General features: G+C 42.7%; 7 protein-coding genes across 12 annotated transcripts; 3 read left to right on the forward strand and 4 right to left on the reverse strand.

The window, feature by feature from the left end:
• Positions 1-521: 521 nt before the first annotated feature.
• LOC134543315 (outer mitochondrial transmembrane helix translocase) lies at positions 522-9,623 on the reverse strand. Of its 2 annotated transcripts, none has more exons than XM_063388254.1 (7): positions 9,363-9,623; positions 8,636-8,680; positions 6,948-7,128; positions 5,031-5,231; positions 3,532-3,728; positions 1,992-2,167; positions 522-1,078 (listed from the first exon to the last, which is right to left on the reverse strand). In XM_063388254.1, the coding sequence occupies exons 1-7, from the start codon at positions 9,507-9,509 to the stop codon at positions 925-927; spliced, it is 1,101 nt and encodes a 366-aa protein (XP_063244324.1). In that variant the 5' UTR covers positions 9,510-9,623; the 3' UTR covers positions 522-924. The 2 variants fall into 2 exon arrangements, with proteins under 2 accessions (XP_063244324.1, XP_063244323.1); XM_063388253.1 differs by having other exon boundaries at positions 6,948-7,185; positions 9,363-9,611.
• Positions 9,624-11,900: 2,277 nt separating this feature from the next.
• Positions 11,901-25,602, forward strand: LOC134543296 (uncharacterized). The gene is made up of 4 exons (XM_063388208.1): positions 11,901-12,277; positions 13,433-13,634; positions 18,089-18,244; positions 20,077-25,602. The coding sequence occupies exons 1-4, from the start codon at positions 12,096-12,098 to the stop codon at positions 20,218-20,220; spliced, it is 684 nt and encodes a 227-aa protein (XP_063244278.1). The 5' UTR covers positions 11,901-12,095; the 3' UTR covers positions 20,221-25,602.
• A 1,175-nt stretch (positions 25,603-26,777) lies between these two features.
• LOC134543295 (glutamyl aminopeptidase-like) lies at positions 26,778-55,452 on the reverse strand. 2 transcript variants are annotated; one of them, XM_063388207.1, is made up of 18 exons: positions 55,139-55,452; positions 52,894-53,069; positions 49,141-49,364; positions 43,446-43,590; positions 41,398-41,659; positions 40,440-40,610; positions 39,523-39,620; positions 36,419-36,553; positions 34,951-35,249; positions 34,255-34,340; positions 33,732-33,859; positions 33,003-33,206; positions 31,735-31,814; positions 30,428-30,579; positions 29,966-30,098; positions 28,794-28,907; positions 27,822-27,930; positions 26,778-27,145 (listed from the first exon to the last, which is right to left on the reverse strand). In XM_063388207.1, exons 1-18 carry the CDS (start codon positions 55,371-55,373, stop codon positions 26,990-26,992), a joined length of 2,907 nt encoding a protein of 968 aa, XP_063244277.1. In that variant the 5' UTR covers positions 55,374-55,452; the 3' UTR covers positions 26,778-26,989. The 2 variants fall into 2 exon arrangements, with proteins under 2 accessions (XP_063244277.1, XP_063244276.1); XM_063388206.1 differs by lacking the exon at positions 55,139-55,452 and adding an exon at positions 53,622-54,381.
• A 13,483-nt stretch (positions 55,453-68,935) lies between these two features.
• LOC134543224 (protein Wnt-8b-like) lies at positions 68,936-87,292 on the reverse strand. The gene is made up of 7 exons (XM_063388127.1): positions 87,269-87,292; positions 73,581-73,699; positions 72,856-73,007; positions 71,822-71,955; positions 70,625-70,764; positions 69,473-69,618; positions 68,936-69,156 (listed from the first exon to the last, which is right to left on the reverse strand). Exons 1-7 carry the CDS (start codon positions 87,290-87,292, stop codon positions 68,936-68,938), a joined length of 936 nt encoding a protein of 311 aa, XP_063244197.1.
• A 3,503-nt stretch (positions 87,293-90,795) lies between these two features.
• Positions 90,796-164,801, reverse strand: LOC134543033 (acyl-CoA Delta-9 desaturase-like). The gene is made up of 7 exons (XM_063387731.1): positions 164,740-164,801; positions 141,997-142,157; positions 102,489-102,754; positions 99,964-100,094; positions 97,670-97,875; positions 94,706-94,891; positions 90,796-92,661 (listed from the first exon to the last, which is right to left on the reverse strand). The coding sequence occupies exons 1-7, from the start codon at positions 164,785-164,787 to the stop codon at positions 92,301-92,303; spliced, it is 1,359 nt and encodes a 452-aa protein (XP_063243801.1). The 5' UTR covers positions 164,788-164,801; the 3' UTR covers positions 90,796-92,300.
• Positions 164,802-168,258: 3,457 nt separating this feature from the next.
• LOC134543037 (acyl-CoA Delta-9 desaturase) lies at positions 168,259-211,522 on the forward strand. The gene is made up of 7 exons (XM_063387738.1): positions 168,259-168,646; positions 187,311-187,415; positions 191,791-191,954; positions 197,832-197,962; positions 199,962-200,167; positions 202,066-202,251; positions 204,200-211,522. Exons 2-7 carry the CDS (start codon positions 187,408-187,410, stop codon positions 204,516-204,518), a joined length of 1,014 nt encoding a protein of 337 aa, XP_063243808.1. The 5' UTR covers positions 168,259-168,646; positions 187,311-187,407; the 3' UTR covers positions 204,519-211,522.
• Positions 211,523-232,946: 21,424 nt separating this feature from the next.
• On the forward strand, positions 232,947-257,317 carry LOC134543035 (acyl-CoA Delta-9 desaturase). Of its 4 annotated transcripts, none has more exons than XM_063387735.1 (6): positions 232,947-233,004; positions 248,418-248,630; positions 251,564-251,694; positions 253,173-253,378; positions 253,965-254,150; positions 255,521-257,317. In XM_063387735.1, exons 2-6 carry the CDS (start codon positions 248,429-248,431, stop codon positions 255,819-255,821), a joined length of 1,026 nt encoding a protein of 341 aa, XP_063243805.1. In that variant the 5' UTR covers positions 232,947-233,004; positions 248,418-248,428; the 3' UTR covers positions 255,822-257,317. The 4 variants fall into 4 exon arrangements, with proteins under 4 accessions (XP_063243805.1, XP_063243806.1, XP_063243807.1 ...); XM_063387736.1 differs by lacking the exon at positions 232,947-233,004 and adding an exon at positions 245,826-245,930; XM_063387737.1 differs by lacking the exon at positions 232,947-233,004 and adding an exon at positions 247,535-247,594.
• The last annotated feature ends 611 nt before the right edge of the window (positions 257,318-257,928 follow it).

Below are 257,928 nucleotides of genomic sequence, written 5' to 3' on the forward strand. Positions count from 1 at the left end.
AAGAAGATGCAATTGAAGGTGAAGTTGACAGCAGTGAAGATGACAACAATGAAGATGATGCATCAGCATAATGAAACTCTATAACAGTTTCCAACAGTTAAAGTAGCAGCCATTTAGGTATTTATTTCTGTTTGTACATAAACTGTTAACAGTATTTCAAAAGTGGTGGTTGAAATCCTTTGTAACATTCATATTTTAAATTTTATATCTAATTTGTTGGCATGTGTTTAATACAATAAAAAATTTTTTTTCCTGAAAACATGAGGCTGTAGTTTGGGGGTCGTCTTATATTCGGGTAAATATGGTACAGTGTATGTAAAATATACGCTACCAAATTAGAAACAATTGGTCTCAAAATTCTTTGCTCATTAGTGCTGTTACTAATTTCAGACAATACAAATAAAACCAATTCTCAACCATCCTTCCTCCCAAATTTTATCTTAGTTCCCCTGAAACAACATCCTAGCCATATTTCTTCTTCATACTGTCAGCTAGGGAAAAAAAAATTCTTGCGACTTGAATTCTACAAGCACATACATTAACATTTTATATTCTTTCAATATTTAAAAAACAGACACAACTATAACAAACTACAATTGTAACATTCAACTCTGAACAGTAAAACCACTGACTGTCCACAAAACAAAAATCCTATCAAATCCAAGTGGACATCATCATCATCAGGGCTTAAATGGCTGCAATAGCTAGCTAGAACGCTTCTTAAACTGACAGTGAGGTTTAAATAATGGTGACTAAGCTATCACAACCAACAGGGTACAATATTTAACATAGTTTGTGAGAGTTGCGTTCTTTTAGTGTGGTCCGACATTCTAAGCTTCGAAACAGTGGCCGAGATCGGTTTCTGGTCGAGCGTGGGCCCACGAACTACCGGCCGATGAGGGCGTATCACAGAGTGGCCGGGGGCTAGTCCATGTCCAGCCTCGGCTGCATGAACAGCGACCCGGTGTGCACCTTGGAGGTGCGCATCTTCTTGAGCGCTGAGAGCAGGTCGTCCATGAGGATCGGCCGCAGGTACTCGTCGTCATCGACCAGCGACGCGTCTTGGGCGTCGAGCGACCTGTGCGCAGCCCCGCGAGCGGGAGGTGAACGACAATCCTAGCCGACACTCTCACACTCTCTCTCTCTCTCTCACACTCACGCACCCCCCCCCCCACACACACAACTCCCCCCCACACACGCACACACACACTGGTAATTACTTTATCGCGTGCAATACAAAACATTTTAAACAAAGGCGATAAAGGTCACATCTAATGTTTAAATTAATAAGTATACAAACTTTTCAAACTTCGATTTTTAGCATAAAATGTGCAAAGTTCATGCAATAACACGTGGTAAACATGAACCAAAAAAAAAAAAAAAAGCCAGAATCGAGTGGAAAATTTGCTGTAAATACGTGGGTAATATTGCTGAGTCAGTAAGCGGCCATTGTAAATAACTAAATCAAGTGAATAATATGAATATAAAGTTTAAATATTAGCTACTTTCGTCATTATTTTGCCAATTACAAAATTTCATATTTTTCGGTTCTCATTAAAAATTGAATACGGTGGTTTTATGTCGTGGCAGTTTGCACCCTTGGAAATCACCCGTCTATATCAATGTATAATTGCTAGATTTGAGCATGTACAATAATAAAAAAAAATTTGTCCTGTAGAAGTAGTACGGAAATTTTTTGATTTTTACGATCTCAAATAATTTCCAATACCATCCTGATTCGTGCAGAAAATTCTTTTCCTGCCCAAAAAAAATTCCCAAACCAGAATTCCCTATCCCACCCAGCTCTAACTGTTAGACCATGTTTTCAAAAATGCTGCAGGTTATTCCAAAAATAAAGTATTTCCAAAATTCTACCACGTGACATTAATGTTTGGGATGGAGATTTACCAGACCTACACTCGCACCCTACACGTGATACACCAGGTACAAGAGCGCGGGGGGACGCGGAAGGGACGCGGAGGGACACTCACGCGGGGTCCAGGCTCATGTACTCGCGCACGCGGTACACGGACGCCATGCGGCACAGCTCGCGCAGGTCCGAGCCGGAGAAGTTCTCCGCCAGCCTCGCCACCTCCTGGAGGTCCACGTCTGCCGTGGGCTCGCCGGCCAGCACCAGCTGCAGGATCTTCTCCCGCTGCTGCTGGTTCTGTAGCACGCTCGGGCACGGTCAGTGCTTTCCTACTAGATCCAGTACTTCCACAAGTTTTCTAGTGGTCTTGTACTGTTCGGACTTTGTGACATGTCCTTATATCCAGTGAAGTGTTACTTGTGCCCCTTTTACGTGTCGTATAAACAGTTCGGGAAGATGGTGGGCCGCGTGCACACTGTCAGTTTGATTTGTACATGGCTATCATTTCGTTGTCATAGCTGTATCCACTAAATCAGACTCTCATTATCTTTATGGTCCTCCGGAAGAAATTCGTTGAAACAAAGAACAAGTACATTTACGATCAGATCTAGTACTTTTTCCTTTAATACAATAACATCACGGTAACTCCAATATGTTTTATTATTAAGCTTAACTATTTTTAAAAACCATGGAATGTATGTGTGTGTGGTGTGTGACATTTAAGTTAGAGCATTGCAAAGTCATATTAACTTCCTAAATTGTTTTAACCATAACATATTATAATTTACTACTTTTTTTATTTTATTTCAAATCTAGTACTTTTTTCCCGCCTAAATTGGTACGAAATATTTTTTTTCCTTGTGGGTACCCTGGGTACAGTGGAACCTCAATACTACGAGAGCTGACAACGGCGGGAAAAATCCTCGTAACGACGAGTACTCGTAACAACCGAATAGAAAAAAAATTAAAGTCAAGTTAGATTCTGAACCGTCCAAACAGTCTTAATTTCACACCGTAGCTTGAAAACAGTGCACTATAGTGGAAAAACGTGTGGAATAAAAGTTGTAGCAAATTAAATTACGAACAGAAAGTGTCTCTATGGAATTTTTTTTGTATCTACAACGGTTTTTGATTTAATTGAGAATGAAATGGTCTGATAAAAAGACCGACGCCGTTCAGGGTCATAGAGGAAAGGTATGGGAAGCTTGAAAAAAAAAAAAAAAGAAGAAGGGGAGGGGGGGGGGGTGAGAGAGAGAGAGAGAGAGAGAGAGAGAGGGAGAGAGAGCATGTTGTTTGTCATCAGTCCTTCCTCCCCTGATCAGGGCTTATACCTGCTAAGGACACAGTCCGTCTGGCGCCCGCGTAGCCCCGCAGCTGTCTGTGTTTACTGCGTGAACGTTATTTTGTTCAACTGACGGTGTTTTTCGTTTTTTGAAGATGCCATTCAATTCACTCATACTTACGAAAGGGCCAACAAGGAGGCGCTCGTAATAACCGGTTTAATTTAGTATGATTCACGTAGTCAAACCGACGGTGCATTACAAAACTGTCGTGACTATGGAGGTCTAGTAGTATCCCGTACTCGTAATAATGAGGTTCCACTGTTAAAAGAGTAATGGAGTTGACTGGCGAGGGAGCGGGAACTCGAGGCGGGGGCTCACCGGCATGCCGACGTGGAAGGTGGCGGGCATGCGGCGCAGGATGGCGCGGTCCAGGTCCTGGGGCCGGTTGGTCGCGCCCATCACCACCACGCAGCTGTCGGGCTCCGTGCACAGCCCGTCCCACATGGACATGAACTGTGCCTTCATCATGGCCGTCACCTCGTGGTCCTGCGAGTTGCGCACCCGCAGGAACGAGTCTGCAACGCAGCGCGGGGACGCTCACACTCCAGGCACAGTCAAGCATTTTACGGACCACGGACATGCCGGAGAAGCAATTCGACAGAATTACTGAACACCAGTACACAGCATTGCCGCTATTTTAAAATTTTGAAATTGCCTGACAAGCTCAGATTTTACCTCCTTAACAATTTTTAACGTTGCACTACAAGAAAACACATCAGCTGCAAATTGACCCCCCCCCCCCCACCCCCAATTTGTGCCCACTCATCCAAATTCTACTAGAGAGCTCCAAACAAACTAAGTACAATGTTTGAGGGCCAGTAAAACATAAAACTAGAATTTATAACATGTTCAGTGTATAAGCGCGTTAATATGCATACACTATAATTATTGTAGCTGACTTAACGTGAGGAGTAACTGTAACTTCAATAACAGCTGAGAATGGAGAACTGGCAGGTCAACAAAGGTAGGCGAGGAAAGACTGCAAGTGAAGGGAGGGAGTAAACAGACATCCAATCAGTGATGAGCAGATTTCGAAAAAGGCGCACGGGAAAAAGCATACATTTGAGTAAGCAAACAAAATACAGTCAAGAGCAGACTTCACACGCCAGAGATATTATGCAAAACAGTCAGTACGAGGGAAGCCACTACCATAGCCCCACAGAAGCAACTACAACCAGTGAGTGACAAGACATAGACCAATGTAGAAATGAAAAACTCGGGAGGGACTTTTTTTCTTTTCAAACTCTTACAATTTCAAACTGTTTATTTTTTTTCACAAGTTTATAGTCACAAAAATGTTTTTTTTTTTTTTTAGACACTTAGATAATTTATTAAATTAAATGTTAAAATAAATAAGTAAATAAATCACCAAAGAGAATATTTAGAGTAAAGTAGGTATCCCTGTAAAAAAAAACAAGACAAAACACTCTAAAAAGAAGTGTTCGTCCACAGGTGGTTAGGACACAACAAAATGCGATTGCCAACGAAACTACATAATTATTAATTTAAAGTTTTAACCCACCAGGGTGAGACGGTTCGCTCTTATGTTTCTACGTGGTTTCGAGCCACCATACAACATAGTTCAGAAAAGTTATGCGGATACCATTATAAATGTTGCAAATAAAAACTGCTCATTTGACTTTTTCGGTACTACCAACCTGTTCACGCATCGCTGAAAAGGCATGCACGCGTAGGCGAGTGGTGGAGTTACGGCCCTCCAGAAACCTCACGCACGCTCGAAGACGGCTTCGAGATGTTAGGAAGGGAAACCAAGCAGCAAGTGTAAACGGCCCCGGGCTGCAGCGACCCGCACCCACCTATCTCGTCGATGAAGATGATGCAGGGCTGGATCTTGGCGGCCAGCGAGAAGACGGCGCAGGCCAGCTTCTGGCTCTCGCCGTACCACTTGTCCGTGAGGATGGACACGTCCAGGTTGATGAAGCGCATGCCCGCCTCGCGAGCCGTCGCCTTGGCGATGAGCGTCTTGCCGCAGCCGGGCGGCCCGTGCAGCAGCACCCCTGCGCCCGCCCCAGGGTTGCCAACACCACTCCAGATTCCATCACACATTCCCTAGGGAAGCTATTTACATCACAGATCCAGAAAACAATGTACGTACATAACAAATTCAAGGGTATAATATTTCATCAAACAACACATATTTATGTTAATAAAATGGTTTTGTATATAACTACTATCTGCCCGACCCAGCTTTGCACGGTTGTATTAATGGTGGGGGGAAATGAGACCAAATTTTTTTATTTACAGTTGTAATAAATGAAATAAAATTAAAAATTAATTAATTTCGACAAAAACTTAATACAACAATACACGCAACGTTGTCATGGAGACGAAGTACCCACTGTTTCCCGGGCATAAACACCAATCAACATTGTTAATCAGTTTATTATTAATTATAAATTATTAAGACCATTGACCGAAATAAAAACCATCCTATCTCTCAAGTTGCAAAAAAATTACACATAAATGCCAATTTTCATAGAAATCGGTTGACTTGGTGGAGAGTTCACTGGAAACAAACATCAGGACACTGGATTTATATATATTAAGATGTATCTACTATCCTTTTTCTGACTATGGTATTTGAATTTTTTTATTAAACCATTAACATTATCATCATTGAAAACAATTGACTACAAGTCTGCAAGTCACTATGGAAAATGTTTTGCTGCCAAGCGACTTAAAAGCTGCTACATAATTGAAGTCACAACTCTTCAAGCATCGTGGACTACCCGTCATCCACCAAGCAAACACACACTGTCTCACTAAACTGCACATTTCTTACTTTACATGTGAATGTACCTTCAGAGACTGTCGCGCCCACCGCTAAAGCCATCGGCTGTCGGTGGGCATGTGACAATCACAGTAAAATACATAAATAAATAAAAAGTTGCTATTTCAACCACCTGTGCACACAAAAAACATAAAGATATAAGAAGATATTATTTTTAAGAGTGATTCTTGCAGGTTTATTTAGCGCAGTATCACCTCTAAGTACATGACTCTGACCTAGCGAGCAGTTTTCACGTTTTCCATAAACTATGTGACTTGTGCTTTAGAATATCTGTACCAAACGTTTCATGCCCAAAACTTATTTTTAAAGCAACCATTTTTTCTATTTTCAATTTGTAAAAAAAAAAAAGTATAAAAAAATCTGCACAAAAAAAACTACCATTCCAAGCTCAAATTAAGTCATAAATTATTTTTTAAGTGAAAACTTCTTTAGCCGCCTTGAACGATTTTTAGTAGTGGCAAAACTCATGGGTTCGTGTCACCGACATGCTGTAGTAGCAGTACGTGAAGTTAATTTGACCACGTGAATACATGACCTAGGTCTGACATCACTAGTAACGAAATATTACGTAATTTTTACATACCACCGACATCTGTTGTGACTAAAAAATTGATATAAGGATAAATGATATCATGCTGACATCGTACTGACGTAATACCAAAATCATTTTCTTACGTACATCTGACGTATAAACGATGTCATATTACACACTTAAAAACAAAGTTTTACGTTTTCACTTCTGTCGACAGTCCCCACGACCGGCTATATTTGTTATTTAGCTGACCACGCGGATATCACGAGCTGTTTTAGAAATGTTTGGTTGTTCTGAAGCTCAGACCTGGCCGGCTGCTTGCATCAGTTTACAGTAAATGTATAGCTCGGACTGGACAATGTAACTGCGTTGCCCGGGGTCGCACGCCACCTTTAGGGGGCTGGCACAGCTGCGAGTCGTGGAACAGCCTCTTCTTCTGGATGGGCAGGATGATGGTCTCCCGCAGCTCCCGCGTGATGTGGTCCAGCCCCGCCACGTCCCCCCACGTCACGGGGATCTCGCTGGGGTTCACCAGGTGGCTGGCGATCATCATCTCGTACTCCGTCAGCGGCTGCGAGCAGCCCCCGGCCATGTCCCCTCGCGTCTCTTCCCACAACGCCACAAGGAACTACAGTCGTACACGAGCACTGGTGCATCTCTTCCTCGGCAAAACACTTGCTTTCCCACCAAGCAATTCAAAAATAAATGTGTGACACAATCCAGAACAGCAATGGCCAACTGACGGCCCGTGACAACTTTGGTACGGCCGGCCTGAAGAATCTTTAAACAAATAAATATTGTCAGGTATACTGTCTGTCGTGTATTGGCCGTATTTCTTAGCATGCAAGTAGAATAAAAGTATCAGCTGACAAAATTGTGACGCCATTACATCCTCACAGAATTACTGATTTAAAAAATATTATTTATGTTTTTTGTAATGTAAGACTACAGAAGAAATTTCATTTTTATTTTGTGGTCGAATAGAATTTTGTGTTGTATAATTAATAGTTTATTTATAATCAGTTTGTCTATGGAGAATTTTAAAAGAATGGAAGCACTGATTAAAATAACATGGTATTCAACATTTTGTTAAGAATGTTGGAAAATGTTTTAATGACAAGGTGGTGAAAGTACATAATTATGTTGATCCTGCTCCAGGACTGAAAACATGCATCACGTACTGTCACAAAATGAAGATAAAAGTATGTATAGAAACAATTAATAGTTGGAAAATTGATTATTTACGCAGAGGTTGAGTGAAGTGATTGTGCTTGTATTTGAAATAGCAAATAAATAAAAATAAAAACATTAAATAATTACAAATAAATATTACAGTAAATACCACACTATTTTAACATTATTTTTTTTTTAATCTCCACATGCCACATATTGTATTATTTTTTTTGGTTACTGTACAGAATAATAAATCAAATTTTTTTCAAAAAAAAAAATTTAATATTAAGTAATTCAGATAAGTTTCAAATTTATTATCTGGCCCACAAAAAGAATGAGTAGGCCAACAATGATCCCGATTGTACACTTTTGTACCCAGTCATCACCTGCATTTTGCTTCTGGGTAGAGACCACGTTCGTAAACTGGAGATGTGCTCGGGATTTACGGCTAACAACTTAATCGCCCTTGAAAGTGGCTGAACCACGTGCCGAAACGTCTGGCATATCACTTTCAGGGATTTGGCTTCAACCCAGAAGCAAAGAAATAGTACCAAGTGCACTTTTATTTAAACATTTCATCAAAGTTTTAACTTATTAACAATATAAAGGTGTTCAAGAAGTTTTAATGAAGAGCTGCACATTTTAGTGACTCATAAAAACCAAAACACACTGAAAATTTTTGACTCTAAATAATTCTTTTCAAATAAATCATCATTCTGATTGTTACCTGCATCTATTTATAGATATTGCTCCATTATTTTGGTCAATTTTCTTTAAAAATCTCAAAGTAATTTACAAGAATTAATTTTTCTTTACCAACCTCTAAAATTCAATAAATGGAAATTTCTTTTTGTGATTGCATTAATATGTCCACATACGAATATCTCCCACAAAATTTCACTTACCTCCTTCAGGTTGTCTATTCCGAGCCGCTGTAGTTGTTCCTCAGCCTAGAAGGAGAAACCAGTCAGTAACAGAACTAAGATAGCCAGTCGAATGAAAACAAATGGAAAGCTGGTCAAATTTGTGCCGGCAGTTTGCGGATGTGCCTATCCTGACCTAACCAACCAATTTGGATACGTGATATGAAACTTTTACTGCTAATTGAATGTGAATATAAATAATAAAAAAAGTAATAAAAATTTTTAGAGAATGATTTAAAATACATGTCAGAAAGTAAAACAAAAAGAATTGTGAAATTTATATATATTTTTTTTTCTTTCAGAAAATTATATTTTCTTTAAAATTAAAAAAATGTAACCCGTATTTTTAATGTAGCTAACTAATCCTAACTCAATGGTTTTTACAGCATCATTATGTATTAAGAGGGGCACAAAAAAAATAACATTCTCGTATTTTCGTTTTTTTTTCCTTCACAACACAAGCCGGAATTTAATTAAAACAGAAATATGAATTCCGTAAAAAAATTTTCTAGGTATTTTACTACACGAATACCACGCAATGAAATGTAGCCATTGCATAAGAATTTTTAAGTTAACCTTAAAATTCGTAGGGGAATACTCCATTTAAAACGGTGCTAGTAAGGAACAATATGTAAAATCCCCACAAGAAATCACACACAAATATCAAGTAATATGATTTTTCAATTAACTTTTTTTTTTTATTAATTACCTTTTTCTTTGCAGATTTTTTTATCTTGCTTGTAGGGTCGATTTGGTTCAGCATCCATTTAATAGTGAAATATGTAACACCAGAAAATATTGAAAGACGCAAAATTAAACTAAGTATTTCTGATCTCACCATAAAGTTATCACTCATTATTAAATACTTTAAAATTTAAGGTACAATTATTTCATGTCATTTACGGTTCTTCCCGTACGGCTTCCCCCTCCAAATACGTTTTTTTGCTCCATAGATTACGAATGAAAATATGAGAATATTAATGTGCAGCAAGTAACGAATCCTAAATTGTACACAGGGTTAAGACCCACGCGACCAGCGCCCGAAGAGTTCACCTTCGGCCAACTTCGGGATTTGGTTTTTCTTTTAACAAAACGCGCGGGACTGATGGTGATGGAGTTCAACGTTAACATGGCACAGCAAATTTATCCCTTGATCCTGATGGCATGACCTTGTATGCATTGTTCCTGTGGTACATATTGCTTGATGTTTTGATTAGGTATATTGAAAGTAGAGGTGGGTTGTTACAGCATTTTTCGTTATCTGTTCCAACCTGATACTGATAAAGTAATTTACCTAGTTACAAGTATCTATAACCTTTGTATCAGAGCAGTAGCTGTCCCAGGAAGTGACAAGGTACCAGCATTCTCGTTACAGGGTACACATCCTCAGTGCCGTCATCACCAGCGTAAAAAGGTATCGGTGTTTCTGATACATTATTTATCACGCCCGGTAATTCTCTACCTCTGTTACTCTCATGCCCGCCTGATACAGCCAGTATCAATCAGTTCAACATTCACTGCAGTTCGTCCTGGCCGTGTATTAATTACCACCATGTACATTGTTGCGGGCTGTCATGCTTTGTAGTTAGTATCTTGATAGTGAAATAAAGAATGGATAAGTGCACGAAAAAGACTTCATTTGTGTGGAATTTTTTTACGGAAAATAATGAGTTTGCTAATTGTAATTTGTGTAAACAAAAACTGAGTTATAAATCATCATCGACTAATATGAAGAAACATTTGAAACATAAACATTGATATAGTATGCTCACTAATGTACGTATCTGTTTTTTTTTTTTTAATTTTTGATAAAATCGTAATCTTTTAACCCTTTATAGGGCAAAAGGTTGGCAAAAAATATTTTATGTTTATATTCAGGGAACATCTTCATTGCTCCCTAGATCCTCAGACAGATGCTACAGTCGTCCAAGCTACTGTGGCTTTGTATGCTATCTGTTGGTTGCCAGAGGAACTTGGAGGAGCTCAATAAATTATTTTACCACTAACAGTTTAGCTGGTAAAGATGGTGGTAAATATATATACCAGTAACCTATAAAGGGTTGTATGAAAACACTAGTTACTTATTGTTTTCGAAAAAAAAAAAAGGCCATATGTTGATTACATCTGTTATTAGTGTCAACTGAAAATTTATTTGCATTTTCATAGCTGTTAGGTGCACAAATATAAATATTATATCTTGTATTAATGTACTTTTTAATATTAAAATTTCATTAGTTTTATTATTGAACGAGACTGTGCACGCACTGTGCACTGAGCGTACTTTGATGTGGGACAATAACCAAACTACTCGTAACAATTTCGCTTTGCGCCTCTCCTTCAACGCCTTCCCCTGCGCTTCCTCCCCTACATTATTTCCCTTCTTTATCCCTTATTCGTCGTTCCTGCTCCCTCCCCTTTCACAAGCTCCGCCCAAGTGACCATCATCTGCGATCGGGTTCTGCGCACATTGGCCGTGGTGTTGTTCCAGGCGAATTCTGAACTGATACTAAAGTTCTTGATACTTTTCAAGTGTACTCGTTTGCTGTTCCTGATACAGGCGCGTATCAGTGACAAAGTATTTTGTTGATACTTTTCGACCCACCTCTAATTGAAAGACCCTGGGCATAACTATCTTTTGATATTACAATTATATATGAATGCAAAACATATACGAAAGAAATAATTAGTTGGTTTTAATATGTTGTAGTATTTGTTATGTCCATTCTCTTTAGACGTAACAAATTAAAATAGCAAGCATTTTGTATCACAATCAAGGGATAAATTTGGACACATAACACCGCAAAATTACATCAACCTATGCTAAACTTTAAAATCTGAAGGGAAAATATAACTTGATGATAAATATCACATAATTTAAGCGCTAATCTATAATAAAGGTAAAAATTCCGTATTTAGGTGATACGGAACAATTACCGAAAGCTATTGCTAATAATCACCTGCATGCAACGCCTAACTCAATAAAAAAAATTATTTTATAACCCGTGTATTTTAAACACAAAATTGTGTCAATGCACTAACATAAAATTTATAACAAAAATTGAACAAATTAAAGACTTAACCTCGCTATTATTCTTAAGTGTTTTTGATATCCGCAAACATGGCCGTGTTATGAGTCTACATAAAAAACCGAGGTTGGCCGTAGTTGTATCCTTCGGGTGTGTTCGGGTAGGGTCTGAACTCTGTGTAAACTTAAGGCTTCAAGCAGTAAGTGCGCAGTTACTAGGGAATGAGGGACAAATAGTCCTTGGTCTATGGACCTTGATAGGTTATGATTTGCTATTTGCTTTGTTTTCGTTTCTGAGTGTGGACTTTAATCAGTGGGCGTTGTTTGTAGATTTTAAGAATGACATTTTGTGTTTGAAATATACACTGTTTAATTTTTTGGACCTTTTTTGAATCATTAAAGTGCGCAAACTCCGTAATGGCTTCGGGAAGTAATGAAGTATTTGAAAGACAGCAAATCAGATATAGTTGTGTTTCGAATGGTGAATTTATTTTGGTGTCTCATCAGACAGAACCAGAAAATTACTGTCCAATGGTGTATTCAATCATACGAGATTTAGACCGTCAAGGAATGAGGAAACTGACGTTTCCAGTAGACAAGTAAATATTGTTATTATTATTTTTTTTTTAATTTTGAACTATTATATAATCTAGTAAAGTCCAAGTTCATGGTTAATTGTTTAGTTACTGTTATTGAGTACTAATAACAGGCTAGTATTTCAATTATCAAAAGTGAGGAAAGCTATGAATATCAAGAAAATTTTGGGATTAAAGTCGTACAAAAGTTTAAATGTAAATGAAATAAGAATGAAATGTTCCAGAAACGTTTTATGCGTTGCAAGAACTTAGTATTCAAAAATAATTTTTAAATAAGGCAAGCTAGTTTGTGTTAATGCTGATGCGTGTTGGTGGGTAATGTTTACTTGGGTATGTGAATTTGGAATCCACAAAACCATACTTGCACTTGATTGATTGATACACTTGCAATTGGGTTTCCACCTGGTTGGCAAGGAGTCCTGCTCCCAACTCACCCTATTTCTGAAGCCTCTTCCTTCAGTCCTTTCTTCTTCTCACATCCAGTGTCTTTCCCTCAATCCCAGTCCACTCCCGCCCCGTCCTCTCCAGGAATACTTGCCTTCGGTAAATATGTAGTTGGGCGGTATTTTCGAAAAAAAAAGGTTAAAAATCCGAAAATACTTATATTCTATGCTCTTTAACTTCCTCTTTTGATTAAAAGCGGCGGAGGTAAGAAATTCCAAATACTTTAGGAGACACAAGTGGTTTATTTTCGCGAGATTTCCCTCGAAGTATGTTTTGAAGATGATTGGGCCCAGACATTAAATTGGGGGTTTGGTGGGCTCAGGGCCGCAACTAGGGGGGGGGGGGGGGGGGGGGGGCGGCAAGCGGGGCGTACGCCCCGGGCGCAAAGCTGTGGGGGGTGCTGAAATCGCTTGCATTGTAATTCCTTCCTACTACAACTGGTAACTGGTAAAAAGTTTTTTTAACTTGTATGCCAGGAATGTCGAATCTGATTTACGACATAACTTCTCAACATAGCACCATATTTCCGTGGGAGGGCCCCCCGGACCCCCCCGCTTTATTGGTGTGGTATGTGTAAAAAAAAAGAGGGGGGGGGGGCGTATGAATCCGTTCATGCCCCGGGTGCCAGAGACTCTAGTTGCGGCCCTGGGTGGGCTGCTGGCGGGTCTCTTCTTGCCACGGCTCGATGCGTGAGCGCCCCGCGTTGCCTCCCAGGTTCCAGATGCACGTCCTGGTGGACGGCGGGCTGGTGTTTGCATGCGTCACGTACGCGACCAGCCAGCACTTCGTCCCGTTCACGTTCCTGGAGACGGTGCGGCGGCAGTTCTGCGACGTCCCCAGCCTCGTGGCGCGGTCGCCGCACGCCCGCGAGTACGAGTTCGACCGGGACTTCGCCCCGGTCCTGTCCTCCATCGTCGTGAGTGCCTTGCCCTCCGCCCCGCTTCCGGGAGTCTTTCCGATTCTACAGACAATCTTCCGAACACTATTTTTTTAATTAGTTCAGCCAACTAACTTGCAAGTAAAATATTGATATGGTCTTTGTATGAGAATTTCACCTCCATATGAATTTTTTTGTAATATATGTACGTCGATTGCACTCAGAAGGAACCAAGAAACAACCCTCTACTTTCCTTATTTAAATGTTGCTCTAGCACTTTTCTCATTCCCACTCTTAAAAAAATAGATTTATTTATAATTATGTTTTCTTATTTACTTTTAACACAACCAATATCATGTTAATTAACTTCTTAGTTTTTCAAGCCTCTTTATTTTTTATATATATATATATACAGTAGAACCTCGCATATCCAACCATGACGGGACCAGGCCATGGTCGGAACGGCCAAAAGGTCGGATATCGGGAGGAGCAAAAAAAAAACGACTTTCTCAGATAGAAAAACAGCTATATCGTACTGTAATACAACTTTATTGTAAAGTATGTACTTATAAAAATGTTGCTGTATATATTTCAAACATTTACTGTTTTTAAATTAAATGAGATCAATAAAATCTAAGCATACCTTATTTAAAGAATTCAGTAATGGACTTTTGTTTTAATTTTGTCAATCTTGACTTTGCAGAAGTGTCCCTCCACTTTTTTGCCCACAATACGTCCATTGGGTTTGCATTTGGATGTTGCTCAATGTATTTCAGCGCAACTTCAAAGGCGTCCTTAGCAGCAGAATGACTCACTACGTTGTCACCGGTGGTTTCGTCTTCACCCGAGTCGATATCTTCTTCCACGGCTTTGTTCTGCACAACAGCGATAATTTTGTCGTCATTTAGTTCTTCATTGGTGTCTTCCGAAACATCAGCTTCAAAAAACCACTCTTCTACATCATTCATCTGGAGATCATGCTGAAACACTTGTAAATTTTGTAATACTTCTGTGTTGTCTGTCTCAACTTGTGCTTCTGTCTCAGGTTCTTCTTGTTTCAATGATGGCCAAATCTTTTTCCAAGCCTTCTGAAGGGTAGTTTGATTAATTTCGTCCCAGGCTGCAGCAACGGTGTAGATTGTGTCTTTTATGTTGAAACTTTTCATCGCCTCAAAAAGGTTACCTCCTCCTTCTTCTGTTTTGTCCAGCAGAGAGCCGACATATTTTCTTCTGTATCTTCTCTTTAACAACTCGATGACGCCCTGATCCATAGGTTGTATTAAAGGTGTAACATGGGGCGGTAAAAATAAAGCCTTGATGTTTCCTTTATTTAATTCACATTCAGAGGGGTGACTAGGAGCGTTATCTAACAGCAAAACAGCACGAGCAGGTAAGTTTTTAAACTTTAAATGTTTTTTTACTGCGGGGACAAATTCACCAAAAAACCTTTCCTTAAATAAATCGCCATCCATCCAAGCAGATGATTGATTCCGATAGAAAACTGGAAGTGTTGCCATGTTTAGATTTTCGAATGCTCTTGGTTTCTTAGATTTTCCTATGACGAACAGCGGCATTTTGTGGCTTCCCGTGGCATTGCTACAAGTTGCAATTGTGAGCCTGTCTTTAGCCAGCTTTGTTCCTAACACAGGTTCATTTTTAGCAGCTAGAGTGGTTTTTGGAAGCATTTTGTAATTTAGGCCTGTTTCATCTACATTGTACACTTGTTCGGGTACAAGTTTCTGTTCTGTGACCAACTTCTCAAATGTTGCTACAAATTCTGTAGCAGCATTATCATCAGCTGAGAGTTTTTCTCCCGCAATAATAAGATGTCGTATGCCATGACGCAACTTCCATTTATGTAGCCACCCTTTGCTAGCGCTAAATTTTTCTAGATCACCTCCCAGCTTTTCATGCAATTTTATGGCTTTTTCCTTTACGATGGGGCCTGACAATGGTATTCCCTTGCGCCTTTCCTGACAAAACAAAACCCATAATGCTTCATCGACAAGTTCAAGTTTTGGTTTTTTCAAAAATTTTTCTACTTTTTAAGGCATCTTCTGTCTCAACTGTTGTTGAGTACGTTTCCAGATCTTTACGGTTTTTTTTCCAATCTTTTATCGTAGTCATCCCTACACCCAACTCAGAAGCTAATTTAATAACAGACTCTGCATGGTCCAATCGTTGTAAAATCTCAAGTTTTTGTTGCAGAGAAACACAAACACGTTTACGTTTTTGAGTTGCCATTGTCACACACGTAAAGCACTACGTATTGCACACTTTAAATTCTGTAGTCGTGAATAAATAATGGGGAAAAACACAAACAGTATTGACGTTAACAAACACAGAACTGTACAAGATTATAGTCAGAGCACATTACACATCAAGATTCACGGCTGAACTGACAGTTTTTGATACGAAAACAAAGCATATCGTAGATGAGTCACTCCTTCAAGCCTAACAGGCTCACCAACCGGAAGTGCGTGTGAATCACCGACAGTCGGACACTAGGTCGGATATCGGGAGGAGTCGGTTGTGGGAAGGTCGGATATGCGAGGTTCTACTGTAATTATCATGTTTGCACTCCAACAACATTATATTATCACAGAAAAAAAAACCACAGTAGTAAGAAGTAAGTACTTACAATCATGAATACATATGCAAAACCGATAAACTAAATTGACACAGCAGTTAACTATATTGTGTTAAATGCAGCAGGCAATGAAAGAGGCAAAAGGAAATAATTGTTTTGTTCTTTGCTCAGAAGTATGCATTGATTTCCCCTTCTGCCTCCACCCCCTGACCCCCATCTTCTCCCACGCACGCTCGCTCGCAAGGCGTCTGTCTGGGGATTCTAGCGTGAAGGCAGTAGTGCACTCTACGTACAGTGCGTCCGTAGAGTCATGGTGCACTTTCGACCGGTCACAGGAAAGCAACGAAACAAGATAAAATGCGAAGATTTCACATTTCTACCTATCTTGTTTCGTTGCTTTCCTGTAACCGGTCGAAAGTGCACCACGACCATACGGACACATTGTATATTGTTTGGTATTATAGTGATCATGCAGGATTTCTTTCAGGTCTGAAACTTTTTTTTTTCAACAACTTTATAGACCAGAAGGGGTTGTTCAAAACTAAACCTAATTTCCAGTGTAAAAAATTACATGGTTCTAATCAATATGTTTATTGTACCTGTAAATAACATCTGTATCAGTAAATGAACTAAGCGAATACACCTTTTCACAGAATCATAATTGATAGCTTTTCAGATTTTATGAAAATTCTTTGTGTTATTTATACAATATTATTATTGAAAGCCGCTTTTCTTTGTATTGCTTTGTTTTAAGTTTTTTCAATTCGTTTTTTTTCTTCAACTTTAGTCAATTTAATTTTTTCAGATATTAATGTTCAGTTTTTTGTCCCACATTTTCTTTCAAACTTTTATTAACTCACCCGAGTGTGCAGGTACGTACAATGGTCACTGGCCCGGGGGGGGGGGGGGGGGGGGGGGATGGTCCGAAGTTGTTCCGACATTCGCGGAACATTATATATGTCCTTGGCCTTGACAACTATTTATAGGGGGAATTCCGAACCACGGGTTGTTCACCTAATAGGAATACAATAAACATGGATTCTACACATTCGTACGCTGGTGGTGATTGTAAGAATGTTTATATAAACCGAGTCGATTTGCTTGAAACTACTGGGATAAAAATTCCTTCTAACAGTTGCACACCGCCATTTTTATGTACCTTATATAAGACTCGTGATATAGTTTACAGATAAATTACCAATTACAATAAATATGAGGAATTTCTAAAGACAACAAATAATAGAATATTCATTATAAAAGTTTTTTTTTCTTCTGCTCATCCTTAGATTCTCAAGTGTTAAATAAAAAAATTAAATAAATAATGAACTATAAGTAAAAATTATGTATTCATATGGATAATATATATTTTTCATCCACGTCCGGAGAATTGAACTTTTTGATTTTGACTTGTCTAAATTTTGTTTATTTCATCTCTTCGTGTAGAGAATGATTGTAATCATTAATCAATTGTTTATTGTGGCTGTGTCTATTGTTTATTTTGTCCTTTTCTTTTTGTGTTTTTTGTGTGTATCTTTTTACGTGTTTATGCTCTTTTATTGTGATACAGTTTTTTTCGTTGTTTTTGTTTCTTTTTTTATATCCCCGTGCACACCCTAGTACTACTGGCTCGCTGTTGGAAAGGTTTTGATGTAGATTAAAAACTGACTAAAACTAGCTTATACTGCGCAGCTTAGGTTCTCCCCTTCCTTCTTTGCGACAGAGAGGGAGTGATGGAAATTCTGTGTCGCAAAGAAGGAAGGGGGGAACAACCTAAGCTGTGCAGTAGAAGCTAGTTTTCGTCAGTTTTTAATCTCCATCAAAACCTTTCCTACAGCGCGCCAGTAGTGCACTCTATGAGGTGTCGGTGTGCGTGTCGCAACTGCGTCGCGCTGTGTGCCCGCAGTACGAGTTCAACGTGGGTCGCGGGGACCAGGTGTCCCGGCTGCAGGCCCAGGTGGACGACGTGAAGCGGATCATGCTGGACAATGTGGAGAAGGTGATCCAGCGGGGCGAGAACCTGGACGACCTCCTGTCCAAGACGGAGAGCCTGGAGTCGGTGGTGAGAGTCCCGCCGTTGTTCTGTCCCTAGGCCTCCAGCACGTGTGAGCACGATATCTTCAACACTGAGCTTTCAGGCCGTTGCTGAAATTTTATCATTAAAAAAAAATATGTTTGCCGTTTCTGTTTTCCTGACTTATCACAAGTTATAGAAGTAATAAATAATTTTCATAGCTTCAGTCACAAATATTTTTTTGTGACGTATCGGCCAAGTTTGTGAGGGAGTATCTTTATAATGTGTTACATTATGTCTTTAATCTTCCTTTTTTTTTTTTTTTCTTCCTGCAGTGGGTTTTTTTTTTTAATTTTTTTTTAAATTTTCAGATAGGCCTATATGTAATTAAGTTAAAAATTGGGGCAAAGTAGATACAGTGGACTTCCGACTATCCAAGTGCTGGTTATCCGGTTTACGGGTTAACGTGCCATATTTCACTTCCATAAACCATTAACATAAAAGTATTTTTTTTTTTTACTTTTTATTTTTGTACGTGACCATCGGCAATCGACAGTTGCGTTAGCATTAAATTCAAAGCCATGAATTAGTAATGCAACAAATCAAAAGTGATATTTTGCTTCTCCTCAATAGCTTTTTCACTTCCTTCATTGAATATTTATTGTTGACGATGCCCGAGTGTTCAGCCAGGCATCACGCAAGTCAGGTGTGTCAGCAGCTCTGGAGAGGGTTAGTTTCCCTCTCGTGTACCAGGGTGAACTAGCGGCAAATCACGGCAGAAAACAAGAGTCTGGGATTGTGTTAACAGGTTAAATAATCTTTCTAATAATAGAAATTGTTAAGTTTATACATTTAAAATCTTATTATAACTTAAATATACCTATCTCCTACATAAAAAAAAACTTTATTATTTTTTAACTCTGAAATGTTGGTAATGCCTACATAGGAATGTTAAGACCAAGCCATATTATTTAAATTTACTTCAAATTAATTTGGAATTATATTAGTACTGAAAATTAAATTTAGCAGGAGTACCTAATGTCTTGATTAAAATAGTACTCAGCAAACATAGGTACTTACCTAATTGGGAAACTAATTATTTTAAATAAAATACTCTCTTATGGCAAAAACATGTTTGACTAGCACAGTTTTGATTATTGCTCTGTTTTTACTGGAACGAATTAGGGCATTAAAATGAGGGCCAATTGTTACAATGTTTGTCTAGGTATTTGGGTTAAAAAAAAAAATTTTTAAATGCTTTAGCGGTGGATTTTTGATTATTCGTGGACCCCTTACCAGTCATTACGGTAGGTAATATCTTTGAAAGATTTGTGCAGTGGGAGTGCATGACTTGATGTAAGCTTTTGGACATACGCCATTGCTGAGCACATGTATGTCTGTGGAGTCGCACCTGTGTTTTCGTACCATGTGCGTCTCTGCCTGAGGACGGGAGCAGATAGCAGTTCCTGAAACGTCGCTTGCTTCTGTTTTAGAAAACTGTTGTGTTTGTTTCGACTTTTCGTTTTGCTGTGTTTTTGTCTCGTTTGAACTGTTGTGCTGAATTTTTTTTTTGGGTTCGGTATTTTTGTGCTGTCATCATTTATGTTTTTTTTTTTTTCGTTTTGTTAGTCCAATTTTTCTTTGTTTTTCTTTGTTTGTTGACCATATTCCTGTTGTGGAGTATTGTGTGTGGTGTTTGTATCCTGACAGTAATTTTTTGCTTAATTTGTGTTTTTGTCATTTGTGTTTTTTTTTAAATATTCTTCTACAGACACACATGTGCATAGCAATGGCGTATGTCCAAAAGCTTACATCGAGTCGTTAAGGCAGGTGATCGGGAGCGCTGTGGGCGGAGAGCTGCGAGGGCGTGTGTTGCGCAGGGAAGCGCGTTCCGCCAGCGGACCCGCGAGGTGTACCTGAAGGCGCGCTGCCAGAACCTCAAGATGTGGCTCGTCATCGGCAGTCTGGTGGCGGGGGTGCTGACTGTCGCGGTGCTCGTCATAGTGGGGGTCATCCGCATGTGAGGGCGAGCTGCCCGGTCGATCGTCGCTCGAGCGAGAGCTGCCTCCGACGCGGAGGGCAGGCTTTTCAACGAGGTGCGATTGGTAAACTCCGTACGCGTTATGTGCCATTTTCTGTGTGCTGAACAGATCACATTTGGCAGTAATTTTTGTTGAAAGTTACTGCAAACGAATTGTGGGCTGCATTTGAAATGATGCTGTTACTAATGAGTAGGGACAAGATTGTATGGTGAATTTCTATAAAAACAAAATAACGCTGGAAAGCATGTTAGTGCACCGTGGTACTGTAGTGCACTGGAATGTGAGTTGAATAGAGTGGAAGTTTTTTTGATTTGGGATGCTTGGAACCATTGCATGCTAGATTATCTATTGTTAGAGGCAAGATTTATGGTTTTTTTCAGGCCAATTTTGTTTTTTAACACAGGAGATTTCTTTGTTATTGGTTTCATATTTTATGAAATCTGTTTATTAAAAAAATATTGTATATTGCTGAACGAACATGACACTTAAATGTTCCTTGATAGTTATTTCTGCAAAACAGTGTTATTATGACCAATGCGATACATTATGCACTTTTACAATACAATGATTTGTAATAAGCATGTCAAACTATTCGAAACTAATAAAATATATCTGTTAAGTATTTTTGTGTTCGAAAAACGTACTAACATAGCAATACAAAAATGAGTAACTAATAACAGTTGCAAGTTTAAAAAGAAGTAAACTTTTTCCAATTTTTTTTTGCATTAAATGTGGTACAAACTTCATGTTAAATAAAAAAAGTTTCATAGAATTTCAACATTTAAAAGTACGTATTGATCATCAGAATTAAGTTTTGAGTGAAAATGCTGATTACTTTCGTGGTGATTTTCATTTTGATGCTTTGTGGTACAACTTTAATTTCGGTGTTATTTAGGTTTTATCGCAATTTGCCGTGTAATCTTGTCAGAATCTATTGTTGAAATATGAATATAGTTTTAAAAGGAATACCAGTGTACATGTGAAATGCGACGGGAAACAGGAAACGCTGGTAAACTGTGAGCCCAGCGAGGCCAGCAGTCTGAATGCTAGCGACTGATTGGTGCTGGACTACAGAGTGTGCCGAGCCATAGAATGCAGAATTAAAGACATTTTACACTGTTTGTAGAGTCTACTTGTTGATCATCTTGTACTTGTAGAAAAACTGCCACCTATCTCTGCTCGCAAACTCACTCGGCGAGGTCTAGCTTCCTCTTCTGTCGCAGCCGGTGGTGTCCTAGCTCTTACCTCTGGTACGTGATTATTAACTTTCACCACAGGATCGAAATACACGTAAAATACTGGCCCGCAGGTTACCGCTTGAACGTTGTTAATGCGAGTGATCGGCTCCCAATGCATGTGGGCTGTCGTCGGTCATTTCCATTAAAACTGCATCGAGCCCGCGAGATGCGTTGACTCCACCGTATCTGGAAATTCGGTGCCAGTAATTTTCGTTGCATGATGTCTTATTGGTTTTCAAATGGAGGCAAACTGTACTTAAAAAATAACGTCCAAGCTGGGACGGTGATCCTGAGCACTCGGGAACTATCAGCGTAATTTTGTTTTCCCTCACTTCTTCTGCTGCTGTGTGACAACACTCCTTGGTCGTGTCATCGACTGTATGAGCATGCCCGTAGTAGTCTCCAAACACTCTGTCTTAGTGTCGAAGTCACTTCGTTTATTATTTCCATACATTTTATAATTACTTACCTACTTGAGCACAAATTTTGGCAATCAAAGTAAATTAAAAAAGGGGGGTTGTCTGTAAAGTCGGTTTACGGACGATAATTTTACGTGATAACGTCGGCCGGTTCTTGCACGCTCGGCTTAGGCGGAACGTGACAATAAGTCATGCTTTTTCGTGCGTGCAGCTGCGTTCATCGATTTATAAGACGTTATCACGTCAAAAAAAAGTAATTTCTTAATAAATATAGGGGCAAATTTAAATTCTTACACAATACGGTATATATAAAAAACCTCTCTCTTGTATCTTTCATGTTTCCTAGTAGTAATGGGTCAGTTCGGGTTTCTCTGTTCTGCCAATTCTCAGAAAATTAACAGCACAGAGAATCCTACCGGTACCGCAGAAAGCATAACAGTAAACCAATCCCACACCACTATTTCCTAGCAAAGAGGATGGCGATTAAGTGACTTCTGAGTGCAGCAGACAGTATGGAAGGTCATTTCCCTCTAAATTACGCACTGCTTTAACTTCCATGTTGGTCCATGTCTGATTTTTGATGTGCCCAACATGAACACAAATGACAAAATGTTTGTTCAGTCATTAAGAAGTTACCAGTTGAGTTTTTTTTTTTGTAGTCTAGTTGTGTTCCAGTGATAATTAGTATGAATATTGTAATAATTTCATAACTTTTTTTTTTGGGTTTCATTGTTATTGTTTTTATGACCTGAGATTATGTATGTATATATGTATTGTTTACATTTTTGTGTAAGTATGTTTTTAGTGAAAACATTGTCATGTACATAGTCTTAATATTTTATTTGTAGAGTTAATAATTACAAATTGAGAATGTAAATGAACTTCTGTGCTACCAGAGATGTCGGTTATAGATGTGGACCCACAGTGGAATTTCACTATTAAGGTTACTCTTCTCCGTCAAGTATGCAGGATTTTCAGGGGATGGCTTTTAGATAATTGAATCTGTCGAATAGCTGACGGATAATTATCAGCCAGAAAATAATGTGTTTCTTTGTACATGTATACAATAGTAGATTTATATTACATCAAAATATATGACATTGGAAAATGCTTTAAGAAAGTAGTAAATTCTATTTAAGAAAAGAAAAATGGCATAAATAATGGTAGCACCACTGACAATAATTTGAAACTTAGGAGCTCAGGTCAGGAAACCGGATAGCCATCCATCAAAAGTAGGCAAGTATACAGTTGCGGCCAGTTCTTTGCTGAACATCACACACTTAGTTGAACACGAGTTAAACAGAAGTACTGTGAGAGTAATGAATGGCAGCCTAGGTTATTATGTATGTGCATTGCACAAATCTTTAAGATGCGTGCTTGTATTTATAACACTTCGCTTCCAAGTCCTGATGCGACCTTGTCTGCAGTCATAATAACCTCGCTGTCACATCACTGTGGAAAAAAAAATATAAATTAAATATAAATATCTAATCAGGTTCAACTCGCCCGAGGCGAGACGGCAGTTGTCGGGCAGCGTGCTGACTGGCAGAGTACGTGGGGGATAAATAGGGCACGCCGGGTGGTCCAGTTTGATATATGTGCGGCCGGCACCTGACTTGCTCTAGGGAAGGTCGAGTCAGTCCGCTGTGTCTCGGGCGACCGACCCGCACATTCGGAGCAGTGGAGCAAAATTAACTGTCGCGATAGCACAGTGCTAATGTTCCATCAGTTGGGACAAGATTATGTGATGAATACCGATAAAACCTCAATAACGCTGAAAATCACGCCAATACATCATAAAACATCACAATACAAGTTAATACACCATTTAAGTAGCACCAAATGCAATTACAATCGTGAAATCATCTAGCAATTGATGGACATAATTTAACTCAAGTTACAAAAATGTAAACTTTTATCATAGTAAATTCAATGAATGTCACTTATTTTTAGCATGAAGCGTGTATGTACCAAACGGAAAAAAAATTAAATGCAAAAAAAAATCAATATAATTGTGTTTGTTCGTGCATCTTTTATCAGTAAAACTTTTTACGTGAATGAAATTGGAATTTTTTCGAATGCATAAAAATTTGCCTATTTATTTTCATTTTTCTTATTAGTTCTGTCCAAGATGTGCTTATTACAAATTATTTTACTGTAAAAGTGTGATGATTTTGTTGAAATAAGTATTGAGAAATATTCTTCATATGAAGACAATGTGTAAAATAAAAAATAACACCAAAATCTCCTTTTGGAAAAAAAAAAAAAAATTAACCTTAAAATAAACCATAAAATCTTATTCATATTTATTAGGTATCAGTAGATTATACACAAATGTCTACAAGCAATATTCAACTAGTCTCGGAGATACTGAATTTGCCATATCGGGGAAACTACCTATTTCTTATGAGGTTCCATTATGAAAATGTTGTTCCTATTTCCTGTTACGCTTGTGTCGTAATGAGAAGTTTGCCTAAATATTGTATAGGATTTGAGATTTTTTTTATTGTTTAGTACTTGCTAGTTGAATGCATTTCCAACTTGACCGGTAAGATTGGTAATCTTGTACTCGGTAGCTGTTCCTTGGACAGATGAAAGATTCCTGTATTCTGCTGCCAATCACACTTAGCAAGTTTACTAGGTGCACTTATGCAAATCCGCTCACTGCAAATTTTCTCTGTTTTTTCACACTGACTCACCACACATTAGCCAAGTAAGTGAAGTCTGTTATTCTTGCTACTGGCTAGTCAGTGCTGTTTTTTTTTATTCTTTGTGGAAGTATGGAATCGCTAAAATAAACTACGGGTACTACACGCCCAAGCCAACTGTGATCCCGAGGAGGGGAGTGACGGTAGCGCTAGTGTCGCAGTGAGAGAGGGGTGGGGAATGAGGAGGGGTATGGTGACAACTCTACTTGCCGTCCCACCCGCGACATCATTCGCTCCGAGCCTTGAGGCGGACTAGGGAAAGGAGGGGACAGTGTGGTGGAAGGGATGACGACGGAGGGAGGGGTCCGTCTGACCTTGGGTAGTTCACATTTTTCCCGGGACCACAGTTGGCTTAGGCGTGTAGTACATGCTGTTATTGCTTCACTTAATTTCCAATAATTTTTTTAAAAATCTAGCGAACAATATAAGAGAATAAATACCTAATATACAACACGTCACAGAAATGCAATGAATGGGTAAGAAAGTTTTAGTTGGCCATTGTAATTTAGGCTAAACAGAGAAAAATTTTTATCACATGCTGTAAAATCCAGTTCCGATTCATCTCACATTTGATTATTTCGCAATGCAACAGATGGTAACACAAAATGCATTTATTTGCAGTTTTAACGGTTGTGTTTTGTCAACCACATACCATGGGGAAGTTAGTGTTTGTAAGCATTTCAGCTGATATTTGGTAATAGTACTTCAATTAATCTTCATCTGTTTCCCAAGGTTATTGTCAGTCGTGTTTGTAGCCATGGTCCCAGTCTAGTTGGTGGCTTGCTGTCTTGTATATGAGTTGTGCACTATAGTTTGTGTCTGTCATGACTGTCAGTATTATATAAATGCCTTTGTCATGCAACAGGAAAGACTTTATGATTGGCAGGTAGATCTGCTTGCAGTGCATTCCACCTGTAAAAAAGAAATTATGTAAAGTGCTGATTGTAAACTTTTATTTTGTGAATACAAAAATGAATAAAGTGTTCATTACAGTAAGAATATTTTAATACAGTATATTTTCAACTATATAGGTAGTTATTTTTGCACCCAAATTGTGTTTGATCAGTTTTTTTTATCCATTATTTTGTAGCAAAGGGGCAAGATTACATGCAGACTTACGAAATGCTATAGGAACAGTAAAACAAAGAAATGTACTAAAATTGTAACAATTTTTGGAACTGAAACTTAACTTCTTTACTGAGGGTACTACAATTTCATTCCGATCGCAAGAGGGGAACAGTCAGGTACGTGGTGGGGGAACCGGTAGAGGAGGGGAGTGCATCAGCCACGACGCCACTCCAACACATGCGCTAGCGGTAAATGAGAAGATGAAAAGGGGGGGGGGGGGGGGGGAGTAGGTACGTAGCGTAGAATGCTATATGCTAGTTGTAACCGCCGGCAGGGGAGAGGTAGAAACGATGCAGCAGTGATGCTGCGGAATTTTGTACTGCTGCTTGTGTTTATCTACTCCTCATTTTTTGTAACGGCCAACGACTGACTCTACCATATATTTTTCTTTAATTTTATTTGAGGTATCTACAATTTACTTATTTGTTTGGAAAAGAGTTATTGATTTGTGCATTTAACTTTGTAGTATCATTCATTTTTATGTGAATGGTGTGATTGAAAATGTAAAAAAGACTTAGTTAGACCTAAGAGGTTAGTTTTATAAGTGTAATAATTTTTTTTGGTATGGACAACACTGTGATTTGAAATGTCAAAGGACTTGCAGACTTGTGAGATAGACGTTATAAGTGTAATTGATGTTCAATTAGAGTTTTTTTTGTTCTTTTATTTTATTCAGCTGGAGATCATGATTTAACATCATGCCTGAAATTAATAAAAAGACAGAAGCAGATAAGAGGCATTATCAAAGGTAAACGTGGGAATAAACCACCTAAAGAGGTGCTGAAAAGTGCCAGTGAACTGATGCGAGATTACAGGACATGGGAAAGGGAATTTTTTTCATTCGAGATTATACCCGCATCCCAGATACTTACTACATAAACTCTAAAACATAAAATATTCACATAAAATACTACTTGTAAAAAAAATAGTGTTTCATCAGTTAAACCGCTGCTCAAGAGCTTCTCTTCCGATTGTTTTTTTAGAAATCTTTACACGGTAGTCTTCTTGTGAAAACATTGAAATCTTGATAAATAATTATGAATCAGTTTCAAGTATATTCCATATTTATTAAATATGTACACAAATACCATGTAAGCTGTATCAATTCGTTAACCCAACAATACTGTATACCACCTTCCTGTTTTATAAATCAATTTTTAGCTTTAGAAGCTGCGGACAACTTCAAAGAGCTTGTGAGCAAGTGTTCTGTGAAGTGTGCATTGCTGAACAATCGTGAGCGGTGGAGCGTGCAGGGTCGTCACACGAGGTCGCGCACGGCCGCGGATAGCCACTCGTCGACGGCGGCGCGGTGCCTCCGGTGCCACTTGATGTTGTGGGCGACCTTCTCCAGGGCCTGCCGGCGGGCCTGGGCGCCGGCCCCCGCCTCCGGCCGCTCCGCGAAGAACGCTTCCATCTGCAGGCACGCCCGGTCGGGGCAATGTACTCCCACCCCCGTCTCCAGTCACGTGACAAGCAAACTGCGATCAAACCAAAATAACTGCGAAAAGCATGTCTCCTACGCCTTGTAACACCGAAGTTCAAGTTGATGCGCCACAAAGCACCGAAAAGTAATTGAAATTGGAAACTAGTCTGCATTTTCAATCAAAACGTAACTCTAATGTTAAATAACTAATACGTATTTTAAATATGAATTCAATAAAAGTACATATTTTATCTAGCATGGCGTTTACGTTCGACACTTGACACCTAGATTCGGATTTCGAGAAAATTGGGACTCGACCCATCACTGATTGATAAGAGACCGGAAAAATTTGCGAATTCATTTCGCGATGTGCTAAAATACAAATACTAGTTATACCTCGGTGCTGCCTCTGCCATTGGCTCACAACTCGCCTGGACGACTCTTGGGCCAATGAGAAACGCCCGAGCAAAGCTTTAATCGAATCGCAGGCTGCTACGTCGGGACGTCTCACTAGACAGAAGCCAATGAGTGGGTGGCATTTCACCGAGTGTAGGTAGAACTACGGAGTTCATCCTGCAGGTCATTGAACACAGCAAATTTTTCCGGTCCCTAATAATTGATTTAAATGAAACGAATGTGGCAGTCGCAAGTGTTTACAGCAACGCACCTCCTGCAGCTTGAACTGCGACGCGAAGCCCCCGCACACCTGCGGGATCATGCGGCCCAGGTAGCGGTCGTTCAGGGTGAACCGCTCCACCAGGTACTGCCACTCCGACCTGCGGAGAACACAACCACCTCCCCACTTCACACCAAGCGCCCGTTTCAAGTGTGTTCCGACTGGCACCCGATGATAAGCAAATACCAAAAAAAAGGGGGGGGGGGGTGTTTGTCCGTAAAGTCGGTTTTACGGGCGATAATTTTACATGATGAACGTCATAAGAAAACATTGATGAACAATTGCATACTTTTTAATTTTCAAATATTATTTACAGATTTTTTTTGCAAATTTAATTCAAATAATTTTGTTTAAAAGCCCACCTTATACCTGTTTGATATTATAGAAGATTTTTCTCGCACGGTGGTTGGCCGGTTCCTTGCACGCTCGGCTCAGGTGGAACGTGACAATTTTTCGTGCGTGCAGCTGGCGTTCATCGATTTATAAGACGTTATCACATCAAAAAAAAATTTGTTTTTAATATTCACGAAATCAAATTGAATTGCGAAAATTGCTCTGCAAAATTTCTCTTAAGTATAAAATACAAGACAGAAGTAAAAAAATTGTTTTAGATTATTGTAATGTTAGAAAGTTTGAGTGATTAACCCATTGATACCTATGTACAACATCATTCAATAAAAATGTTAAAATAACCATGCATAGTATTAATATTGAGCATTCATTCAAGCAAACTGAGTGCCACCTTTTGATTTTTTAAGTAATTAACTTTATTCAAGAAAAACATATACAACACCAAAAAAAAACTAAATATTTTCATGAGCAAATTTAGACTTCCAATGTTTTAAGCTTTGCAACACAACTGAAGCTTTAAATAAAATAATAGCAAATTTCCTGGCAAAGTCGTATTGAATATTGAAAAGAGCTTTGATTGATTCTCTTAGTCGACGCTTCACACAAGCCTACCTGATGAACTCCCACACAATCGGGTTGCCGACAGGGTTGTTGGAGATGAAATGCAACAGCGTGAAGAAGTCCTGGGAACGCACGTATGATTCGTTCTTGCCGTACTCAATCAACCTGCAAGACAGGGATATAAAAAAATGTATGGTTGCCAACAAATTACAATTAGTTCAAAAATAAAAACAGTGGAAGTTATTTCATCCACCATTATATTTTTCACCACATCCCCTGTAATCCAGATCCAATAGAACCGCTCATGTTGAAATATTCTCGGGTTTCTGCTGTTGACTTGGCCGCTAGGTCAAATTGTGCACAGCCACCATTATTAGTTCGTTCAGTGTTTGTGTTTACTGTCAGTTTTTATTTCAGTTCAGTATTTAAAGTTTTATAGTGGATTACATTTCACATTTTCACATTTGGTAATCCTTTTCAAAACTACATATGACTTTCCTTAATTAGGCATAATTGCTAATTCTGCATGATCATGGTCCCGAACATGCCAGATTAAAGATCCTTGAGCGTCAAAACGAAGCCCTTTTTTTTACAATAATAACAACACTGCTGCGACCATTATTTAAAATATGCACTGAACACGTATAACTTAATGAAACTAATACATCATAAATAAATATATCACCAGCATGGTAAAGTTAGATAAGAACAAAAACTTGCCTTATTTAGAGTTTATGGTCACCACTACAAACAACAGAAAACACCAACTGCTCTACCTGGAAAGAAATATTTGTAATATCGTGACGTTGACATTCTTAAATTAACTTAAATTTTTTAAAATTGAAATAATAAATAAATAATATAGCGCTTCACATAACGTAAATTACATTCATTGTTTCCCGTACCGAGCGACCACATGAAATTACATACAAGATAATTAAGTTTTCCAGCCTCCATTAGTAAATTCATGTTTCAACAAGCAACTAACATATAGTCAACAAACAAATGAAAACAAGCTAAAAATACGAGTTAAACGAGACGAGGTTATGTCCCGTTTATAAACTAAAATACTTGTGCATTTGCGTTGAATGTTTTTCATGGAATGAATTATTTTGGGTAATTAAGTAATTTATAAAAATATTTTTAACCAAAATGTGTCTTCTCCTGTATTGGTTTGGAATCGGTGAATCAGCAACAGTTGCGCGTAGGGGCCGGGAACTCACCTCTGCAGCAGCCAGGGCTCCGGCACGGACGCCAGGCCACTCATCAGCTTCAGCCGCTCCTGGGCGTCCGTCTCCCGCAAGAAGACGTCCCACAGCTTGTCCCAGGTCACCTCGCTGCTCGTCGCGTACATGCCTGCACAGCGGGACGCAGTCTCACCCTCTCCCTACTGCTCGCAAGAGTCTCGGGTGGCCCACTGACTGACGCAAGGATAAAACTACTGACACTGTACTTCTTTACATCATTATCGGCTGATAAAACTCAATTTTTTATAAGTTTCTGTGCTATAGTATGAGCTTCGTCAGCCAGAGGAGGTGCGAATTTCGAATTGGAAAATTTCAATTTCTAGTTTACTTATCTTGAGTCTACTTTTTTGTTTCTTAACGCCTGTTATCGGCCGCAGAGCCGAGGGAAAGTCTCGCCGGCCGTCGCGACTATGGCGACCACGGCTCTCGGGCACTCACCGTACTGGTACACGATGTAGCGCAGGTCCGGAGGCGGGCGCCCCACGCGTCCCGGGTCGGAGACCCAGGCCGCGAACCGCCGGCCGGCCTCCGCCAAGCCCTCGGGCAGGCCGTAGGCGCAGGCCAGCGACAGCACTTTCACCCGGAGCAGCCTGCGCGGGGGGAGCAAACAACACCCTCGACACAACAACACTGCGGGGGCCTCGTCGCTAGATTACTGCAGCTGTTTCAACCGTGTGCTGCAACTGCATTGGACGCGAGTCCACTTCTTTCCAGTCGGCAGTCCTACATGACGGGCAACGGGGTGACTGCCCTGCCTAACACCCACTACAACTAAAAACACCGTAGAGATATAACAAATAATCTACTTTATATTGTTTACACTGACTTTTTAAACATGTCAGAACTAGTGATAAAATAACATTTTAACAAAGCTGTTACTTTTCGAAATTTCCAAGACTTGCCATCAAACTGGGAGGTAATATCCATACTACCAGAAATCCTCCATCACTTGCCCCTCCCAAGATTCGAAGCGAGGTCTGCCCTGCTTCTGGCATGATGGTCAATGTTAAAAAATAATAGTATTTGCAGAGGTTCACGCTGCAGCTGCAGCCATTTTGCAAATTCAAGTGTAAGCCAGGGTGGCTCCAGTACAAAGAAAGGGTGCAGCTGGGAAACAAGAAATACATAAGATATTGGCCTGGAGTAGCTACAAATTCATGGTGTCAAAAACTAAAGCTTAATAGTTTTGTACAAATTTTGATAAAAGAAAGTTTAATACATAAAATTTCACTCCAAAATAAATTTTAAAAATATAATTAATTCAAGGTTGGGAGGGGCTATCCCCCTCTTCACCCCCCCTTAAAAACTGCACAATTAACTGAAATAGCCTTTTCTGCTGACTCTTAAGATTCTGCACCAGAATCATTATACATAGAAATGATTCTGAAAAATAAAAAAACTCATTTTGCCATTACATTTTCTCTTTCCAAAAAGAACTAATTCGTGACAAAATTAAAGAACGTTACTAATATCGACAACTCCTACATGGGTTTTAAAACCAGACACTATTCTTAAAACCTAAGCAGTTTTTTAAACGGCAGCGTACCACAACTCAGCACCGGAAAGTCTATCCATCGACCGACAGTTACACACTTGGTTTAGATACAAGACTGGGGTGTTTGTACACAGAGCACACAAGCATTTTGTTCATAAAACCAAACATAAAAACATTACGTATACATCTTTCAATTTGTCATTCCTTAATGTGTGTCACTATGCAAAACCCATAAGATTAAAAAACTTACTTTTTCAGGTGGCTTTCATCTGGAGTAACTTCCCAGCCAACTTCATTATAAATATCGTGTATGAGGTGTCTAACATATTTCTGTAAAAGAATAAAAACAATAAAAACATGTGCGTGATTGAAAAGACACATATACACACTGCAAAAAAAAGAAACAAGTACTGAAGCAAGGCTGATCCCAGACAGACAGTATCTTTAAGTGATGATTTTGATTGAGTACAGAAACATGAAAATTTTAATATTTGTTATTATTGAATTAGTTCTTAAGTTAATTATTGGATGATTTCGTTACAAGTCATAAATACATATATATTAATGTTACTAAATACATGAATCACAGGTGGAAAGGATGTATGAAAGACATGTGTTGGTTTTTAATTGTTTAAAACCTTAACTTGACTCCAGTGGAGTATCCCCCCCCCTTCCTCCTTTTCTTCTCTTGTATCCAGTTATAGTGTGTATGTCGCGGCCATTGCTGTTTGTGTGATGTTTACCACGTGTAGTAAAAGACTATCAGTACTTATTGACCAATGCATTGTTATCTAATTTGCATATACACAACAACATGCTTACATCAAACCATGTGCAAACTACAAGACTACTACATTCCAGTACAGTGGGTTACAATCCAAGTTTAAAACTTCACGAGCAGTGGCGGATCCAGGATTTTGGTTTGGGAGGGGCTTGACCCAGCTGAAGCTAGGCTTTATCAAGGCAAACACTAAAACAATAGTGGACCCAGATGCTTTTGGAGGGGGCTTGAGCCCCTTAGCCCCCCCTCTGGATCCGCAACTGTTCACGAGTACATTTGCGAGACTAACACTCACTTGAATTTTTATTTTAATAGAGAAGATAATTGCGACATTTTTGTACAGCGTTATACAGTAAGTCCTTGATTAACGGACATGTTACGTAGTATAGTGTCCGTTATAACAAGTGTGTGTTAATCGAGGACTTACTGTACTACATTTAATATTTCCTTGTTTAAAACAATAATGAAGTTTGCTAAACCAGCATGGTCATAGTCCGAACTGTACCAAAACGTGAACGCAACTCGCTGAGATGAGGTTTGCCAAACTGGTGTGGTCATAGTCCGGACTGTACCGAAACGTGAACGCAACTCGGTGAGACGAGGTTTGCCAAACCAGAGTGGTCATAGTCCGGACCGTACCGAAACGTGAACGCAACTTTGTGAGATGAGGTTTGCCAAACCGGCGTGGTCACAGTCCGGACTGTGGACGCAACTCGGCGAGAGCTCGCGGCACTGACCCGCAGCTTGGGGTAGGCGGTGGTGCCGGACAGCATGGAGCGCAGGAACGCGATGTTGGACGAGGCGGCGGCCCAGGGCACGTACTCCGTCTCCCGCCGCAGGTAGCGCGACAGGTCGAGGGCCGTCCCGTAGTCGAGCAGGCCCGAGTTGGCCAGCCTGAAGGCATCGTCCAGGAGGTTCGCCCGGTCTGGGACGTCCAGGGCCTGCGAACCACGTTGCCCGGCGCTCGCTGGACGTCGACGCAACCTTTCAAGGATCTGCCTGACATGCCGAACATTGGAGACAAAACATAAAATACACAGTTCTATGCAGGGTCATTTCATAATTTTTATTGAATGATGGTTAATCAGCTAAAAACATTAAAAAACATTAAACAATTATATATATATATATTTTTTTACTTACATCCAGTAATTAAGTAACATAAGCGTAACACAGCTTCACTGAGAACAGTATTCACAATTCGATTCGACTTCACGAATATTTTAAACATTTGATTTGACATTCGTTTCGCATCAAAAAAACTAGTATTTTCACAGGTCTAGTACTATACCTACCGCATGGTCGACAGGTTGATTGACCTAAACGAATAATCCTACTCAATTGCAGTGAAAGCGTTCCGAAATGAGTCTTGTCTCACCACTACTACACTAGCCAACGCTGCGCGGGTGGGGAAGAATGTTACGCTGGTTCGGAGCTGGCACGAACCAGCGAGGGTGGCGACTCACGGATGTGTTGTTGTTGAGGGCGGACCTGAACGCTGCCCACTGGTCGGGTTGGTAGTTGACGCGGTAGTAGCCGTGCTGGTGGTGGTTGAGTTTCACCCAGGCGACAGACTCCGGCACCGTGATGGTCACTGCCGGCAAAAACAGAGTCCATTATCAGTCATCTGTGGAATATTCAAATACACAGCTTATGAAACAAGCACCCTGTGCATTACTGTGAACATGTATTATTTTTGTTCAAGCCACATATTTTTTTCCATGTATTATTAAATATTTCATGTTTAATATCTGTTTTGGCACACAAATACAAGAGTACTGGAAAACATATTTTATTCTTTTTTGTAACAACATACAGAATGGTTTATCCTGTAGCACCATGATAAAAGTAAAATTACAGCCATCTCTTTCCATTGATAAAAAATTGCAGGTTAAGTAAAAAAGTCAAAATGAAGTTATATAATCAGTTGAATATAATAACATTCAAAAGTAAGAAACAGAAATGCTGTAGGCCAGCACGCTCTCTCACCACTGTCCTGGTCGCTCAAGAACCAGGTCCTCTTCACCTCCTTGGAGTCCGCGGTGACGTACGACACAGGGATGTCCCAGCGGTAACTGCAAGCCCACACGTCACTGCAAGTAGTTCAGTGTGAAATATGACAATTATAAAATTAACAAGAACTAACATACACGCGTTAGAAATTATACTTACTTACCGTGATAAAAAAACCTTAATTTTACATACAGTTGGTAAAGTATTATAATTTTAAAAAGATAATTACTCAGTATTCAATATTAATTAATATAAACATAATATGTATAAAAATTAAGTTTATAATTTAGTAAAATAATAAAGATTAATTTTATTTTTAAATGAAAAAAAAAAATATGCTAAAAATTTATTATTATTTATTAATTTTAATTAGTTACTAAACAATAGATTATAATGCAAATAAATAATTCAGATAAAAAATAACCTCACTTATACAAATACACTTGAGAATGCTATGGAAGACCCTTCAGTGTTCTTCACGAGTGACAGTGACCTCACGAGTCACACTGACTTCACGAGTCACACTGACCTCACGAGCGACAGTGACCTCACGAGCGACAGTGACCCCACGAGCGCACGAGCGACAGCGACCTCGCGAGCGACAGCGACCTCGCGAGCGACTGCGACCTCACGAGTGACAGTGCCTCACGAGTGACAGCGAGCAGTAGTTACCGGAAGGGGCTGGCCTGCGCGCTGGCGTCGGCGTCGGGGTCGGCCAGGAAGCGACGCTGCGCCAGCCGCAGCCGGCCGGGCGCGAGCCGCTCGACGGAGACCACGGGCAGCCCCATCTGCCGCGTCCACGTGTCCATGACCCGCGTCACGTTGGCCTCGGGGAACACCTCTTGCAGGGCGTCCCACATGTCCTGGGTGCGCGCGTTGGCGAACGAGAACTTCTTCAGGAAGCTGCTGAGGCCCAGCCGGAACCGCTCCTCGCCCACGAAGTCCTCCAGCATGCGGATCACAGACGCCCCCTGCCGCAACACACGCAACTAGCACCGCACTGCCGCCACGCTCCACCGCGGGTGGGGTCGGAACTATGGGCGCAGTGGCTCGGTCTGAACCTCTGTCCTCGATGCTCATCCCACTTCGCCCCAGCAAGTTCAGGATGAGGTCAAGGCAGTCCCTTCCCTGCCGTGCTCTTCCGTCTAGTGAATTTACTGTCATTCCAAATGCATTTTGTCTGTATGCCACAGGAAAAAAAAAATTCATGAACCTAGACACTTCTACACACACAATCACATGAATTTTAAATTTTCATATTGTTTTTAATGTGTTTTTGACAAGATTATCAAGCATATACATAAAACAGGATTTCAGAGTAATGGAGAAGAAATCCATGGCATGTAGTTAAGAAAAATACTAATAATATGTATTTGTATTTCCACACGAGTTGTTTGGAAACCATGTAAAAACCAAAACCAGGATTGCTGGACCACAACACAACCCCACAACCCCGGGTTCTCCTGAATGGAAGTCCGGTGCCCCCCCCCCCCCCCCCCCCCTCCCACCCAGCCTGACGCATGTGCCAGGACACATAACTCAAACCACCGTGAATCACGCAGAAAAAAAAATGAGAATTATTATTTACATTTTGCATTCAATCACTCCTTCATTAAAATACACTCGCATGTTTACACACGCATATTACAGCCCGTTCATAAGCAATGATAAGCTCCCAAAATGTGGTTTGAAACTATCTGCTCACTGGTTCTGAATTAAAATTATATAATTAATACCTCTCTAAAATTGTGTGTTGTTTCACAGACTGTAAGATGTGAGTACTTGTAAGGCAGGAAAATAAACCAAAAGATGACATCTTGAACTCAGTTATTTTTGAGTAATCATAACATTAATGCTAAATTATTTTACTATTGAAAAAAATTACATTGCAAAGCACATAATTTAATGCCGTTGAAAGTGACTGTTTGGAAAAAAATAGGTTTCTCCTGTGAAATGATTCATGTTTCATAGATAAATTATTATTTTTTTAAGGACTACAACTATAAAAATATGACCAATACGAAACACTGTTTTACAGCACCAGAAAATCTAATAATACGCGCTCTTCGCCTTAATGAAGATTCAAATAGTTGACAGTCGAAAGGTGTCGCGACACGCCAGCGCGGGCGGGAGCGCTCACCTTGTTGTAGGAGATGGTGTCAAAGAGCTCGGTGATCTCGTCCGGGTGGCCCACGCTCTGGACGATGGGGTGGGAGCTGAGGGCGGCGTCCAGGGACAGCACGGGGTGCAGCTCTTCCACCAGGAACTGGTCCATCTGCAAGCAGGGTCAGCAGCTCCGGACACTCCTCCCCGCGGCCTCCTGCTCTCCGCCAGGGTCCGACACGCTCCGTCTTTCATCGACATTCTCTCGACTTCTCTACGTCACACAATATACACAGTCAAACATAATTAAATCTTTTTTTTTTTTTGTTCCCAGGGTTTTTACGTTTCCTACAACCACATCAATCTTTACTGAACAACATTAATTTATCTGCTGTTCATACAGTTCGCTATAAACTGTTTGTTTGGTAATCACCCACCCACTCTTTAGGAAATCCTCAAAACATAGCTCCACATCCAACATCATAAAAGATCGCCCCTGATTGGCAGAACAGCCCACCAGCCAACCGGAAGACGGGAAGGCCCTGATTGGCCCACAGCTGCAGCCAATCAGGAAGCACCTTCCCCTTGGGCGAGAGTGCATAAAGGCAGGTTAACTTGTAAGAACCTCGGTAGGTAACCGCTCCCTGATGATGGCGACTGCAATGTCGACCGAAACGTTGGTGAATTATCCGCCAAGGACACGGCTACAACCCAGAAGCCAAGCTACTTCAATCATTCAAAGAATCAAATAGAATATGTAGTTATCAACTATATATGCAGATACACATGCATATATGCATGTACACGTGTATAACGAGGTGAATAGTATCAGAGGGGTGAAGATAATCAAAAGTTTGTAACATTATAATTTGAAACATAATACAGCAGAAAAAAAATTATAAATTGTTCTAATAGTTCTAATGATAGTTAGACACAGTTCTATGTATAATTATTTTCTGTTATACTATAAAATATACTGTATGTCTCCAGTCGCCATTCTGCACCTCGAAGGGGTTATCAAGCACAGGGTTTACTTTGTTCGAGATCCTGTCGATGGCAATCAGGACATCTTCATGTGTCACAAACGGATTGTGGTTTTTTGGAGACATTAAAGTGTAACAAGGTAGTATGCATTTATCATCAAAACACTTAAATACATTATTAGAATTTTGTGAATGAGTAGCCGGTTTATTATTATGAGAACTTATCGAAATACAAGCAAACAGACTCATTGACATTTCTGTATAAAAAACTGCTTCTCTTTGTGACGAAACAACTGATGAGGAAATGCAATGACTTGGCAAGTTTTTTTTTTATTCACTTTAAGGTTTTCATCCCCACCGCTTTCACTTTCTTTCAAGTGTCATGCTTCTCGACTTTCTGGATTACTTCACTAGCTTCACCTTGAGACAAGTTCCGATTTGACAGTCACGTATTCAAACGTTAACTACGGCAGTGATGGGAAGCAAAGCTAAAACACTCTCTAAAGTAAATTTTAATAATAATAGCAATAGGATTAGGATCTAACTACATATTTGATTCATTCTCTAAAAGTTTATAGCCTACTCCCTACTGTATTAACAGCAGATAAACTGTCGTACAGTAAAGACTGATATATGTAGTTATAGGAAATATAAAACCCTATAATGAATGTTTAAAATATTTGTAAAGTCAAATTGAATTGCATATATTTTTCTCAGCAGGGCTTATTACACTTATTTTTATAAAATAATGTAATGAAGTAAACAAATAATATTTTAACATTTGTAATGAAATAATATAATATCCATGCTACCATGCATAAAATTAATTTTATTCATTCTTAAAAGTAGAACTAAAAGCTACCTTTTAATTTTTTTTAAGTAACCCACATTATTCATACAAAAAATATATAATACACAATATATAATTATTTTCTTACCCTAAGAAGTATTTTATTAACAAAGATTTTGTCCGTTTCAATAATGACAATACTTAGGCATTTTAAAATATCACGTGAAGTATTAAAATTTATCATAAAATCTGTTTTTAAAATTGTATTAACATTTGTAGTAAACAAAAAGTAGTAACCAAATGCATTAAAAAATCATTCAAATAAATAATTTTAAAAAATCCAGAAGAAACAATGGCTTGTAACACACAGTACATACTATTACATTGGACTCATACACTGATACTATCTACTGGCACTCTAAAAAAAAAAGAAATTTATATCCATAGAATTTATTTATGAAATGCCCTTGCTGTTTACACAAACTATGATTTACGTGTGACATGTATCCTAAATCGGAGTTATTCTCAAATATTTAGAACTGTAAAAATGGTTTTGAGTGAATTGTTTAGGGAGTGTTTAACAGTAATTTAAATATCAAATATACTTTCAAAAACTGTAAAAATTGCTGAAAAAAGAATTATCAACAGGATAAGTTTTCTCATATTAATGTGACATAATATCAACCTAAACAACTATGAAAATCTGCACTTGTGAAATTAAAAAGCACAATTTCAAAATTTTAAAATTCGGGCTTATAACTCAGACAAAGCAATTTTTTAAGTGCCCAGTGTTTTAAAATTTAGCAACGAATGCAAAGCTTTGCATCACATTCGAGGCTTGAAATAAAATTTTAAAATGAATAGCAAATTTACTGGCGAAGTCAAATCGAATATCATACAGAGTTCTGATTTGATCTGCCAAGTTGAAGCTTGGCACAGGCCTAACCTGCCTGTCACGTAGTACATAGTAGCACGATGGACAGGAAGACTTTCCAATTAGTTCTCTCATTTCATTCTTTCAGCCCCCTCGGTCAAGTTTACAATCATAGCTCATTCAACACTTCTTGCTACACTAAGACTACGTTTACAGCCGGCACTTTACACGCATGACTGAACTAAGTGATATGAAGTCCTGAAGTCAATCTGACTAACCCCTTTTCTGAAGCAGAGAAAATATGAAATTTTAAAAAAAAAAAGAATCTCAGCTGTGTTATAATTTACCGATAGGGAAGAATGTATTTGAAAATACGTAAGGCGTGAATTGGATCACCACGTAACAGTGCTACGTTGTTGGGAAGTACTGGTGTGCCTATCCCAATGCTTCAATGACAATTAACTGTAAATGAATGTTAATGACTCAGAACCTACCACACGCCACTCAGGGTGGACGCTGTCGACTCCTTTGTACTCCATGTAAGTCGCGAATCCTTCATTCAGCCACAGGTCCGACCACCAGTCCAGGGTCACTGTCGGCAACGTGCACAGCACACTTCGCTAGGACGTCGCTCCTCCCACACACCTCTACACATGTTCCCAGAGCTGGCTTATGGTTGTTCATTCTCAGATTCAAACAAGTTCCCATTAATTCATTCTGCGTGCACTTTTCAATCGGAAAGATTTGTTCAAAAATGTTTTCTCATGAGTCACTTAAAAACGAAGGAATTAGCAACTGCCAATTTTAAAATAAACTATATTAAAATTAAATTGCAACTGATTTTATGTGAAAAAAAAAATTTAAATTGTTTAATCTCTAAAAATTTTTCTTCAATCAGGGTTTAACATTTTGCAAACCTTATCAGGCAGCCAAACAAACAAGACATTTGAATGGAGTTTAATTTTTTTTTACATGAAATGGTATACTTACTAATAATAAAATACATTATTTTTATTTCTGAAATGATGTATAGAGCGATGGTAAAGGTAGTACAAAGAAGTCGTGAATATCGTTTACAGAGGCTAGGCTATAATGTTGGACAGTAAAGACCATCAGCCACAGTAAAAGATGCAGAATAGTTTGAGTGAAGGTAACAGAAGTACATGTGGTGCCGGAAGGGTGTGAAAAGCATAGTGGCGCCGACCACAGTAGTTGAAGTGATGTAGAGTGGTCAGAGCGGAGGGTGTGAGAAGCGCAGTGGCTCCAACCACAGTGGTTGAAGTGATGTAGAGTGGTCAGAGTGAAGGGTGTGGCTCCGACCACAGTAGTTGAAGTGATGTAGAATGGTCAGAGTGAAGGGTGTGGTGCCGACCACAGTAGTTGAAGTGATGTAGAGTGGCCAGACACTCACTGAGGTTGCCGAACCACATGTGCGCCAACTCGTGGGCCACGACCAGCGCCACTCTCTGCTTGTTCGTGGTCGAGCTGATGGCTTCATCGTAGAGCAGCACGGTCTCGCGGAACGTCACCAGCCCCCAGTGCTCCATGGCACCTGACACGAAGTCCGGGATCGCAATCAGGTCTGCAAGCACGCACACAACCTTCCAAAAATAACCTGAAATAGGTAAGAATAACAATCATAAAAAAACATATTCGACACGAGTGCTTCACTAGGTACTACAAATTAAATCTTTCCAATAACATCAGTTACCATAACCCTGCGTTGGGGTGACACATTTGTGGGTTGTTGTACACTGTTCTCTGCTATTAAATCAACTTGCCTTATTTCTAAATGCATCTGTATTTGACCCTAGTTCATGTCATACTCTGGTACACGCTGTTCGAGATAAGGAGTCACTTTTTTTTTTTGATAACTGCTTCGGCAAACATTTAACCATTGACAGCTGAATATTCCTTTGCGGGTAACCAAATCATTGTTGATATGTAATTAGGTGGTCTGGTGCTACATGATTCTGTGTTTGTTTGGTTTATCATTCAGCAAGCGCGGCTCCAGAAAGGGGGGCGGTGGGGGCGATAGCCCCTCCCGAGACCAATTTTATTGTTTAGTGTATATTTATGTTTACTTAAATATTTAATTTCATATGTTAAACTTTTCTCATCAAAAGTTGCATGGAGCTACTAAGGTTCTGTATTTGAAACCTGTAATTTGTAAATAATATTCCAAGGCCAATATCTGACCACTTTCATTTTTTGCAACTACGACCTTTCTTTGTGCGATAGCCCCTCCCGAAAAGTCATCCTGAAGCCGCCATCGTCATTCAGCTGGTAGAGTCTTAAAGTTCGCAAATAAACTATTCAAAAAGTGCACGACCGCGCAGCGCCTGCAAGAGGTCGCTCGTGGAGCTCACCTAGCTTCGGCAGCGGGTAGGGGATGCCGAAGTACTTGATGTAGTACTCGGTGACCTGCGACCCCAGCCCCTGGGCGAAGCGGGTCTTGCCCACCTGCGCCGGGGTCGAGTACACGCTGAAGGGGAAGCCCTGGGACACCTGGGTGGGCGGCAGCCTCTGGAAGTCGCTGACGATGAAGCAGGTGAGGTAGGTGACCATCGGGACGGAGGTCCGGAACTGCACCGTCGTGAGGCCTGGCCCGGGCGAGTCCTCCACCTCCCCCTGCATCCGTCCAACCACACGCACGACATGCAGGCTTGCAGCGCACCAGGTGCTGTGTGCTCGGCACGCTGACACAAGCCAGCTTCACGCTTAATGGCTTGTGATGGCTAGCTTCATTGTTGGCGAGAATGAACTTCTTTTTAAAACAAATAAACGTAATTTATGAAACATTTTACATCTGTAAAGGTGAAATAAAATTTTCTTCTTCGGTCTTTTAAAGAATATTTTTCCACAATTACAAATACTAAAATTGATGTTTCCAACATGCATTTAAACTGTGAATGATTACGGGTACAGAACTGTGGCACGGGGCCTTGCTTGCTTGGTGATGGCTGGTCGCCTGAAGGCTCGCATAGCGGGACTCGCGCCGTCGTCTGGCAGGAAGGACGTCCGCGGTGGCCTTGTAGGGCGCCTCGCCGCTTGCCTCGCCGCCGGCACTGGGTGGGGCCTGCGATCAGCGCTGCCAACTACAATACACCCGAGTCGCTAGGCGCAATATCAAAACACGTTAAACGCGAGATCAGCATACTTGGCGGTCCAGTTAAACCGCTACCGGCTGCATCAGCATTTAATCAGCGCTCGTTGAGTTCATGGTTCATCTTGTCGCGGCACTGGTATTGCGGCCGGTGCAGGAAACACTTTCTTATCGCGAAGCCGTCACGACGCACTTCACAACCAGCCAACACGCAGCCGTAACAATAGCTTTAGCTCTTGGATGGACTGTAAAACACCCCTGGCCGTCGGGCGGGAAACAGTCGTACAGTCACCGCCACGATCACTGTCGTTGTCTTCGTCGCAGCCACACTCCGAGCACCTGGGTCGCACCAGCCATCTTGGCCGCCGACACTCTGACAGCCACTCATCACCTGGTCCACACTACCACCTGGTCCACACTACCACCTGGTCCATGTCACACTCTGACAGCCACTCACCACCTGGTCCATGCCACACTCTGGCGGCCACTCACCACCTGGTCCACGCTACCACCTGGTCCATGTCACACTCTGATGGCCACTCAGCACCTGGCCCATGTCACACTCTGGCGGCCACTCACCACCTGGTCCACGCTACCACCTGGTCCATGTCACACTCTGACGGCCACTCACCACCTGGCCCATGTCACACTCTGACAGCCACTCACCACCTGGTCCATGTCACACTCTGGCAGCCACTCACCACCTGGTCCACGTCACACTCTGACAGCCACTCAGCACCTGGTCCATGTCACACTCTGGCGGCCACTCACCACCTGGTCCACGCTACCACCTGGTCCACGTCACACACTGACAGCCACTCACCACCTGGTCCATGTCACACTCTGGCGGCCACTCACCACCTGGTCCACGCTACAACCTGGTCCATGTCACACTCTGACGGCCACTCAGCACCTGGCCCATGTCACACTCTGACAGCCACTCACCACCTGGCCCATGTCACACTCTGACAGCCACTCACCACCTGGTCCATGTCACACTCTGGCAGCCACTCACCACCTGGTCCATGCTACCACCTGGTCCATGTCACACTCTGACGGCCACTCAGCACCTGGCCCATGTCACACTCTGACAGCCACTCACAACCTGGTCCATGTCACACTTTGGCGGCCACTCACCACCTGGTCCACGCTACCACCTGGTCCATGTCACACTCTGGCAGCCACTCACCACCTGGTCCATGCTACCACCTGGTCCATGTCACACTCTGACGGCCACTCAGCACCTGGCCCATGTCACACTCTGACAGCCACTCACCACCTGGTCCATGTCACACTCTGACGGCCACTCACCACCTGGTCCATGTTGGAGAGCGCGGAGTAGCCGCTACTGGGGCGCACCAGGCTCACGTTGAAGGTCGACTTGAAGCTCGGCTCGTCGAAGCAGGGGAACGCCTGTCGCGCGTATGTGGGCTGGAACTTGGACGTAGCGATCAGCCTGCGACAACCCCCGCCCGTCAGCCGTGGAGAGGGGATGTTGAGCGCCCCACTCCTTACTCCCGGGCTAGCGTTTATGTAGCGACGAAACTCTACTACATTTTTGGTTAGGAGTTTCCTCTTTAACAATTTAAATAATACTGTGAAATTTTTTGACGTGATAACGTCTTATAAATCGATGAACGCCGGCCGCACGCACGCACGCACGCACGAAAAATTGTATCGTTCCGCCTGAGCCGAGCGTGCAAGAACCGGCCAATCACCGTGCGAGAAAATCTTCTATAATATCAATATGTTTTCTTATGACGTTATCACGTCAAATTATCGTCCGTAAACTTTACAGACAACCCCCTTTCATTAATTAGAAATTTTTGCTAGGTTTAAAATACTAGAAAATAAATTGAACCATCCATGTTTAGCTGGCTCATATTACGTGTAGCTATGGCGCACATACACTTCCGAACTGCTCTAGTTCATAAGGAGGCAGTTGAAGTCAGCAGGGCCACAAGTATACTTGAAATCAGTCACGGCCCTAGTAAGAACTCGGGATATGTCGATATATACTAGTGATGACGTCGTGTTATGATGACAGGTAGACTATGATTATGTTCTTCTAGGAGAGTCTCTTATGTAGATCTATCCAAGAAACCCACCAGGCGATTAAGGATTTTAAATGTCCTAGAGTTTTATGACGTGACAACGTCTAATAAATCGATGAACGGGGGCTGCACGCACGAAAAAGCATGACTCGTCACGTTCCGCCTGAGCCGAGCGTGCAAGAACCGGCCAACCACCGTGCGAGAAAATCTTCTATAATATCAAACAGGTTAAGGTATGCAATTTTTCATCAATGTTTTGTTATGACGTTGTCACGTTAAACTATCGTCCGTAAACCGACTTTACAGACAACTATTTTTTTTTTCGTTCACGTGGATTAGTGCACATAATTTGGCAAATGTGACCAGCGCATATCGCATAACTCTGCAAGGTCTCCAGTGAACTGTGCCGGTGGACTCGCGACTGCGGAGTAGGACGTGTCCTGTGGGCAGCTGTCGCCCCGGCGACTCGGAGACGCCGAGAGACAATTGGCCGTGACCCCTGACCCCTGCCCCCCCCCCCCCCCCAACTACTCTAAACAACCAGGGCTTTCGTCGCCGGGAAGCTCAGACTTGTTGCTTAATCAGGCAATACCGCAGCAGGGTAAGCTGCAACTGTACTGTCATCATAGCCATTGCGGGCCTCGAGGTCCGAATGCCAGATCCGGGCATCGAACCGCGGGCCCGCGTAGAGTTCCAGGCCGCGGATTGCCGCCCACTACCTCTAGTTGTGAGAATAGATATTAGGTTTTAATGGTGATGTAGATAACGGATGTTTGGTGGCCCTGAGGTGTTGTGAGTTGGGTGGTTTGACGGGGTTGCAGTAGGGACTCGAACCCGTGCTGTGTTATTTCAGGAGCACGGTGAGAAAATGTAGTGTGATTTGGGTTCGTGGGTTCGAATCCCAGTAGAGAAAGTTTCAGCGGGCTGCATGCCCTGCGCTCTTAATTTCGGGTGTATGGGTTGTTAGCTGGCTATGGTTTCTGTTCGTATTGGGCGAACGAACAGTTGGATAAGTTATAGGATGGTGTATGTTGGTGGTGACTGTGATTTTTGTGGAACTTGTTCGGAATGAATGGTAGACCTGAGTGAGATGTTGTATGAGTACACTCCTCGAGGCGACAGTCCAGCCCCAGACGGTCCCCAGAGAGCTCTCTTCCTTCGGAGGCCGCCACTGGAACTCCTGGCTCACCTCGAGAGGCTTATTAGCCATGTGTTGTTTATGCACATGGACTAATCGCGCGATCTCGCCCGCTGGTCCACACAGTCGCGCGGTCGGGTTCTCGTCAGGCGGGAGAGAGTCTGCACCCCTGTCCGTCCTCCCCCTGCTCTCGTTGCTTGGTTTGCAGGGTCCTGGGTTCTCACCGGTGACCCCAGCTGCTCCCTCCTTCCGGCTGTCTGCTTTGTACCCTGGAGGATCTCCCGCACCTGTGAGCACTCCCGGGTGCAGGCGGCTGACAGTACAGCCGCGGCGCACTAAGCGCAGCGCCTGCCTGCGCCGACTGCTGGTTTGGGCATTTCTCGACCGTGCAGCCTCTACGTGGACCTGGGTCGAGGCCCTAGTGGGTGCACACTGTTGTTCCCGGGGTGCTGGGTCATCCCCCAGTGGCACGCTGTTTTTGCCCTGAGGTGGAGCATGCTGTTGGTCGGTGGTGTTACTACCCACTTTCCCCTCTAAAGCGTGAGTGCGGGGTTGACTCTGATGTCTGGGGTGTTTCTTTCGACTCCCGCCGTGGGTCCCGCCGACCGGGATCCGCGCGCGGCCAGCAGACCAGGCCGGCCACAGCTCTCTCTGCGATTTGTTCAGGGTGTTGCGAGCCGAGGGCGTTTGTAGCTAACGACCTCCTCCGGATCGTAGCTGCCCAGTTCGCGAATTAGGGCGTTTCCGTGTGCCCCAGTAGTGTCATAGAACTTGATGTTGCGTGAGGAGATGATTTGTGAAATGAGATGCATGTTGGTGAGCCTGTGAAGAGTTGTAATACGAGTATACCTGTCCATGCCTGTCATCAATCGTAGGGCCTGGTTCTGCGCTACCTGTAACCTTTGTATTGTTCGACGGGCTGCGTAACCCCACACCTCAACTGCATACAACATCGCGGGCAGAACAACTGCTTTGTATATGCGGAGCTTGGTTCTGTCTGGCAGCACTCGCCCCTTGAACAGCGGGTAGAGTGCCCCTACTCTCTTTTTGCATTCAGCCACTCTATTGACTATGTGGTGCTGCCATGTCAGGCGGGAATCAAGATTTAAGCCTAGATATTTCGCTGTTGCGGCAAAAGGAATGGGCGTTTCGAAAAGTTCTAGAGGCAGTGGGGGCTCCGGCCTGCGGCGAGTGAAGATGATGGCTGCCGACTTATCGGCGTTGGCTTTGATCCGCCAACGCTCCAACCACCACTCGAAGGTTTGCAGGTACCCTTGTAGTCGCTCCTGCACCTGCTCGATGTTTTTGCCTGTGGTCCACAGCGCAGTGTCGTCCGCGAAGAGCTGGACGCGCACATCCGGCGCTGTGGGGATCCTTCATTCCACAGACGAGAGACCCACACCCGAAGTCCCCCGAAGTTCATGCTCGCTTGACATTGTATAAACCGGTGTGGCATTAAATGTTGCGGTCGATTAGGATAGGTTAGCTACATTATAAATACTTTAAAACATCGTGGATGGTTGGTTATATTAGGTAGGTATAGCTACATTAAAAATACGGTAATGAACAAAAAAAAACAACCGAAGATGCACGATCGGGCGTTTGGCTCTCTCGTCTGTGAAAAGAAGGCTTCCCTTTCGTAGCCTCACACCGGACCCGCAACAGCGCCATCCACAACTCTTCACCAGGGACAAGCTTTTGTGATGTATTACGATAAAAAAAAACCGAAGTAACACCGAAATGGAAATAACACACTTTATAAGCACCGAAATGCATATCATATTATGGAACTGAATTGCATTTGACCAAAACTTAATTCAAATCATATAAAACGTTACCTCTTTTTTTTTATTCAAGGAATGCAATTTTTTTTAAACTGTGCAGCTCTAATCGAGTCATTTTTTTATTCCACAAATGCTCGCTTATTTATTTTTATTGTTCTGAATAGCTTTTTATAAAAAAAATAAGAAGAAATCTTTCATTTTATAAAAGGGGTCGTCTGTAAAGTCGGTTTACCGACGATAATTTTACGTGATAACGTGAGTGGAAGAGAGATAGATGCGTCACAAGCCGAACGCTTAGGCCGATCGTGCCTCTCCATCGCTTGTTCCGCGCTCTCGCTTGCACGCTCGGCTCAGGCGGAACGTGACAATTAGTCATGCTTTTTTTCGTGCGTGCAGCCTGCGTTCATCGATTTATAAGACGTTATCACGTCAAAAAAAAAAACCTATAAGTTTTAAGTTGAACAGTTATCAGTGCTCAAGATGTGCTGTTCGTTTCGTCCACCATCGCCTCGTTCCAGCGCTGTCTCGAAGTTTGCCGACGGGCGAGCACCGCGACGCCTCCTACTGTCGTGTCGCGGGAGAAACAGCGCGGCTGTCCGCTTTCCCTCGCGCCGGGAGGCTGTGCCCCTCCGGGGGTCATCGTCCGGTGCAGGCCGCGTGTCCCTGCCTCCTGCCCGCCTGCTCATCTGCATCCTCCATTTTCTCCAGAGCAGCTTATCATCAAATATCATTGGAATGTATATTAATTTATCTTTATTTCTACCATCGAGAGTGATATCGCCGGAACATTCCAGGAATGACTGTGCCTTACTCCCACAACAGGCCGGCTATACCTCCCCCAGGTCCACTAGTACCAGGTGCACTAGTCCCAGTCCACTAGTTCCAGTCCACCAGTCCCAGTCCACTAGTCCCAGTCCACTAGTTCCAGTCCACCAGTCCCAGTCCACTAGTCCCAGGTGCACTAGTCCCAGTCTGAAATCTTTCATCATTTTGTGCCCGTGTACCATTATTTTCAATGTTGGTATTGTGCAATGAAAACACACTGGTGACCTGGCATTCCTTGCCCAAACGGTAACAAGTAACGAAGAAAATTCTAACAATTTAATCTACTGCAGGATGAACACATGTTTGACCATATTGTCTCATTATCGAGAGAGGAAGCCGTTCAACGGCGCCCGCGCTGCAGGGTGTTGGGGCAGCCAATCAGCGGTGGAGGAGGCGACACAGACCGGACAACCATCGTCAGTCTACCACTGGCTACCTCAACTCCTAACAGCGCGGCTGGTCAGCCACCGTGAATCGAAAGCTACCGAAACAAAAATTTCTAAAGAGCTCAACAGACCGGAAAACCAACTTCACCTGCACGCAAGAACACGTACCGAGGAGGTAGGTGTGCGTTTCGGTTCGTTTGGCAAGTGGTTCCACGACCTGTTACGTAGAAAGGCTGTGTCAACAAACCCGGTAGGTTTGTACCTGTACAGCTACACTCAGTTACGGCATACTCACTGGGCACTGCATTTACAAGCAAGGGTTCGTCTTGAACGTGCCAGCCCGTCACTAGGGGAGAGTTCCCACTCGGTTACAGCCAGTGGCGTAGCCAGGATTTGTGTATGGGGGGTAAGAAGCATGGACCCCCCGCTTCCCAGGAAAATTTGGATTTGAAGGTGTAAAGTAGTGCTATTTTAGCAGTTTTCGGTACTTAAATTTAAATATTGTAATGGTAAAATTTTTATTTATTTTTAATATGAAATCTGTTTGACGTGGTGAATAAGAAATTAATTAAAGATTTGGTGCTAAAGGGGGGGGGGGGGGTTGAACCCCTAAACACCCCCCTGGCTACGCCCCTGGCTACAGCTATAAACAAGTAATGACATGTAAATGCAGTACACAGGGAGGGCGGGTGTTGGGGGCTCGTGGATGAATGCCTGGGGGGGCCTACAAGCAGGGGGCTTGGAGGCTAGGGCTGGGGGCCTGAGGCCGGGGCGAGGAGGCCTGGGTGGGGCGCGGGGCCCGGTGCTGCCGGCACTCACCGCTTCTCCCCGGTGCGCGGGTCGGTGTACACGCTGCGGTAGAAGCCGACGATCTTGCCCGTGAGGCGGCCCGAGAAGTCCGCGCGCAGCCGGTAGCGGCCCGGGGCCAGGCGCGACGCGGCGCGCGCCACCCAGAACTCGTGCGGCGTGTACTCGAAGCTGTCGGCCAGAGGCACCTCGTCCCCCGAGGCGGTCGTCAGTCGCGTGGCCGTCACCGCCAGCCCCTGGCGACACCACATCCCAGCACTCTCTCTACACGTGTCGACACACCCGAGCACTCTACACGGGCCGATACGTAGCCACATCCTTGCTGTATGCTTGCGTCAAAATACAGAAATACCCCTAGCAATTAATTTTTTCTCGTGACAACGTCTAATAAATCGATGAACGCCGGGTGCACGCACGGAAAAGTGTGCTTTTACGAACATTGTCCCGTTACGCTAATTGTACGCTTGCGCCGCATCTATCTCTTCCACTCGATTGGAACAACCATCGATTTGACTTTTTCGAGGCACATTAAACTTGAAACACTCCCATTCTTTTCCTACTTTTCCTATCATCGTCCTATCCTTAACAGAATAACACAGATTGGAAGAAGTTAAATAGCAAACATGTATAAAAGTTATAGTTAAAATAATCTCTTCGTTAAAGTAATGATACATATTTGAATTAATAAGTGCAAATAAGAAGTAAATTTATCAATTAAATCTTAGATTTCGTTTCACTCCTTCTTTGTATCCATACAAAATAGTGATAATTCAATAAAAATGATTCAATTTTATTCATAAAAATATGCAATAATTTCATCAATGTTTTGTTATGACGTTGTCACGTTAAACTGTCGTCCGTAAACCGACTTTACAAACAACCAATTTTTTTAAAATAAAAAATTTAAAAAAATTATAAAAATGTTACCAGTGGAAAAACGGGTCGAAATATATCCCAATGGTTTGATCGCAGTTTTATTCATTAACCATCCTCTACAACTGGGTACCTTTGAGTACCTTTTCAGAAGTTTCTTCAGATTCCTGATTATATCGACTTCGTTCGCGGCAACGTTCGTATTCCCCACGTGTTACGGTTCCAATTGTGTTCTTGTCTTGATGTTGATGTTCCTGGATGCATTTCGCGCCGGTTCCATCTCTTAAGGCATGAACCGGACGAAGGGTTTCCAGGACCTCGGCACACATGGGACCTCGGCACACATGGGACCTGGTGGCCGGCTGCTGTCGGAACTCTGGGCAGGCGAGGTGTCCTAGGATCGGTGCTGGCGTGTCTTCGCCTCGCCCATACGTCGGGCCACTCCTCAGTCCTAGACACGGGGGAGAAACTCTAATTACCGAGACTGAGACCTAGTTTTTTGAAGTAGTTATGGGCCCGTCCGCTAGATAGCAGTTTTCATAATATATTAATTTATTAGGAGAAGTAATGTATAAGCTATCATCAGACAAACAAACCAGTGAAAATTCACTCTATTTAGGTAGCCACTAATTTTGTGGTGTGTAATACAATGAGTTTTTGCACCTCCTACTGCTCTATTTATTACATGACGGTTTATTACAAAACAGCATTTTAAGTATTTTCGCATCGATTAGATTAGTTTTGCGCCGCCAAGGAGATAACTTAATATAACCAAAAAAAAAAACGTTTTAACTAAAAAAAACTTTGTATGAGAATTTCTATTCCGAGTTTTTTATTTGCTGGTAGTTTTGGGCCCGCCCAACAGATAGCGACACATGTCGCGTGAAACATGGTTTCAGTTTCCACTGTAAGAGGTGCAATTCTTTATTTCCCTCCTTGTTCTGTGGTCCTAGAGCTCCCACTGGGCCGGAACAGTTACGGTCTGCAGCAGCTGCCTCGAACTGTCGCCTGTGCACCGCCCGAACCAAGTTCGGCCGTCGAAGGCTGAGTGACCCTTGACCTCGACATCCCCGGAGACCCGCGATCGGCTCGCAGCAGCTGAAGCTCATTTGAGCGTCCATCGGCACTCGCTCGCAGCTTCTGCGCCCCGTTCCGTTGCCTGATCGAGCTGAGCTTAGCTGTTGCTCCTTAACGGGCAAGTTGCTCTTCTTGTTGCGCGAGATGCTGTACCTTACTCTCGAACTGAACACTGGTCTCGTCAATCTCCTTCTTTAGTCGTTCTTCAGCAGCCACTACTTCACTCCGCAGGTTTTCTTGCACCGTCATAAGCTCGTTCCGTATACCTTCTTGTGCTTTTTTTTTTTTTTTAATTTCTACTTGGCCATTATTAATTTCGCCTCTTCTTGGCTGTCCCTTATTTCACTCTTCATTTCACTTCCATCTCTTCTTGCCTCCAAGTCCATTTTGTCTTCATTTCCACCTGGTTATTTTTTATTCATCATTTCGGCTAAGAAAGCAATTACGTTCCTAAAACTAACTTTATCGTAAAATAGCTCACTTATATTTTTTTATCCTTTTAGTTTATTAAAAAGAAACCTAAATCTATTTATTAGGGTTATCCAACTCCTGACACCAATTTTTTTTTGTTATTATCATCAACATCTTACATTGTTTACTACAACTTTTATTACTAACAACAACATATCATGTATAGATATAAAATAAGCAAATGTGATTCTCTTTATGATTACCACTTCATGTTTATTTTCTATATTGTTTAATGTCTTGAGCATCTAGAAAACAAAACTTCAATCAAAGCAGTCCCTTCGAAGACTATAATAATAATAATAATAATAATAATAAATCAACGTCAAATGTTAAACCATCTGGAGCTCAAGCTCGAATGCCCAACATATTAATTAGACATGATAAGTTAATTGCCCGATACAGAGATATAATTTGGAGGCGGAATGTTTTCAAAAAAAATAGAAGAATAAAATCAACAATGGTTTTAAACTGTAGCATGCGTCACTTCCTCGAGTAGTTTGCAGTTCCAGTTGTTGTCAGAGCTAACCTTCCATCACCCGAAATAACACGTCGTTTTCCCCTGAAATCTCGACGGCAGGAAAGGGCCTTCTAGCCATCGCTGATCACGCAGGGTGCTATGAATACGTGGTGGAACAATGTCTGCGCGCGGTCAGGACTTGGTCGCGTGAAACACGGGCGAGTGCGCGGGCAGGGTGATGGTCAGGGGCGTAGCCAGGGGGGGGGGGGGTTCAAACCCCTCCCCCCCCCCCCTTTTAGCACCAAATCTTTAATTAATTTCTTATTCATCACTCAAACAAATTTCATATAAAAATTAATAAAAAAAGTTACCATTACAATATTTAAATTTTAGTACCAAAAATTGCTAAAATAGCACTATTTCAGTGGCGTAGCCAGGATTTGTGTATGGGGGGGTGTTAAGAAGCATGTCTCCCCCCCCCCCCGCGTATTAAAGCGGGGGGTCCCGGGGTCCTCCCCCGGGAAAATTTAGATTTTAGGTGTAAAATAGTGCTATTTTGGCAGTTTTCGGTACTTAAATTTAAATATTGTAATGTAAAATTTTTATTAATTTTTAATATTAAATTTGTTTGAGTGATGAATAAGAAATTAATTAATTATTTGGTGCTAAGGGGGGGGGGGGTTGAACCCCTAACCCCCCCCCCCCTGGCTACGCCCCTGCACTATTTTACACCTTAAAATCCAAATTTTCCCCGGGGAGGACCCCCGGACCCACAGCTTTAATACGGGCGGGGGGAGGGGGGGTTGTCCATGCTTCTCAACACCCCCCCCATACACAAATCCTGGCTACGCCACTGGTGATGGTACCACGGGCGAGAGCGGGGGTACCTTGGCGTTGAGCGCGAGCCAGGAGCGCGGCGCCTGCAGCTCCAAGGACACCGCCACGGAGCCGCTGAAGGTGCCGGCCTCCAGGTCTGGTCTCAGCAGCAGGTCGTAGCTGAGCGGGCGCACGTCGGCGGGCAGGCGGTAGTCGTCCTGCCAGCCGGCCTCCGGGGGCTCGTCCCCTGCGCCGGCAACAGTGCTGTTCAGCGCCACTTCAGCGGGTCGTCGCCACAACGCCGAAATACAACAACGCCGAACGCCAAATTGACCGCAACGCCGACAGCTAGAAAACTGCTGTGTACCACAACGCCGAATTAACACAACGCCGAAAAATGTTTCTGCGGGGAAAGGGGGGGGGGGGGGGGGAGGGGGCCACAGGAGCAAAATGAAAAAAAAAAAAAAACTGAATTTAATTTGTGTGTTAACCTTACCTAACCTAACCTTTGTGGCAGTCCTGCAATGACATTTTTCGGGGTTGATATATTTCGGCATTGTGGTACACAGCAGTTTTCTAGCTGTCGGCGTTGTAGTCAATTTGGCATTCGGCGTTATTGTACGTTCGGCGTTGTGGTGCGTCCCCTACTTCAGCTAGTATAGCTAGTATTACACATGAACAGGATGTAACACGATCCCAAAGCTAATGGGTGTAGGGACGCGACCCTAGAAGTCTAGATGAAGGGATGTGAGAGCTCGGAGGCGACGCAGAGACGAAGCTCGGATGGGGCGCGGGTTACCTAGCATGAGCTCGTCCAGGTGGGAGGCGCGGCCCAGCGAGGCGGGCCCCACGCGCCTCGGGCCCCCGGGGGCGGGGTCCATGTGCGCGCGCAGCAGCACCACGCTGACCACGAGGCACACGCACAGCACCGCCAGCAGGCAGCACACGCACACCAGCACGTAGAAGAGCACGCCGCGGCGCGCCGGCCGCTCCGCCCCTCGCATCTCGGCCCCTCGTCAGGGTGCTCCCGGCGCAGCTACCACAGCGGGAGTGGCGCGGCGAGCAGTTTCCCCGCTCCCCTCCACCCGACACCCCTCCCCGCGCTCACGGGAGGGGCGAACCTTTGCGGCTCCCGACGAACTAACGCAAGCCGACTTTCTTAATAAGGATCTCAGGCTTTCGCGACCAATTGTCTCGCGTCGCTCGGCTTCCGGGTTGAAGCAGATTTCACAGAAGTTTTCGACCTACCGTGCAGTCGCCATCATCAGGGGGTAGCGGTGACCTACTAACTGCCACTGATAAATGCGAAACGTCTGTGAAAATTTTCGCTATCGACGCGGCTACAAACCTAGCAGCCAAGTTCCTCCAATACAATATTCCGTCAAAACACTGTTTGTTACTAGGTACCACAAATATTGTATTTATAACGATCGTCATGCATTTTCAACAAAACTTTGTGTGTTTATGTTAGTCGTTTACTTCTCGATAATTATAAGTATATTTGTTGTAATAATAAACATTAATGAACCGACAGAGAAATTGGAAATTCAATAAAAGTTCATGCAAATAAACGTATTTTATTCACGATATTACGTTTGAATTGTAATAAATATGAAAGAATAGACCAGTGCTGACATTTTTATTTTTTAAAAAACATTAGTGCTCGATCCAGAGACCCCGCGATTTTGGAGCTTGAACGCTAACCACTCACCGCCATCTCACGCGCAGTATCACAACGCACCTTACATATCCGACACGTAAAATTTTTCTTGCGATTTTCTCGAAAAAGCCCAAATTGTACGCCTTACTACTTACACATTATGCTGTCCTAATGGATTACTAAACGTGTACAAAGTTTGATTCAAAACAGTGATCCGAAAGTTATTTTTTATTCGTACAATACCACTATATTATAAAGGTCAATTTTGCCTTAAGTCTTGTGTGATCGTGATCCTTTCCGGGAATTTTAGTGCGTTTATGACGTTGCGTTGGTATCGCGGATTCGAATCAAACTTATTATCCTGAGTCGAAAGCCGTTCCTCACCAAACACCCGATCGGATAATTTTACAGTGTTTCAAATGTAGCTAATCCAACAAAACCATCCGTTCACAAATTTTAACATTTTTTAGATGTATATATCCCAACCAATCGTTCAAACAATTTCCCAGTATTTTAAACGTAGCCAGTATAGCCTAACCAACGATACAAATTGGCTAACTATGCGTAAAGAGCGCATACACTACAAATTAACCTCAAAACAAAACAGCGAACTATAACCTACATTTTGTTTAAATGCACAAGAGTGTTTTACTTACCTGGCATTTTATACTTCCTGATGCTGCAATTATGAGCAGAACGAACGGACCCTAAAAACTTACGTACGCATAACCTAAAACATCTGTTCACACTTAGCGACTGTACTCCTTGGAAGCCCAAACCATTAAAAAAATGTAATCTTTTTATGGTAGCGTAATTATATTGACATAGACGACCAGGATTAAAGTTAGCAATTATAGCCTTATGAAACAATACTCTTATCTGGATTGTCATTTAATTGAAACATAGATAAAGCTTTTTTTTATTATTATCATTTTATTAAAATGGTTGACAGCATTTTTTATGGCAATAGCAAGGAGCTATCCGCAATCTATGGTATGTAATATTAAATACAGGTGAATTCCTAAAATTAAAAAAAAAAATACTGTACGAACAAAGACTTCTTAAAAATAGTATGGATTCTATGTTGTAAATGGGAAAGAGACTGTTATGTTCATTTATAAACTGTATCCCTTAGAATTTCGAAGTTTGTCACTTGCAAACAATCAGCTGCCAATTTTTTAAAAGTCGCTGGTGTCATTGAACGAATATTTCAAACGGGAGAGTTACTTAAAAGTAAGAAAACCTTTTTTTGTTTAGATGAACCCAGCTTAATATGTACGGTTTAGAAATCATTTTAAGTAAAAAAAAAACACAAGAATTATATTATGAAAATTTTAATGAGCAAACAAAAAATATAACATTGATTCAATTTACAGTAGCATTATAGCAAAAATATAAATGAAAAGAAGATGCAAGGAAAATTAAAGTAAAATAAAAGACGCCATATTAGTTTCAACAACCTGGTCTGGTATTGTAGTATAGTTTAATATTTAAAATATGGCTTCCTTATTACATATATTATATATAATTAGATTTTCATTAACAATAATATTGGGTTTATTAACAGTATTATTACAGTTGTAGACATTTCCAAGATTTAATTAAATTTTAAACACCAATTACTTAATATGCAAAATCATTGGTAGTTGGCAGTTACTTTATCTTCATGCGAACAGGCATTAAATTATATACTATAATTCAAAGAATCCAAATTCAAAAAACAAAACGATGGAAAATTATAATTGTGCAAACTTTTGAAACCAAGAGGGAGTCTTCAGTCATTAATAATACAAACTGAATATCTGAAGTTGGAAAACCAAAAGTTACAATGTCATACTCAAGGGAAAAGAGTTTAAGTCACAACATTACTTATGTGAGTATTGTCAAATAAGTATGTACATACCTTTTCTAAATAAATTAGTTTTCTTTGATAAAAGTCATATTGACGAAGCACGTCAATGCTTCCTCGGCATTATTTACTTCTTACAATCACATTTAATTTTTTTCTTAACTTTCGCTACACGATAATATATTTTATAAGTAAACTAAGTGTTTTGTCAATAATTTATCACGATTACAATGACTTGACGTCGTCCGACCGAAGGCCACCCTAAAGCCCGACCTGCAACCGCCAGTATTCACCCCGCTAACGGAACGCGCCCCTAGCCATGGCCCACCCGAGTCAGGCGGGCCACCAACAACTAAGGTAGAACCCGGCCTCCCCCAAATAAACAGACCGTCACTCCAATCAATCACGTATAAAAACAAACACTAATTATTAAACTATGTTGCCGCCGCCCGTCTCTCTGTGGGAGCTGAGGGGGAATATCTAGCGGGTTGCAGTGACGTGTATGTGGATTGAATGTCCGGTGGGCGCCAGGCTAGCCTGAACTAGACCATGAGATGAATCGTGGGTTCTTTCTGCCCCAGCGTGGTCCGCTAGATAAGTCGGCTTACGATGACGACGAACTTACTGTGTTGGTGCTGGATACGCCCTAAGCAATATAGGGGGTTGCATGCCTGGCTGATGGGATTACAAGAACACTGAAATTACACACGGGGACGTTTCTGAGTAACTTTATTAGTCGTTACTCACGAATGACAAGTTACGTTGGTACACGGTACAAGTTCCGGGTTACCCAATGAAAACACTAATTAATTATTACGCTACGATCTAACTCCGCGGCAGTCTTGCGGGTTAAAAGTTCACTGGAGGCGGCCAGTGCCGTATGTTACCATGGGGGGTCGCGTGATGGCGTTACGAAGCTTGGCGTTACAAATTATTCGCTCGTGATACCGGCAGGCATTTGCACGACATGTTAATTAAAAAGTTCACTGGAGACGGCCAGTACCGCAAGTGGAGCCAGTGGCGCAGTTGCACTCGATGCTCTTTAAGCCGGTCGGGATAGTCCCGGATCCGCGGAAAAAGGGCTCGGGGACACGTGGGCAGCTAATAAAAGGAAGTTTTGGGGTAATTACTCACATGGCAGAATGAGTGATCGTTGAATTCAAAGATGATGGCCGCTCACGGAACGTTAGTTGCGCCCCGGGCCTGAGCTTGGAGAAGACTGCCGGAAGATGGCCGCCGCGCGGGGTAGCTTCCGGGCTACCCCCACCACCCCGCGCCGCGCGCCAAGACACTTATATCACCTTACAACTATAAGTTTAAGTAAAAAAATCGTTCCAGGTACTTAATTACAAATTAGTATCTGGAAACTAATTGCTGAGGGCTTGATATATGACAAACTAGCAAGTAACTGTTTGAAAATATAAGTCAGTGGACGACTGTTGTTTACACGTAATTACACTGATGCGCATTGATTAACTAAGTAATTAAAGTGTTGGTGGTGATTGAAATTAACGGGACTGATCATTGTACTTATATTATGTTTATAAGTTATGCATCGAATTAGGTCCCGTGGCGGAGCTCTCACTTGACTCGTCCGGGGTTTGGAGAGGATGCGCTCCGAAAGGGCAACCTGCCACTGATCGGGTGAAACCGGCTTAAGGGTAGCGTCGGTACGACGTCAAACGCCCCCCCCTAGAGAAGCCCGGTTTTGCCGATTAGTCTCCGACGTCACTTGGTATCTTCAGCCAAATACAGCACTTGAACGTGTGCTGCATAGATATGGCGGCGCATGGGGACGCCGCCCCAATCCCTGCGATGTCAGCTGGGCCGGGAGGCGGCGTCGCGATGAACGAAGCGTTGGCGCACGGGGACGCTGCCTCAGTCCCTGCGAAGGCAGCGGGGCCGGGAGGCAACATCGCGGCGCATGGGGACGCCGCCCCAATCCCTGCGATGTCAGCTGGGCCGGGAGGCGGCGTCGCGATGAACGAAGCGGTGGCGCACGGGGACGCTGCCTCAGTCCCTGCGAAGGCAGCGGGGCCGGGAGGCAGCATCGCGGCGCATGGGGACGCCGCCCCAATCCCTGCGATGTCAGCTGGGCCGGGAGGCGGCGTCGCGATGAACGAAGCGTTGGCGCACGGGGACGCTGCCTCAGTCCCTGCGAAGGCAGCGGGGCCGGGAGGCAGCATCGCGGCGCATGGGGACGCCGCCCCAATCCCTGCGATGTCAGCTGGGCCGGGAGGCGGCGTCGCGATGAACGAAGCGGTGGCGCACGGGGACGCTGCCTCAGTCCCTGCGAAGGCAGCGGGGCCGGGAGGCAGCATCGCGGCGCATGGGGACGCCGCCCCAATCCCTGCGATGTCAGCTGGGCCGGGAGGCGGCGTCGCGATGAACGAAGCGTTGGCGCACGGGGACGCTGCCTCAGTCCCTGCGAAGGCAGCGGGGCCGGGAGGCAGCATCGCGGCGCATGGGGACGCCGCCCCAATCCCTGCGATGTCAGCTGGGCCGGGAGGCGGCGTCGCGATGAACGAAGCGGTGGCGCACGGGGACGCTGCCTCAGTCCCTGCGAAGGCAGCGGGGCCGGGAGGCAGCATCGCGGCGCATGGGGACGCCGCCCCAATCCCTGCGATGTCAGCTGGGCCGGGAGGCGGCGTCGCGATGAACGAAGCGGTGGCGCACGGGGACGCTGCCTCAGTCCCTGCGAAGGCAGCGGGGCCGGGAGGCAGCATCGCGGCGCATGGGGACGCCGCCCCAATCCCTGCGATGTCAGCTGGGCCGGGAGGCGGCGTCGCGACGCACGGCTCGCTGTCGTCTAGCACATAGTCCTGGAGCCACGTCGGCGGGTGGCGCTCCCGTCGTGGCCTTCCCGTAGCAATGCTTAGTGGCTCGTCTGGTTCCGTGATGACGGGGTTCGCGTCGGACATGTTCCCGTCAAGGTCCCTGAGCTCCGACGGCGTCGCCTCCGTAATTCGACACTGGCCTGACCAATCCCGGTCCGTTCCCCCTTGTAGGGCCACGTCGTGGGCGATGGAGCTCTCCCGGTTTGGGGAGTGTTCACGTCCGGCGGGTTCGCTGCGGGGCGACGCGACAGTGGCTGCCGGGTCGGGCGGCGGCGTTGCGGCGCCTGGCTCGCCGTCGTCGAGCACATAGTCCTGGAGCCACGTCGGAGGGTGGCGCTCCCGTCGTGGCCTATTCGTGCTCCGGCTGGAATCCCCGTCGGGGCCCATGAAGACCGTGGCCGGGTCGGATGGGGGGGTCCCGGGCGTTGGCGTCCCGGGGCCGGACGTGCCGAGCCGATTGTCCGTGCTGGTTCCCGGGCCGTCGCTTGGGCGTGTCACGCGGACTTCGCCTGTGGGACTCGTCATATTCCCGTCGGGGGCGCGGTCGGGGACACAGCCCCGACGCCGAGCAGGGCGGCGTCGTCTTCGGCGGGGGCGGTCTACTCTCTCGCCAGGCGACCCCTCGCCCCTCTGAGACGCGGGCCCAGCTCCGTGGCCTTCTTCGCCTGCCGTCGTGGGGGCGAAGCAGAGCCTCTTGGGGCGCGTGGTGCCCCGTTGAGCCCCTTGAGGGGTAACGGCCTGGTCCGGGGTTCCATTTGGGTTGGGGTGGGGCTCGTCCGCGGGGCCCATCCCATGCGGCGTCGGGCTCATGGTGGCCGGAGTTGTTTCATCGTCGTCTCGGGGTTCCACTGGGCCGTCGTCATCCGCTCCATCGGGCGGCGGGGCACCCGGTACGGCCGCTAGCCGGAGGTCGTCTCGATGAATTTTCCGGACATGGCGACCACCCAGGTTGATCCGGTACGAGGTCGCTCCCACGCGGCGTTGGACAACGTAGGGCCCCCGCCAACGGGGTGCGAGTCCGGCGCAGTAATTCCGCGGGGCGGTGGACAGCGGGTGGACCCGCACGAACACCAGGTCTCCCGTCCGTAGAGGGGGTGGTGCCCTGGTGGTCTGGGGGGTGATATGTTGGGTATACTGTTCCTGCTGTTGCCGGGCGGCATCATGTTCAGCTGTGCGCCGTTGGTCGCGTTCTCCCCCTCGCTCCTCGGGGTGGGGGACGCCGTGGGTGGCCCACTCGCCGGGCAGAGGGAGGTTGTGGCCCTGTACCATCTCCGCAGGTGTCATGCCGGTGGCGGCGTTCACGCGCCTCCGGACGCAGAAGAGCGCGTCGGCGACGTGGCTGTCCCACTGAGCATGATCGTCCCCGAGGCGGAGTCGTAGCTGGATCTTGAGCTCTTGGTTCCGGCGCTCAGTGGGGTTCGCCCTTGGATGGTAGGAGGGCGTCGTGTGGTGGTCGATGTGGGCCTCACGACACCAGTCCCTCCAACGTGCACCCAGGAACTGGCTGCCGTTGTCCGTCAGTGCGGATTGGGGGTAGCCCCAACGAGGAAGGAACTCGCGGGTCAGTAGGCCGATGATGGTTGCCGCCCGGGAGTTGCCGCAGGGGTAGGCCTCGGTCCACCTGGTGAACATGTCCGTGATGACGATCAGGAACCGTTTGCCACGTGGTGAGCGCGGGTAGGGCCCCATCACGTCGAGGGCGATGGTCTGGAATGGCGTCGACGGTAGGCGGGGTTGTTGTTGTTGCACCCCGTCCCCACGCCGAGCCTTGCGCTGCTGGCAGACCTCGCACCCCTTGATGTATTCACGGACGTCCCGAGCTACCCCGGGCCAGTGGTAGTACTGCCCGATGGCCCGGTGGGTCTGATCTGCCCCCGGATGTCCCGCGAGGTCGTGGTCATGGTGAAACAGCAACACGGCCTCGCGGGCCTCCGGTGGCACGTAGGTCCTCCATGTTCCCGTCGGGTCGGGAGACCTATTCATTATCCTGTCCCCTTGGAGGAGCCAGGTCGTCTGCCCCACTCTCTCGGCCGATTGCCGACGGCGGTGGGCATCAGGAGATCGCTGTTGGGCCTCTAAGACGCGGCGGTCTACGTCGGCGGCCGTGTTCGGAGGCGCGTCGTCCGTGGCCTCGCCTACGATGTTCTGAGCGTAGGCGGGTTGTTGGGCGCCTCGTGCCGTGGCGTAGTCTGGGGGCAGGACGTCTTCCCAGTCGTGGTCATCCACCACCCCTTCGCTGGTGTCGGGTTCACGGGAGAGCAGGTCGGGGAGCTGGTTCTCGACGCCGGGCACGTGCTCAACGACGAAGTCGAAGGACTGTAGGAGCAGTGCCCAGCGGATCAGTTTCCCCTTCCGCCCCTGCATGGTATGCAGCCAGGTGAGGCAGCGGTTGTCCGTGCGGAGCGTAAACGGACGGCCCTCCAGGTGTGGGCGGTACTTCTTAATCGCCCACACGACGGCGAGACATTCCTGTTCGTTGCTGTGGTAGCGTGTTTCGGCTGCCCCAAACTTAGCGCTAGCATAGTCCACTATTTGCCGCTCCCCTTGGTCGTCGACCTGGAACAGTACAGCGCCGGTTCCGAGGGCGCTGGCGTCGGTCTGTAGGACCAAGGGCCGGTCAGGGTCTATGCGCGCTAGTGTGTGGCATCGGGTGAACTCCTGTTTTATCTCGTCGAAGGCCAGTTGGGCGGGCGGGGTCCATCGATAACGAGTCTGGGGCGACAACAAGTCTGTAAGCGGCGCGATCCGTTGCGAAAAATTAGGTATATAGTTTCGCAGCCAGTTGATAAGACCGACGAATTGCTGTAGCCGTTTGCGCGTGCGTGGCACTTCCGCTTCAGCTATCTGCCGGAGATGACCCGGTTGTGGCCTGTTGCCGTCCTCGCTAACTATGTGTCCCAGAAAATCGACTTCGGTCGCCCCAATGTGGCACTTTGCGGGATTAGCGGTCAAGTGATTGGTGGCCAGTCTCTCCATCACCAGCGCCAGATGTCGACAGTGGTCCTCCCACGACTCCGAGAACACGATGACGTCATCTAAGTATGCCAGGGCGAACTCCCCGATGTAGCCCTCCAGGACCCTGGTCATCATGGTCTGGAAGGTGGCTGGGGCGCACTTCAGTCCGAAGGGCATGGCTCGGAACTGGAATCGGCGTCCGTCGGGTACCGTGAACGCCGTTTTTTCCCGGTCCTCGCGCCGTATCGGCACCTGCCAGTAACCGGACTTTAAGTCTAGCGTGCTGAATACACACGCTTTCCCCAGTCCGGCCACGGCGGCCTCGACGCTGATTTGAGGGGGCGGGGCACTAACAGTGACGGCGTTCAGGGGGCGGAAGTCGACGCAGAACCGGTTCGTACCGTCCTTCTTGGAGGCCAGAACGACACAGGAGTTGTAGGCACTGTGTGATGGCTCGATAACGCCGCTCAGTAGCATCTCAGTGACTTGTTCTCGGATGGCTCGCTGTTCGTGGAAACCATAACCTCGTGGTGGGTCGTACACTGGTTGATCAGAGGTGGTCGGGATACGGTGTTCTGCCACCGTGGTGCGTCTCAACGGGCCTGTTGTCATGAAGACGCCCGGTCGTCCCGACAGCACTCGGTTTATGTCGGCCTGGTGTTGTGGAGGGACATTATGACGGATGTCGGCTAACGTCGTGATGGTGCCTTCCGGCACGGGCGTCTGTCCCATAGCGTAAGCCACGTAGCGTTCCGTCCGGCCCAGGTTGAGTCGGGCATGACGTAGCTCAAGCACGGCGTCCTGGTCAATTAACCACGGCATGCCCAGCACGACCTCCTCGTTCAGATCCTGCACTACAATGGCCTTTACCCTGGTGTCGAGCTCCCGTAGGCTTACCTTGATATCCGCGCGGCCGATCATCCGTCCGGTGTGGGCGGTGGTGGCCAGGCGTAGTTCGCCCTGCTCCGGGTGCATTGTGCCAGGCGGCACCAGGTTGGGGCGCACGAAGACCGCACTTGCTCCGGTGTCGATCAGTGCGGTGGCTGGGTGTCCGTTGACCTCCACGAGCACACGCATAAGACCGGCGGGCAGGCTGTGCAGTTGCCCCAGGGTCGGTAGGGGTTGATGGGCGCTCGGCGGGACAGCTGGTGCCACGGCCGGGGGACTCAGTAATGGTCCCCCCGGGGCCCGTTTCCCGACATGGTGGGGGCGAACGGGGGTGTCTGTCGCTGCGGGGGCGGGTCCGGTCGTGCTGTGGGTGGCGGTGGGCCGGGTGAGTCGTTCCTCCGGGGGCAGTCGTTGTGCCAATGGAACGTGCCGCGCGGGCAACCTAACCTGCACTGGGGGGCCCGGGCTTCGGTTACCCTAACGTCTGGCGCTCGTCCGGCTGTCCCGCGTGACTGCTCCTCGTGCCCGCGAACATCTTGCGTCGCCTGAGGCGGTGGGGGTAGTATCGAAGGTCGTCGCGGGGTCGTGGACGCCTGATGACGCTGGTTCCCGGCGCCGAGGTTGTTTTCCGTGGCCTGTGCTTGTCGAGCATAGTCCACGACGGACGTGGTTTGGTATAGCCGCATGAATGGCTGTAGGTCGTCCCTAAGCAGTTTGGTCACGACTGGCAGTGCTTGGGCGGGATCCTGGTTAGGCGAAATTCGCCGAAACAGCCTGATCTTATTGGCTACGAATGCCTCCGCATCTTCACCCTCTCGCTGTCTAACCCCATAAAACTGCGCCGAGCAGTCTATGAGTGGGCATCCGGTATCGAACCGGTGCGTAAAGCTGTCGGCGAATTCGGACCACGGCATTCCGAAGCGCCCCCACCTGGTCCACCAAGTCCGCGCCGCGCCGCGTAGCTGCCCGCTGGCCCTCTCCGCCCATTCGGCAGGGTGTGTGCCATTATGCGTTAGCCGCGATGTGCATTGTTCGAGAAACATGCTTGGGTCCTCGTGTGGGGCCCCTCCGAATTCGGGTAGCGACATCGCCTGGCCAGTGCTCGGTCGTGCGAGTGTGGTCACCGTGGCCCAGTCAGGTATGTACCGCGTGGTGTCTTGTAACTGGGGCACGTGTTCGGCGTGATTTGCCGCTGGGCAAACAGCCGTCGCTCCGGGCGCGGTGAGTCCGTTGTTAACTTGTGTCGTGGGTTCCGTTTTCCCCTTTCCACTTAGGAATTGTACCCAGGCGGGTTCCGGTCCGGTTAATAAATCCATATTAGCCGGTAATCCGCCGCCCTGGTATGACATGATGTCTAGTGTTAACACGTAACTTTCGTCTCGTATGCGTGGCCGTGTGATGACACGCACTGTACGTGCCTGTTTTGTTGCGTGTCCGCGTGCGCGCTACGCCGGGTCGCGAGCTAGGTGCCCGGACTGTCGCATATAACAGAGGCCGATAATGGTGGCAGCTGGAGCTGCGCGCGCCGATCCAAATCGTCGGTGGAAGGGGCTGCCGCGCCGGCTGTGTGAAGCGAAGAGCGAGAACGAACGGTGGGCAGGAGGAATGCCCGGAACACCGCACAAAGCAGAGAGCGAAACGGTCGCCGCGGAGTGGGGGTAGTGTGACGTCGCCCGCCCGCGTCGCACGTCCTGCTGGAATGTTGAATCTTGAGGGGGTGGGGGGTGGAAAAACCTTTGTCTGCCTTCCACGTCACGCCCGCGACTATTCGCCCTTCGCTTTCTAAAAATGGTCGTTCTCCGTCGTAATTTCCTACTTTTCCTGCGAATTTTTCGAATTTTTCTGATTTCGTTTTTCTTGTCACGCACCACGCAGGGGCGCCATTTGCCGCCGCCCGTCTCTCTGTGGGAGCTGAGGGGGAATATCTAGCGGGTTGCAGTGACGTGTATGTGGATTGAATGTCCGGTGGGCGCCAGGCTAGCCTGAACTAGACCATGAGATGAATCGTGGGTTCTTTCTGCCCCAGCGTGGTCCGCTAGATAAGTCGGCTTACGATGACGACGAACTTACTGTGTTGGTGCTGGATACGCCCTAAGCAATATAGGGGGTTGCATGCCTGGCTGATGGGATTACAAGAACACTGAAATTACACACGGGGACGTTTCTGAGTAACTTTATTAGTCGTTACTCACGAATGACAAGTTACGTTGGTACACGGTACAAGTTCCGGGTTACCCAATGAAAACACTAATTAATTATTACGCTACGATCTAACTCCGCGGCAGTCTTGCGGGTTAAAAGTTCACTGGAGGCGGCCAGTGCCGTATGTTACCATGGGGGGTCGCGTGATGGCGTTACGAAGCTTGGCGTTACAAATTATTCGCTCGTGATACCGGCAGGCATTTGCACGACATGTTAATTAAAAAGTTCACTGGAGACGGCCAGTACCGCAAGTGGAGCCAGTGGCGCAGTTGCACTCGATGCTCTTTAAGCCGGTCGGGATAGTCCCGGATCCGCGGAAAAAGGGCTCGGGGACACGTGGGCAGCTAATAAAAGGAAGTTTTGGGGTAATTACTCACATGGCAGAATGAGTGATCGTTGAATTCAAAGATGATGGCCGCTCACGGAACGTTAGTTGCGCCCCGGGCCTGAGCTTGGAGAAGACTGCCGGAAGATGGCCGCCGCGCGGGGTAGCTTCCGGGCTACCCCCACCACCCCGCGCCGCGCGCCAAGACACTTATATCACCTTACAACTATAAGTTTAAGTAAAAAAATCGTTCCAGGTACTTAATTACAAATTAGTATCTGGAAACTAATTGCTGAGGGCTTGATATATGACAAACTAGCAAGTAACTGTTTGAAAATATAAGTCAGTGGACGACTGTTGTTTACACGTAATTACACTGATGCGCATTGATTAACTAAGTAATTAAAGTGTTGGTGGTGATTGAAATTAACGGGACTGATCATTGTACTTATATTATGTTTATAAGTTATGCATCGAATTAGGTCCCGTGGCGGAGCTCTCACTTGACTCGTCCGGGGTTTGGAGAGGATGCGCTCCGAAAGGGCAACCTGCCACTGATCGGGTGAAACCGGCTTAAGGGTAGCGTCGGTACGACGTCAATGTTACGTAGTAATTTAAAGTCGGTTGACGGAAGTGCGACGTAGGAGTGCCCGGGCACTCACGTGTGTAACTACAGCAATACGCGTGTGAGTGTTCCCCTGGCGGCCTTCTGCCTGAATCAATCAACCAGACCTTATGACATAATTATTCAAACCTTGTGTTGCGTCATTAACCCCACCAGAGCAATCTGACAAGAGACGAACAGTCGCTGGTGTGACGTAAAACATTCAAACATAATAAGTCTTAAATATATTAACTTTCAATTCATAGAAGGGACAAATGACCTTAATTCAGCCTTTATAATTAATATAAGAATTTAGCATCATTAAATTCTCTTATTAACTTATCAGATCAGAAATTAACGTAATGAGGTCAACCCTGGCGCGAGGGCCACCGAGCCTCGGCCGGACGCCATGACATGACGCCAGTACAGCGCGACTCGTGGACCGGGGCGGACGCACGTCCCACGGAGAGACATCATCCTTTGTCCACACCGAGTTCACTTCTGGTAAATATAGTCATTCTTCAAACCCTTTTAATAATCTCTCCGTGTGTACCCGGTCCAGCTTTTCGGTCCAGGACCTAATCCGGCCGTATAAATATCACACCCCCCCCCCCCCTGCACCACACTTGGTCCGCGGGGTAGGTGCATTATCCGGTACGGGCCGACTCCCGAGGACAGAACTTTTGTTAATTCTCAGTCGCTCCGGCGCTGACACTCCCCGTAAGGGAACTCTTGAGCGAATTTAGCTGCGGTCTGCGCTCCACTGCCGTGGACGCGAGCACCGCCTCAATACGCAGATTTACGGGATTGGCCGCCTCCAATCGCCCTCACCCCTCGTTGAGTAACCAGGCTCAGAAACGCCTAGGGACACGATAATACGGAATAATTAGTGACTTTGTAACATTTTCTTTTGTAAACTTGTGCAACGTAACCTCGTGTAACAATTCCTTTGTAAACTTGTGCAACGCAACCTCGTGTAACAATTCTTTTGTAAACTTGTGCAACGCAACCTCGTGTAACAATTCTTTTGTAAACTTGTTCGACGCATCTCTCCACGTAACATTCGTAAACTTGTCTAACGCCACCTCGTGTAACATCCCTTTTGTAAACTTGTGCTACGGTAATTCAGTAACTCTCAGACTCAGTTGCGTGTAATTGTGTAATTTGTATCTTGTAACGTCAACCCTTGTACGACGTGGCGTGTAACCAGCAACGTTACACCAGAGCCACTGTCGACCGAATAAATGACACACGTCATTTATTACCTCACTTCAGCGTACGCTTCTTTAAACCTGCTATCCCCAACCACCGCCGAGTAGGGAATCTCTCAGACCCACGTAACACCGCCGACGGTCCTAGTGGGCCACGCAGGGCAATCGACCCCACGACCCAACTACCGACTAGCACCAGAACTAGTCTGGCGCCCACCCGGAATCATTACATTTGCAACCGCCACTCCCGCTAGGAACCGCACCGGGACTCGAGCCCGAGACCCCGGACGACGGCAGACTTATTCTAAACATTGCATAAAGGTGAACACAAGCTGCATTAACATTTTCATGAGGGGTGTATTTCGTAAATCTCTGTGAGAAAAATATTGTGCATAAAGAGTTACATATTTATTTTTAAAATATTTTACAATTTAACCTAAGCAAGAAAGCTCATAGGTCAGTTGGTAGAATTATAATTCATTTGTTACTGTATCAATCACATCTCAATTTCCACATACATGCAAACACATCTTAAAGACATTTTCATAATTTTATTAAAGAAGTTCTGCTATTTCATTCAACATAAATAACACAACTTAAAAGTAACATTATTTGTTCATAATATTTGTTTGAAGATTTAAAATAAAGCTTATTAGAAATGTTAGAACATTAAAGAAATGTCTTCCTTTATTTTTGTAAAATTAATACATCAATAGAAGTATTAGAATGTATTTTCCTAATTACTAACCCACTCATTAAAAAATTGTAATGTGTTAAAATGAATGTGTAAAAATGAGTTTATAATGACATTAATAATTGCAAATAATACAATAAATGGTTAAAAAATATAAATCTTTCTTTCTTTTTTAGTTGTATCTGCTTACAAACATATTTATATTTGAAACCAATCGAAACAAAAAAAGAATCGCCACTGGCTTGTGTAGTGTAACCACATGAGATTTGTGGTATACAAAAATTTCAGATGAAATTAAGTCTTATAGCTAAGCTTAAAATCTTGCGGTAACTTTAAGCCAAGCTTAGCTACCTAAAGTTACCTCATTGTAATGAAATCAGTCTTAAGTCATAATGTTCCAATGAAGATTAGGAAAAAAGAGATCAATTCAAAACTCGACTTTTTCACTGGCAGCCTAGTACTGTCAACAGCTATTTGACACTCCAATTTCGTAACAATATACTGTATGTTGTTTATGCAAAGTTTCACTCCAGTAATCATATTAAAAATGTTACTATGGGAATTTCTCATTGTTGTAACAATTTTTCAAAAGCCAACAAACGTTACCGCAATGTTCCACTAACATAAACAATTATCTTCAACCAAATATAGGTTATGATTTTGAACTTTGGTCTATTGTCAACTTTTGATTTAGTAAGGTTTCATAATAGTCTCAATTTCTCTCTGTAACTGTCTTAAAGCAAATTTCCACTGCAGTAACAATGTCACAATTGTCAACAAACGTCGCAGCAGAGGTACTATTCCAGTAACAAGTTCTCAAACTGCTATCTGTCTGTTGTCATAACGAAGCTCTCGATGTATTTTGTTCACGCGCAGCACTACTGGTGCTCACTGACAGGACAGGTCGTGGACAGTGCTGGTGCAGGTGCTGCACGACACCTGACAGCACCACTGGAAGCTGCAGTTGCAGGCAGAGCGCACCTCTCTCAGCACGCGGTGCACGCGGTACCCGCAGGAGCGACACAGTCGGCGACAGCTGCGCCGCTCCTCTGCAGTAGCGTTGTCACCGCGCGGCCGCGAGCACGTGCGCCCGCGCGTCCCGGGCCAGCCTGTGACACACCATTGTTGCAGGGTTCCAACAGCAACCATCGTTAATTTATGAATACACCAGGGGAAGTACAGTGGTATGGAGCGTGCAGGGTGATCGCGGTGCGAACACCGCTCATAGAATAGAATAAGTTAATTTTTCACTGACATTTTGATAATCGTAAACAGCTTGGTGTTTCACATGGGGTTGCATGAACTGCTTGCCATCAAACCAATGGTGTATGAGCACTAATTCTGAGGAATAATATTAAAAGCAGGACTGTGAATGAGATGTGCCACACAACCCTGAAACCCTGAATACAAATAACGTGACCATACCTGTAGAGGAATTGGGATAGCAGTAGTTCGGAGACTCCTGGAGGTACACCAGGTGCTTGATTTTGGCCTCGGAGATCTTCTGGCCGCTGCTGCTGGCGCCGCCGTTGCCCAGGGCGAAGTCGGCGACGCCCCACTCGAACCCAATCCTGCGACACACAGCTCTGACGAGAACAAGATCACCGGCTACTCGTTCGCGAGAACGAGCTGTGCTAAGCGAGTGTCGACTACACAGAGTTGGTCGATGAATCACTGTTTTCAATTTTTTTTTAACCACTACCTTATTTACATTTTTAAAAAGAACAAAAATGTTGAATTTTTAAATACATTTTACTTCTTTGATTAACTCTGGTAATAACAAGACAACCATTTTGATAGCGAAATTGTGCCGAATGAAAGTGAATGACGAATAGTGGTTTTCTCATTCTGCTTGTTATGGTCTGTTAATTCCATACTGCATTAGAGATAATATTGTTATAATTTAAAGACAATTATTCAATCTACTTATTGTATCCAACTTGATAGTAATTACTTGTTCCTTGCACAGTTCCCCAGTGAGAACAGATTTTTTTTTGTAAACTCCAGTAGCTGGTTTGGCTCACATTTCAGAGGCTGCCTAAACTAAGGTATGATTTCCTTCTAAAGCTAGCTGTTTTAAGTGAATCCCTAACCCATGTTCTACACTTCACTGTAATTTTCGGTGAACTGTTGGCCAGCTTCTGAATCACAAATAAAATAACTGACTAAGCGGATGTTTCAGTTACTTTAAAATGACAGCTGTGAGACAGGGCCTATGAGAGGAAGGGGCAGAGGGATCAATATCCCTGGGTCCCGTGCACCAGGAGGGCTGGTAGTGTTAAAAGATAATTTCGATGCGCAAGTGGTGAAAATGTGATGAAAATTATAAGTCCATTGATAAAATAATTCATTGTAAACTTACAAGTTATGTGATACACACAGATTAAGTTTATAGTTAAGGTCATGGTAACATTTACAGTTTTTTTAATGGTAAGGTTTGACAATTTTTACATTAAGTAATGGGGAGCAGGTCCAACTAACTTCTTTGTCCCCGGGCATTTAATTCCTCTCGACGGTCTGCCGAAGGACCGACTGCTCATTACCTGAAGGGAGACTCATGCGGCAAGAGGCACTCACTTGACGGCATGCTTGTAGTGCCGGTGGATGGTGGACGCGATGCTGCCGAACTCCACCATCTTCTTCCAGCAGGTCTTCATGCTGCAGCTGCCCGACACTCCATGACACTTGCAGGCCCGCACCATGGTGTCCTCCACCGCCTGCGGACACTCCGTGGAAGGAGGTCAGCTGATCACTTAGCCAAGAACATTGGAGCAATCTTACAACAAAGAGCTGGGGAAATAGGGAGATTATCTTTAGTATACAGATTTTACATCTGAATCTAGACTGGGAATTTTACTTTTCGTGCCACATATTTAAAATACAGATAATCTTGTGTATAGCAATTTAGATGATAATGTATGATTTTTTTGGTAAAAAAAAAACTGTAATGGTTTTTAAAAAGAAACCTAAGAGTACAAAAAACCTTCATAGAGTTTTAATTCTCCTTAAAATCGTATGTTATTTATTCAAATTTTATTTATTTTGTAGTATGTACTTTAGGTAATTCTTGATTAACATAACAACTATGGAGTGCAGAGACGTGGTGGATGTCTTCCGGTATCAATACGGTTAGATGTTGTTGACCGGAGTCAGCTCCTTCAGTAAGAGCACCCTCTCACATCTTATGTCTATATTGCCTTCTTAACCTAACTGTATGATATATTGATAAATTCGTACTTGTGGCACATTTTTGGAGTCATAATAATTTATAGTAGCCATAGTTTTAATGCTGGAAGCATAGAGTTTTAAAAATATAAACTGCTTAAAAAATTATTTTACATAAAATAATATTAACAAAAGTGTGTGTATCTGTTTAGTAGAGCCATTAAAAAAAAAAATTCAAAGATTACATTTGAAGACTTTGACAGTTTCATTGCCCGTTGGCAATTCGAAAGTTAATATTTAACCCATCCAAGAATTTTATTAAAGAGGCAATGTGCAGCCAAAATTCATAGTATAAATGAAATATTTTATACATATATTTTTTTACTTAACATTCTAAGCACTACTCAATATCGTGTATAATCTAATGCGAACAACACAGAATATTTCGTTGGCATTAACAAGCCATGAACAACATAATGTAAGTAAGAGCACAATAGCAAATGATACCTCTGTTTAAAGTTCCGAGTGAGGAAGGTGGGGATTAAGCCCCGAGTATGATAGACTGGAGTAGTTCTACATGAGCATGGCTCTATGGCTACTGGGGCTCACCGTCCTGCCGACGGCCGTGTTGTGTGCCCTGGCCGCGGCGCTCCAGTCGTCCTTGCGACGGCTCCGCAGGTACTGCTGCGACACCTTCTCTCCGTGGGTCACATCCTCGGGCATGGCCTCCCAGCGAGCCCTCCCTGCTGACACACAACATGCCACTGTGCTTACAGGCTGTTTGGGATCTGACACTGAGGCTCGGTCTCACGCCGAGTTCTTTATTTTACAATCTTGACTTGTTATTAATAAACGGAATTGTTCTGTAGATTTGTTCCGAAAGCTCTCTTACTAGAGTCTGTTATGCAATTATATTGCAGTAGGCCTACTAAATGTTATTTTCGACTTGTTAGAGGTAAAGCAAGAAAACATAATTATTAGCACTTGCATAGCTATTTATAGCAGTTGGATCATATTATTAAAAAAATTAATTATGAAATGAAAGAGCATTATCTTGACGGAAGGTAAATAATGAAGCTCTGCGGTATAAGTTTGTTGTCTCTCGGTAGTGTTACTGTTTGAAGGTGTTGCTCTCTAGAAGAGCAGCCTCCTGCAGAGAGGACCGTCCAACCCGTGTAGCTGGCCGAGGGACTTCGCCCGCAGTGAAGGACAGTGTGGTGCAGGCTTACCTGAGCTAGTCCACGTGTTACACCTACGCATGTCACCACATGTGTACAGTGCAAGGCAACTAGGACGACAGGGAGGTTGAGTTGTAAAGACTACTCATAGTTCAGAGGCGCTGCTGCTAGTTCTTTATTATAGTACAGGGCACTACGAATCGCCGGTACAAAACACTTACACAATACACTGGGGAAAAAAAGTAGTAGTTCGCGTGTCACTTGCTCGCCGAGACGCAGAGACAGATACAAAACCATTAACGATCAACCATAAAACAGATATAATAAGAAAAATGATAATAGAAAGTTGACGGAGCGTCTCACGACCGCGTCTGGCCTCGAAGGTGGCTCGCACAGGACGCCGTGACGCCACTGCCGCGCGAACGGACGGACGGACACAGGCTCGGACAAGGCAGCGAGGCTGACCTGCGAGGTGTGCTGGTGGGGTCCGCGCTGGGTCGCTGTAGCAGTCCTCCAGGTCTCCCCGGGAGCAGCTGCGTGCCACCGAGTACACCACCCCGGCGGCCATGATGGCGTTCACGTAGGCCGTCTCCCTCGTCGCCACCTGCCGCTCCCGCCTGCACACACACACACGTAGCTACTTACTCCACACTCTTCTGGAACATTCTCCCTGGCTGGACACAGTCATGCCAGCCATAACGAGCCAACCTTGTATCACTTCTTAAACCAGGGTTCTTTTACCACTTGTGAACCGATGTGAAAAAGAATCAATATGGTTAATGATGATGCATGACTATGCGAGAAGTGTAATTTTATTATATTCGCGAGGTTTTGTGAAAATGGCTGAAGAACTATAAAAGTGTTTTTGAAGTATATATTTTTTGTGTATAACGTATGTAACGAATTTTGCTCTATGGCATGGGTTAAAAAAAAAAGTTGGGAGAAGAATAACGAACAGAGTAGAGAGTAATAAAAAAGTAAAAATAATTGTAGGACATTAATTGTGTATTTGATTGTTTACTTGCAACGAGCTAGCATTCGTGAGTGCTAAATTTCCTGTTTAATTTAGTGAATTTTATTCAAAGTGTAAAAAAAAGTGGAAATGATCTGTGTTGTGGTTTTATGAACCAGCCCGGACAACATGCAACATGCGGACACCTGAGGGACGCCCGGAGGGAGTGACGGGGTACCTGAAGAATGAGGCCTCGGGGCAGTTCCACCGCTCCCAGCGGAACTGCTGCCGGCAGTGCGTCAAAGCCAGCTGCATGGCGCTGCCCAGGCTCTGCTTCAGGCCGCTGCTCATCCTTACCTGCACACACACCACTCTATGGTCCCGCCTCAGAGCACCGGCCGGGTAGAACAAACCACTCCAGTATCCACGCGCGCGCGAAGTTCCCCCGGCAGGCTGAAGGAACGAACTAATGAGAGATCGCTTGAACTGGCTTGACTTCTCGTAGACATCGGGGTCGTCAAGACGGTTAGAGTTGATGAGATAAGGATGGAGTGACGGTGGAACGAATGGGTGGAGCAAACGGGAGTATCCTGAGAAAACCCACCGGCTCTTACGAAAACGTCTGCCAAGTTTCCCGCTTGAGGGTTATAGGACCTCTCAACAACAGCTCACGGCTCCCCCCCCCCCCCCCCCCCACCACCCATACACACACATGTGAGATGAAACTTTTTAGGTTTAACTGCAATGCTACTTCATGATATGGTTTGCATTTCTATAACAAAAACTCATTTCATCTTTCTTGGCTGTTAAAATCGTAACAAATTTGAGAATTTTGAAATGCCAGGTAAAATTAATTAATATTTTCTGAAAGAAATTCAAACCATTTCTTGAAGTAGCCAGTGGAGTTTCAGTTCTGCATTAAATTAAATTCTCCTTATTTGTACAACCCAAAAATCTTAAAAATGTAATTTTGGCAGATAATTATGCAAAAAGTATGCACTGTATATATTTTTTTCATTTCGTTAAAGTTAAACAATTAAAAAAGTCTACAAGTTTATCTGTAATAACTGTAAATATAAAATCTTGACCTGAAATAGGAGGCACCCCCTTAACATTGAACAGTTACAAATCAAAATGTTAGAAGATGAAAAAAAAAAAATCAACTTCATTTGAGGTCAGTGGCTGACAGTAAACGGGTTCAAAGCTATGGACAATTTATACACTATCTCAAGTAATATAATATTACGAATTACCCATCAAAAAATAAATTGCACACTCACCGGGTTCGAATTAATAGTTGTTATGATTCCATTTATGCTGGAAGACCTGTGGGGGAGAAAAAAAATATAAGACTACTCATAAATCTGCGTGAAAATGGTTTTTAAAACAAACAATAAACTCTTGCAAAGTAACAAACAGAATTTAAAAACAATAAGTATGTTTAAAAATAAGGCTGTGTTAAAAAATAGATATTTTTGCAAACAAAATTGCCGTGTAACACGTTTACGTAACAATAATAATATATTTTGTTGTATTTTTTTGCGCCTGAAAAAATTTAACATAATTTAGGAGTTTTTAAACTCGAATTCCCCAAACTGGTTTCATACAAATCATGAGTACGTATTTCTATATAGTAAACTAATTATGAATTTAAAGTTTCAGCATATTTTTTAAAACAATTTTTTCATGCATTAACGGTTGTTTTCCATCAATAATTTTTATTTAAATATAAATATCAAAATTAATACTTTTTCTAGTGACATATATGGGGTTTTGGAGTTGTTCGTGACAATATCGTTGGATATCGCACTTTAGCACGACAAGCGGGGGGCGACGGAAGACTACCATACTGCAAGACCTCCTGGCCTCTTCGAAAAAGGCGGGAAAGTACTATAACGGAAATACGTTCAAAGAACGAGACGTAATTCTGCCATATTTTCGTATACACACAATGGAAGGAGTACAGCGGCATTGCCTTCGAAGTAGTGTATAGAATACTCGGTATGTAGCGCTGTCAACCCTCTAGCTATTTCTATGGTTAACTTTAAAGTTGACAGATAGCGCTTCTGACGGTAATAGTTGCAATTATAAAATAATCTCCAGATCGCGGACGATAAGAAATAAATGTTTCTAATAATGCAATATAGGGAGCAGCGCTGTATTCTTATTACGACGATTAAAAAAAAATACATATGGTAGTTTTCCGTGCACGAAGGAAAATTCTGATAAAAATTTCTTATACATTCTACGGAATGAGGAACACGGCCTTACTCGTAAAATCGTAGTGAAACTAGCTTCATAGAATTTACATTTTGGCTCACTGAAATACTTGAAGTAATTGTAGATCATTGTTTAATGAGTGCAAATCCAGCGCAAATAGTCAAAGGTTTTCTTATGTAATATATTCATTTTTAGGGTGACAGAACGCAAACAACTCAGATATTAAGATTTTTAATGTCCATATTAAATTATTTAAAGTCTACAAAAATGTGTTTTTAAGATGCTGAAATGCGAGGGAAATATTTTTGTGTAGTGTAGTTTGTTGGCACAGGGCACACAGCACAGGCGCTCTAGGGGAGACAGGCTCGTACATTTCGAATATTGTTTGGATTTGCACAGACTTGCCGTCATTCAAAAATAAACTGCTGAAATTTAAGAATTTTTTCTATAAGGAAATCAAAAATGTTACTATGCGTAGCATAATATTCTGTTTCTTTAAAACTGTCAGATCATATTGAAATTAAGTTTTTCGTGCCTTACAACACTTATGAACGAATTATGACACAAATAAAAAAATAGGTAGGTACCATATAAACACATAGAAAAACAACAAAAACACATTAAAAAAATTATCAATAACTTCGCGACAAAAAACGAAACTACACACCACACAGATAAAGATTGATAAAGTTCGTATTAACTAATTGGTTAGGCTACTTTAGTTTTCAAAATAATCTTAAACAGAAACTAAAATGGATTACCTATACAAATAAATATGTAGATTATAAAAGTTTTAAATAACTTTTTGCTTAAGTTTTTTTACCAAAGAATGTTTCTAGATTATTCAAGAAGAGTTATAATTTTTTTACAAATGTTATAGTTACTAAGTGTTGAAAACCAGATCTGGACAGCTGAAATATCTTGCTGAATAGTTTCACAAATATATTTCCTTTTTATTTATTTTTTCAGCATCTTTTCTTGATCAATTCCGATTATTTGGAATATCATTTATTTAATAATAGAGTAGTTGAGAAAAACTACTACTTCGCGTAACATCTAATAGTTACCATGAAATTTCATTTGCAAATTTGACAGCAAAGCGTCTATTTGTAAGATAGGTAATTAAAACAAATATATACCACCATAGGCGTGCCCAGACATTTCCATTTGGTGAGGGGGGGGGGGGCGGCGGCTAAATTTTAAAATCAGAAGCTGAATTTAGAATGTTAAATAGCCTAAATACATTCACTCATTGCCGTGTTTATATTTTTGTGCAATATCAACGAGATATGTTTACTAGTTAATATTTATATCCGTATAATTTTAACAATCTTGAAAATATGTGTTTTTTTTCCATAGACAATGTTTAAAGGGTACCTACTTACACATTCCCCCCCCCCCCCCCCCTCGAATTTTCCAATAGCTTGGTCCAGATCTACCTTGAAATGAACTTCTTTTTAGTGAATGGAAAAACAGCAATTCAGACAACAGAACTTTAACAAACCTCTTAAAATATTTTTTTTTTGTTTGGCCACTTTAAGGGACCTCTTGTTTTAAATAAACTAAGGCGGCTGTATTTCCAGAACGATAAAATGTTTAAAACTATTGTTAATTAGCACGCTGCAACACTGAAACACAGTTTGAGTGTCACAGTGCCAGGAATATACGAATATCAACGAAGGCATTAGAGAAAATGCCGATCTGAGTGATTACATTAGGGGGGGGGGGGGGCCCATGCCCCACCTGGGCCCCCCTGTAGGCACGCCTATGTATACCACGCATTGTTTGACGAGGCCTAAAATTGATAATTTTTCAATAATAAGATTGGGTTGGAAAGTATAAAAGGCTTTACTCATTTTGAAATAAATACAATATTTTATTTATATCTGGATGTTATACTGGCGCGCACGTACATACATAAATAAATTCCGATTACACTTGGAATATAATTTATTAAATATTAAAGAGTAGTTGAGATAAACTACTACTTTGCGGAACACCTAATATCATGAAATTGAAATTGCATTTGCAAATCTGACTACAAAGCGTCTATTTGTAAGATAATTAAAAAACAATACTGTGTGTGTGTTAAAGACGATCTTCCTGATTGAAAAATACGTGGTTTTTCAGAAATGATATTTTTAGGAATAAAATTCATGTGCCTATAAATATTTTTTTCGTCAAAAACGTCTAAAATACTACATAACAGAGTGAGGTATTGGTCAATAGTTTGTGACTAAAATTTAACTGTCAATAATATTTCAAAAAAATATATACCGACTGATACACTCTTAATTCAAATATTTTATGTACAAAAAACAAAATTTTTTAAAATGTTTTAAATGCTTGTTTGAGCTTTATGTATAGCATGTTGGAATGATAACGCTACAGTTACTAAAAACTAAAACGCATACAAAACTAAAAAAAATATAAATTTTTGCAAAACTCCGTTCCCCCGGAGAAACCCCCGGAATGGCCACCGCATGGGGAGCCCAGGAAAAGAAACGGGCTCCCCATTTGGAAGCCACCTGGAAGGTTTTTTTCTGTTCCACCCACCGTTTCTTTGGTAGCCTGACTTGTTACAAGGGATTGTATTCCTACCAGAGAAAATGCCACCAATTCGTCTGGGCAATCCGCCTTGGAGGAGCCGGGGCGCGAACCCGGGTCCTACAAGTCACAAGGCAGGCGCTCTACCCCAGAACCAGAGTGGTAGAGCAGATACTTGCAGTCTTCTTAGCCGTGCACTACGTGTGGTAACATCCCTCGGTAACGATCAATTTTATGTATTCTTATGTTCTTCGTTCAGCATGAATTATGTAATTTTAATAACAGTGAAATATAATTTGTATTACTAGTCTAGCAAGTTTTTAGTTGATTTTCTGCAAACAAACTTACAGTCCCCTTGTACAATAATTATACAGAACTATAGACTAGTAAAAAAATATGTAAAAAGCTTGCACTGTCGATGGTAAAGTTATTTTGAAATAAGTGTTAAATATTAAAAGAGTGTGTTTAGTTAAAATATGTGTGTGCTTACAAGCATGAAGTTATTGTATAACATTTTATTTATTTGGTTTTAAAGTCACAGAAAAGTTAACCTTGTTATTTCACTTTTGGCTTTTTTTTTAACGTGCTTAATATGCGCAGATAATACTGGAAAGCTATTCAAAAAACTGTTTGCAAATGGGCATTTACAAAATCTTAAATTAAGTACTAAACCAATGATAGTGTTGGAGATGTCTAATTAAAAGATACGTTTCAAACTGATAAGGTAATGATACTTTGTACTGACCTTAAATAGATCAGTTTCTGAAGACTAAGAATTTAGATGACACTAGTTTTGTGAGATTTGCTTACTTATTTAGAAATATTCACATTATCTGAATACAACTATATTTTATTGGAACTTGCAGTACTCCTGAGTACAGAATTCTTGGTAACAACTTACATCAGGGTTAAGCAGGAGCATAAATGTTTTATTTCATACAATGAAACCCTCAGAAACTTAATTAAATCATCGGGATTATTAAACATGAACTTCTTTGAGTACACAACTAAAGAAAGTTTTTATTTAATATTTGTGCACATCGCATTGACATCGCTATTTAATTATTTGTAATTTTAATTGTATCAAAAATTGGAATTCGTAGTTTTTATTTTGGATGTGTAATATTTCTACGTGTAATAGTATAAAACATGTATTATGTTTTAACTGTTACAGTATCAAAAGTTATTTTAATATTTGTGTATGTTTATTTATATTCAAATAAATAACAGTTTAAAAAACTAAAAACACGCTTTTATAGAAAATTCAACTAAAAAATAGAAAATAAATTTTAATAAATTTAATTTAAAAATAGTGTAAAATAAATAAAATTATTTTATTTAAAAGAAACCGTGGGGTGCATGATGTCAATAGTTATAATTATTTTACTGACAGATATGAGTAGAAGCATTATCATTATCCTCGATAAATCTACAAAGTTTGAATGAAATCTGGCCTTTTAAAGTGGGTCAAAATCGCACCCAAAGGAGTCGGTTACAAACATACAAACAAACATACAGGTGAAGCTAATATAAAGCGTGTAAAAACATTTTGTACAAAAAAATCCTGCAACAAGAGATTTCACTTTTCTTATAATTTTGTTGTTTTAAATTATTATTATTAGAACCTTTCCTTCAGTTCAACAACTAAAGTAGATATATTAATTTCGTTATGAAATTAAATTTTCCATACATACTATACTTGATATTTTGAGATTATTACGAAATAATATATAATTTTGTTTAAATAAACGTACTGGTTTCAAATACCAAATATTACTTTAATTTTTCTTTTTTTTATGGTTCTTACAATTGGGGAGATTGATTATATATATAATTTAGGACATACACCATTGCTGATTATAATGTATGTCATAAGAAACCTCAATAACCGACAAGAAAGATAAATGTGCAAACATACAGAAAACATTTAAAACAGAGAAAATTACGTAGAATGGTAAAAAAATTATTTCAGCACAGACGGACACCGTGGGGTAACAACGATCAGACATTAGCAACAAGAACAGTAAATAAAGACGAAAAATACTTTGGACAACTCACAGAATTGAGTTTTCAGTAGTATGTACTTTTACAAAAGATTCGATTGGAAAACAGTTGACAAGGAATAGTTTGCAATACTAAAAGAAAGATATAACTTTGTACACCACATAGCTTTGGTTATTATTGCACATCTGAAATACGGTTTATCGAAGTATAACTGAGTATTTCTTACAAAAAATTGGCTTATAATTATATACTTCAATTGATGTGTACATAAGGCAAATTTTTTTTTAACCATGGAATAGATAATCGATCAAATATTCAACAATTTGGTTTTCTTTTGCTTAACATGCGCAGTTAATACTGAAAAGCTATTCAAACAAGGGTTTACAAATAACTTTTAAATATTGGAGGTACTGGGGCAACACAAAACACAAATGGTAACACTATTTTGTAGTGAGACAGTTATTTTCATGTAAATGTACAAACTAACAAAAATATTTCTGTTCCATTTACAAAGAAAATTTACGGTGCACAACGGCAAATAGAATAACCCAACGATGAAAGTTAACAGATAAAAATTTAAAAAAAAATCAACGGCTATACAGAGACGCACAGGTGAAACCAGCGATGTTACAAAACAGCGACGACAGCACAGATGAACATCGTAAGCAACAGTTGAGCGACAAAACAGATATTTTGAAAACCACAACGATGGTAGCACAGAATACAACAGTATGTTTTCCCAAGACAATATTTGCGATGTTTCGGGAGAGAGATCTATTCCCTTCTTAAGGCACAAACAGACTGAGGTTTATCATGACATACTGTTTAATGAGTAATAGTGTATGTCCGAAACTACATCCTGAATTAATTTACCTACTATGTATTTAAAACATTGTCTGTCGGTTGAAATTTTATTCATGAACTACACTGTTTTTGAAATTCACTTAGATACTGCCTTTCTTTAAACAGATTTGTATTGTTTTTTTGTTTTATGTGTATATTTGTTTACACTTCTGGCATGTATGTGCAGAGAAGAACGTAGTAAAAAAAAAAGAGGGGGGGGGGCAGGGTGGCCAGATTTGTTTAGACAAAAAAAAATTATTTTACAAAAATTACAATGGCAGGAGTTTCAAAAGCACTTAAGGGATCGTCAGCCGGAAGCCCAATTGCAGGTGTAAATTATTATTATTATTATTAAATAGCCTAAATATATATTTTCAAGCATTATCTTTGTAAAAGAGTTTCCGTAGGAGGGACTGGCTTCTGCCCTCCCCTTCCACAAATACTGTCTACACCCATGGTAAATGTGTAAACAAAATCACATGTAGTTACACGCACTACTACACGATATACTCAAAAGGCGTGAATTAAAATTTTCGTGACTGAAATTTTTGATAGTTGTACTTATAATATTAGATGTCAATACTTTTTCAAGACATGTGATGATAGCCTACATGAAGTACTATAGTCTGAAACTATGTATTTGTAATGTTATGCAGTTATCGTACACTCACGCCTGTAGCTTGAGGCATCACTACAAGGCAATCTGAAGATGAGAAAAGATACATTATCGAAGTTTATGGACCGAGTCGTAAGACACTAGATTTGTATCCCAGAGAACACTGGTTCAAATCCCTGCTGGCCATTGTCATATCGTTTTGACGTGAAGCGTCTTAAAAATCACAGCGAAACATGAGTAACAAAACAGACGAAAAGGTCTGTATCATTTTTCTTTATCATTTTCCTAACTATATAGGCTTCGGTCTGAGACGCATACAGTTGATTTTAGAAAGTTATGATATTATTTTATTTTGTGCTTTTATGTATGCGCACAAAGTCTGCACCTTTAAAAGCTTTTCAGGATTTGGCGTTATTTGTGCTATGATAGCTACAGTACAACACGCAAATGAAAGTATTATAAAAAAAAAAGACTATACTCGACATTATAACGTAAAATGTTAATTTATGCATCGTTATATCCCTTTTCAAACTGACGTTTTCAACCACTTTTTTGTTTTGTTTTAATTTTGCATGTTAATTGCAAGCTATTTTCCCAAAAAAAAAAAAGTTGATTTTAGGAAGTTACGAGTTTATGTTATCTCGTGCTGTATGAATGAAGTTAGCTCGTACTTCGCGCGCGTAGAGGCGCTGCTTCCCTGGCCAGTGAGCCGGGCTCGGAGTGTACTCACCAGGCGCCGTGCAGATCGGGAACTTCCAGAGCGGTGAAGAATAACATGAAGCATATCGCCTTCATCGTTCGAGAAATATATATATTATTACTGATGAGCAAAAAAAAATAAATAATCAAAATTGAAGACTCCCTCCAAGTGCACCAGTGCAGTCGCTGAGTTGTCGTGGATCTGTGAATGAAGCGAGATGAATGAAGGACGGTGGTCAGTACCAACAACTGCTACCTGGGAAGACCAACCCCCCCTTACCCCGCACACCTGCATTACGAGACGCCGCATTGCCATTGGCCTGCACCGCAGCCACCCTTTCTCTCGGCCTTTCCCAACCCCCAACCCCCCAAACATCCCTTCCTGCTTTCCCCGAAGTACTGCGCGCGACTCAGTACTGCATGGACTACTCGGACGACAACCCCGCTAGGCAGAGCCAGTTCTCGGGGCGGAGATATGGCCGCTGAAAACCGTGCGTTCGAGAAATGCCAACATCTAAAATTAAGTTTCAAATATACATTACATAAAGACTTAAATAAAAATTGGTTGTTTGTAAAGTCGGTTTACGGACGATAGTTTAACGTGACAACGTCATAACAAAACATTGATGAAATGATTGCATACTTTTATGAATAAAATTGAATCATTTTTATTGAATTATCACTATTTTGTATGGATACAAAGAAGGAGTGAAATGAAATATACTATTTAATTGATAAATTTACTTTTATTTGCACTCATTAATTCAAATATGTTTATTACTTTAACGAATAAATTATTTTAACTATAACTTTTATACATGTTTGCTATTTAACTTCTTCCAATCTGTGTTATTCTGTTAAGGACAGGACGATGATAGGAAAAGTAGGAAACGAATGGAAGTGTTTCAAGTTTAATGTGCCTCGAAAAAGTCAAATCGATGGTTGTTCCAATCGAGTGGAAGAGAGATAGATGCGGCTCAAGCGTACAATGAGCGTAACGGGACACTGTGTAACGGGAACACTTTTTCGTGCGTGCAGCCGGCGTTCATCGATTTATTAGACGTTGTCGCGTCATAAAAAGTAATTTTACAAACATTATTAACTCAAAAGTTATGGAATGGCGTACCAACGTAGTGGCGTATTGAGTATAATTGTAAACTACTATACTTTGGAACAATTTTTTGACAGTGTTGAATTATCTTGGTAGCAACGAAACAAGCATATGTATTGTGTAGGTTTGTGCACGTGAGATTTTTTTTTTTTGCAATTGAAATTGCAGTTATGATTTTCATCAGCCATAATTTGCGGCATGCAGTTTTTAAGTTCTCAAGCAAAAGACAAAAGAACTTTAACATAGTGGTTTGGTTGCTTCGAATTGTAAAACAGATACTCTGAAACATTTATGGTGTGTATTCCTAGCAACGACAAAAAAAAATAAAGTATCAAGGTAGCCAACATTTACTTTGGAAACTTTAGCGACATACAGGTTGTTAGGTTGCCGATGAATGCCGCACAGTTTGCTGATTTCCAAAGAAGATAAGAGGTCAATGTACTTATGTACGTCACTTTAGCTGAAGTGCAAGTATGTCGATGTTGACGCTCCAAGCCCGAGAACACGTGACTGACGCAAGGACACTCTACCAAGAGACCAAGCAGTGTAGGTCGAAGACCGCTGTGAACTTCACCTGTCTTCTTTTGAAAACCAGTTTTCTTTATGTCAGCCGTTGGAACATTTTTATATCAGATTTGATCAACAAAAAGTTCAGTTTTGATCAAATGCCATAATATACTCATTTAAAATGTTTATAAAAAAACATTGAAAAATTGCTTACTTTTTAATTTTCAAAAATTTTTATTTACAGGTTTTGTGAAAATTGAATTTAAATAATTTGTTTAAATATAATCACGAACAATTAGTTTTTAAAAAAACTCGCCTTAACCTGTTTGATATTATAGAAGATTTTCTCGCATGGTGGTTGGCCGGTTCTTGCACGCTCGGCTCAGGCGGAACGTGTCAATGAGTCATGCTTTTTCCGTGCGTGCAGCCGGCGTTCATCGAATTTATAAGACTTCATCACGTAAAAAAAAAAAAAAAAATTTATTAACGTGATTCGTGAGATCACGAGGCAGTGTCATCGAGGGTTGTCGCAGGGAGTAGCTGTTGGCGCCAGGGCGTTAAGAAGGGCTGGTGCGGACAGCGAGAGGTGCAGTTTCTGCCAGCCCCCCCCCCCCCCCCCCCCCTCTCCAGCCCCTGGGGTCATGCCTCGTGCGATGGACATCGCTCACATCCGGCTTTACGTGCATACCTGCCAACCTCCCCCCCACCCTTCTACACCCCTAGGGCATGACCCGCACGGGCGGAGTAGGGAAGCCTTCTTTTCACAGACGAGAGAGCCAAACGCCCGATCGTGCAACTTCGGTTTTTTTTTGTTCATTGTAAAAGGTTAAGTTAGCTACATTATAAATACTTTAAAACATTGTGGACAGTTGATTTGGTTAGGATAGCTACATTAAAGATACTGTGAAATCACGTAAACGGTTTCCTAGCGCTGGATAGCTACATATTAAAAAAGTTATTTGCTAAGCAACCATAAAATGATTTTACAGTATTTTTAATGTAGCTATACTTACCTAATATAACCGACCATCTACAATGTTTTAAAGTATTTATAATGTAGCTAACCTATCCTAATGGACCGCAAAATTCAATGCCACACCGGTTTATACAATGTCAAGCGGGCATGAACTTCGGGGGACTTCGGGTGTGGCCCTCTCGTCTGTGAAATGAAGGCTTCCCACCACCGTACGGTGGACAAGTGCGTGCCAACATCAAAAATCAAGTTTCCCAAATGAAGACATAAAAATTTCTTAAACATAATAACTTAAATAAAAAAAAGTAATTTTACAAACATTCTTGGTTCAAAATTAATGGCATGGTGTATGAACGCAGTAGCGTATTGAGTAGCTATACTGGAAAAATATCATACTTTGGAATAATTTTTGGTAGAAATGAAATAAGCATGGCTGCTATGTGCTCGTGTGAATTTTTTTGAATTGAAACTCAAGTAATGATTTTGAGCACTCATACTTTGCGGCCACGCAGTTTTTAATTTTGGAAACAAAAGATAAAGCATTTTAACATAGTATTTTGTTGTTTCGTATTTAAAAATAGTAACTCATAAACAGTTGTGGTGAATATTCCCAGCAACGAACAATAAAAAAAATGAATGTTGCCAAAGTTTACTTTTCAAATAAAATAAGAGCGTTAGTTATAGCATTGGTTGCGACTGTTTAGCTTCCTTGCTTTGTGGTCAGGACAACTTTGTATGCCTGCAAGCAAGGAACATATTAGTAACACAGATTTCACTCCCAGTTTGAACATAATTCCTTAATTTTCTCTATAATCGGGCACAACTATTCTGACACTTCCAACCACGTAGCATAAAACAAAAGAAAATTAGTTTTGTCACGAAAAATATCAGGATCCATTATTTTATTGGATTTCCTTGGCTCAGGATCTGGGTCATCATAATAAATTTATTCATACGTTTTAATAAAATATTGTATTATTTGTACCAGGTGGGGTCAGATGCCCCCCCCCCCTTTCCAATCCCACCCCGGCCACACTAGATATTCTTGTACTTGAAACAAATTTTGATGGTAATTAGAACATTAAAAAAATTTCAAAGCAGTCATGAGGACTGCCGACAGAAGTGAAAACTTAAAACTATAAACAAACAGTAGTTATTTTTGGATATCCACATTAATTGTTTGATCTTAAATTTAAAACTTGTAAATCAAAGTTACTATTATTAATATTAAAAATAGAATTAAGAAAATACAAATATAATTTAAAAATAAGAAAGAATAACGTTGTAAAATATAATTGTGTAACATTAGAAAATCTTTTTTGATAAAAATCAGAGACGTTTTCGCAATTTTTACGAAAAAAATATTATCACACAACAAATTTGTTTTATCAAGATAATAAAATAATTCCTAAATTACTATAAAATACGCATTGCATAGTAATTGTAGGCATTAAGAAAATAAATAATGATGTTCTTAATATATCTATATGAGAATATTAATATATTTTTTACTCACTTTTTACTACACAGTAATCGTATACTTAAGATTTAAAAGTTATACTAATAGAAACAGATATAGTGTTATCGTTAACACGTCACGTGACCATGTTGACGACTTACACGAATTTACTCCCTATCCAAACCTTCCCACAGAAGTTTTCACTTCAAAAAATGGCCACCGCGGCAGCCAAGTACTCGGCTGCTATTGGTCGCACGGAGAGACGTAAACGGAAGAGCTCAGCATTGCCGAGCTGATCCGTACGGTTCCGTCTACGTCTGCGTGCTGTTGTATTCGTGAGATACGTCTCCGTATCCGCGTCACTGCAGAACGGCAAACCGTGATTTCGTAATTGTTGTGTATGAGTTTCGATAGCTATTGTCTCGCGTTCACGCAACAGCGAAGGTCACTAAATCATGAACAATTAATTGCTTGACCATTTACCGCTATTTCATTATTATATGTGTCGAGAAGATTGGAGGTGAAATATATGTAGCATGCAAAAGAGCGCTGTTCTGATGAATTCTCGGGAAACTTGTCTTTATTAGAGGGTGCTGTCACAACTTAGAAACACACAATATAGAATCTTCTAAGCTATGCCTGTTCTAAGTTGTGTGTTTCTAAGTTATGTGGTTCTGCGTTGCGTGTTTCTAAGTTATGACAGTTCTAAGTTGCGTGTTTCTAAGTTGTGACAGTTCTAAGTTATGACTTTCTACGTTAAGGCGTTTCTAAGTTGCGTGGTTCTGCGTTGTGTGTTTCTAAGTTATGATCGTTCTAACTTACGACAGTTCTAAGTTACGTGGATTTTTTTTCGAGGTTTCTAAGTTGTGACTGTTCTAAGTTACGTGTGGTTCCCTTGATTAGCTGCAATGGCAACAAAATGAAACGAGCGAGGCCTTCACAGCTACCTGCGCCTGGGAGGTTGGAGTCATGGTGAGGGAGGGCACACAGAGGGGTTGGAGGGGTGAAGATCCGCCCCATTCAATACACGGCAGGACGTCCAACTACGTGGAAATACCCGACCACCGGATGTACCCCCTCCCCCACCTTCCTTGGGAAGCCTAAGATGTCAATCAAGTTCTGTCCCTGCCAGAACACGCCCGAATATTCGGCCAACCTCGGGTTTATATAAATATATGTGTGTGTGTTTATTTTAATGTAGCTATACTAACCGTCCATAGTGTTTTAAAGTATTTTAATGTAGCTAACCTAACCGACCACTTTTAATATTTGAATTCATTTTTCCTGCGCAAAAATAAAACAAATCCCGAGGTTGGCCGAAGGTGAATATTCGGGCGTGTTCGGGCAGGTACAGAACTTGATGGACATCTTAGGCTTCTGGCCTTCCTTCATCAAAGACCATCAGTACGGGCACCCTCGAGCTAATACCGCCCCCACAAAGCGAGCAAGATAAGAGTGGCAACTCTCTTATTTTCTACGGGAATCCGAGAACTATGCGGGATTTTAGAGGCAACCTAACAACCTGAAAGTCGTTAACTTTTCAAAAGTAAACATTGGCAACATTGTTTTTTTTTTGTGGTCGATCGTTCCTGGAAATATTAACTGTATTACGTATTTATTATTCAATAAGGAACAAACAAAAAACTATGCTAAAATGCTTTATGTTTTGTTTCAAATGTTAAAAACCGCATAGCCGCAGAGTCTGAGCGCTGAAAATCATAACATCAGTTTCTATTGTAAAAAAAAAATACACATGAGCGAAAGCATGGCACACACAAGATTCTGCTTTGCAGCCATCATTGCTACCAAAATAATTTAACATTGGCAAAAATTAATCCAAAGTACTAAAATATTTTGCAATTATAATAAATACGCCATTATAATTAATAAATTCTGAACTATGAGTGATCGTAAATATTCTTATTTTTTGTTAAAGACTTTTCTATATTCATATAAAGCGAGAGGACAGAGACAACAGCGCAGGCGATCACTTACTGACAAGGAGTCCTTAACCTCGCATTTACTATTACACTGCTGAGTCACAGCAACTTATATCGGACATAATATCACCACTGTACGAATCAAACGAACAACGCTAAAAATACAAGCTAACCCTAAAATACAATTAATTAAAAAATTGTAATAGCAGTCCTTTATACCGGAAAGGATAGTGGTCAGCAAAAATGAGAAGTACATTGTGTTCGCCAGTCCAACAAGTAAGTATGCTTTATTACTGTTCACTCACGGCTAATTTTAACAAAATCTCGTTCTGATATGAAATTACCACGGACCTGAAGATACAAGGCAAAATAAATTCACTCAATCAAATTATGACACCCTGGATATGAGTTACAGCAAAAATGAACATAAATATAGTGCCATTAAAAAATACTAAGTATGCTAGTATACAATCCAAACTGCTTTAGATGTAATATTTTTGAGAAGACATTTATTATTCTGATAATTTTTGTACGGTTGTGTTTGGAGAAGCATAAAAAAAAAATCGCTTCGTTGTAAAAGCTTTACCACAAGAAAGAGAGGTATAATTTTTAAAGTAGTTCAAGTATAACTTAAACATACCATATTTATTGCTGGGGATGGAAACTGATTAACTGCAAACGTGATTTCGACAATATAATGACAGATAATCGTAAATTTTCTTGCACCAGTGTATACTGATGCAATTAATTAAAGAAAATTGCCATATCATGTATCTTCCAATTTTTTAAAAATAGTATAACGTATCTTTGTTACTGCAACCAAAAAATAATACATAAAAAAATATTTAGTTGTTTGCATTGTTATGGTAGAAATATACACGTTTTAGAACAAATAAAGATTCTTTTGAATGTTTCAGCCTTAAAGTAATGAATACATTTGTGTGTATGGAATATTCTGGATATACATTAGTTTGAGGTTTTTGGGTTCTCGCATTGGATTTGAAAATCTTGAACATCCTGAAATATTCGCGTCAGAAATATAGTTGAAAAAAAAAAACATATTGCGTATATTTTTCACGCTCAGCATTATTTCAAATAATTCTACGTTAAAGCTTCATAATATAAGTGTATTTGCAACATGAGAACACAAAAATTGCTCGTTACTGAAGTTAGATGTTACGTATCACTGGCGAGAACTAAAATACACACTCGCGTGTTTCTGAATAAGCTAAATGATTGCCAGAAGTAAACACGTGTTAATGACAAACCAAACTGCAGTAAACACGTGCTAACAACATCATGTCAGTGTTAAGAAGACTACAAGTTGTCGCTCTACCACTCTGGTTCTGGGGTAGAGCGCCTGCCTTGTGACTTGTAGGACCCGGGTTCGCGCCCCGGCTTCTCCAAGGCGGATTGCCCAGACAAAATGGTGGCATTTTCTCTGGTAGGAATACAATCCCTTGTAACAAGTCAGGCTACCAAAGAAACGGTGGGTGGAACAGAAAAAAACCTTCCAGGTGGCTACCAAATGGGGAGCCTGTTTCTTTTCTTGGGCTCCCCATGCGGTGGCCATTCCGGGGGTTTCTCCGGGGGAACGGAGTTTTGCAAAAAATAAATATATTTGTTTTTAGTTTTGTATAAATAATTGCACATAAAAAATTTAAAAACATATGTTTGAATTTGTGTGAGTCAGTGTGTCGCACGTGGAGATGTATGCATTATTAGATTCGTCTGTCTGCGCACTCACCATGCTTCGGAAGTTTAACAAGTTGGGAACACTGAAGGACTTACCAACCCTAGTAGTGAGCGAAACTATCAATTGTCAAGTAGCCATGGTGACTGCGAAGAACTTACTGTCCATGCAGCTGAATTTTGGTACTTCTTGATATTCCAAATACTGCCTACAGCTGATTTAGAAAAAAAAAGTTTAAATTTCGTAATTAAAATATACTTTTATTCGAATTACTCTCTCTTTAAAAAAAATTTCAAACATAAATTTTATTTGAAAACACCATAAGCAGATATTTATACCACGCTCGGAACTGTTTTAAAAAAAATTCTACATTAAATTTCGTGTCGGATTTTAGTGTTATAAGTGTATTTGCAACATGATAACACGTGAATTGTCTCGTTACCGAGGTTAGATGTTACAAAGTGGTTAGTACCGACCAATAGATGTGCGGATAAGCACCGAGGTAGGGCATTGCCTCAGAAAGAAATAATCAACTTTTTTTCTGTTATCACACCACTGACCACTTCATATTCGAGCAGTGCTGGTTTTTTGAGTGGCCAGTGTGAATTTCTTGAAGAGAATATTACACTTAATTTAATGCAGTGTTCAAGCAGTTACTCTAACACTTCGGAAACTAAAACCTAAATAAATAAAACATATTTAAATTAAATTAAACCATTTTAAATTTTTACAAATTTAATAACAATAATAACAAACATAACATTCTTACTATTTAAAGTAACTTAAATATTACATACAATTCTAACTTAAATATTACATAATTTTACAAGATTATAAATTAAATAATTTTATAGCTGATAGGTTCTAGGCTCGAGAAACACAAGTCAATTCTATTAATTAAAAATACATTTGTATCAATTTGTATCAACAACGTTTAATTTATAATTTTTTTTTAAAATTGATCGAAATTCAGCTACTATACGGAATATAGTTACCTAATGACAGATAAAGTCTAAAAATACATGTACATAAATAAAGTATTAAAATGTATTAGGTTTTTTAATAAACATATATAATCAGTCGACACCCTCATTCTGTACTGAATAACGAACGTGAAATTCAATCACACTTCAAATTCACTATTTATATACTAATACTAAACATTATCAAAGTGCAAGTAGTAACGTCATATTTCTCTTCAAAGTCACAAGACCTTAAAAATAAAATTGTGAAACTAAACAAATAATGTATATAACATATTCTAATAGGTGCAGATAACAACAATAACGACAGTCTCACAGAATATCAACATTTATACGTTTTTCAAAGTCACTGCAAAGTACTCTTATGCAGTTAGCAGGAGAATAAAAAGTTTTTATGAACGCACCTGTTGAATTTTTTTTGTGCACAGGAAAAAAACAGTTTGTGCATCTCATTTTTTTTGCTGGCGCCTTTGTTCTTGTGCGTCTCTTCTTTCATCCGAATCCACCACGTGCTCCCAGATACTTGGGAGGTTTGCGAAGTGAAATTAATGAGCATACACTTTCTAAAGCGTTGGAACTACTTACGCGATTAGAGACTCCGATCCTATTACGCAGTGGGTAAAAATAAACGAATTATATCTGTTCGAGAAAAAAAAAAGAGCGCGTGTAACTCAGTTCACGTGATGGAATTGAAACCTCTTTGGCAATTCAAACCTCGACTCATAAGTATATCGTGAGGGGTAATTTGGCAGAAAGAGAGAAAAAAGACAATTTTCTAAAAAAAAATTACACAGCGCGGGGTTTTCTACTTTAATTTATTTTTTCGAGTATTTAAGAATGCCAACTTATTTCCGTTCGTATTTATTAGAAATTTAATTAAAATAATAAGTTTAAAACCCCGCTGTGTTGCCCTCTGCCCACATACTGCCTTACTAGATGCCAGCAAGTCGGATGGTTGACCCACCTATCCCTGCAGCATGGAGGGGTTCAACCCGAGCCGCACTAAGCCACGTGGAACTTGTGGACCCGCCCAGTTTTCTGCACCGTCCGCAACCTATTCTCCACCATTTTAGCGTCAGGCCTCAAATACACTTAAGTTTTTAGTTATGTTAAGGGAAAAAAAAATGTTTCCAAAAAGGTTCCGTTCAAATTCGGCCTTGAGATTGTACTCCCGTCGCGCCCAAGGGCGCCCATATGAAAATTTGTAAAATGGGTAGAGGGGGGGCAGAATTTGTAGGGGGCGGGGGGCAAACCATCACAAATGAAAAAAAAAAATGGCCGAAAATGGTCTTAGAGGACTCAAAAAATTTGGCCAAAATGCTCAAGGACACGCCTGAGAGCTAGCCGGCGGGGAGCAGAGGGGCTACTCGCGCTTGTCGGCGAACAGCCGCACCTCCAGCACCTCCTCGGCGGGCATGTCGCGGTCGCCCCAGCCCCACAGGCTGTCCCCGCGGTCAGACACCCCAGGGGCTCCGCCCTGCAGGCGGTGGCTGCCGTCCCCCGTGCGGCGCGCGCGGCGGGCGGCCATCTCGGGGGGCACGGTGCGCAGCTCGTAGGCCCAGCCCAGGCGCGCGAACAGGTCGATGAAGGCCGTGCTGAGGTTGGCGCGGTAGTCGCCCAGCTCGGCCGCCTTGTAGTCCCAGGGGAAGGCGTGGTGGTAGTTGTGCCAGCCCTCGCCGAAGGCCGCCAGCGCCACGGGCAGGTTCTCTGTGGCGCTGATGTTCCTGCGCGCACACACACGCCACGTGGCCGAAACTACCTCACGTCACGTGCTTAGTTCTCCAAACATCTGCGGCTTATACATACGGACCGGAACAATGACCTCTAGGATAGCCTCCATTAGCCTCTGCACATCTCAAGTAAACACGCGTGTTCATTAGGTACTAAATTGTGAGGCGTCTACACTGGGTAGCTCGTGATTCGACGCTATAGTCTCTCATTGGCCCAGAGAGCTCCAGTTAAACTGCGAGTCAATAGCAGAACCAGCAGAATTGTACGCATGTTTGAATTTCAGCCTATCAAGAAATGAATCCGCGAATTTTTCCGGGGGTCTATCGCGAATTCATTTCGCGATAGGCTAAAGTACAAATAGTTACACCTCAGTGCTGCCTCTGCCATTGGCTCACAACTCACCTGGATGACTCTGGGCCAATGAGAAACACCCAACCAAAGCTTTTTATCGAATCACAGGCTGCTACGTTGGGACGTCTCACAATACAGCAGCCAATGAGTGGGTGACATTTTGACCGAGTGTACGTAGAACTATGGAGTTCGTCCTGCAGGTCACTGAACCCGCGAATTTTTTTCCGGTCTCTATAGTTATATACCATGATAACAGCGGGCTGTAACTCGAATAGATCGCCAGGTACTCAACTTGTGTTTATGATAACCCCCAGAGACATAACTACTAGAATGGAATAGTTATTTTGTATCGTCTTTATCAAATGTTAAGGATGTGTTTGTGAAAGGGACAAGCACAGGACGACCAAAAAGTGACCGTGCCAGAGCATCTAGCCTGCGTAGTCCTGAGAAATTTGCTCGGTAAACAAGTCTTGAACTTCAGTTGCCAAAGATGACCGCGTGGAAGGTTTTAACAACACGTTTACACATGCGTCCATACTGGTTAAAGTTGCTACATGTCTTTAATCCAGATTGCTATGGTGTACACTGTAACATCGCACTTCAAGTGTTTGAGCGACAAGATGACTTTCTTGATCGTGTGGTGTTCAGTTGATGAGTCTAATTTCCATCTAAGTGTGAAGGTTCGTATCTGAGGATGTGTGAACATCTGTAAGAAAAAAACTAAGTTAGTTTACCTCCAATTATATGAATGATTTTTTGACGTGATAACGTCTTATAAATCGATTAACGTAGGCTGCACGCACGAAAAAGCATGAAACATTTTCACGTTCCGCCTGAGCCGTGCGTGCAAGAACCATACAACCACCGTGCGAAAAAAATCTTCTACAATATCAAACAGGTTAAAGCGTTTTTTTAAAACTAATTGTTCGTGATTATATTCAAACAAATTATTTAAATTAATATTTTTACAAAAAACTGTAAATAATATTTGAAAATTAAAAAAGTATGTAATTTTTTCATCAATGTTTTCTTATGACGTTATCACGAAATATTATCGTCCGTAAACCGACTTTACAGACAACCCCCCTTTTTTAACGCGACGTCTAATAAATCGATGAACGCAGGCTGCACGCACGAAATAGTGTCCCGTTACGCTGTGTCCCGTTAAGCTCATTGTACGCTTGCGCCGCATCTATATCTCTTCAACTCGATCGGAACAACCATCGATTTGACTTTTTCGAGGGACATTAAACTTGAAACACTCCCATTCGTTTCCTACTTTTCCTATCATCGTAATATCCTTAACAGAATAACACAGATTGGAAGAAGTTAAATAGCAAACATGTATGAAATATATAGTTAAAATTATATCTTCGTTAAAGTAATAAACATATTTGAATTAATGAGTGCAAATAAAAGTAAATTTATCAATTAAATTGTAGATTTCATTTCACTCCTTCTTTGTATCCATACCAAATTAGTGATAATTCAATAAAAATGATTCAAATTTTTTCATGAAAGTATGTAATCATTTCATCAATGTTTTGTTATGACGTTGTCACGTTAAACTATCGTCCGTAAACGGACTTTACAGACAACCAATTTTTTTTTTTAAATAGGTAGTGTAAACAGAAGTGTTAAAGCTGGGACACCCTGGGACTGGGAGCGGCAGGAGGCTGCACTCACTTGTCGAAGGGCCTCGTGCCCCACACGTGCGCCGCGCTGTTCACCAGCCACGTGATGTGCAGCGACAGCATGTAGCGGAAGATGGCGGCCACGTACCACGCCGTCCACGGCTCCTCCCCCCACAGCCTCACAGGCAGCCAGGCCGGCAGCACGAAGCACAGCAGCGGCATCACCACCAGGTACGTCCTGCGACCTCACCCCAGCTCAGTGTATCTCACAGTCACAGGCACCCAGTCACAGGCACACAGTCACAAGCAGCCAGGCCGGCAGCACGAAGCACAGCAGCGGCATCACCACCAGGTACGTCCTGCGACGTAAAAGTCAGCACCGGAAGTCAAACGCGCAAAGTACTATTTAATTTAGAATGTTAATAATGTGCCGGTCGTGTAAGCAATGCCACATATTCTAGAAGTTCAGTTAATAAGTAAATCAATAAACCTTAGGACCACAGATTGTGTTGGGACCACAGACTGATGGTTGGGACCACTGGTGGTGTTCGGACTACAGACTGATGGTTGGGACCACTGATGGTGTTGGGACCACAGCCTGGAAGTACTTGGGACTGCAGATTGGTAGTGTTCGGACCAAAGACTGGTTAGTTGGGACCACATACTGATGGTTGGGAACACTGGTAGTGTTGGGACCACAGCCTGGAAGTACTTGGGACTACAGATTGGTGGTGTTCGGACCAAAGACTCGTAAGTTGGGACCACAGACAAATGGTTGGGACCACTGGTGGTGTTGGGACTACAGACTGATGGTTGGGACCACTGATGGTGTTGGGACCACAGTCTGGAAGTACTTGGGACTGCAGATTGGTAGTGTTCGGACCAAAGACTGGTTAGTTGGGACCACATACTGATGGTTGGGAACACTGGTAGTGTTGGGACCACAGCCTGGAAGTACTTGGGACTACAGATTGGTGGTGTTCGGACCAAAGACTCGTAAGTTGGGACCACAGATTGATGGTTGGGACCACTGGTGGTGTTGGGACTACAGACTAATGGTTGGGACCACTGATGGTGTTGGGACCACAGCCTGGAAATACTTGGGACTGCAGATTGGTAGTGTTTGGACCAAAGACTGGTTAGTTGGGACCACATACTGATGGTTGGGAACACTGGTGGTGTTGGGACGACAGCCTGGAAGTACTTGGGACTACAGATTGGTGGTGTTCGGACCAAAGACTGGTAAGTTGGGACCACAGACTGATGGTTCGGACCACTGATGGTATTGGGACTACAGACTGATGGTTGGGACCACTGATGGTGTTGGGACCACAGCCTGGAAGTACTTGGGACTGCAGATTGGTAGTGTTCGGACCAAAGACTGGTAAGTTGGGACCACAGACTGATGGTTGGGAACACTGGTAGTGTTGGGACCACAGACTGATGATTAGGACTACAGACTGATGGTTGGGACCACTGATGGTGTTAGGACCACAGCCTGGAAGTACTTGGGACTACAGATTGGTGGTGTTCGGACCAAAGACTGGTAAGTTGGGACCACAGACTGATTGTTGGGACCACTGGTGGTGTTGGGACCACACACTGATGATTGGGACCACTGGTAGTGTTGGGACCACACACTGATGGTTGGGAACACTGGTGGTGTTGGGACCACAGACTGATTGTTGGGAACACTGGTGGTGTTGGGACCACAGCCTGGAAGAACTTGTGACTGCAGATTGGTAGTGTTCGGACCAAAGACTAGTAAGTTGGGACCACAGACTGATGATTAGGACCACTGGTGGTGTTGGGACTACAGACTGATGGTTGGGACCACTGATGGTGTTGGGACCACAGTCTGGAAGTACTTGGGACTGCAGATTGGTAGTGTTCGGACCAAAGACTGGTTAGTTGGGACCACATACTGATGGTTGGGAACACTGGTAGTGTTGGGACCACAGCCTGGAAGTACTTGGGACTACAGATTGGTGGTATTCGGACCAAAGACTCGTAAGTTGGGACCACAGATTGATGGTTGGGACCACTGGTGGTGTTGGGACTACAGACTGATGGTTGGGACCACTGATGGTGTTGGGACCACAGCCTGGAAGTACTTGGGACTGCAGATTGGTAGTGTTTGGACCAAAGACTGGTTAGTTGGGACCACATACTGATGGTTGGGAACACTGGTGGTGTTGGGACGACAGCCTGGAAGTACTTGGGACTACAGATTGGTGGTGTTCGGACCAAAGACTGGTAAGTTGGGACCACAGACTGATGGTTGGGACCACTGATGGTATTGGGACTACAGACTGATGGTTGGGACCACTGATGGTGTTGGGACCACAGCCTGGAAGTACTTGGGACTGCAGATTGGTAGTGTTCGGACCAAAGACTGGTAAGTTGGGACCACAGACTGATGATTAGGACTACAGACTGATGGTTGGGACCACTGATGGTGTTAGGACCACAGCCTGGAAGTACTTGGGACTACAGATTGGTGGTGTTCGGACCAAAGACTGGTAAGTTGGGACCACAGACTGATTGTTGGGACCACTGGTGGTGTTGGGACCACACACTGATGATTGGGACCACTGGTAGTGTTGGGACCACACACTGATGGTTGGGAACACTGGTGGTGTTGGGACCACAGACTGATTGTTGGGAACACTGGTGGTGTTGGGACCACAGCCTGGAAGAACTTGTGACTGCAGATTGGTAGTGTTCGGACCAAAGACTAGTAAGTTGGGACCACAGACTGATGATTAGGACCACTGGTGGTGTTGGGACCACAGACTGATGGTTGGGACCACTGGTAGTGTTGGGACTACAGACTGATGATTGGGACCACTGATGGTGTTGGGACCACAGCCTGGAAGTACTTGGGACTGCAGATTGGTGGTGTTGGGACCAACTACTGGTGAGTGAGACTGGTTGTGTTGGGACCACAGACTGGTTGTGTTGGACCACGGACTGGAGGTGTCGGGACCACAGGTCAGCGGGCGCGCAGTCGTACCTGCGCTGCCACACGACGATGGGGTCCGTGTCCAGGTCGCTCATGTCCACCGTGCTGCCCCTCTCCTTGACGGCCGGGTGTTTGCGCAGCATGAGCCAGCCCATGTGCGAGAAGAAGAAGCCCCGCTTGGAGTTGTGCGGGTCGGCGTCAGTGTCGCTGAACTTGTGGTGCACCCGGTGGTCGCGCACCCACTCGTAGATGTGGTTCTGCAGCACATTCAACAAATTGCAGCCAGGGGCGTAGCCAGGCGGGGTGTTTAGGGGTTCAACCCCCCCCCCCCCCCTTAGCACCAAATCTTTAATTAATTTCTTATTCATCACTCAAACAAATTTCATATTAAAATTAATAAAATTTTTACCATTACAATATTTAAATTTAAGAACAGAAAACTGCTAAAATAGCACTATTTTACTCCTTAAAATCCAATTTTTTCCCGGGGGAGGACCACCGGACCCCCCGCTTTAATACGGGGGGGGGGGGGGCATGCTTCTTAACACCCCCCCCCCCCATACACAAATCCTGACTACGCCACTGGTTGCAGCACATTCAACAACTGTGATGTTCCGGTACAATTGTTTCAAACATATTGTTAATGTTGAGAACTCTTAAGTACAGAAATGTCACATACGAAACACCTTTTTTTTTTTTGCGCAAAAAAAAATCATAAAAATGTAGCGTCCTAACAGCATCGAGTTAATTTACCCGTAATGCCATGCAACCAAACATACTTCAGTTATACGCGGGTTGCCTACCTTCTAGCAGAATCAAAACAGCTATGAAGTTACAGCTGATATCGTGAACTTACCATGCTGAAACTCTTTCTTAATGCTCTCACTCTTACCAACTTTAAACGCAAAAAAAAAATTATTATGATGATTTCAATTTTATACTTAAAAATAACAGTTCTCAAGTAATTACTTTTTACGGATATATTTTCTTTTCAGATATACTATTTTTAATTTTGACTTGACTTGAGTGAAGATTGGACAAATAAATAACAATTTTAAGGTTAGTTATAAAGAGTTGCGAGCATAAATGTTTGAAAGGAGTTATCCGTCACAAGAACTCGAATGCAAAACACCTGGAATACAAGACTTTAAAACTTAATTAAATTATTTATAGATAATATATTTTTTGACGTGACAACGTCTAATAAATCGATGAACGCCGGCTGCACGCATGAAAAAGTGTCCCGTTACGCACATTGTTCCGTTACGCTGTGTCCCGTTACGCTAATAAATTGACTAAAAAATTATGGTGATTCATATAATTGATGATAGATATTTGATTACAGTTTATTTATATGAAAACTTGTTCATAATTATATTTAAACTTTATAGCTAATGGCCAGTTTTTAAAATTAATTACAAGTCTACACGTAAACTGTTTCGTCGACTGTTTACAAAGTGAAGTGAAAAGTTAATGTGGTTTTCATTGCTTATTACAACAACAATGTCGGCAATAAAGGTTAATTATTCTTGCATTTTAAAAATCTGATTACTAGTATAATTTCAAGTATTTATTCTTTTATTATTAAAATAAAAAAGATTCAATTTTATTCATAAAAGTATGCAATCATTTCATCAATGTTTTGTTATGACGTTGTCACGTTAAACTATCGTCCGTAAACCGACTTTACAGACAACCAATTTTTTTCCAAATCGTGTGCGCATCACGCATGATACAGTGGCAGTGATGCGCCGAGTGGACTCTTTTCTCATCCGAGGACCGAGTTATGCGGCTTTATGACTAGACATGAGCCTGGCGCTTCAGTGGACACGGCCTCCCGTGTGGACTGCCATAGGCTTCTGGGATCTCTGCGAGCGTCAGTCAGGCCAAGACAACACCTCGTGTGTTGTTGTTGTTGTTGTTGTGTACCTGCGATTTTTTTTCCTAACCTAACTAAAATTAAGTGTATTTTGGAGGGGTCCGGGTTAGGCAGGGACCTAGGTGCGTCTCAGACCGAAGCCTATACGCCTAGTCATGCTGGGATCAGCCATGCAGGGAGAGGGTCGCATGCATCATGTGCTAGGAGGGGATTGGCCAGCCATGGCAGCGATTGGCGCCATGACTAACTCCCCTCACTCTTAAATCTAGACTATAACTAGAGATAGGTTGGGCCCAGGTAAAACCTGCATAGACACAGGGAAAACCCTGGGCACATTCATGCGGGATGCAAATTGGCATGCATTACGTGTAGGAATTTACAGGAGACAGAGGATGGTCTGGATGAAGTGTGCCACGCCGGGACATCTCGGGGGGACAGCTGGACAGCTGGGGCGGACAGCAGTCACCTGGAAGGCCATGGTCTGCAGCACGGCGAGCAGCAGGCGCAGCGGCCACTTGGCCTTGTAGGCGCGGTGGCACCAGAGTCGGTGCGCTCCGGCCGTCACCCCCACGGCTCCCAGCATCGCCACCAGCACGGCTGTAGCCAACCACAACACGCCCCGGCGTCACTCTCCTGCCTCCCGCCAGCACTGGACAACTCTCACATTTACTCCGAATTCATCATCACAGTGGACCAAACTTATTATGTAGAGACCGGAAAAATTCGCGGATTCATTTCGTGATAGGCTGAATTTCGAACATGTGTACAATTCTGCTGGTTCTGCTATTGGATCGCGGTTTCACTGGAGCTCTCTGGGCCAATGAGAGACCATTGACCAAAGAAGCGTCGAATCACAAGCTACCCAGTGGAGACGACTCACAATTTAGCACCCAATGAACACACGTATTTACTTGAGAAGTGCAGATGATAATGGAGGCTATCCTAGAGGCCATTGAATCCGCGAATTTTTCCGGACAAAAAAAAATTTCCGTGAAAAACTGTGCAAAACTGCAATTGCGTGAGTCCAAAAATAACTGCTTTAAATCAAAATTCCCCATTGCATGAATCATTTAAAGAACGTAGTAACAGGGTCGTCAGCGGCAGCGGTAGGACAGCGCTTCGACGCGAGATCTGTCACCGTTGCGGAGGGTAGATGTGTGTGTGTGTGTGTGTGTGTGTGTGTGGTGGGCAGAGGGGTAGTCACGCCCTAAAGGTGGGGGGGGGGGAATTGTTTGGTGAGCCTTGACCGAGAGAGAACAGCGAAGGTCAGAAGCAGGCGTGATAGCGACCAGTAACCACGCGGGGTTACGACTTCCACCCAGGTGATCAACTTAACAAACATCCGACTGTAAAGTCAATGTCGGAGCCTCTGTTTCAACAGTGATTGCTTCATCCCGAGACCCCGGGCAGGAGCGGAGTGCGACGTCAACAAGGTCGAGGCAGCTACGTGACGGCGATGGTCGCGTCGACCTTGCTGCAGCACTGCCCCCCGCCGACAGACGAAGAACCCACCGCCGCGCGAAGAAGCAGTCGGGTGACTTCGTGGTAACCGGTCCCCGCGCGTGAATGGACGCGGCGACGCGGGAGAAATAAACGGCAGTTGTAAACGCAGGACAAACCGGCCCAAGCTCGGCGCGTGGGTATCAATCAGAACTTCATCACCACGTGTCTGTTGTCAGACGGCGGGGCGTGTGTCACTTCTGACAAGTGCTCACGTCCATCTTATTCACACCTTGTTTTGGCTTGACTAAGTTCTTTCTCTTGACTTCACTTTCCTTCTACCTACCTAGCCTTTGATAATACCGCTTGGGCCTCATTAAAACACTGCCCCACAAAAATGGTCTTACTTCGTGGTATCATATTTGAAAGATTTGTGCAATGGGAGTGCATGACTTGATGTAAGCTTTTGGACATACGCCATTGCTAAGCACATGTATGTCTGTAGAAGAAAACTACAAAAAAGCCGAAAGACAAAAACACAAATTAAGCAAAAAATTGCTGTTGTCAACAGGATATATACACCACATAATATTCCATAACAGGAATATGGTCAACAAACAAAGAAAAAACAAAGAAAAATGGACTAAGAGAACGAAAAAAAAACCACAAATATGACAGCACAAAAATATTCAACCCAAAAAAATTCAGCGCAACAGTTGAAACGAGACAAAAACACGACAAAACGAAAAGACGAAACAAACACAATAGTTTTCCAAAACAGACTGTTAGAGTACACAGGAAAACAGACGATATATGTACCTACGACCCCCACTAAGACGCGGTAATGAGAAACGAGCAGTCCTCTGATAGGACGTGAACCCGAGAGCCCATGTTATTGACTGGTGTAATGCTTTGGGGATAGTTGGTTTGCTATACTTAGAGACCGGAAAAATTCGCAAATTCATTTCGCGATAGGCTACAATACAAATAGTTATACCTCAGTGCTGCATCTGCTATTGGCCCACAACTCACCTGGATGACTCTGGGCCAGTGAGAAACACGCAACCAAAGCTTTATCGAATCACAGGCTGCTACGTTGGGACGTCTCACAATACATCAGCCAATGAGTGGGTGGCATTTGACCGAGTGTACGTAGAACTATGTTTATCCTGCAGGCCATTGAACCCGCGAATTTTTCCGGTCCCAAGCTATATATTTTTATGGTTAGGGACAGGAAAAATTCGCGGATACAATGACCTCTAGGATAGCCTCCATTATCCTCTGCACATCTCAAGTAAACACGCTTGTTCATTGGGTACTAAATTGCGAGTCGTCTCCACTGGGTAGCTTGTGATTCGACGCTTCTTTGGTCGATGGTCTCTCATCGGCCCAGAGAGCTCCAGTTAAACCGCGAGCCAATAGCAGAACCAGCAGAATTGTACACATGTTTGAATTTCAGCCCATCACGAAATGAATCCGCGAATTTTGCCGGTCTCTAGTTAGAGTGTTCGTGCTCGGATGACAGCAGACTCGACAGTAAGGTTCGCTGACCCCAGAGGACGGTGGCCAGCCGGGCGGAGGTGAAGATGAGGTAGACGCCGTACAGCGCCCCCGCGTGCAGGTACACGAAGCCCAGCACGTTGCGCCACACGATTCGCCACTCGTAGCCGGGCGGGGGCGGCTCTGTGCGGGGGGCGGCGGCGGCGGCCTCCCGCGCCGGGGGCGGCGAGCAGTCCTCGGGCAGCAGGAACAGTGCGGAGGCGGCCGTCGTCAGGTGGGGCGCCATCTTGGTCCGCTCCTCCGCTTCGCGTCCGGGTCTGCGCACGTCATGAACACTCCGACAGTCCCTCACGTCAACAGTTTGGGGCGACTGGATTGTTGCCCATTGGAAGGGCAGCCCTTTAGGATTTTTCTGACTGGTTTATTTGTACAGAGACTGGAAGAGCAGCCCATCCAATTTCTGAAAACACGCTCCTTTAGGGGTTTAAATAATCCTGAAAACTTGCCCCTTTAATGGGCAGCCCATCAGGATTTATCTAACAGTAGTGTTTTTGAAAGGTTGTCTGAATTTTTGCCCCTTGGAAGGGCAGCCCATCAGGATTTTTCTGACAGTGGTGTTTTTGAAAGCTTGTCCTAATTGTTTCCCCTTAGATGGGCAACCGTTCAGGATTTTTCTGACAGTGGTTAGTTTGTAAAGTGACCTAACCTAACCTAACCTAACATAATCTAACCTAACCTAACCTAACCTAAACTAACCACTGTCAGAAAAATCCTGAAGGGCTGCCCATCCAAGGGGCAACAATTCAGACAACCTTTCAAAAACACCATTGCCAGAAAAATCCTGAAGGGCTGCCCATCCAACGGGCAACAATTCAGCTCCCCCAACAGTTTCACTCACTTCAACTTAAAACACAGCCTGTCTCTCACGCCTTTCACATCCAGGAGCGGGAATCATATTGTAATATTGTACGGTAAAGGAAAAGGGGGATGTTGTTGGCCTCAGTTTTTGTAACCTCTCCCAATTTTGCCCTGGGATGGAGTGACAGCTCCGAGTCGACGACCAAGGCGGGGAGTTGCTACCACCCAGAAGCTACGCCGTCAGAACCTCGCCTGCCTGCCGTCTCGCTGCCCGACCAAACTCCACTCGACTTGGTAAGACACTTCATCGGAGAACTGTTTGCGGAGATAACGACGACACAGTTGAGGCAGCGAGACCACTTGGGGTGAAACTTGCAAAGGGGCTAGCGGTGACGGAGGCGGGGCTTCGAGCTGACGGCGTGTGAGCATGAAAACCCACCGGTAAGAGACATTTTTATCTTTTGTTTCGACTAGAAACATCCCGGAAGGAACGGTAACTACAATTAGAAGAAATAACTGGAAGTTCAATACTTGCGGGAAAACTGATTGAGTCGTTCCTGTTGCAGAGCTCAGACACTTGTAAATGCCAAACAAGGACTTGCATCATTTGCAGCGATAGCCACATGAGAACAGCATACATTTTTGGGAGGTCGAGTCCGAAATTTTGATCAATAGTAGCCTCTTAAAAGGCTATTTTGATGTTTCACTGGCGCCTTGAATGTGTTATCAGAACTATGGAGTATAGTTTTTTTTTACATCTCTTGAATGTATTTAGTTGCAGGGAAATTATGACGAAGAAGTTTATTTTGCCATAGGACCGTAACTGGTTTCATCTGAAAACACATTAGAAAGGTTTTGTTTTGTAAATTTTAGCGCCTTCTCGAGCGAAAGAAAACTTTTACATTAGCGAGAAAAAAACTTTAGTTTGCAATGTATGTTAATTACGGCTGTAGTTGTTTAGAGGAAAAAAAAACATTATAATGAACATTTTAAATTAAACTGTGAATTGATGTGTAAAATTCGTTTCTGAATTCCAAAAAAAAAAAAAAAAAAATGAGTAGCAAAAAATGATTGGTTCCAAGTACGACCTACATAAATGCAAATAAGCCATAATTATTAGAGACAGGAAAAATACGCGGATTCATTTCGCGATAGGAATTCAAACATGTGTAGAATTCTGCTGGTTATGCTATTGGCTCGCGGTTTAACTGGAGCTCTCTGGGCCAATGAGAGACGATCGACCAAAGAAGCGTCGAATCACAAGCTACCCAGTGGAGACGCTTCACAATTTAGTACCCAATGAACACGCGTGTTTACTTGAGAAATGCAGAGGATAATGGAGGCTATCCTAGAGGTCATTGAATCCGCGAATTTTTTCCGGTCCCTAATAATTATAGAAATCATATACTATATTGTTATTGGCTCAATTTCCTTCGAGCATATGATTGTTAGGGCCAGGAATTTTTCGTGAAAAGATTCCGAGACCAGCTGAAAGTTAAAACACTTTAGCATCGCCTGTGTTTCTTGATTGGGTGAGATTCTTTCAGGTACGTGCATACTTTCAGCACACCAATCACAGTGATTCAGTACGGATTCAAACGCGTCCTGAGTGGCTCGGTCAAATAAGGCAACGACGTTTCTCGCAGACGACCGCCAACCACAAGGAAGAAACCCGTGGGTGCGGGTATAACTTGTTGCAGTCTAATAGGCGTCCAGATTTATTCGCGAAAAATGCTTTCCCCTAATAATTGTACATTTTCTTAGCATTAGCGCAGAGCACTGTGCGGAGAATTAGCTGGCGGCAGGGACTGTACCCTGAACACAGTTGGTACTCCTGGGTGCATGAGCTGCGATGAGAGTACAGACAACCTCTCGAGGAGACATGACGCGATGGAGTTTGAAATCGCAACGGTACACCTTTCTTCCTTTCTTGGTTCACAATTGACCCGAACAGACGCTAAAGTTGTTGTTTTTCTTTTTGTGTGTGCCAGATGACCCCGTTTTATTTTTCACGACGTCATCTATTCTTGCCAATCATTCTGTCTTTCTTCTCGCGCTCTTTCCTATCTCTGTTTTCCTCCTTTCTCCGTCCTCCTTGTACGCCGAGCAAGGGGACAAGGGGGGTAACTGCTCAAGCAGCAAGACGCACGGCAACCACACCAGCGATGCTGGGACAGTCAGGCAGACTTGACCAGTTGCAGTTGTATGAAGAAATCGACAAACAACACAAAACAAAACCAAAATCATCCGATGTAAAATGTCAGCACAGAGAACTCCGTGGAAGGTATTTAGTCAGAACAATAGCACAGCACAGACGTAGACAGTGATCTGGCTACAACGCGCTGTCTTTACATTCAACACCGACTGATTTGGCTTGTTTCCTGCGTGATTGGGAATTCGCATTTCTTTGTCCGTTGTTCCGGGTTTCTCCATGACACGCAGTGGAAACTATGGCAAAATGGCGTTATGTCCAAAATAATTAGGGACCGGAAAAATTCGCGGATTCAATGACCTCTAGGATAGCCTCCATTATGCTCTGCATATCTCAAGTAAACACGCGTGTTCATTGGGTACTAAATTGTGAGGCGTCTCCACTGGGTAGCTTGTGATTCGACGCTTCTTTGGTCGATGGTCTCTCATTGGCCCAGAGAGCTCCAGTTAAACCGCGAGCCAATAGCAGAACCAGCAGAATTGTACACGTGTTTGAATTTCAGCCTATCACGAAATGAATCCGCGAATTTTTCCGGTCTCTAGCAAGAACCATCCAGAGAACGCTCTGTGCCGTCCTGTAGTCTGGGGTCGCAGCCACGGCCCTCGCCCCAAGAACCTCCAAGGACCACTCCAAGCCACGTGACTCGGCGTCTCTCCTCCGGGAATGTCCGTTATTTCCCCGGGCAGCGTTAACGAGACCGCCTGCAGTGCGCTCTCGGCTCCCGCCGACAGGAGCGGTGTTGCCGGGTCTCCTCTGCCGGCCAGTCATTGGACACCTCCAGTGCAAACATTCTTCACATTCTTCTGAAGTTTGGCAACAATTAAGTTAAATATGAGGAAATCAGTGGGTTTAAATTGTTTATTAAGTTTTGTTCTTTATGTCTTTTCAAGAACCTTTACACCGGAAACTAAACTTCAGAAATGTACACATAAAAATCGCTGGCTTTCGCGGCCATTGTCTGCATTTTCTTGGCTTCTGGGTGTAGGCCGTGTCAGGTAATTGTCTTGCGACGTTTCGGCAGTCATCGCAGCTGCCATCATCAGGTAGACTAAGTCACCCAATTTTTTTTCATGTTTGTGACAATTTTTTTTCTATGTGCTGTTTTCGTAAAAATATTTTTTTTTCAAATATATAGAAAGAGTCCAGATAAAAGCATGTGCTAGCGAAAGTGAAGAAAAAAAAATACCGTTGCTAAGCCGCTACAAAATAAATCGCTCTTCACTACATGGCTGTTATAGATCCACTCAAATTTTTCTATTGAACGAAACAGAAAATACAAATATATATAATTTTTTTTTTAAAAACGGGCGCGACAACTGTGTCCATTCCCTCTGGGTTCCACACACAAGGTCCGACTTTATGCCTTGAAGCTGAAATTCCATTACATGGGGATTACACTCAAGGTATTCTATTGTCGACCATTTCAACAGTTAACGTGACCTTCTTTGCTACTTTCAAACAGAAGTCTTAAAAAAAAAACACTCAAAATATATGATTAGCATCTTAGATTTTTTTTCACCTGTCTATACGAGTACAAGTTTCAGTTTTTAAGGTTTTGTTTCAACGTGTTTTTTTTTAGTAGTGAAATGAGTATAAAAGGGTGTTTAACATTATTTAATGAAAATAAAAAGCTTGGTTACGCAATACTGCGAGTTACAACCTACTATGCTGCAGGTAACTTTCATCTCTACTGACCGCTGTGCATTTTACCGAGGCCACCACTCGGAAGTCTTGCAACAGCTCGCTTCCGAAAATAATTTTACGAGTGTTGTCGGACGTGAAGTCGAGGAACGTTTTTTTCCTGGTGTAAGTATGGAGCGGTAATTACGCCTATTTATTCCTAGTGCAACGGGGCGGTAATTTGTTTCCAAGAAACGCGGCACGGTTTGTGCATGCACGTATTTAGAACCTCCAGCCTCGCGGCACTTCCTGCACGTGAGCGCGGACACGTGAGGGAGAGGCGATGGTTCACGCCTCAACAACATCCGTGGCAGCTGTGTTGGGAACACAACAAGGTCAGTGTTTTTTATACTGCGCGTCTTGCGTGAGTGCTCCGTCGCTCCTCGTACATAGAGCGAGCACAGCTGTAGAGCGAGCACAGCTGTAGAGCGAGCACAGCTGTAGAGGGAGCACAGCTGTAGAGCGAGCACAGCTGTAGAGCGAGCACAGCTGTAGAGCGAGCACAGCTGCAGAGCGAGCACAGCTGTAGAGGGAGCACAGCTGTAGAGCGAGCACAGCTGTAGAGCGAGTTTAGGTTCCTGCGCCTCGGGACGACAGAATATTATCCACTTGGAAAGAGTTCCTTTCATACTTTTGGTGGCGGTAGTGTAGCTGGGTAGAAACTGGAAAGGTGCCCTTTCCGATTTCTTAAAATGCATATTATTTTCTGATTTAAAAACGTGAAAGTTATCCCCTCTGGAAACATATCCCAAAATGGCTGTCAGATAAGTAATGTATCAATACAAGCACCTAGTTCCTCAGTTTCATAATAGGTAGCGCTGATAGGGAGTGTCCACAGAATACATTTTAAATTGTCTTCTCTTTTGTCTTTTGTTCTGCGTGTAAACTCTACTTCGATCAGAATATATGATCGGAGGAAAATTCTTATCCCGTGTATTGTCTGTGTTAGTGCACCGTACTTATCTAAAATGACCTAACCTTACCTAAACTAACCAAGGGGATAACTTTCACTTAAATAGTTAATTTCATATTTTTAACTATTATCTCATCAAGAAGTTGCATGGAGCTACTAAGGTTCTGTATTTGAAACCTGTAATTTGTAAATAATATTCCAAGGCCAATATCTGACCGCTTTCATTTTTTTGCAACTACGACCTTTCTTTGTGCGATAGCCCCTCCCGAAATGTCATACTGAAGCCGCCATTGGTCCCCACGCCACATGAACACTCTGAAGTCACAGTTGCGGTGTGCTCAGAGGCGGGCCCCGTGGTCCTGCGGCGGAGGCTGTGCGGACCACAGGGGGGAAGATCACGAGGCAGATGGTATCGCCGACAGCGGGCAGGTCCTGTCGGCGGCCGGACACCGCAGTTAGCTATCAGGTGTTCGGGAGGGCATCTGGGGTCCCCCTCTGTCAGCCCTGGCTTCGAGGCACGTGTCTCACACTCCGTGCTGCCGGTACACAGACCACGCTCTCCGCTATTGAACCTCCGCCTTCTTTCCTTCGCAGTCGCCACACACGATCACAATACCGACAGTCGAGATATAACAGTTTTTTTTACGTTCTTTTTTAAAAAAATACCACGAACATATCAAATGTTTCTAATAAGGGGGGGGGGGGGGGGTGGATTGTTTGGCTGTAAAGTCGGTTTATAGACGATAATTTTACGTGATAACGTCATAGGAAAACATTTGATGGAAAAATTTGCATACTTTTTTTTAGTTTTCAAATGTTATTTACAGTTATTTTTTTGCGAAATTTAATTTTAAATAATTTTGTTTAAATATAATCACGAACAATTAGTTAAAAAAAAACCGTCTTAACCTGTTTGATATTATAGAAGATTTTCTCGCACGGTGGTTGGCCGGTTCTTGCACGCTCGGCTCAGGCGGAACGTGACAATTTTTTCGTGCGTGCAGCCGGCGTTCATCGATTTATAAGACGTTATCACGTCAAAAGTATTACGTTTAAATGCTAGATTTCTATGTCGATAGGCAATAAATATATTTAATGAGTATTAAATCTGTATGGAAAGACTAGGGATTAATTCGGTAGCATAATGGAGTAGCAGCCCTGAATTTATTCGCGGAGGAGGTGGGGGATTTAATCAGCCACATACCTAGTCATGCACTGTGTCTGTTAGTTTAATCTGACGTGATGCAGTATCGCAGCTCGTTGCTAACACCATTCTGTGCGAAATAAAATAAAAAAGTTAGATCTTCTTACTGTCCCAGTAAATAATTAACTAGGGATTTGTTGTTTCATATAGTGGTTTTGGTCCATATATAGGTAGGTATTATAATATCTCAAGTTTCAACGGGAATTTAGTCTGCAAGTTTGGAATTTTCAAAAGGGGTGATTGTGTGATCGAAACCGAGTGTTTGTATGTATGTGTAAGTTATGATACACGTTATTGACGTAAGTTCCCTTGAAATACAAAAAATGAAACTATTATTATGAAACTCGAATGATTGAGATATTAAAACATTTAAGGTATGATCTGTTAAGTAATTTACGTGGAGGGAATAACCAATCAACATGTACGGCGCCTGGTGAACTACAGAAGCATGGATGAAGTGTACATGATTGGTTCTAACCTGGTGTTGCTTGCTTGCTCGAGGCGAGTCATGAAGGAGGGGCCAATCACGTGACCTGGGGGTCACACACCCCCGTGACGACAGAGTTACTCCCCCCCCCCCCCCCCCCCCCCCGCGGGAGACTGCTTCTCCGTGGTGACGAACAAACACAGCATCACGGCGAGAGAGGAATGTGAAAGTCAATGCCAACTGTCCAGAGGCCACGAACACTGGCAGAACATATTCCAACAACAACAAAAAACGAATCCTATTGTGATAGCTTCAAAATTATAATTAAAATTAAAAAAACTAAAATACAAAGGTTTTATCAGTCACACAGTAAAAAGTTTATAAAATAATAGTTTTAAAGTACGCGCTTTTGTCAGTAACGGACTAAAAATGATGGCTAGTAGCCAACTGAAGAGTTCCACTGTCCACCTCCTGGGTCAAACTTCAGATCAGTTCTGTGGAACCAAATTATTGTATTGTCATCCGGATTGCATATACTTGCGTAGTTTCAAATCGATACGACAATTAGAAGTAGGTTAAAATCGACTTCCAAGATTTGTTTACATAGTTAATCAGTTCAAGTGAAGCTAATAAAAGCGTGTTAATAAATGGAATACTATTGTGGTTATTTAATATTTATAAGGACACAATAATTATTGGTTAGTGATAACATAAACTAACTTATGATCGTTAAACACACAGAATTTTAATATGAAGTTTTTGGTCAACTAACTATAGTAATAATTACATTTTCCACTATTTTAAGGTAAAATTTATTCAAAATTGATTCACTCAGTCACGGTTTGAAAAGGTTTAAAGGGGCACACATGCGCGCGCGCACACACACAAACACACACACGCACACACCTAAGGACGTTCATACATGAAGGTGACCCCAAAAGACGTACTTTCCAAATGAAAGTAGGCTAGAACTGTGTGTCTCCCGTGAGTGGCTTAATGCTGCTGGTCTACTCATTAACATGAAGGGAAAAAAGTGAACTACACAGAGCTTCAATACACTTGAACGTGACGCAGCAGAGTTGTAAAAATAAAATAAAAACTTCCAGGCCAGTGACTTGCTAGTGTAAAATATGTCGAATACGTTATTAATTGACTTGATGAAAGCTTTTGGACATACGTCATTGCTAAGCGAAAGCTTACATCAAGTAATGCACTCCCATTGCACAAAATCTTTCAAAGATAACGTTATTAATTACTAAAAAAAATTCAGATTAATCCAAACTGGTTCTGCAAATGTTATTTTAATGACTTATTTTTTAATGAACTAAACGCATTCTGCCCCCCCCCCCCCCCAACCCACAACCTCCCAGACATATTTTACACTAACACAATCAACTAACCAGAACCAGGTTGAAGGCAGAATTTTCTTAATTGGGGCATCATCAATGAAATAAACTGCAGATAGCTGTCCTGTAAGGTTGACATGAAATATTGGTATTTAATGTCATTCTATTCAAGATAGATAAGTGTGCAATAACCCTTATCTCCACGTGTCCATGAATTCGGGCATGTTACACGGCTAGGGTATTTATGATCAACATTGTCACATTAAAACATGTGTAAGCTTGCTTCCCGTTGGACAGGCATGCTCTGTTGCAGCGCTGGCCAGGTAGGAACCACACTGTTAGGGTTAATGACAATTCTGTAAAGTAAAAAAAAATCGTTCTTTAGTGATAACAATGTCATACTTGTTGACCAATCTATCACTTTCGTTGGAAGGGATAAAGGCTTTTTAGATATTCCTTTTATTTAGTTCATCTCTTTTCTACCACTGAGGGCCCCGCCTACCCGGGCAAACATACGGTGTGCAGAGCTTCAGAATAAATCACGTGATTTGAAAATTACTCCGGATATCAGAGTGGTTTATTTTTTCACGAAAAGAGTTTAAGAATACGCTGAGAGAGTGTGGGTAAATATGTTTCCGTATCTCGTTTCTAAACTGTATTTTTTAGAAGAGTTGAAAATGGCTAAAACGCGTGTTTTCAGAAAAACACCTGGTGCAGATAATGAAAGCACGCCTTTATCTTCGTTTCTCCGCCCTCTAATGCCGTGGTTTCCGCTGAAATCCCACAGCCGGCCACAGTCTTGCGGGAAGCCTAAGATGTACATCAAGTTCTATCCCTGCCCGAACACGCCCGAATATTCACCTTCGGCCAACCTCGGGGTTATTTATATATATTTCTATTTCTATGTTTATTTTAACGTAGCTATACTAACCTAACTAACCGTCCATAGTGTTTTAAAGAATTTTAATGTAGCTAACCTAACCGACCAATTTTAATATTTGAATTCATTTTTCCTGCGCAAAAATAAAACAAATCCCGAGGTTGGCCGAAGGTGAATATTCGGGCGTTTTCGGGCAGGGACAGAACTTGATGTACACCTTAGGCTTCTCCAGTCTTGCGCTTAGAGGCGACACCGCGCTAGAAGCACCAGCGAGCGTCGCACTTATCATCCCGCCTCTCCGACGCAAACAGGCTCCTGCTTGAAGCTCAGGTCAGAGTGGTCGAGTGCGGGATGTGACACTGCGCATGGCGAGTAGCCCTCGTCACACGGCGGGGACGCCCCACAACGCCGAAATACCACAACGCCGAAATCCATAACACCGAATGCCAAATTGATTACAACGCCGACAGCTAGAAAACTGCTGTGTACCACAACGCCGAAATACCACAACGCCGAACGTACAATAACGCCGAAAATCATAACGCCGAATGCCAAATTGACTACAACGCAGAAAGCTAGAAAACTGCTGTGTACCACAACGCCGAATTATCACAACGCCGAAATACATTAACGCCGAAAAAAAATTTCATTGCAGGACTGCCACAAAGGTTAGGTTAGGCGAGGTTAGTTTAGGTTAGGCTAGGTTAGGCTAGCCTAGGTTAGGTTAGGTTGTGGTATTTCGGCGTTAAGATACATTTAAGAAACACACACAAATTCATTCAGTTGTTTTTCATTTTGCTCCCTCCCCCATCCCCGCAGCAACATTTTTCGGCGTTACTGTATTTCGGCTTTGTGGTACACAGCAGTTTTATACCTGTCGGCGTAGCGGTCAATGTGGCATTCGGCGTTATTGTACGTTCGGCGTTGTGGTATTTCGGCGTTGTGGTAAGGACCCGACACGACCCTGCAGCGAGCCAGCCGGGACTCGAACCCAGGACGCCGGCGCTCCAATCAGGAAGGAGGGCGCGCGCCCATTGGCGGAGAGCCGAGTACGTCACAGTGAGTCGACAGACCCGTCACTCCGCCTCACACTCATTATCCCGACACACCGTCCGTGTCCTTGATTGCATCTCGCAGCCCATCACCATGATTTATAGATGGCTTCTTGTTGCCTTTGGACCTCTTCTGCCGACAGTGTCCGTGAGAGAAAAAAACAAAACATTTTTCTCTAATCTCACCGCATAGCGAACAATTGGAGCTAATAATCAGTCATTTCACGCCGATGCAGAACTTGATGATCATTAGATTGTTAACTTTCGCAAAAGTGTTTCTGTAGTAGGATAACAGAAATTGTGTAATAAAATTTATGTTTGTAAAATAAGTTACGTTGTTTTAATTTTCGAAAACGTCATTTTTTTTTAAATTTAAATTATTGATCAAGTATCGGACCAGCACGATCGAGTCAATCATTATTGCGAATTTTTCCTGTCTCTAGTAATAGCCTATTAACAGCCACCAGAGACATGCCACTGGCGACCTCAACCACGGGAACCGCGTGGCATCAGGAGGCCTGCTGGGTGCTAGTCCAACTGGCTGGGAGACAGCGAGGCCTCTACGCCCAGTGCAGGTCCTCCGGAGGCTGTGAAAGTGTAACGGTGCAAGGGAACAGGAGTTACAGCTCGTAGACCCTCGTGCGCGTTCGTCGGGCGCGGAGAAGCAGGCGGCGCCGTGACATCGCTCCAGTTGGCGACACTGCCCGCGAGACACTGGCGTCGCGTCTTTCCCTCTGATCCGCGCTGCTCGGATCTTCCACACACGGGATCCTGATCACCGGGTGCATTACAGCGGCGAGTCCTTCCTTTGCTCACGGACGTTCCATCACCATCGACCTGCACTTGGCAGGGACCGGAAAAATTCGCGGGTTCAATGACCTGCAGGACTAACTCCATAGTTCTACGTACACTCGGTCAAATGTCACCCACTCATTTGGCTTGCTGTCCTGTGAGACGTCCCAACGTAGCAGCCTGTGATTCGATGAAGCTTCGGTTGGGTGTTTCTCATCGGCCCAGAGTCATCCAGGTGAGTTGCGAGCCAATAGCAGAGGCAGCGCTGAGGTATAAATATTTATATTTTAGCCTATCGCGAAATTAATTCGCGATTTTTTGCGGTCTCTAGCACTCGGATACAACACAACTGGCAGCAGACAGTAAACTTGAATTAATTTGTCAGAAATGCCGTAGAAACTATTTTCCGGCCGGTCGAACGACTATTGCCTGTCGCTCTTACTACTCATGGTCTACTGTCGAGCCCCCGCAAATACTACACGGTAGATACATTTGGCAGAAATACTAGATTTATTTTGAGTTACATCAACGGTGTCGTACTTTCGCACAGCTAGGAAATAGATTAAACATTGCGTTGCTCGCCAAATGATGGGAGGGAAATAATCTGCAGAACAAAACAGTCATGATTTCGTCCTCCCACTTAAATTCGGAGTTGAGATGATAGACTATGTCTACTTTGGTCAGGACAAAAAAAAAAACTACGTCCATACCAAGTATTATTGACACCTCGGTCGGTTATATTCAAATTAGTATATTTTGTCGTTTCCAAATTGTCTCGGTCACAAGTATGTAGTCTGATAATAAACCTTTACGCTGGCAGCCAAGTCCACTGATGATCCGGCGCCGGTAAGCGAGGGACAGGCGCTGGGATAGTCTCCGCCCGAGGCCAGGGAGGGAGGGAGGTAAAGAATGAAGCCCACAGAGGAACAGTTAGCCGGTGGGGAAAAAGGGGAGAGGCTCTCTCTTGTGTTGTTTGCCTCGCTCTCTCTCTCTCTCAGCGCGGTCCAGTGACTCTCCAGGCGTCCAGGGATGGAGGCGTCATCGGGGTCAAGAGGCTGGAGGCGAGGCGCGGTGCATCCAGACCACGCGACCACCCCCCACCCCCGCGACACCGCTTCCCTCGCGCCGGAGCGGCGCAGCTGTGCGTGACCACTGATACAGACCGGAAAAATTCGTGGATTCATTTCGCGATAGGCTGAAATTCAAACATGTGCACAATTCTGCTGGTTCTGCTATTGGCTCGCGGTTTAACTGGAGCTCTCTGGGCCAATGAGAGACCATCGACCAAAGAAGCGTCGTAATAACAAGCTACCCAGTGGAGACGCCTCACAATTTAGCACCCAATGAACACGCGTGTTTACTTGAGAAGTGCAGAGGATAATGGGGGCTATCCTATAGAGGTCGTTGAATCCGGGATTTTTTTCCGGTCCCTAGGTGATAAAACCGCGCGGCTGATGAGTACCAACGTCAAACATTAAGTTTTAAATGTAAAGAAAACACAGAAATTTCTTAAACACGATGACTTAAATATAAAAGTAAATTTACTAACATTCTTAGTTCAGACTTTATGGAACGGTGTATTAACGGAGTAGAGTATTGTGTATAGTTTGGAAATGTTTTTGAATTATTTTGGTAGCAATGAAATAAGCATGGCTGCCATGTACTCGTGTGTAATTTTTTTTTCAATTAAAACTGATGTTATGAATTTCAACACTCATACTTTGCGGCTTTGCAGTTTTTAAATTTTGAAACAAAAGATAAAGCACTATAACATAGGTTTTTGGTAGTTCCGTATTGGAAAATAGATAATCTGAAAAATTTATGGTGAATATTACAAGCAACGAACGACAAAAAAAAATCAAGATAGCCAACATTTTCTTTCGAAAAGTTAACGACGTTTAGGTTGTTAGGTTGCCGATAAATTCCGCACAGTTCACTGATTTCCAAATAAATAGAGAGCGTTAATTAATAGCATTGAGTTGTGACTCTTGCCTGGAACTTCCGAGCGAAGCAGTTGAGTTCCTTCGTCCGAGATGAATTAATTAGTAGATGGATGAGCTTCAAGTTACCGTCGCCTGCAAGGTCATCACACAGGAGATGGTGCACATGCAGAACTAATGTTAGATGTTTTTACGTACGTCTTTTCTGGATACTCTGTTAGTCACAAGAAACCTCAATAAAGGACAAAAAAAGTTGATTATGCAGACACACAGGAGAAAAGAAAAAAATCAAGCGATGTCAGAAAATTAAAAAAAAAGCAACACTGAAAATTCCGTGTTAGTCAAAAACTTATTATTACAACACATACGGAATCCGAGGGCTAACAACGACGAAACAGTAGCAACAAGAACAGTAAATCAGTCTGTTTTTTTGCCCGATAACAGGAGCAGCAGTTAGTTCCTGAAACGTCGCAACTGTCTTGTCGTAAGGACAAGAATATCTGTTTCGTCACATCGCTTGGTTCATCTGTGCATATTTTTATAACACATTTTGTTTTTTTGTTTTTGCCACTGTGTTGTAAAAGTTTTTTTTTTTTTTTTTTTTTTTTACTTTAGTAACTGTTCTAGTTGCTACTGTCTTGTAGTTATTACCCCACTGTGTACGTTTGTGTTGTAATAATTTTTTTTTTACTAATTCCTACCACAGAATTTTATGTGATGTCTATGTTTTTAATTTTGACATCGCCTGATTTTGGCATTTTTCTCTGTATGTTTCCATATTCGTATTTTCTTAGGGTTTTTATGTGTACTAGCAATGACGTATGCCCAAGAAAACATATTAAATCAATCTTACCCATTGCAACGACCATTCAAATAACGATACAGCATTAATTGGGATGACGAAACGTGAAGGGGAGGGGGGGGGGGCAATGCCCTAAACTTGACCCGTATTCATTAGTTAGATAAACTGTAAATCATTTTTGTAAACGTAGCTTTAAACTTTAATAATTATGTAAAATTACAGATACCTAGTTGAAAATTTGAACATTTACATGAAATCAACTATATCGCTATACAAACATAAATGTTCTTGCCTGGGAATTTATGCTTTGTGTTGTCCCAATACCTGCTCTAGGTAAAGTTACTTTGTAAACCTTTCCCTGAATAGCTTTCCAGTATTGACTGCGCGCGTTTATAGGCATGATATAACAATTTCAATTCAAATTGTTGAATATTCAATTACCTTTTCCATGGTTTAAGAAATTTATGCTTGTATAAAACATCAAGCAAAAATTTAAATTATGCGCCAATTTTCGTAGGCGTGGCATGTAATATTCTGTATTGTTTCCAAAAACGTAATTCATGTGTGCAAAAAAAATTCATAGCAATATATGTTTGATGGTCTCCATGGGTAATGTACCGAACAAGGGGCGGTTATCTCGTGGGTAACATGCATCTATGGGACTTTTAGGGGTGACAGTCAAGTTAGGATATTCTAGGCTCTAACCAATTACAATATTGCTATGGACCCGAAAATTGTGCGGATTGTTTTGGTCGTAAGCAAAAATGTTAAATTATGCATCGTTTTGATGACCAGATAAAGATTCCGTTGACACTTCCCTCTACGACTCTGGTCCACTTGTCTTCAAGCGAGCTAACTAGCAGATAGCGTTCGAGTGCCCGAATCCAGCCAACCCATTGAAAAATAGGATAAGCTCTGCAGTAAGGAATCTCCAGCAGGAAAGCAAACGTGGGTAGAGTAGGTATGCATTGAGTTATGAATTTTAGCCCGATGTCAAATGCATCTGTGAAATTTATAATGCGTACCAAAGTACTTTTGTGGAAACTACGATTCAGCCATTTTCACTATCAACAATTTACCTTTTAAAACCAAAAGAGAAAATGAAACCTGTATAGCAATGAGTAGGGACCGGAAAAATTCGCGGTTTCGATGGTCTTCAGGATAGACTGCACATTCTCCTGTAGCCTACACTGGACAAATAACGCAAGTTCATTGGTTGTTGACTTGTAAGTCGTCTCAGCTGGTTTGCCTGTGATTCGATCTTTCTTTGCTTGAGGGTTTATAATTGGTTGAGATTCGTCAAGGTGAACAGTAAGCCAATAGCAAAATTATCTAAGAGGTATATTTGTTTGAATTCTAGCCTATCACCGAATGAATCCGCGAATTTTGCAGGTCTCTAGCAATGAGTAGAGACCCGTAAAATTCGCGGGTTCAATGACCTCCAGGGTAGACTCCAATATCCTCTAAACACTCGGGCAAATGCCAACTGTTCATTGGCTGCTGACTTGTGAGTCGTCTCGACTGGGTGGCCTGTGATTCAACACTTCTATGAGTGAGGGTCTCTAATTGGCTCTCAGTCCTCCAGATTAGCAGTGAACCAATGACAGAAGCAGCACCAAGGTATAATTATTTGAATTTTAGCATAACACGAAATGAACCCGCGAATTTTACGGGTCTCTAGCAATGAGTAATTTACCTTTGAACAATCTTAATCTATTATTTAATTAAACCTTTTGTAGTGTGCGTGCCTCTGCAAGACTTCTGGTGGCTAGGCTACGGACGCTGTGTCGCAGTAATCGAATGCAGGAAAGAATGAAGGAATGTCAGGCAAGTAAAAAGGGGCCCTAATTCTAAATGCTGCTCCAGAGTTGGCGAGCCTCGCAGTTCATTAGAGCTGCTGCAACGGAACAATAACCGTCTAAGTGACTGCCCATATAGGGAACAGCCATCAATTGGGGGTGAGTGAAAAAAGTTCCCCGCGCCTTTTGTATCGGCAGTCCGCTAACAAAACTCATCAAGGAGCGAAAGAAGAATTTTTTTAATTTTTTTTTCTTCGGCCGTAGAGCATTGAATTACGTTATGGTGTTATAAAAGATGTCCGCTACACAAAGAGCCACTTGACACTCAATTCGGGGTTGTCAACTACACAGCCTTCGCCATTTACTATCGGAACAAAAAAAAATTATTTTACTGCAGATATGTTTAGTTGGTGAGTTTAAAACTTTATGGAGCAAAAAAAAAAAATCCCTGGTCGTGGAGATATTACTAGCCCAATCCACGTCGAGCGAGAAGTTGTTCACAGTGATAGGCCAGCGTCGGGAGACGGTTTGCGGCAAAAAGATGGCGGAGCCATTTCATTTCTCGGTACCAATAATTCAGAAAGGGGAGGAACGTAATGGACCAAGGTAAAGATTTCATGCCAAAATTCTTCAAGTGAAATTCAGTGTTGCTGATGCTTAGGGACCGGAAACATTCGCGGATTCAATGACCTCTAGGATAGCCTCCATTATCCTCTGCACTTCTCAAGTAAACACGCGTGTTCATTGGTTACTAAATTGTGAGTCGTCTCCACTTGGTAGTTTGTGATTCGACGCTTCTTTGGTCGATGGTCTCTCATTGGCCCAGAGAGCTCCAGTTAAACCGCGAGCCAATAGCAGAACCAGCAGAATTGTACACATGTTTGAATTTCAGCCTATCATGAAATGAATCCACGAATTGTTCCGGTCTCTACTGATGCCTTGTGCAGCTGTGGTTAAGATTTTGTTATATTTCTGTGGGAGTTTGACAGACACGTTCCCGTCTGGCATCTGACAGCTGGAATTCACTCGTGCTGGATGCGCCGGGTCTTAGCAGCCGAGGTTCTTTACTTCAACCGCCAGTTTGAGCTCCTCCATTGCCTTCTCACGGCCGGTATCACATACACATGCGCAGGGTGCAGTCTGTGTTCCCGTCACAGAGTATCTGATCACTAACATGGTTCAGGTTAGGACGTGTGATACAGCACGAGGTCGGTCTGAGGTTTAGTGCAAAATATGATTACATTCCTGTGAATATTGCATTTAAATGTTAGCCAAACCTATCAATGACTAAAATTTTATTAATTTAAAACATAATATATTTTTTTAGACTTTAAAAAGCTCTGGAAATCACTCCAGGCAAATACTGGACTCTTGGCCTCAATGTCAGTAAGTTGCGTTGGCATCCGTGCTTTGTTGATAAAAATGCACAGTTGAAATATATATTATTAAAATTAATAACTGGCATATGTACATCCTCCCTTTCAAATTCACGTATGCGTGCATGATGACTGAGAGTTGTATTTCATCAAGAGCATCAGCTGATAACACACGTTATTTATTTCCAATATAGTGGTTATTGGAAGACGCCATTTTGTTTTGAAATATTTTTCAAAATATTTTTATGTATCATTTAAAATTGAAAATTTTTGCTCTTAATGACCTTAACATTTCATTTTATGGAATATCATGAGATTGGTGTTTAAAATTAACTATAATTTAGTGTCAATATACACTAAATTATATTCTTGAAAAATTCACAAACAGTGATATATATATACACATACATACATACACACACACACACACATTTGAAAGGATTCGATGGTGTACCTAAGAAGGGAGTTAAGAATTTTTTATTTTTGGTCCTCTAACCCTTTCTTTTTTCATCCCTTGCAGTTATGGTAGGTCGTATCAAAAATTTAGTTTAGAAAAAAACGTTTTGGGCATTACTCCTACAAATTATAAAACATTCAAACGGCAGAGATATTCATTATATTGTAGGAGTTACAGGGATTTTTATGGTTTTTCAAAAATATTTCCCCCATTTCTACCCCTTTTGCCCATTGACGAACCTAATTGAGATTTTCCAATACCATATTTTATGTATCAGTTTGGAAGTACGTGATTTGTGGTGAATTACGGCAGTTCATCGTGTCCATAAAAAAAATGTGCTAAATACGTACATATATAAACGTTTTAAGTTGGCGATGTATTTGGGGTCTATGGATAGGGCCAGTCATTTTTCGCGAATAAAACTGAACGCCTATTAGACTGCAACAAGGTATACGCGCACCAGCTGTTTCTTCCTTGTGATTGGCGGCCGTCTGCGAAAGAAGTCGTTGCCTTAGTTGGCTGAACCACTCAGGACGTATATTTGCTTCCGCAATGAATTACTGTGATTGGTGTTTTAACAATCGTCATGTACCTGAAAGAAACTCATCCAATCACGAAACACAGACGATGCTACAGTGTTTTAACTTTCAGCTTGTCCCGGAATCTTTTCGCGAAATATGCATGGCCCTATTATGGACCATGAAACGCAAAACTGTGTAGAAATATCTTGATTTTAAGGCATCTCAGGAGATTGTTCTGTGCCGTGCCGACTGCGAACGAGCCCCGGGAGAGAGAGAGAGAGAGAGAGAGAGAGAGAGAGAGAGAGAGCCGGACTCACCGCCGGAGAGAGACGAGTGTCCGCTGGCAGGATCGGCGCCGTCGACGCGCGCAGAAGAGTCCCCGGGTGTAGGCGCAGTCGCTTATAAGCGCCGCGGGGGGCTGCCGCCGTGGTAGAGGGAGGAGCCACGCCCGTGACCCGACAAGGCTCGACCAATCGGGGCGCTCCGTCGGGGGTTTGTTGCGGGAGAGAAGGGGAGGGGGGAAGAGCGTCAGTCCTCTGTCAACCGGCGCCGCTGGTGGTGGCGGAAAGGAAGAGGAGACCTTCATCTCGAGTAAGAAGGTCAGTGGCGGCGCCCGGAGAAATGCCCCCCACTCCTGGACCCCGGCGTCACGGCTCGGCACACTATACAGTCAGCGCTCCGCGTTATAGGCATAGCCTGCACTCGATACGGACAGCAGACGACGGTATCAGTAGAGACCGGAAAAATTCGCGGATTCATTTCGTGATAGGCTGAAATTCAAACATGTGTACAATTCTGCTGGTTCTGCTATTGGCTCGCAGTTTTCAACTAGAGCTCTCTGGGCTAATGAGAGACTATTGACCAAAGAAGCGTCGAATCACAAGCTACCCAGTGGAGACGACTCACAATGTAGTAACCAATGAACACGCGTGTTTACTTGAGAAGTGCAGAGGATAATGGAGGCTATCCTAGAGGTCATTGAATACGCGCATTTTTCCGGTCCCTAGGTATCAGAGGACTGGGTTGTCGTCGTCGTCGTCCCCCCCCCCCCCCCCCGGTCAACAATGTCTAGAGACCGGAAAAATTCGCAGATTCATTTCGTGATAGTCTGAAATTCATACACGTATACCTTTAAGCTGCTCTTGCTATTGGCTCACTGTTCGTCTGGGCGACTCTGGGCCAGTGAGAAACCCTCAACCAAAGAAGTGACGAATCACGGGCAAACACCATTTGAGACGACTCACAAGTCAGCAGCCAACGAACTGGCCGTTATTTGCCCGAGTGTGCAGAGGACTGTGTAGACTATCCTGGAGGTAATCGAAACTGCGAATTTTTCAGGTTCCTACGTAATGTCCAGTGTGAGCGGACACTTCCAAGTCCACTGGGACATCAGAGCTACAGGTGATACGAGGCCAATCAGAGATGGCTCGAAACATTTTCTCACGGGCCAAGTGCTTATTTCATTTTTGTTTTTATTACTATTAACTAAGAGATTATAGGTTCGTGCATTTCCTCGTTAGATGTTAAATAAACGTTATTTTCGAACTGTAAAAGGTAACGCAAGCGAACACTGCTATAAAATAATATTCAATAAAAATCTGTTACTAAAATTTTTAACGAGAAATTATATGCAAGAGTAATGTAGTGATAATTGTACAGCAAAAACCCTCAAATAATAGCAATGACAAAAAAATGAAATAACCAAAATTGTGTGCGAGACACAGAATTAATACAAATAACATTAAAACCCGTTAACCATCCTATACAGATAATTTTTTTGTTTGTTTCCTCCTATGTATATGTTTCCTACACAATGAAAGGCTAAAAGGTTTTTAAAAAAAAAAAACTATTATAAGTGCCAAGACACTTATCGCAAGTGGTAAACCTAGACACTTATCGCAAGTGGTAAACCGTAGGTGGTTACTGAGGGCGTTTTATCGTCCAGGATGTAAATTTTCTTATCTAAAAAAAATACGTTTCTACCATTACGACACTCGCGAGAACTCACTTCAGCAAGCAGTTGTGAAGCTGACACACACACACACACACACCAACACACACACACACACACACGTAGACTACGAGTGTCGTTCTTGATTGCTTTTCGCAGCTCGACTTGACAGCAGAAATGTTCAGTAGTTCTGCAGTAACGTCCATTGACGTAGCGAGAGGATTACGGTGGGGCCGGAAGGAGGGGGGGGGGGGGGGGGTTAATTGCCCCGCAGCATTTGCCTCTTAAAGTCCATAAAAATTAATTATATTACAATATGAAAAGTACCGTTAATAACAAAGCATCAAGTAAATTAAAAATTTTCTGCAGTTAGACATTTTGAAGAATTTTAGTCATAATTTAAATTAGGTGTTTGGAATTTCTCGAAATTATGCGACTAAATGTTACCGAAGCTGTTGTGAATGTTGAATTGTCATGCTTTGACATGCTTCAGTTATAATGTACCTACTTATAATTAAAATTTTTGACGAAAAATAAATTTTCAGAATATTTTTTTTGTCAGGAATAAAATGGCTTTAGCACCACATTTTCGTAAACGTCCCGAGGTCCCGAATAACGAACGCATATCCAAAGCACCCGAGACCGAGTGCACTTGTGTCCTCGCATATTTCACCTGCACTTGGGCGTACTAGAGAAGTGCGGACATGTACAAGGGTTTGGCCTCTACAAAACTGTTTAACCAGCCAAACAGATTGCTAGCTTTGTATTTTTCAATAAATGAATTACATTCCAACACTTATTTCTGTTGAAATTATTTATTTTATTATTTTATGATACAATAATTTGAAAAAAAAAACTTTAAAAGCCTACCTTTGTTTCGTATGTTACTATCAATATTTATATATGTGTGAGTTGTTGAAATTTTTTATAACTATGTTTCAAAACAAATTTCATTCCATTTGTTAATTCCAGTAAAATATAAAATGAAAATGATTGTACAAGCTATCATAAACAAAGCCTACGTGAGGATTTTAAAAACTGGTGACATGACATATCTATAATGACGTGTGAAGTACTCGGGACTCGCTCCTGTTAGGCCAGTCCTCGAGGCCCGTCCCGCCGGTGCATCGGCAGGTGATTAGTCCCGCTCAAGACGTCCGCTGCAGTCTTCGTGCTGTCCTCGTGCTGTCCTCGTGCTGTCATCATGCTGTCCACGTGCTGTCCTCGTGCTGTCCTCATGCTTTCCTCGTGTTGTCATCATTCTGTACTCGTGCTGTCCTCGTGCTGTCCTCGTGCTGTACTCGTGCTGTCCTCGTGCTGTCCTCATGCTTTCCTCGTGCTGTCCTCGTGCTGTCCTCATTCTGTACTCGTGCTGTCCTCGTGCTGTCCTCGTGCTGTCCGCGTGCTGTCCTCATGCTGTCCTAGTGCTGTCATCATGCTGTCCTCATGCTGTCCTCATGCTGTCCTCGTGCTGTCCTCATGCTGTCCTCGTGCTGTCCTCATACTGTCCTCGTGCTGTCCTCGTGCTGTCATCATGCTGTCCTCGTGCTGTCATCATTCTGTACTCGTGCTGTCCTCGTGCTGTCCTCATGCTGTACTCGTGCTGTCCTCGTGCTGTCCTCGTGCTGTCCTCGTGCTGTCATCATGCTGTCCCCGCGCTGTCTTCGTGCTGTCCTCGTGTTGTCCACGTGCTTTCCTCGTGCTGTCCTCGTGCTGTCATCATGCTGTCCTCATGCTGTACTCGTGCTGTCCTCGTGCTGTCATCATGCTGTCCACGTGCTGTCCTCGTGCTGTCCTCATGCTTTCCTCGTGTTGTCATCATTCTGTACTCGTGCTGTCCTCGTGCTGTCCTCGTGCTGTACTCGTGCTGTCCTCGTGCTGTCCTCATGCTGTCCTCGTGCTGTCCTCGTGCTGTCCGCGTGCTGTCCTCATGCTGTCCTAGTGCTGTCATCATGCTGTCCTCATGCTGTCCTCATGCTGTCCTCGTGCTGTCCTCATGCTGTCCTCGTGCTGTCCTCATACTGTCCTCGTGCTGTCCTCGTGCTGTCATCATGCTGTCCTCGTGCTGTCATCATTCTGTACTCGTGCTGTCCTCGTGCTGTCCTCATGCTGTACTCGTGCTGTCCTCGTGCTGTCCTCGTGCTGTCCTCATGCTCTCCTCGTGCTGTCATCATTCTGTACTCGTGCTGTCCTCGTGCTGTCCTCGTGCTGTACTCGTGCTGTCCTCGTGCTGTCCTCGTGCTGTCCTCATGCTCTCCTCGTGCTGTCATCATTCTGTACTCGTGCTGTCCTCGTGCTGTCCTCATGCTGTACTCGTGCTGTCCTCGTGCTGTCCTCGTGCTGTCCTCGTGCTGTCATCATGCTGTCCCCGCGCTGTCTTCGTGCTGTCCTCGTGTTGTCCACGTGCTTTCCTCGTGCTGTCCTCGTGCTGTCATCATGCTGTCCTCATGCTGTACTCGTGCTGTCCTCGTGCTGTCATCATGCTGTCCACGTGCTGTCCTCGTGCTGTCCTCATGCTTTCCTCGTGTTGTCATCATTCTGTACTCGTGCTGTCCTCGTGCTGTCCTCGTGCTGTACTCGTGCTGTCCTCGTGCTGTCCTCATGCTGTCCTCGTGCTGTCCTCGTGCTGTCCGCGTGCTGTCCTCATGCTGTCCTAGTGCTGTCATCATGCTGTCCTCATGCTGTCCTCATGCTGTCCTCGTGCTGTCCTCATGCTGTCCTCGTGCTGTCCTCATACTGTCCTCGTGCTGTCCTCGTGCTGTCATCATGCTGTCCTCGTGCTGTCATCATTCTGTACTCGTGCTGTCCTCGTGCTGTCCTCATGCTGTACTCGTGCTGTCCTCGTGCTGTCCTCGTGCTGTCCTCATGCTCTCCTCGTGCTGTCATCATTCTGTACTCGTGCTGTCCTCGTGCTGTCCTCGTGCTGTACTCGTGCTGTCCTCGTGCTGTCCTCGTGCTGTCCTCATGCTGTCCTCGTGCTGTCCTCGTGCTGTCCGCGTGCTGTCCTCATGCTGTCCTCGTGCTGTCCTCGTGCTGTCCTCATGCTGTCCTCGTGCTGTCCTCATGCTGTACTCGTGCTGTCCTCGTGCTGTCATCATGCTGTCCTCGTGATGTCCTCATGTTGTCCTCGTGCTGTCCTTGTGCTGTCATCATGCTGTCCCCGCGCTGTCTTCGTGCTTTCCTCATGCTGTCTTCGTGCTGTCCTCATGCTGTCCTCATGCATATTGGTTTGTCGCGCGGGTAAACACCGCAAGTTCACAATCACGCAATGTTTACTGTCGCATCATGAATCACGCTCACGCAATGCCAGTATCACTCGCGTGCGCAGTTCGTTCCGGGCAGCCAATCAGCACGCGAGCTCTGTTTCCCTGCTGAGCCACACTGGAGTCATTCCTTTTTTTTTTAACCTGTTACTTTTATTGCAAGATTGTAAAAATTAATTCTTTCTTAAAAACAGATACGAAATAGCTACGTTTTATAAACGCATTTGCGAAGTTATTTCAAAGAAATATACTTCGGTTTATAGCTCTGGTATAGTTTGATGGGAGAGAGATTGCTTTATCTTTTGTCAATTCCTGTCTCCGCACCGTAACCCGCCGAAGGAAGTGTGACCTTCTTTCCTTGACATCCTCGTCCTGCCCTCGCTCTGCCCTCACTTGTTTTTGGGGCCAATGTTAACACCGAGGCCATTTAAACATGTGCCTCTCCACCGTGTCCTAGGCGAGATCTGTCTGTCTGATGCTGGCGGAACCTGGACTCTGAAGTGGGCAGGAAAAAAAGAGCGCGCGTAACCCAGTGAGACTTCTTTGACAATTCAAACCTCGACTCGCAAGTATATCGTGAGGAATAAAACGGCAGAGAGAGAGAGAGAGAGAGAGAGATAGAGAAAGAGAAAAAGAAACAAATTTTCTAAATAAAATATTACTCACTGTTTAAATACTCACACCATAAAGAGAAAACAAATCTGTGCCTGCTACTGTTTCTTCAAACAATGCTGCCATTTGGAACACGCCAAATCTCCGAAAGAAATATGAAATTAATAACAGGCAGCGCTATCTATGCGGGAAATGCAGGGACTGTCTCAACAGCGCTCTCTACGCTGCTGGTTGAACAAGGAGGAATACGAGCGCGCTGGTAGCAGATATAAAATGCAAGGCACTCACAGCTGAATGTATAGGATACCTACATTTATTTTCTGTAACAAGCGCAGGCGCACACAAACTGTCTTATTCTTTCGTTCATCTATCTCTCTCTGTTCTATATTTTTGGGCGAGGGACGAATCATCGCAAAAAGAGGAGGACGAAAGCGAGCCCAGGAACGTGACAGCATAGTGCCCTCTTAACATCTCTTTGGCCAAGTACCTATTCTCTGTACTTGACGCGTCAGAAAGTTTTGAAATTTTTTTCACATTACATTAAAATTCGGTCTTGAAATTTTACTTGCATTGCGCCCAAAGAAGTTTCACTTCAAAATGTTTTTTAACAAATCGTCAGATGATCGTTAGTAAGTATTAATTATAATCTCCGTCGTTAAAAAAAACATCACTTCAATTCTTTTAAAAGTAATTTTAAACTGTTTTTGAAATGTTTTTGACTATAAGGTAGGTATAACTAATATGGAGAAACAATTAGTTGAAGGGGGGGGGGGGGGGGGAAGCTACACACACTTACCATGTAATCGTGAAGACGTGCCCCCCCCCCCCCCCTTCACATTGCTAGAAGAATTCAAAGAAGGGATGTTTAGTGACTAAGTGACTGAGCCAGGCCACGCTCGGGACTCAAACCCAGGACTCCCGCCTGCGAAGCCTGCTTGGACGTCACTGCTTCAACAGCCATGCTCACTGACTGAGGCCAACATGCCGGGACCCGCGACTGATTTCCAAAGAAATTCACTTACTCGAAGTCAAACAGCAGCCTGTCTGGAATTCCACTGTCACGCTGTTATTATTATTATTATTTTTGACGTGACAACGTCTAATAAATCAATGAACGCCGGCTGCATGCACGAAAAAGTGTCCCGTTACGCACATTGTTCCGTTACGCTGTGTCCCGTTACGCTCATTGTACGCTTGCGCCGCATCTATCTCTCTTCCACTCGACTGTTTATAAAGTGAAGTGAAAATTTAATGTGGTTTTCGTGGCTTATTACAACAACAATTTCGGCAATAAAGGTTAATTATTCTTGCATTTTAAAAATCTGATTACTAGTATAATTTCAAGTATTTATTCTTTTATTATTAAAATAAAAATGATTCAATTTTATTCATAAAGTATGCAATCATTTCATCAATGTTTGTTTTGACGTCACGTTCAACTATCGTCCGTAAACCGACTTTACGGACAGACAATTTTTTTTTTTTGTAATTGGAAGATGTAAAATTACATATCTTTGTAAAAATTTGTATATTTACATGAAAACAACTGTGTCACTAAAAAAACCGGTCTTCACACTAAAACTGGGCTGGGATTCTTACCCGGGCGTTTATGCTTTGAGTTGTCCCAGTACCTCCAGTAGTTTGTAAACAGTTCCCTGAATAGCTTTCCAGCATTAACTTATACATAGAGACCGGAAAAATTCGCGAGTTCATTTCTCGATAGGCTAAAATACAAATAGTTATACCTCAGTGCTGCATCTGCTATTGGCTCACAACTTACCTGGATGACTCTGGGCCAATTAGAAACACCCGGTCAAAGCTGTATCGAATCACAGGCTGCTACGTTGTAACGTCTCACAAGACAGCAGCCAATGAGTGGGTGACATTTGACCGAGTGTACGTAGGACTATGGAGTTCATTCTACAGGTCATTGAACCCGCGAATTTTTCCGGTCCCTACTTATACATAATAAGCATGAACCAACATCAAGTAAAATTGTTGTATATTCTATTATGCTTTCCATGGCTTGAAAAAAAAATTATGCTTGAATGAAAGAAATATCAATTAATATATACTATTTGAAACAATTTCCCATAAATTACTCAGTGTTATCTCGACAAAAAAAATATTTCATACATGCAAAAATAATGATAGCCATGTATTGTACCAAGTTACAATATATTTCTTGTAGTATTAAAATATATTTATTTTGTGAAAGTACAGAACTTTATTTTTCTGTACACATTCGGATTAAGGACAGGAAGCTCTGGGTACTAAGTCGTCGGACTTCCGTCCTGGGCTCGAGTGTGACTAGTTGCACCTCGGGCACGAGTGTCTTCAGAAATATTTTGAAGGTAGAGCCGCGAATATCCCGCGGATTCATTGCTAGGGACCGGAAAAATTCGCGGGTTCAATGACCTGCAGGATGAACTACATAGTTCTACGTACACTCGGTCAAATGCCACCCACTCATTGGCTGCTGTCTTGTGAGACGTCCCAACGTAGCAGCCTGTGATTCGATGAAGCTTTGGTTGGGTGTTTCTCTTTCTCCCCAGAGTCATCCAGGTGAGTTGTGATCCAATAGCTGAGGCAGCACTGAGGTGTAACTAGGGACCGGAAAAAATTCGCGGATTCAATGACCTCTAGGATAGCCTCCATTAGCCTCTGCATTTCTCAAGTAAACACGCGTGTTCATTGGGTACTAAATTGTGAGGCGTCTACACTGGGTAGCTTGTGATTCGACGCTTCTTTGGACTATAGTCTCTCATTGGGCCAGAGAGCTCCAGTTAAATTGCGAGCCAATAGCAGAAACAGCAGAATTGTACACATGTTTGAATTTCAGCCTATCGCGAAATGAATCCACGAATTTTTCCGGTCTCTAGGTATAATAACTATTTGTATTTTAGCCTATCGCGAAATGAATTCGCGAATTTTTCCGGTCTCTATTCATTGGCCATCGGAGCAGACTTGAAGATCACGTGCCATCTGCTCCACGGCGATGATTGGACCTCACAGAGCCCTTGACGCGACCCTCAGACGTTCATGAACAAAGGAGAAGTGACTAACCAATCGAGTGTGACCAGTGGGTAGAGACCGGAAAAATTCGCGGATTCATTTCGCGATAGGCTAGAATCCAAAAACGTTTGCCTTTTTTACCGCATCAGTGATTGGGCAACAGTTTATCTGAATGACACTCGGCCAATGAAAAACCTTTTAAAAAAAGAAGTATCGAATCACTAGCGTCCCAGTTAACAGGTATCACGAGTCAGTAGCCAATGAGCAGATGTCATTTTCCCGCGTGCATAGAGGATCATGGAGTCTATCCTACAGGTCATTGAAATCGCGGATTTTTTTCCGGTCTATACCAGTGGGCATTTTCTAGAAAGGCTTGGTTATATATAAGTATATAGGCAATTTGAGTCCATCCTGGAGTTAAATGAACTCGCTGCTATATCGATTAGTACTACGGTGAATATCAATGATGTTAAGATACTTATATATATATACTTATATATACTTATCTATATATCTAAAGACTGCAGTGAAAACTTGTTTTTTGTTTCGCGATTTTCAGGCTTGGTTCTCGTGCTGTTAAATGCCGCTGATAAGTCATCACTTTCTAATGAATCGCAAACGTCTCGGAAGAGAACAAATTCAGTAAAAATGAAAGTCGTCACTTTCCCGCGGGCCGCAGTCTCGTAACGCGGAACACGAGAGGGAGACGCGACGCCAGGTCGTGACGGCCTGCCGGGGCGATAATCAGCAGTCCCCGCGGCCGTGGAAAGTGTCAGGTTCAGCGGCGGTCCCTCCTCCAAGTCCCTCCTAGTCTCTCCGAGTCCCTCCGAGTCCCCGCGTCCCGCTGATAGAGTCTCAGGGCTCAGGACACAGCCAACTGTCTGGTCAACCTCTCGACCTAGCCGTGCGCTCACCAGTAACATGCCGCGATTGGAAATGGCGAATATATTTCCCGGTTCTAGGAACCCATGTTAGGCTCTGGTTAGCAGTGTCAGGCATGTAAAAGTCCCATCTTTCTCCTAATCAGGACCACGCCCTAACGGGATCATATGCCTGGGGGAGTATTGATGAATTTTATGAGGTGTGAACCTAATGTACAAGTCTGGTCAGCTGATCACGAGCACCTGGGTGACCGAGGGGTCCCAGTGATGTGAGAGGCATGGGCCGTGTCGGTACTCGCCAGGCCCACAGTGGGGGGCTTGCACTGGTGGTGTCCTGGGGGCTCTCCGGCGGCGTATCATGTTGGGATGGGTTCCTCAACCTCTGTGCGTGGCCGTAGGCCTTCAGAACCGTGCCGCGTCTGAATAACGTAAAATATTTCAGGTCCCGTGGGACCCATGGTAAGGATGGGTATTAAAGCTCACACCTGCCATGTGAAAAGATCCACCATACGGAGCAAACTCAGAATTCTGTCCTTTAGGAAGCAGGTACTGAGCCCATGTGCGCGCAGCTCGTAGATCTTGTGAAAATGTTTCTGGTCAGCTGAGTGTGGTAGAGGGGCTGAGGCGGCGACTATGCTGGGTTGGTGGCCCCAGCCGCTGGTCATTGCCGAAGTTGCATTACCCTCCCGATCAAACAAGAGGTAGTGATCCCTCACAGTTCTGTTTACTAAAAGCTCTGGAATGTCTAATCAAGGAGAACTGGAATGTTACTCCCACCCTACCCTATTAGGGCGCATATGTGGGAGGGGAACGAGAGAACGTCGGCCGTAATGTCGGAATAACCTGTCCCCGCGTCCCCATGAAGACACTCCAGTCGGCAACGGAACAGTGGCTGGTGCCAGGATTCGGTCTGACACGCAAGAAAGGAACTCACCAGAAAGAATCATAAAAAAAAAATTGGTTGTCAGTAAAGTCGGATTACGGACGATAGTTTAACGTGAAAACGTCATAACAAAACATCGATGAAATTATTCCATACTTTTATGAATAAAATTGAATAAATTTTATTGAATTATCACTATTTTGTATGGATACAAAGAAGGAGTGAAATGAAATATACAATTTAATTGATAAATTTACTTATATTTGCACTCATTAATTCAAATATGTTTATTACTTTAACGAAGAGATTATTTTAACTATAACTTTTATACATGTTTGCTATTTAACTTCTTCTAATCTGTGTTATTCTGTTAAGGATAGGACGATGATAGGAAAAGTAGGAAACAAATGGGAGTGTTTCAAGTTTAATGTGCCTCGAAAAAGTCAAATCGATGGTTGTTCCAATCGTGTGGAAGAGTGATAGATGCGGCGCAAGCGTACAATGAGCGTAACGGGACACAGCGTAACGGGACTATGTGCGTAACGGGACACTTTTTTCGTGCCTGCAACCGGCGTTCATCGATTTACTAAACGTTGTCACGACAAAAAAATTACATTATCGCATGAGTATTGTTGAATGAATTTGATTTAAATCAAAACAGCCTACACTGGCTTCCCGAGAAAGAAAAAATTATTACTCACTCATTAAACAGCCGCTCAGAAAAATAATTAAATACAGTGTAACGACTCGTCGACAGTAAAGTCAACAAAAGGCTGGAAGCGGCTGGGCCAGTACTGAAGGAGTGGATCGGAATGACTTGGTGAATATTCGCACGAGAGCCGACGCAGAAGAAAGTCACACACCAATTACGATAATCACACGACCACGTGTTAATAGCTACTCTTTGGTCGGCCGTTTCTTCTGCATCGTGTAATTGCGAAGGCGCCCTCACCAGACCTGTTCCGCGAGACGTCTCGAACAAGATCCTTCAGTAACATCGCCTGCGCTGCTCCCAGAGCCGCCTGCCGGATTATCCGTGAAGCGACACCTCACACCACGCTGCTCCGAGAGATGGCCACACTGCAGACTGGCGTGGCCACCCATTGGCCATTTTGACCACCAAGACTTGGCCACTGGCCAACCACACCGCTCGACCACCTAACACGTTAAAGTTCCCTCGGAATAATGCCCAGTGTCTTGTGGATACGTCCCATCACGAGCCCAAAATGGGATCAAAACGCGGGTGTTTTTTTATCGACGGTAAAACGGCTACACTTGTCACAAATTTTCCCTCAATTTTTTGACGTGATAACGTCTCATAAATCGATTAACGCCGGGCTGCACGCACGAAAAATTGTCACGTTCCGCCTGAGCCGAGCGTGCAAGAACCGGCCAACCACCGTGCGAGAAAATCTTCTTTAATATCAAACAGGTTAAGACGGGCTTTTTAACTAATAAATTGTCCGTGATTATATTTAACCAATTATTTAAATAAAATTTTGCAAAAACTGTAAATAATATATGAAAATCAAAAAGTATGCAATTTTTCATCAATGTTTTCTTATTACGTTATCACGTAAAATTATAGCCCGTAAACAAACTTTACAGACAACCCCCCTATTTTTTAAAAATATATTTTGATTAATTTTGCTTTTCAGCCCCAACGACATGAAGGCTGGTTAAACCTGGGGTGAACTGGATGCAAGTGAACAGGTAACTAGCTGTTCCAACAACACTGCATACTGCCATTAGTAGCAGCAACCCCCCTCCCCCCAAGGACATCCCTTGTGCAAGAGCAAGGGAAGCGACTTAATTACGTCTTCCTGCGATGCAGATATCAGACTTTCCACGGATCGAAAACTGCGTGTTTTCCTGAAGCTCGGAAGAACACGAGGCGGCAGTGTGCCGAGAAGCCTACCAGCGCATAGCGACCAGCCTGAGCCCAGGTGGCCACCAGCGCATAGCGACCAGCCTGAGCCCAGGTGGCCACCAGCGCATAGCGACCAGCCTGAGCCCAGGTGGCCACCAGCGCATAGCGACCAGCCTGAGCCCAGGTGGCCACCAGCGCATAGCGACCAGCCTGAGCCCAGGTGGCCACCAGCGCATAGCGACCAGCCTGAGCCCAGGTGGCCACCAGCGCATAGCGACCAGCAGGAGCCGAGGTGGCCACCCGCCGCCCACTATGCGACAGCTCGTGACAACGCCCACCTTATTCACCCCATCTTCCGTGCCAGTAGTTTACTGCAGCGGGTTCTGGCGCAGACGCGCGCGAACCGGGATCTCAGCTAGTCCTTTTTTTGAAGAGTTACACCTTGTAATTAAGTAAGAACCTACTGAACTGAGTGGAGTTCTTTTATGTTATGGTTTCAAATATTCGTAGTTTCGATTCGAAGCAACCTTATCCAAGCATATTTATTATATGTATTTATATATACATCTGTTCTGTGGACTGAATATGTAATTTTAAAATTTACTTTAAATTTCCAAACGTAAAATTTCTTTTAATTCAACAATTTAAAAAAATAAATATTGGTAGGCCTATGTCTGCAGTTGAAAATATTTTTTATTCGGAATGAACCTAACCAGAAAAGCAGTCTCCTTGAACATGGATTGGTAGTGTGGAAACAGTTTCAAATTACTTTTTGACGTGGCAACGTCTAATAAATCGATGAACGCCGGCTGAACGCACGAAAAAGTGTCCCGTTACGCTGTGTCCCGTTACGCTCATTGTACGCTTGCGCCGCGTATATCATCTCTCTTCCACTCGATTGGAACAACCATCGATTTGACTTTTTCGAGGCACATTAAACTTGAAACACTCCCATTCGTTTCCTACTTTTCCTATCATCGTCCTATCCTTAACAGAATAACACAGATTGGAAGAAGTTAAATAGCAAACATGAATAAAAGTTATAGTTAAAATAATCTCTTCGTTAAAGTAATAAACATATTTTGAATTAATGAGTGCAAATAGAAGTAAATTCATCAATTAAATTGTATATTTCATTTCACTCCTTCTTTGTATCCATACAAAAAAATAGTGGTAATTCAATAAAAATGATTCAATTTTATTCATAAAAGTATGCAATCATTTCATCAAATTTTGTTATGACGTTTTCACGCTAAACTATCGTCCGTAAACCGACTTTACAGACAACCAATTTTTTTTATAGAAGGTCTGTGTTCAGCGACAGAGGTCCATGGGCGTCGTAACCGGGAGGGGGGGGAACATGTCCCCCCCCCCCCAATAATAAAAGTCTTCAATTTCGTCCCCTCCAATAATATATTTAGTTTCGTAGTTATATTAAAAATATGATTTCTGTGATATAACCCATATGTTGCGCATGGTGCAATTAGTCCAATCGTAGTATGTGGTGAGCCCTTTTTAATTCGATATTCGTGTAAAATCAAAATCAGGTCCGATACCGAATACAGATATGTTAACTGTGTTTTTACAAATTTGTTCTCTGAAAATATGTTTTATAAAAAATAAATTGTATATTGCAACCAACTATAATTAGAATATTTAGGAAAGAAAAATGCCTAACAACCACCTTTTTGCACCTTCAAACCCCAAATTTTCCCGGGGGAGGACCCCCGGACCACCCGCTTTTTTTTTTTTTTTTTTTTTACAGGGGATGGATATTCCTCAACAACTAAATCAGTTCAAGTCCCCCCAAAAATATATATCCTTGCGACACCCATGGAGGTTCTAACCCATCCTTGCCAACCGACGTCAGACGCGGTGTTCTGGTCAGCGCGGCGCGGCGAGGTAAGGAAGTGACCAGCCGCGTCACGGCACGTCGGATCAGGCCGTGACCTTGTCCCGCCCTCTGTCACGTGGTTAGGCCCGCGCAGCGCGTGAAGGTCGCCGGCAGGCATTGTGGGTAATCTCCGAGCGCACTTTTAACGCGACCGCGCGCTGCCAGTTTCCAAGTTGTTATAGTTAACTAGATGCGTTATGGAAAACATGATGGTTATGTAGCGCGCGCACCATGCAATTATTCACAGGATGAAAAAAAAAGTACGTAGGCCTACATATAAATATGTATTTGTTTCCCAATCATATGCTTTAGTGATTGATATGGAATACCGGTCCATATAAATAATAATAATAAAACATTTCTTTATTGTGATTATTAGTGTTGGAAATTGTGTTTATAAACTTTTTCAAGTGTATTTATGTAAGTAAGGTAAGATTATAATTATTTGGGAGCGTAATGGGAAAATGATGAAAGAAAATTTTTCGATGCGTGCGCAGTATGCAACAAAAATTGAGACTGTGAAAAAAAAAGGCTACAAATCTACAAATAAAAATTATATATGTGCTTTAAATTTTATACCAATGATTTATAATGAATACTGGTCCATATAATTAAAAAAAGTTTATTTATTGTCTATATTAGTGATAGAAATTGTGTTTATAAATTTTACAAGTGTTTTTATATAAGTGAGGTTATGTTGCTGTATGTATAATTTATCATCATAAACTATTTCACTAATATTTTTATAAAATAATTAAAATTAATAAATTAGAACAAACATTCAGCATATTTATTGAGTTTCATTACTAATTAAATTTTATCTAGGTATATTATTTTACTAAATTAAAAATGAATTTTATGCACGTGTTTATATTATTATTGAATACTGAGTATTTATTTAAATTTTATAATCTGAAAAAATTTATACTTTACCAACCTTATTTATAATATTACTCCAGTCCTTTTATTTATTTAAATTCTAATAATTATTTGCATGCATACATTTTTTTTTACATTTAATGTTTAAAAATTTTCCAAAAGTTTCAACAATGATCCAGAAACTGATAGAACGTTAAGAAAGACATGGCAATTTCGAGATCTACCTGCATCTGCAGGCTATACCGAAAGCTATTTTAATCGCTGAAAGAAGACGTTCAGTAGGAAAATAAAAAAATTGAGCATTTAACTAAAAAAAAGTTATGGTTCGAGATTTCGTGAAACGTTCCCATATATTTGCGTCTGATTACACGAAGTCCGTGCAGATCCTGGACTGCTGATGACACGAGTTCCCGCTCTGCTTGAACTCGCCGGTGCAGCTAGATGAGAGACCACGTGGCTGCTCTGTCATAGTGTGACTGGGGGACGCACCACAACGCCGAAATACCACAACGCCGAACGTACAATAACGCCGAAAACCATAACGCCGAATGCCAAATTGACCACAACGCCGACAGCTAGAAAACTGCTGTGTATCTCAACGCCGAAATACATTAACGCCGAAAAATGTAATTGCAGGTCTGCCACAAAGGTTAGGCTAGGTTAGGTAAGGTTAGGTTAGGTAAGGCTAGGTTTGGTTATGTTAGGTTAGGTTAGGTTGTGGTATTTCGGCGTTAAAATACATTTAAGAAACACACACAAATTCATTCAGTTGTTTTTCATTTTGTTCCTGTGGCGCACCCCCCCCCCCCCCCCCCCCCACCCCGCAGCAACATTTTTCGGCGTTACTGTATTTAGGCGTTGTGGTACACAACAGTTTTCTAGCTGTCGGCGTCGCGGTCGATTTGGCATTCGGCGTTATTGTACGTTCGGCGTTGTGGTAGCTACCCGTGTGACTGCAGCCAAGTCGTTCTACCTCGGGACAACTGCAGTCAGTGTGTAAGCTTTCTCCCGGCTTCATAGCGGGACACGCGGCTCTGTGAGTTGTAATGAAAAATCACTTTCGGAAAGGAAGTCGCCACAGGGCATGCAACTCCAGCATCCGGGCCGAGCCATAAGCTGAGGCTGAAGGCGAACAGAAAACGCTTATTGCTTATCCGAAGGCTCTCTAAGGCCGTTCGTCACGGACTTTATCAACGATTTCTCATGTTTTCCTCCGATGGGGCTGTCAAGAGTGAGTACCTATCGGCTTCAACTTTTATGGTTTTTTTTTTTTCTGTAATTTCAATTTTTTTTTGACGTGATGACGTCTTGTAAATCGATGGACGCCGGCTGCAAGCACGAAAAATTGTCACGTTCCGCCTGAGCCGAGCGTGAAAGAACCGGCCAACCACCGTGCGAGAAAATCTTCTATAATATCAAACAGGTTAAGGCGGGCTTTTTCAACTAATTGTTCGTGATTATATTTAAACAAATTATAAGCGTGTGTATAGCTTGTGTTAGAACGACGGGCAAAACATGTTTAGGAATATGATAAATGTAAAAAAAAAAAGGTTGTCTGTAAAGTCGGTTTACGGACGATAATTTTACGTGATAAAGTCATAAGAAAACATTGATGAAAAATTGCATTTTTTTTAATTTTCAAATATTATTTACAGTTTTTGCAAATAAAATTTAAATAATTTCTTTAAATATAATCACGAACAATTAGTTAAAAAGCCCGCCTTAACCTGTTTGATATTATAGAAGATTTTCTCGCACGGTGGTTGGCCGGTTCTTGCACGCTCGGCTCAGGCGGAACGTGACAATTTTTCGTGCGTGCAGCCGGCGTTAATCCATTTATAAGACGTTATCACGTCAAAAAGAAACTGAACAAAAAGGGAGTAATTAACTTCAAAATATATTTTAACTTTTACTTAGACTCAAGTAGATAAGAAAGAATTGAATTACTTCAAATAATAAATTGTATTGTTTCATGTAAAATTAAATGCTATGCTGTATTCATCAAACTCAGCTTATTACTGTATTTCGCTAAACTCTTTTCCTTACTGTCAATATCTAGTTGCAGCTTTCACTGGTTTGTTTCGTTTCCGTGGACGAGAATCCCAGGGTTTACCCGGAGTTTGTTTACCCATTAATAGTCTTAATGCAGAGTCAGGCACCAAACGGCTGCCTCAAGGAGAAACACAACTCCATGCGGCCTAATGGCAGTGGGTGCGCGCAACACAGGCTCAACTACTGTACAGTCCCAGAGAAGAGTGTTGTGGGCAAGGGAAATTTAAAAAAAATTCAGTGTTGCAAAACTGGATATGATTTGAGTGTTGCAAATTACTAAAAAAAAAAAAAAAATTTTAGTTGCAAACTATCAACTAAAAAATCTGAAAATTTACCATTGTTTTGCCATAATATTTCAAATTACACTCAGTACTATTACGCACATTCTGCTATTGATTTGTAGATTTCATAATAACATATTTTGCTATGCAGACGGTACATATAGCTTTAAATACAAGTTATTAAATAAAAAAGGAGTTAATTAAAAACCTTAAAAAAATTATAAAATGTCAAGTGTAATGTTTTGAAAACTATGTTTCTGTAACAACAAACAACTACAAATTCAAAGCATCCATATACAACTCTTTTACATAAAAATAAATATGTGAAATATGGCTTTAAGTTGGGATTTCAATTGTAACATCACATCGGAGGGCTACGAGACCTTTCCAAGGGGGGTAGGGGCTGAGAGGTATATAAACGGCGAAGCCGGCCCGCAAGGAGTGGAATGAAGAGGGGTGTATGACAACTTGGTGAGCGATAGTGGGTGACGAGAAACGGACTTCGTGTGCGAAGACAGGCACATCGGGGACTGAAACATTGTAGTGTTGTATGCGCGGCAGACTAGTGAACGTGTGAGGAAACAGAGGTGCGCGGTAAGAGACGAGCAGTATATAGAGCCACAGTCGAGCCGATTTCCAGTGGAGAATGTAAACTGTGGACTAGATGAAAGAGTGATTAGTTTGTGGACAGCCATTTAAATTGTTGCAGTTAACTTAATAGTGTAAATATTAGATAAGAAATAAAAGTCTTAGTTAATAAATTGGGCTATCCTTGCCGGACCGGTTTTACCCCGTTATATACCTTAAGGCCCCCGCCTACCCGGGCACACACACGGTGCGCAGAGCTTCAGGAAAAACAACGCGATTTGAAAACTACTCAAGATATCACAGTGGGGTCTGTTCACGAAAAGCATTTAAAGAGTTCGCCGAGGGTCGAAAAGTACTTTTGATTTCTGATTAAGTTTTTAAACTGTATTTGTAGAAGAGTTAAAATGGCTAAAAACGCATGTTTTCAGAGTAATTTTTAGGCGTAAAAAAAAACAGTACAGATTTTTGAAAGCACTTAAGGGACTTGCATTACACCTTTATCATCATTTCTCGGCCGTTTAATTTTCCGGTCACCGCTAAAATTTCACAGTTATCCTGTGACGACGAAAATACTGCGCGCCAGTCCAGAGGAGACACCGCGCTAGAAACACCAGCGAGCTTCGCGCTTATCATTCCGCCTCACTAACACACATACACCCCTGACGAGCCGGGCCCCTTAAATAGGTTTTGCTTTCCTTAAAAGTAGGGACCGGAAAAATTCGCGGATTCATTTCGTGGTAGGCTGAAATTCAAACATGTGTATAATTCTGCTGGTTCTACTATTGGATCGCGGTTTAACTGGAGCTCTCTGGGCCAATGAGAGACTATCGACCAAATAAGTTTCGAATCACAAGCTACCCAGTGGAGACGACTCACAATTTAGTAACCAATGAACACGCTAGTTTACTTGAGAAGTGCAGAGGATAATGGAGGCTATCCTAGAGGTCTTTGAATCCGCGAATTTTTCCTGTCCCTACTTAAAAGGAAAGAAGGAGATGGGGCGAGTGATCGTCGATCACCAACACTCCTGCACGGGCACAAAGCCTTCAGGCACGTCTTCAGGCAGAGGGCTAGGAGCGACGCATGACCCAGAGGCCGCGTGGAGGGGACATCTGTCGTCGGCCGGCGACACCCGCGGCATGTACGCCACTTCCCGCTTTCCACGCGACGGCAAACTGGGTATTGAGCGCGAGCGGGTACACCCGGTCCGCCGTCGGCTCGTGTGCTCGCAGGCGCGGGTACACCCGGTCCACCGTGGGCTCGTGTGCTCGCAGGCGCGGGTACACCCGGTCCGCCGTGGGCTCGTGTGCTCGCAGGCGCGGGTACACCCGGTCCGCCGTGGGCTCGTGTGCTCGCAGGCGCGAGTACACCCGGTCCGCCGTGGGCTCGTGTGCTCGCAGGCGCGGGTACACCCGGTCCGCCGTGGGCTCGTGTGCTCGCAGGCGCGAGTACACCCGGTCCGCCGTGGGCTCGTGTGCTCGCAGGCGCGGGTACACCCGGTCCGCCGTGGGCTCGTGTGCTCGCAGGCGCGGGTACACCCGGTCCGCCGTGGGCTCGTGTGCTCGCAGGCGCGGGTACACCCGGTCCGCCGTGGGCTCGTGTGCTCGCAGGCGCGGGTACACCCGGTCCGCCGTGGGCTCGTGTGCTCGCAGGCGCGGGTACACCCGGTCCGCCGTGGGCTCGTGTGCTCGCAGGCGCGGGTACACCCGGTCCGCCGTGGGCTCGTGTGCTCGCAGGCGCGGGTACACCCGGTCCGCCGTGGGCTCGTGTGCTCGCAGGCGCGGGTACACCCGGTCCGCCGTGGGCTCGTGTGCTCGCAGGCGCGGGTACACCCGGTCCGCCGTGGGCTCGTGTGCTCGCAGGCGCGAGTACACCCGGTCCGCCGTGGGCTCGTGTGCTCGCAGGCGCGGGTACACCCGGTCCGCCGTGGGCTCGTGTGCTCGCAGGCGCGGGTACACCCGGTCCGCCGTGGGCTCGTGTGCTCGCAGGCGCGAGTACACCCGGTCCGCCGTGGGCTCGTGTGCTCGCAGGCGCGGGTACACCCAGTCCGCCGTGGGCATGTGTTCTCGCAGTTGTGGGTACACCACATCCGCCGTGCTTCCAGCTCCATTGTATGCGTGACTTAACATGGAGGATGGCATAAGGCTTTCTCAGGCCATCGTACTACTTAGCGTGGGTGTAGATGACCTCGCTGTGGGGAAAATTGTAAAACCGTGACCGTGAAACGTAAACGTCAAATCAATATGTAATAGAAAACTTTCTGTATATTAAGTTTTCTGTTTATTGCGTGCATATGGGCAGTGTACAACATGGAATCAACATATACAGAAATGTGTCAGTTAAAACCAACCCGCACAACTCTAGCCTTCCCCCCCCCCCCCCCCCAAATGCGAATCCTACAAATTGGCGCCTCTGCCCCTTACTGATCTAATCTCCTTAATGCAGTCTACAGCATCCGCCACTTGTGTCTGGATTCAGATTTGCTTTGAAAAATTAAAATAATCAAGCAATTATAAATAGTGGGCGTAAAAGAGAATTCTTATGGCAGCGGATTTATGACGATATAGGACACAATAAAATGTATTGAGTGTATTTTAATAGAGTAATGATTTCCAACAAATATTGCAAATACTATATTTGGATTTAATAAACTAAAGTAAATGCGACAATGTGGAAACAATCCACTTTATAGCAATGAACATAATGGTTCGTCTGAAAAGGCGCTATAAAACCGTTATTTACCAATTTTAATGCTGAAATTGTTACATTTAAATTAAGTACGAAAATATGTGGTCATTTTATTCGTATTATTCAATACTTAGTATTATATTTAATATATATGTGTGTGTGTGTTCAATGCTTATGCAAAAATAGTTTTTTTTTGTTAAAACAAATAAAACATTAATTTCAAACACATCACTTTATTGTATGTGGCAGCTGAGACACAGATATGGCGGCTTTATAACCAGAATAATTTTTGAAATAGTGAGAGGGTTAAACTTCGCTACTGGACATACGTGCAGGACATATCTTTGTGTCTCCATGTGCAGTGTCCCAGGTGTCGGATGTGTTGTCTCCACCTCGGACCGAGATAATAACTGTTCTTTTGTTTCTTTTCGCCCCGCACTTACCTGCGCCTGGGACAAGCGGTGTCAGACGAGGCTTTCTTCAGCGTGAGCCACGCGTCGCCCGAGAGAGAAGCAAGCCAGGGTGTCATAACACTGGAGACGACATCCATCAGCACCGCGACTATGCGTGCGGCGACACACACGTCTGCGCCAAACACTTCACTCTGCAAAACCATCACCGTGCACTTATTCAGCAATTAGCTAATCCATCTATCAAATGCACAATGCCCATTAAAGAATGCCCCACTTATAAGTTTTAACAGTATGAACTGTAAGCGTGTTGGAGTTTTGGACCAATATCTCAATCAATGAGTAACTCAAACCAGGGCCGGTGCAAGGTAAATTTGCGCCCTAGGCGAAAACCCTTAATGCCCCCCCCCCCCCTTTCCGGACACCCCAAAAAAATTTTCCTTGCTTCAAAATGCATCACGTAAGCCTAAGATTTTGTCAACAATCAAATGTAAGCAGGCTTGTGTTTTTTTTTTTTTTACTTTTTTACTTATTACAAATCATAAACAGGTCACCGTGAACTTTAAATAATTACTTATATCAATATGAACATTCCAAACTGTTACAAAAATATCCATTTTCATCTAGTTTCAATAATCGTTAAACATATTATAAGAGCTGTTATGTGTCGTGCTGCGCCGCCCCCAGCTACTTGGCGCCCTAGGCGGTTGCCTAGTTCGCCTGTATGGATGCGCCGGCCCTGACTCAAGCATCATTAGACAAAAGCGCAAGCGCGGGTACTGCTTCGTTGTTTTTCTCGCTTGCAGCGCCACCTACGCCGAAATGGCAACTCCTGGGCGTAAAGCGTTTTGTGTTCTGCAATTTCCCAAGAGTGAATCTGTAATTTCAGTATTCCAGTGAGTTACGTCTAAAGTTAAACCGTCCAAGTACATTAAGTACATTACCGTTAGGTTTGGTCTGTAATGGTGGAGACGACAAGAGCTCTTTTTCGCTGGCCTCCACGTTCACCTGACATAACGCCATGAGATTTTTTTTCCCCCTTCAATGCTTTGTAAAATATTTTGGGTCTTCGTTCCGCCGCTACCTTATGACTTGCCAGAGTTGAGACACAGATTTGAAGAGGATACTCGCATACAGTTGAAACTGGGACATTATTTTTTTGGACATTCTGTAGTTTAGAAAGAACATAGATCTTACAAGAAGTTAATATTTAAAAAAAAAATTAACTACCAGAATTCATATTTATGTTAAGAACTGTACAAAAGGTCGACATTTTATTTTAATTTGACAATGTAAAAATGGTAGGTGTGCTTGAATTCTTTGACTGCCGCCCAATGTCTGTATATAATCAGATAAGAGCAACCAGGAGACGATACACAGGCCTGGCGAGTGAGCAGCGCTGAAGCCACTGACAAGCCACGCCCTCTGGCCAGCGAGTGCTCTAGCAAGCACTGAGAGCACTGAGCACGGCGGCGAGTGTGCTCTGTGCTCTAGCGGACACAAGCGGCGCCTCGCTTCAGAGCATGGTCACACTGAGCTGCTTGTCTAGTTCCAGTGAACACGCTTAGGCAGCCATGTTTGAAAACATTCACGTCAGTGTCGGGTCACTATGGGAATATACTTTTACACCTTCGATCGATCGCTGTGTTTGTAAATGTGTCACAGTTTTGTGTGCTCATGACATTATTTCTGTTTATGGCTAATCTTTTTTTTTTTTTTGGCAAAATGACTCAATTTGTGAAATAGATAATACAATTTATACTATTCAGATCAAAAAGTAATGATGTACACGTTATTTTACACTAGCCTGTACACTTGTACACTTGCACACTCGCCTGTACACTTCACACTCGTACACGTGTTTCAAATATTTGTGTATTCTGCACACTTTGTATCCCTATAACTTTGAAGTTTCGCTTCCGCAGCCGCGGGCAGCCACGCGCCCATTACTTTTTAAATAAATGTACTTACTGTGATATTTCTATAAAAAAAATATTTTTACTTAATTATTAATTATCCAACGATGTCAGTAACACTTCAGCATGAGTGTGCGTATATTTGTTTTGCTTGTGCGAGTGCAACCTCTCTAATATTACTTTCGTTACAACGACATGAAATACGAATTATGAAACAGCGAGATAAGGCCGTGCCACAAACATAGACCCACCAGTGTGACGTCACCCGGAAGGACAGCGATAGCGAAAGAAGTAAGAATGTGCAATTTCCTGTTTGAGCTTGTTCGAAAAACTCGTATTTCTACATGTCGGTTACGTAACCGGTTCGCCGACACCTGTCTGTACGACTCTCGTTTGTCTCCGGATGTTTTCTTGGCGAAGCAAATATACGTTGAAACTTACCAATGTGACAGGAACAACTCGTGAACGTTAGGCACACCGCGTGACAGGAGTGTTGACAGTGTTGCCACCATACAAGTCATACAGGGTAATCTGCCGGGATACTAAACTGTTATTATATAATAAATTTTTTTGACATGACGTCTAATAAATCGATGAACGCAGGCTGCACGGACGAAAAAGAATGACTCATTGTCCCGTTATGCACATAGTCCCGTTACGCTTTGTCCCCTTTCCGCTCATTGTACGCTTGCGCCGCATATATCTCTCTTCCACTCGATTGGAACAACCATCGATTTGACTTTTTCGAGGCACATTAAACTTGAAATACTGCCATTCGTTTCCTACTTTTCCTATCATCGTCCTATCCTTAACAGAATAACACAGATTGGAAGAAGTTAAATGGGAAACATGTATAAAAGTTATATAGTTAAAATAATCTCTTCGTTAAAGTAATAAACATATTTATTTGAATTAATGAGTGCAAATAAAAGTAAATTTATCAATTAAATTGTAGATTTAATTTCACTCCTTCTTTGCATCCATACAAAATAGTGATAAATCAATAAAAATGATTCAATTTTATTCATAAAAGTATGCAATCATTTCATCAATGTTTTGTTATGACGTTGACACGTTAAACTATCGTCCGTAAACCGACTTTACAGACAACCAATTTTTTTTTAATACACTGGTTCAAATTATAACTTTTTCTATTTTGTAATCCACCCTCCGCGAAAAAAAAAAAAAAAAAAAAAAAAAAAATCCTTGACCTGCCTCTGGAACGTGGTAGGGAACCGAAACTACGTGAGTTGTTGTAGGCTTTCCCCCTTGCAACACAGAAAATGAGGATCTAGGGATCCTGTACGATGTTGCTGCGTGTAATGTCATCTCTCGGGAACTTGAAGAACTAAGAGTGAGATCTTCTTCCTTCTTCAAGAGTCACACGAACGCTATCTTTATTGCGGCAAGCAACTCATAGTTGTAAATAAATAAAAACATTTCCTAAAAAATACTTGCACAATTTCTGAGTATGCTAAAATCTTACCGTTAAAAATTATGCGATATATTCCAAACTTTTTTACTGAATAAAAATACAGCTTAAAATATTTATTTCTAACATAACTGTTTAAGAATGAGATTTTTTGAGTAGTTTTGCGTACCCACTGAGGAGAAGTTAGCTTCGAAGCCCAGCCTACGCGTAGGCCATTTTTTTTAGTATAGACTAACTATCAGATTATAAAACTTCTGTTTCAGAGTGTTCGAAGATATATTTTAACTTGATGAAATCACACTTACCTCCTTTTTCTTCCATGAGGTAGACGATCAAAAAATTATTCTTAAACTCGCACCTAAATTTTTTAAACATAGTTTATGCCATGTTTACACTGAAACTTTAATTTACCCTGGTTAGAAATATTCTTAGAATTATTAAATATTTTTACATTGTTACAAATACCTCCCATTAGTTAAAGATATTTGATACAATCACATCTTTATTTGAAATATAAAATGCAGATATCAAATTTATTACACAACACATTAGTTGACTTAGTTTACTAAGAATCACCCAAACAAAATCCCCAAATTTTTTACCCCTCACCCCTTTTCCCACAGGGATGCCAATGTAAAAATTAAGAACTGATATCCGTTAACCAAACAAAAACCCAACCATTTTCTTTCTTTTAACCGCATACGCGAACTTCAAAACAATTATAATATACAATTATATTGAGTTAAAATTAATTTTGCCAATAAATATTTAGTATAATCCATAAAGTTTTTTTTGTTTGTTTTAATAGTTTTAGCCACAACTTAGGTGGTGATATTTCGGAAAACGTTTAATAAGAGAAGGCAAGCTAAGACATGTTTATTTAACATTTCCTATTCTTAAATTAAATTTAATATTATCAGAATACATTTTTTTAAATGTTAAAACACTATTTTCAAAATTTTACCTTTTAAAAAGGTGAACTTCGGCATGTTGTAAAAAAAGATTTGGTAGATTTCGCATGTCTGTAAATAATACCACATAACTTGCATACCACTTCGGAGAGAGATACGACATTTTGAATTTAAAAAATCAACTAACTGCCTTTCCACCCCCCCTTTACGTCGAATATAGACAAATGGTAAAGGTAAAAATAATAATACATCATAACTGTTACCTTAATCTTGCTTAGTTTTTTTACCTTCATTTTAATTTGCTTGAATATATGATTTACTACTATAAAAACTAACGTTGCCCCGTTTCACTATTTTTAGGGTAATATATCTATTAAAAAGTGAAAGAACTCTACACACAATTAATTATTTACGTTATTTAAGCTAAGTTTCTTACATCCAGCTTTGCTATGGAGCTATGAAATTTTTATGATTTTTACTCCCTTTTCCCACCCTTAAAAGACGAAATCAGGAAAACAAACGATTAAAAAAATGCAATTTGTAAATCTGTGTGTCTGTTGTTCAGTCTTATTTTCGATCTCTTAGATTTTGTAAATTTGGAAATATGCATTTTTTTTCTTTACTTCTAACGTTACCCATTTACACCCCTTTGGGGCTGCACTTACAATTAAGTAAAATAATAATGTTCAGTTTATAATTTTTACTATTTAATTTTCATAAAACGTAATTTGTTTCGGAGATTTTTTTTTAAATAGATGAAAACTTACTACTTTACACCCCATTAAAAGACTAATCTTTATAAACGCAAAAAATAAGCAATACGATGTAAACTTAAATAATTATGTTCGGGGAATGCTTCGATCCTTTTTATTTCTTACAAGTAAAGATTGCTGATTAGCTACACTCACTGTAGAACCAGTGGACAATTAATTCCCAAAGAATATTATTATAACGAATTTCCCAAGAAATTAAATTCTATATAACCCAATAATTAAAATTCAATTTTTACACACTTTTATTTTTCAAGCTATGGCCACACCCCAATATATTTTTTAAAACGCAGGTTTTCGGCTTAATTAATATATTTAAAAAGTAACACCCCACCAAAACTAAATCTTATAGCATCAAACCTGGAGGTTGTGGATCAAATGGTTGAAATAAATAAACCAAACTGTAAAATGTGTTTATTAATCCATGACGCGAGAATCAAAAAGGAGAATGGAGATATGGCAGTATCGGTTACAGACACTTTTTTTTTATAGTATTTAAAGGAAAATGTATGTAAGTTGTGATCAGCAAGAAGAGACTTGAGCACCTCAATTACACCCTCCCTTTTTTTTACTGCATCCACCGCTGAGTAATAGACATACTTATTGAGAAATAGTAGCATTTCACAGTTATTGATGGTCGGGGAACTGCCACGAATCAGCTTCAAGCAGATGGATAAACATTGGACTCGGAGGATAATTTATGCAGGGCAGTCATCTGCATAACCACGCCAACAGTAACTGGGGTATGACCTCCGGATAAGGTGATAACCCTTCTGCAACCCCAGTGAACAATTCAAACAGTCAGAGAAACCACTTCCTAACAGAATGAGATGCCGTGGTTCGATGGTAGCGTACCGCTCAGCACAGAGCCTCGTAGCAGGCAAATGGGGAACTATAGACATACTGACTGAGCACCTAGTCTACTAATATTATAAATGCGAAAGTGTGTTTGTCCTTTTACGAAGCAACGGAACGACATGATTTTTTTTTTTTTTTTTTTTGCAATCACGAAATTCCATCGCTAACGAAGTGAAACAATGGTAAATTCTGTTTTAAAACAGAAAATCACAGACGGTGGGTCATAGATACACAAACAATGAGTTTGCGTCATTCCTCTATGTCCGCCACACTGTCATACAGTAAGGTATAGCAACTTCCCTTCCTTCTCCTTCTTGAAACCCATCAGCTTATTGAAGCTCGCGGCTGCTAGCGAACTATAGGTGCTAATAACAGTTTAGCTTAGAACGTCGTCAATAGATGGCGTTGCCTTGAATTTATAACGCGCTATCGTTATGGTGCGGCCGTCACGTCTTGCCTGGGGGTTACCTGCCTTACCATTAAATGAAGCTGAAGATTGGCGTTCTGGTTTTGCTTATTAGTAGCCTTGATGCACCGAGATTGTGCAATCAATGGGACTTTAAAATAAAAATTTTCCCGTGTATGTTCTGCAGACTTGAAACTCGGTAGTGATGTTCCATATATTTTGATGTGTTTAGCCCGAGCAATTGCCGGGTGCTTCAGCTGGTGTTTTATAAACATCGATTATCGTAATGACACTGCTGTGTTTTTCTACGAACTGAACGCGTCAACGAACACCACTCAGGTACGTGTAAGCCATCGCAGAAAAACTACAATTAACTATAAACAGTTGCAAATCACAGTGTATTTGCGGACGTTCCAAGGAAGAATTCACATACAAAAAACTATGAGTTCTTCGTAGTTTTAGATAACCGGATCTTCTTAAAAACGATGCCTTGTATTAACTTCCGAGTTCTTTTTTTTCGGTATAAAGAGGGTAAAAGCATACGTGAAAGAAATAAATGAGGTTTTTTTTTTTCGCAAGTCTCAACCAGTTTTTTTTTTTAACGTTTTTCTAATAAACCAATATTATCCTTGTTGGGTTTATGTTAGCTATTAATCGTAAATTTACAAAGATAATGATACATTCATGAAGACCACTGGGAAATTTGTAAAAAGCATCCTGCGTAAATTTAAGGTTTCAATATTTAACAGCGTATCGCGAGCAGACAGCTCTTAAAAAATAATTCAAAATGCACGGTCTACTTCAAGCCGCGTCCAAAGAGATTTTTCAACCTCCTTGGCGCGCCCCGGTGATGCGTATTTCCTTTCCCCTGCTTCCCCTCCCGACACCCTGGACCTAACACTCCTCACTCTGTGCTAGCAGCTCTCGAGGGCGTGTGAACCTTGTAATAGCGCCTCGGATAGGGTTACGAAATTGCCCGCCTCATCAGTCCAGACACTTTGCCCGCCACAACCTGGAATTACGTCACACCAACTACCACCCTTCGTCATTCTTTAAGGTCACTGATGGCTGGTGGTTATCATAACCACACGCCCTAGTGGGGAGCCAGTGATCTCAAGGCCGCAGGCAGAGTCTGAGAGTGAGGGTCCACTCGTGCCGCAGTCCTGAAGATTCTCACATGAACAACAGTCTACTGTCTTCAGAGTGAGTCTGAATTCGACCGACTGATGATGGTTCATCACGACAAATTAAACTGAAAACACTATGTGACTTGTGGACTAAACTCTAAAGTGCTTCTTCCCAAGGCTGCTAAACGTCTTAGAAGTAATAGAAATAGCATTTAAGATGAAACACTGGGCGATTGAATAAAGTTTAATCAAATTAATTTCTACAACCATCGCGAATTTTGTCATAGTCGCAATTTTTTTTTCATTATTATTTTGTGAAAGTTAGTCAGCAATGTAATTTGACTATAATAAATATTAAATAATGTGACATTTTAGTGGTACATCACAGCTGTGTGTGTTAGGAGCGAAAACTATTTACAATAAAGTTTAATTATCAATATTTGAAGTTAAAAACTGTTACAGCAGTTATTATATCCATGGTTTTATGTTTCTATGGCAAAACACAGGTACTACAACATTGACGACACAAATTTATTTTACTCCGTGTTTAATTGAAATAATTATTGAACAGATCACAGATAGTTTTACATGCTTGAAACAAAAAATAAATATATCTGAAAAAGGAATATTTATAAATCATAAAAACAAAAAAGAAAGAAAATAGTTTATTTAATGCACGCATTAAATATTCAGTGGGTGGTTGCACTTGACGTCAGCGAATTGTACGGTGGCTCACAAGTTAGTGTCGCAGATCATTACGGAACACACTCCGTGTGTTGGTTCGTCATTACGGAATGCGTTACATGTTTTCGGTGGAGCGTCTACGCTCGTGTCAGTCCCCACGTGACTTCAGGTGCATGCTGGGACACGTGTTCCCTGTAGCATTTAGCTAGCATATACGTAGCATACCTGCCATTAATTGTAAACGCAACGCCCATAAAACAAAATTACTGCGGCCACTATTATTCCACGGATTCTCTTCGTTTAGAACTAGACTTAACCGTTATCTACATAAGTAGTGAAGTAGCTTGTCTTCTGGGTTGTAGCGGTGTCCTTGGCGGATTAATTCACCCACGTTTCGGTCGACATTGCTGTCGCCATCATCAGGGAGCAGATGCCTACTGAGGTTCTTACCAGTTCTCTCCTGCCTTATCTATAGAGACCTGAAAAATTCGCGGATTCATTTCGTGTTAGGCTGAAATTCAAACATGTGTAAAATTCTGCTGGTTCTGCTATTGGCTCGCGGTTTAACTGGGTCTCTCTGGGCCAATGAGAGACTATCGACCAAAGAAGCGTCGAATCACAAGCTACCCAGTGGAGACGCCTCACAATTTAGTACCCAATGAACATGCGTGTTTGCTTGAGATGTGCAGAGGATAATGGAGGCTATCCTAGAGGTCATTGAATTCGCGAATTTTTCCGGTCCCTACGGCTATCTACATAATTAGGAATTTTAATGTGTTCACTGGCTTTTTATCCTTCGGACTGACTTTCACGTGATTGGACAACAATACTTCAACACGGGCTCATAGCGGTTCCCAAAAGTTGTTCCGCGGGACGCTGGGATCACGTGGCAGGGTCACATGTGCTCCGTGAGTAAGGTCGAATGTCACATGAAGCAGGCAACAATATTGTCCAATAACTTTCTTTTGTAGGAGTTGGGGTTCCGCCAAAAGAAAAGTCGATCATAGTTCATAGGGTTCCCTGGCCGAAAAAAAAAATCGGGAGCCGCTGTTCTAGAGAAATATGGCAAATACAGGAGTTTTTTCTTTTCTTTTCAAGAGGTGGACGGATTTGAAGGAAAAAAAGAATAGGCAACAATTTAAAATTTAAACACGCGTATTACAAAATAAAATAAAAACTTGCACTACTATTGACACACTTAACACACAGACATATGGTTCTACGTAGGTGACTTGGGTTCTCACGCAGTTCAAACTGCAGGTGTTGTCACAGCTCACCTCGCCTAACATAACATAACATTCTACCTTCACTGATATTCTGCAATATATATCCCAATATATTTCACACACACGTCTGCCACTGGTCCTATCATTGTCGAAAAACAGCTGTTTGTATATATGTATATTGTGTGTGTCCATATATATATATATATATATATATATATATATATATATATATATATATATATATACACACACACACACACACACACATACACTACACTTCAAGTCTGCTTTGCTACCAAACTAATTTCCAACGAAATCTTCCTGATAGTAATAAATAGTAATGAATCACTTCTGCAGACTATAGTGCGCCATAAAGATACGTGTTATATGTCCAACAAGAAAGCCGCGAATAAGCCGCGCGGAGAGATAGCGGTTGCGCAAGTAGGACCACCTGTGCAGCAGTAATATCGCCGCACACAAGGGCTTATCTTATCTAACCCTGCCGGCTGTGTGAGGTGACTGGATATTGCTGTCGTGAAATGGGCGCGCCAGCTATACAAAAATGCGCGAAACCACATAAAACCCAAGTCTCCAAGGCACTGTAAATATGTCAGCAACAACCACGTATATGTAATGTAACTTCCATGTATTTATTAATATACTCTATACATGTAAATAATTAAGTGTAAATGTGAATAATGCAAAAATGAGATTGAGCTAAGTTCCAAAAAACAGTAACGAAGGTTTTTTAAATTTTCCTTCAATGTAAAACTGCAAACAAAGTGATTGTAAATAATGTACCCAAAAATGTATCATTGAAAAACTAGATAAAAAAACACTGAGTGCTGGCATTTCCACTAAAATTGTGACTGTACCAAATGTAAAAATGACCAATAAAAACCTATTGAATTGAATTGAAGGCATGCGCTATGGAATAGAACAAGAAAAATTTAGAACAAAATATTATTTTTTACATACACTATGTTTTACAGGAATTAAATACAACACTTACAAAACCTAACTAGCGTGTGAGTGATAATACTGTCTACGTGAGGTACTATACACATACCATTACATTATAAATTATACTAATCATTTTAGATACTAAATGCTTGAAAAATTTAATTAATTGGTATCCAAAACAATAAAATCACTATTAAAGAAAGAATCAATCTACATAAGCTACCAGAGAAAAGAACACCCTACATTTAAATATTAGGGAAATCGCACTATCGGTTTAATTATCCCCATAGGCTATACTGATTCGTAGTTGATTTGAGAGTTAGTTTTGGTTTTAGTTTTTCAGGAAAAATAACTACTGTTTTTGAAAGTAGTGATTTGACAGCAACGATTGTCAAAATTTTCTCACATCCGTGGTCGTTACATTGTCTCTCCAGAAGCCTCGTTACCGTTCCAGGCGCTTTTTGGGTTCCAGGTTTTCTGCTCAGTCCAGGCTTTTGAAACTAAATGCGTAGAAACTGGGAGTGCATGACTAAGTTGTACGCGGTTACCCGTCTGTGAAGGCAATGAGTTGCCATGATGCGTTTGGTTAACTTTATTCACGGTTTCTTTATTCATGCGTGCCTGACTTTTTACAGATGGGAAGTAACAACTGGCGTATATTTACGGGAAAAAAAAAAAACTTTGCAAAAATCATAACATCGCAAATGGTAGCCCCAGAAATTGAGGGGCCCTGATGTTTTGAAGATGTGTCTCGCCATATCCACCAGATAAAAGGCGGGAGATTTGAAAGAAAAAAACTCTATTTAGCAAACGTATTTAAGTCAACCAGGACCTCAAATTTCAACGACGGTTTTGCTAAATTATTTGTAAGTTAAGAACACAAAAATAAAAAAAACAATAACGTTCAGTTCAGCGTTGATAAATCCTATTAAATTACGTTTACTTTATATAACGAACAGTATTCTACAGTTTAAACACATACATGCTGTATCAACAGGGCGTTAGTGAAGAAGGCGCGCGGCATTGGGTGATGTCCCGGTTTGTCCCGCCCTGGAGCAGCCTCTAACACACAATACCGTTGTAGCGAAAAATATACCTCTTCTAATTTTGTCTAAAACAAAGTTAATGACTAGGGACTGGAAAAATTCGCAGGTTCAGTGACCTCTAGAATAGATTCCACGATACTCTACGTACTTGTGCAGATTACACCTGCTGATTGGCTCTTAATCCATGACGCCTGTCAAATGGAATTGCTTGCGAAACGCTGTTTCTCTTTTGTTGAGGATTTTCCATTGGCTTAGAGTCATTCAGGTTAACTGTGGCCCAATCACTGAAGCACTGTTGAACTAGTTTTGGATTCTAGTCTATCGCGAAATGAATCCGCAATTTTTTCCGGTGTCCAGTTGCGTACGGGACGTAGAAACGCGATATGTTTCAAGGTTTCCTGGTGGTTATTTATATCTAGAGACCTGGAAAATTCGCGGGTTCATTTCGCGATAGGCTGGAATCCAAATACATTTGCCGTTTTTGCTGCTTCCGTGATCGGGCCACAGTTTATCTGAATGACTCTGGACCAATGAAAAACTTCCGACAAAAGAAGTATCGAATCACAAGCTTCCCAGTTGACACGTGTCACGAGTCAGTAGCCAATCAGCAGGGGCGTAGCCAGGGGGGGGGGGGGGGTTTAGCAACTAATCTTTAAATAATTTCTTATTCATCACTCAAACAAATTTCATATTAAAATTAAAAAAAAATTTACCATTACAATATTTAAATTTAAGAACCGAAAACTGCTAAAATAGCACTATTTTACACCTTAAATTCCAAATTTTTCCGGGGGGGGGGGGGGGGCTATGCTTCTTAACACCCCCCATACACCAATCCTGGCTACGCCACTGCCAGTCAGCAGGTGTAATCAGCACAAGTACAAAGAGGATCGTGGAGTCTATCCTAGAGTTCATTGAAAACGCGAATTTTTCCGGTCCCTAAGTAAAACCAGCCTAGAGGCGTCTGAAGACCAAGGTTCGGTGAAACAAGGCGAGGGATGTATTCGCCATGAAGCGGAGCCTGAACGCGCGGGAAGGTGTAGCGTGGCAGGCGGCGGTAGGGTCGCGGCGTGGTGCCTGGGTCCGTGTATGCGCTAACAGTTCCGGCGCGAGGGATATGCTTATCTGAGCAGTAAGCCGGAGAGGAGATAAGCAGTTTCCGGCCCCTCTGTTCCGGTGGTGCTGAGTCGTGGAACACTTCACACGTACGATTTTACAACCCGCGTCGTATACCTAGAGACCGGAAAAATTCGCGGATTCCTTTCGAGACAGGCTGGAACCCAAAATCGTTTAGCTTAATGCTGCGTCAGTGATTGGACCGCAATTTACCTGGAGGACTCTGAGCCAATGGCAAACACTCAACAAAAGAAGTATCGAATCATAAGAATCGCAGTGAACAGGTGTCCCGAGTCGGTAGCCAATGACCAGGTGATAGTTGCCCGAGTACATAGAGAATCGTGGAGTCTATCCTAGTTGTCATTGAAATCGCGAATTTTTCCAGTCCCTACGTATACCTGCTCCTGTTCATCGCGAGCTCTGCTTCATCACTAGGGGCAGGCATTATTCGCGAATAAATCTGGACGCCTATTAGACTGCAACAAGTTATACCCGCACCCACGGGTTTCTTCCTTGTGATTGGCGGCCGTCTGCGAGAAACGTCGTTGCCTTATTTGACCGAGCCACTCAGGACGCGTTTGAATCCGAACTGAATCACTGTGATTGGTGTGCTATAAGTATACGTATACCTGAAAGAACCTCATACCAATCAAGAAACACAGACGATGCTAACGTATTTTAACTTTCAGCTGGTCTCGGAATCTTTTCGCGAAATATGCATGCCCCTACTTTATCACATGTGTTACAGTCGTGACTGTCAGAAATGCGTGTACGCGGTGTTACTGAATAGAAAAAAAGACACGGTGGTTTTAATGTCTTAATTATAATTTTGTTTTGTGATAATTATGGCCGCTAGACTGCAATAAGTAGGGACCGGAAAAATTCGCGTATTCAATGACCTCTCGGATAGCCTCCATTATCCTCTGCACATCTCAAGTAAACACGCGTGTTCATTGGGTACTAAATTGTTAGGCGTCTCCACGGGGTAGCTTGTGATTCGACGCTTCGTTGGTCGATAGTCTCTCATTGGCCCAGAGAGCTCCAGTTAAACCGCGAGCCAATAGCAGAACCAGCATAATTATACACATGTTTGAATTTCAGCCTATCACGAAATGAATCCGCGAATTTTTCCGGTCTCTACTAACTGTGGACACCCTCTGTGTGGCCGGCCCGAAGACTAATCAAGCAGCAGCCCGGCTGGACCCTGAGGGGGGTGGCTGAGGGTGAGGGAGGGGTCAGGCGGCGCCCGCGTGGCCGACGCCCAAGTGACAACCCCCCCCCCCCCGGCGGGGCGCCCACGCACTTCGACCGCCGAGACCCGGTCAGCAGCGCTGAGTCACTGGCCGGGAGTTTACAGTCAGTGCTTTTATAAGTATTTTAGTGGTCTAGTACATTTACGCCATATCTAGTACTTTTTCTTTAATATAATAATATTACGGTAAATCCAATATGTTTTATTATTAAGCGTAGTTATTTTTGAAAACTATGGAATGTGTGTGTGGTGTGATATTTAAGTTGGAGCATTGTAATGTCATAATAACTTCCTAAATTGTTAAAACCATAAAAAAATATATAATTTAGTACTTTTTTTTTCAAATCTAGTACTTTTTTCTCGCCTAAGTTGGTACGAAATATTTTTTTCCTTGTGGCCACCCTGGGGGGACAGTCTTCAGGAGCCAGGCGAGACTGCACATGCGCGCGGCAAACCCCCGGCAAATCCCGTGGTCCGTCAAGTAATACGTAGTAATACGTAGCGGGAACCACACGTAACTTAGAAACATACATCTTAGAACAGTCGTAACTTAGAAAGCTCGAAAAAAAATCCACGTAACTTAGAACTGTCATAAGTTAGAAATGGCATAACTTAGAAACACGTAACTTAAAAACACGCAACGCAGAACCACAAAACTTAGAAACGTCGTAAAGTAGAAAGTCATAACTTAGAACTATCACAACATAGAAACACACAACTTAGAACGGTCGTAACTTAGAAACACGTAACTTAGAAACACGCAACGCAGAACCACAAAACCTAGAAACGTCGTAACGTAGAAAGTCATAACTTAGAACTATCACAACTTAGAAACACACAACTTAGAACTGTCATAACTTAGAAATACACAACTTAGAACAGGCATAACTTATAGGCTTCTATCTTGTGTGTTTCTAAGTTATGTGTTTCTAAGTTGTGTGTTTCTAAGTTGTGACAGCACCCCATACGTAGCCACTGAGTAGGAACTGGTATAGACTCCAGTATGGTACACCACTCCCAGCGGTTCCTCCTCTGTAACAGCCAACCGCCTGCAAGAGAAGCCTGACCAATCACGAACAAAAGTCTGTGCTAACATTGTGTTTTGACACACAGCTGGTCCCAAAAATTTCACGCGAAAAAAAAAAAAACATGTGTCTAACCAAAAACACCATTTGAACACAATATTATTTCCTGGTCTCCATACGAAATCATAGTTTTTTTTTTTCCTTGCATCGTATTTTCTGCTTAGCGTCGCTTTGACCTTCACGCCTCCGCCTTTACAAGGCACCATCCTTCCGATGGAATATGCCGGTGAAGCCTTGTTTCTCGTGGAATGGGCCGGTAGAGCCTTGTTTGATCCCAACGGGCCATCTCGAAGCCACAGGTGCGGCACATTGCTCCCGACGCCCGTGGTTTTATCAGCGAATTGCTGTCACTGCCGACCTCACTGACAATGGGACGACAATCAAAAAGGAAAGAAAATTCTCATAAAAAAGTTGTTTAGTGTACTGCATGCTGCGCCGAGTGGTTTGCAGACTGTTCGTGCCCCAATGTTAGTTCCCGAAACTTCGCAACTGTTTTTTTTTACGTGACGTCTAATAAATCTATGAACACCGGCTGAACGCACGAAAAAGTGTCCCGTTACGCACATTGTCCGTTACTCTGTGTCCCGTTACGCTCATTGTAGACTTGCGCCGCATCTATCTCTCTTCCACTCGATTGGAACAACCATCGTTTTGACTTTTTCGAGACACATTAAACTTGAAACACTCCCATTCGTTTACTACTTTTCCTATCATCGTCCTATCCTTAACAGAATAACACAGATTGGAAGAAGTTAAATAGCAAACATGTATAAAAGTTATGGTTAAAATAATCTCTTCGTTAAAGTAATAAACATATTTGAATTAATGAGTGCAAATAAAAGTGCATTAATCAATTAAAAATGTATATTTCATTTCACTCCTTCTTTGTATCCATACAAAATATTGATAATTCAATAAAATGATTCAATTTTATTCATAAAAGTATGCAATCATTTCATCAATGTTTTGTTATGACGTTGTCACGTTAAACTATCGTCCGTAAACCGACTTTACAGACAACCAATTTTTTTTTCTGTAGGAAGCCTACTGGGTAAGCCTGTGCTGTTCCGAATATCTGTTTACTTGAAGGCTGGGTTCGTCTCTTGAGGTCGCTGTGTTGCGTTGTCAAAATTATTCGTTTAGTATGATCATCGTGTTCGTTTGTTTGTCCGTGTGTTTTTCAAGGTTGGATTTTTTTGCCTGTATTAACTGTTCCGTTATTTTTGCAACTGTCTTGTCGTCCCACTGCGTTCGTGTGTGCTGCAAATTATATATATATATATATATATATATATATATATATATATATATATATAATCTGTAACTTTATTCCTTCCACGGAATTCTCTGTGCTGTAATATTTTACAACAGTTGAATTTTGCTTGTCTTCCTTGTGTCTTTTGAGGTCCATGAATTTTTTCAAGCCAAAATAAATTGTTTTACACGTTACGTGGAAAATTCCCATATGCGGCTTTTTTTTTCTCTCTCTCACGGGAACCTATTTTTTTTTTTTATAAGTTCTAAACGCCCAGGTGCTCGTGTTGATAGTTTGTGGAATAGCGCGAGATAAGGAAGACTTGACTGATAACGCAGACCTAAACAAACACCGAACTCTAAGAAATACTGCTTCCATCAGCCACACCTGCTAGCGCCGAGCTGCGAGCACGTGTGTTGCGGGTGATTGTGAACACGTCAGTGAAGTGGATCAAGTATTAGAACATTATACCAAAAATAAAATTAGCGCATTTGAAAATCACACCTCGGATAAAAAAGAATAAACATATTTAGTTTTCAGGTTTATTTTTTAAATAAAAAAAATCCTATAACTAGGGGCATGCACATTTCGCGAAAAGATTTTAAGAGTAGCTGAAAGTTTAAACACTGTAGCATCGTCTGTGTTTCGTAATTGGGTGAGTTTCTTTCAGGTGCACGTTCAGTGTTCCAACACCAATCAGAGTAATTCAGTGCGAAAGCAAACATGTGCTGAGTGGCTCGGTGAAATAAGGCAACGACTTATCTCGCAGACGGCCGCCAATTACAAGGAAGAAACCGCTGCTGCGGGTATACCTTGCAATATTTTATTAAGTGATTTCGTTTTTTTTGTTTGTGGGTGACAACGTACATGTAGGTATAAATTTAAAGTGATATTATTTATATTTAGGCCTATTAAGTGATGCCAATGTTATAAATTATTTGTAGCTAAATTTAGTTTTTCCTGTATATTTCAGTAAATAGGTATGAAATTCAGTGGCTTTGGCATAGGTATAATCATCAATTATCATGCGGGTAGAACTATAATGGTTTCGGGGATTCTTACATCAGGCCACTGTATTCGAATCTTAAAGTTCTTTCTCAGTTACGAAATATTTTTTTTTCTAGTAGCGCGGGGACTTCGTAAATACTTTGAAACTTTTTTTTTTGCATTTTTTGGCGTAAGTAATTTATCAAACAGCGGATTTTGCTTGTGGCGGTTCTCAGTCATCAGAGAAGGTTACGTACGCCCTTCTAGTTTCATGAGCTGAGGAATTTTAAGACCGATAATCTCATTTACTGCTAAAACATGGAGTGTGTAGAACAGTTATTTTTTTAAGAAAGCTAAATTAAATACTTTAGTTCTTCCTCCTAGTGAAGGTAACATATTAGCGCAGCTGAGTGCAGTCGCAGGAGGGCTCTGGGTTCGAGTCCCGGTTAGGGCATGGTGTCAGCATCGTCCAACTGGGTCAATCGTCTGTCCAAGCAATCGGAACTGTCAAAAACAATTTTGAAATTGAGAATAGATATACAAACATGTATTTTAAAAAAAAAACTGTATTTCTGTGTCCGCGACGGATCATAGCGTTGCCCTATCGCCTCCACAATGTCGAGTAGTTAAGCCCAGTGATACCATCCCTCGTGGAGATGACTGCATCCCAACCAGCATCTAGGTCGATCACCCCATTCTCATCGCATACATCCTCAATAACAGCATCACCATCATCATAACTTTCATCATTTCCGTCATCATCATCACCATAATCATCAGATCAACATCATCATCTACATCATCATCATTAACATCATCACCAAAGTTCCCAGCATACACATCATTAGGGACCGGAAAAATTCGCGGGTTCAATGACTTGCAGGATGAACTCCATAGTTCTACATACACTCGGTCAAATGCCACCCACTCATTGGCTGCTGTTTTTGTGAGACGTCCCAACGTAGCAGCCTGTGATTCGATGAAGCTTTGGTCGGGTGTTTCTCATTGGCCCAGAGTCATCCAGGTGAGTTGTGAGCCAATAGCAGAGGCAGCACTGAGGTATAACTATGTATTTGTATTTTAGCCTATCGCGAAATGAATTCGTGAATTTTCCCAGTCTCTACTCATCATCACCATCGTCTATATTATCACCATCGTCATTTACATCCCCATCACTATAAACATCATCCAAACCATCAGTCTGGAGTCTGCGAGCGGGATGGTGGGGGGGGGGGGGTTTGCAGAGCCCAGGAGTCCGGGGAGAGACTGAATCAATTAGCGACAAACGGCCGGCTGGCGCCGAGTTCCTACTTCGCAGTTCGACTCAGCCGAGTTCCCATGGCGAGCTCCGGAAACACTTGGTTACCGACGAGGTGCTCATTGATGACGTCACTTCCCCTCCCCCTCCCTGACCCGGGACAGAGCCGTCACCAGTGGCTTCAGTGTTCTTCGTGCATACTTGCTGCGGTGTCGGGAATTGTTGCAAGACGGCATGCTGTGACGGTGAAGTCACTTCCCACCTCACCAACGCCAGACTGCAACACCCAAAACTTTGCGAAAATAGTGTTTGAACACTCCACAATGCAACAATACTCTTGTCATTGTCTCGGGTGTCCAGCCAACAAGGCTCGGAACATCAGCTGGACATGGAGTGGCTTCACATGGTCACCCCCTGTACATGGATTGGCTTCACATTGTCACCGCCTGGACATGAATTGGCTTCACATGGTCACACCCTGGTCATGGAGTGGATTCACATGGTCACCCTCTGGACATGGATTGGCTTCACATGGTCACCCCGTGACTCATTTGCAACATTTACTTTCTCACTGAATCTGATCTGCGACCATTTGTCCAGTGGCTTTTACTCGGAACTGCACGTTTAACACGTGTTTGTGGCGCGAAAACCTTCTCGTGGATTCCGAAACCTTCTCCGATTCCAGGAAGCAGTCACAAGTGTGTTCGCAACGATCCGTCACCTGCCGTTATTGGGTTGGCGCAGCGTGTTGGCTGTCAATATCGCCCCATGTTGGAGGGGAGGGCTTTTAACGCATTAGCCGCGAGGTCGGGGCATGATAAAGCAGTTATCAACTGGGGAAGTCTGGCGCAGGGCTGGGGGGTAGGGGGAAGAGATCAGGAGCGGTGATCAATGCTTGTGAACGTGGTACGAGTCACGCGTGTGGCACACATGAGCGGAGCTGCTATTACATCGCCGGCGGTACTCTCGTTTCAGTCTGGACTCCACTGCTCTGTTGAATTTGACAGGAGACTCGGGTGTGCTTAGAGACGCGGAAAATTTCACAAATTCCTAGAGACCGTAAAAATTCGCGATTTAAATTACCTATAGGATGAACTCCAATATCATCTACGCACTCTGATAAACTACACCTGCTCATTGGCTAATGAATCGTTCATTGGTTAATGGTTTTCCATTGGCCCAGAGTCCTTCAAATAAACTGTTGCCCAATCACTGAAGCAGTTAGAAGGCCAACGTATTTGTATTCTAGCCTGTCGCGAAATGTATCCGCGAATTTTTCAGGTCTCTACAAATTCCTTCGGCATCAGGATAAAAACCAAAGCGTTATAGTTTACTATAACAACGTTTGCTTTTCCATTGGCTGATTTCTTAGCGAGAAACCTTTTGCTCTCGTTAGTCGACAATACCTGATCCTCTCACTTCTCTCCCAGCTGGGCATGGTTGGCTCACAGTCGTGGAGGGCCGTGTCCAAACAACTGCTGTCCATCAGTAGAGACCGGAACAATTCGCGGATTCATTTCGTGATAGGCTGAAATTCAAACATGTGTACAATTCTGCTGGTTCTGCTATTGGCTCGCGGTTTAACTGGAGCTCTCTGGGCCAATGAGAGACCATCGACCAAAGAAGCGTCGAATCACAAGCTACACAGTGGAGACGACTCACCATTTAGTGCCCAATGAACACGCGTGTTTACTTGAGATGTGCAGAGGATAATGGAGGCTATCCTAGAGGTCATTGAATCCGCGAATTTTTCCGGTCCCTACCGATCTGTTGATATTTTTGGCTGATTTTGACAAAATTGTGAGTAATTTTTGGGGAAATTTCGAAAGTCAAGGCAAAAGTTCAAGGTCAGGGTCGTACATTATGGCCGCCGTTACGTCACAGTCCAAGATGGTCGACAGCTTCCGGCTTCACGCCCCAGAACCCAGCCGCCGGATGCCTTTTATATACTACTCTGGTAAAATGGGATTTTTGATCTTTAATGCAACCCACCTTGGGAACTGATTTTCAAAATAAACCGTTCTTTGCAGATGCATTTGCAGCCAAGGCAATATACGTGCCCAATTTCAAGTCTGCAGGTATCAAAGTTCCGGTGAGTTCATGACGAGTGAGGCAGTGAGTCAGCTTTATATTCACACACAGATATGTTACTGGGAAAAAAAAATCGCCGGACTGTACAGGATAGACTCCACAATGTCTGCTCGGGCTGATGTCGCTTGCTGATTGGCTGTTGCTTGCCTTTCTCACGCCCGGGGTTTTTTGGTTCTTCTTTTGAGCAGGGACTGCCACTCCCTAACGTAGCACACATTTGTACAAAAGTTAGAATTTTATTATGTCGCGGAATAAACCCACTAGATTATTTTAGAAAAGTTTACCCCCCCCCCCCCCCCATCCTCTTTCTAGGAGAACAGATCGTTGCCCTGTGTCTACTGCAACATTTATCGCATGTTCTCTGCCGGGTGCGAAGGCCAGGGACTTTGTACACAGCAACAGGCCTGTTTGGCTCCATCAAGGCACTTGTGTCTGTTAGTTCCTTGTCAGAAGTCACATTTCAAAATTCAAATGACCCAATCACACGCAGTCCAGCCGGAAGGTAAACTGCGCTCTTCAAATGATTCATGCAATGGGGAATTTTTATTTGATACAATTCTTTGGACGCACGCCGTTGCAGATTTGCACCGTTTGTCATAGAAAAATATTCAAGAATGCAAAATCAGATGCAGAGTACAAGTCTAAATGCTGATGTCAAACTTTAAATTTTCACGCAGCACATATAATTAAGTGGAAGAAATTTAGCTATGGAAAAAAAAAAAACACAGATGAACACAGTGGGGTAACAATGAGACAGCTTCGACAAGAACAGTAAATGCAGACAGACAACACAGAAAACATACGAAAACAGCGACCGAGTCAATCTCGTCGTCTTAAGTTCTCGAGTCCATCTTGGTCGTGTAGACCTGTGTTCCTAGTTTTGGAAGTGGGAAAAAAAAAAGGGTGAGGGGGAATATTGTATTGATTATTGATGTTAGAAACCCCTTTGTGTAAGGAACATAATTCACTGGAGAGAGGAAATATTTGGCGATAACTCTTGAAATACCACGGGGGGGCCGGCCGGGGGGCCTGGAGGGGGGGGGGGGGGGGGACATGGGCAAACTCTTCCGAGCTCGAAATAACCCGTCGTGCATAAATGTCACCCTGGGGCAGAGTGAACTTTGCCTCCGGGCGAGGCCACATTCCGCATGAGGAGCCGGGGGGGGGGGGGGGGGGGGGCTGCAGTGGGCTCGTGGTTAACCTTGTCACCCGCCGAGTTACTGACGTGACACGGAGACATCAGCTTCAGTGTCCTCGCGGCCAGCTGTGCTTCAGAGAGATGCAGTTCCATTACAGTCCCGTCGCAGGACAAGTGACGCGAACCTCGTTTATCAAGAGAGGACACAGGAACTGAAGTAGGGCATGATGTTTTCAGCAGTGCCTGTGTGTGTGTGTGTGTGTGTGTGTGCCATATTGAAAATATTTTTTTTTCCGTTAAAACATAGATCACACATTTATAAATAATAAAAAAATAAGCCAGTCATTGGGACTGTCAACATAAGTGAAAACTTAAAACTTTGTTTTTTTTTTAAATGTGTAATATGACATCATTCCCACGTCAAATGTACGTAAGAAAATGATTTTGGTATTAAATTCAGTACGATTTCAGCATGATATAATTTATCCTTACATCATTTTTTAGTCACAACAGATGTCAGTGGTATGTCAAAATTACGTAAAAATTCATTACCTAGCTATGACTTACCAGTGATGTCAGACTTAGGTCATGTATTCACGTGGTCAAATTTAACTTCACTTACTGCTACTACAGCATGTCGGTGATGAGAACTCACAAGATTTTACCCATCCAAAAAAGAGTCCAACACGCACATGATACAGTCGAGTATATACAATGTATTAGTGTGTATATGCGTATACATGTACACAGGCTGCTGCGATTCGCCAGTCTGGCGCAACACGTCACTAGCATGTCGGTGACGCGAACCCATAACCCTACCAAAAATCGCTCAACGCGGCTAAAGAAGTTTTCACTTCAAAAAACAAGAGAAACAATAAATATCAACAGGATTATTACAGGTGTAATAATCTTCAAAAACTAATTAAAATTTAATGCCGTTAATGTAACAGTGTTAACTGTTTATAGCAGCCAGACATTTCATCAAATTATACACTATTCTTAACGAAATTAATTTCTAAAAGCAAAAGATGTAAATTTAATACGGCTAAAAACTGTTAAAACCAATAAGTTATAATATCTTCCGTGTAACATTCCTACCCCTTGTAGTAGCCCCAATATGACTATAACATTACACTTCTGCCAATGAGTGATTTTTTTTATTTCCACAAATTAACCACGTTTTCGTAAGTCCAAGATTTGCTCTCCTCACTGGAGCTCGGCTAGATAGCGGCTCTCTCTACTGCTGGTATCTTACCACGTATGTACCTCGATGACAACACACCGCTTCCCGCTGCTCACACATCCGCAACGTCGAGACACCGCATCGCAACTCCGATCCTCGCTCGCGAAGCCCCGTCTCGCGCCAAGGGATCACTCACTCACTCACTCGCCCTCTTCACTCAACTCTTGCATCGCTCCGAGTACTTGCCGGTGTCGCCGCTAGCCTCCCTTCCACACGTCTCGAGTCCCGCTCTGGAGTGCCGTGTAGTCAGTGTACCCCGAATTTAACACTCGAAGCTTCAAGAACAGTGGCGTCCCAGTTACGCAATTTCACTCTGGAAACCTGCCGAAACCTCCAGAAAGACAGAGAGGAGCCCGGACTCCGCGGGACTGACCGGGGGGGGGGGGGGGGGGTGGTTACATGTACTGGTAATGGAAGGGGAAGGGACGGGCGCTACCTGTGTCGTGGCAGGGTTCCCACAGACATAAATCCCGGCCCGCACGTCGCACCAGCATCTATGGCTGCCTCGTAACAATACTATTGGAAAATCACACAAATTTTAAATAACTAAATACCGGAGATTTTTTAATGCCGTGGATACCGCATGGGTAAATAATGAGTCTGATTAAAGAAAAGCACCTCCAAAGATTATTTTAACTCATTTCTGACGTCTCCAAACTCCGCTATCAAGATAATGAAGTAGATTATGTTTTGTTATCTCTTGAGTGCCATCTCCTTTCCCATAAGACCACCACTTTACCCATAAGAATGAGTGGGTAATAATGAAGATTAATTACGTTTATAATTGTTGTTTGAGGTGGGATCGACAAAATCGTCAGTAACAGTGGCGGACACTTAGGTCAGTTAGAGATTATTCTAGCACGAACTAAAAAACTGTATAAGGCCCTGAACTATTTGTTTTTGTCACCGATCTTTGTAACCTATGGTTTATAAAATCTGAGGGGCAAATTAAATTATTGTTATTTTGTAAAACGCGTTAGTTCTTTGTATAATAGGGCTTATGTTGGATTAAAAACCCTCGATGCACGAAACTCTTGAGTTCGGTGCTGCCTTAGTTGCTGAGTGCGCTGCCCCACACTTGGCAACACTGGCGAGTAGCCTGCAGCCGTGTTGGCAACACTGGCGAGTAGCCTGCAGCCGTGTTCACAGTGCTCCAGCTGGGAATAGTCGATTCTCTCGCTAACAGACCACGCCGCTCAAATACCGGGGCCGCTATAGTTGCTGAATGCGCTCTCTAACAAAGCTTTGCGGTTGAGAAATGCCAACATCAATAATTCAGTTTCAAATATATAGAAAACATTTAAATATATTAAACATAATAACTTTAATAAAAAAGTAAGACATTTTTAGTTCATATTTTATGGAATGGCGTAATAACGGAGTGGCGTATAGAGTACAATGGCAAAATATAATAATTTTGACAATGTTGAATTAACTTGGTAGCAATGAAATACGCATGGCTGTCATGTGCATATGTACATACGTGTGTACGTGTGTATTTTTTTTTTTTTACAATAGAAACATTCAACACTCGTACTTTGCAGCTTTATTTTGGAAGCAAACAATAAAGCATTTTAACATATGTAGTGTTTTGGTTGTTCGGTGTTGCAACATATACAATTTTACATTTATGGTGAATATTCGCAGCAACGAATGACCACAAAAAAAAATCAAGGTTGCCAACATTTACTTTAGAAAATTTTACGCTTTTTAGGTTGTTAGTTTGCCTGAAAATACCTCACAGTTCGCTGATTTCCAAAGAAAATAAGTCTTAAAGCATTGAGTTGCGACTCTTTTATCTTCTTTGCTTTGTGGTCTCAGGGGAGCGGAAAAGGCGGGAAGTCTTCTTTTCACAGACGAGAGAGCCAAACGCCCGATCGTGTATTTTCGGTTTTTTTGTTCATTGTAAATAAATATGGCGGTGTTGATAAAATGATACTAATTGTCAATTAGGTTAGGGTAGCTACATTATAAATACTTTAAAACATTGTGGACGGTTGATTTGGTTAGGATAGCTACATTAAAGATACGGGAAAAAAAAGCATGAACTTCGGGTTTTGGCTCTCTCGTCTGTGAAAAGAAGGCTTCCCGGAAAAGGCGTGGCTTCCGCGCCCAGTGACGTCACCGCCGTTAAAGTGCCGTCGGTTGTTGTGACAGATTGAACGCTTTGGTGCGCGTGCCACTTACTTCCTCCTTGGCTGTGGTCAGAGGGAGTGGGAGTGCTTTAGAAATGGTTGACGTGCTTGCAATTAAAGTGGTCGCTATACAGAATGCGGAGCGAATAACATTCAACTGCTGTTTCACCCACGTTTCAAATTTTAATGTGAACCTCTCTGTCAGTGAAAAGGTGCACCAACTTAGATATGAAAATATTTTTCCAACTATATTATCAGTAGTATAGAACAAACGTACAAGCACCCTAAAATATGAGCTATCCATTAATATTGTAATTCAAAGATTATCGTTATTGCATTAGGCCACATTGGAAATAGGATAGAACGAAAGACATGATTTTCTAAGCTTGTTGTGAGGCACGTAACATATTATATACCATATCTCATGGCAACATGTTTTTAAATTAGTAGAGACTTCCATAACGTTGCACTTACAGTGCCACAGTACTCTATAAAATGTTATATTTATTCTAGTTTTATCATAAGTCTAATGGCAATGGTGATGTACACGGTTAATTACTTAAAACTGGCTATTTACATTGCATTAACCGGCAATTGTGTTTGCGTACAGCAACTAGTACTAAGTTGAGTACTGAGTGTTAGGACCCTTTAACAGCAGGAACAGACTGGGTCCTGGAACATGGGGGTATCTGCAGGGGAAAGGTCCGGCCACAACGGAATCTACGAGACTAAACTATTTATGAACATTGTTATTGATAAGAAATTTTGCTAGAACGGGTAGAGACTCAACACAATTAATTACAGAGAACTCACAGTAAAAAAAAAAAAAAAATACTGACCTAGGTAACACAGACTTTTACAATATTGTGAAAGTAACTAGTGTTTTGGTTTTAGTGTTCATATTTGCCATTTTTTTGATGAATATTTACTGATAAGGTCGCTCTTTAATTTATTTGCGTTATTTATGGATTTTTTTAAAAAAATAATCTAACTACGCTGTTCGGCCGCTCGTGGTTTATGTCGACTTTTGCTAGGCAATTGAATACATTTATTTAAATTTGGTAACATAAATACCATTTATTCTCGTGTAATATAACTTAAAATTAAACTACAGGGGGGACATTTATCCTTTTGTTAAATTGTGACTCGGGGTGGCTGGCAGCCTTATTTGTTTCTAATTTTTGCACTTTTATTTCGCATGTGGATTGATGAGCGTATCTCGTGTCTGAGTTAGGGCGGGGAACAAACAGGTGGTTAGTCCAGCATGCGGCGTAGCCTCCGCCCAGGCCGCGCGCGGCAACTCGCGAATGCTGTCAACGTGTTATTTTTATTGCTGTTGCTTCATTCATGCGCGCGCCGCGCCGACCGAGCCGTGTCGCCGTGTCGCCGCTAGGAGCGCTGGCGTCGCCGGCCGCGCCAGCCGCGTGGGCAGCCGGCGTGTACTCCTCCACTCGCTCCACTCCTCTATGACGCGCGGTCAGGTGACCAGTGACGACACCGCGTGGCACACGTCTTGCAGGAATTCGAAAACCGCGTTTTGAATTACAGTTCGTACCACGACGGCGAGAAGAGCTTCTTTTTTTGACTTCCTTCCGTGCATCGGTTCCAAGTGAAACTACCGTGTGTTGTGCATTTTAAGAAAACGGCTGCATAAAACAAGCGTTTATTGTTGCAGCTTTTACTTCGTGTTTGGTGTTTTTATAACTTGTTCGACCATTCAAATTCGATTTTCTAGCTTACGTTGACGGCGGGAATTTACTCACCCTTACAGAGACAAGAGACAGGTAAGTAACATATATTTTTTTTTTCTTTGTGGGTTTGAAAACTGATGCCAATGTTTTTTTGTGGTGTTCGGTAGCAGCTAGTGGACGTTAACTTTCAAACTTTCATGTCCCGTCCGCAGCTTTCCTGTTAGTTGCGAGATGAGCATTATGCAACGGATTTCTCTTCCACGCTTCAGGGCATGTTAAAGGCGTGGCCACTGCCTGTTTATACTTGTTGCTCGTCTTGCTGTGCGACGATAGCTTGTCACAGAAACGACATACCTTTGATGTAAGAACCTATTAAACCACGCAATTCTACAGGTACTACTTTAGGGTATTGCGCTTTCGCAGTGTTTAGTGACGTAAAATATTGAATTTTATTTTATTGTATTTTTTGCCGCGCGTGGCTCAGAGTCTGGGCAGGCACCTGTTGCTGTTGCTGTAAGCTGCCGTGACGGGTTCAACGCACTTATTTCGAACACTCCACTCGAATGTATCCTAATTCATGCCTCGTCAGCTCGTGGACCTGTTGGGCCCCGATAAGAATGAGTGGCCGTGGGTTCAAATCCCGTTTCGGCAATCGACTAGGTATATGTTGGGAGGCTGGATAAATAAGTTTGGTGAGTTCCTTCTATTATATTAAATTTATGATACATTTTCAGTTTTGAAAATTGTAAAATATAGGTTAATTAATTGATATTTGTAATTAAATTGCAATAAAACGCTACACAGTTGCAGCGTGTCATATATGTAAAGAATGCGCATATGTAAAGATAGATTATATTAATGATGGAAAAAATATAAGTTAGATATATTTGCGATAGTAGAGTGCTTTCCCTTCTTTAGGGTCGTGAAAGTAGTTGGCATTATTTCAAACTATTAAAGGAATCTAGTTTGCTAATGAATTATTGCACTAGGGGGCGTATTTGTTTTTTTTTTATTACGTAAACTGACTGATGACTGAATGCCGAAGTCAAGCTGCGCAGTAGTGCCAACATTGAAGGTCTTTATTGCCAATAAAACTGTCAAAATCGTGTGTCCGTGACACGGTGCATTGTTGTGGTTGTAAGATTTCTTATATCACTTTTATTCATTCCAGTTTCATGCCGTAAGTCTTTGATATTTAAATTTTACTTCGTCTTTCCATTTGCATGTGTTTCTCCGTCAAACTACCACCTTTCAAAAAGCGCTTGTTTATTGGAGTACCTATTATTTTAAAAAAAATCGCTCGTCAATGTTTTTATAAGCTGGCTGGACAGTTGTGTCGGCAGTTTGTGAGCCGATGATGGCCTCGTGCGAAGACAGGAAAGAGACTGCGCTCGCCTGCCGGCCTAGCCGGAGGCACGCACAGGAAACTGCAGGGCTGCCAACGTGACAGGAAGAACCGGCGGCGGCCGAGAGATTGCGTAACGCAAGGCGCTACTAATCGTCGTCCTGATAGACTTTATCTTACCGGCCGGCGCGGCGCTCACAACACTTGTGGCAACATGAGTCACTGCGCTATCTGCCAACCTACATACACACATGCCTGGTCTGCACCAATAAATAAAAATGTGAGCGCGTCTTCAAGACATCTAACCTCGGTAACGAGCTAATTCATGTGCTTTCATGTTGCAACTAAACTTAAAAAACGAAACTCGGATACGAAATTTAACGCAGTAGAATTATTAAAAAATAATGCCGAGCTAGATAAATTTACGATAAGTATTAATTTTAAGTAGAAAAAAAATGGTTGTCTGTAAAGTCGGTTTACGGACGATAGTTTAACGTGACGTCATAACAAAACATTGATGAAATGATAGTTTAGTTAAAGTACTAAATTTAACAGCTACTTTTGAAAAGCCCGCCTTAACCTATTTAATATAATAGTAGATTCATAGGCCAATCGAGTGGAAGAGAGATAGATGCGGCGCAAGCGTACAATGAGCGTAACGGGACACAGCGTAACGTGACAATGTGCGTTATGGGACACTTTTTCGTGCGTGCAGCCGGCGTTCATCGATTTATTAGACGTAACGTCAAAAACAAAACAATATTTTTCCGGTTAAAAACCTGACTATAATTCAGTTTAACAAGATGGTACTATTGATTTCCCAGGGCGAGCCGAACAGGAGTACCGAACGCGTCGCATGTAAATGCCTCACCGCTGAACTTGTGACGTTACCCCATTGATCGGAATTTATTATCGCCTGCGTTTTTGAGGTTATAGGTACTTATTTAGAGTAGGTAGTTGAATGTGAAAATTTAGTATGGACCAGAATCGCAAAGAAATAAGCGCGCGTTTTACACGACGGAAATCCGACAGGTTTGGAAGTCCGACGCGCGTGCTTGCAGGAACTGATTTAGCCGCGAGCCTGAGTCGTCAAGTACTGCGCGGGTACTTTGTTCGATGCCCGGCTCTGGCAGTTGGACCACGTGATCCCGCAGTTGCTGTGACGACACAGTCGGCAGACTTGTGTGGGGGACGCACCACAACGCCGAAATACCACAACGCCGAACGTACAATAACGCCGAAAACCATAACGCCGAATGCCAAATTGACTACAACGCCGACAGCTAGAAAACTGCTGTGTACCACAACGCCGAATTACCACAACCCCGAATTACCACAACGCCGAATTACCACAACGCCGAACGTACAATAACGCCGAAAACCATAACGCCGAATGCCAAATTGACTACAACGCCGACAGCTAGAAAACTGCTGTGTACCATAACGCCGAATTACCACAACGCCGAACGTACAATAACGCCGAAAACCATAACGCCGAATGCCAAATTGACTACAACGCCGACAGCTAGAAAACTGCTGTGTACCACAACGCCGAATTACCACAACGCCGAATTACCACAACGCCGAATTACCACAACGCCGAATTACCACAACGCCGAAATACATTAACCCCGAAAAATGCCATCGCAGGACTGCCACAAAGGTTAGGTTAGGTAAGGTTAGCACACAAATTCATTCAGTTGGTTTTAATTTTGCTCCTGTGCCCCACCCCCCCTCCCCGCAGCAACTTTTTTCGGCGTTACTGTATTTCGGCGTTGTGGTACACAGCAGTTTTCTAGCTGTTGGCGTTGCGGTCAATTTGGAATTCGGCGTTATGGTATTCGGCGTAATTGTACGTTATGCGTTATGGTATTCGGCGTTAGTGTACGTATCATTATTATGATTACTTTCGTTTGTAACAGTTATTTTCAAAAAAAGCTACCAAGTCTTACAGCTTATTGAATTTCCTTTGGAAAGTGTCATATATATATATATATATATATATATATATAGTAGTGCGGCCTGCCCATAAATGAAATCACCATTTTATCCCGGAGAGAGGTCAATGAGGTTGGTATACTGACCATGTCTCACCCTCGGTGCTAATTTACGTGTGGTATATTATACACTGCGGGGCAGATGCCATTTATGTCATTTATTCTTGCATATTTGAAGTTTCTCTAATGGATGATAACTTATTGCATTCAAGTCTACGTTTGGTTAAGTGCAAGGGAAGCCTAAACTTCGCCACAAAGTCGTTAATGAATAAATCGTAACCATTCGCGCCAGGGTTAATAGGTACTGCCGTGGTCGATGCATCATTGCCACCTGCGGGCGGATCACAAACTGGAGAAGAGTGTCGTTATGGCGACGTCTACAACTGTGTTGCAGCTGTCACAAGCCAGCTTCCTGCCGGGAGTCGGTCGCACACAGTAGGCGTCGTTGAAAGTGAAAATTACTGTAGACAAGGTTTCACGGGACAGAGTAACGCAGGTGTTTTTTTCTCCCCTAAAATTTAAAACGTAGATTTTGTGTTATTTTTTTGTGACTCGACCGAGCATCGGGTCTACGTTATTTGTGTCGCTGCCCACTTGTCGAACTCGGTTGTTATTCTCCGCGTCGCTGCGAATTACGAACTGATATTAGCTCTAAAACCGTAAGGTGATACCAATTATTTGGACGAATAGTATGAGAAAAAAGCAAAAAAAAAAAGTTGATAAATTTGAGGGAAGAAAAATCAATCTGCCTGAAGACAACCACCCATACTGAGGAAAACGATTAGAGAAGGACATTATAACAGGTTTACAAAGTAACAGTTACTAGAATTCGGTCCAGCCACATGATGATCCGAATACAGAGTATGTTATGCCATAGTTTATTACAGATCGGAGTGTTGAAGGAATAATTGTATCAAATACACTGGAGATTAATATTCTACGTCTCTAAACAAGCGAGAGGGTGAAAAATAACCTGGTGGTATATGGCGTGACGCTACATTAATTTTTCATTAGTTAATAGTAAATTAAGTATTTTATTATGTTGTGATAGCCTATTATTTTTGAATTCTACTGGGAAATTTTCAAGTAACCTGTGTTTATTTTTACAATAAACTTGTAAACGACAAACAACATTGTTTGCGAAGAGAAAATAAAGTGCTAGCAGTAATGAAGGAAGGTTGCAATGCGCTGTGCGTGTATTGGTTGAGGAAACTTGGCAACGCTGCGACCCACGCACAGCCGACGTGCACGGAACTCGTGACGGCACTATTTCTTCCGAAGAAAGTTCGACGGAGTCGTGCGCGCTGCGTTTCGCGGCGAAGCACGACATTCTTCAGGCCACGTCAGGGCGCGCCGGCGCGAGTTCACCGAGCGTAGTGGCTTCCTGATGTCTTTGTACGGTTAACATCAGTGCAGACACTCTAGTACACTGTTGACATCAGTGCAGACACTCTAGTACACTGTGAACATTAGTGAAGACACTGTGAACACCAGTGCAGACACAGTAGTACACTGTTAACATCAGTGCAGACACTCTAGTACACTGTTAACATCACTGCTGAAAAACTAATACACTGTTAACATCAGTGCAGACACTCTAGTAAACTGTAAACATTAGTGCAGACACTCTAGTACATTGTTAACATTAGTAGACACACTAGTTTATTGTTAACATTACTACTGACACTCTAGTACACTGTTAACAATAGTGCAGACACTAGTACACTGTTAACATTACTGCTGACACTAGTAGATGCGACTCCTGGTTGGCAGACTATCCAAAGTAGGCAGGGGCGGCAGACTTTCTAATGATATGAGTCAAATATTAAGTAAACAGATTCTCCAATTTTAGAGATACGCAGAATGTATTTGTCTCTGTATATACATAGGATTTTAAGATGATAAACAAAAACAGATAAAATCATATTTTATGCATACATTCGACAGTCTTAAAATAAGGCTACATGTGGGAAAAAAACCTCGTAAATAAAAAAAATATGGTAGACATAAGTAGAGCTCTACTGATAAACAATAAAAACTAAATTAATTTAATTAATAAATTGTTATAATAAAAAACCCGAGCGAGTGCTAGCGGGCAGTGCGATGGTAGTAGCAGCGCAGTTGGGGACATGCTTGTGGCAGTGCAGTGAGCTGTAGAGCCGTTAACATCCACGAAAAGAGACCCATGCGGCTCGCGAGCCGCGGTCTGTCCACCCATTCTCTAGGGCTAGATCCCACCCCTGGCCTAGGGCTAGATCCCACCCCTGGCCTAGGACTAGATCCCACCCCTGGCCTAGTACTAGATCCCACCCCTGGCCTAGGACTAGATCCCACCCCTGGCCTAGTACTAGATCCCACCCCTGGCCTAGGGCTAGATCCCACCCCTGGCCTAGGACTAGATCCCACCCCTGGCCTAGTACTAGATCCCACCCCTGGTCTAGGACTAGATCTCACCCCTGGCCTAGGGCTAGATCCCACCCCTGGCCTAGGACTAGATCCCACCCCTGGCCTAGGGCTAGATCCCACCCCTGGCCTAGGACTAGATCCCACCCCTGGCCTAGGGCTAGATCCCACCCCTGGCCTAGGGCTAGATCCCACCCCTGGCCTAGGACTAGATCCCACCCCTGGCCTAGTACTAGATCCCACCCCTGGCCTAGTACTAGATCCCACCCCTGGTCTAGGACTAGATCTCACCCCTGGTCTAGGACTAGATCCCACCCCTGGTCTAAGACTAGATCCCACCCCTGGTCTAAGACTAGATCCCACCTCTGGCCTAAGACTATATCCCACCCCTGGTATAGGACTAGATCCCACCCCTGGTATAGGACTAGAACCCACCCCTGGTCTAGTACTAGATCCCACCCCTGGTCTAGTACTAGATCCCACCCCTGGCCTAAGACTATATCCCACCCCTGGTATAGGACTAGATCCCACCCCTGGTATAGGACTAGATCCCACCCCTGGTCTAGTACTAGATCCCACCCCTGGCCTAAGACTAGATCCCACCCCTGGTCTAGGGCTAGATCCCACCCTTGGCCTAGGACTATGTTTCAAATCTTAAAAACGGCATAGCCGCAAAGTAAGAGTTTTTTTTTTCAATTGCAAAAAAAAATCCACACGAGCACACGCCTGCACATGTGGACATGGCAACCATGCTTGTTGCGTTGCTGCCAAGATAATTCTACAATGTAAAATTTCCAAAGAATAATAGTTTGCAATTACACTCAATACGTCGTTATCTTTAAAATATTTGTGCAATGGGAGTGCATGACTTGATGTAAGTTTTTAGGACATACGCCATTGCTTCTTAGCAATGGCGTATGTCCAAAAAATTACATCAACTCAATACCTCACTCCGTTAATGCCCCATTCCATAAATTCTGAACTGTTTGTAAGTTATTTTTTATTTAAGTCATTATGTTTTAGAAATTTAAAGGTTTTATTTACATTTAAAATTAAATTTTTGATGTGCTAGGTTAGCTACATTAAAACACTTTAAAACAGTATGGACGGTTAGTTTAGTACAGCTACATTAAAATAAACAGAGAAATATTAATATATATAAATAAACCCGAGGTTGGCCGAAGGTGAATTGTTCGGGCGTGTTCGGGCAGGGACAGAACTTGATGGACATCTTAGGCTTCCCGTCTGAGGACCGCACCTGCAGTCCCGTCCGACCGTCAGAACACTGCGCGCGCTCCCACGCGCACCCCGTCAGCTCACGTGACCTCGCGCCTGCGCAGAGCGGCGGTGACGTCATCGGGCGCGGCCAGCGCGGGCAAAACGAGGGGAATCCTTCTTTTCACAGACGAGAGAGCCAAACGCCCGATCGTGCATCTTCGGTTTTTTTTTGTTCATTGTAATTAAATATGGCAGTGTTGATAAAAGGATACTAATGGTCAATTAGGTTAGGTTAGCTACATTATAAATACTTTAAAACATTGTGGACGGTTGATTTAGTTAGGATAGCTACATAAAAGATACGGAAAAAAAGTATGAACTTCGGGGAACTTCGGGTTTTGGCTCTCTCGTCTGTGAAAAGAAGGCTTCCCCAAGACGAGCGCGTGTGATGTCCGGCAGTTGTCCGAACAGTTTGCTGTTCGACGCTTCATTCGCCGCAGTGAACGTGTGCTGGAGCCAAAACAACGATGCCGCTCGTGCACGGCCATGGTTTTTGTTTGTCAACAACAGATGAACCTTGTGGGTGGCATTCAAACACGCCGGGTCAGAAAGTATTCGCGCACGTACATAATTGTCAGCAAGACACAAAGGACAAAGTACTGTCTTTCTCCTACCATGATGGCTAGGGACAGGAAAAATTCGTGGATTCATTTCGCGATAGGCTGAAATTCAAACATGTGTACAATTCTGCTGGTTCTGCTATTGGCTCGCAGTTTAACTGGAGCTCTCTGGGCAAATGAGAGACCATCGACCGAAGAAGCGTCGAATCACAAGCTACCCAGTGGAGACGCCTCACAATTTAATAACCAATGAACACGCGTGTTTACTTGAGAAGTGCAGAAGATAATGGAGGCTATCCTAGAGGTCATAGAATCCGCGAAATTTTCCGGTCCCTAGTGATGGCTCATGTGGGTAGGCGAGGTAAGGGTGGAATGTTTGGTCTGTACTTGTTGTTGGATACAGTACGTCCTTTTGTAGCGACGGGCCAGCAGTCCTTGGTCTGAAGGCCTGGGACAAGGCGCTCATGCAGGGACGATGACTCCTCGTGTTCAGGAAATAATATTTTTGTCAGTTCCCTCCCCCCCTTCCCCGCAGAGAGAGGCGCAAGGTTGTGCAGCTCTTGGATCCGCAGTGGCTTCAGTTGGTTACTCAATCTTGAAGATGGCCTGCTGCAAACAGAGCGAAACGACGGTACAGTTCACCACTTCGACGGGTCTGAACCTTTAAAGCGCCTAGATTGTTCATTAGTAGAGACCTGTAAAATTCGCGGTTTCGATGGCCTCCAGGATAGACTGCACATACCCCTGTACACTTTGGCAAATAACGCAAGTTCATTGGCTGCCGACTTGTAAGTCGTCTCAGCTAGTTTGTCTGTGATTCGATCCTTCTTTGGTTGAGGGTTTATAACTGGTTGAGATTCGTCCAGATGAACAGTAAGCCAATAGCAAAATTATCGAAGAGGTATATGTGTTTGAATTCTAGCCTATCACCGAATGAATCCGCGAATTTTGCAGGTCTCTATTCATTAGACAATGGCTGCGATAGCCTGCAATCTACTTAAGCGTCAATGACAGAAACGTTGAATGTTTCATTCCGTTCTGTGAGATCTCCGTGCGTGCTTTTATATTTGAAAAAAAATTATAGAAGGTGAGACTGAATTCGACCGACAAATTTCGACTGGTCTGAAGTGCTTCGTAGAACTGGTATTCGTCTTTGAAGTCGTGGCTGAACAAATGTTTTTAAAATGTAATTAATAGAGAAAGTATTTAAGATGGGACACTGAGCGTCTGTATTATGTTTATTTTAATGATATTCTTCTGCCACCGCTAATTTTTTCGCTGCAGCAAAAATTTCCATTGAAATCATTGGGAGTGACACCTCTACTTTACTCAAAATTTTGTGACGTGTTACTACCCCAGATTATTTGAATTTAATAATTTTGCTACAGCGGCAAATTACGCGATGGTTTTGGAACTCCAGTCAATTAAACATAATTCAGCCGCTCAACGTTCCACATTAAAAGCTTCCTCTGTTATTTACAATACAAATGTTGTTCAGCCCCAACTTAAAACTTGAAAGACGTATACCAGGTTCGGGAAGCACTTTTAGACCATAAGTCGTTTTAAATGATTTTAACTTTTTTTTTTTTTTTTCGCGATTTACCTACAGTTTAAGTTTGTCTGTTGAATTCGGACTTACTCTGTATAAATAGATAAGTTATCAGTGGTTGATGTATTGCCGTTGAGTGCCAGATAGACAGAATCCCGCATTACACGATACACCTGGTTTCTGGTTAGCGAATATGCAACCCTAATCCCGCCACACGCCTCCAGCTGTTTAAAATTTTATTTTATTTTCTACATAAGCTTTGTCTGCAATTGTCGCAATGAAACAGCTGACAATCTCGCGCGAACGGCTTCAAGAAGTGTTGATAGTTACAATATTTCAAAAACTCTGACCTCAAGAACTGTCTGAAACCAGGTTCTGTCGGGCTGTAACATGCAATACAGAATGTTTACTGGAAAACGAGACTTTGAAATGGCAGGGGCTAACTGTAGAATAATTTGTGGGTTTGGATAACTTCTTACTATGTTTGCTATCCTATGTATTGTGTATTTTTTTAAATTATGTCATCATGCAAAGAGCCGCACTGAGATAAAAGTGAACGAACTGTGGCGTGTCGCAGAACATTTATCATTTCACGGGCACGGGAATACTAGAGGATTCGTCTCCCGAAAAAAAAAAAAAAAACCGAGATAGATAGATGAACGAAAGAATAAGACAGTTTGTGTGCGCATGCGCTTGTTACAGAAAATAGATATAGGTATCCTGCACAGTCAGCTGTGAGTGCCTTGAATTTTGTATTTGCTACAAGCGCGCTCGCATTCCTCGTTGTTCAACCAGCAGCGTAGAGAGCGCTATTGAGACAGTCCCTGCATTTCCCGCATAGATAGCGCTGCCTGTTATGAATATCATTATTTCGTTCAGAGATTACGTGTGTTCCAAATTGCAGTATTGTTTGAAGAAGCAGTAACACGCAAAGTTTTTCTTTATGGTGTATTTCAACAGTGATTAATGTTTATTGTTAATCAATCATTATTAATTGATAGATAATTATTGATATTCTGAGCAGTTATTTTTGAAGTAATAATTTTGTTACTTCATGTTTATTTTAATAATATTTTTTTTTTTCTCTCTTTCTTTGCAGTTTTACCTCCCTCGATATACTTCACGAGTCGATGTTTGAATTGCCAAAGAAGTTTCACTTCTATCGCGTGAACTGAGTTACACGCGCTCTTTTTGACGTGACAACGTCTAATAAATCGATGAACGCCGGCTGCACGCACGAAAAAGTGTTCCGTTACGCATTGCTCCGTTACACTGTGTCCCGTTACGCTGTGTCCCGTTACGCTCATTGTTCCGTTACGCTGTGTTCCGTTACGCTGTCGGCGAGTGCAGTAATAATAGGTTATGTTACAATTGACTAAAAAATTATGGTGAATCATATAATTGATGATAGATATTTGATTGCAGTTTATTTATATGAAAACTTGTTCATAATTATATTTAAACTTTATAGCTAAACGCCAGTTTTTAAAATTAATTACAAGTCATCTACACGTGAACTGTTTCGTCGACTGTTTATAAAGTGAAGTGAAAAGTTAATGTGGTTTTCATTGCTTATTACAACAACAATTTCGGCAAATAAAGTTTAATTATTCTTGCATTTTAAAAATGTGATTACTAGTATAATTTCAAGTATTTATTCTTTTATTATTAAAATAAAAATGATTCAATTTTATTCATAAAAGTATGCAATCATTTCATCAATGTTTTGTTATGACGTTTTCACGTTAAACTATCGTCCGTAAACCGACTTTACCGACAACCAATTTTTTTTTTTTTAATTTGTGTTGTCCTGCCGTTCATGTGTCAGGCAGAGAGATAAGGAGACGTCCAGTTGAACCTTTTTGCTCCGACGAGTTACCCGCGGCGTGGTGACCGCTGAACGCACAGCTGCCGGGCGGAGGTCAAGTGGAGGTCAAGGTGTCAATCTGACGCCCTGGCTCGGACCTGGGGCCGTGGCGTCACTGCCCCCCCCCTCCTCCCCTCTACACCGGCACGCAACACGCGACACTCCCGCCGACAGCAGATCCGGTCCTGTCGAGATCCCCCTCCCCTCCACTACCCACACCCCCCCGGGTGACGTCATAGCGCTCGCTGACTTTTCCTGTTCCCGTTCACACGCGGCTAATGGGCATCTCTCGTCCTTGGTTTCCTGCGGTGCAAGCCCCCAACCTCCCGCATGGTAGACTCTTTTCTACTCTGTCCAACTCTTCTTCCTGAACCATCCTTCTGTTTCCCTCTAATCATCCTGCTTGCCAATAATGCACGGAATTTTGCATCCCGCATGTATGTGCCCAGGGTTTTCCCTGTGTCTATGCAGGTTTTACCTGGGCCCAACTTATCTAGTTTTTAGTCTAGAATAGTCAGTGAGGGGAGTTAGTCATGGCGCCAATCGCTGCCATGGCTGGCCAATCCCCCTCCTAGCACACGATGCATGCTACTACCCCTCCTGCATGGCTAACACCCTGCATGATTAGAGCGCATGGGCTTCGGCCTTAGACGCACCTAGGTCCCTCCCTAACCCTGACCCCTCCAAAATACACTTAGTTTTAATTTAGGTTAGGAAAAAAAATTTTGAATTGGTTTCCTGTGTGCATTCTAGGCATAAAACAACCGCGGTACAGATTCTGGAAAGCACTTTTAAGGGACTTGCATTACACCTTGGTCTTCATTTCTCCGCCGTGTTAATGTTACGGTCGCCGCTCATATGCACTGGGAGAAGACTGCACACCAGTCCAGAGGAGACACCGCGCTGGAAGCACCAGCCAGTCCCGCCTCGCCGACACAGATACGCCCCTGACGAGGCGGGCGCTCTCTAAAGGTACGCGCGCACTAGGGCGTCGCGGCAAGGACAGACGGCCGTCGCAGAAAAATACAAAAAATGTATAACGTGTGGAGTAACAGAAGTGCGCGCACCACGGCGGGACGGCCGGGAACGGACGATCGGTAGCTTCGGCCGTCCGACAGAAAGTTCACGGGAGGGAATTAAAAGACAGTGCGGTGCGTGCCGTACCGTCCTTCCCGATGAGTCATCGGCAATTCTTAGCAGTCGCACGTGCAGGACAGGACAGGACGGCCGGTACCGCCATTTCAGTTGTTATACACATTGTGCGAAATGGATGTCTCAAAGTTAATAATGTTGGTTGAAAATTATGAAGAGCTATATAACATGCGGCATGCACAATATTTTAACATTACTAGGCGAGATAACTGCTGGGAAGAAATAGGTTCCATCATGAATGTTTATGTTATAGATCCAGAATTTACGCTTTCTTCGCCGTTTAGGGGTCGTCCATTAATCACGTGATGTTTTTTTTTTTAGCAAATTTTTAACCCCCCCTCCCCCCTAGTGATTTGTGGTGAGGTTTCAGTCACCCCCCCCCCCCCCCCCCAATAAATCACGTGTATTTTTTGGTGCAAAATATTTTTAAAAGTTTCGGAATATTATCTTTAAATATAGGTATAATCTAATAGAGGTGTAAAAGTAACGAAAAAATGTGTACCTGTATGTATTCGTTACTATAACAATTAGTACTCGTTACTTTCGTATCGTTACTCGTTACTTCTGATACCGCATGACATGGCACATGCTATGTTATGTAACAGCATCGAATCGAGTCGTATTTCGTACGCGTACAGTATGACGTCGCGTAAATAAAAATAAATCGAATATAAACAATTAAAAATATTTGATAATTAACAGCTTTTGTTAACCAAGAAACAATTAACTCTCATTAGAGCGGCTTTATTATAATATATCTTTTAAGATAAGAACATAAAACGTGAAAATACGCGATTATAAAAAACAAAAACATACATATTTATAATTTGTAAAAAATACTTTCTTACGTTGTTTCTGTTCGAATCTAAAACTTTGTCTACACACACAATACCTTTAATAAACAGTAAAAAACTTGGACGACGAATTTCCAAATCATACTTTTATTAATAAACAGACATCGTTCTTTGTAACGAATACGCGCGCGCATGCGTGAAACATACGAAAGATGCGAGTAACGAAATGCATTCGTGTGTAACGTTTCGTTACTCGTTACTAGATGCCGCACCCGTTACTCAGTAACGAATACATACGGTTTGCTACAGCTCTATAATCTAATTTAATTCTGGAAAATTAAGCACAGTGATAAAAATGTCCAGACACACATTTAGGTTGCAGGTTTATTCTCACTGGCATAAAAATAATAAAGGAAAGGCTTATATGTGATTTACGCAAGCCGAGCCGGGTGGTTCATGTTGCGGCGGGCGGGGATATTGTTGCCTGGCTACGGCGAGTCAAGGTCACGCGTCGCTTTTCGGTTTAGTAGAAATTGCACGAAAAAAAAAATACACGTGATATCTCTCTACACCCAAGGTGTGATATTTCGTGATTTTTCCCGACAAACCCTCCCCCCCCCCCCTTTCGAGCCTCACGTGATTAATGGACGATCCCTTACGTTTCTCTTCCACTTCCATTAATATTGTACTAACAACTACAAGTTCTTCGTCACTTTCCATTGCAGTGGCTCGGGCGACACTGTACCGTCCGAAACAATTTCCGTCCGTCCGTCCGTCATTGCCGCGACGCCCTAGTGCGCGCGTACCGTAAGAATTATAACGTAGCGCCCGTCTCCGATCCCGGGTCCAGGGCCCGTAATCGAATGTGGGGGCCACGCTAGGGACACGAAGGATTTTTTTCCTAACTAACTAAAAACTAAGTGAGTTGGGGAGGGTTCCGGGTTAGGGAGGGAGACTAAGCGCGTCTCAGGCCGAAGCCCGTGTGCTCTGATCATGCAGGGTTGTTAGCCATGCAGGAGGGGTAGTAGCATGCATCGTGTGCTAGGAGGGGGGATTGGCCAGCCATGGCTGCGATTGGCGCCATGACTCATCTCCCCTCGCTGACTATACTAGACTAAAAACTAGATATGTTGAGCCCAGGTAAATACTGCATGGACACAGGGGAACACCCTGGGCTCTTGACATGCGGGATGCAAAATTTTCATGCATTAATATCAAGCAGGAGGCTTACGGGAAAACAGGAGGATGTATCTGGAAGATGAGTTGGACAGAGTAGAAAAGAGTCTACCATGCAGGGGGTTGGGGGCTCGGACATTGCTGTCCGCGTCACCTTTGAATATATATACTGCATAGAAGTCGCCAGCCCAGGTTAAAATTTCTAACACGGTTTTGAGGTAGTTGGTTAATTCACCGCCGCAATCGCCACCATCTCTAGGGCATCGACTTGTGGTGGTCCCTAGCGGACAAGTGTCCAACTCTTCAGACACCCCTTCCCCCTCCCGTTGAACGACGTTGAGCTGCAGTGAATGATGGATGAGGGGTGCGGGGAATGACAGCGGGCGACAGAGCTGCGCTCTAACGTGTAAATAACAACTAAGACGATACAGGGCGTTACGGCAGCGCACTGCAGCGGTGAAGTTCCCAAGCTGCTCATCATACGCTACTGAAAAACGTAGAGTAAATCCTATCCACTCGCGACTTCTATACAGTATATATATTCAAAGGTGACACGAAGGTCCGCAGCACCCCTGGACGGTCCCGGACAGAAATGCCGCCTCCTCACGGAGAATTGCGCAACGTTACGAGGCACTGACCCACAGTTCAAGGCCGCCCGCTCCTCCTCCTCTTCCTTCTCGACGTACTTGGTGTGCGGCCAACTGGCCCTCAGCTGTCCCTGGTAGGCCGGGCTCGTGACGGGGGTTACCAGATAGGAGCAGCTGCGTGTCGATTAAGGGGCCCGCCTACCTGGTCACACACGCGGTGTGCAGAGTTTCAGGAAAAACAACGCGATTTGATAACTGCTCAAGATATACGAGTGGGGTATGTTTACGAAAAGCATTTAAGAGTTCGCTGAGGCCCGAAAAGTACTTTTAATTTTGTATCATGTTTTTAAACTGTATTTCTAGAAGAGTTAAAATGGCTAAAACGCATGTTTTCAGAGTAATTTTTAGGTGTAAAACAAGTGGTACAGATTCTTGAAAGCACTTAAGGGACTTGCATTACACCTTTATCTTCATTTCCCCGTAATATAAAAATACGGTCACCGCACAAATTTCACAGTTATCAATTGACGACGAGAAGACTGCGCGCCAGTTCAGAGCCTTGAGCTTAGAGGCGATACCGCGCTAGAAATACCATCGAGCGTCGCGCTTATCATCCCGCCTCACTAACACACATACACCCCTGACGAGGCGGGCAGTCGCACTCAACTCGCTAAACCCTCGATCCGTCGTCAATGTTCCTGCCCGCGTAAAACAAACGTGAAAATACGATCGTTATCCACCTTATCTCGTCCCGCACTGACTCACCTCTGACTCACCTCTTGACTCACCTGTGTGACTTCGACGTGTTCCTGACGAGCAGTCAGAAGGCCAAGCCACTTGACGTCTGCCGTGTGCCGTGTGCCGTGTGCTGTGTGCCGTGTCCCGTCCAGTCTCCAGTCTGATCCGGGCGAAGCAGCGCGGAAGTGTGAGTTTCAAGTATCCTGCGACCGTACTGCCACACCTTAAGAAGTACATTCTGGCGCGATCACGTGCTTCTTTTGAAGTCCAAACCTTGCTTCAAATTAATCCGGGAAGTTGGCCAGTCCCTAGTTAAGATTTTTACTTGGAGTGTTGTAAACGCGCGTTTTTTTTGACAGTGAAAATGGCTAAATCTGTCGCAAAGGAAAAAGGAACGAGAATTTATCACGACCGAACAAAAACAAAGCATGCGATTTAGTGTTAGGCAAGTACAAAGAAATGTTTCCAGAAGCGTCGAAAGATGACGTAAAACGTGTTTAATGCTCTGAGAACAAACTATCGCACAGAATGGGAAAAGGAAAAGGAAAAAAAAAAAAAAACATATTGCATCTTTGGAATCTAGAATGAGTGCAGATTCTACATTCGAACCAACGTTGTGGTACTACGACGAAATGATGTCTTTACAAGATCAATAAAAGCGTCAGAATCAATCTTCTATGAATACTACACAGAAATTTGCTATGGATGTTGAGGATAATTACGTGAAACAAAACAGTTTTTAATTTTATATTATTCTATACATTTTTTGTTGTCAAACAGGTCAGTATAGAGACAGGAAATTCAGATGCATATTTACTTATAAATTTCACTATAAGTTTATCCATTTTTCGCTAGCTATTCACTTAAAGTTCACCAACTTTAGATAAATACCCGAATTTCCGGTCAAAAAATATCAGGTTACAGTTTGCAAAATCTGTAATTTAGGAACTACCAAATTTATCTTGCCACTAAACTGCACCCTCGTTGTTAAAATATCCACAGTAGTCGTTCCTCTCTCGCTTAGCAATATGTAAAACATTTTTTTGATTGCAACTTTCCATTGGGGTCAGACCGGTTATTTTCTCGTTTGGTGGCTGGCGCTACAGTCTCGGAATTTATATCTTCATGAGAAAAGTATGTAGGAATTTTAAGTAAGAAATTATGGCGATAGCAGCAAGCTAGAACAACCTTCCGTACTTTTACTGGATGTAAAATAAATACTCTTTGAAATACTCTGAAACGAGTAGCAAGTATTTATTACAAATGCGCTTTCCATTGGACGCCTCGCACGTGAAAACCGATAGTTAAATATTGTATTTGAAATTAGAGATAATCACAAAAAAAAGGGGTTGTCTGTAAAGTCGGTTTACGGACGGTAATTTTACGTGATAACGTCATAAGAAAACATTGATGAAAAATTGCATACTTTTTAATTTTCAAATATTGTTTACAGTTTTTGCAAATTTAATTTAAATAATTTGTTTAAATATAATCACAAACAATTAGTTAAAAAGCCTGCCTTAATCTGTTTGGTATCATAGAAGATTTTCTCCCACGGTGGTTGGCCGGTTCTTGCACGCTCCTCAAGCGGAACGTGACAATTATTCGTGCGTGCAGCCGACGTTCATCGATTTATAAGACGTTATCACGTCAAAAAGAACGCTAGAGAGCAATGGATGCCCTCCGATGGACGTTTAAACATGTGTAGCTAGGAAAACCCTATCCGTTTACGTGCTGTGCGACGTCTCCGCACTGAACTTGGGATCTTTCAGCTCGGAAGACTGGCAACACTGCGCGTGCAGGCGGAAGCCGCGGTATTGTTTTCGGGCGGCAAAGCCAGGATCCGGCCGTGACGGCAGGACTCGTTTCCGCGATGCTCAGGGGGATAGTCTCTGTCGCCGCACCACCGGGCCACTGGACACGACCTTCAAACACCCGCTGGTACATCGACCTTGGTGCGCGACGTGTGGGCTACACCCAACCCGATTTTGTGTGCTGGTTGCCGCCATCTTGAGAAGCCTGTTCCACCCTTTTCTATGTAGAGACCGGAAAAATTCACGAATTCATTTCGCGATAGGGTAAAATACAAATAGTTATACCTCAGTGCTGCCGCTGCCATTGGCTCACAACTCACCTGGATGACTCTGGGCCAATGAGAAACACCCAACCAAAGCTGTATCGAATCACAGGCTGCTACGTTGGGACGTCTCACAAGACAGCAGCCAATGAGTGGGTGGCATTTGACAGAGTGTACGTAGAACTATGGAGTTCATCCTGCAGGTCATTGACCCGGGAATTTTCCGGTCCCTACCGATCGTGCATCTTCGTTTTTTTTTGTTCATTGTAAATGAATATGGCGGTGTTGATAAAAGGAAAGACCATAAACAAGGCAAAGGTATTTATTTGTACGCCGCCATATTTTTCGTTTGCCGTGTGTCCTTGAATGTTTATTTTGGACAACTAATGATAACTAATGGTCAATTAGGTTAGGTTAGCTACATTTTAAATACTTTAAAACATTGTGGACGGTTGATGAGGTTAGGATAGCTACATTAAATATGACTTGATGTAAGTTTTTGGACATACGCCATTGCTAAGAACTTTTTCTGTTGAAGAAAAACTAATAAAATAAATAAATAAAAATACTCAAAAAAAGACAAAAAACACACAAAACTAAGCAAACAATTTATTTTATTTATTTTTATTTATTTTATTTTATTTATTTATTTTATTAGTTTTTCTTCAACAGAAAAAGTTCTTAGCAATGGCGTATGTCCAAAAACTTACATCAAGTCATGCACTCCCATTGCACAAATCTTTTAAAGATTACATTAAATATACTGTGAAATCATGTAAACGGTTTCCTAGCGCTGGATAGATACATATTAATAAGTTATTTGCAAAGCAACCATAAAATGATTTTACAGTATTTTTAATGTAGCTATACTTACCTAATATAACCAACCATCCGCAATGTTTTAAAGTATTTATAATGTAACTAACCTATCATAATCGACCGCAAAATTTAATGCCACACCGGTTTATACAATGAGATAGAACGAAAAAAAAAAAAGCGAACATGACCGGACAGCCTGTCATCCGGCTCGTGTCCATGAGCTGGCTCGGCCAATGATCTTCCAGCCATGCTTATCGAGATAAGAAGATGTAACCACAGTGGACCAGTGAACACTGTGTTGGAGTGCACTCCGCGCACCTCGTGCTGATAGCACACACACACGTGTGTATGTGTGTGTTGGGGGGTGGAGGTATGTACCAACTTGCTCTCTCGACCCTTGCGCGTGTGCTTGCAGACCACGCGGTGCGGCAGTGATGCCGTCATGCAGCGGCCTGTGATTCCTCCGAGTCCCGCCAGGAGCAGCACCAGGTAGCCAGCCCCGACACCCGGAGATGACGCTGTGAGTACCGAGTCCACGTGGCCAAACTTATACAGGGTGGGTCCTAGCGCGGCTACATAAGGGGGGCGGTGGGGTCGATAGCCCCTCCCGAGACCAATTTCATTGATTAGTGTATATTTATGTTTACTTAAATATTTAATTTCATATGTTAAACTTTTATCGCCTCAAAAGTTGCATGGAGCTACTAAGGTTCGGTATTTGAAACCTGTAATTTGTAAATAATATTCCAAGGCCAATATCTGACCACTTTCATTTTTTGCAACTACGACCTTTCTTTGTGCGATAGCCCCCTCCCGAAAAGTCATCCTGAAGCCGCCATTGGGTGGGTCTGACACACAGCCTACATACATTAGACAAGAGACCGGAAAAATTCGCGGATTCATTTCGAGATAGGCTGAAATACAAGCATGTGTACAATTCGGCTGGTTCTGCTATTGGCTCGCGGTTTAACTGGAGCTCTCTGGGCCAATGAGAGACTATCGACCAAAGAAGCGTCGATTCACAAGCTACCCAGTGGAGACGACTCACAATTTAGTAACCAATGAACACGCGTGTTTATACTTGATAAGTGCAGAGGATAATGGAGGCTATCCTAGAGGTCATTGAATACGCGAATTTTTCTGATCCCTACGAATAATGTAGTGCCTACTTAAGAACATACAAAGAAAAAAGAAAATCTAACATTGGTAGGGCAAGCATAAGGCTTTGAATTTCAGCCTGACGGAATACGAATTCGCGAAATTTTCGGGTCTGCAGTCCAAAGTGCTTCTTTTTAGTTGGGGCTGATCAACATATTAATTAGAAGTAATAGAAAAAGTATTTAAGATAGAACACTGAACGTCTGAATTATGTTTTCCAACCACCGCAAATTTTGTGGTTGTAGCAAAATTGTTTCATTAAAATATTGGAATTAACACCTTTATTTTCCACATATTTTTTGTGACGTGTTACTATCCCCAATTAATATAATAATTTTTCCTCAACCACCAAAATTCTGTGAACATCATTAAACTAAACATAATGCAGCGCTCAGTGATCCGTCTTAAATACTTATTCTATTGTTAACATTAAAATTTTTGTTCAGTCCTAACTTCAAAGACGTATGCCAAAGCACTTTTCACTACAAGTCATATAGAGGTTTTCGACTTATTTTGTGATGAACCTGCAGACTCAGCCTGCATAACTAAGCTAACCTAAAGATAAAGCAGTTACAAAGAATATGAAAACAATTTTTTTCAGACATTTCAGCTTACTCGCAAGTTGAAAGAATATATGTATGTGTATAAATATAATAAATAAAATTATAAACATAGTTCGATGTATAGGAAATTAAAACGTAAATGAAATAAAACAATATTAGTACTTGCTAAAACTATATTTACATAAGATAACGTTTCATGTCCATCTAATAATGATTTCTTAAGTTAAGTAAAGCTGGTTTTGTAGTTTAAAAACCTCACTGATCTCCCCAGCAACAGGCAGCCACTGGAGTAGAGGTCACATCACACGGAGTAGTCCGGGCCCGGAGCCAATGGCAAATCAGCGAACAAAGTGAGGACTGAATCACGGGTGACATCCTCCAGAACTCATCAAAGTCAGCAGCCAATAAGCAGACGACTGTGTCCAACCTGGAGGTCATTGTTCCAGTCCATGATATGTGCACGAGTAAAAACGTTCCCTGCTCGATTGTGAGATGCCCTTTTATTCGCTACTTATTCCGTCATTTGTCTTTATTGTTGGTTCGAGTCCTTTTTCGTAACTGTGGAGCAATCACTGACATTATAGGGACCGGAAAAATTCGCGGATTCAATGATCTCTAGGATAGCCTCCATTATCCTCTGCACATCTCAAGTAAACACGCGTGTTCATTGGGTACTAAATTGTGAGGCGTCTCCACTGGGTGATTCGACGCTTCTTTGGTCGATAGTCTCTCATTGGCCCAGAGAGTTCCAGTTAAACCGCGAGCCAGTAGCAGAACCAGCAGAATTATACATATGTTTGAATTTCAGCCTATCACGAAATGAATCCGCGAATTTTTCCGGTCTCTAGACATAAGCCAAGGGCCAAAAAAAGTCTTTGAAATGTAGCCTATTGCGAAATGAATCCGCTCTTTTTTTTCCTCTTCCGGTGATGACGGGGTCTTTTCTTTTTGGACCACGATTATCCTGCTGCGCTCTGGTCACCCACGACCTCTGATGGACGACCTTGCAACTATATTAGTTTCGAAAACTTTGACCCGGCGACACTTGCTTCAGTATAGCACCGCGCGCCAGCCGTGTTGGCGAAGTTTCCCCGTGACACGTGACGGCGTCTGGGCAGGGGGAGGGGGTCGTCGGCGGAAACAGGCGCGATGACGCCCCGCTGTCGCCATGGCGACGCGCGAGCTGTAGGCGGGCGCCAGTCGATAAGTCATCTGGAAGGCGCTGTGTCGAGAGGTCACTGGCCCGAATAAGTCGGACTTCACCCACTTTGCTAACGACTTTGGAAGCCATCACTAGGGGCATGCATATATTGCGAAAAGTTTCCGAGACTAGCTGAAAGTTAAAACACTGTAGCATTGTCTGTGTTTAGTGATTGGGTGAGTTTCTTTCTAGTGATTGGGTGAGTTTTTTTTCAGGCGCATGTCTGCTGTTAGAACACCAATCACAGTAATTCAGTTCGGAAATAAACTCGTCCTGAGTGGCTCGGTCAAATAAGGCAACGAATTCTCTCGCAGACGACCGCCAATCACGAGGAAGAAACACCTGATGTGGATATACATTGTTGCAGTCTAATAGGTATTCAGTTTTTTTCGCGAAAAATGCCTGCCCCTAGCCATCACTAGAGAAATCGTTAGTACTAGAACAGTTAGGCAGCCAGGGCGGAGACCTTGAAATTTCGCGGACTTCGTTTGGTATTATATTTCCTCTAACAACGCTTGGTTTTTTTTCCATTGGCTGATTACTGGGGACCGGAAAAATTCGCGGATTCAGTGACCTCTAGGATAGCCTCCATTATCCTCTGCACTTTTCAAGTAAACACGCGTGTTCATTGGGTACTAAATTGTGAGTCGTCTCCACTGGGTAGCTTGTGGTTCGACGCGTCTTTGGTTGATAGTCTCTCATTGGCCCAGCGAGCTCCAGTTGAACTGCGAGCCAATAGCAGAACCAGGCAGAATTGTACACATGTTTGAATTTCAGCCTATCACGAAATGAATCCGCGAATTTTTCCTGTCTCTACTGATTACTTTAGTGTGAAAAATTTCATCCTTTTTAGTCGGCACTGCCTGATCTAGGATCGTCGGCTCACTGTTGCAGAGCGACGTGTCCAGGTAAATGCAGTCCAATCGTGGAAACACCTTGCAAGAGTAGGAAGGTTTACATTCTCACTTGTGAACAAACGAATCCGCGAAATTACCGTACCTCTGCTCATGTGCACCAATTTAAACTTGACATGTAAAAAAAAAAAAACACACGTTACAACTTTGAGGGATTTCTAGAACATAGTGCTGTGCAAGTCCAAAATTTTGCTGCTCGGAAACACTCAAATTTTTTTTTGGCACGGCAAACCCAAATATGCGAAATTATTGACTTATACCGTTATTTTCCGGAGACCCTCTTCTGATAATGTGTCACTAACTACAGATTGTGCTTTTCCGTTATATGGCTAAATCCATAACGCCCGGAGATAATTCTTGCAAGAATGACGTGGAAAATGTTCAAATAAGCTCAAATGCAATATAGCTGCGGACTAGGAAAATATTGGGTAAATTGTAAAAAAATAAATAATAATAATCGTGTCACTTTCCGTCACAACAAGGGCGGATCCAGAATGAGGCTCAGAGAGGGGCCAAATAATGTTTCTAATAAATGTTAATTTATTTAGAATTGAAGTACCGAATAGTTAGAGACCGGAAAAATTCGCGGGTTCATTTCGTGATAGGCTGAAATTCAAACATGTGTACAATTCTGCTGGTTCTGCTATTGGCTCGCGGTTTAACTGGAGCTCTCTGGGCCAATGAGAGACTATCGAGACCAAAGAAGCGTCGAATCACAAGCTACCAAGTGGAGACGACTCACAATTTAGTACCCAATGACACAAGTGTTTACTTGAGAAATGCAGAGGATAATGGAGGCTATCCTAGAGGTCATTGAATCCGCGAATGTTTCCGGTCCCTACGTTATGACGTTATCACGTAATATTATCGTCCGTAAACCGTTTTACAGACAACCTCCCCCCCTTTTTTTTTTGCTCTCGAGAGCATAATGAACTGAATGTGATCCTACCACTCGGTTGCCGCTGGTTAGTGCTGTTCGGCTCGGACCGCACTCGGTGTCAGCTCAGCAGTTGTTGGTTCAAGAGAAGACGCCGCAGCACCGTGTGTTCCTGGCCTCAGGGCTGCAGACGAGGACGCCTCTGAGGGGCGCCCCGACGCCCGGGCGACGCAGTTCCAGCCGTCCATCAAGTGGCCGGACCTGGGCGTCCAACTGTTCATCCACCTGGGCTGCCTGTACGGGCTCTACCTGTGCTTCTTCGCCAGGCTCTACACCGTGCTGTGGGGTGAGTCGCTCAAGCCTACACTGCAACGAATTTATTTTTGACTTGATAACGTCTTATAAATAGGTAGAGACCTGAAAAATTCGCGGGTTCAAATAATTATACCTTAGCGCTGCTTCTGCCATTGGTTCACTGTTAATCTGGAGGACTGAGGGCCAATTAGAGACCCTCACTCGTAGAAGTGTCGAATCACAGGCCGCCCAGTCGAGACGACTCACAAGTCAGCAGCCAATGAACAGTTGGCATTTGCCCGAGAGTTTAGAGGATATTGGAGTCTATCCCGGAGGTAATTGAACCCGCGAATTTTTCCGGTTTCTATAAATAGGGCAATGCAAAATTCGCTAAAAGATTCCGAGGCAAGCTGAAAGTTAAAACACTGTAGCATCGTCTGTGTTTCGTGATTGGGCGAGTTTCTTCCAGGTACATGACGATTGTTAAAAACACCAATCACAGTAATTCATTTCGGAAGCAAATGCGTCCTGAGTGGCTCAGCCGAACAAGGCAGTTACTTATCTCGCCAGACGGCCGCCAATCACAAGGAAGAAACCGCTGTTGCGCGTATACCTCGTTGCAGTCTAACAGGCGTTCAGCTTTATTCGCGAAAAATGCCTGCCCCTACTTATAAATCGATGAACGCCGGCTGCACGCACAAAAAAGCATGACCTATTGTCACGGTCCACCTGAGCTGAGCGTGCAAGAACCGGCCAACCATCGTGCGAGAAAATCTTCTATAATATCAAACAGGTTAAGGCGGCCTTTTTAACTTATTGTTCGTGATTATATTTAAACAAATTATTTAAATTAAATTTGCAAAAACTAAATAATATTTGAAAATTAAAAAGTATGCAATTTTTCATCAATGTTTTCTTATGACTAGGGTCTGGAAAAATTCGCGGGTTCAACGACCTCCAGAATGGACTCCCAAGATACTCTGCACATCTGGGCAAACGTCACCTGTTCATTGGCTGCTGACTTGTGAGGCGTCTCTACCTTGTAACTTGTGATACGATACTTCTTTGATTGATGGTTTCTAACAGGATTACAATTAAACCAATAGCAGAAGCAGCACAAAGGAATACATAGTTGAAATTTATCTTATGGTGAAATGAATCCGCAAATTTTTTCCTGTCGCTAACTCATTAATAGAGACCGGAAAAATTAGCGAATTCATTTCGCGATAGGCTAAAATACAAATAGTTATACCTCAGCGCTGTCTCTGCTATTGGCTCACAACTCACCTGGACGACTCTGGGCTAATGAGAAACATAAACCAAAGCTTCATAAGAATCACAGGCTTCTACGTTGGGACATCTCACAAGACAGTAGCCAATGAGTGGGTGACATTTGACCGAGTGTACGTAGAACTATGGAGTTCTTCCTGCAGGTCATTGAACCCGCGAATTTTTCGGGTCCCTACTCATTAACTTTGTGCCACCTTGATAGTTTTATGACTTTAATGTGCGCGAGTCATCTCGTACCTTGCTTGATTGTCATCAGGAACACTTGAGCGTCCCAGCTGCCCGCGATCCGGAGGACGTACGTGCGGCTGACGTCACGATTGACGCGCGTCATGTTGACGAGCGCGTGCCGATGCTCAGTTGTCAGGCCGAGGGAGCGAACGTGTCTTCTTGCGGCATCCGGAAATAACTAGAAGATCGATGACTTTGAAAATGTGGCTGGTGCCAACAGCTTTACGGTCAGCAAGGCTGGCTCGTCTTTGTTGCTAAACGAAGCGACCCCTTGTAGTCATTTCTGACTGCAACTGGGCTCTCATCATTAGAGACCGGAAAAATACGCGGATTCATATCGTGATAGGCTGAAATTCAAACATGTGTACAATTCTGCTGGTTCTGCTATTGGCTCGCGGTTTAACTGGAGCTCTCTGGGCCAATGAGAGACTATCGACCAAAGAAGCGTCGAATCACAAGCTACCCAGTGTAGACGCCTCACAATTTAGTAACCAATGAACACGCGTATTAATGCAGAGGATAATGGAGGCTATCCTAGAGGTCATTGAATCCACGAATTTTTCCTGTCCCTAGTCATTTCTGACTGCAACTGGGCTCTAATGATCGTCAACAATTGATGGGGACTGGAAAAATTCGCGTATTCAATGACCTCCAGGATAGACTCCACGATCCTGTGCATACTCGGGCAAACGTCGCCTGTTCATTGGCTGCTGACTTGTGAGGCGTCTCATTTGGGAGACTCGTGATTCGATACTGCTTTGACTGAGGGCCTATAATTGGCCCGCAGTCCTCCAGGTCAACGGTGAACCAATGGCAGAAGTTGCATAAAAATACAATTATTTGCATTGTTAGCATATCGCGAAATCAATCCGCGAATTTTTCCGGTGTCTAGCAACTGATCATCGTCAACAACTGAGACCGTGTTTCCGTACCTCTGATTATCGTGCAGGCCCGTGTTTTACCGTACAGTCGACAGGCACGCAGGCGATAGATACCGTACTCGCCGGCGCATGACGCGAGAGGCGGAATGCTTGGTCCTAGCGTGTGGCCGCCCGAGGGAGCCACTGCGGGGGAAGATGGCGCGCAGAGCGGCGAACGGGGGTCGAATGGGGCTCGCACATCCTCCCAGGGCGCGGGCAGTTGGGGCGCACAGGTATCAGGCGCTCAGGACAGTCGCGGAGGTCTCCGCGCGGTAGTTACGGCACGCGCGAGGACTATCCGTGCCCGCGCTTCGAGCGCGCTGGCGATGCCGGTGCAACTCTACCAGAATACTTCACAACGGGTTTTTTTTTCAGTTATACTTCTTTAGGCGCGTTATGAAAAAAATTGGTTGTCTGTAAAGTCGGTTTACGGACGATAGTTTAACGTGACAACGTCATAACCAAACATTGATGAAATAATTGCATACTTTATGAATAAAATTGAATCATTTTTATTTTAATAATAAAAGAATAAATACTTGAAATTATACTAGTAATCATATTTTAAAAATGCAAGAATAACTAATCTTTATTGCCGAAATTGTTGTTGTAATAAGCAATGAGAAACAACATTAACTTTTCACATCACTTTATAAACAGTCGAGTGGAAGAGAGATAGATGCGGCGCAAGCGTACAATGAGCGTAACGGGACACAGCGTAACGGAACAATGTGCGTAACGGGACACCTTTTCGTGCGTGCAGCCTTCGTTCATCGATTTATTAGACGTTGTCACATCAAAAAATGACAAGAGTAAATTTTTACGATGCTACAAAATTTTCACAGGATTAAATAAAGTTACATAAAAATAAAAATTATATATGTGCTTTGAAATCATATACTTTAGCGATGTATATTGAATATTGGTCCATACAATGAGAATAAATTTGAATAAACATTCAGGATATTTATTGATTTTAAATTATTAAAATTAATCTTGATTATTTTACTGAATAAAATTACTTATTTTATTCCAATGTTTATATTAATGTTGAATACTGAGGATTTATGTAAAAAAAAATTAAAAATGTAAATGAATTTATATTTCCAACCGTATTTATAATATCACGTTAGTTCTTTTGTTATTTTATTTGTATAAATTCTAACACGCGTACGAAAGTACACTCACCTAATTTTTTTCGTAACTTACTACGAATGTTTAGTATACGCTCTTACACATCATGTTACTTATTAATATTGTTTAGGGACATGCACGAAATAATCTGATGGCTCCTAAGACTGCAATAAGGTATACGTTCTTTAAATTATTCATGCAATGTGTAAATTTTAATTTAATGCAGTTTTTTTTTATTGGCGGCCATCTGCAAGAGAAGCCATGTATGTTCGTTATCTGGCCACTCAGGACGCGATTGCTTCCGCACTGGATAGCTGTGATTGGTGTGCCGATAGTAAGACATGCACCTGAAATAAACCCTGCCAACCACGATATACAGAACATGCTACAAAGTTTTAACACACAGCTGGTCTGAAAAGCTTTTCGCGTAAAGTACATGGTTTTAAAATTTTTTTGTGGCTGTTGAGAAAGGAACACTTTATGTAACTTTTAAAAACTTTGGTCGTGGCGTTTTAGCGAGAGGCAGGGAATTGGTATTTGGTTGAGATTATATATATTTTTGCGTGACTAATTTTTTATGGCTTAAAATTAATATATACTTAGTTATTTTAATAAATATTTAGTTATATTTGCAAATGTATATTAAATACATGTGAGATCGTTTTCAATCATCTGATTTTGACGTTCAAAGTAGCAGGCATTAAGTAGATTTTGGGGTGACAACGGAAGCCAAACTCCCTGTGAAACAGACTGTAATAATCACACTACTTGGTGCTTGAGCAGAGCAGCGCTCGTGGTGGGCGATAGTGGAACCACGTGGTAGACGTGGCAACGTCGCCCGGGGCGGTGCGCGCGCAAGTGTGTGCAGCTTACGTCACCGAGCGGCAGTTTTTTGTTTTTACCAACCGCCCGGCCTTGCGCGGCTGGTTCAGGAACCTGACGAGGAAAATAAATACCCAGCAACACCACATGCAGCAAGATTTCGCATTCACGCGGTGGCTGATCAAAACTTTGTGGCTGGTGGATCTGGATACCTCTTTGGTTTTGCACAGTCCCTTCCATACGACTCTTTGGCCAAATTTAAGTTCACAGATGTGAGCGTCCCCGCCAACTTCACTTACGCGCTGTGCTGAAGTTAGCTCTATCCGGCCGCCCGGCTACGTCATCGCACTGCGAGCTTGGGACAACAACAGCCCAAGTCATTCCACCCAACAACGGCAATTTAAATCCAGAGTTTTATTTTATTTTTTTTACATCAAAATGTGCGATACCAATACAGCAAATACATTGTGATCTTCGTGTCAACAAATGTGTTTATTTCACATATTTTAGCGGCAGTTCATGTGATTTCGTTGTATGAGTGCACACACATGACAAAATTTAATTGATTTAAAATATAAAAGATAGATAGAGAGTGATATATATATATATCATTGAAAAACCACAGAAAATTTTTATTATCATTTAATAAATGTCACTCATAACTACAAAACTATAGTTACCTATATATTTGTGACTCTGCAATACTCAAGCATGTATCTCTGCAAGTGTAATGATTTCCATAATGTGTGTATATATATATATATACATATATACATATATATATTTAATGGTCTTTGTAAAGTTTGAACTCATATAGGGGGCTGCAAATTACTACAGGTACTTATAGGTAGGGGCAGGCATTTTTCGCGAATTAATCAGGACGCCTATTAGACTGCAACAAGGTATAACCGCACCTTCGGTTTCTTCCTTGTGATTGGCGATCGTCTGCGAGAGAAGTCGTTGCCTTATTTGACCGAGCCACTCAGGACGCGTTTGAATCCGAACTGAATCACTGTGATTAGTGTGCCAAAAGTATGCACGTACCTGAAAGAATCTTACCCAATCAAAAACACAGACGATGCCGCAGTGTTTCAACTTTCAGCTGGTCTAGGAATTTTTTTTTTCAGCATGTTTGAAATTTCAGCCCATCGCGAGATGAATCCGCGTATTTTCCCGGTCTTTATCTGTGAGGCAGAGACCTGAAAAATTCGCGGGTTCATTTCGTGTTATGCTAAAATTCAAATAATTATACCTTAGTGCTGCTTCTGCCATTGGTTCACTGTTAATCTGGAGGACTGAGGGCCAACTAGAGACACTCACTCATAGAAGTGTCGAATCACGGGCAACCCAGTCGAGACAACTCACGAGTCAGCAGCCAATGAACAGTTGGCATTAGAGAATGGTGGAGTCTATCCTGGAGGTCATTGACCCCGCGAATGTTCCCGGTCTCTATCCTGCGAGGGTTGCGCGGGGCCGGGCTGGAGGAGTGGAGGAGTGGAGCTCGCGGCAGTTGAACTGGCTGTGTTGTGTCGCAGCGTTCGCGCTGATCTACTCGTCGGGGTTCGGCATCACTGCCGGCGCGCACCGCCTGTGGTCCCACCGCGCCTACAAGGCCACGTGGCCGCTGCGACTGCTGCTGGTGTTCCTGTTCACCATCGCCGGTCAGGTGAGAGCACGGGTCTAGGGGTCCCGCGAAGGAAAGAAAAAAAAACTTAAAGCCTCAAAAAATTAGAAAATTTTTAAATAAATCATAGAAAACAGTTAAACAGTAAGGCCTAAATTTAGTTACCGATGAAATATCACACCAGAGTAATATGATTCGGAATATGCTGTGGTTACAGAACGTGTCTGAATCTACAACTGTGAGTAACAAAACCACCACCAATTGACGTGACACCATGCTGACTGTGCAGAACACTTACACTCACTTATTTGCCATTATTCGAAATCAATTCACGTTGACAATCGAAACACTGACTTAAAAATAGTTTTAATGTGTTTTAAAAATAATTGTGAAAATTTAAAAAAAATATAACTAAAACTATATATATATAAAGGAAATTTTTTTTTAATCTCTGTTAGGAAAAGAAGGAGGGGGGGGGGGGGCATAATGACTTCCAGTAACGGGGCCCACAGAATGATGTGGGGGGTCTGAAGCGCGCACCTAGTGGAATTTCAGTTGCATCGGCAGAAGGAGACAAGATACAGATTTCAAAAAAATTACACAGTTATTCTTTATTTCGACAGATGTTGCGTACTCTTGGCCTCCCGAGCAATGTTCCACAAAACCGTCAACAGATGCCAGCACGTTAAACAAACAGAAGCTTTGACCGCTGCGTGCTGTTGTAAACGAAATGTACTTTACTTTGATATAGATCTGAACAATAGTTGTGCAACTTAACTTACTTAAAAACCTTACGTTAGACATTCTAAAAATTGCATACAATGATAGAAAAACTGTAATTTATCCTTGTAGTTCGGTAACAAAGAAGAGCACATTGATGACAATACGGTGTCTTCTTCTGCAGTTGTAGACGCACCAAAGCGTCATAACGAGAAAGGATTACAGTGCTGCCAACAGCACGAAATTTCAATGCGTACTCTTAGCCACCGTTACCTTAGGTGTCGCGTTCGTCCGGGAAAAAACAAGTCACGTGCAGCATCGCACTAGAGTCAGGACTCCAATAACACAAACCTGAAGGGTCCTCAATTTGGTCACTTTGCAATAACAAGGTTTGTATATGCCAAACTATTACAAATTTAATTACAATTTTTTTATATAATTCTAAAATCGAATTAATATAAAGTTAAAACTCGTGCACAGTTGTATACCACACCGAATGTAAAATACATTTTAGGGTAACTTCCACCAGAGGCTCAAATTTTTTTCTCCTCCTGTATCACACTTAAAAGATTTAAGACACAACAATAAAGCAAAGGTCTATATTATTACCTACAAAAAACACACTATCATCAATTTAGAAGAATAAATTTCCAAGCCTTTTCGCAACATACAATGAACCAAAGCAATGGCATCAGTAATTATTTTAGTTGACACCTCAAATCGTTTGTTTACGTTATTCGGGGATATTTGTATTAACCATCATTTACTAAATGTAACTTTTTACCTTTGCATTACATAATAACCATACTTTTGTATTAAACTAATTACTTAGCACTTTAACTACTAAGTAGGTAATTTATAGGGACTGTGAAAATACTTTGTATTAATGAGAGATTTGTATTAACAGGGTTTTTGTTAATGAGGTTTCACTGTACCATGGTTACAATACCACTTCACATGGTGACGAGGTGTGACCGCTGATGACGTGGTGATGAGGTGTGACTGCTTGTGACATGGTGACGAGGTGTGACCGCTGATAACGAGGTCTGACTGCTGGTGACGAGGTGTGACCGCTGGTGACGAGGTGTGACCGCTGATGGCGTGGTGATGAGGTGTGACTGTTTGTGACATGGTGATGAGGTGTGACTGCTGGTGACGAAGTGTGACCGCTGATGACGTGATGATGAGGTGTGACTGCTTGTGACGAGCTGTGACCGCTGGTGACGAGGTGTGACCGCTGATGACGTGGTGATGAGGTGTGACCGCTGGTGACATAATGATGAGGTGTGATGGCTGGTGACGAGGTGTGACCTGTGTGCAGAGGCACGTGCACGCCTGGGCGCTGGACCACCGGGTGCACCACAAGTACAGCGAGACGGACGCGGACCCGCACAACGCGAAGCGCGGGTTCCTGTTCTCGCACGTGGGCTGGCTGGTGCTCACGCCGCACCCGGACGTGGTGCGCAAGCGCAGCAGCATCGACATGAGCGACCTGGAGGCCGACCCCATCGTCATGTGGCAGAAGAGGTGGGTCTCCCCCTCCCTCCCTCCCTCTGCACTGTCAACTGGCAGAGGAAAACATCGAGCGGTGGAGAGATGTGATGTAGCAGCAAGGAAATGCGTTCGTCGGGGGAAAACAGGTGTACTTTAAGTAAAAGTAAACCCTCTGCTGCTTGGCACCTGTCGTCGCTTTTCCCAACCTGGGCCTGATGTCAGCGGGAATGGAGCCCAGATCATCTCGGTAGGAGACCCGTAATCTCACCTCTCAACCATCATGGTCCTTCAAACAAGTGAAATTAATAGCGGTACATATCTCTTTAAACTTGATAACCTGCTAAACTTTTACTTGCTGTTATTAGTCATACATACTTATTCCAACTTGGTTTTGAATTAGAAACAAATCATTCTGCAAACAAATAAATCGGACATATTCTGTGACTAAATGACTTCACACTTGTGTAGGATTTGACTTTTTTTGTTAGTAAAAGTTTAGATTCAGTAAATCCCTGTTAATAAGTTTTCTAATGTACTTAGAAATTTAGACTTATTAACAGGGAAATATTAAAAGGTGAAATTTGTATCTAATTTAGGTCCAGTGCAAAATTGATTTAAATTTATTATACAGGATATGTTCTTAAATATAAATTTTTATAAGGATTTTACTGTAGTTATCTCATAATTGAACCGTATGAAAATGTTTATAAATTTATTATGAAGTTATACAAATTTATCTTTTTTTTATATGTAGTTAGTGGCAATTATGTATTCTAAATGCTCCTTTTAATGATTCACAATTTTTTTACATTAAGAACAGCATGTGCAGATATATTCAACCTAATGAGTAGGTACAAGATGGTATGATGAATTGCAATAAAACCGATATAACACCACAAAGAATGTCAATACAACACATAACATCATAAAACAAGTTAATACACAATTCAGCACCTAAATGTATCTAAAAACTTGGAATCAGTCAGCAATTTGACAAAACTGAACTCAAACTGAAACCAACAAAAATGTTATCCTTTATTATCATAAATTCATTGAATGTAATAATTTAGCGTGACTTTTGTACCAAAATGTTTAAACTTAATATATTGGGAAAAAAAATAATATAAGTTTTATTGTGCATTTATTATTAGTTACAAAAATTTTACATAGATCACATTGACACATTTTTCAAACACTAAAAACTATGCTGATTTATTTTTATTTTACTGAGTAGTTATTTCTGAGTCATATTTGTTAGAATTTATTTTATTTTACAAGTGCATCATGTGTCAGTCAAAATGAGACTTTTGGTTGAATAAGTACTTAGAAATATTTTAATTTTATATTTGTTTAGCTATACATTTTTATGAATAAACACAATGTATAAAATTAAAACAAACACCGAAATCCCCTGTTTAAAAAACAAAATTCACCTAAAAATAGAACCATAAAATCTTGTGCCTACACTGAGAGAAAGGTTTGTTTGCCTCAACAAAATATTTGTTTGTACCTATATGGCGATAATCGCGAAATAAATATATCTTGTTAATTCAAACAAATATTTTGTGGTAGGAAAGATTCTGTCTCACCCAACAAAATGATTTTGTCAACTCAAATGTACCTATATTTGGTTAGGTGTAACAAATCATTTTTGTTACTTACCGAGATTTGTTAAGCTAACAAAATATTTTGTTTCACCAAGTAAATATTTGTTTCGCCATATACTATAATCAAATTTTGTTTGATTCAAAGAAACCTTTTCCTTTGTGTACTAATGAGTTGTGTTGTCGGCGGGGGAATGGTAGAGACTCGAACACGGTGCAGCAAGCGTGCGTGAAGCTTGGGCCGTGCTGGAACAGGCACGGGGGTAAGATGAACGCATGGCCGGAGGCTGGAGTAAACACGTAACGATGCCGTGCTTCCCCGCGCAGGCTGTACGTGCCGCTGTTCGCGCTGCTGGTGATCGCGATGCCGGTCCTGGTGCCGTGGTACTTCTGGGGCGAGTCCCTGTGGGCCTCCTTCTTCATCGCGTTCAACTTCCGCTTCTGCGTCACGCTCAACATCGCATTCTTCGTGAACAGCGTGGCCCACATGTGGGGCAACCGCCCTTACGACAAGTAAGCTCTGCTTTTGGCTTCCCTTAAAATGTAATTAATTGTCTAACTGTTCAGGCTGCGAGGTACCATATACCGCTTCATTTTTATTTAAACATAAGTTGGTTGTTCAAAAAGCAGGCATGGCTCAGAGGGTGATAGCTAGGGACCGGAAAAATTCGCGGATTCAATGACCTCTAGGATAGTCTCCATTATCCTCTGCACTTCTCAAGTAAACGCGCGTGTTCATTGGGTACTAACTTGTGAGGCGTCTCCACTGGGTAGCTTGTGATTCGACGCTTCTTTGGTCGATAGTCTCTCATTGGCCCAGAGAGCTCCAGTTAAACTGCGAGCCAATAGCAGAAACAGCAGAATTATACACATGTTTGAATTTTCAGTCTATCACGAAATGAATCCGCGAATTTTTCCGGTCTCTAGTGATAGCCTTTCTCGAGCTCATATTTTTTATTTATTTTTTATTTTGGAGGGTATGTTTATGTTTGTTGTATTTTAAACTTTTATTTGCTCGTTCATTTACTCTTTATTTACTTCTACTGACCTTTCTTACTCATTTTCTTGCACAAAATAATTATACTATATCCAGTCTCTGTCCGGTGTCTTGTCTGCCAACCTCACACAATCACATATATCGCACCTTCGACTCTCTACCAACCATACAACTGTACATATACCACACTCTCAGACCATAATTATTACAATTTTTCAACTGCACGTTCTATAACTTAGCATCAAACATTTCCATACTTATTACAATGTTTCAACCTCGTATGTACAAGCTTATTCTATTTACTGACAATGTTTATATTCTCACTACATTTACAAATAGTATTTGTCTAGGTTATCCATACTGGAACTCTCCCTTGCCTTGTTTCCTGTTGCTTCAAAACCTCTAGTCATCACACTCTCACTTCCACTCACTTCGGCCTCCTCCTGGTGACCCACCGGTGAATGTACACATTCACTCCCTGACAAATCACCTCTCCTCACCCTGGCGTGTTCACTGGTATGAGTCGGAAGGTCGATCAGAGAGGATTCCTCTCTTACAAGGGCGTCAGACCTTTTACCATTTTATTAACATGCCGTTTTATCACTCGGCTATCATTGGTTTGTACCACAAACATTACTGTTCCTAACTTTTTAGCTGTTAGAAAATTAGGAAAAGTAATGTGTGTGGTACAACTTTTGCAGGAAGCCAAGTTACCGCCCTTCCGGTTATAGTACTTGATATACACTGGGTTACCAACTGTAAAGCTGTGTGTCCTATTGCCCACTCCATCTTTGGCCTGCTTTTTTCGTTGCTTTTCAAGGACATCATTTTCAGGAGTCAGTAAGTCCAATCTTGTTCGTAATTTACGTCCTAATTGCAGTTCTGCTGGTGAGTACATGGTGGTTACACAGGGAGTGATACAGCAAATAAACAAAAATGATTGTACTGCTGTCACTGTGTCTAAACCATTCAGTATTTGTTTTTTAAAACTTGCCTTGGACGTCTTTACACTATTTTCCGCAGCCTTATTAGATTAGGGCATACTTACTGCTGTAGTAATATGACGTATTGCATTATTCTGAAGGAATGTTTGAAATTATCCAGACATAAAGCTAGGTCCATTATCTGTCGCAATTAACCCTGGTAAGCCCCATGTACAAAGTACCTACTGCCGGAATGCGATAACAGTCTTGGATGATGTAATTTTAATAATTTCGACAACATAAACCTTATCCATTCCTTGAAATCTTTTCATACATTTCCTAGCATTCACAGCGGGATCTTGGGTGTTTTCTGTTTCTGTTCCGAATACCTGCTTTTGTCGTGAATATTCGGGAAAGCTGGTGAAGTAATGATTTACAAGGACGTTTGAATATCTGTTTGTAAGGTGATGAACTCTCGTTGCGAAGTGTGTCGTGTCGTGTCGCATCAAGGGGTGACGAGGGGGCATGTGCATGGCCGCAGGGACATCAGCCCGGTGGAGAACCTGGCCGTGTCGGTGGCAGCCCTGGGCGAGGGCTGGCACAACTACCACCACGTGTTCCCTTGGGACTACAAGACGGCCGAGCTGGGCGGCTACGCCTTCAACCTGACGACGGGGTTCATCGACGCGTTCGCGCGCCTCGGCTGGGCCTACGAGCTGAAGTCGGTGTCGGCGGAGATGGTGCGGCGGCGGGTGGAGCGGTCGGGGGACGGGACCCACGAGCTGTGGGGCTGGGGCGACCCCGACATGCCCCCCGAGGACATTCGTGAGCTGGAGGGGTGCAGGCGGCGGGACGACTAGCCCCGCCCCTCCGCGCTTCTCTCGGCGTCGCATTGGTCTGCCGCTCCCTGAGACCAGGGTGGGGACATTACCTTTCTGAGTGGTCGGACTCAGGACCTGCCAGCCAGATGTTTGACCCGCGGCCGAACTGTTGATGTGGGGATGGAAGGCGCTCATTCGGCGCAGTGTTGTCAGACCGGGCCTCTACAAAGTCTAGGAGCCAGTGATAAAATAAATAAAATAAACTGTATACATTCATGAACAATTAAGCTTTTAGATATTATTTTAACATCAAACAGTACAATACTAGCAATTAATGTTAACTTATTACAGTTTAATGAGTGAGCTCTTTTTGTGTAATTGCTTATTCTTACTAAGTGAAATTTTACATCTTGCATGTGTCTTGTCAATAGTTTTTGAAGGATCGAGTCCTTCATTGGATAGGTCATTTATATTGATAACCATTTTTCGACGTGACAACGTCTAATAAATCGAATAACGCCGGCTGCACACACAAAAAAGTGTCCTGTTGCGCACATTGTACTGTTACGTTCATTGTATGCTTATTTCTTTTATTAATTAATTTTTTTGGTTATTTTTCAATTTTTCCATTTTCCCATTTTTTCCAAAATAAAGAGCAATAAACAAAAAGAAACATAAAAGAGAATTTAAAAAATATTTAGAAATTTTGTTATCAAGTTGAACCGCCTAACCAACGTGCTAGGGAATATACTATTTTATGGAGCCAATTGAACATTCCAATTAAACAATCACTTTCATTCAAAAAGTTATAGATAAAATAATATGTTTGTTAAAGTAATAAATATATTTGAATTAATGAGTGCAAATAAAAGTAAATTTATCAATTAAATTGTTGATTTCATTTCACTCATTCTTTGTATCCATACAAAATAGTGATAATTCAATAAAAATTATTAAATTTAATTCATAAAAATATGCAATCATTTCATCAATGTTTTGTTATGATGTTGTCACGTTAAACTATCGTCCGTAAACCGAAATTACAGACAACCAATTTTTTTATTCTAACTACACTCCATTATAGACGACCTAAACTTGTTTTTAGTGACGTTTATCTTACTGAACCCTTGTTCGTTGCCTCGCGGTGGGAGTGACTCCCGATCCGTACCAAGTACTTTATTTATCTGTAAGCTCGTTTTGTGCTCGCACCAAAAATAAAATAAAACAGACATTAGTTTGTTTCACCCAGTCATTTCTGTACAAGATTTTGTAACAACAAAATTTTTCAAAAAATAATGTTTGGTTATATGTTTGTCACCAGCGAGGAATATTTAAGCGTCATGGCACCTGGCGCCTGGAATTTGTAGAGTCCTCGCTTCCCGACACGGCGACCTGGGGTCTGAGTTTCCCGCGGGACCGAACCAGGATCTCCACGTTGGCTTGTTGGGTGTCGTTCTCCACTGCCTGTGTGCTTTGTCACTGCTTCCTTTAGGGGCGCGTTCCTTGTGGCCCTTGATAGAACCTTTGAATATATATACTGTATAGAAGTCGCCAGCCCAGGTTAAAATTTCTAATACGGTTTTGAGGTAGTTGGTTAATTCACCGCCGCAATCGCCACCATCTCTAGGGCATCGACTTGTGGTGGTCCCTAGCGGACAAGTGTCGAACTCTTCAACACCACTTCCCCACCCTCCCTCAAACATGCGTTTTCCTCCACCCACCCTCCACCCCACCTCTCATTCCTACAGTTTCGTGACGCACAAACTCCCGTTGAATGACCTTGAGCTGCAGTGAATGTTTGGTGGGGGTGCGGGGGAATGACAGCGGGCGACAGAGCTGCGCTCTAACGTGCAAATAACAACCTAAGACGATACAGGGCGTTACGGCAGCGCACTGCAGCGGTGAAGTTCCCAAGCTGCTCATCATACGCTCCCGAAAAACGTAGAGTAAATCCTATCCACTCGCGACTTCCATACAGTATATATATATTCAAAGATAGAACGGAGGACTGCGAGGGTCCCCAGTCCCACCTGCACGTTCAGTACTCCCCAGCCTTCCCGTCTGGACAGCAACCGGCTGCTCTGCGGGGAGCGTCACTTCACTTGCTTCGTCAGCTTCGGCAGTGGAGCACACCTTGCGAACTGAACCAGAACTGAGCTGATTCCAGCCTCGCGGTGGGGGACGTTGGGATGCTTCCAGTTTTGTCAGTGCTAATGTCCATTCCGGTGCAGTCGAGTTTTCTGTTACTTACGAACAACTGAAGTGTTTTTTTTTTTCAAGCTTATCTTGAGCAAAAGTGCAAGAATGTATAATTATTTTTGTAGTAGTATGAACTTTGAATGCAAATGAATCATAGAGCTGTGAGTGTTGTTTTTCACTGTTATGTAATCAAAGCTAATTTAGTGTTGCAATTTGGAAAATTCAGTATAAAAAAAAACTGCAGAACTGTCAGTATGGTACTTGACATTTCTGTTGTAAAATATGCACAGAAAATAAACTGTAATAAGTCTGTATTTACACAGATTTAGCTAAGTCATTCTAATACAGTGTTATCATAATATACTACAGTGTATAATGGACCAAAGTAACAAATATAAAACTTATAAATTTTTTGACTGATAACCTGAAATTGTGAGTTCCTTCTAATGCTTTTTTACATTGTTTTCACATTTTTTGTAATAAAAAATACATTTTTGATCTACAAATGCTCTAAAATAACTTCACTATCAATGTTAATTAGGCAAATTTCTGCATTTTTTCTGTTAAAAAAATAAATTTAAAATATCTGCCAAACATTTGAAGCTATCTTTTCTTTACAGAATTTAGGTGGTAGATTTATAATTCTACCAGCAGACTATGTCAGATGCTATGAACTAAAACAAAACTTAGTGTTTATGGGCCTAAAGCTACATAGTACTTGGTGATGATTTAAGTTGAAATTTAGGAAATACAGTGATATTCCACTACAAAGTATTGCTCACATTAAGTATTTATTTTAAATCTCTTCAAGACATTTTACTTTTAATAACAGTAAATTTTGAAGGATTTTTATCATTAAGTAGGTACTAAAATTGACTGTCTTATCAAGGTCTGTTGTAATGTGAATTCACTGAAATTGTTTGAATACAATCATTTTATTGTAATTTGAATCGAACATGCTGAAGTTTTTTTAATGTTATAATTGGTTACTGGCAAAAGTAAGAGAATGGTTAAAATATCTAGTCCATATTATTTTTATTACATAATATTTAAAAATTCTTTTTTCAAAGTTCAGGTGTGTTGGATCAATGGTTGCAAGTGGTACTCCATTGTAGGGAATAACTTGACACCCTCTCAAACTAAATTTAACTTTTTAATACTAGACTTTATATTTATCATTTCTGTTTCCTTATGTTCTTTTCACACTAAGCTATTAAATTAAACTAAAAAAGGTCATGAAAATGCCCTGTGCTCTCTGGAAGTAGAAATATACAGGCTGAGTCTGAGAAAATTAAAAAATTAAAAACTTTTGCAACTGAATCCTTCTTTGTACGGTTACTCCTGACGACAAGTCTTCGTGCGGCTGCCCTGATTGGTTTATTTTACCAACTAGCCATGGGTCAGGAAATTGTATTGAGAGTATGTATGGTTAGTTGGCGAAGGATATTATTATTTATTTATTTACATATTTATGTAGCCTAATTCCTAATTCAAGAAGAAGGTTATGGGAATTTCTGGCTCCTAAGGGTAAATGGAACTTATGCCCTTTGAGAAGATGACCTTCATGCCTTCACATGTGTTGGAGGCCCTACACCTGCTCTGCTATTGAGTAGAAAAAATTTTAAATTGTGATCGAGAACCCTGAACAAAGCATTTTGCATGTCATTTGCCCATTTAATATGGCATGGTGTTTTATTGAATGGTAATCCCGTGACCTGACCTACGTTGAAAACTGGGCAGCCTTCATGCAGTAATGAAACTGACGTTAATAAAAAAAAAAACTTACGTATAGATTACATTTTCTTTAAATGTTTTATGATGCCTGGCCCTAAAACAATTAATACACCAACTTGTAGAGTCCACTGCTAACTGCCTTTCCTAAATTCCAAAGGTTGATGTCTCACTTTAAATGGCTGAATCTTTAGTGACATAGTTTAGAGACCAGCAAAATAATAATTATGTTTTTAAACACGCTCGGGAGAAGTGTAATGCAGTTTACTCGCTGTAGCTTGAACAGCTATGAACAAGGTCACGCTGACCAGTCACTAGACAGCAATCTTACTTCATCGGCTAATTAAGAGGTGTGCCTAGTAAATGGTGTATCTGTGTCACGCTCGCTGCTGCTTCTAGCGCGGTGTCTCGTGTATAGGGCAACTGTGAGATTGAATAGTAAACACGACATTAAATGGCGAGGAAATGAAGGTAAATGTGCGATGCAAGTCCCTGGAGTACTTTCCAGAATCTGTAACAGGTTTTTTTAATTCCTAAAGATTATTCTGACAACACATGTTTTTAGTCATTTTTTTACTCTTGTAAAAATACATTTTCAAAAACAAAACCTGAAAATGGAACTACTCATCCGTCCTCAGCGTATTATTGACTGCTGGATGTCTTGAAAAGTTTTCAAATCTCGTGGTTCTATTCTGAAGCTCTGCAGAGGAATGAACTAAACGTCTTCAAAACGCAACGCGAGGTAGCTGTCCGTAGCGTGCGCTCGCTGCTAGCCGTGATCAGTTTGCAGGAGCCGCTACGGAGGTCGACGTCTCGGTGTTCCGGTGGTCACCACCTCGCGGGGTGTGCCTCGGTGCTTGTTCACCAACTCCCCCGGGGCATGGACGCCTGTTCAGCATCCGCCACAAAGCACCGACAAGCACTCAGAACAACTACTTTACCACGTGCTTGCCGCCTCCCTCCCTGTCGACCGGCTGGTGATCAACTCCGGTGTCACGCTCGAGTCTGGCCTGTCGCGCCTGGCTGCCGTGCAGTACCCACAGGGCCTGTCGCGCCTGGCTGCCGTGCAGTACCCACAGGGCCTGTCGCGCCTGGCTGCCGTGCAGTACCCACAGGGCCTGTCGCGCCTGGCTGCCGTGCAGTACCCACAGGGCCGGATTTACTGCCCGTGGGCCCCTAGGCTGAGTCTGTGGTGCGGGCCCTCTCTAAGAGGAAGGGGGGGGGGGGGGTATATTGAGTATCCCCTTCCATTGAAACAGTGGGTGCCTCTTGCCTGGGTCTGGGTGGGTAATTTATTTTAACTGACCTACAAAACTCATAGTTTTGATCAATTTTCTATTTTGAAAAAATTAGTTTATTATTAAACTAGACAGTTTAACAAAACAGTATTTAGAGGTTAAGGAATTAAGTGACACCAAAAACCAATGAAAATAATCGAAAATTTCTAAATGCTGACACAACTCATATATCAGCTTTCCACAGAAGAGTTTAGTTCAGCGCAATTAATCCACACAAAACAACTGGACACTATGTCGACGTGTATTTTAAGAATATAAGAAGATCCACATCGCAGTATTTTTTTTTTTTTTTTTCGTGTCATGTGGTGCGGGCCCCCATTTGTGGTGCGGGCCCATAGGCTACAGCCTAGATAGCCTGCGCGTAAATACGGCCCTGGGTACCCAGCTTTCACGCAGTCCAGAACGCCTGAAGCACACGACACACTCCGTTGCCAACCCTCTGGGTTTACAATGCACGTTACCAAAACATTACTAGAGATGATCTCAAAAGATTTCATTTCCAGCTGAAATCTATAATTAGAGGTGATCTTGGTAGCCACCAAACACATTGAGATTAGATTCAACTGTCCTAAATTTTCTTGCCTGAGTTAGGCCAGAATCTAATCATCACATCCTATTGGAGTTTAACAAATTAAAAAAAGAGCATTTCATGTTTGTTTTTTTATGTCTAACAATATTCGTAACTTTCTTATTTCAATAAATTGTTTTTAATGGAATTTCCACATTTTTTTTTTCATTTTCTAAAATTAATTTTACTGTCTACATACTATAGATAGATATTTCTTTAAAACTTTTATCTTGTATGTGTGATTCCAATTATTTAAATGGTTTTATAAGTTGTTCAGATAAATCACTTTGATGAATACTGAGCGTGTTGAAAAGTACACACGAGTCAGCTTTGTAAAAAAAATAAAATTTAATTTGGAAGCTTATATTGTAGAGAATAAATTTTTGTAAGCCACAAAATTTTTGAGTTATGAGTATGCTTTTTCATGTTTTCATTGCATTGGTAATGGTCAGCATGTGCTCAATTAAGCACTAAACACCCTGTGGAACAGCACGTCTCAGATGTGAAGTTTATCTTTGTGGATGATGATGGGCTTGTGGGTGTCAACAGCACACATTTCCTATCGAAACAACCCGGGTTGTCGACCATGTTCCTTCCCCTCCCCCCTACTCCTGCCCAGGTTTACATCTTAACAGCAATTTTCTCTTGTATTTTGTTATGCGAGGATATGAGACTAGAAATCATCAAACCAGTGTGCAATCTAAAGTACAATACTGTATGTTATTTTTTGTGTGTTATTAAATTGTGATGGTTTTCACAATTTTTCCCACTACAATTTTACTCCTTTTGTCATTATTTTAAATACACTTCTGTAGTAAAAGTGCAGATTTTAATGATGCTTATGATGATACAACTAGTTTTGTGAATGTTTTGTTAAATGGTCTGAGACATGGAATGTTTTCTTTTACAAAACAAGTGTGTGCAGATGCACAGATATGATCTTTCGCAGGGAGAACTTGGCCAGTGTGTAATTTTTTTAACAGCGATACAGAATGTCTAAAGTATCTGCTGTGAAGATTTTCCGGTCAGAACGCATACAGTTCGTGCATTGAAAACAGTTTTCTTGCAGTGTTGTGTCAGGGAAGTGCTTGTTCTTGTGCGTGCAGTGTCTGGCACAAAGCCGTGCACAAGGCTTGTTTGCTCGTCGGAGCCGCACTTATAATCATGTTAGTTTTTTATTTTTAAATTTGTGTTGAGTTGTAAGAGTTTATGTGTTCTGGAATAAAAAGTATATATTTTTTTCCTAATTGTTTATTTTTCTTTTCAACTTTGTATTTAATTTTTAATTGGTTTAACTAAGTGAATTATTTGTTTGTTCATTTATGACAATGTGGCAAATTCTGAATTAATTTTCCTGAATAAATGTTGTAGGATTGATAAAATGTAGTGATGGTGGCATAAAAAATGAAATGGTATTTAAAAAAAACTGTCGTAAGCTTCATCTATTGATAGAGACCTGAAAAATTCGCGGGTTCATTTCGCGATAGGCTAGATAGAATCCAAATGCATTTGCCTTTTTTTGCTGCTTCCGTGATCGGGCCACAGTTTATCTGAAGGACTCTGGACAAATGAAAAACGTTCGACGAAAGAAGTATCGAATCACAAGCTTCCCAGTTAACACACGTGTCACGAGTCAGTAGCCAATCAGCAGGTGTAATCTTCACAAGTACACAGAGGATCGTAGAGTCTATCCTAGAGGTCATTGAAAACGCGAATTTTTCCGGTCTCTATCTTTTGATGTTGAAAACTCTGACGTGAACCGGGTCTGCGCCCCAGAAGCCTGGTCAGCCTCCGCCACCTTCCCCCTCGCCCCCCGTCCCTCTTCCCGTAGTGGCAGCCGCTCCGTGGGGTGGTTGTGTTTGAATAGCAGCAGTGCACCACACCCTTTCAACTAGAGATAAACATTGTAGTCCTTTTTTGCTTATTTTCCCCCAAGTGGCTTGTGACGGCAGATAGGCCGGGAGTGTTTTACGTACTTTAAGTAATTAATATTTAGTTAAGGCATAAACTATGAAAAGACGTACCGAAATGCACGAGGCGAACCGAAGTCCGCCGAAGCCGGACTGGTTAATCATTAATAATAAAAAAAATTGTTGTAATTTTAGTTAATTAGTTTTTATCATGCATTAGGTGTAATATAATTATCAAGAGTGTTTCATGTTTTACCTGTAGCTTCCTGTGGCACGTAATCGTAAATAGGTATAACGGTAATTGGTTCGGCGCGAAGACGCCATGTTGGGCTAGAAGGGCCCTGAGCTCACCCCAATCCTTTAATTTCTTGAACCAGAATTATTATTTGTATAAAATTTTGGAAAATAGTTTTAAATTTAATATTCTGCTAGCTTTGGAACTCAGCTTCCCCATTGGCCAGAAGGAAAGATGGACAGGTTGGTCAGCCTGGCTGGGACCATTAGCTCCAGTGTGGCCGGCCCTACAGCCCTCGAGTGCAGCCTAAACACATTTGACGTGTCCCGGCAATAGCGTCGGGTGATAGAGTGGCGTGAGGTGGGGCGAAAGGCCCTTTGGTAGGCTGGCAGCTGCTCCTTGACTCACAGATATTGGCACTATCCTGCCTTTTTGCTGGGCCAGGGGTAGAGAAGGGGTGTGGTCAGGTACAGTGCGAGGAAGGGGCGGTAGTTGGTGCCTTAGAGCGAGCACCCGAAGGACGCTCCAAGGCGAGGGGAAGTTGGGCTCCTAGATAGGGATGCAAACGATACATCGATGTTTTGAAAACATCGATGTATCGTTCATGAAACATCGATGTTAGCATCAATGTTTTGAAAAGCGATACATCGCCGATGCATCGACGAAAAAGTCCAAAAACATCGACATCGTTCATCATTAAAATTGCCCTAGTTTTTTTATAATATTTTGTCTATAATTTCATGAAAATTTATTGAATATATAAAAACATTACGATACGACATTTAGTTTTTAAGATACAATTTATTTAACTGTCTATACTTACTATAAAAACCTACATTTTTAAGTAAGTATCACAAATGTTGTAAATACTGAACTATTTGGTTGATTTCAGTATCAATTTTTTTCCAGTACTTTAAAGATGTGTAAAATCATTTGGAAAAAATAAATACTGTTAAAAAAATTTGTTTGAATAAGAATTTTCTTTTCAATTTATAAAAATATAGGGAAAAAGCAGCGAGACTTTATGGACAATTCATAGCTTGTTGTACATACAAGCTATTGGTATCTACCGATACGGTCTCGCTAGCTCTAATGAGAAAATTAATGTAACATTTTAAACCTGCACTTACACTTCATGCTTTTCCCCTATTTTTTTCAATTAAAAATAAATTGTGTAAAAAAATAGTTATTTTTAAAATGATTTTAGACTTCTTAAAATACTGGGGAAAAAATGATAAGGATACCAACCAAAATGGTTTAGCATTTGCAATATGTATTTATACTTAAAAATGTAAGTTTTATAAGTATAGAAAATTAAAAAAAAAGTTTCTTGAAAACTAGATGACGTATCGCAATGGTTTTTTGGATAGATAGATCTCTCATGATCTTTAATATTTACAATATATTCATGAAATGATAACTAAAAACTTATAAAACAAGGCTGTCCGGGCACACACACGGTGCGGAGAGCTTCAGGAAAAACGTGATTTGAAAACTACTCAAGATATCCAAGTGGGGTCTGTTTACGAAAAGCATTTGAGTGTTCGCTGAATGCCGAAAGGTACTTTTGAATTCTGATTAAGTTTTTAAACTGTGTTTTTAGTAGAGTGAAAATTGGCTTAAATGTTTTTTTTTCGGAGTAATTTTTAGGCATAAAACAACCGATACAGAATCTTGAAACCACTTAAGGGCAGTGCAGTACACCTTTTTCTTCATTTCTCCGCTATATAATTTTACGGTCACCGCTCAACTTTCACAGTTATCCTGTGACGACGAGACGAATGCGCGCCAGTTCAGAGCCTTGCGCTTAGAGGCTATACTGCGCTGGAAGCACCAGCGAGCGTCGCGCTTATCATTCCGCCTCACTAACACACATAAACCCCGAACAGACGGCCAGTTTTACATACATTTGAATTACGGACATGCCCTTCTAATGTTTACCTTTATTTCTGCTAAAGTTGTGAAGCTGTAGTCATTTAAATTTGTCCACAACTCTTTGAAGTTTACTGAGAGCTGGTCAAGTAGTTCATGCGGATTTTTAAGTTTTTGGTAGCAGACTTTGCTTTTAATACATGTTTTTGTTCTGCATGAGACACGACTGTAAATGGGTTGTGGATATTGTGGTCAGGAACCTGTAGTAGGTATGGTTTTTGGCTACATACTATAGTTTAAATCATTTTGGCAATTTTTTCCTGATATTTAAAAACATCGGTTAAAACATCGATGTATCGGTTGTCAGAACGCTGTTTTTTGACATCGATGCTTTTTTCGTTTGAACATCGATGTTCGTGATATCGATGTTTTTCAGAGCGATATTGCATCCCTACTCCTAGAGCGAGCGCCTAAGGGCCGCTCCAGAGGAGGGGATGTAGAGCGAGCACCCAATGGCCGCTCCAGAGGAAGGAAGAGGAGAGGAGAGTTGAGCAGAAAGCAATATCCCAATTTTCCAAATATCTATTTTATTTTCCCCAAAATTTCTCTGGGAATAGGGATCCCTGGCTAGACACATTTCGACCTAGCTTAAATACAGCTCCTTCAGACATTGGGCACTAACAAAGCGACAATCTTTCCCCAATACAGAAAAACAGGCCATCCTGTGCCCTCCCCAGTAATTCACACACTAGGATATTATTTACTTATAACATATATAGCACTGACACACATTTTATATTATACAGTCATTAATAAATCCATATGCACTGCTATAACCGTTCAAAAGATGCGTGCTGCCATCTATGATATGTAAACGGCACCACTCGTAGCCTATATCCCACGGCTGGTGTAGAGAAGCCTGTTGGGATACGGCTTTCTTGGCGAAGCGGCCATGTTGGTTGCAGAGAGAGGCCGAGGACAAATATAGGACACAACACATTTATAATATCAAATATAAAATAAATGAAATGTACCTATTACATAAGACAGTGACAAAAGGTAGAATTTATCAGCACCAGTTTGAAATTACAGCAATGCAATTAATGTAATACAATTGTTTCCTCACCAAACTACCGCTAAATTTTATATATATATATATATATATATATATATATATACACATATATATATACATATATATATATATATACATATATATACACATACACACACACACACACACTCAGTATTAGTGCCATGTAAAACGTACATACTAATAAAACCAATAACAATGGGCAGTTATTGTGTTCCTAACTATATACGTATATATAAACTTTTGAGTTGGGGTCTATGGACCATGAAACGAAAAACAAAACAAAACAAAATCTGGAAGTCGCTCCATGGTAACGGCTACAATAGGTAGTATTTCTTCTAAATCTACCTAAAACGTGAAATCATATGTGAATGGTTGGTTGGGTCAGGATAGTTACATCTTAACTGGTAATTCCCAAACAACCATAGAAATATTTTACAGTGTTTTAAATGTAGCTATATTAACCCAACCAACCGTCCACAATGTTTTAAGTATTTTTAATGTAGCTAACCAAATGTAATCAACCATCCTAAAGATATAAGTAAATCTCTTGAAAAAATTAACACACGGGCCCTACAGGGGAAAGGAAAAAATGTAATCTGTTAATGGTGATTTCTCAGAAACCAGAATGAATATAGAAATGCTGTTGTCAGGGTAAATATAGGAATGTTTCTGGTGTCCGAAAAAAGTATGTATGAATTTATCATTACTTCACGGAAAAGCTGTGCCAAAAGAATATTAACAAAATTAGGAAAGAAAAAAAACCAAAACACGAAACAAACACACACAGGTAAAAAGTTTAGTGATGGCGTAGGATAAAAAAAGAGTGTGTAACTCAGTTACACGTGATAGAAGTGAAATTTATTTGGCAATTCAAACCTCGACTCGTGAAGTATATCATTACGTGGTAAAATGGCAGAGAGAGAAAAAGAGAGAAAGAAGACCCTTTTCTAAATAAAGATGAATTAACAAAATTATTACTCACTTCAATAGCTGCTCAGGAATCAATAATTATTGATCAATCAGTAATGATTAATTAACAATAAATATTATTTACTGTTGAAATAATCATATCAAAAAATATTATATTAAGATTTTCAGTACCCCAAACTACAGCATGAAAATAATTCTAACTACAATTTATACATGTTACAAAAAAAATCAACTTTGATAAATTTTATACTCAACCACATTTGAAATATTCTAGAGACCTGTAAAATTCGCGGATTCATTTCGCGATAGGATAGAGTCCAAATACTTTTGACATTATTTTGCTTCAGTGATTGGGCCACAGTTTATCTGAAGGACTCTGGGCCAATGAAAAATCTTTAACAGAAGAATTAGCGAATCACGATCATTCCAGTCAACAGGTGTTAGGAGTCGGTAATCAATAAGCAGATGTAATTTACACGAGTGCCTAGAGGATCATGGAATCTATCCTTTAGGGATTTGAAATCGCGAATTTTACAGGTCTCTAAATATTACTTAGTATATTACTCAGCAAAACCATTTATACAATTTAATAAGTTAACACATGCGGTTTTTTATTGGCTTTCATTTATTATTCAAGAATTTAATATTCCTAACTTTTTTTGTAATTATTAAAAAAATTGATTAAAATATAAATAAATAACTAAACATGTTACTTCAAAATAACAGCTCAGGATATCAATAATAATGGATCAATCAATAAAGTTTGTGTATAGTAAAGAATGATAAAATGTTTAAAACTGCAATACTAATTGGTTTCTAAAAACTTCAAGAAGTTTTAACATTCGCCCCGTTTGAGTTCTGTGTGGAAGGATACCTATCTACCTGCATACATGTATTTCGTTGCGGTCCCCCCCCCCCCCCCCCCCCCCCAAAGGCTACGTGGCTACACACTCTCACTCTCTCTCACTCTCACTCTCTCTGTCTCTTTCTGTCTCTCTCTCTGCGCTAGTGGATGGCGACGCCGCAACGCCACAAGCTCGTGATGTATCAGGGCAACAGGACCGCACCGGAGGTCAGCTATTCTCGCGGCAGTCGACGGCGACGGTGCAGTAGAGAGAGCGAGAGAGAGAGAGAGAGAGAGCATCGTGTTGGCGGGAGACTCACCAAAACTACAACACATCGGGAAGTTGCAACAAACAGCCAATTAGCAATTGATTAATCACAATCATCGTCCCCGGAGCAATGCACGCCGCACAGCGGCCTATGCAGCAAGCCACCGCTGAGTGAACTAAATTCGTAATAATATTTATACGTATTTTTTTCCCCAGCAACAACGGGAATGTCAAAATCACCTCGTATTCTTTAATTATTTTTTTCCTTCCATAAAACATTTGGCCTAAATCAAGCAAGCACTCCGCCTACCTGCGCTCATACACAGTGAAAAAACCATGTGATTTATTTGTGTTTACGTAACTTTAAGAATGCGCTGAGGCCACAAAAAGCAAGGAAGATAAAAGAGTAGTAACTCATTGCTATTAACTAACGCTATTTTCTTTGGCAATCCGGTAACTGTTCCGATTTTAGGTGTTATTTTTACGAACGTAAATGTTACAAAAATAATTTTTTTTTGCAGTCGTTTCTTGCTGGGAATATTAACATATTACGTGTATGTATGTATGTATGTATGTATATGTATATGTATGTATATGTATATATATATATATATAATATTATTTATTTCTATTGCAAAAAAAATACACACGAGCCCAAGCTCAGCAAAGCTCTTTTGCAACCATGCTTATATTTATTTCATTGCTACCAAAAGTGAATTAACATTGTCAAAATTTATTCCAAAGAATAATATTTGGCCATTATACTCTACATCATTCCATAAATTCTGAACTAAGAATGTTCGTAAATATTGCTGTTCTTTTCTCATTCCTCCACTGCCTGCCTGCCCCGGCTGAGAGAGCGCCTACATGCGACGACACAGCTCCTCAACTTGCTCCCGATGTATCAGGAGAACATGAACCACAGGGAGGTTACTTGCTGCAACTGGCTGCGACTGCAGAGCCTTCCCGGAGTGGGGCTACTGGGACAGGGTTCAGAGTGTGCAGCTGTGTGTATGGCCGCCATCTAGGTGACCTTGACCTTGAACCTTGACCTTCAAAATTGGCCCAAATTAGCCCAAATATAGCCAAAATTCGCCAAAATTTCCATTTTTTTGGAAACAAATCCCGCCAAAAATTCTCAAAAAAATTCCACAATTCTAAAATTAGGATTTCGAAAAACCTCAAAATGCTTTTTGCCTTAGAAAGAACACAATGTACTAACGGCTTAAGCATCCATGTCTAAAACCTCCGATAAGCCATTTCTAGGAATAAGGATACCATGACAGCCATCTTGGATTATGACATCACCATTGCAATTTCCATTACGGTCGCCATCTTGAACATCCGTAATTTTTATGTTAGAAAATCGGTAAAAATTATATAATTTATAAAAAAATTAAATAATCGAATTAAATAATAAAAATTTAATAAAAATTATTAAAAAAACAAATGTACACTTATGCCATGGAGCTTGGAGTCCTCGGTTCGAACACGGCGAGGTCAAAAATAAAAAATCATTGACCGATCTTTCCTCCATGGAAGCCGCCAGCAGACTGACCTCCCACCACTTATGTCAAGGTATATAGATATCGTCATCTAGTATGACATCATGTCCGCCATCTCAAAAATCTTTATTTATTATCCGATTTTAATGAAAAAAGTTCAAAACTCATCAAAAAATTAACTTATTAGAATACTGATTTATTAGATAATTGATACAGAGCTGAAATAATACAAAATGTAGACATCGATGCTTAAGCCGTTTTTAGGACATTGTGTTCTTTCTAAGGCAAAAAGTGTTTTGAAGTTTTTCGAAATCCTAATTTTTGAATTGTGGAATTTTTTGAACATTTTTTCTCAAAAAAAAAATGGAAATTTTGGCAATTATTGGCTAATTTTTGTGATTTTTGTCTATATTTTGGCCAATTTTAAGGTCAAAGGTCAAGGTCTTCCAGTATGGCCGCCGTGACGTCACAATCCAAGATGGCGGCCGTACACACATCTCCACATTCTGAACCCTGTCCCAGTAGTCACTTTAAATTTTATTTTATTTTTACGGGCGCCTTTTATTTTCTCTCTCCCGTACTAAAAATAAAAGCCACACACACTAGGCCAGGCGAGGTTCGCCATCTAGGATCGCGGTGCTCGATGCGGTGTCGGGACGAGAGAAAGCTGTCGGCAGATCTGCGGTCGCCGCGGCTGGGTCCCGCCGACAGACAGTCGGGCGCCATTGTTGGCGGGGAAAGTTAACGAGGCGGAACCTGAGGCGCGACACGTCTGCGTGTTTGCTCGGCCACACCCGACACCCGACACCGGCTCTGCGCTGACTCGCGTCCTCCACTTCTTGGTCGTGTGCAGCGGTGTTGCCGCTGCTGATCGCTACCTCTACCTCCAGCTACCGTGTCTCCCTGACCCGCCATCTTGTTCACCTTGGTCGCCTGGTCGCGTGTTCGCTCGTGTCCCGAAAACAATGCTATTAAATCTGAGAAACTAAATATTTTAACCTTGCTTGGTAAAATAAAAATCATAAGCCGCCTAAAATATTTAAATAACAAAATACAAGGTGACGGTACGCAGCACTGCGCTGCCACGCCATAGAGGACACACCGCAACAAAGCACAATACACAATTCAAAACTGCTGTGAAAATTCTTCCAAGTCCAATCTTCCCCTTTGGGGATTCCCCTTCCCCCCCTAACATAATTTTAGGGAACAGAGCCCATGGGCACTTTGGAATGGGGGGGGGGGGGGGGGGGTTGGCGCTTCACCACCATCTATGTATTTCCCTAGTACGAGTGTGTTCCAATTACCTGCGAAACTTTCGTTCTCGAATAATGAGTATGATTCACATGTTTTAATGGCCCAAAAAAACGCATTGAAATGAGGTTAAATTTTAAAAAGATAAATTAAACCATAAATGAGCAAAGTTACGTAAGAAAATAAATGTTCATTTATTTAATAATATAATTTGGATTAAAAAGTTGCAGTACTTGCAGTAATGCTATTTAATTTCTGTTTGGAACATTTTTTTTCCCGCCGGATTACCGGCTCAGACGTGGGAACTGTTTGCAGGACTCGCCGCTGTAAGGCGCTGCTGAGGAGGAAGCTAGTCGCAGAGTCTCTGAGTGCCGAAGTGTCTTCAGCTCTATGGTATGGCTTAACCCATGTCACCTGGCAGGGCACGGAATAAGGAGAGAGATATAGAAGTGCGACTCTAAACTAAAACAGTTTTGCGTGACACGTGACGCTATCTGTTGGGTGGGCCCATAACTACTTGCAAAAAACTCGGGATAAAAAAACACTTAATGCTGTTTTGTAATAAAAAAAATCATTTTGTATATAATTGAGTAGAAGATAAAAAAATTTCTGGTTTGCCACACCTCAAAATACGTAGCTATCAAAATTGAGTAAATTAATTTTCATTGTTTTTTTTTTGCCTGATAATAGCTTATGTATTACTTCTCACAATCAATTTAGCTATGTTAGCAATATATTATGAAAGCTATTATCTAGCGGGTGGGCACGAAACTACTTCAAAAAACTATGTCTCAATCTAAGCAATTGGAGTTTCTCACCCATGTGGTAGGGATGTTAACACCCGTGGGCCAGTCATGTGTATACCTACAGTTGTTAGCTATAATGTATAGCGGTATTTAACAGGAGGCCTATTGCTAGGGGCAGGCATTTATCGCGAATTAATCAGGACGCCTATTAGACTGCAACAAGGTATAACCGCACCCACGGGTTTCTTCCTTGTGATTGGCGGCAGTCTGCGAGAAACGTCGTTGCCTTATTTGACCGAGCCACTCAGGACGAGTTTGAATCCAAACTGAATCACTGTGATTGGTGTGCTATAAGTATACGTGTACCTGAAAGAATCTCACCCAATCAAGAAACACAGACGATGCCACAGTGTTTCAACTTTCAGCTGGTCTCGGAATTTTTTTCGCGAAATATGCAGACTCAGCTTAACAGTTTTCGCCAAGACTCCACTTATACACACATCCAGTCTCTCTCTGGAAGGCGAAGTCATTACTTAGCTTTCAACGGAAAGTCTGCTGCCAAAAATTTCCGCGCATCGTGAGCAAGCGATAAGAATCACTACAATCTTCTGCAAGCGCGTCACGCCAGCAGCTAGCTGCCTTCAGACTCACACGCGCGCGTTTTCCTGTTCCACTGTCATCGCGACCACAACCAGGTATTCAAACTGAACTGAAATTTTTGAAGAGGAACGTCTTAACAACCGGTTGGGTAAGTTGGACGGGGGAGCTGAATTGTTGCCCCTTGGAAGGGCAGCCCTTCAGGAATTTTCTGACAGTGGTTATTTTAGTTTAGGTTAGGTTAGGTTAGGTTAGGTTAGGTCAATTTACGAACTAACCACTGTCAGAAAAATCCTAATGGGCTGCCCTTCCAAGGGGCAGCATTTCAATCGCCCCAGTTGGACCACAGCGTCATTGCAGAGTAACGGAAGTGAGTGTAGGTAACGGAGATAACGATTGTTGTGCGATGGCGCGAGGTTTGAAAAGACGCCTCCTAGAAAGAAGCCAGGGAAGAGTAAATGAATAAAGTAGGGAGTAAGACAAACGCGAGTCTCTGAAGGTTTATCTTCGCCATTTTTGTTACACTTTTGAACCTCCATCGTGTACTTTATTGTTTAACGTTATTATTCAAGTTATTTATTGAATATTTTAAGGGCGTATGTCTCGTTATACACGGTTAAACCTGCCGACGTTTTGAGTGGCTTAACTTTCACAAAATGAAACAAATATATATATATATATACACACACACATCGCATACGTTTTGCATAATTAGCTGGCAAAGTTGCGTTTTTAACGTTTTTATGGAGGGGGCTAATGTACCATATATCTCCTTAGACTCGTGTGATGAATGCGCAACAATAATAAGCATTGAAGTTTCACAGCTTTCTCTAAATACTTAATTAATTTTTTTTCTCGTAATATTAAATTAAAATCTTGCTGAATCCAACCTAGGAAGACTGAGTATTGTTTGACGTTAAGCTCTAAAGCTAAAATATTGTTTTGCTTGTAAGCTGGTCTGAAGAAAAAAATACACATTTAAAACAGGGATCGGATAAAGAGAAAGACGATAAAATCATTTAGTGATATGATACGGATTTTAAATTTTTTAGGAAGAAATAATTAAAATAAATCATATCTCAAATAATCAATAGGAACATGATTCGCGGAACCCCTAACATTTTTGACATTTGTGTGTCTGCTGAAGGCACTCACCATTTTTTAATTTAAAGGCTTTATTAACCACGGTGTAAAAATATTTTTTTTTCGGATATCTAACCAAACTAGCCTTATTTTTTAAAAAAAAAAGAACTTGATTTATTGGAAAATTAAAACTTTTTTTTGACGTGATAACGTCTTATAAATCGATGAACGCCGGCTGCACGCACGAAAAATTGTCACGTTCCGCCTGAGCCGAGCGTGCAAGAACCGGCCAACCACCGTGCGAGAAAATCATCTATATTATCAAACAGGTTCAAGGCGGGCCTTTTTAACTAATAGTTCGTGATTATATTTAAGCAAATTATTTAAATTAAATTTGCAAAAGCTGTAAATAATATTTAAAAATTAAAAAGTATGCAATTTTTCATCAATGTTTTCTTATGATGCTATCTCGTAAAATTATCGTCCGTAAACCGACTTTACAGACAACCCCCCTTGTTTGCTTGCATGTGGGCCGACGCACGGGCAGTGTGCAGCACACGAGCAGCTCTGGAGATGACTAACTCGCGCACAGAGCCGAGAGGGCCCGCAGAAAGGTAAAGCGACGGACGCAGGAAGACATGTAACTTAGGTTCACACCTCATAAATTCATCAATACTCCCCCAGGCATATGATCCCGCTAGGGTGTTATCCTGGTAAGGAGAAATATGGGTCTTTTACATGCCTGACACTGTTGCCAGTGCCCAACATGGGTTCCAAGAACAAGGGAAATAGATCCGCCATTTCCAATCGCGGCATGTTGCTGGCGAGCGCCCGGCTAGGTCGAGAGGTTGAGGAGACCCATCCCAACTTCAGGCCCGACCGACCCGCCCCCAGCTCCGCCGTCCACCCCCAGACCACCTGCAGAGCTGGCCCCCTCTGAGGGATCTGAGCAGCACCGTCACGGAACCATGCCTCTCACATCCCTGGGACCCCTCGGTCGCCCAGTTGCTCGTGACCAGGAAGACAGTGACGAGGGTTGGCAGTCCTGCTGCGTCAGGCGAGGGGCCAAGGTCCGGCCCGTGGCGTGGGAACCCGCGGTGACTGCGCCCCACAGCCGTCCATTGTCCCCAGGTCGGGGGTCAGCGCTTCCGACACCGAGCACTGCTACACCCGTGTCAGTCGTGTTCCACGGTACACCTATTTCATTAAAAAAAAAACCTTGTTGTCTGTAAAGTCGGTTTACGGACGATAATTTGACGTGATAACGTCATAAGAAAACATTGATGAAAAATTGCATACATTTTTTTTTTTAATTTTCAAAATATTATTTACAGTTTTTTTTTGCAAATTTTAATTTAAATAGATTTGTTTGGATATAATCACGAACAATTAGTTACAAAAAGGCCCACCTTAACCTGTTTGATATCATGGAATATTTTCTCGCGCGGTGGTCGGCCGGTTCCTGCACGCCTCGGCTCAGGCGGAACGTGACAATGAGTCATGCTTTTTCCGTGCGTTACCACGTCAAAAAACACACAACTTTGAAACATACGGGAAGTTTAGTTTCTGGCGTTTACTTTCATCACACCCGTTCCACAGTCACGATTTACCAAGATCAAACGGACCAGTTGGGGGGGGGGGGGGGCTTATTAATTCCAGGGAGGCCCTTTTCCCCTCAGGGACCTGCGCCCTTGAAAGATCGCCCAAATAAACCTCTGTGTCAATCACGCGAGTGCAACGTTACAGTTGCTAAGCTGTGAAGCAATTTGCTAACTTCTCCAATCCCAAACTGTATGTAATTGTTAGAGACAGGAAAAATTCGCGGATTCCTTTCGAGATAGGCTGGAATCCAAACTCGTTTAGCTTAATGCTGCGTCAGTCATAGGACCGCAATTTACCTGAAGGACTCTGAGCCAATGACAAACACTCAACAAAAGAAGTATCGAATCATAAGAATCGCAGTAAACAGGTGTCCCGAGTCGGTAGCCAATGACCAGGTGATAGTTGCCCGAGTACATAGAGAATCGTGGAGTCTATCCTAGTGGTCATTGAAACCGCGAATTCTTCCAGTCGCTAATAAATGTTAGAGACTGCAAACTAGTAGCAGGTTATACTTCGCTGACATATTGAACAGTCAGGTCGATGTCGTTGTTCATTGGCCGCTCTCACAGCAAGGTTGTTTCGTAAATGAGTCTCACCTGCTTCGGGTCTTGCATGCTGTTTCGAAGGACATCTGGTCATTTTGTAGAACTCATTAACACTTCAAAACTCTCCGTAGAGTGAAGTCCCTATATTGATCCTTGTAGTTGCTGTGTGTTTTGCCTGTGTGGGAATCACATTATCAAGTGAATTGCGGGTGCGTTGAACTCGCGGTCGGCTCAGGATAAACTACATCGGGGGGGGGGGGGGGGGTTTCATGCTTATGGAGACACTAGTGATGCAAGACACTTGCGATACAAGATGCGTGTATATGAACATATATGTATATATAGGGACCGGAAAAATTCGCGGATTCAATGACCTCTAGGATAGCCTCCATTATCCTCTGCACTTCTCAAGTAAACACGCGTGTTCATTGGTTACTAAATTGTGAGCCGTCTCCACTGGGTAGCTTGTGATTCGACGCTTCTTTGGTCGATAATCTCTCATTGGCCCAGAGAGCTCCAGTTAAACCGCGAGCCAATAGCAGAACCAGCAGAATTATACACATGTTTGAATTTCAGCCCATCACGAAATGAATCCGCGAATTTTTCCGGTCTCTATGTATATATATATTCATTTGACTACGACTATGGAAGATGTGTCGGTATAGTATACTGTACATATTATGTACAGTAACCTTTGAGTAGGAAGACAGATTTCGCATTGTTGCTACGTCGTATCCCACATTTCCATCAGTTGGTGGCGTAAGGTTAGTGATGTAGCTAATTCAACTATAATACAATACGTATGAAATGGTGTGGAAATTTAGTAACACGATTCTATTTTAACATAGTTGATTGTGCTAAGAACCTTAAAGTTTATAAACCGAAGTTCGACGTTAACAACTATTTAGGTTAGTTACGGTTACTGACATTGTTTTTTTTTTTTTAATATATGGTTTCATGTTCACTTTGAGAATGCACACGTTTGGCGACAACGACGATAGATAATTAGAAGAGGCTGGAAAAATTCGCGGATTCATTTCGGGATAGGCTGAAATTCAAACATGTGTATAATTCTGCTGGTTCTGCTATTGGCTCGCAGTTTAATTGGAGCTCTCTGGGCCAATGAGAGACTATCGACCAAAGAAGCGTCGAATCACAAGCTACCCGGTGGAGACACCTCACAGTTTAGTAACCAATGAACACGTGTGTTTACTTGAGAATTGCAGAGGATAATTGAGGCTATTCTAGAGGTCATTGAATCCGCGAATTTTTCCGGTCCCTAATAATTAGGGACCGGAAAAATTCGCGTGTTCAATGACCTGCAGGATGAACTCCATAGTTCTACGTACACTCGGTCAAATACCACCCACTTATTGGCTGCTGTCTTGTGAGACGTCCCAACGTAGCAGCCTGTGATTCGATGAAGCTTTGGTGGCGTGTTTCTCATTGGCCGAGAGTCATCCAGGTGAGTTGTGAGCCAATGGCAGAGACAGCACTGAGGTATAACTATTTGTATTTTAGCCTATCGCGAAATTAATTCGCGAATTTTTTCGGTCTATATAGATAATTTCCTTCTTACTGAACCGGCCCAAACTTGACTTGCTTGACAAGAGAAAGTAAAATACTGGATATAAAATAAGTATTACGGTTATCAGTGGAACAAAACAAAAAAAGTCATGTTTCACGGACGAAACAGACACAGTGGTTGCTGCCCTGTTACGTGACGTGTCTCGCCAGTTGTCCCGGAACTGCCCGCGTGCTGGCTCTAGCGGTGCTCGGTGCTCGGTGCTCGGTGCTCGGTGCTCGGTGCTCGCTAGTCCACCGAGCCGCGCGCTGCGGTCGGGGAATACCCTCCCCCGTCACGAGACCCGCTGACGCCACTGCGAGGCCTCAAGGTCCCAGGAGGCCCGCCTAGTCCCGGGCGGTCTCTGCGAGGGACCACACTCCTTGCACAACACAGCCGCAGCTCAGGAGATGAGTTCCCCCTCGCGTCGCCTGGGTCGCATCAGTTGCAAGTGGCCTCTAGAGTTATCGCGAGAGACATGAAAAATTCGCGGGTTCATTTCGAGATAGGCTAGAATCCAAATGCATTTGCTTTTTTTTTTTTTTGCTGCTTCCGTGATCGGGCCACAGTTTATCTGAATGACTCTGGACCAAATGAAAAACGTTCGACGAAAGAAGTATCGAATCACAAGCTTCCCAGTTAACACGTGCCACGAGTCAGTAGCCAATCAGCAGGTGTAATCTGCACAAGTACATAGAGGATCATGGAGTCTATCCTAGAGGTCATTGAAAACGCGAATTTTTCCGGTCCCTATACATTGGTTAAACACAGTGTCCGGTGCACAAAAACACAGAGAACAAATGTCTGTGCTACTATCACAAAGCACCGCATCTCCACCAACAACTATGTCCCTGAACCATCCCAAATGATTGCTGTGCAGACAGTCGTAAACAGTCATTCTTTCCTGTGCCATGCGCAACAGCTGTAAACTCTGTTTTAGTATGTTCCGTGCGCCTCAGGCACTGAGTCAGGTTTATACTTAGCTGCATATCTTTCTTTGCAGCAAAACATAGTTTGTACAAATATGGGCCTATGTGCTGCCAGATTTTTTTGTTTGCTGGATAAATTAACATTATAAGTAATCGTGCATTGTCATTTAAATAGTGCGACAACTTTCTTGATGTCGTAGTTTAGACTATTGCTATGAAGAAAAGTTTGTGTTACAAAGCAAATACTTATTTTAGATATTAGTCATAGAAGTTGTGTTTATAAACATTTTCTAGTGTATTTATAAGTGAGGTTATTTTTCCGTATGTATAACGATGTCAGGTTGCTTGTAAGCTTCCATTGTCACTGGCAGGGAGTGTATGTGGAAGGTTTAGTTGTCTCCTGGCCGTTTTCATGGGAATGTTTGTATGTAGCTACATTGTATTTGCAATATAAATTATTACATTGAAGCTTAATAAATAATAGATATTAATAAATTAGAACAAAAGTTCAGCAATTTAATTATTTTCATTATTAATTAAAATTTAATTCGATTATTTTACTAAATTAAATAATTAATTTTATACACGTATTTATATTAATATTGATTACTAAATATTTTTTATAATTTTTTTTTAATTTAATGAATTTATACTTTACCATCCGTGTTTTTAAAATCACTCCAGTACTTTTTATTATATTTATTAATTATTTGCATGCAAAATTAAAGTTACATTTTCAATTCGCCGCGTAAGTATAACTTCTAAGGCGCGAACATTAGTACAAGCATCCATTTTTTTGACGTGATAACGTCTTATAAATCGATGAACGCCAGCTGCACGCACGAAAAAGCATGACTCATTGTCACGTTCCGCCTGAGCCGAGCGTGCAAGAACCGGCCAACCACCGTGCGAGAACATCTTCTATAATAACAAACAGGTTAAGGCGGGTCTTTTTAACTAATTGTTCGTGATTATATTTAAACAAATTATTTAAATTTTATTCGCAAACACTGTAAATAATATTTGAAAATTAAAAAGTATGCAATTTTTCATCAATGTTTTCTTATGACGTTGTCACGTTAAACTATCGTCCTTAAACCGATTTTACAGACAACCATTTTTTTTAATAATTTAATTATCAAATTAATTTACCGATATCACAGATGGCAACAGTAGCTACTCGATGACATTTCACCACTTTTTGATTAACCCGGTTTCTTGTTTGTTTGTTCGATAAAATTTTTCAATCGATTTTTAACTAACTCCCCGATGAGCTAGAGACTTGGAACGTAGCTCAGAACTAGATGACAGTGCAAAATTAACTCTACTTTCTCGCCTGTAGGTTTGTTTCTGTGTTCGGGAGCCCGGATTCGTGGAATTAGGCTGCGAGCAGAACACTGCAGTGTTGCGGGATGCATAACGCAGCACTGCGCAGGGGTGTTCTCTCATCACCGATTGCGCCAGGCCTTTTAAAGTTTCCAATGTGATGGAGGTCGGAATAACTTCAGAAACACGATATAACAATTAAAACTTTTGTTAATTTGTCAGATATGTTATTTTAAGCACTTTACTGTTTCATTTACGCATTTATTCCTAAATTTCACTGCCTGAGAAAATAAAAAATCTATAGTTTTGAAGTGACAACGTCTAATAAATCGATGAACGCCGGCTGCACGCACGAAAAAGTGTCCCGTTACGCTGTGTCCCGTTACGCTCATTGTACGCTTGCGCCGCATCTATCTCTCGTCCACTCGACTGTTTATAAAGTGAAGTGAAAAGTTAATGTGGTTTTCATTGCTTATTACAACAACAATTTAGGCAATAAAGGCTAATTATTCTTGCATTTTAAAAATCTGATTACTAGTACAATTTCAAATATTTATTCTTTTATTATTAAAATAAAAATTATTCAATTTTATTCATAAAGTATGCAATAATTTCATCAATGTTTTGTTATGACGTTGTCACGTTAAACAATCGTCCGTATACCGACTTTACAGACAACCAATTTTTTATCTGCGTTAAGACTTGACTAGTGAGTAGCTGCCGTTGAGAAAACTCACACGACAGTTCACATTATATGCAGTGGCCTGGACGAGGTGCAGGATAGACTCGACACCACTGTGTTGGTCCACTGACTGTCCCGAGGAGGACACTTCACTCCCGAGTGGCCTGGGCGTGACGAGTCAAACAAAGTTCCGGTCTCTTTCCTGGGCAATTAAAAAAAATTGGTTGTCTGTAAAGTCGGTTTACGGACGATAGTTTAACGTGACAACGTCATAACAAAACATTGATGAAATGATTGCATACTTTTATGAATCAAATTGAATCATTTTTATTGAATTATTACTATTTTGTATGGATACAAAGAAGGAGTGAAATTAAATATACAATATAATTGATAAATTTAATTTAATTTGCACTCATTAATTAAAATATGTTTATTACTTTAACGAAGAGATTATTTTAACTAAAACTTTTATATTTATACATGTATGCTATTTAACTTCTTACAATCTGTGTTATTCTGTTAAGGATAGGACGATGATAGGAAAAGTAGGAAACGAATGGGAGTGTTTCAAGTTTAATGTGCCTCGAAAAAGTCAAATCGATGGTTGTTGCAATCGAGTGGACGAGAGATAGATGCGGCGCAAGCGTACAATGAGCGTAACGGGACACATCGTAACGGGACAATGTGCGTAACGGGACACTTTTTTCGTGCGTGCAGCCGGCGTTCATCGATTTATTAGACGTTGTCAAGTCAAAACTATTAAAATTAGCGAGTGTAACATCTAACCTCGGTAACAACGAACAAATTCACGTGTTCTCACGTTGCAAATACTCTCTAACAATACCAAACTCGAGCCTCAGACACTAAGTCTAACGTAGGATTCTTTGAAAGATACTTCCGAGCGTGATAAATGTACACAAAATGTGTTTTCAAGGACGTTTCTGGGCGCTAATCACATGTATTTTCCGCGCCCGCCGCTAGAATCCGCTGCCGGAATCGTGAAAGTAGCTTGCCACAATCACTGCGTCGACTATCGAACCACTCGATTAGCACGCAGAAATATCAATCTATTATGAAATGGCTCCGATATAAGTGAAAAAAGACTTGAAAAAAATACTTAACTCATTCTCTGGGCCTGATTTTCAACAAAGGAATTTCGTTAAAATACTGCTCCTCTAGTTAAATTTCGATAAACGGTTAATATGATAACATTTAAATTATAATCGTGAAATTTGGCCCACTCTTACTGTCATAGACAGCAACTTCTTGTTGCACATTTCCGTTGCATAAACAAATTACTCCCACCAAATGCCGTATACCGAGTGATTACGACAAAAATTTAACAGTTTTGCTCCCGTCACAAAATATTTCGACTACTATATTCATACACTCCGGAAAAAAAAGTATATATATATATATATATATATATATTGTGCTGAAAATAAATTAAAATATCTTGTGACAGGAAACTTCTGGGCCCCGTATCTAGGGACGCTATACTGCCGTCACCATCCTGTGTGTTGGGGAGTTATCTGGTGGGCGTGGCCTCTCGCCTCGGACGACCAATGGCGAGGTCCTCGCGTGACGGCGCAGCCGGTGCAATCAGCAGACACATGCTCGCGCGGCTCAGAGTAATCGCTTGATGAAGCGACCCCAAGCAGACTCACGTACGACTGACAGGGATCTCATCATCGCCAGTGTGGGCCTAGGGGGCCTGAGTGCCGCGACTTGGCATCGAACCCCGAGGCCCGTGGAGGAGTCCCAGGTCGCCTGACGCGACCCATAACCTCCTGATTTAATCCATACAAATTTTTGTTGTGACGTTTTTGATATTGTTTTCTAAAATATGCTGCGAAGCAGTGGCGAATGCAATTGGCCTTAAATATCTAGATTTAATTTCGTGTGGTGACTTTACTTTAATCTCGTGGAGTTGTCCAGCCCTTCCTTTTGGAAAGGGGGGGGGGGGGTGAATATTCGGTTAAGCTGAGCAGTTGGCCTTAGCTGCTCAGGTTGTCTTGATTTTATTATTATCTGTTGTTGTCGTATTGATTTAATTTTTGCTCGTGGGCACTGGCTGGACTAATCCTGTCCGCGTGTCGCCTCGACCTCGCTCATCTTCGACCGCGCGAGGGCGGGCTCCTATTGGCTGCCGGGTCCGCTCCGCGCGAGGGCGAGCTCCTATTGGCTGCCGGGTCCGCTCCGCGCGAGGCGTGACTGAGGCCAGTGCTCAGCTCGCGAGGACGCGCGTAATTGCCAAACCTTGCTCTCGTCCGCGGCCAGTCTCGGCCATCCTTCAGTACCCGCCGTGGACATCCAAGGTCACGGACACACGGTACGAGTAGGTGAGATGTACTTGATGTCAGCTTTTGGACATACGCCATTGCTGGAGACCTGTCAAATTCGCGGATTCGTTTCGCGATAGGATAGAGTCCAAATACTTTTGACATTATTTTGCTTCAGTGATTGGGCCACAGTTTATCTGAAGGACTCTGGGCCAATGAAAAATCTTTAACAGAAGAATTAGCGAATCACGATCATTCCAGTCAACAGGTGTTACGAGTCGGTAAACAATCAGCAGATGTAATTTGCACGAGTGCATGGAGGATCATGGAGTCTATCCTTTAGGGATTTGAAATCGCGAATTTTTCCGGTCTCTAGCCATTGCTAAGCACATGTATGTCTGTAGAAGAAAACTCCAAAAAACCCCAAAAGACAAAACCACAAATTAAGCAAAATATTGCTGTTGTCAACAGGATATAAGGCACCACATAATATTCCATAACAGAAATATGGTCAACAAACAAAGAAAAACAAAGAAAAATAGACTAACAGAACGAAAAAAAAAAAAACACAAATGATGACAGCACAAAAAAAAAAGAGATGGTGGTGAGATGTAGCAGCGACGGAATGCTTTGGTTGAGTGTGTGTCGGAAAGGGAGAAACCCCCACAGCTCATAACAACATTCCGCCTCAGCAACACGGTCCTCATTGCCGCTTAGCCGAATTTTCCGCCACCGAAAAGTCATCGAACCAAAAGAAGTATAGGTCGTGTGTAACAGCAGGCAGAGTGCGCTCTGCTTTGTTCCCACGCTCATGGTTGCAGCCCGATGCTCAACACTTCCGCGCACATTTCAGTTATTATTTAATTATAAAAAAGGGGGGTTGTCTGTAAAGTCGGTTTACGGACGATAATTTTACGTGATAACGTCATAGGAAAGCAATGATGAAAAATTGCACACTTTTTAATTTTCAAATATTATTTACAGGTTTTTTTTGTTGCAAATTTAACTAAAATAATTTTGTTTAATTATAAATCACGTAACAATTAGTTAAAAAATGTCCGCCTTAACCTGTTTTGATATTATAGAAGATTTTCTCGCACGGTGGTTTTGCCGGTTCTTGCACGCTCGGCTCAGGCGAAACGTGACATTTTTTTCCGTGCGTGCAGCCGGCGTTCCATCTATTTATAAAGACGTTATCACGTGAAAAATCAACGCTATCTATGAATGTACAAAAGAAGTATGTATCTAGCTGCGGTCTGTGGTGTGGATGTCGCGCCGGGCTGGAGCTGCCGACCGCGGACTCCTGGAGGGGGAGGGGGTAGGGGTGGGAGGAAGGGAGGGGAAAGGGAGGGGAAGGCACGACGCGCGCCCCTGGACACGGCGTGTGGGCGCCTCACTTCTCGCCCGACCGCCGCCACAGACACCAGCGCCGCCAGGTGTCACCAGCCCCGGAGGCCAGGTACGTGCCCGTATACCTGTGTAGCTAGGGACAGGCATTTTTCGCGAAAAAAAAAAAAAACAACTGAATACCTATTAGACTGCAACAATGTATATCCACATCAAGTGTTTCTTCCTTGTGATTGGCGGTCGTCTGCGAGAGACGTCGTTGCCTTATTTGACCGAGCCACTCAGGACGCGTTTACTTCCGAACTGAATTACTGTGATTGGTGTTGTAACAGCAGACATGCACTTGAAAGAAACTCACCCAATCACTAAACACAGACAATGCTACAGTGATTTAACTTATAGCTAGTCTCGGAATATTTACGCGAAATATGCATGCCCCTACGATATAGCTATATAAATTCGAATATAGTTTTCAATCGAACATCAATGATTTGTCGGATCAAATTGTAAACGTGCAGTGGAACAATGTTCCCCGCACTCTTACAGATGTCCAAGAAAAAAGCAATTAATAACACACATATACATACGGTTTTTCAGGAGACAAATCATAATTTCAGAAAAAAAAAATTCTTAGCTCAATTCATTTTTTTTTGTGTAAGAGTTATCTACCAGCAACGAATGCATTAAATATATGTTTATATTTTTGAACTTTTGAATCAATATCAAGTTATTAAATTTGAATTCGAAATTTCCCAACACCAGCAAATATATGGAGCGATTATTAGCGTTGGAAAAAATAAATATTATATACAGTCTGAGTCAGAATAACTGCGGTAATAATGGGCTGAATGTTTAACAGATGTTGAAAACACACGACTTGAGTTCTAAAGTGCAGCTCAAGTGCAGCTAAAGTACTGGTATACATTTTTATTGCAAATTAAAGAAAAAGTATTCACGATAGAACACTAAGCTTCCGGATAATGTGGGGGTAACAACAGGTCAGACAAATAATAGGATTATCCCCAATTATTTCTTCGACATAATTTTTCAACAGGGTGCTGCTTTAAAACATACATCCAGTACTTTACGGGATCGCAATCGCATGTGTTGCAATTGAAACATAATTTTGTTCAGTACTATACTTGTAATAATTGTTTGTGGGACCGCACCAATTTACTCACAGTTATCTCTTCAGATTTTCTGATGCAGAAAACGAAGTTTACTGAAACGTTTCTAAAAAACTGAAAGTCAACCGTTACAACACACCAGATGCAGGGCTCGGTGTATGTTATTTTTTTCAATTTTGTTTTGCTACTGAATAAATACGGGAAATGAGTGTATACTTACCTGAGTGTATACTGTACTTACCTTTCAGTCCCTCGCGAAATTATACGTCTCTAGGTTTTGAGCATGTAAAATACCTCATTTTGATCAATTCACCTACGTATAAACTTGGCCCATTAATAAAATCCTTGCAGACAGGGTCAAGTTACCAAAAATTTAAGAAGTGAAATATCCTGTGCCTGTTACTGGGCATGGCTTTGTTTGTCTATATAAACCTTCATAAGAGTTTTGTCAACATCAGGAAATCTCCTGCGCATTGTTGGAGTGAAATGCCTGCTGTCACGGAGTGATTATGGAAGAAAGAAAAATTGTATTAAATTTTACACAGCCAATAAAAATTCTCAAAAATGTGAGAATTTTGACGGCTACACCATTTTTTCCCCCTAAGAAATACACACCATATCATGAAATAGCCAAGGTAATCTCAGTGCTCTTAAATCTAATAAGTTTCAGTTCTATATACATTTAATTTTCCTAATTTATGAGTACCAAAAAATGTTAAAAAAAAAGTAAAAATAATATCTAATTTTTCAAAACATCTGCAATATACAGGATGAGTCTGAATTTCACCGACAATTTTCGGCTGCGGGTTCAACATGACAAAATAAGTAGAAAACATCTGGTATCTAAACGTCTTTGAAGTTGTGACTGAACTTTTTTTTAAAAAATTATTTATAAACTATTTAAGATAAAACACTGAGCGTCTGTTTATATTCAATTCTATGACATTCTGTAACCAGCGCGAATTTCGTCACTGTAGAAAAATTATTTCATAGAAATAATTTTGATACAGCAAACAAAATTCGCAGTGGTTGTAGAACATCAACCAATTTAAACATATTCCAGCCAGAAACAAGATCCTCCGGCGCGAAATACGTTTATTCAGCTCGAAACATGCTCTTAAAAACAGGAACACACTCTTAGAGCGCTAAACACGGTTTTCCAGCAAGAAATAGACTCTTCGAACTCAAAACACGGTATTACAACTCGAAACATGCGCTTCGTCGCGGAACACGCTCTTCGTCGCGGAACACGCTATTCGTCGCGGAACACGCTCTTCGTCGCGGAACACGCTCTTTTCGCGGAACACGCTCTTCGTCGCGGAACACGCTCTTCGTCGCGGAACACGCTCTTCGTCGCGGAACACGCTCTTCGTCGCGGAACACGTTCTTCGTGTCGCGGAACACGCTCTTCGTCGCGGAACACGCTCTTCGTCGCGGAACACGCTCTTCATCGCGGAACACGCTCTTCGTCGCGGAACACGTTCTTCGTGTCGCGGAACACGCTCTTCGTCGCGGAACACGTTCTTCGTGTCGTGGAACACGCTCTTCGTCGCGGAACACGCTCTTCGTCGTGGAACACGCTCAGCAGAGGACCCGAAACAACAGTCGACCAAGCAGTCGAGTATCACGCGATAGGTCGACGCGAAGGAATCCGCCAATCAGCTGCGGCGACGCCTGGGCCTCTCTCTCGCAGCGCCTCACGTCTGGCGCAGGACGAGACTGGGCGAACTGATCCGTAGGGGCAGGCATTTTTCGCGAATAAATCTGGACGCCTATTATACTGCAACAAGGTATGCCCGCACCCACGGGTTTCTTCCTTGTGATTGGCGGCCGTCTGCGAGAAACGTACGTCGTTGCCTTATTCGACCGAGCCACTCAGGACGCGTTTGAATCCGAACTGAACCACTGTGATTGGTGTGCTGAAAGTATACGTGTACCTGAAAGAATCTCGCCCATTCAAGAAACACAGACGATGCTAAAGTATTTTTAACTTTCAGCTGGTCCCGGAATCTTTTCGCGAAATACGCATGCCCCAACTGATCCGTCTGCAACTATTACGACTCCCGCGGCGGTAGCAGAGGACGTATAGCTGAAGGCAGTGAACCAGACCTGCATCATATCCCCTCGAGCAGCCGATTGTTGATAAGCCAGGGGTCATTGAATGAGGAAAATTTGTTCTATCGTCATCATTTTCATATTTTCTGTCCACCGTGTGTAATTCGCATTACCAAAGTTAAAATTTAAGTTTTAATGAGCTTTGCGAACTTCGTGCATCTGTCAGTGAAACCACGAAGATACAATTAGAAACAATGACTGTAAGAACAATGTTGGCCGAAGACTGTAAGCAGCTCAAGTTCAATCCAATGAAACTCATGACCCACACGTTTATGAAGACGATCATACTATTTTTTAAAGATCTTTGGGTAATCTGTAAACAGTGTTCTTTGCAATTAAAATGTATGTAATATTCAATTACATTTACCAATATTAACATTTACGTACATTCACCGTAAAAAAAAATATTTGTTCCTTTACAAGGATAGTCCTTGGAAACTCAGTTGCCAACGATAGCACTTGTAAAATTGCAAGGCATAGCTTTGTACCATCTGCAATTTTACAAAGCTGTGCCTTGCAGGTTTGCACGTGATATCGTTGGCAACTGAGTTTCCAACAATTTCCCTTGTAAATGTACAAAAAGATTTTTACAGTGTTCGTTGAAAAAGTGTTAACTTTCAAATTTTATACAGTTTAATTCGTCGAAATTAGATGTTACAACTGGTTTAAATTAAAAAAAAACATTAAAATGTTTAGCAAAAATACCAAAAATGAACATTTTTACACTAGAAAACATTTCAATCCGATAGGTGTTTTCTAAAACAGTGAAAAAAGTAGTTTGATGTCCAAGTAAGGTTCTTAACAAACTTTAAATCTCAAATATAGCATATCCACCCTAATTTTGACAGCCACAGGGTGTCTGTGGCCACACGGGCGCACACTCCCGCAAACAGGAGGTGCCAAAAAACTTTCCCACCCAAAAGAAAGTTGGCTAAAACGATAGTCGATACACCTGAGAGAAAACGTTAGTTTCCCAGCTTCTTCTGTGACGGAAAAAAAAAACAAGCAAACTCGCGATTAAGCAGATTAAAGTGAGTGTAAATTGCAACAGGGCATTGGTGAAATTGCCGGCTCCATTTGAGGTCTGAGCGGAGCTCACGAACATGCGTACGGCTCAATTATTGTTGAGAGTTCAATTGGAACACGGACCATTACAAGCGTCTTGCAAGACTCTATAAAGGCCTTGTCACGCTATCTAACCATCCGCATAACTTTCTCTTCAAACTCCTTAAAAAAAAGTTGGATGGCCATTAAGTCACCGCCAACGTTACAAACGAAACCATGTTTTTTTGAAGCGTGAAATGGCAATAGTTACGATTAATAATTTTTTTCATATATCAAGAGTTTTTAACTTTATGGGATGTTGAACGGGATCAGCCAATCAAAATCGTGACAAGCAAATACGGAACAAGTAAACATTTACAAGAAAAGCAAACTTCAAACTGGTGGGCGAAGACAACATGGAAGATAAAAAAGGTAACTTTGATGAAATACGACATGTTCGTACGTAAGGGGTCCGGGCCGTAAATTTTAAAGACTTTTGTTTTTAAATGAAATATCAAGACCTTTGTTTTTTTATAAGTCAACTGTCTTTCAGTTTTAAGAGGTAAAATTTAATATTTTCCATCTGGTACTATGTACACCATTTTATAGTGAAATTTTTAGTTGAAAATTTAAAACTATATCAGTTAAATATGTGTTAGTTTCTAATTTTTAATTTTTGTCTATTAAGAATGAAATTGGTGACTACCACTTTTAAAAGAGGTTTAATATAAACTTTATCAAATAAATATACAATTGAATAAAAATAATGTAGTGTTGGCAATTTTGTTCATAAAATACACCACACCAACTAGTGGAGTAGGATGACACACAAAATTCACCGCCATATATTTTTCTTTAGTTAGATGTTTCTATTGTTTAATGTAGGTCAAATTATTCTGAGGTTTAGCTGCATGTCCATTAAGTGTTGTGTTTTACAGAGCGGTTTTGTCGCAATATACGTGCTCTGTGTTATATGCTATTTTTTTTTTTTTAAATTTGCCTGTCGTTCATTTGCATCTCAATCACTAGCTGGAATTAATTTTTTTTCCCCAGATTTCACTCCTGTGAAACACACGCAAAACATGCAAAAAAAAACTTCTATCTAATCATTACTGAACCGTTTCTTTTGTAAAATTTAGAATGAATAAAAACAAACCGAACACCCAACGTCTCAGGCAGAGACGGGTCAGCTCACAGTTTGTCAGCCAATGAACGGCGGGCAACTCACGCACCCATTCGATTAGAAAGTGCGGGAAATGTACCTGGTTGTTTCTCTCTGGGCCGTGCTGGCAGTCGCTTTGTGCGTCGGTTACTTGCTCGGAGTAGTTAAGCGTGGTTCTGGCTTTTCTTTTGATGCTGGTTCACCGGTGGCTCATACACATGTTTCTGTTTTGGAAAACTATTGTGTTTGTTTCGTCTTTTCCTTCTGTCGTGTTTTTGTCTCGTTTCAACTGTTGTGCTGAATTTTTTTGGGTTAAATATTTTTGTGCTGTTATCATTTGTGGGGGTTTTTTCGTTCTCTTCTGTTTTGGAAAACTATTGTGCTTGTTTCGCCTTTTCGTTTTGTCGTGTTTTTGTCTCGTTTCAACTGTTGTGCTGAATTTTTTTGGGTTAAATATTTTTGTGCTGTTATCATTTGTGGGTTTTTTTTTCGTTCTCTTCTGTTTTGGAAAACTATTGTGCTTGTTTCGCCTTTTCGTTTTGTCGTGTTTTTGTCTCGTTTTAACTGTTGTGCTATTTGTTTTGGGTTCAATTTTTTTTGTGCTGTCATCATTTGTGTTGTTTTTTTTCGTTCTCTTAGTCCATTTTTCTTTGTTTTTCTTTGTTTGTTGACCATATTCCTGTTATGGAATATTATGTGGTGTTTATATCCTGTTGACAACAGCAATTTTTTGCTTAATTTGTGTTTTTGTCTTTTGGGTTTTTTTGTAGTTTTCTTCTACAAACATACATGTGCTTAGCAATGGCGTATGTCCAAAAGCTTACATCAAGTTTTCTTTTGAAGTTATACTTCTTAAGGCGCGTTATGAAAAAAAAATACGATGAGAGTGAATTTTCACGATGCGCGCGCACCATGCAACGAAATTTGTAAATTTGCAAACTGTACAGAGCTCTGCTTTGCGATTTTATAAGTGATAACGTTGGCAACTGCATTTCCAAGGACTATCCTTGTAAAATAACAAAAAAAAAAATGGCGTGTGGTTGTGTCATGGACGCGGCCGTGTGTTGAAGGTGAATACCTGTACGTAACAGGTAATGTTTTCTATATTTTAACACCATATATATTCACTGTAACTAATTAAAAATAGTACTTTATACACGCAATCGATAGATTTTGACGAGAGCTGACGATTGAAACTCAAACGAACGTCGTAGCTTCTCCGAGTCGAAAGCCATACTGAATGGAAACCTCGAAACGCAGAAAAATGACTTCAAAATGGCGGCGCTTCCCCCTCCACCGCGCGCGATGCGTCTCAGTCCTAACTTAGCGTAACGAATTCTTTGATCCTTTAGCTATCCAGTGGTGTGATTTAATTTTGGATGGAGATGTTAGATATGTAGCTACAAACACCAAACTGTATCCCCCGAATTTATCATTCTTTTTTTGAATTGCCTCCCACTATGGAAGCAATTTTAAAGACGTATTCACGTAAAAAAAAACCACTTGGCAGTGTAAGGCATTGAAGGCACTCGAAGTCGCGCACAACAGGTGCTCTGTGTTGATGCTATAGCAGACCGCCGCGGCCAGGGTGCAGCGAAGAAGCGCGTCCAGTGTAAATACTATATCATTTTTTACAAGAAACATTCTTTATAATAGATTTTCGACGTTTTAAATCAAAATTGTTTGTCACACTAAAATCTCACGGAATAGTAGAAATTTAGTGCCCCAACGTTTAGACAGATAATTTTTTTTTTCTGTAATGATTTTTCTTGAAAAAGAATAAAACTGGTCATTTTATATTTTTGGTTTATTTTTTTTTAAACTTTGTTTTTAATTTACGTTCAGACAAATCAGAAATACATGTTAATGTTAATAAACACACGAAACACACACATGTCAAGTTTGTACGAAAGACGTGCTTACGTGTACAAAACCGGCATTAAGTACAGACTAGGTACATACTTTGAAAACACAGTTCCTGCCGTTTCTGTGTATGAGGGCTGTAACATGGAGGAAAAAACCAAAATGTTGCCCACCAAGGATTACAATATTTTTTCCAAAATGGTATCTTATGCAGATAAATTGCTGTTATAATTAGGGGCAGGAAATTATCGCGAAAAAAATCTGAACGCCTACTAGACTGCAACAAGGTATACCCACACCAGCGGTTTCTTCCTTGTGATTGGCGGCCGTCTGCGACAGAAGTCGTTGCCTTGTTTGCACGAGCCACTAAGGACGAGTTTGCTTCCACACTGAATTAGTGTGATTGGTTGTTGTAACAATCGACATGCATCTCAAAGTAACTCACCCAATCACGAAACACAGACGATGCTACAGTAATTTAACTTCCAGCTTCTCTCGGGATCTTTTCGCGAAATTGTCATGGCCCTACTAATTTTTCTTCTCCCTACCCCACCCCCCCTGCCAGGGCTACGCCACTGAGCAGGCTGTGGGGTTTCCGTCCTGACGCCCAAGTGTGTGGATGACAGTATCTCCCTCGGGACGAGGCAACTCCCGCTCCAAGGAGGTGATGCTGCAGGAGGGGTCTCGCCAGCTCGCAGCTGAGGCGTGGCGAGCGGGGACTCGTCTCGCACGAGCGAGATCTGTTCTCACGGGTTTCACTTCTCGCGCAGAAGTAGGCGCCTGAGGCGGCGACAGCTCAGTCAGCTCCGGGTGCCCGCACACTCACCCCTGCACTGCCTCCCGGATGTCTGTACCTCCGGGAAGGCTACCTCTGACGGTCGTTCCGGGCGACAGAGCCAGTCCTACACACCGGCACCTTCCAAGGAGTCTGGCCCCGGGTATACCAGGAGCCTCAGCCAAAACCGCAATAGAACGTGTTCTATTTTTCTGCTACACGCACGAGCAGGAGTCAAGATGGCAGACTCACGTGCAGCAATATAAACCCGTACATGGTCTCTTTTATAAACATTAGGGGACGTACCTAACGTAATGCTATGACGAATGAAACTTTGCGATAGTAAAACTACCCTGGAATATATGTGGTAAAATAAAATAGTCCTAGAAAGAAGTGATTGCAAGTTTCAAAAATACGTAATAAACCTGCACTACGCGTAGTCTCCTTCAGGAAGTGGCCTGAGGTCGAGTCGTACACAACCTGACTGCGGCGGCTGGTTCACGTTTCCATGCTGAGAGTGTGGATCGCCGAGGATCCAAGATGGCGGACCTGAGTCCTGCGGCAGAACCGACTGCTGCACACTACTCACGAGGTCGGAGCGTGGATCGCGCTCGTGTGCAGGACTGGAGACATTTCATGTCATCCACACTTAACCAACATTGACGATTTTAATGCAATTGCCTGATCTCAGTGATGATCAGGAACTGGGTTTTATTCTTCACCAACACAAGCCACCTTGTCAAAAATAAATAAACTGTTTAATGCTACGCCGAAATTATTTGTAAGGACATTGTACCTGAAAAATCTTAGGCTGTGTATTCTCTCTTGAGACACTATTGATTCAGGGTGGTTCAGTGGTTTCATGTTTTAACGCTTTCTCGACACAGGGCAAGAGTTCAAAAATGTCTAGATCAGCTGTCAAGCACTAAGCTTAAATTTCGCTATATATAATCTGATAATATGCCAGGTGCCACAGAAGTGTGCTTTGGACTCGCGCCAGTTCCTTCAGGACTCTGGAACACTCTGGAACACAATCACTGAACATTTATTTAATTATGTAACTAGTTTTAATTTGGATTAAACTGACAGAGATTCTCAAAGTTAATAAATTGACTAAAATCATACAATTTCAAAATTTTCATGCAGTAATGTGACGCATAATTTAATTCCACCATTATATCAATTATATATTGAAAGGAAAAGTTTGAAACTGTTCAAAAGAAAAATAAACTTTGATATTGTGACACGATTAAAAAAATATTTTAGGTTATTGGCCAAATTTATTTGATGGAGAAAATGGGAAGTCGTTTTCCACCCAATATTAACTTTCCAACTCTATTGTCAAATAGATTTGGAGAATAATTTGACACCACTCGTACTCCGCCATTACTGTACAGCCAGTGCTCTCTGTTGAGCACGGCGGGAACTACAAGAGCTGTTCTGACGCGCGCAGTAAGATGCACAAACAAGGCGGCGAGTCTTTCAAAGGAATTCCCCTTCTCTGGTTTCTCCGTACGACAGGCTGTGACGCGCTCGGTCAGACGATATACCCAGAACCAACACGACTTTCACGCTCGCCAGCTGAGCGGAGTCTCAGCCAGGTGCGAGTTTCGTAACCGAGTCGATGACGTCATGGGCGGTCCCCGCTTCGAGACTTGGCCGGGTGAGATGGAGTATTTCGGGTGGTAATGGAAGTACTCACATTTCAAAGGGAAGTCTGAAATTTAAAAAAAAAAAATCGTTCAATCGTGTTTTTTTTCTTTCTCTTCTGTTTTTGGAAAACTATTGTATTTGTTTCGTCTTTTCGTTTTGTCGTGTTTTTTGTCTCGTTTCAACTGTTGTGCTGAATTTTTTTTGGGTTCAACATTTTTGTGCTGTCATCATTTGTGGGGATTTTTCGTTCTGTTAATCCATTTTTCTTTGTTTTTTTCTTTGTTTGTTGACCACATTCCTGTTATGGAATATTATGTGGTGTTTATATCCTGTTGACTACAGCAATTATTTGCTTAATTTGTGTTTTTGTCTTTTGTGTTTTTTGTAGTTTTCTTCTACAGACATACACGTGCTTAGCAATGGCGTATGTCCAAAAGCTTACATCAAGTCATGCACTCCCATTGCACAAATCTTTCAAAGATAATACGTTTAATCAAAAGCCTATTTTAACGCATTTCCCACATCTTTGAAATAAACAAAGTAATGAAGTAGGTTATTTGTTATCTTTGCTGTTTTTTTTTTAGTTCCATTTGGTGTTGGGTAAGTAATGACTGCCATTGTTGACGTCACTGTTGAATTATCGCATTCTCGTCTTAGGAAGCTACTCCTGTATCGGAAGTTAAGGGGGAGGGAAGGAAGCAAAATACGCCAATTTGACTTCAGAAGTGTTTATGCCAGGCCCATTTTTTTTTGTTGATATTAAAAAATTGCGTTCTTTGACAGTATAAAAAGTTGTAGTTATTCTAAAAAAAAATTAAATACTAAACGCTAATAACATAACAAGGAACATAGCAGCCTGTCACAATTATATTTAGGCATTCCATTTAACTTTAACGAAGCCAAATTTTGAAAATCAAACTTTAGAATAATATTATGTTCATTTCGAGGTAATGTCTTTTCTGTTCCTTTCCCTCTCCCTTAAGGCAATTGCATTCGACTTTGTTTTTGGAAACCCTCCACGTCTGTATTTGTCAAAGGACTCTTATTTTGCACTTTCATTAGTCATTTAGCATTCTATTTATTGAAATTAAATTTATAGAGCGCCAGGGAAAAAAGTATGTCATAAAACGGCAAAGTGGGATTAATTAAATGGCTACTATAATGAAGAGCCAGCTTACTAGTATAAGTCAGCAGTTATTTTTACGATATGATTGAGTTTTAATAGAATAAGTCTTAATTTTTATATAGAGAAAAGAAGTACCAGTCAAAACAATATTTATTATTGCAAAATATTAGGAACCTAAAAATTCGATTTTTCAGTGATCTCCAGGATAGACTGCACAGTCCTGTACATAATCGGGCAAACATCCCATGCTCATTGGCTGCTGACTCGAGAGTTGTCTAGGCTGGGTTGCCTGTGGTTGGACACTTCTTTGTCTCGTTGACCTACATTCGCCCAGATAAGCCGTGCGCCAATGGCGAAAGGAAAGCAAATGTATAAGTATTTGAAATCCAGCACATCGCGAAATGAATCTGCGAATTTTTCCGGTCTCTTCATATTATGCATTAAAAATATTTTTTCAACCCTACAATCTAGGACCTCTTAAATTATTTTCTATTATTTAGATTTTTTTGGTACTATTTACCCAAATTATTGCGCGTATTTTATACGAAGGTCCAGTTTTATCTTAAATAACTCTACGTGCATTTGGGGCGCATTCTTCGTTAAAAGGAATGTAAATGCGCTGTTATTTATAAAAGTGTACAGATGTGATAATAACAACACCGAGCCACAGTATGTTCAACACGTGTCCAGCGCTAAGTGCTTCGTCACCTCTGGCCGAGGAATGCAATGTTGAGCTCAACTGCAAGCTACAGTTCAGTATTTTAAACATTTGGAATGACCGATTGTTCTAAACGGTTTTACTGCGAAATTAAAAAGTAATAATTTGTCAGTGCCGGGCACAACATTTTTTCAAATGCTTTCAAAAGTCCAAAATAATTGCTGTCCTTGCTTGAAAATATTTGGTATTTTTAAAACAAAATATACTACGCCAAAGAAAAATATTACATTTTTAGCACAAGTATAAACACTTTAAACTAAAACATTTTGCAGACGAAATTGAAGGAAAAAAAATTGTGGTCACGAATTGTTTCCATGACGTCAGTAAATATAGGATTTCACGTCACGCAATTCTAAATATACAATTTCACATAAAAACCTAAAACCTACATAACGATAGTTTTGGGAATTTTTAAAATTAAAAATTTAATTTTAAAACTTTAACCAAATGTATTAGCATTGTGAATAACTTTGTTAAATTGATATGAAATAAGAATAAGTTTTAGATTTCCAAGGTAAATCATTATTGAATTTTAATTTATTTTGCCCAATCGTCTTGAACCTATTAATTTTTAAATTCACAGCGTGAAATTATAAACAAGTGGCTATAATTCGGAATAAAATATGTTTGTCAGATAAATCGTTTATATTAAAGAAACGCTGGTCCTTTAGTCCTTTGTGATTTACTATTGAGGTGCGTGGCACCCTTAGCGAACCAGGCCGCAGCGCCGGCGGGGCCAGACGGACGGACATACTTCCTCGATGTCCGAGCGCTGGCCGTGACCCAATGCCCTCGGAGTTGTTACGTCTGTGACCACTTTCACCCGGGCCTCTTCTTAGCAAAGGGAGTGGGGAAGGGGGGGGGGGGAGTCCGGACGCGAGCCAATCACAGGGCGCCGCTGGTTCTTTTGTTTCGGCTTTCTCCCAGCCGCGGAGGACCCAGCTCCCGCACGGAGACCGCTAATTGGCGGGACCGCACGCGCGCAGCCTACCGCTCACTGCACAGTCGGTGCGGTGAAAGCTCCTGCATCAGGCATCACGTGGTCCGGCACGCTCTGTCGTCCGGCACCGATCGGGCCGCTCGCCCGGTGCGGACTCGGGCTGTGCTGATCGGCGGGGGCTTCTGGTTTCGCTCGTCGCTCGTCGCTCGTCGCTCGTCGCTCGTCGCCGCCGTCGGGTTCCGCTCGTCGGCGCAGTGTTTCCCGTCGTGTCACACCCGGTTGCTCCCGTGACTACGTGACTACGTGCGCGCGTGACTACGTGACATGGCCTCCCTCCCCTGACTCTCTCCCCCCCCCCCCTCGCTACTTGCCGGACTACACTGTCCCGGTCAGTAGCTCGGAAGAGCCCGTCTCGTGGGCGCTTAGGCCACTCTGGCACGCACACACGAGCAAGAGAGCTGGCGGCAGGACATTGTTGCCGCGCCACTGTAGGTGTGTCGGTAAGAGAATACCAGGTAAGCCATGTCGCAGGTATTGAGATCCTTGCATGGAGCCAGGGGCGCAACAACTAAATTTCCAAAAGGGGGGGGGGGGCGGCAATATACCTTATTATAAAGAATCATCGATCCCCCCTATTGAAGCGGGGTGTACGGGGGTCCTCCCCGGGAAAATTTGTATTTCAAGGTGGAAAATGGTGCTATTTAAGCAGTTTTATTATCTAAAAATTGATTACACAGCACTTTCTTTGCCCCCGTTTGCCCCCACTTCAAGATTTCAGAGAGGGGGGGGGGGGCAAAATACCCTTCCCTCCCTGTTGTGCCCCTGCATGGAGCTAGCCCGCGCAGTGGTAACACACTGAGTTTTGCAATCCAGGGGGAGCTGTTTTAGAATCCCAGTTGGTCCATCCTGTGATCTGTTGCTATGCAAGGTATAACAGCATCACCCCAGGCATTTGCTGGGCTGGTCCCTCTGCACAGCCCTTTCTGTGTCCTCCTGTTGCCTTATCTCATTGTCCACAAGGTCGTCCTGATCAGGGACGATAAGCGCGACGCTCGCTGGTGCTTCTGGCGCGGTGTCGCCTCTAAGCGCAGCAGTATTCTCATCGTGCGTAGGACAACTGTGAGATCTGAGCGGTGACCATAACATTAAATGGCGGGGAAATGAAGATAAAGGCGTAATAACCTGTAAAGGTGTTTAATGTTTCAATATTTCTTTGAAAACACGCGTTTTAACCACTTTCACTCTCTTAGAATTTTTTTTTTTAAAAAATTGGTCGTCTGTAAAGTTCGTTTACGGACGATAGTTTAACGTGACCACGTAATAACAAAACATTTATGAAATGATTGCATACTTTTATGAATAAAGTTGAATCATTTTTATTGAATTATCACTATTATGTATGGATACAAAGAACGAGTGAAATGAAATCTACAATTTAATCGATAAATTTACTTTTATTTGCACTCATCAATTAAAATATGTTTATTACTTTAACGAACAGATTATTTTAACTATAACTTTTATACATGTTTGCTATTTAACTTCTTCCAATCTGTGTTATTCTGTTAAGGATAGGACGATGATAGGAAAAGTGGAAAACAAATGGGAGAGTTTCAAGTTTAATGTGCCTCGAAAAAGTCAAATCGATGGTTGTTACAATCGAGTGGAAGAGAGATAGATGCGGCGCAAGCATACAATGAGCGTATCGGGACAATGTGCGTAACGTGACACTTTTTCGTGCGTGCAGCCGGCGTTCATCGATTTACTAGACGTTGTCACGTCAAAAATAAATCCGGAAACAAGACCACTCAACCGCCCTGAGCGAGTTGTTCGCAGACACGGCGCGGCGCGACACCTCTGGGTCAGGCCAGAGTAGCGCCGAGGAGTGCAGCTCCGCGTGTTGCCAGCTCGTGCTGACCTTCCCGGCACGCGCCGAGGCACTCGTGTCCGCTGGAGGGCACGTGCCGTGCGGCGAGTGTCCGGGCAGTGCTTCCTTGCTTGCAACATGACCCCGGGGATACTTCCTTGTAGCAAGACTCCAGAGGTTCTTCCTTGTAGCATTACTCTATAGATAGTTCCTTGTAACATTATCTTAGAGGTACTTCCCTGTAGAATCACCCTAGAGATACTTCCTTGAAGCATGACCCTGGAGGTACTTCCTTGAAGCATGACCCTGGAGGTACTTCCTTGTAGCTGGCCGTGGTCAAACCGCGGCGAAACGCCTGCACTCTGCGTGTCGGAGTCCTTCAGAGAGCGAGCAGTTGGAGACATCAGTGCGGAACACAGCGAGCATTGTTACAGCCGGCTTGCTTGCCACCTCGGGGCTTCAGCTGTGCCAGATCAGCGTTTATGCTGAATTCTAAAAGTGTAGTATGGTTTTAACGGGAATACTAAAGAAAATATTACGTGTAGTACTGTCTAATAATATCTAATAAAAGTTGTGTTAAGCCGTTCTATAGAAACTAAAAATAAAGGTTGGCGTTTCTGTTTGAAAATGTTTGTCGGTCAAGGTCAGCAAACACCCTAGTCCTCCGAAAAAAAAATATTTCCATCGCAAGCCATCGATCAGTGCTGGATAATAGAATGTGCTGAATCAAAGAGTACAGCACGAAAGAGCGCCGACTGTAATTTCACAATTTACAGGATTTGCAGTATTCCTGGCTATAAGTTTTGCTATTTTGCTGAAATAGCCTATGGTCACTTGAAATACACATGGTAACGAAGTTAATGAATACAAAATTGCATACAACAACCAATGTTAACATGCAATATTCCTATGTATTATCTTTTTAAGTAGTCTATATGATAAAAAAATGTTTTTGGAATAGGAAATGAATGACTTATATACATAAATCAAAAAAATTAATTCCATCCAGTTTAATGTTTCGTTGAAATAAGTATTCTCAGTTTGAAAAATAAACGGACAAAAGAGTAATCGAAACTGTGCATGTTAGTTTTTGAAGCGTGTTTCACTGCCCCCTGACCGCCCTCCTGTGTCGCAGGAGCAGCAGATATGTCGACGGGAGACGCGAAGCCCGGAGGCGGCACGGACGCCGCCCCCGGCACGGACAAGGCGCCGCCCCCAGCGCCGCCCCCGCGCGCCAAGCGCGACATCAAGTGGCCCATGGTGCTGTTCCACATCCACCTGCACGTGGGCGCCGTGTACGGCCTCTTCGTCGTCTTCAGGGACGCCTACGTCTGCACCTCGCTCTTCGGTGAGTCGCGCCGACACCGGTCCACGCGGTGAGACTCGGGACAGCGGCGGACGCAGGGTGGGGTTACGCCCCCTCCCTCCATTGGAAATCAGGACAGCGGCGGATGCAGGGTGGGGTTACGCCCCCTCCCTCCACAGGGACTCAGGACAGCGGTGGACGCATGGTGGGGGTTACGCCCTCTCCCTCCATTGGAAATCAGGACAGCGGCGGACGAAGGGTGGGGTTACGCCCCCTCTCTCCACAGGGACTCGGGACAGCGGCGGGCGCAGGGTGGGGTTACGCCCCCTCCCTCCACAGGGACTCAGGACAGCGGCGGACACATGGTGGGGTTACGCCCCCTCCCTCCACAGGGACTCAAGACAGCTGTGAACACATGGTGGGGGTTACGCCTTCTTCCTCCATGGGAAATCAGGACAGCGGCGGACGCAGGGTGAGGTTACGCCCCCTCTCTCCACAGGGACTCAGGACAGCGGCGGACGCAGGGTGGGGTTACGCCCCCTCCCTCCACAGGGACTCAGGACAGCGGCGGACGCATGGTGGGGGTTACGCCCTCTCCCTCCATGGGAAATCAGGACAGCGGCAAACGCAGGGTGGGGTTACGCCCCCTCTCTCCACAGGGACTCGGGACAGCGGCGGGCGCAGGGTGGGGTTACTTCCCCTCCCTCCACAGGGACTCAGGACAGCGGCGGACGCAGGGAGGGGTTACGCCCCCTCCCTCCACAGGAACTCAGGACAGCGGCGGACGCAGGGTGGGGTTACGCCCCCTCCCTCCACAGGGACTCAGGACAGCAGCGGACGCAGGGTGGGGTTACGCCCCCTCCCTCCACAGGGACTCAGGACAGCGGCGGACGCAGGGTGGGGTTACTTCCCCTCCCTCCACAGGGACTCAGGACAGCGGCGGACGCAGGGTGGGGTTACTTCCCCTCCCTCCACAGGGACTCAGGAAAGCGGTGGACGCATGATGGGGTTACGCCCCCTCCCTCCACTGGGACTCAGGACAGCGGCGGACGCAGGGTGGGGTTACTTCCCCTCCCTCCACAGGGACTCAGGAAAGCGGTGGACGCATGATGGGGTTACGCCCCCTCCCTCCACTGGGACTCAGGACAGCGGCGGACGCAGGGTGGGGTTACTTCCCCTCCCTCCACAGGGACTCAGGAAAGCGGCGGACGCATGATGGGGTTACGCCCCCTCCCTCCACTGGGACTCAGGACAGCGGCGGACGCAGGGTGGGGTTACTTCCCCTCCCTCCACAGGGACTCAGGAAAGCGGTGGACGCATGATGGGGTTACGCCCCCTCCCTCCACAGGGACTCAGGATAGCGGCGGACGCAGGGTGGGGTTACGCCCCCTCCCTCCATAGGGACTCAGGACAGCGGCGGATGCAGGGTGGGGTTACGCCCCCTCCCTCCACAGGGACTCAGGACAGCGGCGGACGCAGGCTGGGGTTACTTCCCCTCCCTCCACAGGGACTCAGGACAGCGGCGGACGCAGGGTGGGGTTACTTCCCCTCCCTCCACAGGGACTCAGGACAGCGGCGGACGCATGATGGGGTTACTTCCCCTCCCTCCACAGGGACTCAGGAAAGCGGTGGACGCATGATGGGGTTACGCCCCCTCCCTCCACAGGGGCTCAGGACAGCGGCGGACGCAGGGTGGGGTTACTTCCCCTCCCTCCACAGGGACTCAGGACAGCGGCGGACGCATGATGGGGTTACTTCCCCTCCCTCCACAGGGACTCAGGAAAGCGGTGGACGCATGATGGGGTTACGCCCCCTCCCTCCACTGGGACTCAGGACAGCGGCGGACGCAGGGTGGGGTTACTTCCCCTCCCTCCACAGGGACTCAGGACAGCGGCGGACGCAGGCTGGGGTTACTTCCCCTCCCTCCACAGGGACTCAGGACAGCGGCGGATGCAGGGTGGGGTGGCGCCCCCTCCCTCCACAGGGACTCAGGACAGCGGCGGACGCAGGCTGGGGTTACTTCCCCTCCCTCCACAGGGACTCAGGACAGCGGCGGACGCAGGGTGGGGTTACGCCCCCTCCCTCCACAGGTACTCAGGACAGCGGCGGACGCAGGGTGGGGTTACGCCCCCTCCCTCCATGGGGTTAAAAAAAAAAGCAAATTATCAGTGAAGACAGTATATTACTGTGTGGGAAGTACGTCACCTAAGGATACTTCTGTATGCCCATATACCATTGTGTTCGATGTAATAGTGCTGCAATTTTTATTTGAAAAACTTTTTATATTTAATATTTTTTTTTTGAAAATCCACCCACCCTCTAACCAAAAAAAAAAGTGAACGATTCTTTCAGTGCTTGCCAGTGATGTGTGAACATCTAACATCATAACGAGCAAATTCATGTGTTCTCAAGTTGCAAGTAAACTTATAATACAAAGCAATACAAATTTTCAACTATAGGTATAAAGAAACGTTTCCACTTAAACCAAACGAAAACTATTTGAATAATGACTGAACCCCGGGTTGTACCTGATTTTCAAAAAAGGAATTTTATTAAAATACTGCCCATCTTGTCAACATTCCTTAAACAGTTACCAATATAAAGTTTTCCTTTGTCTTTTTGGACTTTGGTTCGCGCCATCCGCCACTGGTGGTAGCACAGTTGTTGCACACATCCGTTCCATGCAACTTCCGTTCCAATTCACTCTTACCAAATGCTGATGTATATATGGAGCAAGGAAGTTTACACATCAAAAAAATTCCTGTATGCACCAATTACTAATGACTTAGTCATAAACTTATTAACAATGTGCCACTATTAGAGATTTAGGTTAGTCCAAAGAAAAAAATCACGGCTTAAAGCGTACAACTAAGAAACCTAAATAGTACATACAATAAAAAAAATTGATTAATTGAATAGTGTGTGCTGAGTAGAGGTCGTTAAGAGAAACAATATTTAAAGAATGGGTGTTGCAGCGGCGGTGTTGGCCATGGTGTCTCTCCTGGGGGTGACAGCAGGCGCCCACCGGCTCTGGGCTCACCGCTCATACCAGGCCAGCACCCCGCTCAGGATCTTCCTGGCTCTGTGCCACACAGCCGTCGGCCAGGTGAGTAGCCCACCTCTTCCCTCTCCAGTAGCATACCTCTTCCCTCTCTAGTAGCATACCTCTTCCCTCTCCAGTAGATACCTCTTCACTCTCCAGTAGCATACCTCTTCCCTCACCAGTCGCATACCTCCCCCCTATCCAGTAGCATACCTCTTCCCTCTCTAGTAGCATACCTCTTCCCTCTCCAGTAGATACCTCTTCACTCTCCAGTAGCATACCTCTTCCCTCACCAGTCGCATACCTCCCCCCTCTCCAGTAGCATACCTCCTCCCTCTCCAGTAGCATACCTCTTCCCTCTCCAGTAGCATACCTCCTAACTCTCCAGTAGCATACCTCTTCCCTGCACAAATCTCTCCTACCTGCCCTTGGTCACACACCAGTCTAACTTAAACACTATTCTCTAGCATACATCACTGCTTCTTACCTAGTATGAACCACGCATTTCTAGCGTGTTTCATGTATACCTAGAGGTAGAACACTTTGGCATAGCCTTCACCAGTAGAGGACCTACCTTTGAAATTAGAGAGGGCGGATTAACAATAGCATTGGTTCACACAGAATGCCTCGCACTTGAACAGTGGTCCCGAGATTATGAAGAAAAAGTACCGGTATATATTAAAAAATAATAGATCCTTAAAATGCTATTATTAAATTATATAATTTGGTGTCATCCGAATTTAATATAAGACTTGCCTAACTTAAATACAATTTTTCATTGTACAATAGTATTTTTTTAAAAAGTAAAATAACACATTTTTTCAAAAAGATTTTGACGGAATTCAAAGGTCAGATGCCAGATTAATTATATATATAACATTTATTTTCCTTAGTTCTAGTTGGGATATGGAACAGGGAGTGTGTCCACCAGCCCTCTCACCGTCCCTGGCCTGCACCACCCATCCCTAACCTGACATACTCCAACCTTACTGCACCCAGCTGGAAACTGTGCTGGTGACTTGGGGGTGTCATTTTCCCTGATGGACACTGTACCCAGCCGTAAGCTGGGCTTTGTACTTGAAGCTGTCGTGTAAGAAGTGACCGAATACAGTTCCACGTGAGGTGGTGCACGGTGTATGCAAGGGCGTAGGAACCGGGGGGGACAGGGGGGATGTGTCCCCCTGATTTTTTTGGGTGGAGGGGACTGTCCCCCCCAACTTTCTAGACCGTGATATTTTTATTTTGTAATATTATTCTGACCAACTTTATTTGTAATTTCTTCACTCATCAAATTTTATCTTAAGGAAAAAATAATAATTTTAACATTGATGTATCCAATGGTTAGATACAAAAACTGCTTAAAAAGTGCTATTTTGCACTTTTAAAATCAAAATTTTCCTGTGAAGGACCCCCGGACCCCCCGTCTTAGTAAGAGGGTAATGGGTTTACATGACATCAAAATCATTATTTCTCCCCCCCAACTTTATGAACACAGCTACGCCAATCGGTGCATGATGGACACGACTGTCGCTGGGTCGCAGGGCAGCATCTACGACTGGGTGCTGGACCACCGGATACACCACAAGCACTTCGGCACGGAGAACGACCCCTACAACCACAAGCGAGGGATGTACTACGCGCACGTGGTGTCGCGCGTCGAGACGGCGCACCCCCACCGCGAGGAGATGGAGAAGGCCGTCGACATGTCCGACCTGGACGCCGACGGCGTCGTCATGTTCCAGAAGAGGTGAGCCCGAGCGTGGCCTGATGACTCTCACATGAACTAGGAGGGTCAGCTTGCTCTTGCCAAATTGTGACTGTGAAACGGAGTTGATAAACGTGAACGTCAAGACTACGTTTTATGGAAAACTTCTGCATATTTTGAAGTTTTCTGCTTATTGTAAGCATATAGGCCAAAATATGGGGATCCGCCCGTGTTGAGTGTTTCTGTCGACGAGACTTTAACCCCGCCAACCCCTCCGAGAGGTAAATCCTTTTCTACCCTGTCCAGCTCTTCATCCATGCCACCCAGTACACTCCTACGGTCTGTGCCCAGGGTTTTCCCTGTGTCTAAGCAGGTTTTACCTGGGCCCCAACTTGGCATAGTTTTAGGATAGGGGAGTTAGTCATGGTGCCAATCGCTGCCATGGCTGGCCAATCCCCTCCTAGCACACGATGCATGTGACCCTTACCTGCATGGCCAACCCCGGCATGACCAGGAATATAAGCTTCGGCCTGAGACGCACCTAGGTCCCCTCCTACATCTACACTTAGTTTTAAGTGAGGTTAGGGAAGATAATAATGGACGGGGACGCGGGTTGGGGTTCCGGCAGGTTCTACTGGCTGCTGATGCCCGTGCTGTGCTTCCTGCTGCCCATCAACGCGCCGGTCGAGTACTGGGGCGAGACCATCATCAGCTCGTTCTTCGTGGTGGGCTGCCTGCGCTACTGCGTCACGCTGCACCTCGCCTGGCTCATCAACACCTCCGTCTGCATCTGGGGCATCGACCCCGAGAACAAGTGCGTGCTCACCTCGCCTCCTCGCCTTGCGTGGCTAGTGCTGGCGACGTGGCGCCTCGCGCTCCGCATTCACAGTGTGATAGTGTGCTCATGGGAATATGTGCAAGTACGCGAGTGAGAAAAGATGCGAGTATGAGAGTGCGCAAGTATGCGAATGCTCAAGTATGAAAGTATGAAAGTGCTCAAGTATGAAAGCACATTGTAATGCAAACATGCCAACGAAGTCACCACTCCTGATCAATGCCTACAATTCTCGTTACCTACCCTATTTGTTACTCACTTTTCGTCATGCGTTCGTCTACCGGAAGTAAAGAAGGCAGTGGTGGTCCTAGACTCTGCGGGGCTCTGGGCCATTTTCTTCTGTGATGTCCTTATATTTTGGAGAAGGGCCTTATCGGAGTGCTCGGGCGTGGAAGAGCCCCCAATAAAATGCTGATTTTGGTGGGACCACACAGAAAATTTAAAAAGTAATTTCTTTGAAATAGTTATTTTTGAGCCAACCTGCAATTTTAATTTGACGATCGCTTTAGTATTTCATCTAAAAAAAAATATATAATTTCCTTGAAAATTATACTAAGGTCAGTTTTGTGAATGCTAAAATTTTTAATGCAGAATTTAAATGAACACTACATTAAAATACATGTTAATAAAAATTATAATTCATCCGTTTCAATTTGTGGCCATGTTTCTCACAGAGAACAAGGAAACTGTAAAAGACTGGCATGGGGCCCTGGGTGCATGTCCTGCCTTGAGCTGCCACTGAAAGAAAGTTCCCTTCAAAAGTCCTCGCCAGAAGTGGGACTGAGCTCATGGCCCACCAAGGACCACTTCGTCCTGCCACAGCTCGAGGCGTGTGGGGTCGGGAGTGACCTTGAACCGGCGAGGCAGGACGCACACGCTACGAGCGTACACCTCAGCTCTAATGTGACAGCTCGTGAAATCGATTTGTCGCGTTGTGATTGTTATACTCCAGTGGTTCGCAGCCCACGACTCCTCCTCTAGTGTTAAGAGGTCCATATGTGCCTTCAACACAGGGGCGCAACAACAGGGGGGGGGGGGGGCAAGGGTATTTTGCCCCCCCCTCTGAAACCTTTAAGTGGGGGCAAACGGGGGCAAATAAAGTGCTGTGTAATAAATTTTTAGATAATAAAACTGATTAAATACCACCATTTACCACCTTGAAATACAAATTTTCCCGGGGGGGACCGCCGCTTCAATAGGGGGGGATCGATGATTCTTTATAAAAAGGTATATTGCCCCCCCTTTGGAAATTTAGTTGTTGCGCCCCTGCTTCAACAGTTATATATAAGGTACTTCGCGTGGATCTGTCAGGGGCACGTCGAGGTGATACGGCACATTGTGTCCCGCAGGGCCTCGGCTGACTCCAACCTGGTGTTCGTGCTGACCAAGAGCTACTGGCCGTTCTACCACTACCTGCTGCCGTGGGACTACAACTGCGGCGAGTACGGCTCGTACGAGGACGGCTTCACGACGGCCATGATCCGCGTGTGGGCGGTGCTGGGCTGGGCGTACGGCCTGCGCACCATCGACAGCAACTCCGTCAAGAGCGCAGTGCACACGTCCGTTAAGACGGGCCGCGACATCAAGGAGTGCCTCGAGGAGGAGGGCCACAAGATGGCCGACATCCTGCACCTCAAGAAGCTGCAGTAGCACGCCTCCGCCAAGGAGGACGCGCGTCTGATCTCCTTGGCGAGCGCCACAAGATGGCTGCCGCTTCTGACCGCCAGCAAAAAATATATATTTAAAGTCCGACATTCTGCACCTCAAGAAGCTGCAGTAGTGCGCCTGCGCCAAGGAGGACGCGCATCTGATCTCCTTGGCGAGCGCCACAAGATGGCTGCCGCCTCTGACCGCCAGCAAAAAAATATGTTTAAAGTCGTGAACATTTCTGAGAAGTGTCTCATTGTGATTTACTGTTCCAGACACGTATATAAGTATCATCCCTCTTCATGTTATTCCGTAAAATGGTTAGGTCACAGCCTTAAGTCCCAAAGAGGTGCATTGTCCACAAAAATAATCTAATCTGCCAGTGAGATTCATGTGAAGGCAATGTTGTACTCTTTGCCTGAGCCAATTTCACCCTTCTGAACCTTAAACAAGCAAAATACATACTTCCACTACTACCTAAAATATTTACCTAAAAAATACAACATAAAAATCTATTTTGAACATGATACTTTCAACTGGCTGGTAGTGTTTGTTTGAACATTACCAACAGTTTTTGTAAAATTAAATCTTATAAATACAATCTTCTATGAATTCCTATTAATTTAAAAGAGATGGTCAAACGTCATCCCTTATTGCAATTTAAGGCTGGCATAAATCATCAGGACAGGAAGGCAAAGCTGTTGTTCGGGTACACTTCTGTTTTACAGTTCCATGTAGGTACCAATCACATGTGGAGATTCGGTAAGCCTACAACTCGCGTAGTTTTGGTTCCCTACCACGTTCGTGCAACTTCGGATTTCTCTCAAAAATTGAAATTTAAAAAATCGAAGGGTTGGGTTAGGTTAGTCACAACATGCTTGTTTTCATTGGAAACTTCTGATTTAGCGGCTGAAGTGGCGTTAATATCAAAACGCAAAACTTCGGAAATCTTCGGAAATTCTTGCAGGGAACCGAAACTACGTGAGTTGTATGCTTCCTGTGGAGATTCTTCTGTAGACACTAAGTAATAAAACTCCACTACTGACCATTTTTTTGTTTTAAACTATAGTTCCATCAAATTTATATTATAAATAAAATTAAAAACTATCACCACCCATTATTTCCAGGATTCATAAATATAACAACATTTTAACCGAAGCCAACTATAATTAAAAATTGCTTGCAATTTGTTTGCTGCAAAAGTTTGAAAGACAAGACAAAGACTGTTAGATCATTAGTTAGCCTACATGTTAAGGTGAGATAGTACTACTTTCTTTAATATTCATTATCACCTTCATCCCCCAGTTTCTAATCAGTGATGTTTTAATGATGGCATGTTGCCAAATAGACCACCTACTTTACGCTCATTCATATTACATTGTAATGTGATTGCTTTCACCTACTTTATAGTTCAAAATAGAAGTTTAAATAAGGCCAGTTATTTTTGTTTGTTTTAAGTATTGTAAAACAATTGTTGAACATTAAAACCAGAATGTGTATCTGTTGTTTCATTTTTAAAATCTTTTGGAGCAAAGCTTTCTTGTGAGGTTTGCGGTCTTATTTTGAGGGTGAGTTACCAGAGTGTAACGCCCTTTATAGCTGAAGCCCCTCTGATGATATTCTCGGAGAGACGAGTCCAAGAAGTGGGGGTTTGAAGGTGCAGCCTTGAGCGAGCCTAGTTGGGAAATACATTATGTCCTTAAAAAAAACGCCCAGTTAAAAATTTTAACAGTATCAACTGCAAGCATTGTAGTGTAGTGGTTCATGGTCACAAAGAGTAATTTAGTCTTAGATAAGAGCATGCGCGAGTACTGCTTTGTGGTTTTCTCGCTTGCAGCGCCACCCACGCAAAATAGCGCCTCCTGAGAGTAAAGCGTTGTTTTCTGCAATTTGGTAAGGTGATCTGTAATTACAGTACAATGTGCATTTTGTTTAAAGTTTAATTGTCAATGGCCTGGACCACTGGATTGGTTGTAATGGTCAAGACGACAGCTTTTTTTCGCTGGCATCCATGTTCACCTGACTTAACACCATGCAATTTTTTTCTTTGGAGTTTATAAAAGATTGTGTCTTGTGTTTCGCCACTACCTAATGATTTGCCAGAGTTGAT

This window comes from Bacillus rossius, assembly GCF_032445375.1.
Source record: "Bacillus rossius redtenbacheri isolate Brsri chromosome 9 unlocalized genomic scaffold, Brsri_v3 Brsri_v3_scf9_2, whole genome shotgun sequence".
NCBI lineage: Eukaryota > Metazoa > Arthropoda > Insecta > Phasmatodea > Bacillidae > Bacillus > Bacillus rossius.

What these genes read in the sequence shown, in the direction of transcription:
- LOC134543037 (XM_063387738.1), top strand. An exon ending in GCTCTACACCGTGCTGTGGG is followed by an intron (nt 191,955 to 197,831) that starts GTGAGTCGCTCA and finishes GTTGTGTCGCAG; the next exon opens with CGTTCGCGCTGATCTACTCG. An exon ending in ATCGTCATGTGGCAGAAGAG is followed by an intron (nt 200,168 to 202,065) that starts GTGGGTCTCCCC and finishes TTCCCCGCGCAG; the next exon opens with GCTGTACGTGCCGCTGTTCG.
- LOC134543296 (XM_063388208.1), top strand. Translation starts at nt 12,096, where the DNA reads ATGGCTTCGGGAAGTAATGAAGTATTTGAAAGACAGCAAATCAGATAT. An exon ending in CTGACGTTTCCAGTAGACAA is followed by an intron (nt 12,278 to 13,432) that starts GTAAATATTGTT and finishes GTTGCCTCCCAG; the next exon opens with GTTCCAGATGCACGTCCTGG. An exon ending in CGGAGAGCCTGGAGTCGGTG is followed by an intron (nt 18,245 to 20,076) that starts GTGAGAGTCCCG and finishes TGTGTTGCGCAG; the next exon opens with GGAAGCGCGTTCCGCCAGCG.
- LOC134543224 (XM_063388127.1), bottom strand. Translation starts at nt 87,292, where the DNA reads ATGACTCCAACCTCCCAGGCGCAG. An exon ending in CTCCAACCTCCCAGGCGCAG is followed by an intron (nt 73,700 to 87,268) that starts GTAGCTGTGAAG and finishes GTGTGTGTGCAG; the next exon opens with GTAAGGATGAGCAGCGGCCT. An exon ending in CACTACAAGCATGCCGTCAA is followed by an intron (nt 69,619 to 70,624) that starts GTGAGTGCCTCT and finishes TGTGTGTCGCAG; the next exon opens with GATTGGGTTCGAGTGGGGCG.
- LOC134543035 (XM_063387734.1), top strand. An exon ending in CGTCTGCACCTCGCTCTTCG is followed by an intron (nt 248,631 to 251,563) that starts GTGAGTCGCGCC and finishes TGGGTGTTGCAG; the next exon opens with CGGCGGTGTTGGCCATGGTG. An exon ending in GCCACACAGCCGTCGGCCAG is followed by an intron (nt 251,695 to 253,172) that starts GTGAGTAGCCCA and finishes GCTGGGTCGCAG; the next exon opens with GGCAGCATCTACGACTGGGT.
- LOC134543033 (XM_063387731.1), bottom strand. Translation starts at nt 164,787, where the DNA reads ATGTGTGAGCAGCGGGAAGCGGTGTGTTGTCATCGAGGTACATACGTG. An exon ending in GTCATCGAGGTACATACGTG is followed by an intron (nt 142,158 to 164,739) that starts GTAAGATACCAG and finishes ATGGTTTTGCAG; the next exon opens with AGTGAAGTGTTTGGCGCAGA. An exon ending in TGCAGACCATGGCCTTCCAG is followed by an intron (nt 97,876 to 99,963) that starts GTGACTGCTGTC and finishes AATGTGCTGCAG; the next exon opens with AACCACATCTACGAGTGGGT.
- LOC134543315 (XM_063388253.1), bottom strand. Translation starts at nt 9,509, where the DNA reads ATGAGTGATAACTTTATGGTGAGATCAGAAATACTTAGTTTAATTTTG. An exon ending in AAAAATCTGCAAAGAAAAAG is followed by an intron (nt 8,681 to 9,362) that starts GTAATTAATAAA and finishes TTCTCCTTCTAG; the next exon opens with GCTGAGGAACAACTACAGCG. An exon ending in CATCTTCATCGACGAGATAG is followed by an intron (nt 3,729 to 5,030) that starts GTGGGTGCGGGT and finishes GCTGCGTTGCAG; the next exon opens with ACTCGTTCCTGCGGGTGCGC.
- LOC134543295 (XM_063388207.1), bottom strand. Translation starts at nt 55,373, where the DNA reads ATGACAATCCAGATAAGAGTATTGTTTCATAAGGCTATAATTGCTAAC. An exon ending in GATGAAAGCCACCTGAAAAA is followed by an intron (nt 30,580 to 31,734) that starts GTAAGTTTTTTA and finishes CCCCCCGCGCAG; the next exon opens with GCTGCTCCGGGTGAAAGTGC. An exon ending in CTACATCGTGTACCAGTACG is followed by an intron (nt 30,099 to 30,427) that starts GTGAGTGCCCGA and finishes CCCGCTGTGCAG; the next exon opens with GCATGTACGCGACGAGCAGC.